Source organism: Vulpes vulpes, chromosome 4 (genome assembly GCF_048418805.1).
Source record: "Vulpes vulpes isolate BD-2025 chromosome 4, VulVul3, whole genome shotgun sequence".
NCBI classification, from domain to species: domain Eukaryota; kingdom Metazoa; phylum Chordata; class Mammalia; order Carnivora; family Canidae; genus Vulpes; species Vulpes vulpes.
This window is the reverse complement of record NC_132783.1, coordinates 20,064,806-20,273,265: the sequence shown is the minus strand read 5'-3', so window position 1 is coordinate 20,273,265 and position 208,460 is coordinate 20,064,806. Positions and strand designations below refer to the sequence as shown.

General features: G+C 38.8%; 3 protein-coding genes, 2 long non-coding RNA genes and 2 pseudogenes across 5 annotated transcripts; 2 read left to right on the top strand and 5 right to left on the bottom strand.

The window, feature by feature from the left end:
- Positions 1 to 4,732: 4,732 nt before the first annotated feature.
- Positions 4,733 to 8,442, top strand: LOC140598507 (uncharacterized). The gene is made up of 2 exons (XR_012000945.1): positions 4,733 to 8,036; positions 8,187 to 8,442. It is a non-coding gene; the product is annotated as an uncharacterized lncRNA (long non-coding RNA).
- Positions 8,443 to 16,333: 7,891 nt separating this feature from the next.
- LOC140598505 (uncharacterized) lies at positions 16,334 to 17,563 on the top strand. The gene is made up of 2 exons (XR_012000944.1): positions 16,334 to 17,343; positions 17,505 to 17,563. It is a non-coding gene; the product is annotated as an uncharacterized lncRNA (long non-coding RNA).
- Positions 17,564 to 54,234: 36,671 nt separating this feature from the next.
- On the bottom strand, positions 54,235 to 119,290 carry LOC140598506 (rho GTPase-activating protein 20-like). The gene is made up of 12 exons (XM_072755335.1): positions 117,439 to 119,290; positions 116,436 to 116,625; positions 115,104 to 115,215; positions 110,875 to 111,050; positions 107,474 to 107,583; positions 106,766 to 106,955; positions 105,428 to 105,539; positions 101,205 to 101,375; positions 68,650 to 76,602; positions 63,661 to 64,502; positions 63,361 to 63,518; positions 54,235 to 56,798 (listed from the first exon to the last, which is right to left on the bottom strand). Exons 3-8 carry the CDS (start codon positions 115,195 to 115,197, stop codon positions 101,233 to 101,235), a joined length of 825 nt encoding a protein of 274 aa, XP_072611436.1. The 5' UTR covers positions 115,198 to 115,215; positions 116,436 to 116,625; positions 117,439 to 119,290; the 3' UTR covers positions 54,235 to 56,798; positions 63,361 to 63,518; positions 63,661 to 64,502; positions 68,650 to 76,602; positions 101,205 to 101,232.
- On the bottom strand, positions 117,451 to 162,140 carry LOC140598702 (rho GTPase-activating protein 20-like). Its single transcript, XM_072757228.1, has 16 exons — positions 162,048 to 162,140; positions 149,565 to 149,874; positions 148,460 to 148,627; positions 141,331 to 141,480; positions 139,539 to 139,580; positions 138,819 to 138,903; positions 135,091 to 135,168; positions 132,887 to 132,947; positions 130,060 to 130,248; positions 128,281 to 128,453; positions 126,809 to 126,970; positions 124,927 to 125,036; positions 124,221 to 124,410; positions 122,896 to 123,007; positions 120,860 to 121,035; positions 117,451 to 119,527 (listed from the first exon to the last, which is right to left on the bottom strand). The coding sequence occupies exons 2-16, from the start codon at positions 149,627 to 149,629 to the stop codon at positions 119,330 to 119,332; spliced, it is 1,959 nt and encodes a 652-aa protein (XP_072613329.1). The 5' UTR covers positions 149,630 to 149,874; positions 162,048 to 162,140; the 3' UTR covers positions 117,451 to 119,329.
- A 4,850-nt stretch (positions 162,141 to 166,990) lies between these two features.
- Positions 166,991 to 173,960, bottom strand: LOC140593704 (mitotic spindle assembly checkpoint protein MAD2A). The gene is made up of 5 exons (XM_072755336.1): positions 173,697 to 173,960; positions 172,743 to 172,889; positions 169,606 to 169,726; positions 168,529 to 168,632; positions 166,991 to 167,837 (listed from the first exon to the last, which is right to left on the bottom strand). The coding sequence occupies exons 1-5, from the start codon at positions 173,767 to 173,769 to the stop codon at positions 167,665 to 167,667; spliced, it is 618 nt and encodes a 205-aa protein (XP_072611437.1). The 5' UTR covers positions 173,770 to 173,960; the 3' UTR covers positions 166,991 to 167,664.
- Positions 173,961 to 175,945: 1,985 nt separating this feature from the next.
- Positions 175,946 to 177,427, bottom strand: LOC140598701 (carboxymethylenebutenolidase homolog pseudogene; annotated as a pseudogene).
- Positions 177,428 to 192,547: 15,120 nt separating this feature from the next.
- LOC112907418 (aspartyl aminopeptidase pseudogene) lies at positions 192,548 to 194,068 on the bottom strand (annotated as a pseudogene).
- Positions 194,069 to 208,460: the final 14,392 nt, after the last annotated feature.

Here is a 208,460-nt window from a genome sequence, read left to right as displayed (position 1 = left end):
AATGTGGATTCCTGTGAGAGAAGCAACTTGATTGTTTCTAAAGCACAGACAAGACTTTCTCCATTGTCATGAAGACATTGAAATCCATGGGCTTATTAAATGTTGTTGATGCAGCATTCAGATCGCAGGGGCACCAACCTAGCAACCAAAAAAAAAAAAAAAATCAACTGGATTTTTCATTTATACCAAAAATTATAAAGACTTTTCTCTAATTCAGTTTCTTTTCTGTTTTTTAAATCAGATTTATATAAATGTTTTTTTAATAATTTTTCTAGACTCTGTTACAGAATATTAGGGAGCAGCTATCTAATGATTTCTTTAGTAATACCATAATAATATCAGTTAAATATCTTGGAGATCTTTTAATGGATTATTTTATAGTAAAGTACATATTTGTCTTTCCTTAGTTAAAAGTTTAAAATAAGTACAATTAGAAGCAGTAGGTCCTATGAAATTTTAAGTACTAGCCCTACTGTGGCTACATATTACTATAGGAAGTTAAATTATTATATTACTTATAAATATATTATTTTAATTCAATTGGAGATTATCCGCAAGTCAAACGACTATTTTTAGAAATATCCTTAAGCTGTATAGATTGATAACTTTGAAATACATCATTTAATCCTTAATAATGATGATGGTGACGGCAGCTAGCACAGAATAGGTACTATGTGCCTATAAGTGGTCATGTGTATTAGAACCTTAATATGTACCATGAATATGTGAGGAAGGCACTAGAATTGTCCCCTCCTCTGTCAGGTGAGGTTGCTGATACAGAATCTAAGTAACTTGCCTGAGCCACACAGCCATTGAGTAGCTGGATAGGAACTGAGTCCAGGTAATTTGTCTTCCCTGTCCACCGTGTAAACCTCTGTGCTCTAATACCTTAGAGTTAATTTGCAAAAGAGTAAACACAGATTTTAAAAGCCTTCCATGCTTCTGAATTTACTATTTAGATAGTTTTGAAACTACTGAACATTTGCAAACAGTTTCATTTAAGAATATACATAGTTTAGAGTTATTTAGAACTCATGTTCCTTGATATTTTTAAGTTCTCAAAACATCCTGAATTCATTCAAAGGCATTGCACCTTCTTTTCTTTTATACAAAAGTAATGCGTAGGCAATATGTGTTTTAGCCTCTTTTTCCCTTTGGTGAGGGAAATTAGCTTTGTTGGAGGATGAGGAAAAGTTAGAGTCAGTGGACAAAACAAACACTTGATATAGAAGTAGAAAGAATGCAGAACTGAGCCCAGTTTGGATTCTGTTAAGAAAGGCAATTTAAAGGCCTAATTTCTGGCCCTGACCCTTGTTGGCTGAACACTTCACTTGATGCATTCATTCAACTGATAGCCCTCGAGCATCTGCTGTGGGCCAGGGCCTGTACAAAACTGAGCCCAGTTTGGATTCTGTTAAGAAAGGCAATAAATGCCTAATTTCTGACCCTTGTTGGCTGAACACTTCACTTGATGCATTCATTCAACTGATAGCCCTCGAGCATCTGCTGTGGGCCAGGGCCTGTACAGAACACTGGACATGTTATAGTTCAAAAGATAATCTAGTCACTGTTTCCATAGTGGTAAAAATAATCTTGGAACTCTTGTTTCTGTTGTGAATTAATGATGATAATACCTACCTCATTGGATTTTGTGAAGATTAAGTTAAATAAGATAACATAAGCAAAACACCTGGCCCCTATGTGTGCCATATAAGTTAGCAAGTATTTTTATCACCACTCTGCCATGTGTATAGTTTTTGTCTCTGTAGTTTTGTTTCTATATAAAACAGAGCAAAGTCTGTTTTATTTCTCTAACATCTCAAGGTAGCTGGTATAAATCCCAAGCATGCCAAAGACGTTTAAGTAAATAATCACCACTCAAGGAACAACGTGCTATGTGGATGACAGTCCTAACGGGCCTACTCCCAATGAAGACAGCAGCAGCCTAGTGCCCTGTTCCTGGGCTCCTCAGTTGGATGCACAGGGAAGCATGTGTTCGCTTAGGCCACTTGAATATTGTTTACCGGGGCCATCGTACTGGCTATGGCTGGGTGGCCTGTCTTCTCTTTGGAAAGGTTGCTAGGACTTTATAAATGTAAGAAATGTCCTGTAGGGAAGATATCTTGTTGTGCTGTGCAGAGACCTTTATTAGATATGGTGGTTTGGCAGCTTTAGAGATAGGTTTAAGATCATTATTATTATGCTAAACCGCTTTCAGCTTTTTAAGAGAAGCAGGTTTTGTGCCAGCTGATTGTTTCTTAGTCAACCTTGTGCCTGCAGTCAGCTACCTTTCCGAATGGGGAATGCTGGATGTTAGTAGGTAGGGTCTTTAGAAATCATTTCAGTGAGCCTACACCTTCATAATTTGTAGGGCAGTAAAGCCTACCGCTGAGGCATCAACCAAGGAGAAGCTAGAGTGTTTGTTTCCTAACTGCGCTGCGGCCTTTGTTAACAGGATTGGTGATACTGAAAGTATGAAATAGAATTTAAAAAAGGAATTCTGTGAAATTCTTCTTTGGGAGGAAAAGTGCTGAGTCTTCGATTTTATATTTAAAGTTATTATTATTACTAATTTAAAATTAAATTCTATTTAATTTCTAATTTAACATTTTAAGTGAATTTGAAGCAGAATTGTTTAAGATTTTCCCAATACCTCTAGAATAGAAATCTAGAGTAATATATCCATGGGCCCACTTAGAGAAATGATTTACTTATATATGTGTTTTTGTCACTGAACTGAGTTCCTCAAGAACTGAACTGAGGAACACAGAACAGCTATGTTTATTTTCTCACTGCCCACCCTGGCAGTCGGGGCTCAGTGAATGCTGGGTGATCTGGCCTCCTCTGTTCCCTTTCGTTTCTCTCCTGATGCAGTACACCTCGTCCAGTGTGCCTTTTCAATTCGGAAGAAAGCTTATGTCTCTTTCCTTGGAAGTCACAGAAAGCAAATTCTTCCACTTGAACTCTGGTCTGCTGTTCATGTGCATGGAAGTATTTGGTCTGGCAAAGTGTTACATTTTTACCCTGGGATTGCTGAGTATGTACTGGTATGTGTGTACACATTTTGGTCTACTGTGTAAGTAGCTTATCTCTGAGCCACATAACTGTGTGGCCAACAGCATCTTGTTGTTAGGTCATAGATCTTTTTATGGTTATTACCACAGATAATCAGAGCCTTCGATTAAGATACCCCATTGACTAAGAACCTGGCAGTCCTGTCTGGACTACTCAGAAACCTGGATATAGAGCAGTGAAATGACTAAGGTTCATGCGAAGATGGTATTTGCTGCAGGGTTCTTTCAAATTATGCTTAACAAATGTAATAATGAAAGATTAGTATTCTAAAATTAATCCACATTGCATTAAATACACAGGTTTAAGAAGAGATATGGTAAAAACTAAAAAGGAGAAAGTTTACAATCTTTTGTTGCTAAAAACTATGATGAAAAGAAGAGGCATTCGAGTTAGATTCAGTAAGGCAAATAACATGAATACATCACTTATCACAAGAGGAAATTAAAAGAATATAACACTTTTAAGTGTTAAATCTAATATCTAGACAACTAAAATTAAACATACATATTGCTTGTTTCCAGACAGGATTTCTTTGTGTAGGAAGATAAAGAAGAAAATGCCTTTTTTTTTTTTAATTGGGGATATATTTTATGATGAGTATTAGATTATTTCTTAATGATTGGTATAAAAATAGTCAATAAGCTGCAAAGTGAAGTTAATTTAATGCACATAACATAAAACACTTGAATTAGCTAGATTTAGTTCTTTATGAAGGAAAGTTGTGTTTCTAGGGAGATTTTTATTCAAGAAAAATGTATTCCATCTAGTAACATGAGTGGATACTTATAAAAGATTCAGCCACTACTTAGCCATACAAAATAAAATGTGAAGTTCTACATTGCATCATTGAATTAATAAAATATTCAAAAGAAGGTTTAAAATTTGTCTTGTAATATAAATTTTTATGATTTATATTTATAGTTTATATAATTCAGTGAATGTAACCTGCACAATAAAGATGTATTCAGCTAAGTATATTAAATTATGAGAATTTGAGAAACAAGCTCACAGAACCTTAAGAAAAATGTTTCTTAGAACCTTAGGAAAAATGTTTCCTAGAACTTTAGTCATCCTTCATTGTGCCTTAGCCCTCTTTGGAAATCTCACATGATCCAAAAAAGACTGCTCAGGAAGGGAGACAGAACATGAAGACTCCTAACTCTGGGAAATGAACTAGGGGTGGTGGAAGGGGAGGTGGGCGGGGGGGGGGGGGCGGTGACTGGGTGCTAGGCACTGAGGGGGGCACTTGATGGGATGAGCACTGGGTGTTATTCTGTATGTTGGCAAATTCAACACCAATAAAAAATAAATTTATTATTAAAAAAATCAAAAATAAAAGAAATCCTGTGCCTAAAAAAAAAAAAAAAAAAAAAAGACTGCTTGGAGAAAAGAAAAAGGAAGATAAGTTACTGAGTTGTAGGCCACTGTTTGTGGTGCTTTATTGCATCAAGAGGGTACAGAGTTGAATAGAAGAGGAGTTCTAACTCCTAACTCTGGGAAACGAACTAGGGGTGGTGGAAGGGGAGGTGGGCGTGGGGTGGGGGTGACTGAGTGGCAGGCACTGAGGTGAGCACTTGACAGGATGAGTCTGGGTGTTATTCTGTATGTTTACAAATTGAACACCAATAAAAAATAAATTTAAAAAAAGGAGAGGAGTTCTAAAATGTGGCCTTCTCTTTTTTGGAGTTTGTTTTTTTTTTTTTCTTTTTTTTAAACTTTATTTTATTTTAATTTATTTATGATAGTCACAGAGAGAGAGAGAGAGAGAGAGAGAGAGGCAGAGGGAGAAGCAGGCTCCATGCACTGGGAGCCCGACGTGGGATTCGATCCTGGGTCTCCAGGATCGCGCCCTGGGCCAAAGGCAGGCGCTAAACCGCTGCGCCACCCAGGGATCCCGGGAGTTTGTTTAACAAGAGTCTAAAAAGTAATTAAATATATTATTATCATGGCTGAATTATGTCAAAACTATACACACTATTATTCTTAATTAAATGCATAATCAACTGACTGATGTGTCTATTATTTCTTAGGTTGGTATTTACTTTTTTATTTTTTTTAATTTTTAGATGAAGAACAAAATTTTATTCTAAAAATAGTTCTCAGTGACAATTAAATACCAAAACCTGGTCATTATAATAAAAGGAAAAAAGAGTTAAAGGAATTTGCTTTAAATTTTTCTCCTTAAAAATACAAAATTCTCACGAATATATTGTCAACTCTCATTTACCTGAATGGGAGTGATTCATGTTTTGGATTATCTAAAGTCCTGGATTGGATTCTCACGCATCTTCAAGTGAATACATTTCTCAGCGGGAACAGAAGCGAGTATTTGCCGCAGTGAACAGGACTAGGTAATGAGTTTATGCCCGTGAAATGTGCACTAGGGGAGCAGTGGTTGGCCTGGGAAGTGAGCGATGCAGCTTCCACACGGAGAAGACAGGCCTCAGGCCACCGGAAAGGTATTCAGGGACATGAAGTGGTTCCCTATCCTCAGAGTGCTCAGAATCCGGCTGCCTACGGGGTTCTTTTTTTTTTTAATTTTTATTTATTTATGATAGTCACAGAGAGATAGAGAGAGAGGCAGAGACACAGGCAGAGGGAGAAGCAGGCTCCATGCACCGGGAGCCCAACGTGGGATTCGATCCCGGGTCTCCAGGATCGCGCCCTGGGCCAAAGGCAGGCGCCAAACCGATGCGCCACCCAGGGATCCCCTGCCTCTGGGGTTCTAATGGACCTCAAGCCGGAAAGCACAAAGAACACAAGAGATGAAAAAGGTAAAATTGAAAACACCCCCCACCCGCATCGTCATTTTACAAAGAAATGGAAACGGTGGGGGTTCCTACCAGGCAAGTATGTGGTCTGTTACCAACTCTGCCCACCCAGGCTTTCTTGGATTCCTTCTACAATACACATCTCAGGCCTGCGGCATTACCTGGTCCTCAGCAGACTAGGCCTTAATGCACAGTGCGTAGACGTGATGCTTTTACATAGAAATTCCTAGCATCCTCTGAAACACAAAAGCTGATCACAAGTCACATTTAAATCCTTTGCAGTGCAGACGAGGGACATTAGGACATATTAGTGCATTTCTGGATTAGCAGAAATTTACTAAGATAGCAACACTCTGTCGGATGGTCATATAGTCAGATTAAGTACCATTTTTTCACCAAACATGAACGAGTTTTGGCTGCTTGTAACAGGAACTACATTGACTGGCCCTGGGGTCCCTACAACATGGGGCTTTCTCTAATACCATAATACAGCCATGTGCCCGCCCCCAGGAGACCAGTGGCCTGAAGAATAATAAAAGCTTATCTTTAAAAGCCTTAAAAATGTACTCCAAAGCTTTTGTAGTATAAAAATGCTATGTCCCCAATCTGAGTAAAATCAACAGTGCACAAAAATGCAGCATTTGGTATGTAGGTGGGAGCCTGAGGGGTTGTGTAGGTAGTGCTGCCCTACGGCCCCTGGATGGACTGGCACAGCCTTAGCTTGTGGGGTGGGTTTGGAAATCACAGGAGGAACTTAGGTTAGGGAAGTTTACAGGACGTTCAGCGATTCTAGGAGCAGAAAGCTTTACACCTCTTAAAAATATTCACTAAACAGAAAATAACTGTTCCATATGAAATAGAGCGATTTCTGGTAGTGACACTAGTCTCACATCAGCAAAAACCTAACCAAATCTTTAAAACACTGTTCAGTGTTCCAATTTAGTGAAATACACAGAGGAAAAAAATACTTAGATTACCTCTCATTGAAAGTTCAGGCTCTCCCTAGCAGGGCAAAGCCCAGATATCATTGCTAGTTTGACTGGGCCCTGGGGGCAGTGCACCCGGCACAACGCTTTAAAGTTATGCTTGCGAGCTGGTGAACTCCTATAATTTTTGCTGTGTGGTGTTTCTGTCAGCATCCTGAGGGCCTTATTTGTATGCGGGGAGGGCACAGCACCCATGGGGGACCATGTCTGCCGATCACTCCCCTGCTGTGACCAGTGCCATACAAGGAAAGGGCAGGCCTTGTCTTACTGTGTATTTCTTAAAAGTGACTATAACCATTGCATTAACTCTATGTTCCAAATACTCCTTTAGAAAACCCAAACCAAACCCGTTTTCCCTTTAGGAACCAGGAGGACGCTCCACATGTTTATATAGCACATTGTATATTATGTGCATGGCCGAATCACCGAAATGATCTGACAGGGCTGTATCCGTCTTCTTCCACTGGTCCTGGACCTCCTTAGATGATGGCATCATGTTCACCAATGGTTCGTGATCGAACGCCTCTTCTGGAATAATACCTTCTGCCTCCGATGTAAGGAACCGACGGGACACCCAGTGTCAGCACAATACCGCCCAGAGAGCTGCCAGTATCCACTCTGGATCCTGGATTTCCTTTAGAGCTAATAGCTGGTGTGATTGTGACTGATAAGAAAAGGCCGCGGCTGAACTGTCGTGGGGATGGTCTCCGAGGCCAGTGTCGCCTGGGTTGTGTTCTGGGACCCTGAGCTGCTGGAGATCCTGTTGGCCCAGCCCCCAGCTGCTGGGATTCTGGCTGTAGCCACGCGTCTTGGAGATGGAGATGGCGGTTGGTCAGCGGGTTCCCGGAGCTGCTGGTGGCCTGGCTCCTAGAGCTGGAGGTCACAGAGGTGACATTCCCTGTTGGTGGTTTCCTGAGGCATCGAATTCTCTGCATGCAGAGATCCGTGCAGGCGCGCGCTGTCCACAGGCGCCTGGAGCAGCGCCAGCAGGAGCAGCAGCGCCCAGGCCACGTCCCAGGCCCCTTGTTCAGGGGCAGGACACACAGCCTCAGGGTCCCGCCCCAGCTCAGCTGCCTCCTTCAGGCGGGATTGAATGGGCGATTGATTTAATTCATCTCAGTGGGCAGAGATGACAGCGACATTTCCTTGTGTCTTTCCCTTTGGTGAACTAAGTCCTGTGATGTATGGCTGTGCACAGTTAGGGGTGGGTTACATGTCTGTCTGTCTATCGGTTTGCTTTCCTTCTTTCTTTCTCCTTCCTTCCTTCCTTCCTTCCTTCCTTCCTTCCTTCCTTCCTTCCTTCCTTCCTCACTCCCTCCCTCCCTCCCTCCCTCCCATTCTTTTTGTTTTTCAGAAAGGAAAAGCAAAGAAAAAGGAGCATGGTCATTCTTGCTGACAGTTTCCCTGACTCTTCCTCTAGCAACAGCATGGAACCAAGCAGGCTTTGGAGAGCTTTCCCTCCGCGACTTAGTTCCATGGGCCCATTTGTAGACTTTGGAATGTAGTGTGCTTGTAAACAGCTTTCCTGATCTTTCTTCATTTTTTTCTCTATTAAATTTAAATGCACATTATTGGGTATTTATATGCTATATTAAACTTTTATAAATATATTTTGCTTTGTTTCAATTCATGGTAGGACCCATTCATGGTAGAACACCCAGTGTTCTAGCTAGGTTTGTTGCTTACCATAATCTAAGCTACGCTTGGTAATACTGTGACTTTGCTGACATTGTTTGCCCTATTTTAATAAACCCAATGCCATATTGTACACAAAAGTGACATTTAATAATCCCTTGAAATACTTTGTACCTTGCCACACGTAAGATTTTTAATTCTGTTGACACCATCTGAATCCCATAGGAAACCCTATGGTAATTTTAACCCTAGAATGTCAGTAAACAACTGGAAAGATAATGTAAATAACACTGACACATCAGCTCCTGACAGCACACACTCACACTCACTCATCGGTGCACTCGTTCTGTTTTCGTCCTCCCGGCATAGAGAAGTGTCTGTCCCCTCCTCTTTCTGAAGAACAAGCCTGTGTACCCCCTCTGATGAACACTTAGGACGTAGAGCATCCCCTCTCTTCATTTGATATTCACCCTCTGACACTGATGATCATTGTCATTGATTTTAAACATTCAGACTTTTTCTTTTCAAAATTGTTCCCTCTTGATTCTACATCCCCTTTCGTCAGGGATCCCCTCTTTGCTTGGATATTCTAGGTCTCCAGTTTTCTCACCTCCAATGTGCTCCTCTGCCCGCACTGAGATGGCTTCTGCCCTGAGCTTTCTAGTGACTCTCTCAGGCCACCATGCACTTTGTGTCACTAAAGCACTGCAGGCTTTTTGGAGCTCCTTCTGCTGATCTGCCCAGTGGCATTAGGGGTTGTTGACAGATGACAGATACCTCCCTCTTAAAGCACTCTCTTCCTTGACTTCACTGAAACCATCTCCTAGCCACTCATTTTTTTGTTCTATTTTTTTGCAGCTTATACGCTTTTTATATATCTCACTGTAAGAATTGGCTAAGGTGGTTATGGAGGCTGACAAGTTCTGAGATCCTCAGGGTAAGCCAGCAAGCTGGAGACCAAAGGGAGCTGGTGCTGTACTAGTTTGAGTCTGAAGGCCTAAGAACCAGGAGAACTGAGGGTATAGCTCAGGTCAAAGACTCTCAAGCTCGAGACACAACCAGTGTTTCAACTTAGGTCCAAAGGCAGAAGAAAGCTAATGTCCCAGTTTGGAGGCAGTCAGGCAGGAGGAATTCTCAGGGGAGGGTTAGTCTTTTGTTCTGTTTGGGCCTTGAGCTGATTGGATGAGGCCCACCCATGTTGTGGCTAGCAAGTTCCTATAGTCAGTCAATGAATTCACATCTTAATCTCATTTGAATATATTCTCATGGATACACTCAGAATAATGTTTGACCAGATATCTGACACCCTATGATTCAGTCAGGTTGATACATAAAATATACCATCATATTGATCAAATGAACAAAATTTATTATAGATTTCTACTTTTTAGTCTTTTTTTTTTTTCTATTTCATTAGGGTGAGGTGGTTGCCTTATAATTTTCTTCAAATGCTGCAATTGACAAGGCATATTTAGATTTTTTTAAAAGATTTTTTTTATTTATTAGAAACAGCAAGAGAGAGAGAACATGAAGGCAGGTAAAGGCCGAGGGAGAAGCAAGCTCCCTACTGAGCAAAGAACCTGATGCAGGGCTGGATCCCCGGACTCCAGGATCACGAGCTGAGCCAAAGGCAGGGCATGTTGAATCTGTGCCTGACTTTTCAGTCACTCCACACATCGAAGCTGCTCTTTCAGTCTCCTTTTCTACAACTTGTCTGCAATACCCAGTGTTCTAGCTAGGTTTGTTGCTTACCATAATCTAAGCTACGCTTGGTAATACTGTGACTTTGCTGACATTGTTTGCCCTATTTTAATAAACCCACTCCCTCTCAATCTTGTCTTGTCCCAAACTTTCCTAGTTTTCAAGGTTCAGAGTGAATCTCAAACACTGTTGTGAAACTGCCTCTGAGACTTCCATAGCTGCTGCTCTCCATGCAATTGTCTTGGCCCCTTTTACTTTTTATGGTAATTTAACCAGTTCCTATTCTGTTTCCACCAAAAGCATGTCAAGTCCTACAGAGCAGAAACTGGTATTGACTTTCTTGTGAGTGGTGGGGGGGTGGGGGGGTCCTGCAGGATGGTGCACATGATGTGCTACAATAAATGCATTGAATGAACACTCGGTTTCTCTCATAGGTTTTTGAATTGACTTTTGGTATGTGAGTGGAGTGTGCTTGGCCTGATTCTGGTTCTCTTTCCAGGAAGCACATCTGCTTATCTACTCTGTCCTCTTATTTCCAGTCGGTTAAAATACTCTCAATTATTGGTTAACTTTTGATTTCTTAAGAATTTGTTGGGAATGGGAACTTGATTCCTCAGTCCTGTTTCTAGCAAGTTCCACTTTCCTGAATGACATTCTTGCCTTTATCATCTTATTAATTTACAGGAAAATGCCAGTTATTTTTCTTAGTTTTTAGTCCATTGGGTTCTTTGTGTCTGGCCCTCAGTGAGCAAGGTTTTGTGTCAGGTACTGAGATTTCTACATAGATGAATATGATGTATTGCGTGCCCTCTGGGAGCAAGGAATCTTTGGGGAAGGGAGGAGGCAAGGGGAAGGAGAAATCTGTGTTTGTGAAGTCTCCTGCCATTGAGAATAATATATATTTGGGGAATGATAATTTATATGTAATTTGAGGATATAACCCCTTCCCCCATGGAGTTTGCAGCCCAGTTGGGGGATGCATCTAAATAAATACAGATCAGGGTGGGAAATACTTTGATAGGGATAGCAAAGTTGGTTAGGGAGGCATGTGTGGGGAATCTGTTGCTCAAACTTGGTTATATAATAATTTGGTTGAAATTCTCTTTTCTGATGTGATATGGACTGGTACGTGGTCAGGTAATAGAAAAAGTTTGTGCTAGCAGGGAAAATAGAACTGATATTTCAACCATTTAATTTTAGTTTAAGTTTTGTAAGTATACATTGATTCTTTTTTAAAATAATAAATTTATTTTTTATTGGTGTTCAATTTACCAACATACAGAATAACACCCAGTGCTCATGCCGTCAAGTGCCCCCCTCAGTGCCCGTCACCCATTCACCCCCACCTCCCACCCTCCTCCCCTTCCATCACCCCTAGTTCATTTCCCAGAGTTAGGAGTCTTTATGTTCTGTCTCCCTTTCTGATATTTCCCACACATTACTTCTCCCTTCCCTTATATTCCCTTTCACTATTATTTATATTCCCTAAATGAATGAGAACACATTGATTCTTTAATTTTTAAAACTATGGGCAGCCTGGGTGGCTCAGCAGTTTAGTCCCACCTTTAGCCCAGGGCGTGATAGTGGAGACCCGGGATCCAGTCCCACGTCGGGCTCCCTGCATGGAGCCTACATCTCCCTCTGCCTGTGTCTCTGTCTCTGTCTCTATCTCATGAATAAATAAACAAAATCTTTTTAAAAAAAATAAAATTTATGACCAAAGCCTTCTTGATTCTGAGCATAGGTTTTCTCACTAGAGTTTGCAACCATATATATTTTTTATAACCACTCCTTATAGTATTCAGTTTTGCTATTTTTAAAGTAATATGAGTAAAGCCTCCTTCTTGTAAAGCAAGTGGAGTATAAACTCCTTCCAGACTTATGATTTTCCTCCATCTTTTATAATTGCTTTCGTTCTGTAACTTTTTTTGTTTTTTTCCTCTTTTTTTTCATTCTGTAACTTGACAGTTCTTTTTACAGATTTACCTTTGAGTTTTTTTTTTCCTTTGAGTGTTTTTTAAAAATATACAGCTGATTTTCTTAAAAACAAATGAATTTTTTTCTTACTCGTATATCTTTGGTTTATGTAATATTTGGTTAAGTTATCGATTAAAATATCTTGTACAAGTGTCATAAACATATGTGGGAACACACACAAGGGACTCTCGCGACACAAGCATGCTAGTCAAGGGCTGAGGACAGAGGTGTGCCCGTAAAGCAGAGAGCAGGCTGCCAACTGAGAAGACTTTGCTTTGGACGTCATTCAGCTGACTTGATGCAGTGTCAGGTAAATCTGGGAATGAGTTAAGTGGAGGTCAGTTAAAAAACTTCTGATGTAAAATAGAGCAAAAATGCTCTGGGAACACAATATGTTCTCTAATTGCTTGTCTATAAAATAGCCACTCTGTTCTCTGTGACATAATCTTATTCTAAAGTTTCTTGGCCTGTCGAGATTGGTAATTTATCTAAGTAAAATAGTTGAGGTATACCTTTTTTTCCTGTGAAGAGTACCTGTTTCCTAGGATCAGATCACATGTTTTCTGTGTAACAGATTTTTCTTTTTATTCTTCTTGTCTTTTCTGTTGACTTTTTTTCCATGTCAGATTTTTTTTTTGTAAGATACTTTAAAGATTACTGTCTTTGCCTGAGCCCCTCAGAGAAACATAGCATATATGTTAGTGATTTGTGGTTGTTGTTTTTTATTTATGGACTTAGTTTTTTTGTCTAATATAGTATCCCATTCCTAGGAATCCTATTAAATTGTTTCCTTGCTGTGTGGCTGATTATTAGCTGTGATTAGAAACCATCAGAGACCATTTTAGTGTCACCTGGATGGCTCAGTTGGTGAAGAATTTGACTCCTGATTTCACCTCAGGTAATGATCTCATGGATTGTGGGATCCAGCCCTGAGTAGGATTCCACACTCAGCAGGGAATCTGCTTCTCTCCTTCTTGCTCTCCCTCTTCCCCTCCATTGTTTTCTCTCTCACAAATAAATAAATAAATCTTTTTTAAAAGAAAAGAAAAGAAACATTTACATTTGTTTGAAACTTCACTTTTGGGATCCCTGGGTGGCGCAGCGGTTCGGCGCCTGCCTTTGTCCCAGGGCGCGATCCTGGAGACCCGGGATCGAATCCCACATCGGGCTCCCGGTGTATGGAGCCTGCTTCTCCCTCTGCCTGTGTCTCTGCGCCTCTCTCTCTCTCTCTATGACTATCATAAATAAAATAAAAAAAAAATGAAACTTCACTTTTTAATAGGACCCGATGAGTGTGCCGTAAATATGAAATTAACTTATTTTGCACAGTTCACTCTTTTGAATACACCTGTCATTTTTCTGCTTCACATAAATTTCCTTGATTAAAAGATGCTTCATTTTTACCAAGGGAATAATTTAAAAAGTATTATTTTGCTTAAGTCATTGTATCAGTCAACTTTTGCCAAGAAGACTGCTCAAACAAATAACCTTAAAGTCTTAGCGGTTTCTAGCAACAAAGATTTAGCTCTTGTCCATGCAAGTGTGGGGTACAGGAGGCTGTGACTCTTTCCAGCATTTGGTTCCACTTGATGTGTAAGGGAACAACACTTACAAGAGACATGCATTTTTCTGGCAGAAGGGAAAGAACAGTCCCCCAAACATGACGACTCTTAAAGCATTCTCTTGGACATGATTCACTTTGCTTCCAGTCACATTTCATGTGTCAGTACAAGTCATTTGGTCAAGCCTGATACAGTACACACCTCATACACACACACCACTCTGGGCTAGATCACAACTTGGTACAGTGCCCCCTCCTGGGATGGGAGTAAATAAATAGGAATGCAATGCTCTGTTACAGTCAGGTCTTTTTTTAGGTTTTAATAATAAATTTATTTTTTATTGGTGTTCAATTTGCCAACATACAGAAAACACCCAGTGTTCATTTTAAAGATTTTTTGTTTTGTTAGAGGAGTATTAAGGATATATTTTGTGAATTTTACTGTGGAAATAATTTTTTCCTGATATTTTTCAGCTTTATATTTTGAACTCTGTAGAACTGATGTTAATATACAGGTTGAGATTGAATTAGGATCTTTGTAAGGAAGAATTAAGTGAAAGGACATTACATATGGAATTCTTACTTCCTACTTCATTATATTTTATTTTCTCCACCTTTATCACTTGTCTCCTACTTCTATTGATAATTGAGCGGGAGTTCAAACTTTTTTCGTCCATACTGGTATAGTTTCAGTTTGTAACTTTAGGAATTTTGAAGACTATTTCCTATTGTATTGATTAGTCATTAGTCAATTTGGCTGGATAATCTGACGCTATCTACTACCATTTCAATACACTAAATTATGCCTTTGCCAATTTCATAGTCATGTTGTTTTTTTTTTTTAACAGCATCCGCATGTGGACAACAGTCTCCCAGCAAGTAAAGAGAAACCAAGTTAAGTCACAGACAGGTGCAGCTGAAATACCAAATCACGCATGGCCTTTTCTAGAGTTATATTTACTTGTGCACAGTGGGGACTATATTTCCTTACAAAACAAGAGATAGTTACATTTGCTGTTTTGAAATAGCAGAACTGAACCTCAAATGCATGAGAACATGAAATCTTAGTGGGGTATGGTACTTGAAAAGGGACAGTGGGCAAGTTGTCAGAGAAATTGGAGATTTGTGAGTGATGCTGGATGTTGGAAGGAGATAGGAAGTTTGAAAAGTAGATACATCTAGATATCCAGGAGTAAATGTTTTGTGATAGTGATGGAATCAGAAAGAATTAGACTGGAAGGCATTGTGAGTTTATTTGGTCCTAGCTATTGCCACAATACAGAAGCAGTTCCATTGGTAAAAGCTTATCAAATGGTGGCTTACATTATCCTGTGTAATTTCAGAGAAGTCCCCTCCCCCAATCTTCCAAGATTGTGTATTCCAGTTTTTCACTGTCATATCCCACTTAAGTGTGTTTCTTAATTCCATACCAACTGTCCTTTTCAAAGGGTGAGGTCTGAGAGGGGCAGCAATGATCACATCATCCTGTATATGCATTTCTCTTTAACGTCATTAAAGCTCTTGGGAAAGATGTTATTTCACCTGTGATTGAATCTAGTTCTGAAAGGGATGAGATTACAAAGTCTACCTACACCATTTTACAGATTAAGTGAAAGAGTTTCAAAGATGATGAGACTCGCCCAAGGTGAAAGGGCCCAAATGGGAAAGCCAAAGCCAGAAGAACAATCTTGTCTCCTAATTAAGTGTTCTTACTTTGTATATGACATATAAGTGGCTATTTCATGAGTATATTAATATCAGATGTACATAACAGAATATAAGTTTTCTTCCTGCACATAACATTGAGGTAGCATAGTTAATAATAGGTGTCTGGCCAAAGAAAGGAAATTGTTTTGTGAGTCATTGAAAAGTAAGCATAAGAAATAAAAGAAATATATGAGGACAAATTCCATTCAGCTGTCAAACGCATTGGGTTGTTTTAGCCTCCTTTAAGAAATGTTTTATCCAGGAAAATTGAAAGCTATATATAGATTAACTCATTCTATTTCACTCCTGAGTTCACTACGCCTGTTCTTCTCATGGTTCTAGTTATAGGCTGGCTCTAGGATTTGCTAAGTGTGAGCTTTACAATTGTTTATCATCACTTTGTCTCAACTCTCCCATTGGTAAAATGTGCACAGCTTGGAGGTGTTCTTCTGGGAGATGGACCCAGATTTTTTTGAAATTTTTTTAATAAATTAATTTTTATTGGTGTTCAATTTACCAACATACAGAAAAACACCCAGTGCTCATCCCGTCAAGTGTCCCCCTCAGTGCCCGTCACCCATATCCCCCCACCCCCCGCCCTCCTCCCCTTCCACCACCCCTAGTTCGTTTCCCAGGGTTAGGAGTCTTTATGTTCTGTCTCCCTTCCTGATATTTTTTGAATTTTTTAATCCAGAATTACTCTTTTAGGTAGGTGCTATTGATCCTATTTTGTAGATAAGGTAATAAATGAAGTTAAGATAACCTTTCCTGAGGATACATTGCTAATAAGTTGTATACCAGAATCCCAAGTCAGGTCTATCTGATTCCAAGGCAGAGTCTCTCCACCCAGTGTACTTGGAAATGCACTTGACTTTTTCATCCATCTCTCAGAAGGTGAAAGCCTGATAAAATACGTGATATTTTTAGACAATTGCCAAGTGCTATATCAATGTGAGGTATTGTTGTTTCTTTTATGTGTTCTTAGCCACTTATTGGAAAATAGCAGTACGATCCAAGGCATAAATAAGTTTTCTATTTTCTGCTTTATGGATGAGGAAATTGAGGCCCATGGGATAAGGAAGGATATCTACATAGGCAGAAAGTAAGAGAGTAGTGTCAGTTCCTAGTCTAGTTCTAAAGCCCATCGTCCAGTCTTTCTCCTTATTCTTCTCTAGACCTGAGTTTTTATTTTGGCATAGGGGCTGATTCCATCACTATGTACTGATTCCTGTGTTGGAACTTCCCAATCAGCTAAGACACTCTAGCGAGGTAAGAGTAGGTTACTAGTAAGGAAAGAGGTAATGACACTGATGATAGTAATTTTTAAAGACTATATGCATACAGGTAATCATTCAAACTTCATGACAGTTGGATATAACACTATATGGCGACCCTTCCATACTTTATGAATTCAGAAACGGTCATTGTGGTGCATTAGGATTTTGGCAGAGCACCCGCCTCAAGAGAATACTCTGTAGCAGCTCTACCATAAGGCACTATCTCCAGTTTTCCTGTTGAATCATTCCAGCCAGGTTACTTACTACATTTTTCTGGGCTTGTTTATCTTCATTTCCTAAGTTTGTTTGAAAAACCCTAACAACTAGGACATTCAGAGAAGCTCTTGTATGTGCAAATTTGCCTGTAAATCTGAATTCTCTATGAGATGTTACTACCAAAATGTTGAATCTAATAAAACTGTAAGCCACCATGATTTTTGTGTGTCATTCAGAGATACAGATCAACATTCTCCTGTACTTTACTTTTTTGAATCGATTATCAGTCCAAAGGAAGAGCTTTGCAAGTAGTTTGTTACTAAAATGATTTATTTTTTGGATTTAGGTACACATGATGATTCTCTCAATTCTTTGAACCTCTCAGTTGCCTGTTCTTTTTTCTCTTTCTGGACCAGGGTTTTGGAAATTCATTTAAGGTTTGTTTGTAGTTCCCTGTCATATAACATGAAAGTTCTAACTTAATTTTAATATTCTAGTTTAAATTTAATATTAATAATTAGATCACCGATAGCATAGTGTTCTCTAGATGCAGAAATGACACCATTAACTAATAAACTTCTTTTTGCTGCATTTACAGGCCTCCACAAGATGTTACTGCATTGGGCAAATTGATGATGTGGAATTCACTTTTAGAAAGTTAGATAATTAGCCTTTCCTTTGATATATATGACTGTCTCTATTTGTAATATATATTTTATGTATATTTTATGTATATGTATTTTATTTGCCAGGTAACTGAATATTGTCAGATTCCTTTTTCAGTATCTAGATCAGTTGGAAATTTAAAAAAAAACATCAATGGTAACTTTGAATTGGCACGTGGTACTCAATGTATCTTAAAATGATTTTTTCTTAATCACTATTAGAAACAAATGAATAGGGCACCCTGGGTGGCTCAGCAGTTTAGCCTCTGCCTTTGGCCAGGGCCTGATCGTGGAGACCCAGGATCGAGTCCCACATTGGGATCCCTGCATGGAAAGCCATAAACTACCAGAACTGGAACAGGAAGAAATAGCAAATCTGAACAGGCCAATAACCAGGGAGGAAATTGAAGCAGTCATCACAAACCTTCCAAGACACAAAAGTCCAGGGCAAGATGGCTTCCCTGGGGAATTGTATCAAACATTTAAAAAAGAAACCATACCTATTCTACTAAAGCTGTTTGGAAAGATAGAAAGAGATGGAGTACTTCCAAATTTGTTCTATGAGGCCAACATCACCTTAATTCCGAAACCAGATAAATACCCCACCAAAAAGGAGAATTATAGACCAATATCCCTGATGAACATGGATGCAAAAATTCTCAAGAAGATACTAGCCAATAGGATCCAACAACACATTAAGAAAATTATTCACCATGACCAAGTAGGATTTATCCCTGGGACACAAGGCTGGTTCAACACTCGTAAAACAATCAGTGTGACTCATCATATCAGCAAGAGAAAAACCAAGAACCATATGACCCTCTCATTAGATGCAGAGGAAGCATTTGACAAAATACAGCATCCATTCCTGATCAAAACACTTCAGAGTGTTGAGATAGAGGGAACTTTCCTCGACATCTTAAAAGCCATCTACGAAAAGCCCACAGCAAATATCATTCTCCATGGGGAAGCACTGGGAGCCTTTCCCCTAAGATCAGGAACAAGACAGGGATGTCCACTCTCACCACTGCTATTCAACATAGTACTGGAAGTCCTCGCCTCAGCAATCAGACAACAAAAAGATATTAAAGGCATTCAAATGGCAAAGAAGAAGTCAAACTCTCCCTCTTCACCGATGACATGATAATCTACACAGAAAACCCAAAAGCCTCCACCCCAAGATTGTTAGAACTCATACAGGAATTTGGTAGCGTGGCAGGATACAAAATCAATGCCCAGAAATCAATGGCATTTCTATCCACTTATAATGAGACTGAAGAAAGAGAAATTAAGGAGTCAATCCCATTTACAATTGCACCCAAAATCATAAGATATCTAGGAATAAACCTAACCAAAGAGGTAAAAGATCTATACCCTAAAAACTATAGAACACTTCTGAAAGAAATTGAGGAAGACACAAAGAGATGGAAAAATAGTCCATGCTCATGGATTGGCAGAATTAACATTGTGAAAATGTCAATGCTACCCAGGGCAATTTACACGTTTAATGCAATCCCTATCAAAGTACCATGGACTTTCCTCAGAGAGTTAGAACAAATTATTTTCAGATTTGTGTGGAATCAGAAAAGACCCCGAATAGCCAGGGGAATTTTAAAAACGAGAACCATAGCTGGGGGCATAACAATGCCAGATTTCAGGTTGTACTACAAAGCTGTGGTCATCAGGACAGTGTGGTATCGGCACAAAAACAGACACATAGATCAATGGAACAGAATAGAGAATCCAGAAGTGGACCCTCAACTTTATGGTCAACTAATATTCGATAAAATAGGAAAGACTATCCATTGGAAGAAAGACAGTCTCTTCAATAAATGGTGTTGAGAAAATTGGAGATCCACATGCAGAAGAATGAAACTAGACCACTCTCTTGCACCATACACAAAGATAAACTCAAAATGGATGAAAGATCTAAATGGAGACAAGATTCCATCAAAATCCTAGAGGAGAACACAGGCAACACCCTTTTCGAACTTGGCCACAGTAACTTCTTGCAAGATACATCCACAAAGGCAAAAGAAACAAAAGCAAAAATGAACTATTGGGACTTCATCAAGATAAGAAGCTTTTGCACAGCAATGGATACAGTCAACAAAACTAAAAGACAACCTACAGAGTGGGAGAAGATATTTGCAAATGACGTATCAGATAAAGGGCTAGTTTCCAAGATCTATAAAGAACTTCTTAAACTCAACACCAAAGAAACAAACAATCCAATCATGAAATGGGCAAAAGACATGAAGAGAAATCTCACAGAGGAAGACATGGACATGGCCAACATGCACATGAGAAAGTGCTCTGCATCACTTGCCATCAGGGAAATACAAATCAAAACCACAATGAGATCCCACCTCACACCAGTGAGAATGGGGAAAATTAACAAGGCAGGAAACAACAAATGTTGGAGAGGATGCGGAGAAAAGGGAACCCTCTTACACTGTTGGTGGGAATATGTACTGGTGCAGCCACTCTGGAAACTGTGTGGAGTTCCTCAAAGTGTTAAAAATAGACCTGCCCTACGACCCAGCAATTGCACTGTTGGGGATTTACCCTAAAGATTCAGATGCAATGAAACGCCAGGACACCTGCACCCTGATATTTCTAGCAGCAATGTCCACAATAGCCAAACTGTGGAAGGAGCTCGGTCTCCATCGAAAGATGAATGGATAAAGAAGATGTGGTCTATGTATACAATGGAATATTACTCAGCCATTAGAAACGACAAATACCCACCATTTGCTTCAACATGGATGGAACTGGAGGGTATTATGCTGAGTGAATTAAGTCAGAGAAGAACAAAAATAATATGTTCTCATTCTTTTGAGGAATATAGATAATAGTGAAAGGGAGTAGAAGGCAAAGGAGAAGAAATGGGTAGGAAATATCAGAAAGGGATACAGAACATAAAGACTCCTAACTCTGGGAAATGAACTAGGGGTGGTGGAAGGGGAGGAGGGCGGGGGGTGGGGGTGAATGGGTGACGGGCACTGAGGGGGACACTTGACGGGATGAGCACTGGGTGTTTTTCTGTATGTTGGTAAGTTGAACACCAATAAAAATTAATTTATTAAAAAAAGAAAAAATTTATTTCTCACAAACAGAGCATGTTGCAGCATTAAACAAATCTTCCTCATTTCTCACATTTGCATAATGACTTTCTCGGATCTAATCCCCAAATATGTTAACATCAGTCTTAAATTCCCGTTCTGTTAGGTGATACTCCTACGTCTATATCCTGACACTGTTGCACAGTGATGTTCAGAATTCACAATCAGGGTTTGCTAAACCTGCCTGTATCTCTAACTGCTACCCCAAAGTTCTTATCAATATTTTTCCCTACTTGAAAGTGTCTCCCCACTGAGGACATCGCTTCCCCTAAAGTCCTGTCAATTGAAGGCTATGTCCTCCATTGCCCTCTTCCCACAAATGCCTGGAACGCAGAAGGCAAGAGGTGGGGAGAGGTGGGTGGGGGTGGGGGCATAGTTGTTCCTCTGGAGGCTCAGGAATTGTAACAAGACCTGTAATCATTGCTGTGACCAGGCTCTCTCCCTCCTCCTTTCTAAAATTTCATGTTTTTTACAATAATCTTGAGGAATTACCCATATGTATTGCACTCACTATATTCCTCCCTACTTATAAGCCTTTTATTACTCCTTTGTGTTTCCTCTTATTCCTTGAAGACTTACACCACAATTCTTATCAAAATCCTTGATAATTTTATTATCTACATTGATGACTTTTGATCCTGGTGTCTCACTCAGTGACTCCATGTCCTTCTCTCCAGTGGATTTGGCTCTCAGCATGCTTCAGCTACTCACATAATCATGCCTATGTTTGTAATTACTAATTTCCACTGCCTTAAGAACCCAGCTCACCAATCACCAGCTCCTATCTTTCCAGCTTACTTCTTCTAGTACTCTAATTCCAAAAATGCCACAGACCCACTTGGACTTTCGGTCCATCATTTCTACTGCATTTTCGATGTTCTTTATGACCTCATCCTTGTGCCTTCCTTTTCAATATTACTAGCTTAAATTCCATGGAAGGTTTAATTTCTTTCAGGCATGTACCTGTAACTCCGTTATGCAATGCTCCCTTCAGAGCATTTGCTTGAATAATCACAATCTTAGTTTAAAACAAATTTCCTCCTCCTTGGGATCTGAACTCACAAAGTTTCATGCAGCTAAAGAAAAACACATACCATGTGAGTTCTGTGATCATTTGAGTCTCACCACAAGTAGGACTTTAATGGCACCCAATATATTTTTCCTATTCTGTTCACTCTTCTGCATTCCTGGAAGACTAGGCCAGACCTCTTCTCAAATTAATAATGCATCCTCACCGATCCTTACTGAGTCTATGACTTCTTATTCTTCTCCATTTCTCAGAGAAAACAAACAAATAGAAAGAAATAAGAGATGTTCCATAAACTCCTGCCACCATATTTGCTCCCCCCCTTTTAGGTTAGAAAAGGATTTGGGCACAAGATTGTCTTTTCAAAATTTTGTTTTGTTTAAAAAATACCCATATGCAGAATGGATACTTATCTCTTATTTATATAAATCTAGTATCTAAAACTTACAGGTCGAGATTCCAGTGTAAGTGCTAAATAAATGAAAGACTTCATCAATGAAGGATCAGTGAGCTAAAAATTAAAAGTTGAGAGGTAAATATTTGTCAAAGAAAGAATGCATGTCAGTCTTATTTGCATTCTATTTAATCATTTATCCATAATACAAATATCCATTAACCCCTGTTGTGTCTATGAAAGTACTGAGTAAATATTTTCTGGGTGAATAAGTGAATCCATTGATAGGGAGTCAGGAGGAGGAGTTTCTAAAACATAGCACAAAATTCCAGGAAACTTTTATTTGATTTTTTAAATTTGAATTCAATTTGCTGGAGTGTCTGGGTGGGCTCAGGTCATGATCCTGGGACGCTGGGATTGAGCCCGACATCAGGGATTCCTGCTCAAGCAAGGAGCCTGCTTCTCACTCTCTGCCTCTTCCCTCTGCTCATTCTCTCTCTCTCTCAGTAAATAAATAAATAAAATCTTAAAAATAAATAAATTAAATTTGCAACATCTAGTATAACACCCAATGCTCATCACATCCCATGCCCTCCTTAATCCCCATCACCCAGTTACCCTATCCTCCCCACCCACTTTCCTTCAGCAACACTCAGTTTGTTTCCCAGAGTTAAAGAGTCTCTCATCATTTGACCAGGAAACCTTTAATAAAATAGTTAAATAATCCTTTTTCTAAGAGAGCTATTCCAACACAAGATTATGAATTATTAGTAATTATTTCCCCAAATGAAGATGATTCTATCAGTGGTATCAATGGTACTACAGAATTTACTGTATTAGATGAGATCTTTTTTTTTCATTTAAAAATAGTTATAATAGCCATTTTTCAGAATGATGTGCAAATATATTTTATCTTATAAGAAACTGGCCATTTATACAGTCAAAAAATCTAAATATAATCTAATATAAAAACACTGTGTCATTCATTTTTCTCTTATATAAATGGTATATTTTTAAAAAGTGGTTATATAAAATATGTGGTTAGAATAATTCTTAAAGAAAAAACTGGGTCATAGAACTAGAAGACAATATAGGAGAACACCTACATAATCTTGGGTATGGTGATGCCTTTTTGATATAACACAAGACACAACCCATGAAAGAAATAATTGATAAGCTGAACTTCATTAAAATGAAAAGCTTTTGCTCAATGAAATTCAATGTCAAGGGAATTAGAAGACAAGGTATAGACCAGGAGAAAATATTTGCAACCAATTAAATAATGGGCCAAAGACCTTAAAATATATACAGATATAAAACAAGCATATGAAAAATAGTCCACATTATATGCCCACAGAAAAATGCAGAAGATACCACAAAATACCTAGTAGAATTCCTAAAATCTGGAACACTGGCAACACTAATTGCTGGTGAAGATGTGAAGCAATGGGAACACGCTCATACACTGCTGATGAGATGCAAAATGGTCTAGCCATATTGGAAAGCAATTTGACAGGTTCTTATAAAACTAAACGCACCATTTGATCCAGCAACCACTCTTCCTGGCATTTACTCAGAAAAGTTTTAAATGTGTCCACACAAAAACATACACATAGATCTTTAAGTCATAATTGCCAAAACTTGGTAACAACCAAGATATCCATCATTTTTTAATTTTTTTATTCTTCTTCAGTAGGTAAATGGAAAAATAACTATGGTACATCTGACAAGGGAATTTTATTCAGTGCTAAGAGGAAATCAGCTTTCAAGCCATGAAAAGACACAGAGAGACCCTAAGTACATATTACGAAGTGAATGACACCAGTTGAAAAGACTATAGACTGCGTGATTATGACTAAATGATATTCTGGAAAAAGTAAAAATATGGAAATAGTAAAAATGTCAACAGTGGCAGAAGAAAGGATAAATGTACAGAGCACATGTTTAGGGCAGTGGAACTACTCTATATGATTTTAGAATGATGGATAAGTGTCATTATATGATTGTCTAAGCCCACGGAATGCACAACAGCAAGCACTAACCTCGAGGTTAATTCTGGACTCTGGGTGATTTTGATGTTCAATGTAGATTCATCATTGGTAACAAATGCACTACCTAGTGAGTGATGCTGATAATGCAGGAGGCCACGTGTGTGTGTCAGTGGGCAATGTGTGGAAAATCTCCATGATCCTCCCAGTCCTGCTGTGAAGCTTACATTGCTCTAAAAAATAAAGTTTAAAAAAAGAATATATTTTTCAATTGCAGTTTAAGTCTGAAATGTTTTCATAATTTAAACCCAACACCGATCACCTTTTTTTCCACTAAAAGTTGAGACAAACAACTAACAAATGTGTTAGAACACATTTTTATATTATAGACATGAGACCCAATCTCAGCAAATAAAAGGCACTTAGTTGAGTTGATGATTACAACTAGCCCCATCTGCCCCATTCATGGAATGAATTACAAGTATGCTATAAAAATACATTTTTCTATAGAAGATTTATTTCCTTAAACAGCAATTTTTAAAATTTGGGACTAGTTTCCAACCAGACATTAAGAATGAACATCTCAATTTATCACCAGTTAACGTGAATGCATTACATTTGGAGAATATGTAATATCCTTATTATAGATGAGTTATATGAAGATTGCTTCCAAAGGGAAAAACGTGTTGTAGATTCTTTATATTGTCCTGTTACCAGTTTGATTCCTAGATTCAAAACAATGGATTATAAAATACATTACCACTTTTTAAAAAAAGTAACTAAGAAACTTAACTTTGATAAAATATTCAAAAGGAAATGCACTGTGCCCTTAAATCAGCATATATGCTTTGCCACTCTTGACAATGATGAACACATAGCACAGCTAAATAAAATATCATTTCCAGCAAATACCTGAATCATAGAACTCCCTATGGGATTTTCTTTCTCAGGGAGTAAAATTTAATAGTCAAAACTTTCCAAACAGAGCAAGGTGCTCTAAAAACAAAGTTTTACAAATTTTACAAGTACTACAGTTAGTTTTTTTATACAGATTAATTAGTAGTATATTAAATCTAACTGATACATGGATGACTACTGACAAACTATGATTTAAGGAATTGTGTCAGGGTAACCCCCCTAAGGAAGCAACTTGCTTTGGGTTTTTGTGAACAAGATCCAGGACTCTGGCAGAAAAAAACCCACAAAGGCTGAAGGGGCTGCTGTTAATACTTCAAATGACCAGCATGTCTCCCAAAGGAGTGGAAGGATGGGAAGGGAAGAAAAACGACCAGGGTCCACAATCCCTTTGAATCACCTCCTTAAAACCCTTCCATTACATATCTGGTTTCGACGAGCTCTATGTCAGGTGAGGTGCAGAAAAACAGGATAGAAATGGGGATGGGAGGAAAGCTAACAAAACTACCATAAAAGTAAAAGAGAAAGAAATACCATAGGATATCATCAAGGGGAGACGGCATCAAACATCAGCAGGCATGTCCGCCCACTGGATTCTGTTCAACAGCACACCTTTAAATACTAAGGTCATATGTTGGATGTGGGAGTGTAACAGGTCTCCTTCAAGGTAGGTCTCTGGGCCTGTCTTTATAGATGCATAAGCACATCCAAGGACACTGGGTAATAAGATTTTCTTCTCTATTATCAGGCAATTTCAGTATCAAGTGATTTGCTTGTTTGATTATATTGATTTTGCATCTTAGCAGCAGGTAGAAAGAATCAGTGTGAAAAGGTCAGCATGTCAAGGGAAGAACTGCAAATCTTAGACTAATCATTATAGTAATGAAAAATACTCAAAGTCAGTGACACTGACATACTAAAGCCAGTTGAGCTTTGTCTACCCCATTTTTGTCCAGCCCAATGCATTTTAATTACTGGCTTACCTTTGTAGTACATTGCCAGCTGGAATCTTACTTAACAACTCTATGTATCTTGTTCTACTTCATAACTAACATTTTGTTTTTTAATCTTGTGTTTTGTAGGTGCACAAATTACATTAGTGTACACGTGCATTTGGAGAGTTCTTTTTATGAAATTATCACTATTTGTTCTTTTAGGTTTGACTCTGTTGAATGCAAGGCTACATTCGTTAAAAGGTCCATAGTTTGGGGCAAAATCTGAACCATCCTAGCTACAAATCCCCAAAAGCCCCTCTCATTACCCTAATGAAGAATGTGAATATGTATCAGTCAAGGTCCAAGCAGAGCAGATGGCATATTCAAAAGATTAACTGAAAGAAACATAACTAAGGGGCTATTAAGGGAATAACCAAGGTCAAGTTAAATACCACATTTCCAGCAAAAGCAAGAAACCCCACCACCTACCCTTAGGCCCAAAGTACATGGAAAGGGCAAAGCAGGATGGTGGTCTAGCCAAACGGAAGCTAGACCCGTGTGAGAGTAGCCTTTACACAGAACCTGAGGCCAAAGGGTGAGAATGCTTCCTTCCATGAAGAAAGGTAACAAATGCTTCAGCCTCTCAGCTGCCATGCTTGGACTCTCTTCCCCCCAAACCCACTAGGAAGCCAGGCAGCAAGGGAGTGTGGGTAACACAGGTTGAGGGATCTCCTCGGACATGGAGCAGAGAGGAAACATGAAGTGCATGACTTTGATACAGCAAATGCAAGTGATAAAAAGAGGAGAAAATGTCATGTTGAATTATTTTCAAGAGATTAAAAAAAATAATAGGTAAATTTTCATTTTCCCGGTAATGACGGACTAGCTCATAGCAATCTATATAATATCCTCTCAAAACGAAGCAAAAAACTAAGGAAAAAACTAGAAATTATTCAAACAAGCAGACAATAAAAATCAACCATCTATTTAAAGGCAATGAAAAATTAGCAAGTAAGTGTGTGCTTGAAAGGTGATTATGGCAGGAGAAGAGATGCTCACAGGGGAAGACTTGGTGCCACACGTCGCTCTTCATGACAAGCAAACATCCATTTCTAAGATGAGAGGGAATAGCTGAGAAGCTGAGCAGGATGGCTGCTAAGGGACGGAGACCATAAATGGAGTTTCTCCACATTTCTGAAGACTGGTAGGTGCAACCCAGACGCCAAGGATGCTAAGCCCGCCATGCCTGAGTAACAAGATCTCCCTGCAAGTGAGACTTGGGCAAGGGAGCACTGCTGCCTCCTCCAGGAACCCAGCGACCCCGAGGCCATGCAGGCCAGAGGGCTGGGGCCCTGCAGCAGTGGGCAGCTCCAGCACCAGGATGGCACACAGGGCTTGCCACTGAGTAGGGCCCCTTACAAATTCCCAAGAATTTCATGTAGGACTTCTGAAAACAAGTAACCACAGGAGTAAGGGAGAAGCAGAAATACACCAGGACTTAAAAGCACTAAACTCAGCCTTGATCGAGCTTGACCTGACTTGTACTAAGATGATACGTCCATATGCTGACTACAGGCTGAAGATAATGTATCATCTAGAGCTCTGAGAGTTTTTCATATTAATTAAGTCTCCGACTTCATAAGATGTTAATAGACACGGCAAGAGATACAGCTAAGAGCAAAAAACAGCAGTAGAAGTAGACTCAGTGCTGATTCAGATGTTGGAATTCTCAGACACAAATGACAAAATAATGACAACTAAGGTGCTCAGGAAAGAGCTGGTAATCTGTTAAATTTCACCAGAGAACTAGAGGCTATGAAAATGGTCTAATGTAAACTCTAGGCATAAAAAATACAGTAATGAAATTATGAACTCAAAGGTCTTATTAAACATAATATTGGCAAATGTCAGCCTACGGTCCAAGTGCAGAATACTTGATAATGGATTTTGTATTGGAACAGGTCATAGCCACGTGGTTACATAATGTGTCTGACTCTCTGTGTATTAGAATGCCCAGTTTTCTACCTGTATGTCCTAAGCATAAGATATTTCTTATCTAGTCTTTTACAAAAAAAAAAAAAAGTCACTCATCCATGGATTAGGTAAAGAAGAATGGAGGATTGGAATAAAGTTCAGGAGAAAATATCCAGACTAGAGCACCAGAAGAGCTTTTACATGTGAACAAAGAGAAGGAAGAAAAAGATAAAATGTGTGTATATGGAATAACGTCTAATTTATGTAATTGCAAATGAAGCAACACAGAAGAGAGAAGGTGATGCTAACATAATACTTGAAGAAATAATGGCTGAGATTTTCTAAAAATGATAAAATGCATCATCTATAGATTCAAGAATGATAGATCCCAGGCAGGTAAACACAAAGAATCAAACTAGCATAAGACATATGAATCTGAGCATATTAAAATATAAGTTAAAAAGAAATTAGAAACTGAAAAGCAGCCAGGGGTGGGAGCATTAAGAGAAGTTTAGCCTTCATGGAGTAACAATAAAATTGACAGTTAAGTATTATCATCTTAAATGATGAAAGCCAGAAGGCAATGGAATAACCTTTAAATTCCAGAAAGAACATGACTGCCAAACAGAATTCTATATCTGTATCTTTTGGACTGAAGAATAGAAATCAATATCTCCAACCAAAATAAGATGGAGTGAATTCATCAGCAGCACACTCTCATTTGAAAGAGTTACGAAAATTACTTTTTCCAGGACAAAAATACGATAACAGAGAGAAACACTAAAATCATTAAGGTACAGAGTAATGGAAAGAAAAAATGTGTGGGCAAATATAAGTAAATTATGACCCTAAAAGCAGAAACAATAGCTCATGGAGTATAAAATGCATGTAAAATTAAAATACACGAACTACATAGAGCCTATGATCCAGAACTCCATCCCTAAAGTCCATGCGGAGGGCACTTACACACACAACCAAAAAGACAGGGATAATCAGGTTCATTAAAATAATTTTTCTCATCATTGAAAACAAGGTAAATGCACCTTCAGAGAATTTCTTCTAATTACAGGTAAGATGTCCAGAACAGCAAGAGACCATCATTGCACTTTAAGAGCGAGGAGTCAAACTGTAAAAGCCTTTGTGTTTTTAAGCCCATTTTAGAGGCAAAGGTCTCAGGAAGGCTCAAGGTGTCAACTGACATGAAGAGAGACATTTCCCAGGGCAAAGGGGCTGGGACTGGGGAGAAGGGCTGGTCACTGTGAGCAAGCTCCCCCAGGGATGGGGAAGAGGGTGGGGTCACAGGAGCACCCTCCTCTGGGGATGGAGAGGAGGGAGGGCAGGTCACAGGAGCACCCTCCCCTGGGGATGGAGAGGAGGACTGGGTCACAGGAGCACCCTACCCCAGGGATGGAGAGGAGGGCCAGTCACAGGAGTACCCTCCCACCCGCCAGGCCCTCCCGGGGCCCTGTCCTGTGTCCTGCCCCTGGAGCATCCTGGTGTGGAGGTGGAGGGCTGGCTAGTCCGGGGGCCAGGCTGAAGGACCCTTGGGGACCCTCCCCCGCAGAGTGTCAGGGGTCCAGGGCCACCCTGAAGCCTGGCTGTGTCCTGGTTCCCACAGGAAGGGAGACACAGGCCTAGGGCAGGCACTGTTGGGCCAGAGCCAGTAGCCAAAGCCTTCGTGCAGAGCAGGGGGACCGGGAGGAGGTGGGTGGGGTGCCCCCGACCCCCGGACATCACAGCACCCCCTCACCTGCACCCTGAGCTGCCCACACCGTGCTTTCCGGGAGCTGGGCCTGGCTGCACCACCAGCCTGGCCACAGGGGGACCTGGCCCCGAGGTGCAGCGGCCTGGCTCCCAACTTTCTGGACGCTGCTGAGTGGGGACATATCTGGGTGTGAAGTGTCCTTTTTGCATCTATGTGATCACAGTTTGTCGGACACATTGATGGGTGGAATGAGCTGCTCAAAGGGGTCTTAAGGCCTGCAGGACGGGAGGCGTGTCTGGAGTGGGTTTAAAGGCTCGAGTCGGAGCATCTCCGTAATCCCCTATAAAGGCAGCAGGATTATGTCCTTGCTTTTCTTTTGGTTGCTGCACTCTCAGATTGCAGAGAATGCCCATAACTAAAGTTTGTTCTTAATTAAGTAAATTCATTCTAACCAGACCCAGAAATCCCGTGCGACTCCCTTTGAAAGGCTGCGGTATGGGGGCCGTGTTCCTGTGAGTGGCTCAACCTTCAGAGACTGTCCCCCCGTGACCGAATCCCCATCGTGCCTGCTTATGCAGCTTTCTCCTTGTTACAACCCCATCACGGAGCCAGGTGCCACCCTAGTTAAGCCTCAAAAAGACAAATCGCTCATCTTTTATTTACCGGTAACTTTTGTCAAAGCCTCGTCGGGGTGGCTTTATGTCCTGTTTCACAAGTACATCAAACTCTTTCTCTTTTTCCTTCCAACCTGGAAAGATCCACTCGGCATTCACCGCCCAGGAGGCAGAAATGCAGGTTTCTCTGTGCTGTCTTCTTACTTGCATCCTTTTTTTCTTAAATAATAAATTTATTTTTATTGGTGTTCAATTTGCCAACATATAGAATAACACCCAGTGCTCATCTGGTCAGGTGCCCCCCTCAGTGCCCGTCACCCATTCACCCCCACCCTCTGCCTTCCTCCCCTTCCACCACCCCTAGTTCGTTTCCCAGAGTTAGGAGTCTCTCATGTTCTGTCTCCCTTTCTGATATTTCCTACCCATTTCTTCTCCCTTCCCTTCTATTCCCTTTCACTATTATTTATATGACCCAAATGAATGAGACCATATAATGTTTGTCCTTCTCCGATTGACTTACTTCACTCAGCATAATACCCTCCAGTTCCATCCACATCGAAGCAAATGGTGGGTATTTGTCATTTCTATTGGCTGAGTAATATTCCATTGTATACATAAACCACATCTTCTTTATCCATTCATCTTTCCATGGACACCGAGGCTCCTTCCACAGTTTGACTATTGTGGACATTGCTGCTAGAAACATCGGGGTGCAGGTGTCCTGGCGTTTCAATGCATCTGAATCTTTGGGGTAAATCCCCAGCAGTGCAATTGCTGGGTCGTAGGGCAGGTCTATTTTTAACTCTTTGAGGAACCTCCACACAGTTTTCTAGAGTGGCTGCACCAGGTCACATTCCCACCAACAGTGTAAGAGGGTTCCCTTTTCTCCACATCCTCTCCAACATTTGTGGTTTCCTGCCTTGTTAATTTTCCCCTTTCTCACTGGTGTGAGGTGGTATCTCATTGTGGTTTTGATTTGTATTTCTCTGATGGCCAGGGAGGCAGAGCATTTTCTCATGTGCGTGTTGGCCCTGTCTATGTCTTCTTCTGTGAGATTTCTCTTCATGTCTTTTGCCCATTTCATGATTGGATTGTTTGTTTCTTTGGTGTTGAGTTTAAGAAGTTCTTTATAGACCTGGGAAACTATCCCTTATCTGATATGTCATTTGCAAATATCTTCTCCCATTCTGTAGGTTGTCTTTTAGTTTTGTTGACTGTATCCTTTGCTGTGCAAAAGCTCCTTATCTTGATGAAGTCCCAATAGTTCATTTCTGCTATTGTTTGTTTTGCCTTCTTGGATGTATCTTGCAAGAAGTTACTGTGGCTGAGTTCAAAAAGGGTGTTGCCTGTGTTCTCCTCTAGGATTTTGATGGAATCTTGTCTCACATTTAGATCTTTCATCCATTTTGAGTTTATCTTTGTGTATGGTGCAAGAGAGTGGTCTAGTTTCATTCTTCTGCTTGTGGATGTCCAGTTTTCCCAGCACCATTTACTGAAGAGACTGTCTTTCTTCCAGTGGATAGTCTTTCCTCCTTTGTCGAGTATTAGTTGACCATAAAGTTGAGGGTCCACTTCTGGATTCTCTATTCTGTTCCATTGATCTATGTGTCTGTTTTTGTGCCAGTAGCATACTGTCTTGATGACCACAGCTTTGTAGTACAACCTGAAATCTGGCATTGTGATGCCCCCAGCTATGGTTTTCTTTTTTAAAATCCCCCTGGCTATTCGGGGTCTTTTCTGATTCCACACAAATCTTAAAATAATTTGTTCTAACTCTCTGAAGAAAGTCCATGGTATTTTGAAGCAAAAGGCTCAGCAGTTTAATACCGCCTTCAGACCAGGGCATGATCCTGGAGACCCAGGATCGAGTCCCGCATCAGGCTCCCTGCGTGGAGCCTGCTTCTCCCTCTGCCTGTGTCTCTGCTTCTCTGTCTCTGTCTCTCTCTCTCTCTCTCTGCATCTCTCATGAATAAATAAAAATCTTTAAAAAAAAATCCAAATGGTCTTACATCAGTGCTTTGTTCAAAACTCCTCAGTGGTCCCTTGCTTCATTGAGAGTCTGTAGTAAGCTTGATAACTCTGCCCTCTATGGCTCCTAATTCTCATCCCTTCTCTTTTCAATTGTGCCTTCCACGTTCTGCTCCAGCATCCTATTCTCAAACATGTCAATATTGCTGCCATATCAGGTTCCTTATATCTGTTTTTCCCTTTTTCTAAGATTCTTTTTAAAAATTTATTTGAGAGAGAGAGAGAGAGAGAGAGAGAGAGAGAGAGACTGAATGAGTCGGGTGAGGTGTAAGGCAAGAGGTAGAAACAGACTCCTCGCTAAGCCCAATGTATGGCTTCACCCCTGTGGCTCTAGGGAGGGCTTCAAAGGGGGCTTGACCAGAGGACTCCACCCTGGAGTGGAGGAGGGCCTCCATGAGGAGTCCACTCGAAGACACTGAGATCATGACCGGTCAGACATGTAATTGTCTGAGCTGCCCAGACACTCTGCCTCAAGGTTCTTTTTCCCTAGATATGTACATGGTTATCCCCCTCATATGCAAGGAGACTTTCCTGACCACTGTATTTAATATTATAACCTCCCACTATTTCCTAATCTCTGTTCCCTACTTTATTTTTCTCTTATCGATTATGACCTATCACCACCTGATACTATGTACTAATATTCTCTTTCCCCTACGTTCATATCTTATGCTCCCTTGTTGTACCTAAGACCTAGAACATTTGTCTGGCCAATTGTAGACTTTTAAATATTTGTGGAGTGAGCAAATGCATGTATGAAATGTGAGCACTATCGGACAGTTTTTTTTCAGTAGACATTAAGCATTTGGAATTATTTGAAGATGTTAGTGTATAATTTCACAGAGCATTTTTCCTATGTTTGGGTAATTGTGCATTATAATGTAAAGAGTATTTTTGGTCTAGTTGAGTAGCTGTTTCTATTAAACCACAAAAGTTATTGTTAGGGTTCTCCTTAGCAGCATATTAATAGGGAAAAGTAGAGAACGTAGGCTATTCATGTCAGTTCCACAGTTCTCTAAAGTGAAGCCATTGTAGATGTCACTGAGAGAAGAGGAAGAGCCAAAAACAGGAGGAAGAGAAGGCATAAAAAATATGAAGCAAGTAAGTAGCAAGTAATGTTGTGAGGTACAAATGCTCTGACTCATTTGTTCTAGTTCCTCCCACAGGAAACATTTTTCAATATTATTAAATGTGCAATTTGTTGGATAAATATCTTCAGGTATTTTGAACCATCATGAACTCTCGTGCCCACTGCCTGGCCTCATGTTAGCTCTCAGGTACCACATCCTCAATTCAGTGAAGCTAAAGTTGTATTTCAAACAATATAATATAGCAGTGGCTTCTTACCTGGTGCCTGCATTGTGTTGTTGAGGATGGGAGGGAACTCAGTAGTGACCATTACTGTGTGCTAGATATGTGTTGAGAGTTTAACTTTTCTATCACTTGATTCCTAATGAGTAATAGAATCACATTAGGGACAGATAAAATGCTAGAAATGCAGAAAATGGGATCCAAACCCTTATTTCTCTGAATTCACAATCTACAGTCTTTCCACTTTACAAGCTACATGGATATGTCTGAAGGATAAAAGTATATTTGCACTTTGCTCAGTTTGGCTGTGATTCTGCAAAAAATTGGGAGAGATGCTTGGTCTATTGGACAGAACTAATTTAGCATTTTATTTGTATGTATTATTTGTGAATTTATCAAAATAACACAAGCAGAGAGTTTGAAATATTCAAATATGCCCAGAGTACATAACAAAACATATGTTTCTGCTCCTCTTGCATCACCCAGATGCAACCATTATCTACTTTTTAAACTATTATTCTGACTTTTACACACATCTGTATTTTTAAATAAATGCGAAAACAAGTAATGTTTGATTCACCAGTTTGTGATATTATGGTTTGACTTCCTACTTTCATAAATGAGGATTTGATTGTTTGAATAATCTACCTCATTGTTGCTATGCTCCATCCTCCAGTATATTTAGTCAACATTTTTATTAAATCAAAATAGGTTTATATTATTATGTGTGTGCTCCTGCTGTTCATATCTGGGCACTATTTATATGCTGTGCTTATTTTTCATTCTTATGTTTTCTCCTAAAGTTAATAATGAGGCAATTCATTTTCATTTGCTTGATTCTCTTTGTATCTATTGCTAAAGTCCCCCACACTTCCCAGTAAAGCCTTTGTACAATTGTCATCAAGGCCAAACACATGAGGTAATCTGTCAGTTTCATTTTTTTCTTCAAAACATCTCTCCTAAAAATAACCATATATATTTTTTTTCTCTCTCTGAGTCCTGCTACATGACTGGCATTCTGGAACTTCTTCTTTTTTTAAATGAAAATTTATTTATTCATGAGAGACACAGATATAGACAGGGGCAGAGACACAGGCAGAGGGAGAAGCAGGCTCCCTGCAGGGAGCCCAACGTGGGACTTGATCCCCGGGATCACACCCTGAGCCAAAGGCAGATGCTCAACCACTGAGCCATCCAGGGATGATCCCTCTGCAACACTTTTTATTAGCATAATAGAATTCTTTAGCTTTTTTCTGTTGCTGATTTTTTTCTCATGTCTTGCTTTTTCTTAATTTACTCACTTGTTATGGGAAAGAATAGCTTCCAGTACTTTCATTAAATTAAAAGCATTGTATAAAAAAATAAAAATAAAAAATAAATAAATTAATTAATTAATTAAAAGCATGGTGATTAAGTCTTACTGAATTGATCTATTATGCCGGATAAATAGTTGGCGCCCTGGAATCTCATTTGCTTACTATTTTGGAGATTGTCTTGAACTTGTTTCTTGATGAATCTCTAGTTTTCTTGATCTTGTGGTTGCCTTTGATTTGCTTGTACTGCTTAGAGGCCTCTTCCAGTCACTCCCTGTGAAAGAATGTAGTAAAAGCAAAATTTTGAAACTTTGTATGTCTGAAAATACATTATGCTTCTCACATAGTTGGTTGATAGTTTGGCTGAGTAAAAAATTCTAGATTGGGAATAATTTTCATTCAGAAAATTGGAGGTATGTTTCATCGACATTTCCCTTCCAGTGTTGCTATTGAAATAGCCAAAGTTATTTCAAGTCATCTTTTGCAAATAAGGTAATATCTTTTCTAAGATAGTTAGATCTTTTCCAATATACTTACAGCCACTGTGTACCCATACAACCATTCTGTTTTCACTTTATGTGTGGTATTCAATAAATTACATGAGCTACTTAGCACTGCATTATTAAATGGGCTTTATTTTAGCTAACTTTGCCCAACTGTTGTCTGAGTCTTTGAGCATGTTTAAAGTGGGCTAGGCTAAGCTGTGATGTTTGGTAGTCTATTCATATTAAATGCATTTTTGACTTACAATATCTTCAGCATATGATGGGTGTATTGGGATGTAATCCCATGGTAAGTCAAAGAGCTCTGCATTCATATAAGATAACTTGGCTTTAGCCTTGTTATAATACAAACTCTCTCAAATGTGCCTGCTGTCTCTTCCCACTCCACATGCACATATCCTCTGTTAAACTCTCTTCAGTGGCTAAAACTCCACACCTTTTCCAGAGTTGGGAGAGTAGCAGTAATCTAGAGATTTCATTGTTCTCAAACTTGTTTAATTCTCTTCTTTATTTTAACAACTCCTGTTATCCCGCGTTCCAAATGTGCCTAGTAGGCTGATTACTGAGGCTTTGAAGAGTCTAGAGTCTATGTCCATTTGCTCTTAGCTTTCCTGCTTTGGGCTTCAATAATACCCACCGTCTGTCTGCTTCCCAGCTCACAAGGTTTTGTCACTATGTTTCCTCCTCTGGTTTTCCCAGCTTTGGGACTTACAACTTGAAAACATTTGATTTACCATTTTGTTTGTGGGTTTTGGGAAGCAAAATTATATATATCCCAGAACTAAAAAATGATTTTCAATCTCAAAAGCTCTTAGAATCAAAAGAAGTGAATGTTAAGGTATAAAAACATAAAAAGAAAGGCATGAGTTGACTTACCTAATAATAATAATGAGGACAAAAAAAGCTGCTAAGTATATGGTATTATGGATCAAGTGCACTTTCCATGCTTTATCTCATTTCAACCTCAGAACATCTATTACAGATAAATACTATTAATAGCTCATTTGCAAAAAAGGAAGCTGAAACACAGAGTGTTCAGCTAATTTGCCCTACTTCACAGATCTAGTATAAGGTGGAGCTCAAAATGAAACTCAAAATTCTGGTTCCAGGCTTTTAGCTATTTACCCCTTTGTCATATGTCCTCACCACATTATTATACTGAAAGGACAGAGTTGATTCACTTGGGTCATGATGAACCCTAAATATTTGGATTCTGTAGTTGCTGTGATAAAAGCCAAAATGATTTTGATTCTGATTAAAAATGAAGTCAGTGTAATTTATTACTTACTGATGTCAAAGGGGAGTAGATCATTGCATATTAGGAAGACCAACCTCTATAGTAAATATAGTTACTTAATGCTTCTTAATTTTATAGTATAGTGTAGTGTAGAAAACTGTACCTATGCATTATCAGTAAATTGAAGTATTATCAGTTCTCTGTCAGTTACCTGTGATAGCTATACAGTATTTGGTTTAAAAAGGATCTATTAGAAGAAGAAGAAGAAGAAGAAGAAGAAGAAGAAGAAGAAGAAGGGGAAGAAGAAGAAGAGGAAGAGGAAGAAGAGGAAGAAGAAGAAGAAGAAGAAGAAGAAGAAAGAAGAAGAAGAAGAAGAAGAAGAAGAAGAAGAAGAAGAAGAAGAAGAAGAAGAAGAAGAAGGAGAAGAAACAGTAATAATGTTATGCATTATTTTAAGTGCAGCCACGGTATATGCATTATAAGCCTAGTTAGATATAAACTGCATTTATTAAGATGTGTATGACATTGATTAATAAAATTAATCTACCAGAATAGTTACACCTGTAACCTACAATATTCTGGAAGATTTATTCTCTTCAATGAATTTGTTGGAGCATATACAGTCATTCAGTATTATCCATGATGCTTTGTGCTACAAGCAATTGAAAACCACAAATTTGAAATAAACTGATTCATCATCTCAAATAAAGAAATCAAAGGAAAGATGGTTCCATCTGGTTAATTCAGCTCAGTATATGTCTGAGCACCCAGACTCTATTTACCCTATCCTGCCGTTCTGTGTGGCATCTTTGCAGATTTGCATGTATCCTGAGGGATCGTGAGGGATCCTGAGGGATCATGAAGTCCAGGTCTTACCAATATATGAAGATGCCCAGGAGTGTATGAGGGGCTATCTATTTCTATTTCTCTTAAGGATTAGAGAATTATCCCATAAAACGCTAGCCCAAAATTGGTTCCCATGGTCACAATGGAGGCACATGACCTTTCCTGACATAAAAATTGATTAAGGTGCTATAAACTACCATGGCTAATTGGAAATATGATGGATATCTAAAAATATGATGGATAAAAGGAGCAATGGATATGCGATTTGCATTGCCTTTTTAAAAATTGAAGTATAACTAACATATAATGTTATAGTGTTTTCAGGTGTACAGTATATTGATTCAACAATTCTGTTACTTAAGGGTTAAGACCATGATAGTATGGTCACCATCTTCCCCGTACAATGTTGTTACAGTATTATTGACTATATTCCTTATGCTGTACTGTTTATCTCTATATTTAGTTATTTTATAACTGGGAGCCTGTACCTTATAATCATTTTTATCTAGTTCACCCATCCTCACCCACCTCCCCTCCAACAACCACCAGTTTGTTTTTTATATATATGTCTGTTTAAAAAAATCTGTTTTAGTTTTCTTCTCTCTTTGTTTCTTTATTTGTTCATTTGTTTCATTTTTAAGGTTCACATATAAGTGAAATTGTATGTTATTTGTCCTTTTCTGATTTATTTCACTTGACATAATACCTTCTAGGTATATCATGTTGTTTTGTTTTTGTGAATCACAAAATCTTTTACAGCTGAAATAATATCTAAATATAAAATTTTTATTATACACACACACACACACACACACACACACCGCATCTTCTTTATCCATTCATATATCAATAGACACTTGAGTTGCTTCCATATTTTTGCTATTGTAAATAATAGTGCAAAGACATAGAGGTCTATATTTTTTTTCAAATTAATGGTTTTTTTTGTTTGGGTAAATGCCTAGAAGTAGGATCGCTGGAACATATGGTATTTCTATTTTTAATTTTTGAGGAGGCTTCATACTGTTTTTCACAGTGGATGCACCAATTTACATTCCCACCAACAACGTATGAGGGTTCCTTTTTCTGCCCATCTTCACCAACATTTGTCATTTCTTGTCTCAATTCAGGCCATGCTGACAATGTCAGGTAATAACTTGTTGTGCTTTTGATTTGCATTTCCTTGATGGTAGTGATGTAGAGTACCTTTTCTTGTGTCTGTTGGTGAATTGCCTTTTAAACATTTAATGAAATAAATTCATACAATGAAAATTTTTTAGAATTACTTAAAGTTTCACAAAAAAAATCCTTGTGAAAATATGAGTCATTGTTGATTATATTAAGAAAACTTAAAAAAAAATTGTATATTTTTTTTGGAGTTCAGTTTGCCAACATATAGTGTAACACTCAGTGCTCATCCTGCCAAGTCCTCCCCTCAGTGCCTGTCACCCAGTCTCCCCATCCCCACATCCCCCCACCCACCTCCCCTTCCACTACCTCTTGTTCATTTCCCAGAGTTAGGAGTCTCTCATGTGTTGTCACCCTCTCGGATTTTTTCCACTCATTTTCTCTCCTTTCCCCTTTATTCGCTTTCACTATTTCTTATATTCTCCACATGAGTGAGACCATATAATGATTGTCCTCCAACTGACTTACTTCACTCAGCATAATACCCTCCAGTTCCATCCATATCGAAGCAAATGGTGGCTATTTGTCATTTCTAATGGCTGAGGAATATTCCGTTATATATATGGACCACATCTTCTTTATCCATTCATCTTTTGATGGACACCGAGGCTCATTCCACAGTTTGGCTATTGTGGACATTGCTGCTATAAACATTGGAGTGCAGGTGTCCCAGCGTTTCATTCATCTGAATCTTTGGGGTAAATCCCCAGCAGTGCAATTGCTGGGTCGTAGGGCAGGTCTATTTTTAACTCTTTGAGGAAACTCCACACAGTTTTCCAGAGTGGCCCACCAGGTCACATCCCCACCAACAGTGCAGGAGGGTTCCCCTTTCTCCACATCCTCTCCAACATTTGTTGTTTCCTGCCTTGTTAATTTTCCCCTTTCTCACTGGTGTGAGGTGGGATCTCATTGTGTTTTGGATTTGTATTTCCCTGATGGCCAGGGGGGCGGATCATTTTCTCACGTGCTTTTTGGCCATGTCTATGTTTTCCTTTGTGAGATTTCTGTTCATGGCTTTTGCCCATTTCATGATTGGATTGTTTGTTTCTTTGGTGTTGAGTTTAAGAAATTCTTTATAGATCTTGAAAACTAGCCCTTTATCTGATACGTCATTTGCAAATATCTTCTCCCATTCTGTAGATTGTCTTTTAGTTTTGTTGACTGTATCCTTTGCTGTGCAAAAGCTCCTTATCTTGATGAAGTCCCAATAGTTTATTTCTGCTATTGTTTGTTTTGCCTTCTTGGATGTATCTTGCAAGAAGTTACTGTGGCAGAGTTCAAAAAGGGTGTTGCCTATGTTCTCCTCTAGGATTTTGATGGAATCTTCTCTCACATTTAGATCTTTCATCCATTTTGAGTTTATCTTTGTGAATGGTGCAAGAGAATGGTCCAGTTTCATTCTTCTGCACATGCGTGTCCAATTTTCCCAGCACCATTTATTGAAGAGACTGTCGTTTCCCAGGGCACAATCTTTTCTGCTTTGTCGAATATTAGTTGGCCATAAAGTTGAGGGTCCACTTCTGGATTCTCTATTCTGTTCCATTGATCTTTGTGTCTGTTTTTTGTGCCAATACTGTCTTGATCACAGCTTTGTAGTACAACCTGAAATCTGGCATTATGATGTCCCCAGCTCTCGTTTTCTTCAATATTCCCCTGGCTATTTGGGGTCTTTTCTGATTCCACGCAAATCCTAAGATTATTTGTTCCAACTCTCTGAAGAAAATCCATGGTATTTTGATAAGGATTGCATTAAATGTGTAATTTGCCATGGGTAGAAAACTTTTAATTTGATTGTATTATTTTGAAAATCCTTATGATCATAGCATCCATTTTCACATTTAAAGAGAAATACAAGCACTTTTGTACATTAGAAATATACCAAGAAATTGGTGATTAACTATTATGTAACATGCCTTCTCTCTTGGCTCAGATGTCTCTATTCTATACAAATGTAACCTTCAGAGTGGGATGTTTTAAATGTATAGTTTTTCTGGAGTTACTTTCTGTGCCTTCAATCAGAATTATTTAGTTTCTTACAGAAATTTAAGCTGTATTTGGAAACATATTAATACATGTATCCTTTTTCATTTCTTTCTTCTTTTTTTTTCATTTCTTTCTTCTTTTAGTGTAGTTCACTCAGGCTTATGTATCAGTTGAGTGAATAATATTCACTGATGGACATAAATTATTTCATAAGCACTTTATGAAAAATTGCTTAATACAATAGTGCCTTTAGATTTACACGCTCGGCTTTTTATCTGATTTCTTATGTCTTTCTAAATAGATCATTAGATGAATGAAGCTATTATATGGACTTACAAAAGAAGCATGGGTTTAGAACTTAAGGACTTCTGCTAAAATTGCTAGTATTACAGAAAAGTAAGTTAGTAGTGAGGTCTTCTTAAAAGTGATCCTACTAAGTGATCTTATGTACCACTCTTACCTTTTAACAGAATCTTTTATGCTATAATGTTGACCATTTTTGTTGTTGAAATTTTAATGGAGTAAACCAAGTAAGGCTAAATCATATTAATTATCTTAGATCTATATTAATTTACTAAAGTCCTGTGGTTTTGTTTTCACTTATTTCTTTTTGAATGACTGGCTACTATAAACATTTGGAAGAGAAAATATCTAGGATAAAAAATTTCCTTCCAGTAGTTTTCTTCTTTGATTTTTCATTTGTTCTTTTCTTTTTTGAAAAAAAAAATTGCTTAAAGTAACTCTTTTTTTAAGATAGGTTTGGTTTGTTTGTTTGCCTATTTATTTATTTATTTATTTATGAGAGAGATAGAGAGAATTCAATCTGGGGTAGAGACAGAAAGAAAGAGAGAATCCCCAAGCAGCTCCCTCTGATCGCACAGTCCCACCCAGGGCTTGATCCCAGGAGCCTTAGGTCGTGACCTGAGCCAAAACCAAGAGTCAGACGTTTCACTGAATAAACCACACAGATATCCCTTAAGGTAACTATTATGGATGGTGATGCAGCAAAAAGCAAATACTCGTTGCTCTCATTTCTTCCAATATGTTGCTTTTGTGATATGACCCTATTTACATTTTTATTTACTGTGTGCACAACACTTTTTCTCACTAGACTCTTACAGAGTAATCCTGGATTATGACAATGTAAGCAGTCTTCCCTTCTACTAAAATAATGTTATTAATTATTGAGTCTGAGAGAAGAGATGAATCAAATCCTGAGTCTAAGTATTGCTTTTTAATTACCTCCCAAAGGCTCTGCTTGTGTCTCTTCAAAGACAAAACCAATCTTCAATAAAATTTTACTCTTTGTATAAACAATCACTGAAGTAATAGGGACATTAAAGACTATCATTTACATGTAGAAATTCAGTAAATAGGGCTAAACATTAAAGGAAACATTACTAGATATAAGACAGTCTCAAATTAATACTTGAATGTTTTCATTGTTTCCTTACTTCCCTTCTCCACAACCTCCTTCTTTGTCATTTCTGATCCTATTAGATCTGCTGATACTGCAGAATGGTGAAGAAAACAGGAATGGCCTTCAAGGGGCTTTCATTCCAATTGCATTCCAATTGCCTAAAAAAAAATCACTTGAGAATGGTGATGTCTCAGTGATAGGGTCCTGGAATAATTGGTCACTTACTGAGAGACATATTTAGAATATGTTTAATGTGAGAGTTAATATTAAAATAAATTTCAGATTTTTAAAAAATATTAAATACTGAAGTGTGATATCATAAATATCTTAGAAAAAAGTGAATATTTGAATTTTGGATTTCATGATGAAGAATCACCTTAGCTTAAAAATAATAGAAGATTCACGCCAGAACAGATGGACAGATTTGAATACATAAATATGTATTAAACCTATTTTGTATCAAAACATGGATATTTTAATATACACTTGTGTAGAGGACTGAACATATTTAAATCAAAATATTTTAGTAGATATTTTGTTTATATATGATATAAACAATTAAATATATATATATGCATATATATATAATATCCCTATCCATTTCTATATTTCACATAACTACAATGGCCATGGCTTACCTATATAATAAAAAATTTTTTTTAAAAATTCAGTCCTTTTTGAAAGTGTTGTTGATGGCTAAGAATGAGGTCAGGCTACAGTATTTGATAACTAAGCCAAATTAAAATTTTATTTCATATTTTAAGTAGCATATACACAAAAAACAAATTCAACAAATATTGAATCAATAAAAGTAATATTAATTTTCATTTTTTAAATGAACGTAATGGGTTTTAAGACCTATTTTATCCTCCATATTAAAATTTTAAAAATATATAAAGCTAAGTGTAACATTATCAAATCTACTATCTAATCATATTCCATTAGTTCATGTCCTTTTCTTCACTTGATGCATTGGATGGGAAACACTCAGAAAAAAATATCACTCTAAGTATTCATAATTCCTATATTTAACCAAGCTTATTTATGCATGCGTATATATATATAATATGTATGTATGTGTCTGCTTCAAGATGTTTTAGAGGGGATGCAGGTTTCCTCCCTTTCCTGTCAGAGAAGCACACACCTAACAAAAAGGAAGGAGGATGAGGGACTCATTTATGGAAAGTTCTGCATCATACATAAAAATAACTCATATTAAGTTTTTGGCATGTGAGTCCAGAATAATAATGCTGGATTGTTATATAATCAAAAATGTTAACTTTATGGATGAGCGAGTTATGATGCCAAGGCCCATATATGCATATATTCTTAAAAAGAGTAGAACTACAAAATTTATATTTTGAAATATAAAACTTATAATAGAAAACTTATAAAATCTAAACTTTCTAAGTTTAATATATTAAAATTTCATTTTATTGGCATTGTTGTCTAACTGAATTTTCCAATGTGCAAGTGTTATAGAATAGCAAAGTTTAATCAATATTATCTAAAATTCTTGTGCAGCTTTTACTGATATTTTGGCAAATAAAGCACTGGATAACATCAAGAAAGTATTAAAGTTTTATGCTTTTGTTCTCGAAAATTAGCAAAAGAATAAAAAAAATCTATAAAAGTTGAATCAGTTGAATATTCTCATCAGTCAATACCTACTCACATGGAAATGTGACTGTAGAATAAGAAGAGAATATTAAAAAATTGCTACCTCTAAATTACTTAGGTATAAAAGGAATTACTATTGCTCATTGCATTCATATAAGTGTCCCCAAATATAGGTACCTCAGAAAAGTTTCGAGGCCTGTGATACAACATCATGGAATACTTCTAATTTTTAAATGCAGATCTACCGTTAAATGTGAAAAATATATATAACATATGATTTGTACTGTGTTGACAATTTACTATTGTTTAAAGTGTTTACTTTTGGGGCGCCTGGGTGGTGTAGCCAGTTAAGCATCCTGCTCTTGGTCTTGGCTCAGTTTGTGATCTCATGGTCCTGAGATCCAGCCCCCATCACTTCATGTTCAGGTAGGGGTGTGCTTGAAACTCTCTCGCTCTCCCTCTGGCCCTCCTGCTCATGCTCGCTCTCTCTCTACAACAAATAAATAAGTCTTAGGAAAAATGTTTACTTCTATGAACACACGGAGTTGATGGATGCCTCCCTCCGTGACAGCTTGCCAGCCCGGATCTGCCGAATGGGAAGACGTGGTTGGCCCATCCATACATGCACTTCCACATCGCATAATTCTTTGTTTACTTGATATTTCTACACTGCTGACTTTACAGTGGTATTTCCATTATTAAATGGTAGCTTGGGAACCCATACCGCAAATGAGTGTGCACTGTTTGCAAGGTTGCGATTCTGAGTGTTTAGAGTACATGCACGCACACTTCTAGTCAGAGTTGGTCGTAGAACAAGGGTTCTGAAACTTCAGTTTGCATGACAATCTCATGGGTCTTGAAAATTCCTGGGCCCTACGACCTCAGTTTCTGAACTCCCTGGAGTGTGTTTAAGATTTGCTCTTCTAGGGGATCCCTGGGTGGCTCAGCGGTTTGGCACCTGCCTTTGGCCCAGGGTGCAATCCTGGAGTCCTGGGATTGAGTCCCGGGTCAGGCTCCCGGCATGGAGCCTGCTTATCCCTCTGCCTGTGTCTCTGCCTCTCTCTCTCTCTCTCTCTCTCTGCCTATAAAAAAAATCTAAAAAAAAAAAGATTTGCTCATCTAACAATATTCTAGCTGATGCTGGTGCTGTTAGTTTTGTGGTCCACATTTTGAGAACCAGTGATTTGCAGGGGAAAATATTGGGCAGTAACTGGAGGGTCGCAAAGTCTGTTTGATCCATATTGTTTGTTATCTCAGGAGGATTTTTAAAAATTCACATTTAAAAATCATTTATTCTTATAGGACATTGAAAAAATATGGTTGCTCTTTTTTGCTTATTGATAGATCAATTCGGAAGTGGGATGACAACTAGACCAGCGTTTTGCACACTGGAAAATGATTTTCTTTCCATATAGTCATTCCCTTGGCAAGTATTTATTCATCAGAATATCATTAAAATTGTCGTTGGAGTCTCTGGTGGATTAAAACAACCTGACTTAATTTCACACGCATGCACGCACACATTTTATACAGGAAATAAATACTTTGACGTGCCTAGGTTGGAGAAAAATTGTGAAATATTGCCTGTGTGCCTGGCTTTTGAATTGCTGTGAATTTCTGGTCAGTTTTCAATGACATGACTCACATAGTATCTTGGTAAACGTTAAGTGCCTAAGACAAATGACCTCTCTCCAGTGAAGCTCCTGAAAGATGATGAAGATTACAACTTCTCATGATTGAAACGGATTGAAAATTATTGCCTTCCACTGAGAAAAAATCCCAAGCTATTCTTTCTGATCTGTGCACATTCTATGAAAAAAAAATGGCAAGAACAGGGATGAATTTTTTTCCTTCAGTGTGCACCAAATTTAGAAATTGGACATTTTCAAATTTTAAAAATTTCTAAATCTGTAGTACCTTTTGAAATATTAACGGGTATTAAGTCTTGAAACAAGATAGTTTCAATGTATGTATTGTTAGCTCTTGAAGATTAAGTGATAGACTTGACGGCCTTTGCACTTTTCCTCTAGGCTTTATTATATGATATTGAGAAAAATTAAAATCAGTATCTAAGAATTAAACATTATACATTTATAGAAGTATATTTGAGGCAACAAATGCCTATTAAAATATTACCTTATGTTCTGTTCACAACTAGAAAGTCATAAGAGTGTTGGAGTAAATCTTTCACTTTATGGATTTGTAAACTCTAAATAGAACTAGGCATAAGGTATTAAATGATGCTGAGCAAAGCACTAGGGAAAAGTCAATTAAATGAAGTGGAGAAATAATCCAAGTTACAAGGTAGACCTGCTCCATAGCTATATTCTCTCATTTATTATAATGAGGCCAAGTGGATGATATCAAACAGCTAAAAGAATACATACAACAACATAAAATGTTCTAATAACAGTAAATATAATTTTTGAGTACTTTTGAATACTTTGATAACCTTTGAGACCGATTTTTAACTTTAAAATGGAAATTAAAGTTTGTGAGACATAAAACAAAATTTTAATGTGGCATGTATGTAAAAAAGCTATAAAATGAATAACGACTCGGATTTAACTTTCATGCTTTTAAAATAACATAGGAATAGAAAAATAACAGCAAACAAAAGTTAAATGGAGAGACCAGGTCATTAATATCTACACTTCATGCCACCTCTTCTCTCCACCAAATATCTTGGTTTTTTCTTTAGGGAAATTTAAATCCAAAGTCTACAAGCCATCAAAGTTATAAGGCCAGGTAAACAAAGGTAGCATGCCCTGGGGTCTTGACTTTTTTATGTTAATAGATCTTATTTTGATGTAGATAATAGATTGTTTTTAAATTTAGCTATCTAAGGATTCGGATGTATTTTGAGTAAGTGTAACTACTTATCTCACAGTTTTAAACAGGTATAAGAATTTTAAATGCGGCTATATTGAGAGGGCATGGACTCCTGTGAGTGACCCCATAAAACATCTCTTAGGAATCCTCTTGTAGGGTCCATGGCAGGTCTTATCTTGAAGCTAAGGAAAAACAAAACAAAACACAACTCAAATTCTTGATTTTGTTAACAACAGGTTAACATTCTGTTAACATCCCAACTAACATAAAATAATTCCTTGAGTAAAAATAGAATAGAATTGACTTCCCTTTTCTCAAATCAGGCAGCCCTAGCAGTGAATTTAAACCATGGTAGTCAGACTGTCCTTAAACACACAACTGTTAATATGCCGTGAAAGCCATTGCATCCTGGATCATTTCCAATGCTCTGTAACAAATTACCTGGAACTTAGGGGTATAAAACAATACAGATGTATTATGTTGCATTTCTAGAAGAAAAAGTCTGACATGGTTTTGTAAGGTTAAAATCAAGGACTGTGTTTTATCCGGATGCTGTAGGGAACATTCCGTCCCTTGCCTTTTCCTGGTTCCGGAGGCTGCCTTCCATCCTTGGTGTGTGCACCTGCCGCCCTGTCCTCAGCCGTGTAGCCACATCCTCCTTCACTCTGACCTTCCTGCTTCCCTCTTACACTGGTTCTTCTGGTCATATTGGGTTTCCTGGAAAATCCGGGACAATCTTCCCATCTCAGAATCCTTAACCCAATCACTTCTGCAGAAGCCTGTTTGCATGGCGATATGATATGTTCCAAGGGTTACAATGTGGGCATCTTTCAGGGGCCAATATTTCTCTTACCTGAGACAGGAGCACAGTTTTTATGTAATAATAATGTGTAGTTTCTGTGGAGTGTCAAATGGTGTTCCCCCTGAAGGTATACCCACGTCAAATTTCTGGAAACAGGACACGTCCGTCACCTTATTTGGAAGAAAGGATCTTTGCAGATGTTAGGTCAAAGATCTTGAGAAGAAGCTGCTTACACCCTCCCCTGTCCTGGAATTGTGCCTGCAAACTACTATTCACATGTCGGCAGCCCTTTTGGGGATGCAGTCTGAAGAGAGTGAGGTGTTCTTGAGACAATGAAGATGTTGTTGAGAGCAAATAACTAAACCAAGTTAAGTCCTCTGTATAAACTTTTTTTTTAATATGCACAGAGCCTGATGTGGGGCTCGATCTCACAACCCTGAGATCATGACCTGACATGAAATCAAGAGTCTAATGCTTCATGGACTGAGCCACCCAGGAGCCCCTAAACTGTTAAGGTCCAGTGTGTGGGTGGGTGTGGGAATCTCCTTGTCTTGGGGCCACTTAGGATAAGCCTCATATTCCCTTGTTTATTAAAACAGCCACCTGCCAATCTGGAATCCTCTGCTGCTTTCTCTGGGCTCTCCAAGCCCCCTGTGTGTGGGGGCCACATTCAGATTTCACCTGGGGAGCCCTCAAGGTTGCAAACCAACAATACAGCCCGTCACAGGAAAATGACATAGTCCCTAAATGTGAAAATGCCTGAAAGGCATATTTCGAGTTCTAGAAATTTTTCAAAGAGTAAAAATAACTTTAATAATCATAGTATTCATATGCTGTACATTTATAATCTTAAAGATTTTCATATTTTTAAGAAAGATCTTATTTATTTATTCATGAGAGACCCAGACAGACAGGCAGAGACACAGGCAGAGGGAGAAGCAGGCTCCATGTAGGGTGCCCAATGTGGGACTCGATCCCAGGACCCTGGTGTCATGCCCTGAGCCAAAGGCAGGTGCGCTAAACTGCTGAGCCACCCAGGGATCCCCTGTTTTTTAGTCTTAATTCATTTTGCTTTATTTGTATATCATTTTCAGCTAATTACTTTTTACTGTAAGCAGTTTGGAATATCAAAAAGCTGCTGTGGGGCAGCCCCAGTGGCGCAGTGGTTTGGCGCCTCCTGCAGCCTGGGGTGTGATCCTGGAGACCCGGGATCCAGTCCCACATCAGGCTTCCTGCATGGAGCCTGCTTCTCCCTCTGCCTGTGTCTCTGCCTTTCTCTCTCTCTGAGTAAATAAATAAATCTTAAAAAAAAAAAACAAAAAGCTGCAGTAGTCTAAATGTCCAACAAGAGAAGTTGCAATAAATTAAATGCCTAAAAAATGGTTTTAAAAAGTATCAAATAGAATTTTTTGGGGGGGGCATACACTTGCATTATTTTATTTTGCTTTTCCAGTCTGAAGCTACTATCAGGGGCATTTAGTTATACAAATCACACAAAAAATAAAAGACCAAGACACCCAGAGTGAGATGCATGGCAGAGATGAACTGGTAGCGGGGGCTGGCAGGGGCCGGGCTGGGAGCCAGGGGCCTGCGGTTTCCCGATGGGGCTCTAGGTGGAGGGCGACGCCCAGCTTCATCCCACCCCGAGAACCGAGGAGTCCGGTCGGACAGGGAGCACCCATCACACTGGGGGTTCTGGCTGAGGTGGCGAGGGAGCTCAGCACCACCAGATGGGGAGAGAGGCCTAGGCACACAGGAAGGAGGGGGCCAGCGAGAGCCTCCTGGGGAGGTAGGGGCAGGTTCTGGATTCAGGGGAGCATCCTGCCCCCTCCCCCCAACTAGCAGACAAGGAGAGCACCGACTCCTAGAGATGCTGCTTCAAGATTCCCCCACAGGACCCCTTGAAAATCATTCACGGCTACCACGAGGCTTGCCTGGGTGCTTCCAGCAATAATGCTTCATATAAAAAAAAAAGATACTGATTTGGTCATTTTCTGATTCCAGTCAGGCCAGGATGAAGGGAGAGAGAACAGGGCCCCAGGCCAGAGCGGGATGTGCGGAGGGTGAGCCTGCTTGGTGCACAGGAGCAAGCAGCAGGCGCACACTGGTTGCACCGCCTCCTTCCCGCGGCCTTCCCCAGACACAGGGAAAGTGCATGGGGCGGGGGGCGGGGGGCGATGGCCCAGTTCATGGGAAGTCGGGGGTAGAGGCTCTCACACGGGGACGTACTGGACGCTGACAGCCACGGTGGGCGTGCAACCCACCGCCTCCACCAAGAACGCCCGCTGCTATTTTGACATCGAGTGGTGTGATGGGCGGATCACACTGCGCGTGTCCGTGCAAGTGTGTGACAGCCAGGAAGAACGGCAGCTGGCTGCCTTGGTGGAGACAGCAGGGGACTCGGAGCTTTTCTTCATGAAGCTCATCAACCGTCCCATCTTCGTGTTCCGTGGAGAGCATGGCTTGCACCCTGGGCCAAAGGCAGGTGCGCCGTCACGGGCACCCCAGATGCCAACCGATCCAGCTACAATGTCTTCCAGCTGGAGTTCAATGATGGTGCCTACAACATCAAAGACTCCACAGGCAAGTGACTCGTCGGTCACCACCGGCAGCGACACCCCCGTGGACTTCTTCAAATTCTGTGACTACAACAACGTAGCCATCAAGGTTAGCGGCGCTACCTGAAGGGGGACCATGCAGGGGTCCTGAAGGCCTGCGCTGAGGCCATCGAGCCAGCCAGCTCTGAGAGTACTAGCCCGCTGCCCAGCGACCCATCCCCTAATAACTCTCTTCTCCAGGCGGGCTGTGGCCTGGTGGTGAGCCCCTTGCCCTTCAAACTGGAAACCCAGCAAAACTGGTGCCCCTACCCATTGGCCCAGGCCTGGCCCTCAGAGGGATCTCAGATCCTTCTGTCCTCTCTTCTCTGCTGTGGGCGAGGCTGGCACCCCTTTCTTCTGACCTCAGACGACTCTGAGCCTTATTTTCCCAAAATGGCCAAGAAGAGTGGGGGGCTGGTGGCCTGGCGGGTGTGTAACTGGAATCTCCTGCCCCCTCCGACAGCTTTAAATGTAATTTTAGAGGAAAAAATATGTATGTATGTCATGTATATCATTGTGCTACATATGTATCATTGTGCTATATACATACATATATATCTCAATAAATATAGACACATATATCAGTGTGCTCCCAAAAGAAAAAGATATCAAACAGGTTAGCAGACCTTGTTTATTTGTTTTTATTGAAGTTCGATTTGCCGACATACAGTATAACACCCAGTGCTCATCCCATCACGTGCCCTCCTCAGTGCCCATCACCCAGTTACCCCAGCCTCCTCCCCGCCTCCCCTTCCACAACCCTTTGTTCATTTCCCAGAGTTAGGAGTCTCTCATGGTTTGTCTCCCTCTCTAAATTTTCCCAGTCAGGTCCCATCCTTTCCCTTATAATCCCTTTCATCATTTCTGATATTCCTCCTATGAGTGAAACCATATAATGGTTTTCCTCCTCCGATTGACTTACTTCACTCAGCATAATACCCTCCAGTGTTATCCACATCGAAGCAAATGGTGGGTATTTGTCCTTTCTGATGGCGGAGCAATATTCCCTATATATATACATCTTCTTTATCCGTTCATCTGTTGAAGGACACCATGGCTCCTTCCACAGTTTGGCTACTGTGGATATTCCTGCTATCAACATTGGGGTGCAGGTGTCCCAGCATTTCACTGCATCTGTATTTTTGGGATAAATACCCAGTCGTGCAATTGCTGGGTCATAGGGTAGCTCTATTTTTAACTTTTTGAGGAACCTCCACACTGTTTTCCAGAGTGGCTGTACCAGCTTGCATTCCCACCAACAGTGTAAGAGGATTCCCCTTTCGGGGATGTCTGGGTGGGTCAGTGGTTGAGCGTCTGCTTTTGGCTCAGGGCATGATCCTGACGTCCTGGGATGAGTCCCATATCAGGCTCCCTGCATGGAGGCTATTTCTCCCTCTGCTTACATCTCTGCCTCTTTCTGTGTCTCCCATGAACAAAGAAATAAAATTTTTAAAAAAGAGAGGATTCCCCTTTTTCCACATCCGCTCCAACATTTGTTTTTTCCTGCCTTGTTAATTTTCACCATTCTCACTGGTGTGAGGTGGTATCTCATTGTGCTTTTGATTTGTATTTCCCTGATGGCAAATGATGGGTAGCATTTTCTCATGTGCTTTTTGGCCATGTGTATGTCTTCTTTGGTGAAATTTCTGTTCATGTCTTCTACCCATTTCATGATTGGATTTTTTGTTTCTTGGGTGTTGAGTTTAATAAGTTATTCATAGATCTTAGATACTATTCCTTTATCTGATATGTCATTTGCAAATAGCAGAGCCTATTTCTAAGTAGAAGGAGTTGTACATATTTTACCATGTTCTTCTGCTAGTCCATATGTTATAATTTTTCTAGAATTAACGTGTTATTTTCGCAGTAAAAAAATAATAAGTAATAAACAGACCTTGATAAATAAATAAACTTGATGCCAAGCAGTGGTACCACTTAGTGACTAAACAGCACAGGCGTTGGGCGGGCTAGGGTTCAATGTCTCTTTCTATGATTCATTGGCTGTGTAACTGCAAACAGCTTCATCGCTCAAACCACCAGTTTCTTCATTTGCAAGATGGAGAAAATAACAGTGCTTATCTCATAGACTGATTTTAAGGAATAAGGTGCTTGGCACATGATGAGCATTTGTGAATGGTAGTCGCTATTATTATTATTATTATTTTTATTATTATTATTATTTTTATTAATTATTATCATGATGTAAAGCTTGAAAGCCTGTGGTTAAAATATTCATTTTATTTTCAAATTTATTTCAACCCAACTGTCAAATAAAGTTGCTCTGACAATGCTGCTTTTTACTAAATTTCATTTGGCCAAATTGATCTCAGCCAAAATATAATTCAATTCCACTGACTGCCTCCCAGAGCTCTGAATTGCTTTGGATTTCTGCTGTCACGCACTGTTCGCTTGTTAACATACTAATGCATCACTCTGGGATCACTCTGATCCCAACCACTTGTCTGAACTATATCTCAAGTGACCAGCCATCTGCTTTGTCTGCAACTGAAGAGTTTCCCAGATCATGGGGCTTTCAGAGCTAAAACTAAGAAGAGTTCTGAGCAAAACATAGCTTTTGGTCACCCTAATTATACCCATCATGTTCTCCAAAACCACATTCTTAACTCTACTTACAATTTCCTACCAATAATATTTATTGGGTCCATCCCCCAATCTCTAGTCTCACCTCAAGACTCTCAATAGACAGAACCAGCCATAACCCAAATATGGCTTCAACAGCATATCCAATAGACTCCCATAATCTGAACTCAGTTTGTCCTCTCATCTTCAAATATCCTTCAAACGAACCTGCCTCCTATTTTTCAGTCCAATTGGTATACTTCCTCTCAAAAACACTGGACTCATTCCTGCCTTAGTACAACTGCAAAGATGCCACCTGGCCTCTCTTACAACGCTTCATCATCATCATCTGAGGCACAGGTCATTTTTATCCTTCTCCATCTCTAATCTACTAAATGCATGTAGGTTCCAGGAGTTTTTCTATATAAAGTGTCTTAATTTTATGGGTCACTTATAATCCATTTCAGTATTTTTTGTCACTTAATTCATATGATCAGTGAAATTCTAATATGTGTTGATATCATCTTCCCAAATATAATTTCCTCAAGGCAACAAACAAGAATTACCATGTGTTGCCCACAGCATTAGCTGTACTCATTACAGTTGCTCAACATTTGACAAATAATGAATAGTAAAAAAAAAAAAAGCATATTAAGATGCTTGTGTCTATAGAAGAAAAACACTTATTAATAAAAGTTTACTAAAATAAATAAGTAAATAATAAATAAATAAATAAAAGTTTACTGATATTTTCCTTTATTTGACTTTGGTAATAGGCTATTACAATAAGCCAGGTCACAGATAGTGATGACTTGGGAATATTATGACAGGGGAATAGTGGAGATGGGGAGAAGTAATCAGTATGATCTGAAGAGAAAGCAGATGCTATTTCCTGACAGAATGTACATGCAGTATGAGAGTAAAAGGTTTAAGGATGAGTCCAGGGTACTACGGTTTTCCCTCAAGCATTCACAGATGTTACTCTATTTAATGATAATTCTTGGGATGCCTGGGTGGCTCAGCAGTGGTTGAGTGTCTGTCTTTAGCTTAGGGCATGATCCTGGAGTCCTGGGATTGACTCCTGCATTGGGCTCCCTGCATGGAGCCGGTTTCTCCCTCTGCCTATGTCTCTGTGTGTCTCTCATGAATAAGTAAGTAAAATCTTTAAAAACATTGAAAGGAAAATTTCCTGTTGAAAAATAATAATAATTCTTCTTAATGTTCAAAATAAAACACTAACTACAGATTTTTGCTTTGAATCAATATCTTCTCTGTATATTTCAACATATTTTCACGTGTTCCTTCACTCATGTGCCAAAGAATATTAATCAACTCATTTTTAAAAAAACATTTTATTTATTTATTTGAGATAGAAAGAACAAGATAGAACAAGCATGAGCTGGGGGTCAGCAGAGGGAGAAGGAGAAGCAGATTCCCTGTTGAGCAGAGAACTCATGTGTTGTTTGATGCCAGGACCTTGGGATCTTGACCTGAGTCGAAGGCAGAAGCTTAACCAAATGAGCCACCCGGATAACCCAAATTCAGCCATTTTTAAAGTTAACTACTATTCTTCAACAAATCTACACAGAGTCATTTATAATTCCCAACCAAAAAATAAATCATTTTAGTAACAAACTACTTGCAAAGCTCTTCCTTTGGACTGATAATCTATTCAAGTAAGTAAAGTACAGGAGAATGTTGATCTGTTTCTCTGAATGACACACAAAAATCATGGTGGCTTACAGTTTTATTAGATTCATCATTTTGGTAGTAACATCTCATAGAGAATTCAGATTTACAGGCAAATTTGCACATACAAGAGCTTCTCTGAATGTCCTAGTTGTTAGGGTTTTTTAAACAAACTTAGGAAATGAAGATTAAACAAGCCCAGAAAAATGTAGTAAGTAACCTGGCTGGAATGATTCAACAGGAAAACTGGAGATAGTGCCTTATGGTAGAGCTGCTACAGAGTATTCTCTTGAGGCGGGTGCTCTGCCAAAATCCTAATGCACCACAATGACCGTTTCTGAATTCATAAAGTATGGAAGGGTCGCCATATAGTGTTATATCCAACTATCATGAAGTTTGAAAGATTACCTGTATGCATATAGTCTTTAAAAAATACTATCATCGATGTCATTACCTCTTTCCATACTAGTAACCTACTCTTACCTCGCTAGAGTGTCTTAGCTGATTGGGAAGTTCCAACACAGTACATAGTGATGGAATCAGCCCCTATGCCAGAATAAAAACTCAGGTCTAGAGAGGAATAAGGAGAAAGACTGGACGATTGGCTTTAGAACTAGACTAGGAACTGACACTACTCTCCTACTTTCTGCCTATGTAGATATCCTTCCTTATCCCATGGGCCTCAATTTCCTCATCCATAAAGCAGAAAATAGAAAACTTATTTATGCCTTGGATCGTACTGCTATTTTCCAATAAGTGGCTAAGAACACATAAAAGAAACAACAATACCTCACATCGATAAAGCACTTGGCAATTGTCTAAAAATATCACGTACTTTATCAGGTTTTCACCTTCTGAGAGATGGATGAAAAAGTCAAGTGCATTTCCAAGTACACTGGGTGGAGAGACTCTGCCTTGGAATCAGATAGACCTGACTTGGGATTCTGGTATACAACTTATTAGCAATGTATCCTCAGGAAAGGTTATCTTAACTTCATTTATTACCTTATCTACAAAATAGGATCAATAGCACCTACCTAAAAGAGTAATTCTGGATTAAAAAATTCAAAAAATATCAGGAAGGGAGACAGAACATAAAGACTCCTAACTCTGGGAAACGAACTAGGGGTGGTGGAAGGGGAGGAGGGCGGGGGGTGGGGGGAAATGGGTGACGGGCACTGAGGGGGACACTTGACGGGATGAGCACTGGGTGTTTTTCTGTATGTTGGTAAATTGAACACCAATAAAAATTAATTTATTAAAAAAATTTCAAAAAAATCTGGGTCCATCTCCCAGAAGAACACCTCCAAGCTGTGCACATTTTACCAATGGGAGAGTTGAGACAAAGTGATGATAAACAATTGTAAAGCTCACACTTAGCAAATCCTAGAGCCAGCCTATAACTAGAACCATGAGAAGAACAGGCGTAGTGAACTCAGGAGTGAAATAGAATGAGTTAATCTATATATAGCTTTCAATTTTCCTGGATAAAACATTTCTTAAAGGAGGCTAAAACAACCCAATGCGTTTGACAGCTAAATGGAATTTGTCCTCATATATTTCTTTTATTTCTTATGCTTACTTTTCAATGACTCACAAAACAATTTCCTTTCTTTGGCCAGACACCTATTATTAACTATGCTACCTCAATGTTATGTGCAGGAAGAAAACTTATATTCTGTTATGTACATCTGATATTAATATACTCATGAAATAGCCACTTATATGTCATATACAAAGTAAGAACACTTAATTAGGAGACAAGATTGTTCTTCTGGCTTTGGCTTTCCCATTTGGGCCCTTTCACCTTGGGCGAGTCTCATCATCTTTGAAACTCTTTCACTTAATCTGTAAAATGGTGTAGGTAGACTTTGTAATCTCATCCCTTTCAGAACTAGATTCAATCACAGGTGAAATAACATCTTTCCCAAGAGCTTTAATGACGTTAAAGAGAAATGCATATACAGGATGATGTGATCATTGCTGCCCCTCTCAGACCTCACCCTTTGAAAAGGACAGTTGGTATGGAATTAAGAAACACACTTAAGTGGGATATGACAGTGAAAAACTGGAATACACAATCTTGGAAGATTGGGGGAGGGGACTTCTCTGAAATTACACAGGATAATGTAAGCCACCATTTGATAAGCTTTTACCAATGGAACTGCTTCTGTATTGTGGCAATAGCTAGGACCAAATAAACTCACAATGCCTTCCAGTCTAATTCTTTCTGATTCCATCACTATCACAAAACATTTACTCCTGGATATCTAGATGTATCTACTTTTCAAACTTCCTATCTCCTTCCAACATCCAGCATCACTCACAAATCTCCAATTTCTCTGACAACTTGCCCACTGTCCCTTTTCAAGTACCATACCCCACTAAGATTTCATGTTCTCATGCATTTGAGGTTCAGTTCTGCTATTTCAAAACAGCAAATGTAACTATCTCTTGTTTTGTAAGGAAATATAGTCCCCACTGTGCACAAGTAAATATAACTCTAGAAAAGGCCATGCGTGATTTGGTATTTCAGCTGCACCTGTCTGTGACTTAACTTGGTTTCTCTTTACTTGCTGGGAGACTGTTGTCCACATGTGGATGCTGTTAAAAAAAAACAAAACAAAACATGACTATGAAATTGGCAAAGGCATAATTTAGTGTATTGAAATGGTAGTAGATAGCGTCAGATTATCCAGCCAAATTGACTAATGACTAATCAATACAATAGGAAATAGTCTTCAAAATTCCTAAAGTTACAAACTGAAACTATACCAGTATGGACGAAAAAAGTTTGAACTCCCGCTCAATTATCAATAGAAGTAGGAGACAAGTGATAAAGGTGGAGAAAATAAAATATAATGAAGTAGGAAGTAAGAATTCCATATGTAATATCCTTTCACTTAATTCTTCCTTACAAAGATCCTAATTCAATCTCAACCTGTATATTAACATCAGTTCTACAGAGTTCAAAATATAAAGCTGAAAAATATCAGGAAAAAATTATTTCCACAGTAAAATTCACAAAATATATCCTTAATACTCCTCTAACAAAACAAAAAATCTTTAAAATGAACACTGGGTGTTTTCTGTATGTTGGCAAATTGAACACCAATAAAAAATAAATTTATTATTAAAACCTAAAAAAAGACCTGACTGTAACAGAGCATTGCATTCCTATTTATTTACTCCCATCCCAGGAGGGGGCACTGTACCAAGTTGTGATCTAGCCCAGAGTGGTGTGTGTGTATGAGGTGTGTACTGTATCAGGCTTGACCAAATGACTTGTACTGACACATGAAATGTGACTGGAAGCAAAGTGAATCATGTCCAAGAGAATGCTTTAAGAGTCGTCATGTTTGGGGGACTGTTCTTTCCCTTCTGCCAGAAAAATGCATGTCTCTTGTAAGTGTTGTTCCCTTACACATCAAGTGGAACCAAATGCTGGAAAGAGTCACAGCCTCCTGTACCCCACACTTGCATGGACAAGAGCTAAATCTTTGTTGCTAGAAACCGCTAAGACTTTAAGGTTATTTGTTTGAGCAGTCTTCTTGGCAAAAGTTGACTGATACAATGACTTAAGCAAAATAATACTTTTTAAATTATTCCCTTGGTAAAAATGAAGCATCTTTTAATCAAGGAAATTTATGTGAAGCAGAAAAATGACAGGTGTATTCAAAAGAGTGAACTGTGCAAAATAAGTTAATTTCATATTTACGGCACACTCATCGGGTCCTATTAAAAAGTGAAGTTTCAAACAAATGTAAATGTTTCTTTTCTTTTCTTTTCTTTTAAAAAAGATTTATTTATTTATTTGTGAGAGAGAAAACAATGGAGGGGAAGAGGGAGAGCAAGAAGGAGAGAAGCAGATTCCCTGCTGAGTGTGGAATCCTACTCAGGGCTGGATCCCACAATCCATGAGATCATGACCCGAGGTGAAATCAGGAGTCAAATGCTTCACCAACTGAGCCATCCAGGTGACACTAAAATGGTCTCTGATGGTTTCTAATCACAGCTAATAATCAGCCACACAGCAAGGAAACAATTTAATAGGATTCCTAGGAATGGGATACTATATTAGACAAAAAAACTAAGTCCATAAATAAAAAACAACAACCACAAATCACTAACATATATGCTATGTTTCTCTGAGGGGCTCAGGCAAAGACAGTAATCTTTAAAGTATCTTACAAAAAAAAATCTGACATGGAAAAAAAGTCAACAGAAAAGACAAGAAGAATAAAAAGAAAAATCTGTTACACAGAAAACATGTGATCTGATCCTAGGAAACAGGTACTCTTCACAGGAAAAAAAGGTATACCTCAACTATTTTACTTAGATAAATTACCAATCTCGACAGGCCAAGAAACTTTAGAATAAGATTATGTCACAGAGAACAGAGCGGCTATTTTATAGACAAGCAATTAGAGAGCATATTGTGTTCCCAGAGCATTTTTGCTCTATTTTACATCAGAAGTTTTTTAACTGACCTCCACTTAACTCATTCCCAGATTTACCTGACACGGCATCAAGTCAGCTGAATGACGTCCAAAGCAAAGTCTTCTCAGTTGGCAGCCTGCTCTCTGCTTTACGGGCACACCTCTGTCCTCAGCCCTTGACTAGCATGCTTGTGTCGCGAGAGTCCCTTGTGTGTGTTCCCACATATGTTTATGACACTTGTACAAGATATTTTAATCGATAACTTAACCAAATATTACATAAACCAAAGATATACGAGTAAGAAAAAAATTCATTTGTTTCTAAGAAAATCAGCTGTATATTTTTAAAAAACACTCAAAGGTAAATCTGTAAAAAGAACTGTCAAGTTACAGAAGGAAAAAAAAAGAGGAAAAAAACAAAAAAAGTTACAGAACGAAAGCAATTATAAAAGATGGAGGAAAATCATAAGTCTGGAAGGAGTTTATACTCCACTTGCTTTACAAGAAGGAGGCTTTACTCATATTACCTTAAAAATAGCAAAACTGAATACTATAAGGAGTGGTTATAAAAAATATATATGGTTGCAAACTCTAGTGAGAAAACCTATGCTCAGAATCAAGAAGGCTTTGGTCATAAATTTTATTTTTTTAAAAAGATTTTGTTTATTTATTCATGAGATAGAGACAGAGACAGAGACACAGGCAGAGGGAGAAGTAGGCTCCATGCAGGGAGCCCGACGTGGGACTGGATCCCAGGTCTCCACTATCACGCCCTGGGCTAAAGGTGGGACTAAACTGCTGAGCCACCCAGGCTGCCCATAGTTTTAAAAATTAAAGAATCAATGTGTTCTCATTCATTTAGGGAATATAAATAATAGTGAAAGGGAATATAAGGGAAGGGAGAAGTAATGTGTGGGAAATATCAGAAAGGGAGACAGAACATAAAGACTCCTAACTCTGGGAAATGAACTAGGGGTGATGGAAGGGGAGGAGGGTGGGAGGTGGGGGTGAATGGGTGACGGGCACTGAGGGGGGCACTTGACGGCATGAGCACTGGGTGTTATTCTGTATGTTGGTAAATTGAACACCAATAAAAAATAAATTTATTATTTTAAAAAAGAATCAATGTATACTTACAAAACTTAAACTAAAATTAAATGGTTGAAATATCAGTTCTATTTTCCCTGCTAGCACAAACTTTTTCTATTACCTGACCACGTACCGGTCCATATCACATCAGAAAAGAGAATTTCAACCAAATTATTATATAACCAAGTTTGAGCAACAGATTCCCCACACATGCCTCCCTAACCAACTTTGCTATCCCTATCAAAGTATTTCCCACCCTGATCTGTATTTATTTAGATGCATCCCCCAACTGGGCTGCAAACTCCATGGGGGAAGGGATTATATCCTCAAATTACATATAAATTATCATTCCCCAAATATATATTATTCTCAATGGCAGGAGACTTCACTAAACACAGATTTCTCCTTCCCCTTGCCTCCTCCCTTCCCCAAAGATTCCTTGCTCCCAGAGGGCACGCAATACATCATATTCATCTATGTAGAAATCTCAGTACCTGACTCAAAACCTTGCTCACTGAGGGCCAGACACAAAGAACCCAATGGACTAAAAACTAAGAAAAATAACTGGCATTTTCCTGTAAATTAATAAGATGATAAAGGCAAGAATGTCATTCAGGAAAGTGGAACTTGCTAGAAAAAGGATTGAGGAATCAAGTTCGCATTCCCAACAAATTCTTAAGAAATCAAAAGTTAACCAATAATTGAGAGTATTTTAACCGACTGGAAATAAGAGGACAGAGTAGATAAGCAGATGTGCTTCCTGGAAAGAGAACCAGAATCAGGCCAAGCACACTCCACTCACATACCAAAAGTCAATTCAAAAACCTATGAGAGAAACCGAGTGTTCATTCAATGCATTTATTGTAGCACATCATGTGCACCATCCTGCAGGACCCCCCCACCCCCCACCACTCACAAGAAAGTCAATACCAGTTTCTGCTCTGTAGGACTTGACATGCTTTTGGTGGAAACAGAATAGGAACTGGTTAAATTACCATAAAAAGTAAAAGGGGCCAAGACAATTGCATGGAGAGCAGCAGCTATGGAAGTTTCAGAGGCAGTTTCACAACAGTGTTTGAGATTCACTCTGAACCTTGAAAACTAGGAAAGTTTGGGACAAGACAAGATTGAGAGGGAGTGGGTTTATTAAAATAGGGCAAACAATGTCAGCAAAGTCACAGTATTACCAAGCGTAGCTTAGATTATGGTAAGCAACAAACCTAGCTAGAACACTGGGTATTGCAGACAAGTTGTAGAAAAGGAGACTGAAAGAGCAGCTTCGATGTGTGGAGTGACTGAAAAGTCAGGCACAGATTCAACATGCCCTGCCTTTGGCTCATTTCATGATCCTGGAGTCCGGGGATCCAGCCCTGCATCAGGTTCTTTGCTCAGTAGGGAGCTTGCTTCTCCCTCGGCCTTTACCTGCCTTCATGTTCTCTCTCTCTTGCTGTTTCTAATAAATAAAAAAAATCTTTTAAAAAAATCTAAATATGCCTTGTCAATTGCAGCATTTGAAGAAAATTATAAGGCAACCATCTCACCCTAATGAAATAGAAAAAAAAAAAAAGACTAAAAAGTAGAAATCTATAATAAATTTTGTTCATTTGATCAATATGATGGTATATTTTATGTATCAACCTGACTGAATCATAGGGTGTCAGATATCTGGTCAAACATTTTTCTGAGTGTATCCATGAGAATATATTCAAATGAGATTAAGATGTGAATTCATTGACTGACTATAGGAACTTGCTAGCCAGAACATGGGTGGGCCTCATCCAATCAGCTCAAGGCCCAAACAGAACAAAAGACTAACCCTCCCCTGAGAATTCCTCCTGCCTGACTGCCTCCAAACTGGGACATTAGCTTTCTTCTGCCTTTGGACCTAAGTTGAAACACTGGTTGTGTCTCGAGCTTGAGAGTCTTTGACCTGAGCTATACCCTCAGTTCTCCTGGTTCTTAGGCCTTCAGACTCAAACTAGTACAGCACCAGCTCCCTTTGGTCTCCAGCTTGCTGGCTTACCCTGCGGATCTCAGAACTTGTCAGCCTCCATAACCACCTAGGCCAATTCTTACACTGAGATATATATATATATATATATACACACACACACACACACACACACACATCCTATTGATTCTGCTTTTCCGGAGAGCCCAGACTAATACAATCAAACTTGAAATTTCAGATGTCTGTTATATTGCTACAATAGAATCTATCTGATAAAAAACTAAAGGACTCTTGATACACCTTCTAGTCAATGAAAACATGTTAACCTTGACCAAAATGTAACATTAAATAGCCTTCAGATAAGTTCAGAGCCATAGTCATTCAATATCAACCATTTTTAATTTTACTTCTTTTTATTTTAATGAAGAAAGAAATACTTCTTATATAGATAAACAATTCTTTTGAGAAAAAAAAATGAGCCTGTATGTGCAAGAGTAATGCTAGGACTAAGTATAACACAGTGAAATAAATAAAGCAGGCACAGTACCCAACCTCAAAGAGCTTACAGACTAGGTAGGGATAAGCCATTAATCAACCACCAAAGAAATGGAAAATAACCTGATGAATGCAAGGACAATGATGAACATGGTGCTACTGGAGTATATAATGGAGAGAGCTAATCTCATCTGGAGTTCAAGGATGGTTTCTTGGCCCTGTGATGACTGAACAGAGGAATCTAGCAAAGGAAAAAGAGAAAATGCAAATGTAGAGCAAGTGGAAGGCACTCAGACATTTAATAGCTGGGTAAAAAGCGTATAAGCTGCAAAAAAATAGAACAAAAAAATGAGTGGCTAGGAGATGGTTTCAGTGAAGTCAAGGAAGAGAGTGCTTTAAGAGGGAGGTATCTGTCATCTGTCAACAACCCCTAATGCCACTGGGCAGATCAGCAGAAGGAGCTCCAAAAAGCCTGCAGTGCTTTAGTGACACAAAGTGCATGGTGGCCTGAGAGAGTCACTAGAAAGCTCAGGGCAGAAGCCATCTCAGTGCGGGCAGAGGAGCACATTGGAGGTGAGAAAACTGGAGACCTAGAATATCCAAGCAAAGAGGGGATCCCTGACGAAAGGGGATGTAGAATCAAGAGGGAACAATTTTGAAAAGAAAAAGTCTGAATGTTTAATATCAATGACAATGATCATCAGTGTCAGAGGGTGAATATCAAATGAACAGAGGGGATGCTCTACGTCCTAAGTGTTCATCAGAGGGGGTACACAGGCTTGTTCTTCAGAAAGAGGAGGGGACAGACACTTCTCTATGCCGGGAGGACGAAAACAGAACGAGTGCACCGATGAGTGAGTGTGAGTGTGTGCTGTCAGGAGCTGATGTGTCAGTGTTATTTACATTATCTTTCCAGTTGTTTACTGACATTCTAGGGTTAAAATTACCATAGGGTTTCCTATGGGATTCAGATGGTGTCAACAGAATTAAAAATCTTACGTGTGGCAAGGTACAAAGTATTTCAAGGGATTATTAAATGTCACTTTTGTGTACAATATGGCATTGGTCCTACCATGAATTGAAACAAAGCAAAATATATTTATAAAAGTTTAATATAGCATATAAATACCCAATAATGTGCATTTAAATTTAATAGAGAAAAAAATGAAGAAAGATCAGGAAAGCTGCTTACAAGCACACTACATTCCAAAGTCTACAAATGGGCCCATGGAACTAAGTCGCGGAGGGAAAGCTCTCCAAAGCCTGCTTGGTTCCATGCTGTTGCTAGAGGAAGAGTCAGGGAAACTGTCAGCAAGAATGACCATGCTCCTTTTTCTTTGCTTTTCCTTTCTGAAAAACAAAAAGAATGGGAGGGAGGGAGGGAGGGAGGGAGGGAGGGAGGAAGGAAGGAAGGAAGGAAGGAAGGAAGGAAGGAAGGAAGGAGAAAGAAAGAAGGAAAGCAAACCGATAGACAGACAGACAGGTAACCCACCCCTAACTGTGCACAGCCATACATCACAGGACTTAGTTCACCAAAGGGAAAGACACAAGGAAATGTCGCTGTCATCTCTGCCCACTGAGATGAATTAAATCAATCGCCCATTCAATCCCGCCTGAAGGAGGCAGCTGAGCTGGGGCGGGACCCTGAGGCTGCGTGTCCTGCCCCTGAACAAGGGGCCTGGGACGCGGCCTGGGCGCTGCTGCTCCTGCTGGCGCTGCTCCAGGCGCCTGTGGACAGCGCGCGCCTGCACGGATCTCTGCATGCAGAGAATTCGATGCCTCAGGAAACCACCAACAGGGAATGTCACCTCTGTGACCTCCAGCTCTAGGAGCCAGGCCACCAGCAGCTCCGGGAACCCGCTGACCAACCGCCATCTCCATCTCCAAGACGCGTGGCTACAGCCAGAATCCCAGCAGCTGGGGGCTGGGCCAACAGGATCTCCAGCAGCTCAGGGTCCCAGAACACAACCCAGGCGACACTGGCCTCGGAGACCATCCCCATGACAGTTCAGCCGCGGCCTTTTCTTATCAGTCACAATCACACCAGCTATTAGCTCTAAAGGAAATCCAGGATCCAGAGTGGATACTGGCAGCTCTCTGGGCGGTATTGTGCTGACACTGGGTGTCCCGTCGGTTCCTTACATCGGAGGCAGAAGGTATTATTCCAGAAGAGGCGTTCGATCACGAACCATTGGTGAACATGATGCCATCATCTAAGGAGGTCCAGGACCAGTGGAAGAAGACGGATACAGCCCTGTCAGATCATTTCGGTGATTCGGCCATGCACATAATATACAATGTGCTATATAAACATGTGGAGCGTCCTCCTGGTTCCTAAAGGGAAAACGGGTTTGGTTTGGGTTTTCTAAAGGAGTATTTGGAACATAGAGTTAATGCAATGGTTATAGTCACTTTTAAGAAATACACAGTAAGACAAGGCCTGCCCTTTCCTTGTATGGCACTGGTCACAGCAGGGGAGTGATCGGCAGACATGGTCCCCCATGGGTGCTGTGCCCTCCCCGCATACAAATAAGGCCCTCAGGATGCTGACAGAAACACCACACAGCAAAAATTATAGGAGTTCACCAGCTCGCAAGCATAACTTTAAAGCGTTGTGCCGGGTGCACTGCCCCCAGGGCCCAGTCAAACTAGCAATGATATCTGGGCTTTGCCCTGCTAGGGAGAGCCTGAACTTTCAATGAGAGGTAATCTAAGTATTTTTTTCCTCTGTGTATTTCACTAAATTGGAACACTGAACAGTGTTTTAAAGATTTGGTTAGGTTTTTGCTGATGTGAGACTAGTGTCACTACCAGAAATCGCTCTATTTCATATGGAACAGTTATTTTCTGTTTAGTGAATATTTTTAAGAGGTGTAAAGCTTTCTGCTCCTAGAATCGCTGAATGTCCTGTAAACTTCCCTAACCTAAGTTCCTCCTGTGATTTCCAAACCCACCCCACAAGCTAAGGCTGTGCCAGTCCATCCAGGGGCCGTAGGGCAGCACTACCTACACAACCCCTCAGGCTCCCACCTACATACCAAATGCTGCATTTTTGTGCACTGTTGATTTTACTCAGATTGGGGACATAGCATTTTTATACTACAAAAGCTTTGGAGTACATTTTTAAGGCTTTTAAAGATAAGCTTTTATTATTCTTCAGGCCACTGGTCTCCTGGGGGCGGGCACATGGCTGTATTATGGTATTAGAGAAAGCCCCATGTTGTAGGGACCCCAGGGCCAGTCAATGTAGTTCCTGTTACAAGCAGCCAAAACTCGTTCATGTTTGGTGAAAAAATGGTACTTAATCTGACTATATGACCATCCGACAGAGTGTTGCTATCTTAGTAAATTTCTGCTAATCCAGAAATGCACTAATATGTCCTAATGTCCCTCGTCTGCACTGCAAAGGATTTAAATGTGACTTGTGATCAGCTTTTGTGTTTCAGAGGATGCTAGGAATTTCTATGTAAAAGCATCACGTCTACGCACTGTGCATTAAGGCCTAGTCTGCTGAGGACCAGGTAACGCCGCAGGCCTGAGATGTGTATTGTAGAAGGAATCCAAGAAAGCCTGGGTGGGCAGAGTTGGTAACAGACCACATACTTGCCTGGTAGGAACCCCCACCGTTTCCATTTCTTTGTAAAATGACGAGGCGGGTGGGGGGTGTTTTCAATTTTACCTTTTTCATCTCTTGTGTTCTTTGTGCTTCCCGGCTTGAGGTCCATTAGAACCCCAGAGGCAGGGGATCCCTGGGTGGCGCATCGGTTTGGCGCCTGCCTTTGGCCCAGGGCGCGATCCTGGAGACCCGGGATCGAATCCCACGTCGGGCTCCCGGTGCATGGAGCCTGCTTCTCCCTCTGCCTGTGTCTCTGCCTCTCTCTCATCTCTCTGTGACTATCATAAATAAATAAAAATTAAAAAAAAAAAAAGAACCCCGTAGGCAGCCGGATTCTGAGCACTCTGAGGATAGGGAACCACTTCATGTCCCTGAATACCTTTCCGGTGGCCTGAGGCCTGTCTTCTCCGTGTGGAAGCTGCATCGCTCACTTCCCAGGCCAACCACTGCTCCCCTAGTGCACATTTCACGGGCATAAACTCATTACCTAGTCCTGTTCACTGCGGCAAATACTCGCTTCTGTTCCCGCTGAGAAATGTATTCACTTGAAGATGCGTGAGAATCCAATCCAGGACTTTAGATAATCCAAAACATGAATCACTCCCATTCAGGTAAATGAGAGTTGACAATATATTCGTGAGAATTTTGTATTTTTAAGGAGAAAAATTTAAAGCAAATTCCTTTAACTCTTTTTTCCTTTTATTATAATGACCAGGTTTTGGTATTTAATTGTCACTGAGAACTATTTTTAGAATAAAATTTTGTTCTTCATCTAAAAATTAAAAAAAATAAAAAAGTAAATACCAACCTAAGAAATAATAGACACATCAGTCAGTTGATTATGCATTTAATTAAGAATAATAGTGTGTATAGTTTTGACATAAGTCAGCCATGATAATAATATATTTAATTACTTTTTAGACTCTTGTTAAACAAACTCCCGGGATCCCTGGGTGGCGCAGCGGTTTAGCGCCTGCCTTTGGCCCAGGGCGCGATCCTGGAGACCCAGGATCGCATCCCACGTCGGGCTCCCAGTGCATGGAGCCTGCTTCTCCCTCTGCCTCTCTCTCTCTCTCTCTCTCTCTCTGTGACTATCATAAATAAATTAAAATAAAATAAAGTTTAAAAAAAAGAAAAAAAAAACAAACTCCAAAAAAGGGAAGGCCACATTTTAGAACTCCTCTCCTTTTTTTAAATTTATTTTTTATTGGTGTTCAATTTGTAAACATACAGAATAACACCCAGACTCATCCTGTCAAGTGCTCACCTCAGTGCCTGCCACTCAGTCACCCCCACCCCACGCCCACCTCCCCTTCCACCACCCCTAGTTCGTTTCCCAGAGTTAGGAGTTAGAACTCCTCTTCTATTCAACTCTGTACCCTCTTGATGCAATAAAGCACCACAAACAGTGGCCTACAACTCAGTAACTTATCTTCCTTTTTCTTTTCTCCAAGCAGTCTTTTTTTTTTTTTTTTTTTTTTTTTAGGCACAGGATTTCTTTTATTTTTGATTTTTTTAATAATAAATTTATTTTTTATTGGTGTTGAATTTGCCAACATACAGAATAACACCCAGTGCTCATCCCATCAAGTGCCCCCCTCAGTGCCCAGCACCCAGTCACCGCCCCCCCCCCCCGCCCACCTCCCCTTCCACCACCCCTAGTTCATTTCCCAGAGTTAGGAGTCTTCATGTTCTGTCTCCCTTCCTGAGCAGTCTTTTTTGGATCATGTGAGATTTCCAAAGAGGGCTAAGGCACAATGAAGGATGACTAAAGTTCTAGGAAACATTTTTCCTAAGGTTCTAAGAAACATTTTTCTTAAGGTTCTGTGAGCTTGTTTCTCAAATTCTCATAATTTAATATACTTAGCTGAATACATCTTTATTGTGCAGGTTACATTCACTGAATTATATAAACTATAAATATAAATCATAAAAATTTATATTACAAGACAAATTTTAAACCTTCTTTTGAATATTTTATTAATTCAATGATGCAATGTAGAACTTCACATTTTATTTTGTATGGCTAAGTAGTGGCTGAATCTTTTATGAGTATCCACTCATGTTACTAGATGGAATAGATTTTTCTTGAATAAAAATCTCCCTAGAAACACAACTTTCCTTCATAAAGAACTAAATCTAGCTAATTCAAGTGTTTTATGTTATGTGCATTAAATTAACTTCACTTTGCAGCTTATTGACTATTTTTATACCAATCATTAAAAAATAATCTAATACTCATCATAAAATATATCCCCAATTTAAAAAAAAAAAAAGGCATTTTCTTCTTTATCTTCCTACACAAAGAAATCCTGTCTGGAAACAAGCAATATGTATGTTTAATTTTAGTTGTCTAGATATTAGATTTAACACTTAAAAGTGTTATATTCTTTTAATTTCCTCTTGTGATAAGTGATGTATTCATGTTATTTGCCTTACTGAATCTAACTCGAATGCCTCTTCTTTTCATCATAGTTTTTAGCAACAAAAGATTGTAAACTTTCTCCTTTTTAGTTTTTACCATATCTCTTTTTAAACCTGTGTATTTAATGCAATGTGGATTAATTTTAGAATACTAATCTTTCATTATTACATTTGTTAAGCATAATTTGAAAGAACCCTGCAGCAAATACCATCTTCCCATGAACCTTAGTCATTTCACTGCTCTATATCCAGGTTTCTGAGTAGTCCAGACAGGACTGCCAGGTTCTTAGTCAATGGGGTATCTTAATCGAAGGCTCTGATTATCTGTGGTAATAACCATAAAAAGATCTATGACCTAACAACAAGATGCTGTTGGCCACACAGTTATGTGGCTCAGAGATAAGCTACTTACACAGTAGACCAAAATGTGTACACACATACCAGTACATACTCAGCAATCCCAGGGTAAAAATGTAACACTTTGCCAGACCAAATACTTCCATGCACATGAACAGCAGACCAGAGTTCAAGTGGAAGAATTTGCTTTCTGTGACTTCCAAGGAAAGAGACATAAGCTTTCTTCCGAATTGAAAAGGCACACTGGACGAGGTGTACTGCATCAGGAGAGAAACGAAAGGGAACAGAGGAGGCCAGATCACCCAGCATTCACTGAGCCCCGACTGCCAGGGTGGGCAGTGAGAAAATAAACATAGCTGTTCTGTGTTCCTCAGTTCAGTTCTTGAGGAACTCAGTTCAGTGACAAAAACACATATATAAGTAAATCATTTCTCTAAGTGGGCCCATGGATATATTACTCTAGATTTCTATTCTAGAGGTATTGGGAAAATCTTAAACAATTCTGCTTCAAATTCACTTAAAATGTTAAATTAGAAATTAAATAGAATTTAATTTTAAATTAGTAATAATAATAACTTTAAATATAAAATCGAAGACTCAGCACTTTTCCTCCCAAAGAAGAATTTCACAGAATTCCTTTTTTAAATTCTATTTCATACTTTCAGTATCACCAATCCTGTTAACAAAGGCCGCAGCGCAGTTAGGAAACAAACACTCTAGCTTCTCCTTGGTTGATGCCTCAGCGGTAGGCTTTACTGCCCTACAAATTATGAAGGTGTAGGCTCACTGAAATGATTTCTAAAGACCCTACCTACTAACATCCAGCATTATCCATTCGGAAAGGTAGCTGACTGCAGGCACAAGGTTGACTAAGAAACAATCAGCTGGCACAAAACCTGCTTCTCTTAAAAAGCTGAAAGCGGTTTAGCATAATAATAATGATCTTAAACCTATCTCTAAAGCTGCCAAACCACCATATCTAATAAAGGTCTCTGCACAGCACAACAAGATATCTTCCCTACAGGACATTTCTTACATTTATAAAGTCCTAGTAACCTTTCCAAAGAGAAGACAGGCCACCCAGCCATAGCCAGTACGATGGCCCCGGTAAACAATATTCAAGTGGCCTAAGTGAACACATGCTTCCCTGTGCATCCAACTGAGGAGCCCAGGAACAGGGCACTAGGCTGCTGCTGTCTTCATTGGGAGTAGGCCCGTTAGGACTGTCATCCACATAGCACGTTGTTCCTTGAGTGGTGATTATTTACTTAAACGTCTTTGGCATGCTTGGGATTTATACCAGCTACCTTGAGATGTTAGAGAAATAAAACAGACTTTGCTCTGTTTTATATAGAAACAAAACTACAGAGACAAAAACTATACACATGGCAGAGTGGTGATAAAAATACTTGCTAACTTATATGGCACACATAGGGGCCAGGTGTTTTGCTTATGTTATCTTATTTAACTTAATCTTCACAAAATCCAATGAGGTAGGTATTATCATCATTAATTCACAACAGAAACAAGAGTTCCAAGATTATTTTTACCACTATGGAAACAGTGACTAGATTATCTTTTGAACTATAACATGTCCAGTGTTCTGTACAGGCCCTGGCCCACAGCAGATGCTCGAGGGCTATCAGTTGAATGAATGCATCAAGTGAAGTGTTCAGCCAACAAGGGTCAGAAATTAGGCATTTATTGCCTTTCTTAACAGAATCCAAACTGGGCTCAGTTTTGTACAGGCCCTGGCCCACAGCAGATGCTCGAGGGCTATCAGTTGAATGAATGCATCAAGTGAAGTGTTCAGCCAACAAGGGTCAGGGCCAGAAATTAGGCCTTTAAATTGCCTTTCTTAACAGAATCCAAACTGGGCTCAGTTCTGCATTCTTTCTACTTCTATATCAAGTGTTTGTTTTGTCCACTGACTCTAACTTTTCCTCATCCTCCAACAAAGCTAATTTCCCTCACCAAAGGGAAAAAGAGGCTAAAACACATATTGCCTACGCATGACTTTTGTATAAAAGAAAAGAAGGTGCAATGCCTTTGAATGAATTCAGGATGTTTTGAGAACTTAAAAATATCAAGGAACATGAGTTCTAAATAACTCTAAACTATGTATATTCTTAAATGAAACTGTTTGCAAATGTTCAGTAGTTTCAAAACTATCTAAATAGTAAATTCAGAAGCATGGAAGGCTTTTAAAATCTGTGTTTACTCTTTTGCAAATTAACTCTAAGGTATTAGAGCACAGAGGTTTACACGGTGGACAGGGAAGACAAATTACCTGGACTCAGTTCCTATCCAGCTACTCAATGGCTGTGTGGCTCAGGCAAGTTACTTAGATTCTGTATCAGCAACCTCACCTGACAGAGGAGGGGACAATTCTAGTGCCTTCCTCACATATTCATGGTACATATTAAGGTTCTAATACACATGACCACTTATAGGCACATAGTACCTATTCTGTGCTAGCTGCCGTCACCATCATCATTATTAAGGATTAAATGATGTATTTCAAAGTTATCAATCTATACAGCTTAAGGATATTTCTAAAAATAGTCGTTTGACTTGCGGATAATCTCCAATTGAATTAAAATAATATATTTATAAGTAATATAATAATTTAACTTCCTATAGTAATATGTAGCCACAGTAGGGCTAGTACTTAAAATTTCATAGGACCTACTGCTTCTAATTGTACTTATTTTAAACTTTTAACTAAGGAAAGACAAATATGTACTTTACTATAAAATAATCCATTAAAAGATCTCCAAGATATTTAACTGATATTATTATGGTATTACTAAAGAAATCATTAGATAGCTGCTCCCTAATATTCTGTAACAGAGTCTAGAAAAATTATTAAAAAAACATTTATATAAATCTGATTTAAAAAACAGAAAAGAAACTGAATTAGAGAAAAGTCTTTATAATTTTTGGTATAAATGAAAAATCCAGTTGATTTTTTTTTTTTTTTTGGTTGCTAGGTTGGTGCCCCTGCGATCTGAATGCTGCATCAACAACATTTAATAAGCCCATGGATCTCAATGCCTTCATGACAATGGAGAAAGTCTTGTCTGTGCTTTAGAAACAATCAAGTTGCTTCTCTCACAGGAATCCACATTTGATCTCTCGGCTCCGCCATTTTGAAATATCATGTGTCACCAGAAGACTCCAAGATAAACTGCCTAAGACTACCCATCCTTGCACAAGGCAGAAAAGGAGAGAAAATAATATGTAATAAAATAGCTCTCCTGCTAATGGGAAAACGAAACTGACATCAGAATTGGGACAAAGCTTTGTTGACATCACAAGTTTGGCTCAATACCTAGTGCTCTCTCAACATATTCAGTCCATCCCCACAACCTGACATCCCTCATGAGGTGTTCCAAAAACCCAGGTTTTCTATATGCTCCTTTTTCTTATAACACCAAGCCACCTTTTCATTTATGTTGATATTATGCTGCAAAAAAGTCCCAGGAAGGGATGCCTGGAACTATGTCTTTAAGAACATGAGATGTAAACTGTGTGGAGGTTCCTCAAAGAGTTAAAAATAGACCTGCCCTACGACCCAGCAATTGCACTGTTGGGGATTTACCCCAAAGATTCAGATGCAATGAAACGTCGGGACACCTGCACCCCGATGTTTCTATCAGCAATGGCCACAATAGCCAAACTGTGGAAGGAGCCTCGGTGTCCATCGAAAGATGAATGGATAAAGAAGATGTGGTTTATGTATACAATGGAATATTACTCAGCCATTAGAAACGACAAATACCCACCATTTGCTTCAACGTGGATGGAACTGGAGGGTATTATGCTGAGTGAAATAAGTCAATCGGAGAAGGACAAACAGTGTATGTTCTCATTCATTTGGGGAATATGAATAATAGTGAAAGGGAATATAAAGGAAGGGAGAAGAAATGTTGGGAAATATCAAGAAGGGAGACAGAACATAAAGACTCCTAACTCGGGGAACCGAACTAGGGGTGGTGGAGGGGGAGGAGGGCGGGTGTTGGAGGGGAATGGGTGACGGGCACTGAGGTGGACACTTGACGGGATGAGCACTGGGTGTTTTTTTTGTATGTTGGTAAATTGAACACCAATAAAAATTAATTAAAAAAAAAAAAAAGAAAGAAAATGTACCAAAAAAAAAAAAAAAAAAAGAACATGAGATGTAGCATTATATCTAAAATATTCCAAGAATTCAAAGTCTTGATTTTAAATGATGTAATTCTGTACATAAATAATTTTCTATGAAAAGATCAGAAATTTTTAAAAGCCTGTAAAATCTGAGTAGGTCAAATATTTCTTCCAATATTACATTTTTCCTTTGGTGTAAAGAAATTAATACTTAGTAATAAGAATCACCCATTTTTTATGGAGCCTAAGAATTCTTTTGGTTCATTTTAAGCCACATCTTTCACACTTAGAATTTTCTGGTTCAGTTGGAAATACTTTTCAGAAGTCTGAACATACAGTTCAATGAATTGTTCTGAAATGTGTGCATGTGGGAAGAATTTTTTGCTTATGAGATCCTTCAATAATTCATATATTTAAATCATCATTTCCAAAGCAAATCTTCCAAAATCAAATAAATTGCAAAACTACCAGTGAACTAAGTCTCCAAAAAGGAGTTCCAATTCTCTGCCAAAACAGACTTCAAATTCTTAATCCCTTGTCCAAAAAAATTGGACCAACTATTGATGTTTTCCACCAAGCAAGCCACATAGCCACAAATGTTTCTCATTTACTCCAATCCTGGGACATACAGCTCAAACAAGAAATTTCCTGAATACCCCAAATTTCAGATACAATTTGGAATGTAAGTGATTCATAATGTTAAGCAGGAAACATTATGGTCTTCTCCTACCAGCTCGATGTTTCTGGAATGCAACCCTCAGGAGATTATTCCACCGAATCAGAAGGCTGACATCACTGTCAGCCTTGTGACCCATTATAGCTGGGTCCTCTGCTCCCAGCTCAGATGTGATTCTGAACCCTGAACAGTCTGCTACTCCAGCTAGCATTCAAGGAAAACAGACGTTCCGCCAAGGGAGCGAACAAAGATCCATACTGTGCTCTGTGGCAAGGAACACAGAGTGCACTCGATCCCACTCTAAGGAAAAGCCAAGATAATGTTAAAAGGAATTAAAGACACTGTCATCACTTGTGCACCAAAAGGCTCTCACACTGGCCTCTGAACAGATTCTAATTAATTTGAATATGAAACTTCACAGATCTTCTAGTTTATGAATCCTCTTCCAGTCCCACCCCCACTTCACCTCCTCTTAAATCGAACAATAATTTCTGAGAGTATCAAAGTTGCCAACAGTCATCTTCTGTAGATTCCTACTCTATTTCAAGGAAGGAAGCGCACCTGACATAGCAGAAGACAGGTACGACACTGAATGACCGAATGACCAGGAGAACTGTGTGAGTCTTTGCAACACCGGCTACTAAACAAGAGAGACGTGCAGGTGGTTCCCTTATAAAGAAATACATAAGTAGGGCCTAGAGGAGTGATGTGGGTAAAAGGTAGAGATAAAAACTTACCGACATAGTATTCCATTACCTAAAGGGATCATTGCAAGCAAAATATACAGTTAAAGGGAACTCAAAGCTGAGCAGCCAATCCTTTGGGAGTCTGGGCAAACGTAGAGTGTTATCGATGATACAGACATAACCACCAATAGGAAGAAAGGTCACAAACAAAAGGCAGCTGAGCAAAGGTAAGAGTTACTATTTAAGCATAAGGAAAAAATGTAGTTTAAACAGAATAACATTCTCTAAAACACAGAATAAAGAAAGAACACAAAACAGTGGGTTTGCCTAAAGTAAATTCCATGAGTCTACATGTAGGCTTTTTGATATCAGTAACATTCACAAGGAGACACTTGAACTGAGTTTGTAAATTAAAATTGTGAGGTCATGCTGGAGGTGCTGGAAGAGGACTGCATCAGGAAGCCATAAAAAATACAAAATGCTTGGAAAAAATTAATGTATGCACATTTAAAAATATCAGTTGAAATTTGTGGTTGGATCAACGTATATCATGAATAACCTAAAAAGTGGCTTGAATATCTCCAGCTGCCAAAAAGATTCTATTTTCCAGCCCAATCTAGCCTTTTGTAAGAGGCATCTCTCATTTATCCAGACAAAAAAAGACAGTAATTACATTGGTTATCCAATGCTTATCTGTATGGAGAAAATATGGTTAGCTAATAACATCAGGAAATGGAATATTCTAGATGACTATCCTTTCTGGTTACTTTAAAAACTAATTCTGTGCATTTTCCCTCTTCTGACTGTGGACTTTACACTCAGAATGGAGTGAAATCAGCATAACTCTCAGCAAATTATTAAATTTACAGTCTTTCGGATCAGAGTAAATGACATGATGTACAATGAAGCTTCTAGAACAATAAACATGGTAAATTCTTTGTTTTTAAAGATTATTAATTTATTTATTAGAGAGAGAGAGAGAGAGAGAGTGAGAGAGGCAGACGGAGAAGCAGGCTCCATGCAGGGAGTTTGACATGGGACTTGATCCCGGGTCCCCAGGATCACGCCCTGGGCAGAAAGCAGTGCTAAACCGCTAAGCCACTGGGCCTGCCCGCACATGGTAAATTCTTAAAGAAATATTAGTTTCCTTATTCTTTCCCTTCTCTCTTACTTCTGCCAACCATAGCTTTGCTTTTTTTTTGCAGCTTAGGTACCAGGAGCTGTGCTTTCACATGCAATCAACCAATTTCCCAGTGAATTGCAATGTTTCTTCATTCTGTTAACCATCTGATAAAGGAGTTTTAATTAGAGGACTCCTCTAAAAACTTATTGCTTAACTTTTTCTCATCTTGGCGGAATTTCTGCTGAGGAATCAGCTATGTTCAACTCACAGTTTCTGTCAGAGCCCAATGTAATGTGCAGCACTAGGCAAGGATACAGGGATATGGAATTCAATAAAATACGGTTCCTACTGAGGATGGTTAATTTTATGTATTAACTTGACTGGGCCACAGGATCACCAGATAGTTGTTCAAACATCATTCTGGGTGTTTCTGTGAGGGTGTTCTGGCATGCGATTAACATTTAAATAGATGGACTTGACTAATGCAAATTGTCCTCCAGTGTGGGTGAGCCTCATCCTATCAGTTGAAGACCTGAACAGAACAACAGGGTGATCCTCCTCCACATAAGAGGATTCTCCTGCTTGATGATCTTCAAGCTAGAATATCTGCTCTTCCAGCCTGACGGTGTGTAAAGTGGGACACTGGTTCTTCTACGTCAGCCTGTGGCCTCTAGATTCAAAGTGGGACACTTGTTCTGCATATTCTGGACTTGGCCAGCCTCCATAACCACGTGAGCCAATTCCCTGGAATGAATCTTTCGATAGATAGAGATATATATAAATAGATAGACAGAAAGACAGATATCTAGATCCTATCAGTTCTATTTCTCTGGGAAACACTGGCTAATACACTATCCTCGAGAAGCTCAAAATCTAGTCATGAGGATATACCCAAATAAAATTTCTCCATGAAGCCTTTCCCAAGTAATAACACAGAATATTGCACTATGAGCCAAATAAACCATCAAGTAAAGAAACTATCAATAAATGTTCACTGAATGATTCAAAAGTACTTGAAAACAAGATCTGCCAAGGACATTATCAGAGCATGTAATTCATTCCCTCAAGAATTCTCATAAAGAGAATGATCTGGTGTCAATTTACAACTAGATTTAACCCTTTTCTGCATATGCTGAATACATGAGATTTCTCTGCTTTATGAGTTAGTTACTGTTATTTGAAGCAGGTCATTGGGAATAAATTTAAAACAGGGAGTGCAGTTATAAATTGGTTCATTCCTCTCACAGTACATAGTACAAATAAGAAGCAAATAAGCTTCCTTGAATGGCAGCCAAGTTTTTCTGCTCCTGAGATGGTGCCTCATGAACAAAGCGAAGCCAGTTGGAGTGTCGAGGGTTGGTAGCATCCAAAATGTATAGTACTTCTCCCTTACTCCCACGAACCTGAAACATAAAAAGCTGCTGAGTTTGGACATGAAGTTAGTATTAGTCATACTAAACATATCAAGAGTAGGATATGATATTTTCTCATAAGGATACACATTTCTTATTGACAGATGTTGAATAGATGCTGGATTAACATCCATTCTCCCCCTTAAACATACGTACAAATAGAACCTACTATTTTATTTGGCAGATGTCTAGACGACTCACAATTGCAGCAACTCTCAGAGTTGATAGCTCTTTTCTGGTTCAAATTATTTGTTAGTTGGTATGTTTTAATAGACGTGTTGCAACTGCAACCACCCAGGGGACAACCATAATTGCAACCTGTCCCCCTTTTCCCACTGAAAAGGGGATACTGCTTGGTTCCCACTTGAGGGGGGCAGAGCTGGAGCAATCCTTTCAATTTCACTCTCCACCTGTTTCCTGAATCTTTTCCATATGAGGAGAACTTGCCAATGAAACCAGTAGAATCTGACATCCACTGAGCCACATTTTCACATTTCTAAATAGTAGATAAATAAAATAGGTTCCATTTTGTCTTTTCATGGCCTGCTCATGGCTTGTTGAGGTCAGTGCGCCCTCTGTCTTTTGTTTCATGCCATAAGGCTTCCTGGTCAGACCCACTCAACATTCAGTTGGAGAGAGAGAGGTAACTGCCAAAGGAGTGGGTAGCTCATTTTACATTCTGGAAACCAAGTTGCTTCAACTCAAGCTTCTCCAAGGCCCCCACGCTGTAGGTTATCAGGCGGTGCTCAGTTTAATAATGGAAAAATCAATCTCCATCCAACTCACTGTGTGTTTAAATTCCATTGGAATCCAGGGGAGGAGGAAAGGAGTGAGTGATCAGCACTTCAGATCTCTAATACCAAGTAACACAAATATAAGAATATAAATTCACCTTTGCAGACTTGGGGTGGGGATAAACAAATTCTACATCTCCAAAACTTCATTTAATAAAATAAAGCACCACGAGCCTAATAATGTCTGAATTTCCCAATGATCCATTTGGACAATCATGCATTCACTGGACATAATTCACTGAGTCCCTACCATGTGCCAGGTACAACTTAAGGCACTATGAATCTTTCAGTGAACAAGACAGCTGGAACTGGACATCGTTGCAGCACTTAAGAACAAACAAGCATAGGATATCACTTCAGGGAAAGGTAAGAGCTGTGAAGACAACTCAAGCAGAGCAGAAGGAGGCAGAGTGAGGGGAGCTGAGCAATCTCAGAAGAGATGATACAGCCTCTCTGACCTGAGAGGAGCTCTAAAGAAGGTAGGGACTGGCCAGTGGCCAGTGGAGGGCTGGAGACAGAGTGCTCCTACCCAGAGAGAACAGCACATAGAAGGCAATTAGAAAGGCCCCGGGAGTGGCACAGAAGCAACCAAGAAAATGAGGGGCAGGGACATCAAACAAACTGCACAGGTCCAGCCACATACTGATGTACAGACTAGGAAGCCATCTGCAGAGGTCAAGTTACCTCCAAAAGACTGTTACATCAAAACATCTGCTACATGAGCTCCAAACACTGATATGTCAAGATTTTAGCATATATTGTCCAGAAAAAATGCAGTTTTCCTGTTCTGTCTTTATACCATTCACTGCCATGTGTCTCAAACAATTCCTGTTTTCTTAAATGCCAAAGGATCCTCAATAATCATTTAAAAATCTTGCTGACAAAATGCGAGACCTCCATGAGAAGCAGAAATTTAATTTTTGATATTGTAACTGCTAAAAGAAGAACTCAGGACTATAAACACCTACTATTTATATCTCATATGTTTAGGTGAGAAGCCATGGGAATTTGTAACTTCTCACTAGGAAAGCTCATACTGAGATCTCCTTTGGGAGGCACTTGAAAACTGTGCTATGTTGCTGCTTACCCCTCACTGCCCATTGGGTAACGTCAGAAGTGTCCAGAAAGACTGCTGGGATACATAGAAAGAACTCTCCATGCCCCTCCTCAAAGAGGACATCAACTCACTGTTCTTTAAGGACAGTGAATAAATCATTAAATAAGTCACGTTAGATAATTGGGTATGAAGTCTCCTTTCCTGGTTCCTCTGTAGCTACAGTAACAAAACTGTTTACCTTGACAAAGAGCTAAATGAAGCAGAATGAGCAGCAATGCCATTGGATTCTTGAAACAAAAATTTTCTTAGAATCAGATTTTAAAATCTGCGACTGTTTTGCAGAAGGGAGACTGAAGCAGTGGAAGGAACACCCTAAGGCACGGTCCCCAGTCTTTAAAGGGAAATGATGGGGAGAGGAGCAGAGGCAAGGCTGGTGATAAATAAGCTACACATTAAAATCCTGGGAAGAGGCATGCCTGGGTGGCGCAGCGGTTTGGCGCCTGCCTTTGGCCCAGGGCGCGATCCTGGAGACCCGGGATCGAATCCCACATCAGGCTCCCGGTGCATGGAGCCTGCTTCTCCCTCTGCCTATGTCTCTGCCTCTCTCTCTATCTCTGTGACTATCATAAATAAATAAAAATTAAAAAAAAAATCCTGGGAAGACAATGGCCTCCTTTGTAGTTTCTAAGACCTTGGGGTGGGCAGATCAAATGCCTCAGGTGTAGAACATGCTCTCTCCCCTTCCACCCCTACCCCAAGGTAACCCCTAGACTCATTATAATGTATTTGCATAATGGCTACAACTCTCTATCCAACCCCCCCACGGAGAAGGCTGCCAAACCTCAGAGGGTCAAACTCTTACTCCCAACTTGTGGGAGGAGTTTCCCAAATGACTGGAGGCAGCCTCCATTAAGAGACCACCTCACTGCAGATCACAGCTCCTCCCAGCCCAGAGAGGCCCAGTAATACCCAATTCCAGAACAACCTAGGGGCCGGTTCCACCTCGCAGAACCTGCCTATTCTCCCACCTTGAGAGTGCACTTTTTTTGCTTTAATGAACCGCTTTGCATTTACTACATTCTTTCTGGCTATCTTTATTGGAGTGCAGATCCCCACATAAATCTTCTGGGGAATCCAAGGACTGAGACCTCCATTTACACAAACAGACACTCTCTTCCAGAACACCATTACTGTTGGAATCCACACAATCCAACTTTTTTTTTTTTATGTAGGGAAACCCCAATGGCTCTGTCAGGGACATATCTCCGTTGGAGAGGACAGCACTACTCACAGAAACTACCTCTGAGTCATACATTGGCTGCCCAGTAGGAAGTACAATATACATCAGATGTGTCTGACATTTGGAATTCTTTCTTCAAAGATGTGAAATGTAACAAAGATTTCTCTGTGACTTATTAGAGTAAGGACACTCGGCCAGGGGCATCGTTGGCTCTTTGTATATTTCAGCTTTTTCCCAGGCCCTTTGCCTCCAACCAGGTCCAAGTATTCAGTATTAGTGACTTATTTCCGGTCCATTAGATGTATTCACTCTGGTTGTCTGTAACCATCTCACACCACATCACAGCTTAGGAGACAAGCACCATTTAATTTTATATTAAACTTCTGATGAAACCTGTCCCTTTCAATACATCCATTTTACATATCGATTCAGGATTACTTATATTCTCATAGCAACAAGATCATAGACAGCAGTGTACTGTAGAGTTGCTTACATATTCATAGCTGAGATACTTCTTTTTGTTCATTAACAGAACCACTATTTATTTTATTCAAAACACCCTGAACCAAATGACTTCTGAGTTCCTCTCTGCAGGCTACCTGTTCCCTCCAACTCTGAAGTGCCTTGTTCCCCTTCCCAGTCTTAACACTTCCCTGAAGCTGTAAGATCATCTGCTCATGTGATTTGTATCTTCCCACCCTACCCACAGCATTCCCCTCTTGAAATATCTAAGAGACATTCAAAGATAATCTAAGCCATCCTTCCTCTCTCCAGACAAACCAAATAAAAACTCTCCAGACAGATGGCTACTATTAAAGTCTCCATTTATCTATTTTTAATTTGATACCAAACCCTGAGGTAATAAATTGAACATTTTTAAAGTCTAAGGAATAAGGAAGATATTCCTCTTAGTATCATTTTCCTGCATCTAACTAACCTTTGCAGCCAAAATATAACTTTTTCCTGTCAAAACTTGTCTTCCAAATAGCATCATCTTTTATTTGAATTTTCATGAAGATGAAGTGTATTGGTTACTGTCCTACTGAAGATCATCTCCCACATGTCTGGGGGCCTGTAATGAGTGAATATTCTCATCTTGCAGTAAAAACCATCTCGATCCCAAACCCTGTTTGATTTGCACAGACCTCCTAAGCCAGTTACATAAAAAAAAAAAAATGTAGCTAAGGTGGGGAAGGAAAAGAAAAGAAAAAGAAGCTAGTTTTAAGCACTAATATTTAAGGTAGGGATATCTTTGGAGAATCAGATGGCACCATATGTTTATATTAAATTACAGGCATTTTTTCCTTTGTTTTTAACTGAAGTTAGGCCAGATGCTCTGCCTTCAGTGTCCAATTAAACAGATCTCAGGATATCCTTAGAAGCACAAAGAAAAAAAAAGTCTGCTCATGTAATCAATTCTGACAGCACACCGTTCTCAGATTTAAACCCAAGAGAGACACATTTTTAGAAATCAACAAGGATTGTCACTAGGACAGTAGAGATTTACAGTTTTTCAGCAAAGAGCACAGGGCTTTTTCTATTGATTTCTCACAGGATTCTTTTTTTTTTTAATAATAAATTTATTTTTTATTGGTGTTGAATTTGCCAACATACAAAATAACACCCAGTGCTCATCCCGTCAAGTGCCCCCCTCAGTGCCCGTCACCCAATCACCCCCACCCCCTCGCTCCTCCCCTTTCACCACCCCTAGTGATTTTTCAAAGGATTCTGTTAAAAATTCTTGCTGTTTTGGGCTTATACACACGTATACACATATCACCGAGGCCTACCTGTTTATATCTTCTCCAGGGGTATTATCCAATAACCCCGACCCATGGAATCCCCTATCTCCAGATTGAAAAGCAGATAGAAAACACATATTTTTACAGATCGCAGTCTCTTTAACTGAACAGCATTCAGAATACAGTACACAGGAAGTTAAATAACTTAAAAGGGTTGATGTGAAAAATTAAGTCAGTTTTTCATTACAAGTAATTAGTGCCCTAAATATGTGTAGCTGAAGAATGTCAGAAAAGTATTCTGGGCAAGATGGTGGAAGAGTAGGGTTCCCAAGTCACCTCTCCCCACCAAATTACCAAGATAACCTTCAAATAATCCTCAAAATCTACCAATTTGGCCTGAGATTTAAAGAGAGAACAGCTGGAACGCTACAGTGAGAAGACTTCATGCATCTATCAAGGTAGGAGGACGGGGAAAAAGAAATAAAGAAACAAAAAGCATCCAAGGGGAAGGGGCCCCATGTGGAGCCGGCTAAGGCTGGGGACGGTGTCCCCAGGACAGGAAAGCTCCGTCCCGGAGAAGCAGGAGCTTCACCAATCTTCCCAGATGGAAAGGGGCTCACAGGAAGTTGGAGCAGGACCCAGGAGGGTGGGGATGCCCTCAGGCTCCCAGAGGCACTAACAGACACCTGCGCCCCGGGGACAGCACGCCACACCCCAGAGCCGAGCTGCCTAAAGGGCTGCAGTGCACTTGGCTAGACCGGGGAGTAGCTCGGAGGGGCTCCGGCTGCGGCTCCGCGTGAAGGGGGTTGCGTGGCAGGAGCAGGATTCCAACAGCACAGGCCTGGGAGCCCAGGGCGCCGGGGACACAGCCCAGTATCTGGCCTCCTTCGCTGACAGGTAGAAGCCGCGAGGGCCAAGGACAACAAGGAGGCTCCTGCCACAAGCTGAGCAGATGAGTGCCCCCGCCCCGGAGTCTCCAGGCCCCTGCAGACTGAGAGCTCCCGAGTTACTGCGGGAGCTGACTGCAGGGCTGGAGAGCTGGCTGCCACTACTCTGGTTGCTCCTCCTGGGGCCTCAAGGGGTAAACAACCCCCACTGAGCCTCACAGTGGCCTCACCTGATAAACAGTTTAAACATCTTTCACTGAGCCTTGCAGCAGGCAGGGGACTGAGCAGTTCCCCCAAGTGCTAACACCTGAAAATCAGCACAGCAGGCCCTTCCCCCAGGAGACCAGCTAGGGGGACAGGGGAAAAACAAATTATTCACCAAGCAGCACTGGAAAGTTCCAGGGGGGGTCGAGGGATTTACAGTACACAGAATCAGGGGGTACTCCCCCTTGTTTTTTTTGTTTTTTGATTTGTTTCTGACCCCCCACCCGTTTTTTTTTCTTTTTTTCTCTCTCTTTTATTTTATTCTCTTTCTCTTTCTTCTCTTCTCTTCTCTTCTCTTTTCTTTTCTTTTCTTTTGCAAGAGAAACACAAGCAAAAATGAACTATTGGGACTTGATCAAGATAAGAAGCTTTTGCACAGCAAAGGATACAGTCAACAAAAGTAAAAGACAACCTACAGAATGGGAGAAGGTATTTGCAAATGACGTCTCAGATAAAGGGCTAGTTTCCAAGATCTATAAAGAACTATTAAACCCAACAGCAAAGAAACAAACAATCCAATCAGGAAATGGGCAAAAGACATGAACAGAAATCTCACAGAAGAAGACATAGACATGGCCAACACGCACATGAGAAAATGCTCTGCATCACTTGCCATCATGGAAATACAAATCAAAACCACAATGAGATACCACCTCACACCAGTGAGAATGGGGAAATTAACGCAGCAGGAAGCCACAAATGTTGGAGAGGATGCGGAGAAAGGGGAACCCACCTGCACTGTTAGTGGGAATATGAACTGCAGATAGGGGATTCCAGGGTGCAGCCACTCTGGAAAACTGTGTGGAGGTTCCTCAGAGTTAAAAATATATCTGCCCTAGACCCAGCAATTGCACTGCTGGGGATTTACCCCAAAGATACAGATGCAATGAAACGCCGGGACACCTGCACCCTGATGTTTCTAGCAGCAATGTCCACAATAGCCAAACTGTGGATGGAGCCTCAGTGTCCATTGAAAGATGAATGGATAAAGAAGATGTGGTCTATGTATACAATGGAATGTTACTCAGCCATTAGAAACGACAAATACCCACCATTTGCTTCGACGTGGATGGAACTGGAGGGTATTATGCTGAGTGAGATTAGTCAATCAGAGAAGGACAAACATTATATGGTCTCATTCATTTGGGGAATATAAAAAATAGTGAAAGGGAATAAAGGGAAAAGGAGAAAAATAATTGGGAAATATCTGAAAGGGAGACAGAACATGAGAGACTCCTAACTCTGGGAAACGAACTAGGGGTGGTGGAAGGGGTAGTGGGCAGGGGGTAGGGGTGACTGAGTGACAGGCACTGAGGTGGGCTCTTGACGGGGTGAGCAGTGGGTGTTATTCTATATGTTGGCAAATTAAACACCAATAAAAAATAGATACATGAAAATAAAAAAGCCACAAAATGTAAAGTAGAATAAATAAATAAATAAATATTTTTTAAAAATTTAAGGAAATGAGACATATAACGTGACAGCATAGAGTCTCAGACAAACCTTATGCCTAATACAGTCTTTAATACATGATAGATATTACTTTTCAGTTAATCAAACATTATTAAATGGAGTATACCTTCAAAAGTGATTTCTTGTAAAAATAAAAATTATTCAAGAGGCTTGTACAGAACAACTAGATGTTAGCCACTGCTGCTTCTTAGGCTCCTGTTTTAAAAGCACTAATATCTGTACAGAAACACTTAAAGGAATAAAATGGTCTTTTCAATGCTTGTTTTCTCTCAATTTAGTACTGAAAAACCATTAAGACTCCCTAGACTAATAATAACTACACTATATATGATGTAATTTTCTGAATAATTTATAAAAATAAAGAGCTGAATATTTAGTTGAGAAAAATAAATATAAGAACATATCTTGTTTTCCCATTACTATCAAAAACTTAATTTTTTTTGCAGAAATAAGTTATAGATTTGGGGGACCTTTTTTCAAAATATCAAAGATAAAACTCACAACAAATGTGAGAAAATAAATAACTATAATGAAAACAATTGCAATATTTCACAATAATCATAATTCTAAATCGCAGAATGGTTTTTAGTACTAGACAACATAATACTTTAACACTCTGATACAGATTTGGAAACTAAAGTTGGTCTGTTATAGCTCCTACCGAAGGGGCTCAATTGAGGAAATTCTCTAAGTATGCTGAAGCTTGCGCCTCCAGGAGGGCTATGCACCAGGTTTTTGAGCAGTAATATTTGGGGAGATTTGCAGGATGCTTCAGACAAGTAGATTAAAAAGTTGCAGGACCTGAGTAATCCACAAAACACAACATATTCCCAAGTTTTGAAGATTACTATTAAAGTGTCATCCCTTTTTCTTTCTGTCCAGTGCTTTTTTCCATAAGTCATGTGAATTAATCACTTTAAAACCAGAATTACAAAAATTATACTAATTATTTGTCTGGAAAGGGATGGTTAAACGCCTATAAGGAAATCTGCTAAAATGATCTGTAGGAAAACCACAAAAATTTTGGAAACTAGCCCTTTATCTGATATGTCATTTGCAAATATCTTCTCCCATTCTGTAGGTTGTCTTTTAGTTTTGTTGACTGTATCCTTTGCTGTGCAAAAGCTTCTTATCTTGATGAAGTCCCAATAGTTCATTTTTGCTTTTGTTTCTTTTGCCTTTGTGGATGTATCTTGCAAGAAATTACTTTGGCCAAGTTCAAAAAGGGTGTTGCCTGTGTTCTCCTCTAGGATTTTGATGGAATCTTGTCTCACATTTAGATCTCTCATCCATTTTGAGTTTATCTTTGTGTATGGTGAAAGAGAGTGGTATGTTCTCATTCATTTGGGGAATATGAATAATAGTGAAAGGGAATATAAAGGAAGGGAGAAGAAATGTTGGGAAATATCAGGAAGGGAGACAGAACATAAAGACTCCTAACTCGGGGAAACGAACTAGGGGTGGTGGAGGGGGAGGAGGGCGGGTGTTGGAGGGGAATGGGTGACGGGCACTGAGGTGGACACTTGACGGGATGAGCACTGGGTGTTTTTTTGTATGTTGGTAAATTGAACACCAATAAAAATTAATTAAAAAAAAACCACAAAAATAACTCACAAAAATAAATATAACATTAGATATTTTTCCTGCCCTTCAATCCTAATTTTACAGTTTGAGTTACACTGTTTGAATGATTTGACCTGCATCCACTACTCATATATTTGGAAAGTAGTTAAAGAAGAAAACTATTGAATCTGAGAATCTGGGACTCTGCTCTCCTTGTGAGAATCAAGAATGCTTAGTGCTGGGGCACCTGGTGGCTTAGTCGGTTAAGCATCTGCCTCTGGCTCAAGTCATGATCTCAGGGTCCTGGGATAGAGCAAGGAACCATGGGCATCAGGCTCCCTGCTCAGGGGAGAGTCAGCTTCTCCCTCCTCCTTCTGCAGCTCCCCCTGCTTGTATTCTTTTGTTTGTGTGCATGCTCTCTCTCTTGCTCTCTCAAATAAGCCTAAAAAAAGAATGCTTAGAGCAGAGATTTTTTTATTCATAATTTTTTTTTATTGGTGTTCAATTTGCCAACATATAGAATAACACCCAGGGCTCATCCTTTCAAGTGCCCTCCTGAGTGTCTGTCACCCAGTCACCTTCACCCCCCGCCCACCTTCCCTTCCACCACCCCTAGTTCTTTTCCCTGAGTTAGGAGACCTGAAAGAGATTTTTAAGCTCACTAATGAATGTCTCTGCTTTGATTCCCTACCCTCTCTCACTTTAAAGCTGAGGGTTATTAATTTGGGCCAATTCCAATGCTGGGGACAGCACTGGGAGGTCTGAGCTCCCCTTCCACTTCCTTTTCCAGTACCTCACAGAATTCACAAATGGTTCTGTTCAAATCATTAATTAACATTCATGTAAAAAATAAGGACGCTTAAAATCTATAAAATCACCATTCATTTGTTCTAATTCCCACTTGCCAGAATAAAGCAATGACTGTCTGTGATTATATTTAAGGTGCTGATGATTCTCAAGATAAAGATAAAAGAGTAAACTACTGAAATTCATTCTAGGAGAGAGAAGAAAATATACATTATTTCCTTTAAATTTCTTAAGAACCCTACAAAGTAAATGCTATCCCCATTTTACAGAGGAGGCAAATGAAGCACCTAAGGTCATACTCTTTGAAAGAGATAGCTCCAGGGTTTGAAGCTAAGATTTGTCCTATCTGGGGCCCTTACACAGTATTCATCAGTAGAAATCAATATGAAAGAGTTTGGAACAATGGCTTCTAACCAAGTAGTATGTACGTAATAGTATGTCCTTGGGGGCATTTGGAAATGTGGGTCAGTATGATGGGGGCACTCTGGCAATTAGTGTCTGGGGCCTTGGGATGTTAAATATCCTGCAATGTGTTGTACAGTGTCTCAAAACAACATAAAAAAGCCACCATCGAACTCCAATAGCATCCCTCACCTTTTCTTTTTGAGAGGGGGAGAGAGAGAAGCTGGGGAGGGAAAAAAGTGAGAGGGAGAGAGAGAGAATCTTAAGCAGGGTCCATGCCCAGGATGGAGTCCAAGGTGGGGCTTGATCTCACAACCCTCAGGTCATGACCAGAGCCAAAATCAAGAGCTGGACACTTAACCAACTAGACCACCTAGGTACCCCCACAGCATCCCCTTTGAGGAGTACTGCTTTAGATAAAGAAAAGATGACTACACTATAATAGGCTATTAAATGAAGCTGGGGAGATTCGGAGCACCTCCAAGTGATATCCTCAAATAACCTCTACTCCGATATTACAGTGATTAGTTCTCTTGGATCTGGCATGGAAAGGACATGAACGCTCTGCCTGAAGTTATCTAGTATTTCCAAGTTTTCTCCAGCTATGAAAACATCTGAGAAGCTAACTGGGACCCAATACAAATTAAATGCACAACTGCTTCATGTGGTTTTACATTCACACTTGACTGAGAGTTGAAAGAGATGTGTTCTGTAAATTTCCGTGCACTCACAAACACATGTGTGAAAAATATTCCTTAAAGGAAATCCTACTTATCTCTGAAAGAAAACATAGTCACTGACGTCTATGCTGTAAATATGTAAACTGATTTGTTTTGCAGCTGAGCTATGGGAAAGACTGTGCTGGTTTGGCACTTGGGGGCACCTCCAATTGGAGGGACCCCAAACAAGTGTGTTGTGGACATCTGTAATTTTTCTATGAAAGTGTCTTAAATTTTGTGTTTCCACACTGATGATAATAATAATAATAATAATAATAAGAATAAGAATAAGAATAAGAAGAAGAAGAAGAAGGAGGAGGAGGAGGAGGAGGAGGAGGAGGAGGAGGAGGAGGAGAGAAAGAAGGTGAAAGAAGCATACTTTAAAATACTGGGATGACCACCTTGGAATCAAGCACTGTCCTGCAATTTTGGCAGTCAGGTATATATTTGTGTTCACAATCACACTGCAGTTTAATGGTCGCAGAACAAAGGGAAATCTTGAAAAGAGACCACCTTGATATGCAAATATGTTTTCAGACCAAGGAAAACCCAAAGTTGGTATGCTGTGCTATTGGAATAAAAGCTTCCTGACTGAGCAGACCCAGGGGAAGAAGTCAATCATCATTAAGGCAACTGTAGCAAAGGTGAGCTGACCTCAGCAGACCCTTTACTGGGCAGGCAGGGCCAGATTCACTCTAAAAAGGTGATTTAATAAATGCTGTCAACTTGTATCTGGCTGGGGTTGTACCATTTTAGTTCGTAATTAACTCACAAATTTATTTTGGTATTACAATTGGAAAAATGCTGTAATTATGGCAGCATTATACCAGCTCTTAAGAATTCCACGTTTAACTAACATTAAATAAAAGGAAGCCCGGCACTAGATGGTAGGTATCTGGAACTTCTTGCTGTGTCTACATCGCTTTCTTTTAGGAAATTCCCTCTCCCCCAAAGGCATTTCAGATTGTGGCTTATCCACCCCTTGGATAAACCTATTCTTCTGGACACAGTGATTGGTCCAGAGCTGGCACATGACCCAAGCAGGGCCAGAGTAATTTTGAGAGGACTGACACAAATAACAAGGTATTTCTCTAGTTTCAGAATATTAAGAGCCACCGAAAGTTGCACCAAAAAGGCTTCCAGCCTATAAAGAAAATGTACAGAATAAAGCCAACACAGCATAAGACCAAAAAATGGAAGGGTAGATGGACAGAAGGAAAGAAAGAAGGAAGAAGAGGTGAATGGATGGACTGAAGGAAGGACAAACAGATTAAACAGACATACAGACAAACAGAATCTTGACGGGTATTTGATCAGCTCAATTTCATAACCAAACCAATCTCCAGGCACTTAATCATGTAAGTCAATTTTATATGCATCCAAGTAGGGTTTATGTTACTTATGACCAAATGCTTTCTAATATGCTAGAGATGAATAAGACTGTCTTTAGCAGGGGAACACTACTTAAGTCTGAGAAACACCGGATTTCATGATCCTCTCTAACTCTAAAGTGCAAAAATTCTGTGTGTGTGTGTGTGTGTGTGTGTGTGTGTGTGTGTGTGTGTTTTAATTATTTCATCAGCTTAAGAGATCCGGATCTTTTCTTATACCTCGGTATATGTACAGAGAGCAGAAATAAGGATGGCTATTTTTTATAGTTATCACTAGAGATATGATACTAGAAGAGGATCTTTTCAGTCCCAAGTTTAGTTTTGATAAAATTATTCAGAAAAGGTAATTTCCAAAAGGTTGACTTTACAATTCAGAATCAGAGGAAAAGTCTCGAGGAAAACAGAAGCTACCAATGGCACATAACACATTAAATAGCATGTTCAGTACAAACTACAAACCAGAGAAATAAATAGATATCCTTAAGAGCTTCTTAAAAGGTTTTTAGAATACTTAGCAAAATGACTCTTAAGAACTCAAGTTCTTCACTAATTCAGCACAGTTTTGCAGTGTCAAAACTTAAGCCAAGTGAGTACTTGGCTTTACCTGCCTTAAACATTTGCTTGGCAGTAAGCGTAAATTTCTACCAGTTAGAGAAAATGAATAAAGCACTTACATCGTAAAAAAATATATATAGTTCAAGTTAAGTGGGAATACCAAGTCGGTAAATAAGATTACAGAGCTAAATATCAAATGAATGACTCCTATATTGGAAAGCCTTCCTTCATTTTTTATTCCTAGGTATGTAGCTCACAGGCGCTTTTTACTCAGAGCCTGATATAACAGATATCACCACGACCACATCAATCAGCTGTAAACACTGGTCAACTGAATCCGCATCTATCCAGCTAAACTAATTTCATAGGAAGTCCTGCAAAGTCAGTAACTAGACTGCATCCTAAATTCAGAAATTAGTCGTTTTGAACCCTCCACGATCAATCAACTCAGTGATTTGTTTAATTGCCCAGTGGTCCTTATGGAAGACTTTCCTCCTAGGAAGAGGCTGTCATCCTACAATCAGCTCTGAGAACAAAGAACACATCTAATTCGACATAACAGTTACAGGTTTAATAAAATATTAGGTTGAAAAATGTTTGGGGGATAAAGTAATAAACACCAAACAGTTCTGTGTAGCCTTTTCAACTACAGAAGAAATCTTTCTTGAGCATTCTTAAAATGCAGTAGGAAGTTCAAGCAAAGTCCTAAGTTATTTTGTGTTTCAAACCTTAGGAAACCTTCTCTGTATTCAGATAAGGATGAAGGTACAAATTCTACCTTTGAAACTTAAAAGCCAGTTTCGGATATTTTAAATATTTAGGTGGAATTACTAAAAAGAAAATTTTGTTGCACAACATATTCAAAATACTAAAAACTGCACATCTTGAGGTGAGTACTAAAGAGCAGCTTAAAGCTGGCTATATGAACGCTGTTTATAAACCATACAAAAAGAAAAGGTCATCACCGCATCAGAATTACCACCATAAAATTATTATAAATAAGACCGAAGTCAGACTGAGTCAATAACCATAGAGTTTTATTATCTTCAACACTAGTGACAACTTAATAACATATGCCTCACAAATCATTTATCTGATAATTGGAATTATATTCCTATATATTCACAGAAACAGTATCTTTTGAAAAAGTGGATGGCAATATTTATTTGATATCTATCATCTGATTTTATTTCATTTGAATTTTTTATAATACATTTATCTTTTATTGGTGTTAAATTTATTTCATCTGATTTTAATAGAACTATTTTGCAAATAAGAATATTACAGCTTTTAGAGATGAGAAAAATTATGACAGAAACAAAGAAAGAGAGAAGAAAAGAAAAGAAGTGAAAAAAATCCTAGACACAGGACCAGGAATGTGAACTAATTCAGCACAGTTTTGCAGTGTCAAATAAAAAGTCTATCGCTGAAAGCTACACGGAAGTGTAAGACTTCTGTTTCTGGACTTTGATCCAAGCGGTCATAAAAACTTGTCCTCACTTAGTAATTCCTATTTCCATTAAATGCCAAATATTCTGAATATTCTCTTTGCCTAGTACAAAACAAAGCAATAAAAAGTCAACCATGCTACTCCTACAATACTAAATGATGTAAAACATCACCCTCCTTGGCAGAGAAGTTTAGTAAATAATGAAAGGTAACATTATTTTAGTATGATGGCAAGAAGAAGAGCTGTTAAAGTGGCACTGGCACCAGAAGCCTTCATTTGCAAATGCATGAAGATTAGAGCCCTTAGTTCACAGGGTATGTACACAGGCAGGTAGAACAGTGAGGGTGGGATTTTCCATACGTTGTAGTTTGCAAGTCTCAAAATAATTTTTCTGCCTATAGACTATGTTATGAATTCTTCAATTGACACTCAAATTCACATAAAGAGGCTGCGATTCCTTTTTTTTTTCTTTGAGGCTGCGATTCCTAAAAAGCATCTATGCCCCAAGCTTGTAGCTTTCTTTAAACTAGGTGCTTAGCTCTGTGTTTGAAGATAAGTTATAACAAACAATGTAATATAGCAGCAGAACTCCTTTCAAGGTCAACCAATTTTCACAGGTATTTTTTAAATTTTATTTATTTACTCATGATATATATATGTGCAGAGACACAGGCAGAGGGAGAAGCAGGCTCCATGCAGGGAGCCCAATGTGGGACTTGATCCTTTGTCTTCAGGACCACAACCTGGGCCAAAGCCGGTGCTAAACCGCTGAGCCTCCAGGGCTGCCCACCTGTACTCTTATCTAATTAATACTTTCCTTACGTAAATTTAAGGCTTTTATCTAAAATTTTATTGATGATGGAACTCTGTAACTAGTGCAAATCAGAAACCAGAACTAATTGCCTTAAGTAAGTTGTAGAAGATTTCTACACTGCAAACAAAGTCTGGGTTTATATTCTTCCCTGCCCTTAAGTGAAATAAGGAGACAGAGAGAGAGAAGAAGAGAGTAGCAATTACTGCGGGAGCAATACATACAAACTGGCACCAGTTTGAGACTTTATCCTTGATGTAATAAAGTTAATTACAAAGAAGTTTTAAAGGGAATAATTTTTTTATGGTCTGATGCTGTTGTTACTTAAGACCACTTTGTTTAGTCCCCATAATCATCTTGTTTATAGCCATGGCCTACTTTGGGAACATTTCTTGTCACATGGTCCCCAAACAGAACACACAGCACACCTAAATTCGTAATTGTTTGATTTTTCACAAGTTACTTAATTCCTTTAAGCCTTGGTTCCTCATTGTGAAAAAGGGCTAATATATTTACATTTCAAGATCACTCTGAGAATTAAATGAGGTAATGTCCACAATGTGTCTAGTCCTGTGCCTGGAGTTTATTAAAATACATGAATACCTTGGGGCAGCCAGGTGGGCTAAGTGTCAATTGGTTAAGTGTCCTACTCTTGATTTTGGCTCAGGTCATAATCTCAGGGTCATGAGATGGAGCCCCATATTGGCTCCATGCTGAGCGTGGATTTTCTTTCTCCCTCTCTCTGCCCCCCCCACCCCATCCCCACGCATAAGCTTTCTCTCTCTCTCTAAAACAACAAAAACAAAACAAAACTATGTGCCAAGCACACCTCTTTGGGGCTCAGGCTCTAGAAGAACACGTGACAGAAAATGGCTCTGCTTTCATGGAACTTACAGTCTGTTGAGATACAAATTAACCATAAACTCAACAAAAGAGCAAGTCACTCCAGGCAATATCGATAAAATCTCTATAGTAAATAAAGTGAAGCACCATGAAAGAAAGTGACTGGTGTTTACAGAATGCTAATTTTCCTCCTGATTTTCAACTGTATGTGATTAGTGTTCCATATATGGAGAAAGAGATACCGGCTATTGAGAATATGCTTGTCCAATGAGATAAGCAAATGGCAAAAGATAGAGAATGAGTAAGAACTGCAGTTTAAAACATAAATACGTGGCCCAAATTTTAAATGTCTGTACTGCTCTAAGATGTGCCTTCTTAAATGATGTTCTTTTTTTTTTATTAAATTACTTTCTATAGAACACATGATCCTCTCAGAAACAGAGAACATTTCATTGTTCATTGTCATTGGAAAGAAAATACAGTTGGGGCTTTATCACTTTTGTTGTGGTTGTGCTTAAAGAAAAAAAAAACAACATAACCAACTTCAGAACTTACTGTAATATGTGTGATGAGTTTGATTTTAGTAAAACTAAGAACATTTTGTCACATTATTCGGGCCCCTAACTACACTGAAGTCCACAAATTCTGAGTTTGGCTGGGCTCGGAAGTCAGCGTGCTGATGAGGACAGAATGGGAAAAATTAGGATTTGTTTCTAAAACAAAGGATGGATTTATATAGAGAGAACCAGTTCTGAGATTTCTGAGACCTATTATCTGACCCATGAATGATAAATGAACTCATTTGAGGCACTGCAGATTAACTTTAGAGGGCCAGGAAAAAAGTTTCCTGTTTTCCAATCCATTTATCTCTTTGCCACTCTAGTCATTTGCAGTGACTTTGAATCCTGTTGCTCTTACTGGACTCTGTTTAACATCCTTCCAATGTCTAAATGGCTTAATTACTGGAATTAAGATTTTGAAGAATCCATTAAGAGTATCTTCTGGAGATAGGATACCCAATTAGGAAGCACTGAGAAGGCAGCTACTCTGCTGCCAGCATCCTTCATCTCAGTCCTAATGGAATTCTGCTTTTCCCTCTCAAATAAGAGTAAGTCTTTTGATCTCTGTGAAAGAAGCAAAGATCAAGCTGATCCTCTGAATGAATATCCTCCTTCCTCTACTTCTTCAAAGATGTAGTTAAGTGTGAGTTGTACTTATTTTTTAAAAATGTTTTCCAATGCAATTACCAGACACAAAAGAAAATTACTTCATTATCATAACACAAAACACCATTTCTTTTTTCTTCTAGTTTTTTTATGTTACATTTTAAATCAATGAGAGTCTTGTAAATTTAATTTTTTCTCTGACAGTTCACAGTAAGAGACTTTCATGGTAATGCCACAAATAGTTGCTTTTTTTTTTTCTTGTGTAAGAACTGTTACCTCTAACACAAGTCGTTCGGGGCTGTTGGTTCATAATTTACTTTGGAAACATAATGATTTTTATTTCCCAGAACAGCAATTGAGAATGTTTAACAGACGAGATGATATAGTGGATAAAGCTGTGATCTACTTCTGACCCAGTATTTGCTATTTGTTTTCCGCAAGTGAAATCTGAATTCTGAGCCCCCAGTTTCATATCTGTCGAACAATATTTGTCCATGGTGCTATTTGGAGGAAGAATCAAATGTGGAAATACATATGTGCTGTTTTTAAACTGCCAAGGCTGCTACGATTAAGTTTTATTATTACCACGGTGCTAGAAGAAAAACGTGAAAGGGCTCATGAAGCATAGCAATAGTTAATCTCACGTTTTAGTGCTTACTTTATGCAGCTACTTGCATTCATTTGAATGCTTTCAAATGTCATTTTGAGAGTTTGAAATGCCCCTGATGCTGTATCAGTTCTGCTCTAAAAAAAATCCAGGAGATGACTGCTGAGATTCCAAATACAGAATGAAAGAGCAGCTCAGATCCACCCTTACCTAGCGACTCTCCATCAGTCTTGACATATGTATCAGGGTACAGGTTTAAAGACTTCAAGAAAATTTACTTCGAGCAATAATGACACAAATGATACACCATCCATGATGTGAATTCAGTGGCAAATGTGTATTAACATTTTGAGATCAGCCTGCCTCATAGACATTTGCTTTTTTCACTCATTGTCTCTTCCACCAAACCTACCATGCAGGAAAACCTCTGATACACAAAGCTGTTGGGAATTTGGTCTTTGTGGCTGTGTCATCTAGAGAGCTCTTTGAACTCCTGATTAGTTCAGAGGTTTTAGGTCTGTAGCAGATTGGAGACCCTTACAAAGCTGAAATCATATTGCATTTTATTTGGTGGAGTAAGGTGAAATGAAGTAGAGCTGAGTGAGGAAAAGAGGTAGAAAACAGAGCCTAATAGACAATGACACACCGTGATGGTTAATTTTATGTGTTATTGTGGTTATGCTATGGTGCCCAATAGTTTGGTCAAGAACTAGTGTAGACGTTACTGTGAATATATTAGATGTGAATAAGATTTAAATTAGTAGGCTTTGAGTAAAGCAGATTACATTCCGTAGTGTGTGTGTGTGGGTGGGGGGCATCATCCAAACAGTTGAAGGCCTTAAGAGCAAAGACCAGTTTCCAATAGAAGAAGGAATTCAGCCTCAAGACTGTGCCATAGAAACCTTGCCTGAATGTCTCATTTGCCTGTGCAATTTGGGCTCAAGACTATAACATCAGTTCTTACCTGAATTTCTAGCCTGCAAGCTTGCCCTATAGATTTGAGACTTGCCAGACTCCACAATTGTGTGAGCCCATTTCCTCTTTTGAAATAAAGATTTTATTGAATGATTGATTGATTGATTGATTGAGAGCATGCAGGAGAAGGGGCAGAGGGGGAAGATAAAAAGTTTCTAGATAAAAATTGTGGTTGTTTTTCCCTCCAAATTCTAATCTTCTCTTAAGGATAATACTTTCTTCTTAAATTATAGCCATTTACAGATTTTCTTAACACCCATTAATGTGCTTTGGAAAGAAATCTAAAAGTTGCTGTCTGCAAAGAACCATTAATGCTATAAAATTTGTGTTCATTCTGGGAGGCCTGAGGCACCATTTTTTAAAGAAAATGTTAGAAGGGAACTAACATTTAGGAGATTGGCACAGAGATGTTTGAAAGATTAAGAGGAGTGATGACTATGGATGTAGGCTGCATGTTTGCACACAAACCAATCAAGAATAAGCTGACCCAATTATCTAGACATAACTGTGCCAGTCTCTTTGGGAGCAGAAGCCTGTGTTCTCCTAAGAGAGACAAAGCTAAAACATACTACACATTTATACCAATATTTTTGGGTTCACAAAACTTTTTGCTCAGATCCAAAAATGAAGTAATAAAGCAAAAAGTATAAAAAAAGAGTTGAGCTGCTTGTTCAAGGCTGTGGAGTGACCAGAGCAAGGCTCCACTGGTTTGCTTAAATTTCCCACTGCTCTAGCCCTGCTCTTGTATGTGCCATGTAGAACCACCTGAGAACCATTCAGCAGTCACATTTTCTATTTCCTCATATTCTAGGACCCGTGGATTACATATGTGTTATCCATAAAAAGCATTTGATGGGTAAACAGAGAATTGCTGAAAAAGATATAGATATATACACAGACAAGAGAGTAAAATTGAAATTTCAATTTCAGAAAATGTAAAATTACAAAATGAAACGTGCCTTAAAGACTACATGTCACAAAAATCACAGGAAAATGATTATAAGGCTACAGAAATTCACAAGAGAAAATGCCAACATGACTGAACAAATCAAGACAGACTTTGTTGGGAAGCTGACTCTATAGGTCGGACATGGATGGGAAGAGGACAAGAAGGGAACTGTCTAGGGATAGCAAGAGCATGAGTACAAGTGCTAGAGCAGAGATGACAAACTGAGAAATTCGGAAACTTGAGAATTTTCCACATCTTTGAGTCCTGACTTCTTTTTGCTTAATACCTTCTTCAACTCATTTCTCTCTTCTTGCATTTTAGTATAAGCAGTCAGGAAGAAACAAGCTCCTTTAAAACTTTCCTGAGCAATCTACTCAGATAAATCTCTGATTTTATTGCTTCCAAGTTCAAACTTCCACAAAATACTAGAACACTCGTTAAGCCAAGTTTCTGCCATTTCATGACAAGGTTCTCCTTGTTTATGGTTTCCAATAACACGTTCCTTATTTCCATCTGAGATCTCACAGAAAGATCTTCAACATCCATGTTTCGAACAATCTGTTTCTGATTAGTTATGTATTCTCTAAAAGATACAGTCTATCTCTGAAGCTCTTGCTTTTATTTCTGAACTCTTACCAGAATCGCCTTCAACATCTATTATTTCTACCAATAGTTCCTTCACAGCAATGGGGCTTTTCCCAGTGTGGCCCTCCAAACTTCTACAGCCTTCCCCCTTACCCAGTTCTAAAGCTGCTTTAGCATTTTTAGGTATTTGTCACAGTAAGACCTACTTCTTGGTACCAAAATCAGAGGGGAAAATGAATGAAATGAACTTTTTAAAGATTTTCATTTAATTAAGAGAGAGCACATGAGCAAGAGAGAGCAGGGAAGGAGAGAAGAAGAGAAGGTATCTCAAGCAGACTCCCCGCCCAGTGAGGAGCCCCATGTGGGGGCTCCATCTCATGACCTGAGCCAAAATCAAGAATTGTATACTCAACCGACTGAGCTACTCACATGCCCCTGAAATGATCTTTACTGAAAAAATATAAAATTGTATGAATAGGAAAAAGATCTGATTAGTAATCCCAGAAAACATATAGGTGTGGAGAAAAGAAAAAATAGGAAAGTAAAAGAATAAACTCTAGAATGACCAAGGTTAAGGAATTAATAAACTGGAAAAAAGAACTGAGAATTTTACCCAGGATGCAGTACAAAGAGAAAAAGTGAAAAGGTTGTTCGTATCGAGTGTTCTTTGAGAATCATTGTTTCAGAAAATTTTAATGGATTCTTGTAAAAGATAATAGAGGAATATTGGAACAAATTGGTCAAAGACATAATAGCTGAGAAATTCTAATATAAATAAAAATTGACACAGAGGATACAAAAATATGATTTATGAATCTAACAAAACTTAGGAAAGAAGAAAAAAGGAACCAGGAGGAATCTTCAATGAAAAAGAAACACAAAATACGGTTTGTCAGTATAACTCGAAATATACTATAATGACAATAAATGTAATAGATTAAATCGCTTTAATAAACATCAGAAATTATCAGTGTGGGGATCCCTGGGTGGCGAAGTGGCTTGGCGCCTGCCTTTGGCCCAGGGCACGGTCCTGGAGACCTGGGATCGAATCCCACATCGGGTTCCCGGGGCTTCTCTCTCTGCCTGTGTCTCTGCCTCTCTCTCTCTCTCTGTGACTATCATAAATAAAAAAAAATAAATTATCAGTGTGGATATAAAAACATCAGTTATATGCTGCTTACAGGGGACACTGCTACACACACAACCTAAAACAGAAAATATAAAAAGGGAAAAAAAGAAATAGACTAAGCATATATGAACCAAAAAAAAAAAAAAAACGCTAGTGCAACAATATCTGTCAAAGTCGAATATGAAGTTGAAGCATTAATGTGAATAAACCAAATAAGCTATAATATATAATTCATGAAAAGGCTACAGAAATTATAAATTTGTATGTGCCTAATAATATAGACTTAAACCATAAAACACCAAAAGCCAGCAACTACGAAAACTCAGAATTACAAAATAAAAGTGAAAAGCTCAGAGAAGCATAGTGGCAAAATTTAACACCTCTCTCAGAAACTGCACATTCGGAGAATATATAGAGAATTTGAGTAACACGTATGACATAATTGTGAGTTTACATATCCCTGCACTCAAAAGAGGATACAACAGAGAATAGACATTCTCCTAAAGCATGCATGCAACATTGTAAATATTTATAAAATCAACTGTACACTCTCAGTCACAAAGAGTCATAGTTATTCAAACCATATTATCTGATTACAGTGCAGTTTAATTAGAAATGAACTATTACAACTAGTAATTAAAATCCTACAGGTTAGAAAATCTGAAAAAAAAACCCAAATGCTTAAATAATGACTAGGTTAAAAAAGACTTCACAAGGAAAATCATAAACTGTAATGGTTTTATCAACAAACTAAAATATGAAAAATAAATTTGTGAGGTATAGCTAAAGCAATACTTAGAAGTTCTGAATAGTCTTAAATATATTTACTACAATCAGCTAGCATTTAATCCAAGAAGCTAGATGAAGAAATCAAAAGAGTAAGAAAGTTGAAGCAACAGAATTATAAAAACAAAACACAAATTAATAAGCCTAGGAAAAACATTTATGGAGATGATTTAAAAAATCAATTTCTTGGGATCCCTGGGTGGTGCAGCGGTTTGGCGCCTGCCTTTGGCCCAGGGCGCGATCCTGGAGACCCGGGATCGAATCCCACATCAGGCTCCCGGCGCATGGAGCCTGCTTCTCCCTCTGCCTGTGTCTCTGCCTCTCTCTCTTTCTCTCTGTATGACTATCATAAATAAATAAAATTAAAAATTAAAAAAAAAAACTTCAAAATGTGATTATATTAAAAAAAAATCAATTTCTTTGAAAGCTAATAAACTAGGTAAGCCTCTAGAAAGTTTGACTAGATGTGCCCACACATACATGTATCATCATATAATGGAATACTACTGTTCAGCCACTTGGACTGAGTGAACCAGATCATCAATACAGAGGAATCACAGATAAAATTGCTGAATGCTACGAATTTCTGTAGTTTAGGGACCTCTGGGTGACTCAGCGATTGAGCATCTGCCTGCCTTTGGCTCAGGGTGTGATCCTGGTCTGGGGATCGAGTCCCGCATCTGGCTGCCTGTGAGGAGCCTGCTTCTCCCTCTGTCTGTGTCTCTGCCTCTCTATCGGTCTCTTATGAATAAATACAAAATCCTAAAATTTCTGTCGTTTATTTACTTATTCATTGAACAGTGTTTTGTATGTTTACATATACAATTCAATGTGTGCGTTTGTGTGTGCATGGGTATGTGGTAGATATTTATATGATCAAGTTACCTACAACATGTTCTTCATTAGTATGAAGCACATGGTGAAGTGTAAGCATTTTGAAATCTTCCAAGAATTTAAATTGATGTATGTGTGCTTGGAGTTTCTTTCTTTCCCCTTTCTCCTAATCCTGGTCTTTCCTTGCCCAGAGATAATTATTATCCTGAGGATGATGTTGTTTTGTTATGTTTTTTTTTTCCCCCAACTAGTTTTACACTTTTACATTTTGGAAAACCTCCCATTCTTATAAAGCAGTTTCTCTTTATCCACTTTAAGAAATTACAATTTTCCTTTGGCAATTTGGTTTTTCTACTTGTTTCTTTTATTTGACAAAGGAATGACTTCATTCTTTAAAAGAGCAAGCCAACTAAATTAATACTGACATTGAGGCCCAAGACTACGAAGAAACCAATTTGTTCGTAGCACCAGTTATGCTATGGGTAAGTAAAACAAAACAAAACTGGAAAAGACTCACCATCCACTATAAATCTTCAGAGTATTTATTGGCCCATTCGACTAGCATAGAAAGAATTACAGAAAAATATAAAAGGCATTGTTCAGTGCTCTCTGAAAAAAAAGCTGGTTTCTTGTACTGATATATATTCCATTCACCAAATTCTTACATGTTCCTCGTATGAATAAAAACTGAGTCTTATTAGAGAGAGAGAAAGAGAGAGAGAGAGAGAGAGATTCATCATGGTAATTGATCCACCAATTATGAGAATTAGCTTTCTTATACTGGTAGCCTGTGAGTAACTTTCTTTCTGGAATAAAGTCAGATAGTCATTCTAAGTACCTTTGTTTTACTTTTAGACATGTTAAACCTTAACTGTATCACTAAGTGCATATTAACTAATGATTACACACACCTTACTCCCAGGTATGGTAAAGGCCAATGGGGAACACCTAATTGCCTGTCATTCATTCTAGATTATGCAATTATCCTTTTACAGTTTATCAGTATTCTCAGGATCTTCTCTTCAAAATTAAGAAATGAATTGCTCAGTCCAAGTTAACTCTGTCCCCAGAATTTAGTTTCTGCTTTAGGATTCTGCATGATTTTATATTGGCTGATTTTTTGAAGATGCCTCTGTGACTGTCATTTAACATATTCTGTTAGGATTCATGGATTCATATTTGGCACAGGATGTGTCTTTAGTCTTAGGTAAGATGTTTTCAGTTGTTAGATTAGGTAGACTCAGTTGAAAGAGACTGGAGACTACTGTGAGTTCAGAAGGCAATGGGAAAATGTGAAGATGATTCATGCACAGAGTCCATTTTGACTGATCTGAACAGGCCTACGTGGGTCTCTGGAAAAAAGTGGAATGGACAAAAAGTTGTCCTGCTGTATTGGCCTCATGACTCTGCAATAGATAAATCAAATGACACTACCAAAGCTTCTCAGCCACAGCCAGGGGCTGTCTATAGATTTCCCCAGTTGGGGTAAGTTTGCATGAGAACACTTGGCCTCTCCAAGGTCCCCCTCCTCAGGAAGGCAATAAAAGACCAAACTGAGACCTACCAGAATTGGGAAGGGCAAGTTGTCATTACTACAGATATCCACGAGAGGGAACTCCAAAGCGCTGTCTGGGATCTGCAGAAGGCTCAGGTGTGCACTTGTTGTTGCAGCAAGTAGCACCGCAGCACCAAGAGGCTAACCTTCTGAAAAGACTTCTTTTAATGGTCTTCTGGCCTGAATGTAAGGAAGAAGGGAGGTTAGTGTATTTTCATTCACTTAGCCTTATTTTCACCATTGTCATTCTAGAGCGTGTTCATTGTAGTGGCTAGAGGAGGGACACGGAGTCATTTGTTGGGTACAACTCTCCACGTTGTGCTGTTGGCTAATACCATCGTTATGGTGTTGAAGAGTTCTTCCTCATATCCTTCAGACTGATGGTTAAACCTAGAGACTCGATCAGATTGAAGGTCAGTATTTCCTGTGCCATCAGTTACTGTCTTTGCAATGCAACAGGAGACACTGAACCTGGAGATGTTTGTTTTCTACTGGAGTGATCAGTGGGTTCAGGTGTCAGATCTGATGTTAAAGGCTAGAAGGATTTGGTACGCAAGTCAAACTGAGTGTGGTGATCCTCTGCTTTCACAGCCAGTCTCCCCTCAGCCTCAAATTTCCTCTTTGGCTTTCTGACTGCTCAAGTTCTACCATCCAAAGGATCTGCCTCTTTGGAAACAACTTGCTGACCCTACTTCTCTGTTCCTCTGCTCTGGGCCACCTTCAAGGACGACTTTCTGCAGTCAGGGTCCTTGGGAAGTAGTCATTCCATGCTGGCTATGTGGTGGCTGTGTTCCCTTGTGATACCACTCCAACCCACCCAGAAATGATGTTTTCAGTTAAATAGGTTTAACATTTACTGAAAAGAGCCTAAACCAGAATGAAGTGTGGAAACACTTCCTCACACACACACTCAAACATACATGTATATATACACCTACACACAAGCACAAGGCTTGAAGGAAAACATAGAAAATGCAAAACAATAAGAGGTTAGGAATGCATTTATAGACCACCAGTTTCCAGAGATGATTTTTAACTACTCAACATTCCCTATTGAAGGAAGAACTTTCCAAAGAAAAGGAGATCAGCAGTGAAAAGCTGAGTTCAAATTTCTACTGCTCAGCAGTGAATGTTTCCCTTTGAAGATACCTTAACATTGCTTAAATAACCGATTGCTTTAAGAGTCAACAGATGAGCCAAGCTGTCGAAGGATAAAAAGATGAGGAACATTTCGCCAAATAACCTTAAACACCTGGCAACTTGGCTTTTCTGGGATGTAGTACGTGCATCAGCACCTCCACTCATGTAGGGCCAGCACTGCACTAGAAGCATCCATGTTCTGCCACGTAGGAAGCTCAGCATTTTAAAGCTTTGGTTTGCTCAACTTTAACGTAAATGATGCTGTCTACACCAAGTTAAACTAAATGTATAAGATACTATTCGGCACAAGGCAATAAATGTTCCCAGGATCATTAATGAATGGGGTCGCTTCAAAAGGGTCGAATAATGTGAAATATATGTGGAAGAAAACTGGGGCATTTGACTTCCAAAAGGAAAGTAAGAATTTCCTAGACCTATTTCACAAGGGAACCGTTCCTGGGAAAGGGAAAACAATGCATGGATCATATATTCTATATGCACTGATAGCAATCTCCGTCTACACGCTGGCATAACTCAGAAATGTAGAGTTCTATAGTTCTAAATAGCTCACTTGATGCCTAGTTTGATTCTCTGTTCTGAGACTGGTAGTGATTTAGGTTTTCTTAATTGCCCCATGAGTGTGTCTATGTTCTGGAGTCTTCTGGTGCAGGACAAGTTGTAAAATGGTGAAGTGCCACTTATCTAATTGCTCTGTGTCATTGATGTATATAAATAGCTGCTGAGGTGTCCAAACTGCTCTCTGGTCCTGGGAAATTGGCCTGTACTCTTATTGCTGAGGCATGTCTTTCACACCCAGTGGCTTTTTATTTCTTCCATACTATTCTGGGACTGATGGAGATACATGTTCCATGTTGAGGTATAAGAAACTTGCATGGACATAGAGGGCCCCATAGTTCTTAGACATGTCAGCTCACTATTCTGTGAGGATTTTCTGCTTCCATTTGGTTTCCATGCAGGAAATGGTGCAGATATCCTATGTACCTACCAAAGGTTTTGGGCTTTTTTCCCGTGAGATTGCCACCCAAATCTTCTACTCTATGCCATGAATCATTTCTGTTTCCTAGAAAGCCAACACTGTAAAACTCATAAGCAACATGGAGATCCCTTTTCCTCATATTCTCCTCTTGCTTCTATGCCCGGAGGAGGTGATTTAATTGTCTCTAAAGGCAGCTTAAGGTAGGAAGAAGGTTGAGGGAAGGAATATCTCAGGTAAAAAAAAATTAGTATTTCAAAGATTCTTAGTACCCTACTTGGAATACCCCTTAGGAAATGCTGGTGTACAGAACTGAGGATGAAAAGCCAGTGAAGGAAAGGATATGTGTGGTAGTGGTGCTGCTGTGAGTTTTATGATGTGTGGTCTCAAGAAATAATGCCTCCTCGTCTTGAAAACCACCACCTTTGGCGTGGTCCTTTGCACAGTCCTCTCCCACATTAACTCTTGAAAAGTCCCTCTTGCCTCTGGGTACTCTTCCTCCACCATATGAAAGGAGGAGAAGCTACCTTATGGAAGACATGGGGACCAATTGAGAGCCAGCGCCAATACACAGACACCTAGGTTAGCTCGACAGGAGCTGCAGGCTAACTGCAAGTGCACATGTGACCTCAGCTGAAACCAGAACTGCTCAAATGAGCTTCCACTGAAGGGTTATGTGAATCATGAACAAAGAAATGGTTGTCTAACCTACTGAGCTATGGAATGATTTTTATTATCCATATAAAAGTATACAACACAACACAGTACAATACAATTCAAAAAGTAGGTAATAGGATATGGTCGGCATTGAAGATAGAGGAGATAATTTGTGGGACGATATCCTCAATATGAATATATGGGACCATGGAAAATCTTTTGAATGCAAATAGCTGGGTCTTGGAAGGGGTTCATTTCTCATTCATTGGAAAAATAAAGAGGAGGTGTCAAGTGTCATTATGGAGATTCCAGTCTTCAGTGACTTCATAAACTGTAGATATGTAGGTGGATGGACGCATGCCAGATGGGAACTTGGTAGCATTCTGCAGTTGTGCCTTTTGGGAAATCAGTAGCACTCTCAGTGGCTTGGATTCAACAGTTTGTTTTTCTGTCACTGACGACATGAAAAACAAACACTTGTCTTGCACCAGCACATTCTCTGACATGGCACTAGACTCATCTTAATTCCTGATGACACGGATTATCCAAAAGCTTCCCTCAACACAATGAGGTATATGTCGTAAAACGAAGACATGTCAAAAGTATGGAGGGATTGATGATATGTATCTCCAGGTTCTGAATCTAAACGCCATTTTACAAAAAATGGGGTGTTGCCAGTGAGCTGTGATTTGCTAGGCTCCAATAATACTCACACTAGTCTCAGGGGAACTTTTCCTAGTTCTATTAATTACGTTTTAGAAATGTGTTTTACACCCTTTATCTTATTGAATCTTGACAACATTTCTAAGATTTAGACATTATTTTTATCCACATTTTAGGCATGAATAAAGTGATACGGAGCTAGAGTAATTGGCCAAAGGTCCTATAGCTGATAAATGGGGGCACTGGAATTTGTACCCTGGAGAGGTTGTTTGACATCAAGTCAAGTCCTTTTCTCTCAATGATGCTGGTTCTTTTCAACTTCTTTTAAAGAGCACTGGAATCCTGTGGTGCCTCAAGAGCCACTGATCATAAAGAGGATGGAGCAGGAATAAAAGTCCCATGCTATGGTTTCAACCAGAGCACATTTATATATTATTACTAGAAATAAATAATTATGCATTATATGCTTACCTACATATATAATACAATATAGATGTGGGATCCATTTAAAATTGTGTTTTAAAAAATCCCCAAACACTGTATCATACCATGCTATCTCCTAATACTGCCAAAACGTCTTGAAGTTTCTATGCTTTCGTGGGTCTCCAACAGTGTGAAACCTCCCTTGACCTGCTAGCCAGCCTTCAGAAGAAGGAGCAGCTGGGAATCATTGCCCTGGGGATGCTCTGGGCTCCAGAACAGGGCTAAGTATCTGCCATGACCCCTGGCAACCTTGCTGTCTGTGTCTCCCTAAAGCTTATTAAATTATCCACAGTACCTGCAGCCTTCTCATTGTAATGACAACTCTTTGAATTATCTCCCATGAGAGAAGTGATGTCTTCGCCAAATATCTTCAGACAATTTTCATACAAAAATTGTATAAGAGAAGCCTGTAATGCAAAAAGAACACAATGGGGTGCTCTTTTTCATATGGAAGAGTTATAAGTCACATTTTGTTTATAAACCTTGGATCTAACCAAAACTGTGAAAGACTTCTATGAAAAATTCAGAGTTGATAAAAATATATAGAAACCCAATTTCTCTAATAAAATAACATAGAGTGATACTTTCCATTGTACTTTGAGTACAGATTTTAAAATACTACTAGTCAGTGGGCTAAAGTCCTAATTTGTGGCATAATTTAATAGCTAATATTGTGATACCAATGGTTACACCTTAAAACTAGGATAGCTTTCAAAGTAATCTACCTTCTGAAAGTTTACTTATTTTGTAAATATTTGCTTCCAGAAAATATTGGGATGTAACTTAGTATAATATATGATAAAAAGGTATAAAGCAGAGACAAATTCGTATGAAATCAATTTCTTAAATAGGGCAGAATATTTTTTGGAAAGTGCATATTCCTGTGGATTTTTTTCTATGTTTTCTTTTGTTTTGTTTTTGAGTAAAACCTCACAGGGATGGGGAGAAAACATGTCTGTCTCTCTAACCGAAGTCCCTTCTCATGTCTCGCTTTGCCTAAAGCTGGCTCTTGGCATGAGCTTGGGGGAAAAGCTGTCATCTTATTAGGCATGTGTGGCTTCATTAGGATGTTCTGGAATATCTCTCTAGTTTCTGTCTGATGTAGCGGAGGCAAAACAGTAGCCAAGTATTTTTCTAAATGAGCCAAGACTTGCAGAGCAAAGCCAATGTGTTTGGAGCCATGGGTGCTCATAGTGCCCGAGGCACCTAGGATGTGCCAGTAAGGACCACAGAAGCCAGGGGTTGTTATCATTGTGTCATGAAGAAACCATGGCTTTGCCCAAGGTTACAAGCTCCCGCCTCAAGGATAAGGCTGAAATCTGACCTTGGCTTGTCAAACTCTGGAGCCCAGGTCTTTTCTACCATATTACATCATTCTCTCTCTCTTTTGTTTAGTCAGTCTAGTATTGAATCTCCTGGATGGGAAAGAAGCAACTCAACTGCCCTGCGTTTCCCACTTTAACAACACCCCTTCCCAGATTCCACCAGAGAAGGATAACAAACTCTGCAATTCCAAGGAAGCCTATGAAGATGTGCACTTTTCAGAACTGATCCATCCAATTGACTACTACACATTTCAGGTTCAAAGCATGGATTCTAAACCTCAGGGGACACATATGAGAGCTCTCCCTACCTTTTTTATGAAGTTCTCTTCCAATTCCAAGCTGCCACAATTAGGTGGACAAAGAATGCTTGGGGCTATACACACTGATAAATCATAAGCTGATATCTGGTTGGGTGAGGATTCTTGCTCAATGTTGTGTAGCACTCCGAAAAGGTATCGCAAGACAACCACATTCACATTTGGCAGCTGAGCTAGAAGCCTAAAGTCAGAAGGATGTACTTTTGAATAAGGCAAGTCATTGCACTTAGCAGCTGGAAGTATAGAGATGGAGAGCAGAGAACATCTTTCTAGATCTAGTACACAGCCTGCTGTAGCAGAGTTCCAGGCATGAACGTATACAAAAATGTTTTACCGAATTCAATTTCTGAGATAACCCACTCTGTTTAAATCATTGACAAACTGAAGGTTATACCACAGACTGTTGATGCTCTGGCATCTCTTTTAGGCCACTGACTTTTGTTTACCAGTTTCATATATACAGAAGATGTATAATGGCTAAGGAGTCCACATTAATAAGGTCTGGAGAAGAGCAATAATAGCCATAAGGCATGCCTGTATTCTGAAACTGGCCTCCATGGGTGTGAAGAATTGAAACTATTTGGCATTGAATATTGTTTTAGTGGTCAAAGAGGCAAGAAGGAAGCCAGTATTTTCCTAATAGTATATTGGCTGTATTTCTGAGCCATGACCAGAGTAGAGTACTTATTGCATCATTACCTCTGGGCTGCATTTATTTTCTCCTCCTCGGTCATTTCGTCAAGAACACCAAGCCATTTTTCGTAGAGTTCCGATGAAAGTAAACTTCCTTCGATATTTTCAAGAAAATCCTTATGTGGATAGAAAAATAAATCAATACATGCAAACAGACACACTCACACAGACGCAGACACACACACACACACAAATATATAGGTATATATGATACAAAATATATATTGGAAATATCACAGAGAAAACACTTAGTTCAAAACTTCAGTTCAGTCCCTAATTTCTTCCTAGATACCCGAACTGTGACCCACACGGAGTTCACCTCATACTCTCCATTGACTTGCACGTGCAAAAGCAGGTTGTGGATTTTCTCCAACAAAAACGAAAGCATCAAAGCAGAGCCTACGCTTCAGTGGAAAGGAAGACAAAGCTCCCTTCTATCATATGGCACTTACTCTCTTGTGTGCTTTTTTGCAAACTACTACAAAAGCTACTCTCATAATTGCTTCATTCTTCCTTTCCTTAACTATACAAAAGTAGATGGTCTAATGGCAAACTCATGATGTTCCTGTGGATGTATTCATTTCTAGTGTAGACCAATTCTCCAGATAGTTTGACATCATACTATTCAGGCCAAGGTTGCAGAGTCTGTTCCTCCACAAAGATTAGTCAACTTTAAGTAGGGAAAGCTTCAGAAATGTCTAAGAACTCTATGCACACGTGGTAACCATCCTAGGCTGTGCCTATAACACGGCAATAGAAAAGACCCTACTAAACCTTGCTAGAAACATCAATTGCAGGTGTGCACCTTCAAGAGGGCAACACTTATCATGCTATTCGAGTACCTAATGTGTCATCATTCTTTCTCCTGTGTCTTGATGCCTATATATATATATATATATTTACTGGTGTGTTTTACTGTAGCCCGGTGTAGTAGTGGTCAGGGACTATTGCTATTTATCATATAGTTGGACAGTAATGGGGGACAAGGAAAGACCACTTGTGACAAGGAAGGACCAAATATGACCTTGGTTCTAAGAGTGCCATCATTACTGCCTTCACATACTTTTGTTCAGAGCTGTTAGCAAGTGCCAAGGTAGATGGATTAAATTCTTTGTTCTAGTTCTCACTTCTTTCTCCATTAGCATTTTAGCAATAGAATGGGATATCTGTGATGTAGCTGTATAATTTCCAAATTAATCTCGTTCTTGAGTCATTCTACTGAATTTTCAGAATACTAAAGTACTTTTGTCTCTTGAACCTACTCCAAAAGTTAGATTGATCAAAAGAGGCATGTAGCTAGAGCTGGTTACCGTGTCATTATAACCTTGGATTTTGGGCTAGACATCACAAATATTAACAAAAGGATACCTAAGATCTGGTGAAAGGAGACACAAATGGCGAAATCCTTCCTCCATGACTTATAAAGTAAAAGGCACTAAGAAACAGGAGACAATGATGGTTAAGAATGATTTGGTCGCCTCACTGAGCCTTTTTGTATCCCTCATAAAGTAAACATTTGCTTACTATTGTGAACTTCTAGATCTATTCTCAAATTTTTCATGTGATTTTTCTTTTGGAAACTGCCTTCATTAGGAGTGTGGTGAGGTAATCATCAGGAACAGGATGTTTTCTTTGGTAAATGTTATGAAAGTGTCAATGTATATTTTGAAATTTCTTATTATTATAGTAGTCACATTAGTACTAGTATTTTGCATGGAGTCACCAGCTGGGAGGTGTGTGGTGAAAACAGAAAGTATCTCTAATGTAAGGGGCTTTTTCCTTCTACAGTATCTTCCTTAAATTTTTATTTCATGAAGTGTTTTCCATCTGACCAGTTCTTAAACAGTTATGCCTATGTTGGTTCTTGGGCAATCATAATGAAAGACACCATCACAGCTTGAGTAACTCATATGTGGATAAAGCTAGAACTTTCCCCACCTTTAAAACAGATGGTACCAGAAGAACAGATTCACTGTCCAAGTTCACTCTGTGCCTAGAATTTAGTTTCTCTTTTAGGATTCTGCATGATTTTATACTGGCTGATTTTCTGAAGATGCCTTCCATGAGTGGTCCTTTTTGATTGATAAAGGAAAGCATATAATGTAGGAAAAAAAGAAGAGTATATGGCATTTCATATCTCAAGCCCAGAGCAAAAGCTTGCTTCCTTTTTGAAAGAGCTAGGCTATCGGATGGTATACAGTTTTAGAGCTGCAGAAGTAAAGTCAATTTAGATTCTTTAGTCAATGTGTCTCTATAGTTTCTACCCAAAATCCACGTTACAGTCATACACTGAAACTTTGTAATCACTTATTTAAATCAGATTTTTTCATTGAATTTACTTTTAAATCAAACTTCTGTGTTTCAAGGTCTTGTGGAATCCTCGCCAGGTCTCCTACTTTATCAGTCTTTTTTCATTATTCCCTTCCATAGATGCACTTCCCCATATATGGAAATCTTTTGTATACTCATTTCCCATTAGTTGATTCCTCTTTAAGTGATTGTATCCTCCAATCCTACTATCTCTATTTCCCTTCCTCTTTAAAAGAATAGCTCAAATGCTCTCTTATTCTCTGATTACATTCCCTTCATGAGTCTTTCAACCGTCCTTTGCTCTATCTTCATGCCCTCTCCCTGCAGTGTAGAAAGATAATAAGGGCTGGAGTCAGATGGACCAAGGGTTCAGAAACCTACTCTGCTTCTGATCTATTGTGTGACCTGGGGCACATGCGAACTGTACTGAAAACTTTCTAATCCATTTATAATGTGTGGAGGATGACAGTTATAGCTACCCCCTAAAATTGCTGTGATGCAAGGACTGGGGTAGTAGCAAGCATGGAACTAACGTGGTTAATTTCTTCACACCTAGGATAACATTCCCAAATCTAGTGCAGGGTTGCAGAGGTCCTGGATACTCCGCAGTTTCCATACTGACAAGTCAGTATACCGATTTCAGATAACACAGGCCAAACTCTGTGGCTGTCATTTAACATGCTCTTTTAGAATTAGCAGATTAATATATGCCTCAGGGTGAGTCTTTATGCTTAGGTAAGATGTTTTCAGTTGTTAGATTAAGTAGACTCCATTGAAGGAGACCTGAGACTACTGTGAGTTCAGGAAGACAACAGCAGAATGTGAAGATGATTCATGCACACAGAGTCCATTTTGACTGATCTGAACAGGCCTACATGGGTCTCTGTGGAAAGAAGTGGAATGGACAAAACGTCGTTCTGTGTATTGGTCTCATGACTCTGTAGGAGGTAAATCAAATGACACTAGCAAAGGTTCTCAGCCAAAGCCAGGTGCTGTCTAATGATTTCTCCATTTGTGGGTAGGTTTGCATGAGGACACTTGGCCTCTCCGAGGTCCCTCTCCTCAGGAAGGCAATAAAAGACCATACTGAGACCTACCAGTATTGGGAAGGGGAAGTTGTCCTTATGAAAGATATCCGTGAGGGAAACTCCAAAGAGCTGTCCTGGTTTTTCAGACAGTGCAGCTCTGCACTGGTTGTTCTGGCAAGTGCCAGCACAGTGGCAAAATGCCGAGTTCGTGAAAGCACTGCTTTCCTTGGTGTTCTGGTCTGAATCTAAGGAAGAAGGGAGATTAGTGTTTTTTTAATTCACTTAGACATATTTTCACCATTGCCATTATACAGCATGTTCATTGTATAGGCTAGAAGAGGGAAACTGAGTCATTTCTTGTGCAGAGCTCTCCACGTTCTGATATTGGCTAACAGCATCCTCATGGCATTGGTGAGTTCTTGCCAATAACATTCAGACTGATGGGTAAACCTGGGACTTGATCAGACTCAGGGTGATTATTTCCTTGGCCATCAGTTACTGCCATTACACTGATCTGGAGGCACTGAAACTGTAGATGTTTGCTTTCTACTGGTGTGATCAGTGGGTTCAGGTATCAGACCTGATTTTATTTTTTTATTTTTTATTTTTTTCTGATTTTAAAAGCTATAAGTTTTTGGTATGCAAATCAAGCTGAGTTTGGTAATCCTGTGCTTTCACAGCCAGGCTCCCCTCAGCCTCAGATTCTCTCCTTGGCTTTCTGAGTGCTCAAGTTTCTACCATCCAAAGGAATTGCCTCTCAGGACACAATCTGCCTGACCCCTACTTCTCTGGTTCCTCTGCTCTGGGCCATCTTCAAGGACGACTTTCTGCAGTCAGGGTCCTTGGGAAGTAGTCATCACATGCTGGCTATGTGGTGGCTGTGTTCTCTTGTCATACCCCACCAACCCACCCATAGATGATGTTTTTGGTTAAATAGGTTTAACATTTACTGAAAAGAGCCTAAGCCACAATGAAGTGTGGAAACACACTTCCTCACACACACACTCAAACATACATGTATATATACACCTACACACAAGTACAAGGCTTGAAAGAAAACATAGAAAATGCAAAACAATAAGAGGTTAGGAATGCATTTATAGACCACCAGTTTCCAGAGATGATTTTCAACTACTCAACATTCCCTATTGAAGGAAGAACTTTCCAAAGAAAAGGAGATCAGCAGTGAAAAGCTGAGTTCAAATTTCTACTGCTCAGCAGTGAATGTTTCCCTTTGAAGATACCTTAACATTGCTTAAATAACCGATTGTTTTAAGAGTCAACAGATGAGCCAAGCTGTCGAAGGATAAAAAGATGAGGAACATTTCAACAAATAACCTTAAACGCTGGGCAATTTGGCTTTTCTGGGATGTAGTACGTGCATGAGCACCTCCACTCATGTGGGGCCAGCACTGCACCAGAAGCATCTTGGTTCTGCGACTTAGCAAGCTCAGCATTTTAAAGCTTTGGTTTGCTCAACTTTAACGTAAATGATGCTGTCTACACCAAGTTAAACTAAATATATAAGATACTATTCGGCACAAGGCAATAAATGTTCCCAGGATCATTAATGAATGGGGTCGCTTCAAAAGGGTCGAATAATGTGAAATATATGTGGAAGAAAACTGGGGCATTTGACTTCCAAAAGGAAAGTAAGAATTTCCTAGACCTATTTCACAAGGGAACCGTTCCTGGGAAAGGGAAAACAATGCATGGATCATATATTCTATATGCACTGATAGCAATCCCCGTCTACACGCTGGCATGATTCAGAAATGTACAGTTCTGTAGTTCTAAATAGCTCACTTGATGCCTAGTTTGATTCTCTGTTCTGAGACTGGTAGTGATTTAGGTTTTCTTAATTGCCCCCATGAGTGTGTCTATGTTCCGGAGTCTTCTGGTGCAGGACAAGTTGTAAAATGGTGAAGTGCCACTTATCTAATTGCTCTGTGTCATTGATGTATATAAATAGCTGCTGAGGTGTCCAAACTGCTCTCTGGTCCTGGGAAATTGGCCTGTACTCTTATTGCTGAGGCATGTCTCTCACACCCAGTGGCTTTTTATTTCTTCCATACTATTCTGGGACTGATGGAGATACATGTTCCATGTTGAGGTATTAGAAACTCTGCATGGACATAGAGGGCCCCATAGTTCTTAGACATGTCAGCTCACTATTCTGTGAGGATTTTCTGCTTCCATTTGGTTTCCATGCAGGAAATGGTGCAGATATCCCATGTACCTACCAAAGGTTTTAGGCTTTTTTCCCGTGAGATTGCCACCGAAATCTTCTACTCTATGCCATGAATCATTTCTGTTTCCTATAAAGCTAACACTGTAAAACTCATAAGCAACATGGAGATCCCTTTTCCTCATATTCTCCTCTTGCTTCTATTCCCTGAGGAGGTGATTTAATTGTTTCTGAAGGCAGCTTAAGGTAGGAAGCAGGATGAGGGAAGGAATATCTCAGGTAAAAAAAAAATTAGTATTTCAAAGATACTTCCTACCCTACTTGGAATACCCCTTAGGAAATGCTGGTGTACAGAACTGAGGATGAAAAGCCAGTGAAGGAAAGGATATGTGTGGTAGTGGTGCTGCTGTGAGTTTTATGATGTGTGGTCTCAAGAAATAATGCCTCCTTGTCTTGAAAACCACCACCTTTGGCGTGGTCCTTTGCACAGTCCTCTCCCACATTAACTCTTGAAAAGTCCCTCTTGCCTCTGGGTACTCTTCCTCCACCATATGAAAGGAGGAGAAGCTATCTTATGGAAGACATGGGGACCAATTGAAAGCCAGCGCCAATACACAGAAACCTAGGTTAGCTCGACAGGAGCTGCAGGCTAACTGGAAGTGCACAGGTGACCTCAGCTGAAACCAGAACTGATCAAATGAGCTTCCACTGAAGGGTTATGTGAATCATAAACAAAGAAATGGTTGTCTAACCTACTGAGCTATGGAATTATTTTTATTATCCATAAAAAGGAAACAACACAACACAGTACAATACAATTCAAAAAGTATGTCATAGGATATGGTCGGCATTGAAGATAGAGGAGATAATTTGTGGGAAGATATCCTCAATATGAATATATGGGACCAAGGAAAATCTTTTGAATGCAAATAGCTGGGTCTTGGAAGGGGTTCATTTCTCATTCATTGGGAAAATAAAGAGGAGGTGTCAAGTGTCATTATGGAGATTCCAGTCTTCAGTGCCTTACTAAACTGTAGACATGTAGGTGGATGGACCACATGGGGACTTGGTAGCATTCTGCAGTTGTGCTCTTCTGGAAATCACTATCACTCTCAGTGGCTTGGATTCAACAGTTTGTTTTTCTGTCACTGAGGACATCAAAAACAAACACTTGTCTTGCACCAGCATATTCTCTGACTTGGCACTAGACTCATCTTAATTCCTGATGACATGGATTACCCTAAAGATTTCCTGAACACAATGAGGTATATGTTGTAAAACGAAGACATCAAAAGTATGGAGGGATTGATGATATGTGTCTCCAGGTTCTGAATCTAAACTTTATTTACAAAATGGGGTGTTGCCAGTGAGCTGTGATTAGCTAGGCTCCAATAATACTCACACTAGTCTCAGGGGAAATTCTCCTAGTTTTATTATTTGCATTTTAGAAATGTTTTTACATCCTTTATGTTATTGAATCTTGACAACACTTCTAAGATTTAGGCATTATTTTTATCCACATTTTAGGCATGAATAAAGTGATACGGAGCTAGAGTAATTGGCCAAAGGTCCTATAGCTGATAAATGGGGGCACTGGAATTTGTACTCTGGAGAGGTTGTTTGACATCAAGTCAAGTCCTTTTCTCTCAATGATGCTGGTTCTTTTCAACTCATTTTCAAGAGCACTGGAATCCTATGGTGCCTCAAGAGCCACTGATCAAAAAGAGGATGGAGGAGGAATAAAAGTCCCATGCTCTGGTTTCAACCAAAGTAGAAATAAATAATTATGCATTATATGCTGATCTACATATATAATACAATATAGATGTAGGATCCATTTAAAATTGTGTTTTAAAAAATCCCCAAACACTGTATCATTCCATGCTATCTCCTAATACTGCCAAAACGTCTTGAACTTTCTAAGCTTTCGTGGGTCTCCAACAGTGTGAAACCTCCCTTGACCTGCTAGCCAGCCTTCAGAAGAAGGAGCAGCTGGGAATCATTGCCCTGGGCATGCTCTGGGCTCCAGAACAGGGCTAAGTATCTGCCATGACCCCTGACAACCTTGCTGCCTGTGTCTCCCTAAAGCCTATTAAATTATCCACAGTACCTGCAGCCTTCTCATTGTAATGACAATTCTTTGAATTCTCTCCCAAGAGAGAAGTGATGTCTTCGCCAAATATCTTCAAGCAATTTTGAATCATAAACTGTATGAGAGAAGCCTGTAATGCAAAAAGAACACAGTGGGGTGCTCTTTTTCATATGGAAGAGTTATAGGTCACATTTTGTTTATAAACCTTGGATCTAACCAAAACTGTGAAAGACTTCTATGAAAAATTTAGAGTTGATAAAAATATATAGAAACCCAAGTTCTCTAATAAGATAACTTAGAGTGATACTTTCTATTGTACTTTGGGTACAGATTTTAAAATACTAGTAGTCAGTGGACTAAACTCCTACTTTGTGGCCTAGTTTAATACCTAACATTGTGATACCAATGGTTTCATCGTTAAAACTAGGACAGCTTTCAAGGTAACCTGCCTTCTTAAACTTTACTTATTGTGTAAAATTTTGCTTCTAGAAAATATTGGGTTGTAACTTAGGATAATATCTCATTAAAATGTGTAAAACATATATGAAATCCATTTCTAAAATAGGGAAGAATGTTTTTTGGAAAGTGGATATTCCTGTGGATTTTTCTTTTTTGATGTTTTCTTTTGCTTGGTTTTTGAGTAAAAATCACAGGTCTGGAGAGAAACATGTCTGTCTGTCTAACCACAGTCCCTACTCATGTCTTGCTTTGCCGAATGCTAGCTCTCAGCATGAGCTTGGGGAAAACCTGTCATCTTATTAGGTATGTGTGGCTTCATTAGAATGTTTTGGAATATCTCACTAGTTTCTGTCGGATGTAGCAGAGGCAAAACTGTAGCCAAGTATTTTTCTAAAAGAGCCACAACTTGCAGAGCAAGGCCAATGTGTTTGGAGCCATGGGCACTCATAGTGCCCAAGTCACCTAGGATGTGCCAGTAAGAACCACAGGAGCTGGGGTTTGTTACCATGGTGTCATGAGGAAGCCATGGCTTTGCCCAAAGTTCCAATCTCTCTCCTCAAGGATCAGGCTGAGAGTTGAACCTTGGCTTGTCAAACTCCGGAGCCCAGGTCTTTTCTATCATATTATGCCACTCTTCTCTCTCTTTTGTTTAGTCAGTCTAGTATTGAATCTCTTGGATGGGAAAGAAGCAACTCAACTGCTCTGCATTTCGCAATTTAACAACACCCCTTCCCATATTCCACCAGAGTAGGATAAAGAAGTCTGCCATTCCAAGGAAGGCAATGAAGATGTGCACTTTTCAGAACTGTTCCTTCGAATTTACTACTACATATTTCAGACTCAAAGCATGGATTCTAAACCACAGGGGACACATATGAGAGATCTCTCTACCTTCTTAATCAAGTTGTCTTCCTATTCCAAGCTGCAGGAAACGGGTGGACAAAGCAGACTTGGAGCTATACACATTGATAAATCATAAGCTGTCATCTGATTGGATGAGGATTGTTGCTCAATGTTGTAGAGCACGCCGAAAAGGTATCGCAAGAGGACAACATTCGCTTTTGGCAGCTGTGTTAGAAGCCTAAATCAGAAAGATGCACTTTTGAATAAGGCAAGTCATTGCACTTAGCAGCTTGAAGTATAGAGACGGAGAGCAGAGAACATCTCTCTAGATCCAGTATACAACCTGCTGTAGCAGAGTTCCAGGCATTAACGTATAGAAATATGTTTTACCGAATTCAATTTCTGAGCTAACTCTCTCTGGTTAAATGTTTGACAAACTGAAGGTTATACCACAGGCTGTTGATGCTCTGGCATCTCTCTTAGGCCACTGACTTTTGTCTACCAGTTTCATATATAAGAGAAGTTGTACAATGGCTAAGGAGTCTACTTAATAAGGTCAGGAGAAGTACAATAATAGCCATAAGGCATGCCTGTATTCTGAAACTGGCCTCCATGGGTGAGAAGAATTGAAACCATTTGGCATTGTATGTTCTCATTGATTTGGGGAATATAAATAATAGTGAAAGGGAATATAAGGGAAGGTAGAAGAAATGTGTGGGAAATATCAGAAAGGGAGATAGAACATAAAGACTCTTAACTCTGGGAAATGAACTAGGGGTGATGGAAGGGGAGGAGGGTGGGGGGTAGGGGTGAATGGGTGACGGGCACTGAGGGGGGCACTTGATGGGATGAGCACTGGGTGTTATTCTGTATGTTGGCAAATTGAACACAAATAAATAACAATTAAATATATTATTAAAAAAAGAAACCATTTGGCATTGAATGTTATTTTAGTGGTCAAAGTGGCAAGAAGGAAGCCAATATTTTCCTAATAGTATATTGGCTGTATTTCTGAGCCATGACCAGAGTAGAGTAATTATTGCATCATTACCTCCGGGCTGCATTTATTTTTTCCTTCTCAGTGACTTCGTCAAGAACACAAAGCCATTTTTCGTAGAGGTCCGATGAAAGTAAACTTCCTTCGATATTTTCAAGAAAATCCTTATGTGGATAAAAAAAAACACACACACACACAAATATACACAGAAACACACACACACACATATGTATATTTAATACAAAATATATATTGGAAATATCACAGAGAAAACACTTAGGTGAAATCTTCAGTTGATTCCTACTTCCTTCATAGATACCCAAACTGTGACCCACATGGGGCTCAGCTCTGACTCTCCATTGACTTGCACGTGCAAAAGCAGGTGTGTGGCTTTTCTCTGACAAAAATGAAAGCATCAAAGCAGAGCTTAGCCTTCAGTGGAAAGGAAGACAAAGCTCCCTTCTATCATAGGGCACTTGCTCTTTTGTGTGCTTTTCTGCAAACTACTACAAAAGCTACTCTCATAATTGCATCATTCTTCCTTTCCTGAACTATACAAAAGTAGAGAATCTAATGGCAAACTCATGATGTATTCATTTCTAGTGTAGGATGTATCCATTTCTAGTGTAGGTCAATTCTCCAGATAGTTTGACATGATACTATTCAGGCCAAGGTTGCAGATTCTGTTCCTCCACAAAGATTAGTCAACTTTAGGTAGGGAAAGCTTCAGAAATGTCTAAGAACTCTATGCACACGTGGTCACCATCTTCCTAGCCTGTGCCTATAACACGGGAATAGAAAAGACCCTACTAAGTCTTGCTAGAAACATCAATTCCATGTGTGCACCTTCAAGAGGGCAACACTTACCATGGTATTCAAGTACCTAATGGATTATCATTCTTTTCCTTGTGTCTTGAAGCCTATATATATATTTGCTGTGTGTTTTACTCTAGCCCAGTGTAGTAGTGGTCAGAGACTATTGGTATCTTTTGTGTAGTTAAACAGTAATGGGGGACAAGGAAAGACCAAATGTGGCAAGGAAGGACCACATATGACCTTGATTCTAAGAGTGTCATCATTACTGCCTTCACGTAGTTTTGTTCAGAGCTGTTAGCAAGTGCCAAGCTAGATGGATTAAATTCTTTGTTCTAGTTCTCACTTCTTTCTCCATTCCCATTTTAGCAATAGAATGGGATATCTGTGATGTAGCTGTATAATTTCCAAATTAATCTAGTTCTTGAGTCCTTCTACTGAATTTTCAGAATACAAAAGTACTTTTGTCTCTTGCACCTACTCCAAAAGTTAGATTTATCAAAACAGGCATGTATCTAGAGCTGGTTACCATGTCGTTATAACCTTGGATGGTGGGATAGACATCTCAAACATTAACTAAAGGATGCCTAGGATGTGGTGAAAGGAGACACAAATGGCGAAATCCTTCCTCCATGACTTATAAAGTAAAAGGCACTAAGAAACAGGAGACAATGCGACAATGATAGTTAAGAATGATTGGTTGCCTCACTGAGCCTTTTTTAGATTCCTCATAAAATAAACATTTGCTTACTATTGTGAACTTCCATACCTATCTTCAAATGTTTAATATGATTTTTCTTTTGGAAACTGCCTTCATTAGGAGTGTGGTGAAGAAGCCATCAAAAGCAGGATGTTTGCTTTGGTAAACATTATGTATGTATCAGTGTATATTTTGAAATTTCTTATTATTACTAGTAATCATATTAGTATTAGTATTTTGCATGGAGTCTTCAGGGGCGTGGTGTGTGGTGAAAACAGAAAGTATTTCTAATGTATTGGGCTTTTAACTCCTACAGTAGATTCCTTAAATTTTGAATTCATGAAGTGTTTTCCGAATTGAGAAGTTCTCAATCAGTTCTGCCCATGTCGCTCCTTGGGCAATCATAATGAAAGACACCAATCACAGCTTGACTTACTCATGTGCGGATAAAGTTAGAACTTTCCCCACCTTTAAAACAAATGCTACCACAAGAACAGATTTGCTGTAATGCCTCACTCTGTCTCCAGAATTTAGTTTCTTCCTTAGGATTCTGCATGCCTTTATACTACCTGGTTTTCTGAATATGCCTTCCGTGAGTGGTCCTTTCTCATTGATAAAGGACAGCATATCCTGAGAGAAAAAAAGAAGAGTATATGGCATTTCATATCCCAAGCCCAGAGTAAAAGCTTGCTACCTTTTTGAAAGAGCTAGGCGATGTGATGGTATACGGTGTTAGAGCTGGAAGGACTAAAGTCAATTTAGATTCTTTAATCAATGTCTCCCTATACTTTCTACCCAAAATCCACCTGACAGTCATACGCTGAAACATTGTAATCACTTATTTTAATCAGATTTTTTTCTCATTGAATTTACCCTTTTAAATCGAACTCCCGTGTTTCAAGGCCTTGTGGAATCCTCGCCTGATTCCTTGTGGAATCAGTCTTGATTCCTTATTCCCTTACATAGATGCACTTCCCCAAGTATGGAAATCTTTTTGCCATACTCATTTCCCATTTGTTGATTCTTCTTTAAGTGATTGTATCCTCCATTGCAACTATCTCTATTTCCCTTCTTCCTTAAAAAAAAAAAGCTCAAATGCTCTCTTCTTATTAACTGATTACATTTCCTTCATGAGTCTTTCACTGTCCTTTGCTCTATCTTCATGTCCTCTCGCTGCAGTGTAGAAAGATAATAAGGGCTAGAGTCTGATAGACCAAGGGATTGGAAACCTATTATGCTTCTGATCATTTGTGTGACCTGGGGCAAATGTGAACTGTACTGAAAGCTTTCAAATTCATTTGTAAAGTGTGGAGGATGATAGTTCTAGCTACCCCCTAAAATTGATGTGATGCAATGACTGGGGTAGTAGCAAGCATGGAACTAACGTGGTCAATTTCTTCACACCTTGGATAACATTCCCAAATCTAGTGCAGGGTTGCAGAGGTCCTGGGTACTCAGGAAATTTCCACACTGACAATTCAGTACACCGATTTGAGATAACAAGGGCAAACTCTGTGGCTGTCATTTAACATCCTCTTTTAGAATTAGCAGATTCTTATATGCCTCAGGATGAGTCTTTATGCTTAGGTAAGATGTTTTCAGTTGTTAGATTAAGTAGACTCCGTTGAAGGAGACCTGAGACTACTGTGAGTTCAGGAAGACAACAGCAGAATGTGAAGATGATTCATGCACACAGAGTCCATTTTGACTGATCTGAACAGGCCTACATGGGTCTCAGTGGAAACAAGTGGAAGGGACAAAACGTTGTTCTGCTGTATTGGCCAAATGACTCTGCAGTAGGTAAATCAAATGACACTAGCAAAGCTTCTCAGCCAAAGCGAAGGACTGTCTAATGATTTATCCATTTGAGGGTTGGTTTGCATGAGAACACTTGGCCCCTCCGAGGTCCTTCTCCTCAGGAAGGTAAAAAAAAAAAAAATAAAAGACCAAACTGAGACCTACCAGTATGGGTAAGGGCAAGATGTCCTTATCAAAGATATCCGTAAGGGAAACTCCAAAGAGCTCTCCTGGTTCTTCAGACAGCACAGCTGTGCACTGGTTGTTCTGGGACGGGCCAATGCGCTGGCAAGCAGCCGAGTCTCTGAAAGCAGTGCTTTTCATCGTCTTCTGGTCTGAATCTAAGGAAGAAGGGAGATTAGTGTGTTTTAATTCACTTAGCCTTATTTTCACCATTGCCATTATACAGCATGTTCATTGTAGGGGCTAGAAGAGGGAAACTGAGTCATTTATTGTGTAAAACTCTCCATGTTCTAATGTGGCTAAGAGGGTCCTCATGGCATTGATGAGTTCTTGCTCCTATCGTTCAGAATGATGGTTAAACCTTGGGACTTGATCAGATTGAAGGTCAGAATTTCCTGCCATCAGTTACTGTCTTTGCAATGCAACAGGAGACACTGAACCTGTAGACGTTTGTTTTCTACTGGAGTGATCAGTGGGTTCAGCTGTCAGATATGATTTTAAAAGCCAGAAGGATTTGTATGCAAATCAGGCTGAGATTAGTAATCCTCTGGTTTCAAATCCAGTCTGAGACCAGAACTGCTCAGATGAGTCTCCACTGAAGTGTTATGTGAATCGTAACCAAAGAAATGGTTGTCTAACGTACTGAGCTATGGAATGATTTTTATTATCCATATAAAAGTATACAACACAACACAGTACAATACAATTCAAAAAGTAGTTCATAGGATATGGTAGGCAGTGAAAAGGGGAGATAATTTGTGGAAGATTCCTCAATATGAATATATGGGACCAAAGAAAAAACTTTAAATGGAAATAGCTGGGTCTTGGAAGGGGTTCATTCCTCATTCATTGGAAAAACAGAAAAAGAAGTGTCAAGGGTCATTATGGAGATTCCAGTCTTCAGTGCCTTACTAAACTGTAGACATGTAGGTGGATGGACCACATGGGGACTTGGTAGCATTCTGCAGTTGTGCTCTTCTGGAAATCACTATCACTCTCACTGGCTTGGATTCAACAGTTTGATTTTCTGTCACTGACGACATGAAAAACAAACACTTGTCTTGCACCAGCATATTCTCAGACATGGTACTAGACTCATCTTAATTCCTGATGACACGGATTATCCAAAAGCTTCCCTCAACACAATGAGGTATATGTCGTAAAACGAAGATATGTCAAAAGTATGGAGGGATTGATGATATGTGTCTCCAGGTTCTGGATCTAAACTCCAATTTACAAAAAATGGGGTGTTGCCAGGGAGCCTGATTTGCTAGGCTCCAATAATACTTGCACTAGGCTCAGAGGAACTTCTCCTAGTTCTATTAATTGTGTTTTAGAAACGTTTTTACATCCTTTATGTTATTGAATCTTGACAACACTTCTAAGATTTAGGCATTATTTTTATCCACATTTTAGGCATGAATAAAGTGATACCGAGCTAGAGTAATTGGTCAAAGGTCATGTAGATGATAAATGGGGGCACTGGAGTTTGTACTCTGGAGAGGTTGTTTGACATCAAGTCAAGTCCTTTTCTCTCAATGATGCTGGTTATTTTCAACTCATTTTAAAGAGCACTGGAATCCTGTGGTGCCTCAAGAGCCATTGATCAAAAAGAGAATGGAGCAGGAATTAAAGCCCCGTGCTATGGTTTCAACCAGAGCACATTTATATATTATAAGTAGAAATAAATAATTATGCATTATATGCTTACCCACATACAAAATATAATATAGATGCGGGATCCATTTAAAATTGTGTTTAAAAATATCCCCAAACACTGTATCATACCATGCTATCTCCTAATACTGCCAAAACGTCTTGAAGTTTCTATGCTTTCCTGGGTCTCCAACAGTGTGAAACCTCCCTTGACCTGCTAGCCAGCCTTCAGAAGAAGGAGCAGCTGGGAATCATTGCCCTGGGCATGCTCTGGGCTCCAGAACAGGGCTAAGTATCTGCCATGACCCCTGGCAACCTTGCTGCCTGTGTCTCCCTAAAGCCTATTAAATTATCCACAGTACCTGCAGCCTTCCCATTGTTATGACAACTCTTTGAATTCTCTCCCAAGAGAGAAGTGATGTCTTCGCCAAATATCTTCAGGCAATTTTCGATCAAAAACTGTATGAGAGAAGCCTGTAATGCAAAAAGAACACAGTGGGGTGCTCTTTTTCATATGGAAGAGTTATAGGTCACATTTTGTTTATAAACCTTGGATCTAACCAAAACTGTGAAAGACTTCTATGAAAAATTCAGAGTTGATAAAAATAAATAGAAACCCAAGTTCTCTAATAAATAACATAGAGTGATGCTTTCCATTGTACTTTGAGTACAGATTTTAAAATACTACTAGACAGAGGGCTAAACTCCTACTTTGTGGCCTAATTTAATACCTAACATTGTGATACCAAAGGTTACATCTTTAAAACTAGGATAGTTTTCAAAGTAACCCACTTTCTAAAAGTTTACTTATTTTCTAAAATTTTGCTTCCAGAAAATATTGGGTTGTAACTTAGGAAAATATCTGATTTAGATGTATAAAGCAGTGACAAAATCCTATGATATCCATTTCTTAAATATGGACAAATATTTTTTGGAAAGTGGATATTCCTGTGGATTTTTTTTGAAGTTTTCTTTTGTTTTGTTTTTGAGTAAAAACTCACAGGGCTGGGGAGAAAACATGTTTGTCTAGCCGCAGTCCCTTCTCATGTCTTACTTTGAATAATGCTGGCTCTTGGCATGAGCTTGGGGAAGCTGTCATCTTATTAGGTATGTGTGGCTTCATCAGGATGTTTTGGAATATCTCACTAGTTTCTGTCTGATGTAGCGGAGGCAAAAGAGTAGTCAAGTGTTTTTCTAAATGAGCCACAACTTGCAGAGCAAAGCTATGTGTTTGGAGCCATGGGTGCTCTTAGTGCCCAAGCCACCTAGGATGTGCCAGTAACGACCACAGGAACTGGGGGTTGTTACCATTGTGTCATGAGGAAACCATGTCTTTGCGCAAGGTTACAAGCTCTCCCTCAAGGATCAGGCTGAGATTTGAACCTTGGCTTGTCAAACTCTGGAGCCCAGGTCTTTTCTACCATATTACATCACTCCTCTCTCTTTTGTTTAGTCAGTCTAGTATTGAATCTCCTGGATGGGAAAGAAGTGACTCAACTGCTCTGCGTTTCCCACGTTAAGACCCCTTCCCATATTCCACCAGAGAAGCATAACAAACCTGCCATTCCAAGAAAGCCTAGGAAGATGTGCACTTTTCAGAACTGATCCATCCAATTTACTACTACACATTTCAGATTCAAAGCCTGGATTATAAACCCGAGGGGACACATATGAGAGCTCTCCCTACCTTTTTTTTGTAGTTCTCTTCCAATTCCAACCTGCAGGAATTAGGTGGACAAAGAAGGCTTGGGGCTATACACACTGATAATTCATAAGCTGTCATCTGATTGGATGAGGATTGTTGCTCAATGTTGTAGAGCACTCCGAAAAGGTATCGCAAGAGAACAACGTTCACTTTTGGCAGCTGGGCTAGAAGCCTGAAGTCAGAAAGATGCACTTTTAAATAAGGCAAGTCACTGCACTTAGCAGCTGGAAGTATAGAGATGGAGAGCAGAGAACATCTTTCTAGATCTAGTATACAGCCTGCTGTAGCAGAGTTCCAGGCATGAACGTATACAAAAATGTTTTACCGAATTCAATTTCTGAGCTAACCCACTCCGTTTAAATGTTTGACAAACTTTAGGTTATGCCACTGGCTGTTGATGCACTGGCATCTCTTTGGCCACTGACTTTTGTCTACCAGTTTCATATATTCAGAAGTTATACAATGACTAATGAGTCAATGTTAATAAGGTCAGGAGAAGTACAATAATAGCCATAAGGCATGTCTGTATTCTGAAACTGCCCTCCATGGGTGACAAGAATTGAAACTATGTGGCATTGAATGTTATTTTAGTGGTCAAAGTGGCAAGAAGTAAACCAATATATTCCTAATAGTATATTGGCTGTATTTCTGAGCCATGACCAGAGTAGAGTAATTATTGCATCATTACCTCTGGGCTGCATTTATTTTTTTCTTCTCTGTCACTTCGTCAAGAACACGAAGCCATTTTTCATAGAGGTCCGATGAAAGTAAACTGCCTTCAATATTTTCAAGAAAATCCTTATGTGGATAAAAGAAAAATACACACAGACACACTCACATATACAAAATATATATTGGAAATATTACAGAGAAAACACTTAGTTGCAAACTTCAGTTCAGTCTTACTTCCGTCATAGATACCCAAACTGTGACCCACATGGAACTCTGCTCTGATTCTCCATTGACTTGTACGTGCAAAAGCAGGTGTGTGGATTTTCTCCAACAAACATGAAAGCATCAAAGCAGAGCCTAGGCTTCTGTGTAAATGAGGACAAAGCTCCCTTGTATCATATAGCACTTACTCTTTTGTGTGCTTTTCTGCAAACTACTACATAAGCTACTCTCATAATTGTATCATTCTTCCTTTCCTGAACTATACAAAAGTAGAGAGTCTAATGGCAAACTCGTGATGGTCCTGAGGATGTATTCATTTCTAGTGTAGGCCAATTCTCCAGATAGTTTGGCATGATACTATTCAGGCCAAGGTTGCAGAGTCTGATTCTCCACAAAGATTAGTCAACTTTAAGTAGGGAAAGCTTCAGGAATGTCTAAGAACTCTATGCACACGTGGTCACCATCTTCCTAGTCTGTGCCTATAACACGGGAATAGAAAAGACCCTATTAAACCTTGCTAGAAACATCAATTCCATGTGTGCACCTTCAAGAGGGCAACACTTATCATGCTATTCGAGTACCTAATGTATCATCATTCTTTCCCCTGTCTCTTGATGCCTATATATATATTTAGTGGTGTGTTTTACTGGACCTCAGTGTAGTAGTGATCAGGGACTATTGGTATCTTTCATATAGTTGAACAGAAATGAGGGACAAGAAAAGACCAAATGTGACAAGGAAGGACCACATATGACCTTGATTGTAAGAGTGTCATCATTACTGCCTTAACTTAGTTTTGTTGAGAGCTGATAGCAAGTGCCAAGGTAGATGGATTAAATTCTCTATTCTAGTTCTCACTTCTTTCTCCATTCCCATTTTAGCAATAGAATGGGATATCTGTGATGTAGCTGTATAATTTCCAAATTAATATAGTTCTTGAGTTGATCTATTGAATTTTCAGAATTCCAATCTACTTTTGTCTGTTGCACCTACTTCAAAAGTTAGGTTTATCAAAACTGGCATGTAGCAAGAGCTGGCTAACATGTCGTTATAACCTTGGATGGTGGGCTAGACATCACAAATATTAACTAAAGGATGCCTAGGATGTGGTGAAAGGAGACACAAATGGCAAAATCATTCCTCCATGACTTATAAAGTAAAAGGCATCAAGAAACAGGAGACAATGCGACAATGATGGTTAAGAATGATTTGGTCACCTCACTGAGCCTTTTTGGATTCCTCATAAAGTAAACATTTGCTTACTATTGTGAAATTCCCTACCTATTCTCAAATTTTTCGTATGATTTTTCTTTTGGAAACTGCCTTCATTAGGATCGTGGTGAGGATGTCATCCAAAGCAGGATGTTTGCTTTGGTAAATATTATGTATGTGTGAGTGTATATTTTGAAATTTCTTAGTATTAATAGTATCATATTAGTATTAGTATTTTGCATGGAGTCCTCAGGTAGGCTGTTTGTGGTGAAAACAGAAAGTATTTCTAATGTATGGGGCTTTTAACTCCTACAGTAGCTTCCTTAAATTTGATTTCATGAAGTGTTTTCCAGTTTGACAAGTTCTTAATCAGTTATGCCTATGTTGGTTCCTGGGCAATCATAATGAAAGACACCATCACAGCTTCAGTTACCCATGTGTGGTAAAGCTAGAACTTTCCCCACCTTTAAAACACATGCTACCACATGAACAGATTTGCTGTAACAGTTAACTCTGTCCCCAGAATTTAGTTTCTCTTTTAGGATTCTGCAGGATTTTATACAGGCTGATTTTCTGAAGATGCCTTCCAGGAGTGGTCCTTTCCGATTGATCACGGAAAGCATATCCTGTAGGAAAAAAAGAAGAGCATATACATTTTGTATCCCAAGCCCAGAGCAGAAGCTTGCTTCCTTTTAGAAAGAGCTAGGCTATTGGATGGTGTACGGTTTTAGAGCTGGAAGGACTAAAGTCAATTTAGATTCTTTAGTCAATGTCTCTCTATAGTTTCTACCCAAAAATCCACCGTACAGTCATACACTGAAACATTGTAATCACTTATTTTAATCAGCTTTTTCATTGAATTTGCCCTTTTAAATCCAACTTCTGTGTTTCAAGGCCTTTGTGGAATCCTCGCCTGTCTCCTACTTTACCAGTCTTGGCTCCTTATTCTCTTACATAGATGCTCTTCCCCCAGTATGGAAATCTTTTTGCCATACTCATTTCCCATTTGTTGATTCCTCTTTAAGTGATTGTATCCTCCATTCCAACTGTCTCTATTTCCCTTCTTCCTTAAAAAAAAAAAAGCTCAAAGGCTCTCTTCTTATTATCTGATTACATTTCCTTCATGAGTCTTTCACCGTCCTTTGCTCTATCTTCATGTCCCCTCCCTGCAGTGTAGAAAGATAATAAGGGCTGGAGTCTGATAGACCAAGGGATCGGAAACCTATTATGCTTCTGATCATTTGTGTGACCTGGGGCAAATGTGAACTATACTGAAAGCTAATTCATTTGTAAAGTATGGAGGATGATAGTTCTAGCTACCCCCTAAAATTTATGTGATGCAAGGACGGGGTAGTAGCAAGCATGGAACTAACGTGGTTAATTTCTTCACACCTAGGATAACATTCCCAAATCTAGTGTAGGGTTGCAGAGGTCCTGGGTACTCAGGAAATTTCCACACTGACAATTCAGTACACCGATTTGAGATAAGGGCAAACTCTGTGGCTGTCATTTAACATGCTCTTTTAGAATTAGCAGATTTATATATGCCTCAGGATGAGTCTTTATGCTTAGGTAAGATGTTTTCAGTTGTTAGATTAAGTAGACTCCGTTGAAGGAGACCTGAGACTACTGTGAGTTCAGGAAGACAACAGCAGAATGTGAAGATGATTCATGCACACAGAGTCCATTTTGACTGATCTGAACAGGCCTACATGGGTCTCGGTGGAAACAAGTGGAATGGGCAAAACGTTGTTCTGCTGTATTGGCCAAATGACTCTTCAGTAGGTAAATCAAATGACACTAGCAAAGCTTCTCAGCCAAAGCCTGGGACTGTCTAATGATTTCTCCATTTGAGGGTAGGTTTGCATGAGAACACTTTGCCTCTCCAAGGTCCCTCTCCTCAGGAAGGTGAAAAAAAGACCAAACTGAGACCTACCAGTATTGGGAAGGGCAAGTTGTCCTTATCACATATATTTGTGAGTGAAACCCCAAAGAGCTGTCGTGGTATTGCAGATGGTGCAACTGTGCACTGGTTTTTCTGGCAAGTGCCAGAGCGCCGCCAAAAGGCCCAGTCTCTGAAAGGAGTGCTTTTCATGGTCTGGCCTGAATCTAAGGAAGAAGGGAGATTAGTGTATTTTAATTCACTTAGCATTATTTTCACCATTGCCATTTTGCAGCGTGTTTGTTGTAGTGGCTAGAAGAGTGAAACTGAGTCATTTGTTGTGTAGAACTCTCCACGTCCTGATGTTGGCTAACAGCATCCTCATGGCATTGATAAGTTCTTGGTCATATCCTTCAGACTGATGGTTAAACCTAGAGACTGGATCAGACTCAAGGTGAGTACTCCCTGTGTCATCAGTTACTGCCAGTTACAAGGCATCAGGAGGCACTGAACCTGTAGATGTGTTTTCTACTGGAGTGATCAGTGGGTTCAGGTGTCAGATCTGATTTTAAAAGCTAGAAGGATTTGGTATGCAAATCAGGCTGAGTTTGGTAATCCTCTGCTTTCACAGCCAGTCTCCCCTCAGCCCCAGATTTCCTCTTTGGTTTCTGAGTGCTCAAGTTTCTACCATCCAAAGGATCTGCTTCTCAGGACACAATCTGCCTGAGCCCTATTCTATGTTCCTCTGCTCTGGGCCATCTTCAAGGATGACTTGCTGCAGTCAGGGTCCTTGGGATGTTGTCATTACATGCTGGCTATGTGGTGGCTGTGTTTTCTTGTCATATCCCACTAACCCACCCAGAGATGATGTTTTTGGTTAAATAGGTTTAACATTTACTGAAAGGAGCCTAAACCACAATGAAGTGTGGAAACCTACTTCCTCACACACACACTCAAACATATATGTAAATATACATCTACACACAAGTCCCAGGCTTGAAAGAAATCATAGAAGCGAAAAAAACAATGAGAGGTTATGAATGCACTTATAGAGTTTATGAATGCATATATATATTATATATATATACGAAGGCACCAGTTTCCAGAGATGATTTTTAATTACTCAACATTCCCTATGAAGGAAGAGCTTTCCAAAGAAAAGGTGACCAGCAGTGAAAAGCTGAGTTCAAAGTTTCTAGTGCTCAGCTGTGAATGTTTTCCTTTGAAGATTCCTTAACATTGCTTAAATAACTGATTTTTGAAGAGTCCAGAGATGAGCCAAGGTTTCGAAGGATAAGCACATGAGGAACATTTCACCAAATAACCTTGAACACCCGGCCACTTGGCTTTTCTGGGATGTAGTGAGTGCATCACCACCTCCACTCATGTGGGTGCCAGCACTGCACCAGAAGCATCCTGGTCCTGCCACTTATGAAGCTCAGCATTTTAAAGCTTCGGTTTGCTCAACTTTAACATAAATGATGCTACCTACAACTCATTAAACTAAATATATGATATACTACTCAGCACAAGGCATGGCTCAGGGCAGCCTTGAAAGTGCTCTGAGGGTATAGAGAAAGACAGGAGTTAAAGGTCTTCCCAAAAGATTTAAAACAAGGAAACAACCTTCATAGAAATGAGTTGGGTCTTGATGTCAGACTTTTGAATTTTTCTAAGCTTGATTTTGGGTAGTTTTTGCATTCTTTCCTATACTGTTCCTCCTCATTGATGACAATAAGCTCACCCAGAAAGAATAAACTGTGTGTCTGAATTGTGTTTAAGCATGGAGACATGAGCCAAGGGAAGGCACTTGAAGAAAAGCAAGCGGCTCACCTCTCCCTTGCTTGTTCTGGGCTGGGTGCCTGGGCTTCAGTATGAAATGGATTTGCATCTCTGTGATCTTCTGCTCCAGAAGGAGGGCCTCCTGAGTTGGGGAAGGAGAGATGGAGTCCTCTGCTTCCTTTGGCAGTGCTTTAGTAGATGGAAGATGGCTCATTTTAATTCCATAGGGATGTTCATGTCCTGTATGGAAAGAAACCTGAATATTTAGGATGATGGTGATGGCTGTCATCAAACTACCTGAGTGTAAGCATCACCCTATTTGTATATGTTGGTATTCTTGTCATCAAGAAAAAATTTGTATATGTTGGTATTTTTGTCATCAAACCAAACCTGAGTGTAAGCATCACCCTATTTGTATATGTTGGTATTTTTCTGGGACTTCTAGATAAAGAAGGCTGTGCCTCCTCAGTGAGCATCATATGCACCCTTGTGGGAACACCTTACAGAAAGCGTGTGCCCAAGGGAAAGATTTTAAGAAGAGAAAACAATTTAAAGCATGTTACTTTGCTTGAAATACATATATTCATGAGTGCAATAAACAATGCTGACTTTTGCTGGGTAACTATCTGAGAATGTTGAAGGTTTTCTAGTTTGTGCCTTGACACTAACTACATCTATACATCTTAGGCAAATTACTTGACCCCGTCGAGCCTTACACTAATTCTTTGAAATGCTTGTCCACACACAAACTTATCAGAGTGAATATATTAATAAGCATTGGTGGTTAATATTCTTATTTTTTACTTTTATTTTTTGGTTAATAAATTTTTAAATATTTGGAGTATATATATATAAAGAATTGCTATCTTCACTATTCTCTCCAACAGAATGTCAGTCGAACAGATTTTTTGTTCATTTCCTTTTGTCAATTCTCCAGCCAGAGCTACTCTAGAGTAGTGGGATGGGTTGCCCTTATGCTTTATGGTTCCCTTCCACTGCTGCCCTCCCTCTATGGGGTGTCCTGCCAGGCAATGATCAGAAGGAAGGGTGTGCAGAGTGGGAAACCCAGAAGCAAACTGTAAAACGATGGTTAGAGAATAGAAAACCACACCCAGAGCTATCCAGAATTGCCTGCCAAGTGATTTGTTTTGCTCTTTTATGCTTTAAATTGTTTTTCCTCTCTAGAGAATTCTCAAAGACCCTATGAAATGATATGGATTTCATTTTTTAAGAATAGAATGAAAATTCTCATTCTGTCATTCCAGATTTATTACTGAATGTACCTAAAGGAGCTTTTGCTGTTCTTTTCATCCGTCATGAATGCAATGTTCACAAGAATCACAGGGACTTCGCTCCATTAAGGAAAAAGAAGCTTCTATGACAGCAATACAACCAAACCAAGATAACCAGGAGTTAATCCACAATTGAGAATTGAGAGTATGTTTTAAAAAATGCATTTTTGAATGCTCTAATGGATCATCATGAACGACAGGCTCTTCAGATTCCTTAGAGCTGCGTTCGTGTGTGAAGCTATTCAAATTCTCAAAAGTTACCATCTACATCATTTTATCTAAATTAATGCACTTTATTGAAACATATATAAGTATTTAACTTTTTTCCTTTTTACTGCTAACCAACTATTTTTTTAGATTTTATTTATTTATTCATGAGAAACAGAGAGAGAGAAAGAGGCAGAGACACAGGCAGAGGGAGAAGCAGGCTCCATGCAGGGAGCCCAACGTGGGAGTCGATCCCAGCTCTCCAGGATCCCACCCTGGGCTGAAGGCAGCGCTGAACCACTGAGCCGCCAGGGCTGCCCCTGTCCAACTTTTACAAAGATGTCAACATTAATTCAAAACAGGAAGTGGTACTGAGGGGTTTTGTTCTCAGTGATGAGCTTTGTGACTCTATAGTCTAAGACTGGGAATATATATTTTGCAGAAAGAAATTGGTTGTTTTTTAAAAAAAGGAAATTGGTTGTTTAGATTTCCAGATTATTTGAAAAAGAGTTACAGCTTCACAGGTTTATTAAAAGGATAAAAAAATTTCATGTAAGAAGGAATGCTTTAAGTTTTCTAGAAGAGATTATTGTCACCATTACCATCCATTACTATACTTCAAGGCATGCTACCAATCCTGTCTTCTTTTTCTTTTTCTTTAAACCCTTCCATTACTGGAAACACTAAACAATTTTGCTAATCCAAAGATTTTTTTTTTCAGAGAACTTGTGCTAATAACTATTTTAGAAGAGGTGCAATCTGTTTATCAATAACCTTAAGAACAGTGATGGAAAAAACCTGAGAAACAGCAAAGTGCAGGCGATTTCATCAGTGAAGATGAGAGGAGTTTAAATGTGATTATCTCATTTTCCTTATGATGCAGAGAAAACTGGGCACAGGGCAGGGGTGTTAAATACATATCTGTACCTGGATTCAGAGACATAACTGGATTTTAGAGAATTCTCACAAATAGAGGCTTCTTAGCAGTTAGGAACTAGAATTCAAAATTGACATATGAAAAATAAATGTATGGGAAAAATTCCAATCCATTTTGCTTTCATACCTAATGAGTAAATAAGTAAGTAAATAGTAAATAATCACACTTTCTCAAGACAGCTCTGTTTGTCAGGTAAAAAGAAGTAGAAACAAAAATTTACATTTCTCTCCCTCACTAAATCATAGCTGCTGAATGAAGAGATGTTATCAATGCCTGGGCAACAGTACCTGGTAATTCTTTATTAAACATGTGAGTGAATATTGCGTGTGATTTTCACTTTTAAGGATTTTGAAGCTTAAGAAAGAACAACCATTACTTTGAAACTTAGAGTTACAATTTTGAACCTAATCAATCCCATCTTAGATTTTTCCCTGACACTTACCAATTAGTGGAAGTTTTTCCTTGCCAGAACTCGCCCACAGCTGGAAGTCGTTCTCAGAGCCCTTGGAAACAAAAAGAACTAGGTGTCAAAACAAATCTTTCACAGTACTTGAAGAACACATTTCCTTAGCATATCTGTGTTTCCAAAAAGAAAGAATTGGGGTCAGGATAAATGGTATTTGGTCCATGGAGGTAGCTATAGTAGTTGTTAACTAGTTCCCCTCACAGCTTCCAATAGACTGTCCCAGATTCTTGTAATTTTTGATAAAGACCGGGAAACCACAGTACAGCCAGCCCCTCACTTTGTGGGTGGCCCATGGTGTAAGAAATGAGATTTGTGTCCCTTTACTATGGAGTAAAAGTCTCATCTCAGAGTCCTCTCTTCTGCTGTCTCTAGACTCCTTGGATAGCGTTGGCCTTTGTCTCCAAATGTCCCTGCCCAGAGATGCATGTTGTCCAGAGAGCCATATACTCTGCTATGACTAATCCTGAGCAAAGTAACTTGAGAGGCATCAATAGCTCAGCAGCCCTGAGCCAAAGGAGACAAATGCCCAAGAGACATTGAGGAGATAGTGGACGGAAGTCTGCCACTGGCTTTGGGGCAGGCAAACTCCACTTTAGGGAGAGAAAGGATGAGGACTCTAGGCAACATGTCAGATGCAGAAAATGATTACTCCCAGCACAATTATTGCCCAGTAGTACTGAAAATCCCAATTGTTTGAAACAAACAATTCTAAATTATAAAGATTGCTGAACTATTTTAAAGAGTCTTCCTGGAGACGAAAGCAAAAAAACGTTTGAAATGGAATTATTGGTAATAGTTATCATGTGCCCTTGACTCCTGATTAAAAATCATGGCCTTCACCTTATGAAGGAATGTCATAGGTATGGGCACAGACACAGATACACACACACACACACAGCTAAATCTGCTCAAGATTGTGTTGCAAATAAGAAGTAAGAGCTAATAAGGTAGGGTAGGGTTTGGAAATGCCATGCTGGAATCCTTTAAATCAGGTTTACATAAAGCCAAATAAGCCCAGTTCTTTATTAAAATAGAAATTCTTTGCCTAGTGACATTGATCGCTTTAAGTAAAGAAAATCACAAACATGAAATAAAATGAGTGAAATCATTAGTCAATCTCCCCACCTTCATCCCTCAAACCACTCACTCTCTTTTCCAGGATTTAATTCTTACTTAGGGTTTCTATATCATACAGGTTAGAAACGTATGTAAAGATGTGCTTTAGTCAGTACATATAAATTCAATTTTATCTTGGATGTATTATTAAATGTTGTTTGTACAGAAATCATTGATTTCTTCTGCCAAATTCTCATTGCTCTGAAATTTTAAAGGCCTATATTATACCATTGGCTCAGATAGAATTTACAAACCATCTTATGATTATGTCACATCACATTTACAGAGGATTTTGGATAAGAAGCTGTGCTTTCCCAGTGCTCCCTTTGGTTCTCTCCATCTATCACTGTCCCTCTTTTTTCCCTTATAAAACCTCATCCTCAAATATATTTCTCTTTCATAAAAAGAGATCAGCCCCAGATCCATGGTCTTATTCAGAACTTGTCTTTGTCTTTACCAGTTGCTAAAGGGTATGAGCTGCTTCATCCTCAGGATCTGCATCAAAAGGAGGTAGCTTGTAGCCATGTAGTCTTTATGTCAAAATGTACAACAGAACATGTAATTTAGGATTCATTAAACGGATTGAGTCCTTCCTTGTGTGATAACTAGGGTCAATAGGGATGGAGACGTATCAGAATTGAAAACACAGAAAGAAGAGTCCAATAGAGGAGGAAATATTTAGAAATTTAGAAACAACAATAAAAAAGAAACTTAGAAACATCTTTATTGTCTGTATTTAAAATATATACAGTAAACTGCATATTGTTATTAGCACTCTAAAATTATAGTCCAATTTTAGGCTATAACTTTGAATTTGCAGAAAATTTCAAATGGGAATATAAGAATAGCACTCATGTATAAGCTAATACTATAGCTTCGCTGCCTTCAATTTCTAAAGTTGGAAGGAAAAATATGAGTATGTTATCCACAATAATCAGCTGTCTTATGATGGGAGGTGCACAACACCTACACACACACACACACACACACACACACACACACACTCACAAAACTCAAAAGTCAAAGTTGGTTCGTAAACTAAAAATAGATAGTAGGCAACTTACGGTTATTCCCAGCATTGTTAGTAACATGTTGATAGTGTCATTTGCTGTGTCGGAATTTGTCACTGTTACAGTTACGGACTGTAAAAAATAAATAAGAAAAATTGCTACAATTTTTTTAAAATTTAAAGCATGTGACCAAATAATTGTCAAATTATTATCCATACTCCAAAAGTAAAGCTTGTTTCCAGGTAATGACAAAGTAAAGCACGTGTAGAACACGAACCCTTAATTATATTTTCATTTTTTTCTATAACATGAAGCTAGTAGGAAACATGTCAGTAAAACATATATTTCCCTCCAGGAATTTGTGGCATACAAAATACAGCAGCTGAAGCAAGGAAGAGAAAAATTGAGAATTCTAAGAGGGCACATGGGGTGACCCTCAGCTCCATAAGGCTATTTCCAAAATGGTGGGAGGGGGATAGTATTAAAGGAAGGCACTAGATACTTTCCTCTCTTACTGAGTTGTGTTTGTATAGTATGGCTTAGTTCCTTTGTTTGTTTGTTTCTGGGTGTTTTTTTTTTGGCTTAGTTCCTTTGTAATTACATAGTCGGTTTCAGTAAAATCAGGTAAGAACTGGCTATGAAAGACACTTTTTAAAAACTACTATTTAGTCCATATTTTCTTTGTCAGGCATCATGGTTAACTAAGACTTCCATTGTTGCAATCTCTTAAGACTGATGAATCTAGGAAATGAGACTGGAAATGTTAGAAGTTGATGTTCCATTCACAACTCTGCCAGCGAGTAGGTACTTCTAATAGCTCTCTATCAGACCATACATTGAGAAACTGCTCCATACAACTAGGAAAAGTTTAAAGAAAATTTTCTGAACGGGGTTAATAGCAATCTGAGATGGATCTATAAGACTATCTGAATTACAAACTATCTGAATTACAAAAATTACGAAAGTCATATAAGAGAATATGTAACCAGAACATTTACTATGCATACAGTTTTTATAACATGTTTAGGCAATGGGGCCTGTGTCCTTCGGGAAACAGTGCATAAAGAAGAAACAGCACAAGTGGACACCCACAGGCCTTGAAAATATTAAAAGCAAAGTTAAAAGAAACTCTTTCATAAATCACTCCTTGTCCTTTCATTGTATTTTTCTTCTTATGAATTGAATGCAATTGCTTGATATCACAGATGGTCCCAAAGTAATTCAATAATCATTCAAATAGCAATTCAAATAGTAATTAAAGGATGTATGTATATTTTCCTGCATGTTGTAGGTTCTCCCAACAGACAAATTCCATTAGATAGAACTCTCTCTAAACAAATAACTTCAGAAAAATAAACTATTTTTTGAAATAATTCAAAAGAAAAAGAAAACTTAGGTTATGTTCATGAGTCAAAACTGTTACTTAATATATGAAGAACCAGGCAAATGAGATCAATTTTCAAGAGCTGAAGCCACACCTGAGATGATCTCGATGCTTAGACTATTAGTCAAACACAGCTATTACAATAATGCTCAATGATACAAATGAAAATATGTTCACATTAAACAAAAATAGAGGCATCATAGTATAGAAATAAGAAGTATTAATGACTTTTCCTTATTTGAGAGGAAAAATATTTAACATAGAAATTTTTATCGGAAAAATATTTTTATTTATTTATTTTTTTTGAAAAATATTTTTAAAAAATTTATTGACTAGGCTACATTGCATAATGGAGATGATGAAAAGAAGTCAGTGATTTGAAAATAGATACTAGAAATTATCCAGTGTGAAGAAGAAAAGGGGGGAAAAGATTGAAAAAAAATTACAGAGCCTGAGGGATCTCTGAACAATGTGAAAGTGTCTGATATGGAAAGAATGGAACTGTCAGGAGGAGAGAAAGAGAAATAATGAGGAAGGAAATATTTGATGAAATAATGATTAAAATTTCCCAAATTTGGTGAAGACATAAATTTACAAATTCAAGAAATTCAGAATATGTCAAATAGGACAGATTCAAAGACAACCATGCTTAGGAACTTCATAGCCACTCTGCTAAAAACCAAAAATAAAGAGAAAACTTGAAAGCAGCTAGAGAAAAAATGACAAATCACCTACTGAGGATTAATGTTTAATCACAGACTACTCATCAGAAAGCATCAAGACCAAAAGACTGGAACATCTCTAAAGGACTAAAAGGAAAAAAATTTGCAAACAAAATTCTACACCCCCAAAAATATCCTTCAAGAGTCAGTGTGAAATAAAGCCATATTCAGATAAAAGAAATTAAGTAAATCTGTTTGCAGCAGTTCTGCACAAGGAATGCTAAGAATCATCTTTCTAGGATGAAGTGAAACAGTGCAGTGGGAAACTTGGATCTTTAAGAATGGGTGAAGAACATCAGAAATGTTTATTTCACCAAAACTATACCTTAATAAAGTTGATTTTTAAAAATCTCAAGGTAATTTTCCAAGGAAAGTTCTGAATGTAAACCACTGCCACAATTGATATCAAAGGCAGAGACAAGAATGTGCTCTGCTGCTAGAGAATTCTCTCTCCTTCATGCAGTGCATCTAGCTGGCACTTAACAACAGATCAAACTATTTGCATGGCTTTTGCTTTAGCCAGGAATACCTTTTTTGTTCCACCTTCAAATGCTGTTTTGTGTGATCTAGAGCTACTTCGAACTATAACAACAACCACAAAAAATACCATTTAAAGATACCCAAAGTATCTTGTTCATCACTGTAAATGTCTTGGTTACTGTACTACAATTTCAGAAATCAAATTTTACACACAAAACTGGGCCAATTGGTTTGATTTTTTCCTCCCCACAGTATAAAGAAATTGAAATAGAAATATGCTGATCCCTTAAAAGTGTCATCCCTCTTAGTTCAATTCAATCCTGATATTCCTTGGGACAAAAGACTTTTTGAAACTCCTCTGCATTTGACATAACTACTCAATAAAACACCTGATCCTTAAGTGGATCCTGTACTAGAAAGGAGACATTATTGAGGTCAACTGACAAAATGAGAATGGGAATGGCAGAGTAAAGTATTACGCCAAGGTTAAATTCACTAAAGGTGATAACTGTAGAATATCTTTATTCTTAAGAAATGCTTAGGTTTAAGGAAAAAGGGCTATAGTATATGTATGACCCTCAAACGTATGTATACACATACATGTAATAGACACAGAGAAAGAAAATAAATGATAAAGCAAATGGAATAAAGTGTTACCAATAGGTGAATCTGGATAAAGAGTATACGGGGTGTTTTTTGTATTACTTTTATATTTACAACTTTTCTCTGAGTTTATAGTTATACTAAATAAAATATCTGGAGGGGAAAAAGGACTGTGGAGACAATCCAGACCATTCTGTATGTAAGTGGTGGCCCTTGGAAAAAATGATGGTTCCTTCTAAATCACTGTATTACAAGCCACTATAAGCAATTAGAAGGATCCAGAGAAATGTCATAGACACATAACATCCAATACTCTTTCCTTGCTTAAGCACTGTAGTATGTATTCCTCTTGCTTCATGTTACCTAGGACACAGTTTTTAGGTCTATAAAGAAGTACATGGAGAGGGGGAAAATACATTTTTCCTCATGGCACTTTTCTAAATATTCTCTCTCTCTTCCTACCTTTTGCTCTCTCCTTCCTCTCTCCCCAACTCACTGCTTCCTCCCTCTCTGTGTCTCCACCTCTATCCCATTTTTTCATTCAGTCAGAATTAGGAACTCAGAATTTAATTGTTGGTCTTAAAAATACTTACACAGGCACAGTTCTTGATGTTCTCAGTGAAGATTTTGAGGGGAATGCTTTTTGGCTGCTCCTTCTCTTTGGCTAGCATGATGTACCTAATCCAATTCGATAGTAACCCAAAAGAGAGTAGGATAAATTACCTTACTTTCAAATCAATTTATGTTGATCATATTTTCAACATACTTCATTATTTTTAAATGCATATAAATAAGCTCAGCAAAAAAAAAATTGGGGGTTGGAAGGAAACATGCAAAAATATTTCAGGAAAATAAGCTGTGACTAGGAAAACAATAGATCACTCTTGTCATGTGAGATTTGACCAGCAGATCCAGGCACCAAAGTTTTCCTGCCTAGACCGGAGGGCATACTAGCACCTTCAAATGTAGGAATGAGAAGTTGCTTTGAGCATTACTTGGTAGGGTAAACTGAACTTATGGAAATTTAATATATGTTTTGAGAATAATGTTAGCTATAATCATGAGGTTGGAAAGTGGGGGAAGATGAGAGAAATAACCAGAATTTCATAAAAAAAAATAAGCAATATATGGATGTAAAGGAGAGCAGGTTATTTGTAGTAATGGGCAGGGTACAATTAAATAAGAAATCATTGGAGGATAGTGTAACAATTCGTACTAAGGGGAGGGAACATAGTTTGGGGGCACTGCTTTGAAGAGATCTACATTTTTTTCATCATGGGTTAAAGACTTATAATATTACACTGACAAAATACCTTTGAAGGTAAGAACGCCATTTTTCCTTTTGTTCTGAAGAGCTGCAATTTAAAAAATGAGAAGAAAAAAATTGAGGAACGTACGATACTCCTACTAACATATTAAGATCACCACTCCAGACTAAAAATATGAGCAGCCCGTTGTTAAGGGATGTGGATGTGTAAATTGTACTCCCCTTAGAGTGGTTTTGATGGACTCCACTCTTCTGTGAGTGGTATTAAAGCAATGGGAAGTAGATCCTAAAGAGGGAGAAAAGTTGATTTCAAATCTGAAAACTTAATTGTGACTATGTGATGCAAGCTATGAGATCACGGGCATGTTGTTAACCACTCTGATATTTAGTTTCCAGAACTGGAAAGGGGTTAAATTATAGCTCAGAGTGTTCCTGCAGCTGCAAGGGCTATTCAGATATAAAGAATATTACCATTCAAATTAAATCACATTTAAGAAATTTAGCAATTTGATGGAACTGTCTTGGCTCAGAAACAAGAATATCTTTTTTGGAAAAAAACACCTGTAATAGTTTTATTTCCTTATGCATATGGCAGATTGTAATATGTTAAATTAGTTCCTAAAAACCTTATTCTTCATCACTGTGATCTTCTGAGAAAGATCAATCCCCTGATGCAAAATTACTAAAGATTAATATTTTCTCTGCTAAAATTTTCACAGCATTTAATATCCAAAGTTGCAAATGTCTTAAGGCTCATCCACACGTGGACTTATAACTTACCAGCATTCTTTTTTATTGTGGTAAATTACACATAAAAGAAAATTGACCATTAGTGACCTTTACTATATTCATCGTTCTGTGCAACGATCGTGACTGAACATGTTTATCACCCCAAAGCAAACATGTGTCTATTAAGCAGTCACTCTCCCTTCCCTCCTGTCCCTAGCTCCTGTACCACATTTTGTATATTGTTGATAAAAACTTGGTTTCTTCTTTCTTTCTTTCTTTCTTTCTTTCTTTCTTTCTTTCTTTCTTTCGGGACAACTACAACAGAGTGAGGTTCAAGGTCTCCTCTCCAAGATCCTGCCCTCTGATTCCCAGGAGGTATCTGCATGTTTAAATCACCGGAATAGATTTCTTGAGCAAGTACTATTAAAGGGTCCCATTAAATTTGAGAAATTGCTTTTACACTCCCAAGTTAATTCCCTTAACAACAGTATGTAATTATACAAATAAATTGATCATGCCATTGAATACTAGGTTGCCTGAATTGCTGTGTACAGATTATCTTAGTTGGTAACGATCTGAAACAAAATATGATTCCATTGAGGCACTAAACTCAGATTATTCATTTGATTCCATTGAGTAGAGTTTAGTTGTGTAAGACACATTCTTAGGCTGACATGAGGATGGGAATGTGGCTCTCGACCCTGGATATCCTGAGCAGACACCTCTGAGTTTACAGGGATCATGCCACACTTGCATCTCTGTTTGAAACATCCACACCCCAAGCCTCATTCCTGTTTTACGCAGTTGCACTTAACACACTGCTTTCTTCTCCTCACCCCACTCCACCAAAATCTCGCAGGTCATCATAAAGGTAAGACAACAAAATTTGAAAAACCATTGATCAAAACCGAAGGAAATTACTCCAGTAGTTCCCACTATACATTATCTACTTGTTTCCTTGTGGATATAAGCACCTTCTTACGCAGAGTACAAGGCAAAACAAGTGTCATGGGAGGTCAAGAAGTGAGTCACCAGCTTGGTAGACAATAGATTACAATGTTATCCTTTTCAAGCCATGTAGATACAGGACACCAAGGCATCGGTCTTACCTGAAGGTGGCCACGAAGTTCACCGTGGGCCAGCCCAACACAAAGGACCTCCCAGAACGGATGTTGGCATCTCCCACTGTATCCATGCAGTTGGCAATCCACATGGTGTTCAGTGGTATTTTCTTTTTTATCTTAAAGTTTTTCTTATACCTAGAAAGATCCCAAACAAGACCTCTGTTAGTTCATTTCAAAAATGTTATGGGAGCAGCTGTGCTCTTTAGAGACCAGTTCTCACTGCTCCAGGGCAAATCATGTCTCCCGCATCTCTATTACCCTCTGTGCACACACAGAAAATGGTTAGATGGGCCTTTGCAATGTGTGTGTTGAGCAAACTCTGGCTTGGAAACCTGAAAACACTTCCTCTAAAGGCAGCAAATAGCCATATTTTTGAATGGTGAGTATTGAGTAACCACTGTATATTTTAGAGCTTTGTAGGAAAACCATTCATTCATTTTCTATTGCTGGATTTGTTACTTATTACAGATAATTTTTATGGCTAATATTGCAGTTAATTATTCATTTATGACTTGCATACTTCAAAAAGTGTTTGAGGGGCTGAAGAAAGGTACCTGATACATGACTTATAAAAACAGTTATATGCTTTTTTTTTTTCCTTAAGAGAGACAAACCAGCGGCACCTGGGTGGCTCTGTCAGTTAAGCATCCAACTCTTGGTTTTGGCTTGGGCCACGACCTCAGGCTCTTGAGATCATGCCCCTGTGTAGGGCTCCCCATTCAATGAGTCGGATTCCTCGCTCCCTCTGCCCTGCCCCCCACTCATGTTTACTCTCTCTCTAAAATAAATAAATAAATAAATAAATAAATAAATAAATAAATAGATAAATAAATAAATAAATAATCTTTTCAAGAGTGTGAGGAAGACAGATGAAATCGAAACAAAAACATAAGCTTGGATCAGAAAGATTTAAAAGTTACTTTCAACGTTAATTTACAAAATATTTTCTAGCCTTTGAAGCATAGGTTATTTTCAATTTCCCTTCTTAAAATTTTGTCCATACCATTTTCCCTTAGATTCTGGCTAAAACAAAAAAATTGTTAGCCTACAGACTGAGCCCAACTGAAAAATCATCCATCCATCCATCCATCCATCTGTCCATCAATCAATCCAAGATCAGTGGTCCGGAGGTCTTATATGTAAGTCATGGATACTTCCCGTTTCTCTGAGGAATAAGAAGGGGTGAAATGGGTTTTTGATAATTTCTACCTAATCCTCTTTGACCTCAAAGATGAAAACCACCATTGATTTATTTTGGCTGATTAATTGATTAATTTGGTTAATTCATAACTTTGACTCGCAGGTGGGCTTGAGATTTAAATAGTTACAAGTCCTATAAGGAATGCCTGGGGAACTTGGATCCTCCACTCTGGAACTCCTTACTATTCAGAAACACATGTGGAAAACACTGAACTAAACTGAGATGAAAGCCACCTCATGTGCAAAAATCCCTATGGCTCCACTGATTCATGGAACAATTAGAGCTAAACTCTTCAGTGGGATTTATGAAATAAAAAAAATCTTTTAGGAAGCCCACTTGAAGGATAATCTAGATTCAAACTTAGGACACAATGAATATAAATATGATGGATACCAACATCTTTCCACATTTTTTTATTTCAACATTACACCCAAGTGCCTGTATCTCTGTGCTTGAAGATTTTTATGGAACATAGTCAATTAACAGATAAAATCATTTTTCTAGATAGTAATTCCAAAGGCATTGTCATGTCAAAAATATATGGCCAAGGGGAATGATAGACAGGTATCTGCTTGTTCTTACACATTTTTTTCTTTCTAATATAGGTATCTGTGTATATACAGACCCCTAAGATCCTGTGTGGAAACTTCCAAATACATTGACCTGGAAAAATCCATCCAATAACCTTAGTTCAATAAGGCACCAGGATTAGTTGAACCAAGGAATTTTCCTAGAGCCCAGTGTGTGGTTTCTACTCTCCTACAACGTTTTGAACACTTATCATATGCCAAGCTCTGTTCTAAATATTTTATAAATATAAATATAAAAAATTTAATCCTCAAGCAACTACACTAGATGGTCTCTATTAGCTCCATTTTACAAATAAGGAAACTCACAGAAAGTTTAAATAAATTGTCAAATGCAGGAGACAGGGTTTGAACCCACACAGCCTAACTCCTAAGCCCATGTTTGTAACCACTTGACCGTGAAGTAACCTTTTCATCTTTCCTACCCTCATCCTCATTTCTGTCCCCAGAGCCATCAGGCTTTCTCGTGGGATTTACACTGGGAGTGAGAGGATAAATCTCAAGGCATTATATCAATAAAACCAGTTGCTAGCTTGGAAATATTTACAACGTGTACAACAAAGTTTTATACTTCAATAGATTCTTCTAATGTCTTACTGTGTTTCTTTACTCTCAATCACTGACCCAATTGGATTATCTCAGCAGAAATTAGAAAGTGTTAATCTACTGTAAACTGACTCAAGAAGAAGAGGAGGAGAACTGCAGTTTTTATTTCTAAAAATAGTCATTTATTATAGTTGTATTAACATGATGTCCTTCTTGCTTTCCACTACCTTAATCTTTATGCCAGAAGGTAAGCCCCAGTGAACTGTGGAGTTTTGCAGGATTCTAGGGAGATTTCCTCTGTTCCAAGATAGAGGCATTCTCTTACAAATGTTGGGAGAAGGGGTCATAGTCTATTCTGTAACTATTCGTCATTTCACCGACAGTGAGTTAATAGTCATCTTCATCTTTTGACCAAATTAAATTCATTTTTTATTTCATTTCTACATTCCTTAATAACTAATGATGAGGAATGTGATGTTTAAAAAGGGTGAGATCTAAGTTCAGTCCCTTTTTCTAAATTATTCACGGGTCTCTACTAGTACAAATACCTTAATATTTTATCAAATAGATACTATTCTCTCTTTTTTAAAGATTTCATTTATTTATTCATGAGAGACACACACAGAGAGAGAAGGCAAAGACATAGGCAGAGGGAAAAGCAGGCTCCCTCTGGGGAGCCTGGTGGGGGACGTGATCCCAGGACCCCGGGATCATGACTTAAGCCAAAGGCAGACACTCAACCACTGAGTCACCCAAGGACCCCAAGTAGATACTGTTCTTAAAAATAAAATAATTTTTATTTCAATTTTTAAAGTACTTTAAAGTACTTTAATTTTTAAAGTAATTTTTATTTGAAAAATAACTTATTTAGCATTCTAATGAATATCAAAAGTGATAAGGAAGGTTCCATTTGACTTCAATTCTTGCGAACACAACTTTCTAGTGTATGAAAGAAGTGACAAAAATCCCCAAACAATTTTCACTATTATTAACATCTTGTACAACTAGAGAAATAGAATTTCTTTGTGAAGAAACAAACATTTAATTCCCCTCATTGTTACACACAAGCCAAAATTCACTAATTCTGACCGAAAAATTGGTAGAAATTAATCAACTATTTATTCAACTTCTGTTAAATTCTGTAGTGTCAACCTAAAGATGAGAGAGTCTCCAGCTGAAGCCTGAGGGTGAGCTGAGGTAAAATGGAACCTGGGTCACCCTACCCCCTTTTTATTGCTAATTGGAAAAATTAGGCACTAAACTCAGATTATTCATTTGAATAGATTGATTGAGGGTATTGATTCCTCCATGTAAGACCAAGGCATGACAGGGATTAAATATGTTGGTTACTTCAGGGGCTATTACTTTTTAGTTTTTACTTCTAGAAAAAAAGGTAAATTTTTTCATATTAACAGTGATCATAAATATACCCAAATATTTACTATGGGAATGATCTCATAGTAGTTTTCTAAAGATTGTGGCAGGCATTAAGTGCTGCCTGCTACTGCTATGGATGAAATGGTGTCTCCCTCCCACTGCTTTCCTGCCTTCTTACCATAAAGCCCTCTCTGCCAATATCATCATGTTTGGAGATAGAGCTTTTGAAGGTAATTAAGTTTAAATGGGATCATCAAGGTAAGGTCCTAATCCAGTAAGATGGATGGTCTTGTGAGAAGTGGGAGAGATCTGTATGTGTGTACATACATGCATTGAGGTAATGCCTTGGGGCACACAGTGAGAAGGCAGCCACGTGCAAGAGAAAAAGAGCTCTCACCAGAACCTGACCATGATGATATCTCGAACTCGGAATTCTAAAATCTGTGTTCTCTCTATATTAAAGACCTTGGCTTAAATATGAAACTCAAATGCCTGTGATCACTTACATTTTCTAATATTACCAATGTATAATATAAAGTATATAAGATAAACTTTTGGGAACCGAGTCCCTTTCAAAGAACATTAACAAATAAATTGATAAAGATTTTGTCATATAAAAACCCTTGAGTAGACATAAGGACATATCTCAAAAGCAATATGTGAAAGATGAAAAATGTTCAACTTGTTTTGTCTTAATGAACTATTCGAAATAAAAATTCAGCCCTTCAATAGAGGCAACTCTCTAGTGGAAAAACAACACTATCTTTATATAAAAATCTTTTTAGCAGAATATCGTAGGCTCTGTAAAACCCGCTGAGAGGTAGGCAGCACCCAGGACAAGAAATAGTTCTGGTAAGAAAAGGAAAGTCTTCTCCTCTCCCTAAAGGCTATAATACTTACAAAGATGAAAAAAAAAAGAAGAACATATTCCCCTTACAAATTGAATATGAGTGGTCTGCAAGGTCCTAACAACCAGGAAATGAGTTTGCTATTTGTTAGCATGTCTCTTGGGCTAAGGATGGAAGGGTACAACATGGTATGTGAGGAAGAACATGGCCTTGTGATGAAGGCAGGCCTGGGTTGGAATCTCTTGCATGATTTCCCTATGTATGACTGGACCATTTCTGAGACTTCCTCTGTCCCCATTTTCATCTCTGCAGCCTGTTGATGATAAAAAATATGGGCCTTGGAGTGCTGTGAGAAAAAATTTTCTTTATGCATGAGAGATACACAGAGAAAGGCAGAGACATAGGCAGAGGGTGAAGCAGGCTCCCTGTGGGGAACCTGATGTGGGACACGATCCCAGGACCCAGGGATCACGACGTGAGCCAAAGGCAGATGCTCAATCACTGAGAAACCCAGGTGGGTGAGGCATCTGTGATGTTCCTAGTGTGGTTCCCAGCATGCATCCCGCATATTTTGGTCTCCCATACTCACTTTGGTTAAATATAGAGAATGGTAACTAGTCTGCATTTTTAAAATAATGACATGGGCCTCTATCAAGAGGAAGAGAGTCTTTCATATGGACCTCATGCCAAGGCCTGGACATTCTTTTTCTCTTTGGCCTCCTTATGACATCACCACCCTCGAAGTTACATCTATGGGCAATTTCCCTAGTCTCAAATATATTTTACTACTATCTTTGCCTCTGATTTTTTGATAGCTATATTTCCTTCATTTTTCAATTCGCTAAGCGTTCTGATCTATTTGTTACCAAGCAGACTGGAGTTAGTTGTTCACTCAATGTAAAGGAAGGGTTGCTTTCAATAGTGAAAGAATCTAGGTGTTCATGGAATGTTGTATGAAATTCAGGAAAAAAGAGAGAATAGAAATGGTAGCACCACATAGTGAATAAAAGCCTGTGCTTTGAAATAAATAGACCTGATTTCAAATGTAGACTCTGTCCATTACTAATATGGTAACCTGGGCAGATCCATTAGACCTCTGAGCATCAAGGTTCTCCAATATAAAAATACTCCCATCTCACAGGGTCGTTGTAAGGTTGGACAAAATTAGGTACATAAAGTTTTTTAGCATAGTATCTGACATGTAGTAAGCCCCTGATAAATTACTATTAATGTAACTCAGATGAGTATAGCATTTTGCCAAATTATTACTAGCATGTCTTACCTATGACATGGCATAACTGGGATCTAGGGTGAAAGCAGTAAAAAAAAGAGGGAGTTAGTTTTTTCGCAAGACCATAGCTTCTTGATATTTTGTTTGTGGGAGTGTTCTTTGTCTTCCATGTTTTGTGAATAATGCAAACAGAGATGGAGTAAGTAAACAGGTGACCTTCCATGAACTGCTCCCAGACGTTTATTGAGCAATCATCATGTTCTAGACTGGATATTCGATGCATTTGTGTTCAGGGTTGAGAGGAAAGTGCACACAGTCGATTCTTTCTCCTAGATTCCATCTATCTGCTCCATGTTTTTTTTTTTTAAGATTTATGTATTTATTCATGAGAAACACAGAGAGGAGAGAGAGAAGTAGAGACACAGGCAGAGAGAGAAGCAGGCTCCCTGCAGAGAGCCTGATGTGGGACTCAATCCTGGGTCTCCAGGATCACGCCCTGAGCTAAAGGCAAAGATAAACCCCTGAGCCACCCGGGTTAACCTGCTCCATCTTTCCTTTTTACTAAACTGCTAAGATAGAGCCCTGATACCATCCATCAGGACTATGGCCTCCCCTAACTACTCTCCCTGCTTCCACTCTTGCTTACCCATCCATCTATTATCTAGCAACAGTCAGAAAAATTTGCTAGAAATATAAATCAGATTTGGTCAGTCCCCTAGTTAAAAATCCTTTGGCAAAATATTTCCACTTTTTTACCATGGCCTGTGAAGACCCTGTGTGACTAGACCCCTGAGCATAGTATCATATCTGATAGCATGGCCTATGCTCTGGGCTCTAGTCAAATCAGGCTTCCCTGAGCCCCTCTCTCTGAGGGGTCAGATTGTACCCACGTAGGCCTGCAAGTCCCTCAGCCTCGATGGCTCAGGCACATTGTCTGGGAATGTGGCTGCTTCTCTTCTCATAGATTTGGTTTTAATGCTCCACCTCAGAGAAGCCCTCCTAGACTATTCCTCTCTAACACGTTCCCACCCTCTCCGCACAGCCCCCTATCCACCTTCTATCAGCAGCACTAATCATTATCATTCCCCCTCTTATTTTGCCATTTGTAAGTCCCAGGCAGGAGAGACATTGGCCTGTCACATTGGCAATTGTATTTGCTGCAGGGACATGACACAAAACAAGACCTCCAGAAGTACTCATGGAATGAAGGATTCAAGCATTGGCAAACACAAAAGGGAAAAAATGTAATGTTTTCGTATAGTAAGGGTTAATGGGAATGCAATTTTTTGGAGAATCACAAGAGCACCAAACATGGTACACCTACTTGGTATTAGACATCAGTAATAAATCGCTGTACAAGAAAAGCTGCCACTTCTTCCTCCTCCAGCCTTTCTTGAGCTCAACGGGACCATGGATGAGCAGGGTACGAGTGGCACCCTCAGATGATGTAGTGCTTTCACTGTGGGTGTCCACCTCCACAGACGAGCTCCTCCTACAACACATCAAACACAGAGCAGCTAGTTACTGGTCAAATACACAATATAGTTTAATGCCAAGTTTCAAGGTTCACACAACACTAAAATGTAGTCTCAACCCCCAAAGCAGAGCTCCAGAGCTCAGAATCAGGGATTCCTGAGTTACCGAAAGCTATAGAAAGTGGTGAGGTCACTTGGGAAACTGATACAGAGGGAGGACAGTTTCAAGGACAAAGCCCTTGGGCCTGCCAATACTTAGAGATGTGGTGGAGAAAGCAGCAAAGCTAATTGTGAGCCATTAGGTAGGCAAAAGCCAAGAAGCCAAAGGTAGAGCACATTACAAGAAGGTGAATGAACAACAACAATAAACAGGACAACTTGTGGCCTAATATAAAATAAAACAACGTGTGAAGAATCAATTACAAATTGCTTTTATGTTAAGATAAAATGAAGATAACTGAAGATCCTGGAAGTTGACCCCCATCTTATCTAATTCAATATTCAAAATTGGGGTAAAAATTCTCAAAGATCAGCAAAAATATTGGAAACCTCAGAAAGTTTCTGCACACAAGAGTTTAGCTATTCCTTGGCTGAGCTCTGACAGGAATTCCTGGTCAAAATAGGTACTAAAACAACACAATTGAACAGAATGTAAAAATTCTTTCATAACTAGGACAGGTATTTTCAGAGACCCACTGAAAATTCTGTCTCATGGAGAGAGAGAGTTGGCTCTCTCGTGGAGCCAAGAAAGTGTCTCCGCCTCCCCCAAGGATGTATAAAGCCTGCTCCCTTCTGCTCAGCAGCACTGAATCTTAAGAACAGGAGCAGCTTTTCAGGAAGCTGGTGCTGAAGTGACTACTTAGTTTCTATGTATTAGAGGAAACAAAAGAAAACAACAGTTCCTGTTATTGCCGGTCTGTTTGGATGATCAGAAATAGTGTATCAGAAGACTACCTCATGCGCTGAAGCCTTGAATGACCACCTGTGAGCTCAGCATGCTTTCTGATTGACGGGAACATCCTTTTCTCTTCAATTCGTGGGACGGGAAATCAAGGGAGTCTACAGCACTTGGCAGAGTACTGTCAACTGCTTGAAGCCTCAAGATTCCGCAGCGGTCCGCGGTCACTGCCATTATGATGTCACAGATTCAAAGCTCATGCTGTAACTGCCAAACTGACATACTGGTTTCCTTTTCTTGGCCTCCAAGTTTTGATTTTTTAAAAGTAATCATTTTATTTTGAGATAACTGTAGATTCGTTTGCAGCTATAAGAAATAACACAGGGAGATGACATCAGTTTTTTTTACAGATGGAGTCTTCCAGAGACACTTCCATCACCACAAGGGTCCCTCCTATTCCCCATTTACAACCACACAAATTTCTTTCCCCCTCCACCACCTCCTTAATCCGGGGCAATCACAAAATCTGTTCTCCATGTGTAAAAGGTTGCCATGTCAAGAATGTTATACAGATGGGATCACATAGTTTATGACATTTGGGGATTTGCTTTTTCCCATTTGGTGTAACTGGAGATTCATCTAGATGGCTGCAAGGATTCACAGTTCATTTCTTGGTGTCCCTTAGTAGTACATCATGATATGGATGTATCACAGTTTGCGTAACTACCTGATGAAGGAGTTCGAAATGTCTGCAGGTTTTGGCTGTCACTAATAAAGCTACTATAAACATCTGTGTACAGGTTTTTGTGTCAGCGTGAAGTCTTCACTTCTCTGGGCTAAATGCCCAGGACGGGAAGAGCGAGGTCATATGCTAGCTATTTTTTGTTGTTGTTGTTGTTGTTGTTGTTGTTGTTGTTGTTGTTGTTTTTATAGTTTTTTCTTAGGAACTGTCCAACTGGTTTCCAGAATGGCTGTGCCATTTCACATTCTCCCCAGTACTGTATGAGTCATTCAGTTTCCCCCCATCCACACGAGCTTTTGGTGTTGTCATTTTTTATTTTAGCTATTCTGATAGCTGTGTAGTGTGATATCTCACTGTGGATTTCACTTGCATTTCCCAAATGGTTAGTGATACTAACCATTGATTTGCCACCTGGACATCTCCTTCAGTGTCCAAGCACCTACAGGAGCCTGTTAAAAACATGTTACATGAAGACAGTGTTCCCTTTCCACTAGGAAACTGATGATTTTACAGATGATGAGGCTCCTGCGCATACAGGTTGGGCTCTGAATCCAAGCAGCCGTGACGTAACATGAAGGATTCAAATCCAGCTGACTCAGGAGGTCACGCAGCTTCCTGTGAGGACCCCCCACCCCCACTCTTCCCACATGGACAGTGTCTTTCTTTGACAACTGTGGAGGACTGAAATTTGATCCTACAGACAAAGTTTGTGGTTTCTCTTACAGGCTCCTGTAACAGGCATGTGAAAACCTATCTTTTATGCCCCACTAGACTCTATGGACCTCAAGGAAGGAGTCTATGTCTGCTTTATCATTAAATTCTCACAAACATTGACGCATCAGTGGAATCAAAAAATTCTGTATTGAACAAGTGAATGAAATAGTTTTCTGGCAGGGATGGACAGGGGAAAAGGCATGACATAAAATAGTCTTTCTCTTATTTACTTTATTCATTCAACGGATAGTGTTTGAACCTGTACTAGGAGAAAGGCACTTGATTGGTCTGGGCAACAGGGAGCCAGGCCCAAGTCTCACAAAACCAGGATTTAAGTGAGGAGGGGGGAAGACAGATATTAAACAGAGAATGCCATCAAGAACTGCCTAACACAGCCTCTGGAAAGTACTGCAGAGGAAAATTAAAGAGTGAGATGAGAAATCTAGAGAGGGACTTGACACCTGATTTCAATTATGGAGAGGAAGACTTCTTTGACGAGCTCATTTGAAATGACCTTTAAAGAATGACTTGGGATTACACAGAAGAGAGAAAGAGGAAGGAAGGGGGAAGGGAGGGAAGATATATTTGTCAGTTGAAGGGACAGAATGTGACTAACTGATGTTTCAGAAACATGGAAGACTTTGCTGGATTGGAGACACAGGCAGAAGGTACAGGAGAGTGAAATCGGCCTGTAAATTAGGTAGAAGTGAGAGCACAAGTCCTGGTAGTCCTTTTAGACTTTATTAAGGCTTCTCATCTTAAAACCAAACTAACACAGAAGTGGCATGTAGATAGTGGCCTCCAGGCTTCAAACCACTTTTATTTATTTTTTATTATTTATTTTTTTAAATAAGTTGATTTTTTATTGGTGTTCAATTTACCAACATACAGAATAACTATTTTATGTATTTGAGAGAGAAAGAGAGAGATAAAGAGACAGTGCATGTGCACAAGAGGGGGGGCAGAGAGAGAGAGAGAGAGAGAGAGAGAGAGAGAGAGAAAGAAGCACAAATGGTGCTGAGTGTGGAGTCTGACCTGGGGCTCTGTCTCATGATCCTGAGATCATAACCCTGAGCGGAAATCAGAGTCAGAAACTTAACCAAGTAAGCCACCAGGCGCCCCTTCTCACCACTTTTAAAGGACAAGTGCTAGTCTGGCCATGCTTGACTGTATTCAGAACCATGGAGGCTCATTGGGCAACACTTTCTGGCCTCCCATCAAGCACCTGTCAAAATCTATTTCAGGTAAAAAATCATCTATTTCAGGTAAAAAAATATAGGCAGACTTCTCTCTGCACCTTCCCCAATTCTCAGAATATGTCCCATTCTCTGCGTCTCCCTTCAGAGAGGTTAGAGATTTAGAGGCCAGGAAAACTTCTCTCCTTTTAGAATCTCGTCCTGTTGATCAATTCTGATATGCATCAGACTCACTTGGGAGGCTTTTCAGGCACTCATTCTGAAACTGCCTCCCCCAGAGGTTCTGATTCATCATATCTGGAAAAAGCTCTTTGAGTGATTCTTACATGTAACCAGGATGGTGAGTCACTGGTTTTAAGGAATTAATTGAGAAAGATACAGTTTTTGGTAGCATCTTCTCCTTGTAGTAAAGCAAAGGAGAGAAATGTTTGTCTGAGAAAGCTAAAGGGAGCTTTCTTTTACCATGTCACAGTTACCTTTGCAGTAATAAAGCTTAATTTCTTCCATAATACCATTGTGATTTATTTTAATTTGATGAATGAGCTCTAAAGAGAATAATAATGATGGGGTCTGTTTTCTTTTTTAAAGACTTTATTTATGTATTTATTCATGAGAGACACAGAATGAGAGAGAGAGAGAGAGAGAGAGAGAGAGGCAGAGACACAGGCAGAGGGAGAAGCAGGCTCCATGCAGGGAGCCCGACGTGGGACTCCATCCTGGGTCTCCAGGATCATGCACTGGGCTGAAGGCAGCGCTAAACCACTGAGCCACCTGGGCTGCCCGGGTCTTTTTTCATCTATTTCACCGAACACCTATGTTTTCACCCTAAATATCAAATAGAAGAGATACTGTAAGGTGATCTTTATGCCCATAATACCGTATTATTGATCTATTGTCCATTTTTGTCAATACCATACTGTTTTGATTATTACAGCTTTGTAATATATCTTGTAATCTGGGACTGTGATACCTCCAGTTTTTTTCTTTTTCAAGATTGATTTGGGGGATCCCTGGGTAGTGCAGTGGTTTGGCGCCTGCCTTTGGCCCAGGGCGCGATCCTGGAGACTCAGGATCGAAACCCACGTCGGGCTCCTGGTGCATAGAGCCTGCTTCTCCCTCTGCCTGTGTCTCTGCCTCTCTCTCTCTCTGTGACTATCATAAATAAATAAAAATTAAAAAAAAATAAAAAAAAAAAAGATTGCTTTGGCTATTTGGGGTCTTTTGTGGTTCCATACATCCTTATGAATTACTTGTTTTAGTTCTGCGAAAAATACTATTAGTACTTTGATAGGGATTCCATCAAATCTGTACATCATTTTGAGTATGGAACATTTTATTAATACTTGTTCTCTCATCGTAAGCATGGAATATTTTTCCATTTGTGTTGTCTTCAATTTTTTTCACCAATGTTTTATAGTTTTTCAGTGTGTATATATATATATAGGTCTTTCACTTCCTTGTTTAAGCTTATTTCTAGGTATCTTATTATTTTTGGTACAATTGTTAATGGGACTGTTTCTTAATTTCTTTTTTTGCTCTTCATTATTAGTGTATAGAAATGCAGTGGATTTCTGTATATTGGTTTGTATCCTGTGACTTTCCTGAACTCATTTATCAGTTCTAGTCCGTTTCTGGTAGAATCCTGAGGGTTTTCTACATACAGTATCATGGCACCTGCAAATAGTGAAAGTTTTACATCTTCCTTACCCATTTGGATGCCATTTATTGCTTTTTCTTGTCTGATTGCTGGGGCTAGGACTTCCAGTACTATGCTGAATAAAAGTAGTGAGAGTGGAAATCCTTGTTTTGTTCTTGACCTTGGGGAAAAGCTCTCACTTTTTCACCATTGAGTATGACATTAGCTGTAGTTTTTTCACATATGGTCTTCATTCTGTTGAGGTATGTTCCCTCCAAACCTACTTTGTTGAGTTTGTATCATGAATGGATGTTGTACTTTTAAATTCTTTTCTGCACCTATTAAAATGATCATCGTTTTTTACCCTTCTCTTGTTGTTGAGATGTATGATGTTAATGGATTTGTGAATATTGAATCACATTTGCATACTAAGAATAAATCCCACTTGATCATGGTAAATGACTTTTTTAATGTATTGGTGGATTTGGTTGGCTAATACTTTGTTGAGGATTTTTGCATGTATGTTAATCAGAGATATTGGCCTGTAGTTCTCTCTCTCTCTCTCTCTCTCTCTCTCTCTCTCTGTAGTGTCTTCATCTGGTTTTGATATCAGGGTAATGCTGCCTTCGCAGAATACATAGAAGCTTTCATTCTTTGTTTTTTGAAGTAGTTTGAGAAAAGTAGGTGTTAACTCTTCTTTATATGTTTGGTAAAAAAAATTTTTTTAAGGATTTTATTTATTTATCCATGACAGAAAAAGACAGAGGCAGAGACAGAGGCAGAAGGAGAAGCAAGCTCTACACTAGGAGCCCGATGTGGGCCTCAATCCCAGGACTCTAGGATCACAACCTAAAGGCAGATGATCAACTGTTGAACCACCCAGGCGTCCCTACATGTTTGGTGAAATTTACCTGTGAAGCCATCTGGTCCTGTACTTTTGTTTTCTTGGGAGTTTTTTGATTACTGATTTGATTTCACTGCTGATAATCAGTCTTTTCAAATTTTCTATTTTTTCCCAACTCAGCATTGAGAGGTTATATGTTTCTAGGAATTTATCCATTTCTTCTAGGTTGTCCAATGAGTTTGCATATAATTTTTTCATAATATTCTCTTAAAATCCTTTATATTTGTGTGGTGTTGTTTGTGTTTTCTCCTCTTTCTTTTTTTTTAATTAATTTTTATTGGTGTTCAATTTTCCAACATACAGAATAACACCCAGTGCTCATCCTGTCAAGTGCCCCCCTCATTTCCCACCAGTCACCCCCACCCCCCGACCACCTCCCCTTCCACCACCCCTATTCATTTCCCAGGGTTAGGAGTCTTCATGTTCTGTCTCCCTTTCTGATATTTCCTACCCATTTGTACTCCATTCCATCCTATTCCCTTTCACTGTTATTTATATTCCCCAAATGAATAAGACCATACAATGTTTGTCCTTCTCCAATTGACTTATTTAACTCAGCATAATACCCTCCAGTTCCATCCACGTCGAAGCAAATGGTGGGTATCTGTCATTTCTAATGGCTGAGTAGTATTCCATTGTATATATAAACCACATCTTCTTTATCCATTCATCTTTCGATGGACACCGAGGCTCCTTCCACAGTTTGGCTATTGTGGATGTTGCTGCTAGAAACATCGGGGTGCAGGTGTCCCGGCATTTCATTCCATCTGCATCTTTGAGGTAAATCCCCAGCAGCGCAATTGCTGGGTCGTAGGGCAGGTCTATTTTTAACTCTTTGAGGAACCTCCACACAGTTTTCCAGAGTGGCTACACCATTTCACATTCCCACCAACAGTGTAAGAGGGTTCCCCTTTCTCCTCATCCTCTCCAACATTTGTGGTTTCCTGCCTTGTTAATTTTCCCCATTCTCACTGGTGTGAGGTGGTATCTCATTGTGGTTTTGATTTGTATTTCCCTGATGGCGAGTGATGCAGAGCATTTTCTCATGTGCTTGTTGGCCATGTCTATGTCTTCCTCTGTGAGAATTCTCAGGTTGTACTACAAAGCTGTGGTCATCAAGACAGTGTGGTACTGGCACAAAAACAGACACATAGATCAATGGAACAGAATAGAGAATCTAGAAGTGGACCCTCAACTTTATGGTCAACTAATATTCGATAAAGGAGGAAAGACTATCCACTGGAAGAAAGACAGTCTCTTCAATTAATGGTGCTGGGAAAATTGGACATCCACAAGCAGAAGAATGAAACTAGACCAATCTCTTGTACCATACACAAAGATAAACTCAAAATGAATGAAAGATCTAAATGTGAGACAAGATTCCATCAAAATCCTAGAGGAGAACACAGGCAACACCCTTTTTGAACTCGGCCACTGTAGCTTCTTGCAAGATACATCCACGAAGGCAAAAGAAACAAAAGCAAAAATGAACTATTGGGACTTCATCAAGATAAGAAGCTTTTGCACAGCAAAGGATACAGTCAACAAAACTAAAAGACAACCTACAGAGTGGGAGAAGATATTTGCAAATGACGTATCAGATAAAGGGCTAGCGTCTAAGATCTATAAAGAATTTATTAAACTCAACACCAAAGAAACAAAGAATCCAATCATGAAATGGGCAAAAGACATGAACAGAAATCCTCTTTCATTTCTGATCTTGTTTGAGTCCTCTCTCTCTCCCTCTCTGTCTTATTTTTAAGGATTTTATTTATCCATGAGAGAGAGAGACAGAGGCAGAGACACAGGCAGAAGGTGAAGCAGGCTCCATGCAAGGAGCCCAATGTGGGACTTGATCCTGGGTCTCCGGGATCACGCCCTGAGCTGAAGGCAGATGCTCAATCACTGTGCCACTCAGGTGTCCCCTCTCTCTCTGTTTTTTTATGAGTCTAGCTAAAGGTTTATCACTTTGGTTGATCTTTTTAAAGAACCAGCTCCTGGTTTCATGGATCTGTTTTATTGTTTCTTTTTGTTGTTGTTGTTGTTGTTGTTCTATTTCATTTATTTCTGCTCTAATCTTTATTATTTTATGTCTTCTGCTGGTTTGGGGTTTTATTTGTTCTTTTTCCAGCTTCTGTAGTGTAAGGTTAGGTTGATATTTTTGCTTCTTGAGGTAGGGCTGGATTGCTCTAAAGTTCCCTCTTAGAACAGCTTTTGCTGGATTCCAAAGTTTTTGGACCACTGTGTTTTCATTTTCATTGGTCTCCAAGTATTTTTAAACTTCCTCTTTGATTTCTTCGCTTAAAATTTTAAATCTTTGATTATATGTGTACATTGGAAAACATTATGTAATGGCAAGAGCATGAGGTCTGGAATCAAATTACATAGTTTTAATCCTTCCTCATAATTTACTACCTACATGACACTGGGTAAACTAGTTATACTTCTGAAACCTCACTGTTGTCATTTATAAAATCAGGATGGTGATAAAAGCACCTGCTTCATAGGGTTGTTATGAGAATTAAATGAGATCATACTGCAGAAATCTTAGTATGATATCTAACAGAGTAATCCTTCAAATGATTTAGTTATGCTTATAGGAGACAATGAGACTTTTTATTCAGAAATAGTAACAATATCATGGGTATTCTCCATGACCAAAGATAGGGAGAGATTGTAGTAATGCCAACTGAGTAACTACAAATTGCCAAGTTCTTTGCCAGGCAGTTTATGGACATCATCTCATTTCCTTGCAGCAGGTTTGTGAGGTAAGAATCATTATTTCCACTTTATAGTTGGAGAAACTGAAGTTTAGTAAAGTTAAGGCACTGAACACCACATACCTAATAATTCATAGAGTCAAGTTTGTCTAATTTCAAAGTCCTATAAATTTTCCTTGCCTAAAGAATGTTTCCCTCCTGGAAGAGGAAAGAAAATGTATTTTAAGCCACATCCCATTTAGGTTGGCTCCCAAATTATTTAACCGACACACAAGTGAGTGTTTTCATCAACTGTCAGTGTTTACGTATGGTGCCCATGTCCCACTCTGTCTCTTCGCCGGGAATGGCTGGTTGTGGAACCCAGAGCCACTGCTGGGACCATGAACTGACTGTCAGGAAATTTGCATCAGCTCTCAATGTGGATAGGAGACTCCTGGTAGTTTACAGAACGAGATCTTAGGTTTTAGACAGGCTGGGAGTTAGAGTCAGGTCTGTGAAAGTCTAATGATTCCCCTCCTAATGTCCAGTGGTTCACATCTCTTTGATAGATACCAGGCTATGAATTTGTGGCTAAACATTTCCACTGCCTCCTAAGCTTGATACCCATCCTGGATCAGTATTATGAGTAATTTCTATCCTGATTCTGGCACTCTGGATTTTCTACTACCACTAATTGATCTCTATAAAGAGGGAAAAATGGGATGCCCAGGCCTTCGCAGTTGAGTGTTTCACGCCACTACCCTTTGCTGCCCTCTACTGACCATATCTGGAAATTTTTTAACCTTCCAGGTCCTTGTCCCAAAGCAGAGAGATACTGCAGTGAGTGAAACCAGGCACACAAAATTTGAGATGCACCAAAAAACTAAGTAAATAAGATATGATATTTTAATGTAATATTTTTAGAAGTCAATTTTCAAAAAATACATGATGAACAAAATACCGAAATGTACCCAAAAACAGTACTACTAGCTTATATGTACAAAGACCCTGCCATCCATTTTTCATTCAAGAAAGAGGTCTAATACCACAGTGGAAAATCATGCTACCAGTGCTGATGAACCTTTTTCATCACTCGCATATTTGGGAAAAAGACCCAGAAAATTTAGAATAAACAAAAAAAAAAAAAAAAAAAAAAGAAGGTGCAAGTGGAACAGTGGAACAAATATTATAACAGTAGACTCCTGAGGAAAACAAGTAAGAGAACAGAAAAAAAAAATTAAGAAAACAAAACCAACTAACATCTTTAGAGTCAAGAAGCAAAAAAAGAGGTGGCTATGAAATAAGAACAAAGGCAGATAAATATTTTTTTTTTTTGTATATTAAAGGTATCATCGACCAAAATGAATTTAATAGAGTCCTGAAGATTGAGTTCAAGGAATCATTTGACCTTGTCATTTGACCTTGACACTTGGAACATTCATCTTTCAGTTTTCCTGACCTAAGGTTACCTTTTTTTTTCTCAATAACTAGAGCTATTTAGTCTTTCAGTAAGGAGTAATTTAATCATTGGAATAACGGAAATGCTATTTTAATTTGTAGAATCAACATACAAACAAAGCTTGGAAGACAACAACTGTAAAAGAGAATCTGACTAATATTAACACTGATAATATGAAACAATGGAAGTCTGAATATTAAAGCAGCAGAGAGATATGGAAGATAATGTCACAGATTTTTCTCACCTATTTATTTATATAGCAAGAAATCAATTATATACTGTCTAAAATTGATGTAACAAAATAGAGTTTAAATATACTCTTTAAAATGATAATCACCAGAAATATCAAAGCAATGTAACTGGAAAAACGTAGACATGGATGGATCAAAGAAATAAGTTTCTCATCTTCCAATAGATGCTATCTAAGGTTGATAAACAAGATAAAAGGAGAAATCAAGTATTAACACATATTTCAGAGGTACTGTGATAACCACCAGGAGAAGAGAAAATACTTAAAAACAGGGAGCTGGAAATGTGTCGGGGAACAAGTTCAGGCTGAGAATTTACTTTTCACTTGGTATCATTCTCTACTGCTTGATTTTTAAAACATGTGTATGTATTAATTTTAAGTTTAAAAGTTAGAAGAAACAAAACCAACTCGACTTTTTGCAGCTGCAGCTCTTGGCACCACTTCCTTCCCATCTGCAATCTCTCTCCTTACCCCAGTAGTCCAATCCTATGGAGGCAGGAAGGAATAAAAGAGACTAGAAAAGTTTCTGTCCTGAATTTAAGTTTTTTGGAATCTTTTTTGGTTTGTGCTTGGGTTCTATCTTTTCAATGGTGTAACTCTTTGGAATACTAACTTTTGACTACTTTAATCTGTGATATCTAGAATCTCCTTAAAGTTTTGCTAAACTTTGTTATCCTTCTGTTACTTCTTGACAAAAGACTAATCCTGACTCATTGACTCTTACTGTGATCACAGTATTTTATTTTCTTAGAATCTTGATTCTGGCCAACTACTGCTTTGCCTGGCCCAACTCAACCTGCCTAGGTAGGAATGAAACGTCTATGGAAGAGAGATGACAATTACCATTTTCAGAATAAATAAAACGTCATATACTAGTAAGTTAAACATAGTACTAAGGGAGTAGGGTAATGTTCATTATCCCATTCCTCATGCATTTACAGAGGAGAGTGTACTTCACTGTTCTGGAGAGAACAGACTTGGAAGAATTTGGGAGTAGAAGTTTTCTCTAGACTTGTGGTCTCACAATCTTGTACCAAAGTAGCCAAAACGTGAGACACAAGACACAAGGAAATGAAGAAACCAGAATATCTATCTACATTTTTGAAGAAGGCAATAATGTCTCAAATGTCACTCTCTGAGAGAAAGTAGGTAATATATATGGGAGACCCCTGCACACATCACCGAAACAAGACAATAACAACAGCAAAAGCAAAGGAATACCTATATTAAACATGGGGAAGCACAACTATTGATGGGCACTTTCTGCTCAGTCATACAGATTCACAGGCCATGGATTCAGTGCTGGTGCAGCTGGCTCGCTTGCCACCGGACCTAGACCAGGTCCTCGCTGTCTCCAGCATAGGTGCTACTAAGTTATCTGCTGTGCTCCGATAGCAGTATCAGATGACATTACATAGTCACTTAATTGGGGTACCACAGTTTTGTCTGTGACAACTTCTATAGTGGACAGTTTCTTTTGTGACTGCTGACCCCTTGGAGACTAGAACTAATTAGAGATTTGAAGCAACTTTGAAGAGGCTGAAGAAGCTATACTCATTTCTGTGAAATCCCAGGACACAGCTGCAGCTATAGGAACCTTGGCTCTGAGTAAAAGCCTCTGGCTGACACTGAGACAATTGTATAAAATGGAGAGTGAGAGCATTTGGACTTTAAATAAAAGCTCTACGAGCTTTTATTTGCAAGGGGATTTAGTTTGTGGGGAAGTTGAGTAACAAAAATGAGTTTCATATTGTTCAAATTTGGGACATTTTCATATTGATATAGTTCTCTGTATTCATTTCATGAAGTCTGGTGAGCTATTTTGGACAACATAACTGGGCATAATTAGTGATAAGAAATAGAATTAGAGAGTGAACTTTCAGCTTAGTACTATCTGACTCATGGTGCTAGTCTTTTATGGGCAAAAAGCAAAATGCCCTTCAAGAAGTCCCAGAAGGACTCTGTAGGGAGAAGCAGACTTGGGGTCTGTGTGAGCACAGCAGCACTGTGAGCATGCACCACTCGGCTGAGAGGGACAGCTGCCTGGTCCCCTTCTGATGCCTGAGTACAAAGGGTTATGACATTGTTTCTCAGCCTTCCATCATGCGTACACCGCCTTCATGACTTTTCTACGAATACATGTTTTTAAGTATTCAGCATGGACTTTACAATCTTTGCTCAGGGTAATATGTGTTAAAACATGTTAGGAAAAAAACAGGTATCTTTCTGACTACAGATGAAAATGCATACATAATTAATAAAACTGAAAAAAAATGCCTGGGAGTATGCTACTTAAAACAACTCACATGATGCCAGTGGAATCCACAATGTAATACATTTAAAAAATTAAAAAGCTGGCAAGCATTAGGAGGGATGCGTGTTATTCCCCTCTTCAGGATTTGACTCCAATCCTGATGACACAACATGGTGTTGGAGAAGAGATTTGGGGTCGCTCTCTTCACTTTCTCACACCATCCCAAGCAACGTAGAGCAGACCTTTTTAAGACCTATAGAAGCTGTGTAGAGCTTTTGTACTTAAAGAGTTTCTTGGTCCCCTATTGGAGTGGGCTTGAGTGAGGACAACTGCAGTTGTCTGGCCATCCCATGGCTTGTTTATGGAGATGCAGTAGCAAACCCTGTTTTTGCATGACGTCTAAGCCTCTACCCAGCTTTACTAGGGAAACCTATAATTTGGATGATAACCTACATCTCAATCACCTTCTGTCTCCCCTCTTTCTCAAACTGGTTCCAACCCGTAAAGAAGTCCAAATTGCAACACAGCATATAGTTACATAAACAAGTGAAAGAATGAGAGAAGAAAACATTGATGGAAGAAAATGCATGCTGCTATTATACAGCAAAATACTATGTATATATAAACATTTAATGATAGCTTATTTTGAAAAAGTGTTTTTTAAAAAATGAATGCAACTCAATACTCAAATAGTGTTGAGTTCTCCTTCCCCAACTTGCAGGTACAGTCATGTAGTATTCCAGTCTTTCTGGCTGAGTCCCTGCAGCTGGAGCAGGGCACCTTCCCCTGTTGCCTAGTTTCTGAAAACCAGTGAGAAAGAATATTGGTTTGGGGTCGGGCCTGGGGCTAGACCCTGGATGTCTGAAGTTCAGCAAATTACCTAGTCTTCCTGAGTCTCAGGTTTTATACGTGTAAAATGGGAACAATACCCCCTCTAGGGTTGTTGTGAGTATTAAGTAATAATGCATGTGAGTCAGTGACACTGCCGTTCAGAAAGAAATTCAGATCCATGTCTAGGTATCCACTGGGTATGTCCGTAACTAGATAGTTTTTGAAGAGGTTTGAGATCTTTCCCTTTTTTTTTTTTTTTTTTTTTTTTTAAGATTTATTTATTTATTCATTCAGAGAGAGCGAGAGAGAGGCAGAGACACAGGCAGAGGGAGAAGCAGGCTCCATGCAGGGAGCCCAATGTGGGACTCGATCCCGAGTCTCCAGGATCACACCCCGGGCTGCAGGTGGTGCTAAACCGCTATGCCACTGGGGCTGCCCCGAGATCTTTCCCTTGCATGGAAGTGGAGCATGAGTGGTCATGCTTATACTCAGAGGCTTTTGTTAGCACAGATAAAATGCCAAAACAATAAAGATTTTGATCTCATGTGTTCCTTTGTGCAAACAAGTTTGCCTAGCAAAATGGTGCAGATAAATGCAGATGAATGGACTGTATACAAATAAATGAAATTATGTTTCTCTAGTATAAAAAAGAGATCAAATGGTAAGAGCACAAAAATAGGTGAAATGGTAACATAAACTGACTTGTGTAATCAGAGGGTCAACTCTTGACATTTTCCTCTTTAAGCTTTTTCTTTCTTTATTTATTTATTTATGATAGTCACAGAGAGAGAGAGAGAGGCAGAGACACAGGCAGAGGGAGAAGCAGGCTCCATGCACCGGGAGCCTGATGTGGGATTCGATCCCGGGTCTCCAGGATCGCGCCCTGGGCCAAAGGCAGGCGCCAAACCGCTGCGCCACCCAGGGATCCCTCTTTAAGCTTTTTCTAATAGTTTTGTTGCTAAGGCTACAATGTTTTTGCCAGATTAGAAGAGGATTGTCAACTCTAATGAAGATTAAGTGGCTTTCCCAACTAGATTTTTTTTAATAAGCATCAGTTAATGCTGCTGGCTTTCAAAGCCATATTCATGAAGAATGGAAAGATCTTTAAAGAGCTGCTCTTAGAGACTCCTAAATCTGGGAAACAAACACGGGGTAGTGGAAGGGGAGGTGGGTGGGGGGATGGGGTGACTAGGTGACGGGCACTGAGGGGGACACTTGAAGGCATGAGGACTGGGTGTTATGCTCTATGTTGGCAAATTGAACTCCAGTAAAAAATAAATAAAAAAGAAATAAAAAACAAAGATCTGCTCTGAGAAGGTGTAACTAATAAAATTTGAAATTTAGCAGCATTTCTATTCCATAGTTATTCCAACACACAAGTTTTTATCATGGTTACATTGAACAAAAATAACTTAAAACAGAACTTTACATATTTAATAAAAAGATGAAGATATTATTATTTACAACTTTAGCCAAAAATTAGTTCCCTAAAGAGTAAAAGGTTATTTAATGAACAATTCTTTTGACTGGTTGGGAAAGTGTTGCACCACGGCTCACATATTCACACTTGATTTATTCTTTGAACGATATAGATAAGTTACAGGATTAAGTCCTCTGTCTTTTGGTTCCTGCCATTAATTGGTTAAAGTCATCTGAGGACAGTGTAATTACAACGCTCCCAAAGAAACCTGGAGTTTTGTAAAGTACAGTAAATGGAAAGTAATGTGTTATGGACATTCAATTGCTAAAAGGATGTAAAAGGGTAGGAGCCATTAGGAAAGGTGAAGAAACACTTCTCTTGATGTGCTTGCTGAGGAGCCAAATGAGCTTCTTGATCATGGACAGAAGAGACCATCTAAAGTTTAAGAAATGTAGAGCTGTTTGTGTGACCATTGATCCTGCAATTCTACTTGTGCACTAAAGCAGGAAAATTAAATGAAAAATTACCTAGCCAATACAGGTGCTGTGTTTTCTTCCTCTGATGTCTTTATATATTTGTAGCCAGAAATCCCAATGTTAATTTCCAAAAGGAAAGGCTGAATATTAAAGTTAAAAGTTCACCTTAATTTGAATATTGTAGCATTGGTGACATCTGGTGGAAAACGAGTTACAGGGTAGCATTATTTAGGTATCCTGATCTTTCCTGTATACTATCACTTTCACCAGATTTTCACATAGCCCTCTCCCCAAGTCCATGGGAAGAGTGTGCTTTCTGGCCCCATTGAAGTTTGGCTTAGCCTTAAGACTTACCTGCATCAGTGGAATATGGGCAAAAATGTCAGTGTGAAAGTTCTGAAGATAAGCTTTAGGAGTCCTGGTGAGGCATTCGTTGCCCCTTCAATGATAGAATGAGACATGTGCCCTGCAGATTTACATGAGAAGAAGACAAGCACTCCAGATAACCCACAGACTTACAGGGAAAAAAATTGCTATTCTATGGTTGTTTGTGCAAAAGCCAATTAATACATGAGACTATTACACACCTCTGTGTGAATTCCCATGGAGGCTTGACTCCTCTCTTCAATTGATGACACTGGGAGAAGAATCCTGGAGACGTGTGGTTCAGTCCCTTCTGTGGCTCTATTTCAGACCCTGATAGGCCCAGTCAGAACATGTTTCCATTCCTCTACCTATGGTAAGCAAAACTGAGTCAAGAGTCCAGGGCAGGCCCATCAGACTCTCTTACAATCTTAATACTGTCTGGTGAGAAGAAGTAAAGGATCTATACCCTAAAAACTACAGAACACTTTGGAAAGAAATTGAGGAAGATACAAAGAGATGGAAAAATATTCCATGCTCAGGAATTGGAAGAATTAATATTGTGAAAATGTCAATGCTGCCCAGGGCAACTTACACATTTAATGCAATCCTTATCAAAATAAAATGGACTTGCTGCAGAGAGTCGGAATAAATTATCTTAAGTGTTTTGTGGAAACAGAAAAACCCTCGAATACCCAGTGGAATATTAAAAAAGAAAACCATAGCTGGGGGCATCACAATGCCAGATTTCAAGTTGTACTACAAAGCAGTGAGCAGTGTTTTCCACCAGAAGCCTGATATAGCTCTAATGTAACTGCAAAGAAGGCTCTGCAATGTAGGGTAGCCCATGACATTTGAAATGCACTTACTGCCACTGCCGCACAACTATAAGGAAGCCTAGCACTTCATGGTTTTGCTTTCATTCAATCAGTGTAAACGGTGAAAGTAAAACTTTTTTTCTCTGTTTAACGTGGTGTGGAAGTCATGTAGGGCTTTTTTTCCAAATTTTTATTTAAATTTTAGTTAACATATAGTGTAATATTGGTTTCAGTATAATTTAGTGATTCATAGGTCATCTGCAATTCTTGCATCTGTTGGTTTAAATATCTTCCTCTTAAGGTGGACTTCAAGGTATAGGAAAAGAGGGCAGGACAAGTTTAGTTGGAGCCATAGGCCAAAGCTTTTCCAATTGAGCTTTCCCAATAAAGCCTGTAGCTTGGCTCCTACTCAGCTCCAATATATGTACTAGTAGGAGTCAGTAGTGTTACAAGTCACAAATTATAAGTGGTAATATTAGGATCATTTAATTTGGCAAATAAAAACAACTGACAGAATTTAAGTGTTATCAGTGATCTATTAAGAAAGTTGCTACTAGTGAACATTTTTCAGGGAATGACCACATTATTTCTGGTTACTTAGCAGAGGCATTTAGTGTTTCCTAAAGCAGTTACTGCTTTCTAAAAAGAATTTCAAACTTTTGTCCCAAAAGTAGGACCAGATTTTTTAACTCTTCATATTTTTACTGAACTTCCAGTTCTGCTTTCCTTCTCAACCTAATGTTTCATATTTAGAGGTTACAAACAGCCCAGAATTCAAATATTTTAATCTTACTAGTGTCCACTTTGTAACATACCTCATGTTTGGAAAACCAGACTCTTGACCATACCTTAATTCAACATCATTTTCCTTTCTGCAGAACTGCTTTTCTTATTCAGGAAAAGGACATATGTGGGTGGACCTCAATTAGATAGCTTCAACAATTCTCCAGGCAATGGGCTTTCACAATAGCATTCACTATACCTGTCATCAAATACTGGCACTTATTTGTCTTGCAATGAGAGAATTGCCCTTTATTCTTAACAAGCAGGCAACTGGATCAAAGAGATTAGATTACTCAGGTGAAAAAAACAAATATATAATGAGATAAACCTGTGTAGTAACTGCCTGGAAGCTTCCCATCTATTTTCCTCTCCATATCTCAAGCTTCAGAAAGACCAGAACTTTGTTTCATTCATACTAATACCTGGCACTTTAACAGGTGCTCACTTTGTCATTTCTGAATGAGTGATACAGGCTATGTGTTTTTACTTCATAGTGAAGGTTAATGAGTTAATTCATATAAAAAGCTTAGAACGGTGTCTGATACTAAGCACTTAATTACAAAACAAGGTAACATTTAGAATAGAGATTAGAAAAGACGTCAGAAGTTTGCCTTAAACTGACCCTTAAAAAATAAGGAAAACTAGGCTGGCAATAAGGCTAAGAGGATAGAAAAGTTCTCCAGCCCACTACATGTTAAAATGAATTAATTCCAAATGACATGTATTATTTTATACAGAGAATGATGCTTATTTTAAGTCTAAGCTTATAAGATTAAAGGGATATAATCAAAGCTTGTTCGTTAAATTGAAAGTACCTCCAGATTTATTCAAGTTGGTATCCTTAAGGCCTCAGTAGGCACAAGATATTATTTGCTATACTGAATCCATTCTATTATATGTGTTAATACCACACCAATATAAACATATTTAAGACAAATTTTAAACATACATATTTAACTTTATTTCATCATCATTTAAAGCTTGATTTTATAAAACATAAAAAAATTAAGAGTTCTGTATCACAGGAATTTAAACAGTGGCAATATACATAGCTTTCTAGGTTCGAGTTCTACAACAAATCAAAATCAAATAATTGGAAATGTTTTCAATATGGAAAATATACAAATGAAATAAATGGCAGAGACCTATTATGAGCAATGTTGCATTACTTGCAGATTATTATTAGATAATTTCAGAATCTAAACAAAGACTCTCAATATTCAGACTTCTGTTGCTGTATTTTACATTTAATATCTTCCTACCTATATTCCAGAGTCAAAGTCCTTGACCAAAAGGTCTGATTTAAGAAGGCATTTAGTTTTATGGCAAAAGTTATCCATCTACAGTTACCACTTTCAAGGAATTGACAACAATGCTGATGTGATCTGCTAGTTCCCTTTTGAACAATGTGCAATAATTTATGCCAACCCTGTATAAAGTCATATAGGTAACAAAAATTGGGACAATTATGCACAATTCAATAGATGTATAATGTTACGTTTTCCCAGTCTAAAAATTAACCAATGATACAAAATTATCAACTATAGTTGACTTGGTTTCAGGAAAACCGCATCTGAGAACTACAAGTACATCACTGTTCTTATCTCATCCTCAGTCACTGGTGGGAATTTTATAGGCCACCATGCTATTTACTTTGTGGATAGTAGTAGTAAATGAACGAAGACGGACTTCCTCAGAATTGGTAATAAACTGTGGTCCCGACTCTTCCCATTTTTCAGGTACAACCAAATCTTTGTCTGTATAAATCAGTAGGTCAAATGAACCTAAATTGGGGATAAGATCATTAAAGTACAATTATTTTTTGAAAGGTATAACTATCCTTCCTGTTTCCCTCACATGTGAGCCACCTATCATGTCAGAAAAGCTAGTTTAGCTTGATCTCTAATCAGTTATATTAGCTAATTGCTTTTCTTCAATGGAAATTTTAGTACAGAAAATACTGTACTCCTTTTTACTTAATGAAAAACTCGATTGTTTTTCTTTCTTCAAAGAGAAAAGCCATTAAAGATATTTGCAGGAAGTACATAATTAATCACGAGACAGCATGAATCTAAGCCAGAGAAAGAGAACATCTTGGTTCTGTGACCACTGTATCCCAATGCCCAGAACCATGTCAGGCATACAGTAGGCATTTAGGGTATATCTGATGAATGAAGGAGTAATTAAGCTAGAAAAGAAAGACACAGTTATACCTAAGTCTTAATTATATACAAGGAAATGTGTATAAAATAAAAGTAATGGAAGAAATTACATCAAAATATTCAGCAGTACTGTAGAAAACTTTCATTCTTTCCCTATCCAGCACTTATAAATAAAATGGATTCATGATGTTTTTCTCACTTATATACCATGACATGGATAATTAAAAAATTCAACAAAACTATTAATTCTTAAAGTAATAGCTTAATCTTTCCACAACAAATCTGAACCATCATGAAGTCATATAATACTTACAAGAGACTTCCAACAGCGGCAGAAACGTCACGGTAGCTGTGATCTGTCGGATTACGGAGCGGATCTCATCCTGGATGGCCTTCTGAGACTTTTCTCTGGGTGTGCTACCGAAGAAACCAAATGAGTTGATTCATTTTAAGTTTTAACAAGTTATTTAAAACACTGGTAAGATTATTTGTTTGATTAAATGCTTCAAAACTCAGATTAAGTAATGCATTCAAAAGGAGTTTTTAAATAACGATTATAATTTCATTTACTATTCCAGTTTTTACGCCTGATCTTAGTATCAGGTCATTAAATAACAGATGACTAGAAAACCTGCCAAGTGCTTCAAGTCAGGAAATATTCAGCATATTGTAAAATAAAGAAAACAAGTAGTATCTAAGATCTTTAATTGGCATAATAATTTTGGCATTTTTAGGAATACCTAAATGTCTAATTCTGTAGTGCTTCAAATAAGATGTCATATCAAGTTATTTTTATAATTAAATATTTTCTAAAATAGACCAAAGGCTTCAGGAACAAAGTACATTTCATTATGAGAGAGAGTTCTGAGTTTACAGGTAAGCATGCCTTGGACAATGCTAAGAATTAGCATATAATGAGGGGGCATTTCCCATCCAGAGGATCTAAGAACTTCAGTTCAGAGTGTCTTAGGAAGTTCATAGCATTAAATGAAATACAGTAGAGCTGCATATCAAGCTAGGAGAAAGTCTAGGATAATACTTTGTGGTTAAAAGTACCTTGACACAATCCATTAAATGGCCCATCTAATACATCATGTGTAGCTTACATATAGCACCATAAATACTAAAGGTTGAAATTTATGGATTTTAGACTAAGGGCAGTTATGTTAAAAGTACACTATACAAGTCCATAATAGGCACGACTCTTTTGTGAGCACAGTTTGTGAGTCTAATTCTTCTCCATGGGAGATGAAAGATCGAAACTAACATACCTAGAAACAAACTACCTTACACGAAACGAGTTCAATATAGTGAGAACTCATTTAGTCAAGAAAACAAGTTTTGGAAAAAAAAAATCTATGAAAGTGGAAGCAGTTTAATTCATACTTACCTGTCATCTTTTGCAGTCTTGTCGCACTCAATATCAAACTGCCACCTTTCAAGGATTTCACCACTTTCAATATTTGAGATGACTACCACCAGTTTCTGAACTGAACACTTGTATAACCAATCTGCAATACAGAACAAGGCATCCTTTTTGGTTCTCTGCATTTCAAAGTAACTCTCTTCCCAGGTCTCACTTTCTACCCTTAGCAAATTCCCACACAGTATTTTGGAACTCCTCCAACCTGTACAGGAAACTTGCCTCACAATAACCTAGCTCCCCTTTTCCCATTCTCAGTATCTGTACCAGATGTAGTTAGTACTGAATGCTAAGCACAGAGTAGTGAACATGCAGTATACTCTAATCCAAGGTAAATTGCAGAAGATGAGCATTAATCTAATCACTGCAGCAATAAATGTAAAATTTTAATTGTAATAAATGCTAAGAAGGTGCAGTATGTGATCCAATGAGAGAATATAGGAATATTTGACTCAGGGAATTCTCACCTGACTTCGGTTCTACAAGTAAATACCATTAAATATGCAAAAGGTTACAGAAAAGGGTACAGGTCTAAAATACTGAAAAGCGAAAAGTATCTGACCAGAGGATTGAAAGGGTAATACAGATACAGTTAAGAAATGGAGAATGAACAAGGTCGGTTTGTGCAAGATACATAAGGGTCAGACCACACAAGGTCACAGGGGCTAAATTAAAGAACTTATACTTCAAGAACCAGGGAAGTCATTACTGTGTCTGAAGCAGGGTGTGATGTGATTAAACTTATATTTCAGAACTATCCTTTTGGCTGTGATGTGTGGAAAGTAGAGTGGAAGTAAAGAGAGGATCTAGGGATGCTAACTGATTAGTAATTCAAGCAAGATATACTGCAGGCTTATAGAAAGATAAATTGGTAGAGATGGATCAGTATAGGTAGAGTGAAGAGATTTCGTGGTTAAAATTGTTAAGATTTATTGGATACTTATGAGACTAAGGAAGAGGAAATACTCAGGGATAGTTCCCAACTTTCTGGTTTATACCACTGGTTGGAAGGTTGATCCATTCATTGAGAGAAAAAGAATGGAAATGAGTCATGATGCTTACAATTTTTTTAAGGTTTTATTTTTCTTCTTTTTTAAAGATTTTATTTATTTATTCATGACAGAGAGAGAGAGAGAGGCATAGAGAGAGAGGCAGAGACACAGGCAGAGGGAGAAGCAGGCTCCATGCAGGGAGCCTGATGTGGGACTCGATCCCAGGTCTCCAGGATCATGCCCTGGGCTGAAGGCAGTGCTAAACTGCTGAGCCACCCGGGCTGCCCTAAGGTTTTATTTCTAAGTAATCTCCACACCCAATGTGGGGCTGGAACTTACAACCCAAGATCAAGAGTTGCATGCTCTACTGACTGAGCCAGCCAGGACCCCCTTAAATTTAGTTTTCAAGTATCACTAGGATAGCCACATGTGGATATCAAGGGAGCCACTTACTATATGAGCAAAGAGAAGACTTGGGTTGGATGTATGTTTGTGAATCAACTACACAAAGATTGTTAGTAAAGTTATGTATGTGTCAGAAGTCATCTTAGAGATTATAATAAGGGGGCCTCATAATGAGCCCTGAATTAATCTTGGAACTTGGGATAATATACTCAAGAATACACAGTTGTTGTTTTCTTTCAAGAGACAAAAACAATCTTGTAATATTTAGGACTTGTGGGCCCCCTAGGTCTCTTGCGTAGTCTTTTAAAAACTAGCCTTTAAAAATCTGAAAACATTCTTAGTTTGCAGGTAGTACAAAAATAGGCCACTTGCTGGATATAGGTCAGCCTTGCTGACCCCTTGACAAAAATCAACCTTTTCTCAATTTTGCTCTGAAAAGGAAGAGATTGGGTAGTCACTTAAAGATCTGGGGTGGGTGGAAATTTTTTTCTTTTAAAACTGAAGATAGATGAAACCAATGAAAATATCTCAAAACAGAGAAGTCGGAAATACCAGAGAAGAATTAGGGTAAATTAGTTAAGAAGGCTAGAGGGATGGGGATTCAAAGAGATCGAACAATTTGCCTCTAAGAAGAGCAATTCCTCCACTCTAACTAAAATAAAAGGGACAAATTAAATAGGAAGGTCTACATACAACTGGGGTGAAATGTCATCATTGTAGTCTTAAAGGAGACAACCTAAAAACCAGTAGCTTAGGCAGGGCTTGCTTCTTCATCAAATTAAGGTGACATAGATTTTTAGTTACTTCTATGTTTCAGGCTAAGTAATCTAAGTATAGCCCTGGGTGATTTAGCCCTGAAGATGATAAAAATACAATTAATAGAATTTTAAAAATAAAGCCCCTTGAAACAGAAAATATATATATGACTCAGGAATTAAAAGGAAAAAAAGTACTGTAATGTTTTTTAGGAACTAGTTTTGGAAGGTCAAATGAGGAGCCAGGGACAAACATCCTATAACACAGAAAAATTAGAAGTTAGAATCCTAAGTAGAGAAAAACATGGGGGAAAAAAGAGACAGAATAGATGGAGAACAAGTATTCAAGTAATTTCTTGAGCTAAGAAAAAACAATGAGTGTTCAGATAGAAATGGCTAACTTACAGGCAGGATTTTAACAAAGACAAATGAAGATAGTAAGACACTAGAAAACTTTATTGGGTATTCTATTAGTAGTCTTTTTTTTTTTTTTTTTTTAAGTTTAGTTCCCAGGCTGGATCCAATTTCATTTTCTTTTATCTTAAAATAATGATGGTTTTAAACTCTAGGCAGCTATGGAAAATATATCATGTTAAAAACATACAGTGGATTTCTCTCCAATAATAAACATCATCATAGTTATGTAAAATTCCAACTTGTTCCACCTGGCTACATGAACTGCAAAAATCACTTCAAAGGGAGTTGATAGAATGTTTGTGAAGCCAGATCAGATTCCTAACATCAACGTATTTAACCCACTGAAAATGTGGTAGGGAAGAGTGGAGTTTCTTTCACTTTATTATTTGCTTCCTTCCGATGGAGAATCGCTATATTTGAGATTGCAGTGTTTTACACCTCTTTGTATAGAGCTGAAAAATGAACACCAAGATGCCAGAAAGTACGGGTCCAAGAAGGCCTGCAAAACTCAAAATGCTTTTCAACAATTAAATACCTTTCAGTTGTTCCACTACATTATTTAGGTATTTTACGAGCTCAGGATCAGTTGTTACAAGCAAGGTGAGTCCGTATTTCTGCACTCTGGTAAAGGTTTCAGATGGATATATGCCACGCTGATATAAAATGCTGTTGATGCCAAATGCTGAAAACAAAAGGAATGTTAAAGTTATTTCCATTTTGTAACTCTGGAAAATAAAACCTGTTTAGATGTGGCTGCGGTTTCATTCATGGCATCAAACTGAAAAAGCCTAAACGTGCGTTTGTGGGTGTCTCGCTGAAAGCAGAGTAGGTGAAAAGTGCCACTGAAAATCCTTAAAAATGTTGCTTCTGAATCAAAAGAACACGATACGTGCTTTTATGCGGAAATAAAAATGCCAAACTGCATTAACCTAGCGTCAAACTAGAACTACAAGCTCACGGTAATGCAAGCCCCAATTCAGGTTATGTGATCACAGGCTTTTGTGTCTGGATTAGCAATTGACTGATTAACCGGTCCAATGCTCCAGAGCAAGCCTCTCCCTCACTTTTCCCTCCTCTTCTCCTGCCAGAGTCTATCAGAGGGTGCAAACATGGCCTGGTCCAGGACAGAGTTTCCTAAATCCAGTCCATCGCCCTCAGTGCCGGAATCAAAGCTTGGTGGATGGGCTGTGCAAAATGTACTGGGGCTCCACCCGCTCGGGGCGGTGCCGGCCGGCCGGGCTGGGAAGCCTGTGGGATCCGCAGTTTAAAGCAAGGCTGCTGGGAGGGGCCGGCGCGAGGCAGGCCTGGGCAGCACCTGGGCTTCCCGCTGCCCCAGGAGCAAGGCGCCTAGATTAGATTCTCCAGCCAGGCGGGCGCTGGAGCAGAGCCGCCCCACCGCCACCCCCGCCCCCGCTTCCGTGGCCCAGGGCCTCCAGGGCCGCCGGGCCTCAGCTCTCCCCGCCCTCTGGCCTGCGGGAGCGGGACTTACAGAAGAACTCGGCCACGATGTCCGCGCTCCCGCGCAGGGTGATGCCTTGCTCGCGGGACAGCTGCAGCGCCATGGCCAGGCCTAGGGACGAGGGAGCGCGCTGCTACCCGGCAGGCGGCGACCGCACAGGCTCCAACGGTTCCCGCCACTCGTTTGGAAAGTAACGACGCTGCTCCCCGGGGCCTTCCGCGCAGGCGCGACGAGCCTCTCAGCCCGCCCAGCGCCAGTCTCCCCGCTCGCCGGAAGGGGGCGCCTCGCGCAGGCGCAGTGGGTAGGCGTGGTCAGGCACTTCCGGGTTGTCGGGCTCCGAAGGGTCCTGGCGGGCCCCTGTAATTGTGGTCGCGGGCAGCAGCTGAGGCGAGAGGACTGCAGAACCTGCTTTGACGCCCGCTCCGGAGGCCTGCGGACTGAGCGGCCCAGGATCCCAGCTCGTCAGTGCCAAAGCGATTGTTTCTTTTTTTTTTTTCAAAGCTATTTTCTTTTTCTTTTTTTTAATTTATGATAGGCACACAGTGAGAGAGAGACAGAGACACAAGCAGAGGGAGAAGCAGGCTCCATGCACCGGGAGCCCGATGTGGGATTCGATCCCGGGTCTCCAGGATCGCGCCCTGGGCCAAAGGCAGGCGCTAAACCGCTGTACCACCCAGGGATCCCTCAAAGCTATTTTCAAAGTGATGTGAACCGCGCGGGTTGCATCTTAACGTGCCCCAGGGACCCCCGCCACCTCCCCAAACTTCTGCTTAGATGCTTCCGGAGTCAGTGAAGAACCCGCCTGCGTGGCTGCCCAGCCGCAGCTTGAGAGGTCCTGGTGACTGGATGCGGGCGCAGCTTTTAAGAAATTGGGGGCGGCCGGGGTGGCCCAGCGGTTGAGGCGCCTTCAGCCTGGGCCTGACCCTGGAGCCCTGGGGTGGAGTCCCGCGTGGGGCTCCCTGCATGGAGCCTGCTTCTGCCTCCGCCGGGTCTCTGCCTCGCTCTCTTTCTCTGTGTGTCTATCATGAATAAATAAATTCTTAAAAAAAAAAAAAACACGAATTGGGTTGGGGTTAAAGGGGTGAGCCGCAGCCGGTGTCCTGTGCTGTCAGCGGGGAGCCTCAGGGGCTGCCTCTGCGCGCGGGAATAAGTTCCTCGGGAATAAGTTCCCCCCAATCAGGCCCAGACACGCGGAAGAAGTTGTCAGGGAATTCTGACCCACGAATTCACTGATTTTACGTTAGGATGAGAAGCTTGGAAGAGAGCGCACAATCCGTGTCAATTGCAAAAACACTGTAGTCCTTGAAGCAGCTAGAAACATTATTTGTAAAAATCAAGTCTCAAAAACTACGCACCAGACATGCTATCCTACTTGATTATATGAGAAATGCCTTAGTGTCTTACTGTCTATGATTGCATGACAAATTACCGCAAATTGATGGCTGAAGATAACACGCATTTATTATCGCCATCTGGTACATCAGGGGTTGCTGTGACACAGCTGGATGCTCTACTCAAGAGTCTCACGCAGTTGAAATACAGGTGTCTCTGCAAGTGCAATCTCATCCATTTGCATCCATCAACCCAGAAGACCCAGGGTTCTCTTCCAAGCCCCTTGGCTGTTGGCAGAATTAATACCCTTGGACTGGGGTTACTGTTGTTTTGCTCCTTGGCCAGAGGGGAGTCTTGTGCCTTTGCCAGATGGCTCTTCCATAGACCTTCTCATACTGCGAGTCTGACTTCATGGAGATCCCTTTTAAGAATTCATCTGACTGGGGATCCCTGGGTGGTGCAGCGGTTTGGTGCCTGCCTTTGGCCCAGGGCGCCATCCTGGAGACCCGGGATCAAATCGGGCTCCCGGTGCATGGAGCCTGCTTCTCCCACTGCCTGTGTCTCTGCCTCTCTCTCTATCTCTCTGTGACTATCATAAATAAATAAAAAAATTAAAAAAAAAAAAAGAACCCATCTGACTGGGTTAGACCTAGTCAGTTAATTTCCCCTTTGATGATTTTTTTTTTTTTTTTTACCTTTAATGAATTTAATCCGGGAAGTGAATCCCATCATAGTCATGGGCTCTGGCCACACTCAAACAGAGGAGATTATCTAAAATGTGCTCCTTAGAGGCCATGGATTTTTCTGCCATCTTAGAATGCTGCCTATGACAGTGTTATCAGATTTTGATCAGTTTGAAACATAGCTAATAGGCCAAGTAGCCCTAAAATATTTTCCGTACACCCTTTAGTTTTTTGTACCTGTGTATACACACAGGTGTGTTTATTTATTTATTTATTTATTTTTTTAACCCATGGTTCTTTATTAGCTTTTAGAAAAAGCCACACATTCAAAAAGTAAGTTTATGGGCTTGATAGAATTAGGTCAATGAAACCCTAGTTTAACCTCAGGATCTCTCATAATGAAATTTATGAACACCACAGATTCTTCTGCATTGAGACAGATAAATGTCCAATTAAGCTGGGCTTTGAATCTGAGTTAATACTTCATGTTCTTCATGGCTTTGGCACGTTAATCATTTTAAAGGATGTACTTAATTAAAAATCATGAAGTCCACACCAGAACTGTCAGCTGGTCCATAAACAGCCCTAGGTTTTTACTAATAGTTAGGATATTACTCTATCATCCAAATTCTTCAGGTACTGACCTGGTTTGGGGTTTTTTTTAATGCGTTATAAGTTAAATTATACCATGCATTGCCATTTTCTACTGAATGTATGTTTCAGATGGAATAATGAGTTTCAGGATTCCTTGATGTATTTTATATAAAGTGAAAATTAAATCAAATGACCCCAGTATCCCAAAGCAAATTTCTGGATGCAAACTATTTTGAGGAAGTTTATACTTGGCTGCGGCTAAACGTACTTGTGCAACCACTCAATCAAATTCCTTCTTGCTTCATCTATATAGGGCTTGTCTTCTGCTGAACAATCTTCTCTCTTTCGATGCACGAAGCCATGGGTTTGCCCAGAAAATGTTTTAATTTGATATTCCACTTTGCAGTGTTTTTTCAACTTCTGAGTCAACAAAGACACTTGCTCAAGAGGAATCACAGCATCATTTTCAGCAAAAATGAACAATGTGGGGTTCTTTAAACTGTGCACGTCTTCAGAATCCTTGATGATGCCGTAGACGGACACCCCTGCCCTGAATTCTGGGTACTTCATCATCACGTGATGGACGGCCACGCCACCCCAGCAGAATCCCACAATGCCAATTTTCTGGGCATGACACTGTTGTTTCAGATACTTCAAGACGGCATCAACCTCTTTATCAATTTTTCTGGCATCTCTTGTTTTCAACCACTCTGGGAAGGTGGACCAGTCCCCAGAAGGATGCCAGGGGATGGATGTAGGGCAAGGATGTAGGGCAAGAGCCCTACAAAGAAGTCTGGAACGATGGCCGTGTATCCATTTCCTGCGATCATGTCAGCCATGTATCGGGTATTGGGCAACTGCCAGCCAAAGATATCCTGGATGACAATCACAGCCTTGCCCGTGTCAAAGGGGGGTTTGGTGACATAAGCCTTGATGTGCTCCACTTGAACTTCACGCCCCATCCCTCCATACTCTAGCTTGTGGCCAATGTCACACGAGGCGGCCCTCGAGCCCGACGGTGGGGGCGGGAGCCCGGGGCGGTCGCTGGGGCAGCCCGCGGGGGGGGAGGGGGGGGGGACGGGCCACACAGGTGTGTTTAAATCACCATCTTTTCACTCCTTCCACCAGGAATTTAGAGGCAGAACTGGACATCATACCGGTAGAGCCACATGCTCAGTCTACTACAAATAAAAATTGTTTCTCTTTCTGAGGAATTTTATATCGATACTCAGCACTTAAGGAAAAAATTTTCTTCGGTTTCATTTATCTGAATATATAAATAATTTTTGGTATAATTTTGGAGATTCTAGAATTTAAAAGGCTGGCAAAATATGTTTTTCATGTATAGAAGAAGCATTTATTAAATGCTTTTTTTTTAAAGATTTTATTTATTCATGAGAAACACACAGAGAGATAGAGGCAGAGACACAGGCAGAGGGAGAAGCAGGCTCCATGCAGGGAGCCCAACATGGGACTTGATCCCAGGTCTCTAGGATCATGCCCTGGGCCGAAAGCGGGCACTAAGCCGCTGAGCCACCCAGACATCCCTTATTAAATACTTTTTTGTGCACTATGAGGAGATGTGAAATATTTAAGTTTAGAAGACCAGGTCTGTACCTTTGGAGGAGTTTGTAATGTAGTTTTGTTTAAGTATGCACACTTGAAAAAAAAACAAAAATTGAAGTCTCATAAACTTGGCTTTATCTGGCTTCTGCCTAACTCTATGGCTGTCTTTCAGATTACTTTACCAATCTGCGTATTCCTTTAGTCACTTTTCCATCTCAGGGCTTTTCATAATGTGCTTACTGCTGCCTAGAAATTTCTGCCTGTTCAAATTAATTAATTGATTGATTGATTTTTACTTAAATGTAACTGTATTCTAGAAATTTCCTTTGGCCTCTCAGGACTATAAGATCCTGCCCTTATGCATTCTCCTAGCATTTCAGAGCACTATTTCAAAGCATTGCTTTCATTGTTACAATGAAAACGATGACATTGTAATACTTCTGTAATGATTTGTGTTATATCTTCCCTGTTACCATGGAGGATCCATGATGACATTTAGTGGGTACTCCATCAATATTTGCTGAATGAATGATCATTTGACTATTTGCCTAGGAAAATTTCATGGAAGAACCCAAGACCTTTTCAAATTGGATGGATGAGGTGAGGCCACATTTTGGGAGCTTCAAATATCCACCTGAGTTGGATGTACCAGGGATTTCTAGGCTCTTAGAACTGACATAATTAAAGGGGCATCTTTTTTTAAGTGTAAATTCAATAGTGGTTGTAGAGTGGATTGTATATAGGTCAGTCTAGAGTGGTGGTCCTCAAACTTGAGAGTGTGAAAGAATCACTTGGGTATTTTGCTATATGTAGATTCCTGACTTTTATTCTCTTTTCTCCGAATCTAATTCAGTCCAGTACCTTAGCCACTAGCCATAGCTGGCTCGTAGGCACTTGAAATGTGCTTGTCTGAACTGAGATATGCTACAATTATAAAAATACCAGATTTCAAAGACTAGTATAAAAAAAAAAGAATGTAAAGTTTCACACTGATATGGTTTTTAATTGATTACATATTGAAATAATATTTTCACATGCATCAGATTAATTTTACTTGTTTCATTTTAGTTTTTGAATCTGACTACTTGAATATTTAAAATTACATTTGTGACTCATCTGAAATTTCTGTAAGACAGTGCTGGTATAGGAGATGACATGCTTTAACCAGCATCCCAGATGATCCTTACATTACTTTTAGAAAAGCATAAAACCATAACGGATATTTTAGTAATGCAGGCCTAGGAAGTTGAGAGCCTGGACTAGATGGATGCCAAGGAGTTTGAATAAGAAGGTATATGTGTATTAGAACAAGATATTTTGAAAATTGAGTTAATGACTCAAAGGAAGAAGGATACACTAAATAAATCCAAGGGGACAAGCCTGTAATACAGGCTAGTGTTGGTAAAATCTATGGGGATGTTAGGAAGAACTGCCCAAACTTGAGCCTATTCTGTTTCTTATTTATTTTGTAAACACTTAAGATTCCAGAAGCTTTGGAGAGATTTCTTTTTTTTTTCTTTTTTAAGATTTTATTTACTTATTCATGAGAGACACAGAGAGAGAGGCAGAGGCAGAGGGAGAAGCAGGTTCCCCACAAGGAACCTGATATGACTCCATCCCAGATCCCGGGATCAGGACCTGAGCCAAAGGCAGATGCTCAACTGCTGAGCCATCCAGGCGTCCCTGAGAGGTGTCTTTGCTATTTTAATTGCTTGGTTTGACATTGACCTATCTTATTTAAATCATCATGAATGTTTTTAAAAACTTGTTTTCAGTTACTTCAGTTTAGTTTTATTTACAATTTGGTGATGTCTTTCTAATGTGTAGAAAGGGGAGTGAGCAGTGAGAAGGATAAATATAAATTAAGATTTATTTCTGTAGAAAATTCAAGCAGAGAACATAACCAGACAATACCACATCAGTAAAAGAGATAACCATGAAAAAGTGTCATAAACAGGCCTACACTCAGTATTAGGATGCTAAAACCAGAAATGAAATTTCTAAAGGTAAAATCAAGTGGAACTGCAGACTGAAAGTAACTTAATTAATGACTTAGTTGAACAGTCTTATTTCCTCAGTTGAGGAGACTGAGGTCCTGAGTGATTAGTTTAAGATTCAATATCTAGTTAGAAGATTTAGTGGTAGAATCTAGAGTTCCTGACTTAGTCCCTTTTTAAATTGTATCAATTTAAAGACATGGTAATGAATGCTTTTATTTTTAAAGGCCATTTAAAAAAAATCAACTGATTTTAGTTTAAAGTTATTGCCCCCCCCAAGATTTATTTATTTATTTATTTATTTATTTATTTATTTATTTATTTATTTGTTTGTTTGTTTAGAGAGCATGCATGAGTGGGAAGGGCAGGGGGAGAGGCAGAGAATCTCAAACCAACTCAGAACTGAGCTCTGAGCCCCATACAGGGCTCAATTCCAGGACCCTGAAATCATGATCTGAGCCAAAACCAAGAGTCAGAACTTTAACTACTGAGCCAACCAGATGCCCCAAGATTAAGGGTTTTTATTCGTTAAACTGTACACATTACTTGTCAAGAAAACGACAGTACAATCCATAATGAATTGTATGTCAATACACAAATAGTTTCAACTGCCAGAAGATGGCACTGTTTACATGTGAAATAATACCTCTTAAAAATTCAGGGTATATGTTTAAATTCAGCTGAAAGTAAAATGAAGGAAAAATGTATTTAATGGCTTCTAAGTTATCCGTATATGTGAAATACATCAGAATGAAAAGTTGAATCATAATATATTACAGATTTCATATCCTTGTAACTATTTATTATAGGGATACTATTTATATTTACATTCACTTTGCATATTAATTTTTTACATGGACAAAGTATTGAATCATTTTTCTTCTTTTTTTTGGATCATTATTCTTATAGAAAGGTTTCTTTCAAATCGCTAGGTGTTATTTTATTCTTGAGGCCAACATCTTGTCATAAAGCAAGTTTTTTCTAAATCTGATAACAGAGGGATCCTTTGTGATTATTTTAATAAGAAATGCATTTACTACATTTTGAATAAGATTCTTGTGCACCTAGTTAATAAATTAACAATTATGTCATTTTGGGGAATTTGCTTTTTTCTTTTTAAAATACAGATGTTGTTATAAAATTTATTTCCCTTAGATATTTCCTGCTAAGGACTTTCTTTGATTGTTGGCCCACATGTTCAAAAAAGTAGCACAACAAATTTGAATCATGACATTGTATTAATAAGTAATGGTTTAATAAAGTGAACAAATCTATCTCCATACTAGTATAATTTATATTTTTTAACAATCCAGTTGCATATATAGAATATAATCTTTAGTAAAAATTAAGAGCCAAGTATTATTGAGAACATATTAATAATTCCATAAGTTCTTATAAAGAGCAATATGGGTTGTTTCTTATCAGAAAGTATTACCATGTTTTGTTATGATTTTGTTTTTATATTTTAATTCTGTTATGATAATGGCAAATAGTCACTTAGAAGTCTTTTCATGGCTCAACAATGTTAGGTACCAAAGGTATAATTTGAAAGGTAGGTGATAATCTTGTTCATATTTAATCCCCGGAGACTCTTTGATGGAATGCGTATGTGTGTATGTATGATGTATATATGAAGAATGGGTTCTGCAGTCAGTTGGATTTGACAGCACAGTGTGTTTAAAGTATAATTGAAATTCAAAACAACTTAGAATAGTTTCAGATATAGAAACTATCAGCACAGAGCCTCTATGAAAATTTAACAAGCCATGGTTGCTATTAAATTAATAAAATAGATTTAATTTCCTAAATGATTTTATAATTATATACTAAATTTGATCAAACATTGTCTGCCCATGATACATTTTTAGCTTGTTGTTTCTGAATATTTTGTTTGTAGGGTTATTTTTATTATTTGTCTGTAAGTAAAGGTGAATTGGTTCTGGTAAATCTATCAACTAATAGACTAAGATGTTATCTGAGTGAATAGAAAGATACTTGTTGAGCTTTACAGACAAAATAAAGAAACCATAAATATGGGTCTTTATCAAATATTTGTGAATACCAATTTATAAAATACTTATGAGAAGAAAAAGCTTTGTGAAAACATGGAAAATCACTTTACTTTAAATTTATATTTTTCTCTTTGGATAAACTTGGTTTTTTCAACTGGAACAATTCTCTTATAACCTGCCTTTTATTTATAACTCATTCAAACAATGTAGTAGTCAAGCTATATTTATCAGGTTACAGATCAGTCATGCACATGAATTCTATTATTTCTGCTGGGATTTCCCACTTAAAAATTGAATATGACAGTGTTTTTTTATTCTGGAGTAATGTACATAGTCTTTAAAACATCAACTGACAACAAAAAGACTTACTGAACCCTAGAGTTTTTGATTTAGTGTTGGAGATGAAGTGGATAAAAGTTAAATGATATATTTTTATTATTGCTTGATCTCAGTATAGTTATAAATAAAGATGCTAACTTTTCACACTGAAATAGATGGCAATTATCTGTTGTCAGGTAGTCTTTTGGATGATTCAGAATATACCTTTTTAAGCTTGTGTTACATTAGTATCTAAAGGAAACTGTGTCTCTATGTGAATATGGACAGTTAGCATTTACCAACATGTACCTGTCTACTTTCTCTTGTTTAAAAAAAAAAAAAAACTTAAAAAAAAATGGGGTTATAGAAGGTCAGCAAAGGGTGGGTTTGAGATGTTTGGGTGGGTTAAGTGGGCATTTTGACAACATGGCTTCTCCTTTGGCATGTTTAATTGTGATGTTTAACGGACATCCTTGCAGTTTAAGATGACACTTTTAAAATAAAAATCTCCTAATGATGACTTGAGCCCTGCCACTCGATGGGAGAATCAGAAGAACTTGTAGGATCTTATTTGGAATTGACATTCTCTATTGTAATTTTGTTCCTGTTTATTTTTAAATTTTCTTTTTGTTTCACTTGAAAGGAAAGATGCTCAGTTTTAAACGTTAAAAGTGTACAAGTTTCTTTGTTACAATAAAACTAAATGTGTACACACACACACACACAAAGGAAACTTGAAATGAAGTTTCATTAATTTCTATGTCTCCAAGGATATTCTTGCAGACCCTAGTATGAGACACAACAGGCTGAGGCATTTAGATATTCACAGAATTTTGTTATTCTTAAAAGTGATGATATGAGTTTGTATAATTAAAGAGTTATTAATAAGATAGGTTCCTTTTTAGTTTTGGAATTTTACATCAAGATTCTTATTAAATTTGAGTTATTTTTAGTTTCCATTGAGTTAATAAGAAATTATAATATTTAGCTCCTAAGGGCAGCCAAATATGCTACTGTAATACAGTTAAACATCTTAGGGACTTAGGAAGTTATGTGCTTCTATCCCTAGGATGGCTGCCTGCCTTAGGATAATGATCAGAAGTATGGGAAAGGCAGGCCATTATTTAGTGCCCCAAGTACACTTGGCACTTGAAGGAAGGTTGCTTGAAGGACTCTGGAAATGTGAATATACCTGCCTCTTTTCTTTCTCAAAGATCTTATTTAAAATAGTGTATCCCATTAGTAACAGAAAAGGTGATGAAAACACACCAATAGAGGTTTATTTATCTCAAAATTATAAACATTTCCAGGCTATTAGGCAATGTGCTATCTACTATACTTTATATATATTTAAAATATATATTTACATATGTATTTCAAATGTGATATTTTATATATGTTATATTTAAACATAATATATATATAAAAACATACTAAAGTTAGAAATTGGAGAAAGATGAGATAAATGTTTCTTTTAAAAATTATTCTTGCTGGAGAGCCTGGGTGGCTCAGTTGGTTAAGCATTGTTGGTTTCAGGTCAGGTTGTGACCTCAGGGTTGTGAGGTCAGGCCCCAAGTCTGGCTCTGAGCTCAGCATGGAGTCTGCACCAGGCTCTCTCTCTCCTTCCCACTCTGTTCTTCCTCCCTCCCCTTGGACCCTCTGTCTCTCTCTAAAATAAATAAATAAAATATTTTAAAAGGACTTTTATTATAACATTGGAAGATAATTTATTTTTACTTTCACTTAATGTATTAGTAACTATATTAAAGTGTATGTGGTTAATATGCCTCGCTTTTTTAAAAGTTGATTTAATTACTTGTAAAGAACTATTTAAAAGTCTGATACTGAGTTTGGTTTATTTTACTACCAAATGTATTTCAAATGTTATATTTTTTAGTTTGTTTTTGAAATTTTTTTTGACCATTAGAGTTAAAAAGATAAATTACAAAGATATGAAGATGAAAATGGAAAAAGTTCATTATTGACTTATTCTTTATTTTTATTTATCTATATTTTTATAATTTTAATGAATGTATCTAAAAAGAAAGAATTAAGCAGTTTTGACCCACTTCTTAAAAATATGAAAATACATCTTTATATTAGTTTATTTTATTTATTTTTTTAAAAATTTTTATTTATTTATGATAGTCACACAGAGATAGATAGATAGAGAGAGAGAGAGAGAGAGAGAGAGGCAGAGACACAGGCAGAGGGAGAAGCAGGCTCCATGCACTGGGAGCCTGACATGGGATTCGATCCCAGGTCTCCGGGATAGCGCCCTGGGTCAAAGGCAGGCGCCAAACCGCTGCGCCACCCAGGGATCCCTTTATATTAGTTTAGAACTAAATGTTTCCATCTTCTAATTGCCTTTGGAAATAATTTCTAATTTAGAAAAATTATAAACAAATTAGAAAAATTTGTTTCCAAGTTTTTCAATTGTACAGGTGTTATTGGTTTTTTTTTTTTAATAATTGATACCAACATGCTCTCTCAGTAGCATGACTGTCTTTTGAAAAACATTTGCTCATTCATTTAAAAAAGTCACATTTTCTTTAAAAGAACATATTGGGTATTAATTTTTCTGAAATTCTTGTCAGATAGCCCAGTACCAGGTGTTACCTACATAGAGAAAGGGTGAGCAAACTTGAAACAGTTGACTTTCATTTCCTCAAGATACCAATAGTGACCTGTAACTTTCTGATGTGTAGACTGTGTGAGGGTGCTGGTGTCAATCCATTTGTTACATTTTATTACAGTTTAGTTTATTTTCTTAGATTAAAAGAATCAACCTAAGTAGAAGTTCTAACAGTTCTTTGTATACCCCCAAAGGATTGTTTTTTTGTTTTGTTTATAAAGATTTTATTTATTTATTCATGAGAGACACAGAGAGAGAGAGAGTCAGAGATGCAGGCAGAGGGAGAAGCAGGCTCCATGCAGGGAGCCTGATGTGGGACTGGATCCCAGGTCTCCAGGATCACACCCTGGGCTGAAGGCAGGTGCTAAACTGCTGAACCACTGGGGCTACCCACAAGGGATTGTTCTGTACACATAACTCACTTTGGAAATCATTAGTTGAAAGTATGCGTACAGAAATCCTATTGCCTGAAGGATAAGGCATCCTGAGTTGGGGATGGTAGTGTTCCTTGCTTGCCCCCATGCTCAGGTAGACATGGGACAGATGGAAGCAGCTTGGATGACTGACTTGCCTGTGTGGAAAGTTGAGCTATCATTTTCCATGTTGCCTCCGCCAGACCAATCCTGTGAGGAAAATACATTATTTCTTTGGGAAAGGGTGCCCCAGACTTTTGGACACCATTCATTTTCCACTTAAACTAACTGAAGGCACAGAATAAAAACCCTGTTAGGAGTTTCAACAGTTCTTATGTGGTAAAAGTCCATTTGGATCCCATAAAATAATTTTACTACTGGTAGCCCAGAGGTGGAATGTCATGGGATCATCTAAGGGAGCAGCAATCTTCAACCAGTCTACCAGAGGCATAGTTCACAGGCACATGCACAAGAAAACAATAGAATTTGTCACATAAAATTTTTGTGAGGATTACAGGAGATACTAAAACTGAAGCTTTGGTTATTTTAAATATATTATTCTTGTTCTATTCTTCTTATTATTAATTATCATTATTATTTAGATAGCTTTTTTCCAACTTTCTCCAGCACATCCTGATACATCTAGGATAACTAAAGGAGTCCTCAGATGATGCAACCTAAGGAAAAGGTGAGAACAGACACTCTCTTACCATTATGGCAAACAAGGTGGAATTATAATGGCTAGCATTTATTGAGCACTTCTTTTCTGCCAGGCACTCTTCCAAGTGCTTTATGTGAATCTACTTATTTAATCCTTTCACGAGCACACAAGTTAAGTACTATTATTGCCTGTGTTTTATAGCTAAGAAAATTAACTTATAGAAGGAATTTGAATAATTTATCCAAGGTCACCCAACTTAGAGAACTGAGGTCTAGTCCAATCTAGATTGCAGCAGGGTGTGAAACCTGAAAATGTGAAAAGTCTGGCTATATTTTAAATAATCTCCTTTGAGGTGATGGACAGTGAGCCCTTACGTCCTTGTCCCCCCCTCCATTCTTGACATAAAACTCCTTGGACTCATGTAGCAGTGAAACACAATGTAGCTGAATGGCCAGAAACCTAGTGGACACTCAGAGTAAGAGAGAAGACCCTGCGCTTAAGATAAAGGGTGGAAACGAGGGGTAGAGGTCCTAAGTAGAGTAAGAGAGACCAGAAGTGGGATCCAGGTTGGAGTATCAGCTTTTCTGAGTAGGTAGCCCAAATGGGTATCCCGAGTAGGGTTACAACATTAGAAGTAGTTTTCTATTTTGTGCTGTTTACAAATGTCCTGGCCAGGGACAGAATGATTGAAATCCAGTCTATTGCTCAGCTCACCAATTATGTAGATAGTTCTGGCAAAAGGAAATGAGAAAGAATATCCATTACTGTAAGAGTGTAAAGGACGGGGGGCATCTGGGTGGCTCAGTCCATTAAGTGCAGGACTCTTGGTTTTGGCTCAGGTCAGAATCTCAGGGGCATGAGAACCAGTTGGCCTGGGATTCTTTCCCCATCCTCTCCCTCCCCCTGTGCTCCTCCCCATCACCACCATTCTCACACACACGTGTGTGTGCCATAAATAAATAAATAAATAAATAAATAAATAAATATCTTAAAGAATGTAAAAAGATGAGAGATCTGAGAGGCATTTTAAAAATGTGTTCATATGTGTTTGGTTGATCTCTGATAAATAAAAAATCTTAGAGATCATAGTAGAATTGTATACATGGAGATGATGAAAAAGTCTGTGGGATCAGATTCATTTTCCTTCAAGTGAGTTTAGGTCAGGAAGAGAAGAGACTGAGGGAAGGATCTAGGGGTAATAACTAATAAAATGGCACACAGAAGAAGAAGAGGCAATGAAGGAAAGTCAGAAGAAGTAGGAGGAAAATCATGGGAGATAAATGTCAGAAAAACCTATTTAGTTAGAGGCACCTATTTGAGTTAGTTGAAAAAAAGTTTTAGTAGCTTAGTACACAATATAGAAATAAGAATGGGAAAACATCATCAGATATTGTATTTAGAAGATCTTTGATGAATTAAGAGGAAGCAATTTGGGCCACATGGTAGGGACAGAAGTCTTGCTGAGTTTTGAAGTGAGGGATGAGGAGATAGAAGCAAAAGTTTCATGAATAAGAAAATTGGAGAGTGGGGAAATAACATGAGCCATTGCTGGGTTTGGGGAATTTTATTTTTAGAAATAAAACAAAGAGGAAATATGTGTTTTTAATTTAATTTATTCTTTTAAATTTTAATTTTAAATTATTTTTAGGAATAAAATAAAGAGGAAGAATGAGCCAGAGCAATATAAAAACTAAAGTTGAAGGTCTTAGAAAGGTGGAACCAATAGAGCCAGACATTGGAGACCACAGAAAGCAGTGGCATCAAGGACCCAAGTGGAGAATAAGCCTTAGAAGAGACATTTCCTTCTTGGAAAATCAAAATATATAAGAAAGGAGAGGCAAGAGTGTAGATGAATTTTTATTTTTGGGGAAGTATTACATTAAGTGTGGAATGACCTTCAGTTTCTCAATGGAGGAGGAGGTAAGATAAGGAAGTTGGGGAAGGCAAAGATAGGCAAACAAGGAAAAAGGATTGGAAAGATTCTGGGGGGTAGCCATTCTGAGGAATGGGAAGAGAAATCAACCAAGGAAAAAATAATAGCACAGAGCATTGTTCCTCGATAGATGTTTCCTGAGTGGTCTTTATCTCATGATGTGGAGCTGTATGGATACAAGAGGGAGAGAAAACAGCTTTTCTTTTCCAGGTAAATCTATCTGGGGAGCCAATACACAAAAATAGCTGCAAAGGAGGAGGTATAACATAAGAACCAAGTGAATATATGCTGTAAATGCAAAATGCAATTTTTTTAAATTTTTATTTATTTATGATAGTCAGAGAGAGAGAGAGGCAGAGACACAGGCAGAGAGAGAAGCAGGCTCCATGCACCGGGATCCTGACGTGGGACTTGATCCCGGGTCTCCAGGATCGCGCCCTGGGCCAAAGGCAGGCGCCAAACCGCTGCACCACCCAGGGATCCCCTGTAAATGCAAAATGAATGCAAAGGTAACTATGGGACAGTTTTTTGGAGGACATAGTAGTACTTGAAGGGTACTTGGAACTTCAGGCAAAGATGATGGGTGGCTGTTAGGGAAGGTTACATTGGGCACATGAAGTCTGATGTGGATCATAAAGAAAAGGTAGGACAATAACCTTTTTGGATGTAGACATAGAGGTAGGACATTACAAGCACAGAACTTAAAATCAACAGACCAAAAGTATGGAAGCACCAAACCAGTTCACTTTTTGCCCAGGACACAGTCTTCATGTAATTAGATCACATCGGGGTGTCTTTTCTAGAGAGCCTTGTGTGGCAGGTGGAAAAGTTGGGACTTTTCCCAGGAGACATGAGAAAGCCATTGGAAGTTCTGAAACTCGGGAAGAATGTAACTAAAGTGATGTTTTAGTAACATGATGGTAGCTGCCATGAAATACAGATTGGAAAGCTATGTAACAGTCTATGCAAGAAGCACTCAAGACTTTCTTCACTGTTTAAATCTAGTGAATGTTGTAATTACCAGGAGAAGCCTGTTTTGCCCCATCATCATAAAGTCATCAGTTCCCCCTCCCCTCTGCTTTTTCCTATCTTTGGTATCTTTGATTTCTGCTTCATTAATTCTTCCAAACTTTCAGTCTTCTTCTTAGCTCCTACCCTTTGCTGTTGGCCTTGTTTGGTTTGTTCCTCTATCGAGGAACAATGCTCTGTGCTATTATTTTTTCCTTGGTTGATTTCTCTTCCCGTTCCTCAGAATGGCTACCCCCCAGAATCTTTCCAATCCTTTTTCCTTGTTTGCCTATCTTTGCCTTCCCCAACTTCCTTATCTTACCTCCTCCTCCATTGAGAAACTGAAGGTCATTCCACACTTAATGTAATACTTCCCCAAAAATAAAAATTCATCTACACTCTTGCCTCTCCTTTCTTATATATTTTGATTTTTCAAGAAGGAAATGTCTCTTCTAAGACTTATTCTCCACTTGGGTCCTTGATGCCACTGCTTTCTGTGGTCTCCAATGTCTGGCTCTATTGGTTTGGTTCCTTCCACTGCTCTATGTGTATGAGCTGTTCTGCTCTGTTCTGACTTGATTCAGAGAGTAAGCCTGCACATTTGGGCCTCGCCACAGGAGAGTCCAATCAACTGAGGACCTGACGTTCCGTTCCTAATGTTACTGCCATATCCCATAATATTTGCTAAGCTGTAATGGTCACTAATGTTTGATGTCATTTTATTCATAAATTCAATAAAATATTTCTTCCTTTTTTCCTTGGGATTATAACTAACAGATGAGCATGTCAAATTTAGTGTGGTTGTATTTTTGAGTAGGAGATAAGGATAGTCGCTCCAGTAACCCTTTAAGTTTATTAAGTTTTCACATAATTGTATTCAGACTTGAAAGTCTTTAAAATTAAAGTCAGAAAATCATATATGTTAACTTGATCTTGAAGCTCACCTTGGAATACTAAAATATTGCCATTGGTTTTCTGTCTGGATACATTGTTTTCTTATTTAATAAATTCTCAGTTTCTGCCTTCACTTACAGTGACCTAGAATCTGAAACATAGTAAACATTTAAGTATATGAGGTGAAAATCTATAGAAAAATGAATGGAAATGAATAGAAAGAAGTCTTGCATCTGGCATGTGGATATATCTACACAACACAGTTTGTTCCCTCTGCCATTTGAATCCATAATAACCTTCCTTTAAAAGCATCTAGTTTCTAAGTATCTCAAAATTATCTTTAAGGCTTTAGGAAAGTAGAAATTTTGAGTAACTAATGCTTAATGCAAATTGTACCAAAGGCATTAAGAAAACATCAAGTACCTAAGATCGTCTTTTTAATTATGAGATATTTTATAAATGATTCACTCCGGCACTTCTGCTTGGACGCTTCTACATGAACCTTTTTTTCTTCCCTTTTCTTCAGTGAAAGAGGACAATCAAACTTGGTTTTATCTCAAGAACTCAAGAAAGGGTAAAAAATGGGTAGAAAGAAGTCTTTATTGTGGAAAATGAATCCATTTTGAAGTTCAACTGGAATAAGCAATGTTTGGATTTTGGGTAGACAATTTATCCAACTTCATAATTAACTTGATTATTTGATTTATTATGTAAACAAAGTATAATGTTTCTGAAAGCCTATAAATAATCACTTTTTCCAACCATGAAAGATTAAGTGAAAACAAAGGGAGTGAACAAAAATGGGGGGGAGTCACAGATCTGTATCTGTATGGAGGAAGAGGGCAGTACTTTTGGGGAGTGCAATTTACATGAGCATCTGGGTCTTTTGTCATGTTTTGGATGGATGACCTGAGTCTGATATATTGGTGAATAGCATTAACAAAGGTCTGGTTGTCAAAGGCTAGAAAGAAAAATGCAATTAGCCACAGCAATGAGGTGATGTCTGTGTTTGGGGGAAAAAATCGACACCTAACTGGCAATAGAAAACACTGAGATGATAACATCAGTAAAAGGCCAGATTTTGTGTGTGTGCATGTGTGTGTGTATGTATTATATAATGATCTTAACTCAGTAGGATATGACAAAAATGTCATTTTTTGTTAATGTTTGGTTTATGTGATGCAAGTGAATGTGTACCTGTTACCAAAGAAATGACATGAGCCCAATGAATTTTTAACTCGTAACACACCAACCTGACATTTGTAATACTGTTTGTTTCCATTTAAAGAAAATTAGAAATAAATAAAAGTGCACTTGGAGTCCAAAAGAAGTTTGCTCTTTTTTTGGTCTAATTTTTTTTTCTTTATAAACCATGCCATCCATAGTAGAGAAGCATATCTAATCTCCCAATTAGGTCAGGCCCCAGGATAATCAATCTCTTTAACAGCAGATGCCTTGTTTTAGCAAATGAATGCTTGGTTTCAAAAGCAGTTTTGTGTTGAGAGAGGAGTGCAGTTGGCATGGGTGATTAGAACTCTTTTAAACCCTATAAAAAGCTTCTGTAGATTGTTTTATGCCCACACTTTGTGAACTGAAGTAAATGCTGTATATCTCCATCTTAAAATGAACATGGTGGGGACTTTATACAGCCTGTGAGAACATCTACATGTATATAAATGGAATTATCTGAAGAAAAACATTTTTATGTCCATTTGAATTAAACCGTGATTTTGATAACATCTAAAACTAGTGAATATGTTTTTAGTAAGTGATCTTCATATTAATTAAATATTGCTCCTTAAGGAGTATAACTTAATTATTGGGTTAGCATTTTTAAAACTGAAAACTACAATGGCAAGTTAACAGGATTCTTATATTTATTGTTTGGCCTACATTTACACAAATCTGCAAATGCCTTTCTTCATGTCTGATGCCTTTTCAGTTCTTATTCACATCATGCGTCAATGAGCAGTGTGCAAGGCAACTCTGAAATCAGGAAAAAATCATTTAACATTGAAGTTTATAAACTGTATATTAAGTCAAGACTATAGGTTGACTTTATTTTGCTCAAAACAACTAATTTAATGTAAGATGTATTGAAATATAGTGAAATACTTTTCACTACGGTATAACAAAAAAAATCTCTGAGGCTTCAGTAAATTATTTTAGATAATGTTCAAAATCTGATTGCTAGAGCTCATCAGTAATGCCTGAATGTGATACATAAAATAATTCAGAAGGCCACATGAATATTTATTTCCTTTTTTAGGTGAGCAGTCATATAATAAAAAGCATTGAGTTGAAACATTTGCAAAGTAGTTAAGAAAAAAAGCACTCACCTGCATATTTGAGATGTTCTCATTTCAACTTTATTGTATAATAGTTCTACCAATTCTTCTCCCCTCTTAAAAATTGTTTCAATCATGCCTAATCTGTGGAAAGTTAATATTTTCCATAGTGAAAGTAGATAAGACAGCTGAGGAAAAATTAAAAGCAGATGGTCTTTAATTTAAGAAACATTTGATACTAATTACTTCCTACCTTTCACAAGACTTAAATGTTGGTGAATGTATAGGATTACATTACTTTTTTAAGCAAGGTTTTAAGGCCAAATTTGGTAGATAAGGTAGAGATCCAGTAATATGAGATTTTTAAAATACAAGCATTTTTTTTTTTTTTTAAATACAGGCATTCTTAATAATACCAAATACCAGAATAGAACTGTGGCAATTCACTTGTGCTTATTCTAACTCATAATAGCATTTTATTTATTTATTTATTTATTTAGTTAGTTAGTTAGTTATTTTTTTATTTATGTGAAAAATCCACTTTAATAATCCAGCTTCAGCTCAGTTGACAACTTCTCAAGTGTAAGAGAAGTCTTTCCAAGAGGCCTCAATCCACTAAGAGGTTACAGCTCAGAGAAGGGAAGAGCTCATAGAAGCCCTGGAAGAGGCTGATGGTCTGGAGGACTCCTGAGGTGCAGGCGGTCTCCCGGATGGAGTGCATGGCCAGCTGGGGGCTGCCTAAATCTAGAAGCTGCAGGCCCAGCCGAGAAGCCAAGATAGGTCCGATGGTGGTCCCACAGGGAGAGGCATTCTGCACCATGGGATCCTGCAGGGGCACCCCGACACTATTGGCCACCTGTCAGATCAGGGCCTCGGAAACCGCGTTCGAGGCACAGCGCTGCTTGCTGTTCCCCTTGATCACAGGGCCCTTGTGGAAGGGGAGCCTGTGGTTCTCCTCGTGCTTGTCCGGGCGGTTGGGGTGCATGGCGTGGGCCACGTCTGCGCTGATCATGTAGGGTTTGGGGATGGCTTCCTCGACGGCCGTCAGGTGCTGGGAGGAGGCCGAGATGCCGCGCAGCACCAGCTGTCAGCAGTGACTGCGCCCCCTGGGCGCCCTCGGAGCCCGCCTCTTCGTTGTCACAGAAGGCGACCATGCGCACGTGGGGCTCCAGGGCCAAAGAGGCAGGGGCCACACAGGAGTGCATCAAAGCCTGCAGGGCACAGAAGCAGCTGTGCGGATCGTGTAGCCAGGCGCAAAGATGAGCTCCTCATAGGACCCAGCCAGGACCGCAGGCTGCGAGCCAGCAAGGCCCAGCTCCACCTCCAAGAGCTCCTCAGGGCTCAGTCCCAGACGGGCGCACAGAAGGGACATGAGAACGAGTGGTGGCGGTCACCTGCAGCCTTGAGAGGCCCAGGCTCAGGAGTCCCCTTCTCCAGCTCCTCCGGGGCTGCTGCGCCAAGAATGGGGACTAAGGGCAGCTCCGTGTGGGGCCCAAAGTTCTCGCTGACATCTCACTGCAGACGGATGGCCAGGTGGGGGATGCGGAGAATGGGCCGGTGCGCGTGCCCCAGCCGCTGACCCAGCCGGCCGGAGGGAGGGCACTTGACAAGGACGCGTCCAGCCAAGGTCAGGTCCCCGTCGGACCGGGTGCTCCGGATCCCACAGCAGAGGTCTCCAGGCCAACCTGCTGGAAGCGCACCTGGCTGCGGCGGGAGCGCCGGTGCACCCGGAGGCAGGGGCTGTCCCGGTGGGCCCCGGTGAGGCTGAAACCATTGCCAGGAACACGCTGGCCTCCCACAGCAAAAGCGATGATCTGATGATCGTGGAGGAGCTCCCGGTCAGGAAGTACTTGCTCTCCCGCTTGGGATCCCAGCTCTCCGGCTCTTTGAGTTCATGGAAGGCAGCCTGGAGGAGGCGGCTGCAGCACTCGGCCACCGCGTGGAAAGGAGGGGGGCTCCGGATCACGAGCTTGAGGAGTTCCCGGGCCGCGGCCTGCACCGCCTCTTTGCGGGCCCTCCGGGTCACGGCCACCTGCAGGACCCCACCCGTGTGCCCGCGTCCTCTCATACTAGCATTTTAATATGATTAGTAGAATGGCTTCTGTATATTAAGATCCCTAAAGTTTTTAGGTGGAAAACAGTTTAATGTCCGATCTGTTTCTCAGCTATAATTTAGATTTCAAACGTATTTTTTATTTATTTTTATTTTCTTTATTGGAGTTCAATTTGCCAGCATATAGCATAACACCCAGTGTTATGCTATAACATCCCACCAAGTGCCCCCCATCACCCAGTCACCCCCCCCCCCCCACCTCCCCTTCCACCGCTCCCTGTTCCTTTCCCAGAGTTAGGTGTTCAAACTTAATTTTCTTGTAATAATATATAAGGCAATTTATATTTGATTTAGTGGGATTAACACTAATTATATGATAGCTTTCTTATTCTGACCCCAGTGATTTTTGGAAAGCAGAGATTTCCAAGCTCACACTTCTTATCCTAGAGCTCTTGTAGCTAAGTTTACACATGGATTATTTCTTCCTTAGACATGCACACACATTCACGCATACATGCAAATGCTACAATATGAAAAAATTGTCTGATAGAAAACATACCAAAATCTTAACGCTATCTTTGGCTGATGGATAAATTTGGGGTTATTTATAGAACTGACTTACATTTTTAATGATTTCCTTATAATGAGGAAGAAATATAGCTATTTTCCGTTTCAAATAACAGACACATTATAATCCCAGCATAGGTAGTGTATAGTTTGACAATGATTTCCTCCTGTCCTCTGCAATCTCTGTAAGGACAAATTCTCTGTTCTTTCCTTGGCACTACTACGTTGGCCATGGTGTTGAAGTAAACCACTCAGTGAAAGTTACAGTTTGATCCTAAACTGTAAGGACTATGTTTTGTTTAAAGCAGTCCAGGAATGATCCAAGATAACAAATAGGGGACCATGGTCAACAGTAATTGTTCCTACTCGGGATCTCAGGAGCACTTTGCAGTTTTAAAAATTATTGAAGACCCCCAAAGACCTTGTGTTTCTATCTATGGATTAATCACATTAGATATTTAATCTGAGATAGCTTTGAAATATTTATTAATTCATTTAAAAATACAGTGAATACCCATCACATGTTAACACACATAGTTTTTCCAAGATAAAATAAAATATACTGAGAAGAATGGCACCATTTTCCAGTTTTGTAAATGTCTTTTATGTATGGTTTAGCAGAAGACTGCTGGATTCTCTAATCTGCTTCTGCATTCAGTTTCTTACAGTGTGGCGTTTTGGTTGGAGTATGTGAAAAAAAAAAACTCAGCTTCATATCCAAGAATACTTGGAAAAGGGGGGGACATTTTAATAACTTTTTCAGACAGTTGTAGATATTCTTAATATTACACCAAATCTCAACAAGTACTAGTTAGTTGAAGATCATGTGCAATGTGAAATCTGAAACTACATCAACAAACTTTTAATGCCTTTGAAACTTGGGAAGCCCGTTTCCCAAGAAAATTTCTAAAAGGAGTCTAATTTATGCTTAAAGAAATGAATAGTAATATTGAAATAATAATAACACAACCCCAAGGTTATGAGCATAACATTTTAATCTGCATCAAAATTGTTTCCTGACAAACACTGCTCAAATTTCTGAACGTGACTTCTTGATTCTTAGGTGAATCTGAGTTCAAGTTTCTTTTATCGCATGGATGAAGTCTTAATTCCTTTGCTTTTCATCTTCTTTTTGAGATAACTTTATCTCTGCATTTAACTGACATGAGCTGCATGGGAATATCAATAAATGTTTGATCAATGGTTGTTGGCATGGTGTTCTGCTTTCCCAGATTTCTGTCCTCACAGTCAGTATAAAAGAAGGTAATATCCAAAGTCTTTGCTTGAGCCCTGAGAACCAAAATATTGATTTCCAAAGGAAAATATTTGTTTCAGGGGTGAATTTTTATACCAGGAATCAAAGCCAAAATACACATTTCCTTTTATGACAGTCATATAATACGTCACATATTATTAAAAATAATTTAGAATGTTCCCACACATTGTTTTGATGTCTTTTCCTTATAAACATTGGTACAAAAATGTCTTAACAATCAATTTATTATTAAAAAAATCTTTAAAATCCCCTTTCTTTCAAAATTGTCATTTTTTGTTTTTGCTAGGAAATGCAGATGGTATGTTTTTCATGTTCTTTTTTTTAATGATGACAACAATGATGTCACTCTTTGCTTTGGAGTCCAAAGTAGCAGCGCTAGAGGATTTCTGCAGATGAGGCTATCAAGTATATTCAAGACCCAAAGAAACCATTCTTTACCTTTCGTACTCTCCCAGAATAGGTAAGATTTCCCTATTGTGCATTCTGGTTTTTACAGCCTTGGATTTCCACACAGTGCGCTCATTGTAGTTGATAATTATTTATGGTACAATCAGTTGATTAATAACCGTTTCTCTTACTACACTCTAAGCTCCAAGAAGGAAGGGTCTGAGCTGGTTTTTCTATTTTCTGCCCCGGACCTTGCACAGTATTGGGCACAGGTTAAGAAATATAAGAGCTGTTGAACATACGACTAAACGAATGTCATTGAGCATTTGATGCACACTAAATTCCCCAGAATGTTTTCCTGCATCTTGTATATTTTGAAATTTCCATACTTCTTGAATAGGATTTTGTGATAAATCTCAGTTGCTTCTTTCTCACCTCATTGACTGTTCCTTTCTTTTCTTCTTTCATGGCTTTTTTCCCCTTATGCATATATTTTATTATTTTTATTTTTTAAGTATTTGTTTTTTAGATTTTATTTATTTGTTTCAGAGACATAGAGCAGGAAAGAATGTAAGCAGGGTGAGGGGCAGAGAGAAAGGGAGAAGCAGGTTCCCTGCTGAGCAGGGAGTCCAAGGTAGGGCTTGATTCCAGAACCCTGAGATTATGACTTGAGCCAACTGAGCCACCCAGGCACCCCAAGTTTTTATTTAAATTCCAGTTAATTAACATACAGTGAGTTATTAGTTTCAGGTATACAAAATAGTGACTCAGCACTTTCATATAACACTTTCATAGGTGCTCATCATAGCAAGTGCACTCCTTAATCTCCATCACCTATTTCACCCATCCCCCACCCACCTCCTCTCTGGTACCCATCAGTTTGTTCTCTATTGTTAAGAGGCTGTTTCTTGATTTGCATGGCTTTTCTTTTTTAAAAATTTCTAGGTCCTTAGGGTAATCATGAAGTTCCATATTGTCTCTTACTATTTATATCCTTTCTCTGAATTAACCATAACCTCTGTGATTCCCATAGTTAAATTTCCACTGCTAGTTTCTCCCTCAAACTGTGGTTCTGCATTTCCAGGTGTTCTCTGTACATTTCCAATCAGACATACATCTTTTCAAAGCCCATAGGTCTGTGACATCTTCCACCCTATATCGACGATCCCTTTTGCTTGTTCTGAGTACCATGTAAGCACTGCTCTTCAAACTTTTGTACTGCTTCTGTCCATGCTCCCATTGAATCTTATCAGGTCTCTCACTCAGGGTCCAAGTTTTCATCCCAAATACCATCACATTAGCTCACATCTTGGCTACCTCACAGCTGTTCTGTTATGATGGCCATTCCACTCCTCCTTTTACGTGCTGGTTTTCTTGTTTTTAATAAATCCTGCACACTAGAATAAGAATAGTCTTTCTAAATCACATAATTCTTTTTGAAAAACTTTCACTCTGGAGCTACTGGGTGGCTCAGTCAGTTAAGTGTCTGCCTTCAGCTCAGGTCATGATCTCAGGATCCTGGGATTGAGCCCTAAACATTGGGCTCCTTGCTCAATCAGTGGTCTGCTTCTCCCTCTGTTCCTCCCCATTGCTTGTGTGTGCATGTGTACTCTTTCTCTCTCTTAAATAAATAAATAAAATGTTTAGAAAAATCCTTTCAGTATGACACTCTAGTTAGTCATAATTATCATCAGAAAGTTCTCTATAACTTTTTCCTCTGTTTTGCTCACTTTCTTCATCATTTATTTGCTGTGTAGGCAACAGAAACCTCCGGGATGCGTTTGTATCTGCCCCTAAAGACTTTTTGACTGGCGTGGGTCTTGTGAAAAGATGCAGCTTCCCTCAACCCCTGCATTCTGCAACCACATGCACTCCTTCCAAGAACAGTGGCCATATACTTGAAGTCCCAGAGCTGGTGACACATAGCTCAGAAGCAGACCAGGCCCAGTTAGCAGCCATATGTTAAGGTCATGCAACACGTCTGCCTTTGGACCTTGAAATGAAGGCCTAAAGACTTGACTCAAAAACACTATAAAAGTTGCAAATATCACACCCCAAAATGCTGTGAAAAAAAAAAAAACACACCTAATCCCTGCCTTAGCCACACCTGCAAGGGCAGAGAGAACTGTCAAAAGAGTCTCAAGTTACCTGCTGACTCTGCCCCACCCAGGATCTAAAGCCCACATAGCCCAACACACTACATCCCCAGCCCTGATCAAAACACTGATTTCCGGTGCAATTTTGTTCCCTCCCTCATTCATCTCTTATTTATTCCTTAAGGTTTCCTACCAATTTACCAAGGTGTCAGAGTTTGACTGCATTGATAAGTACTACTCCTTTGTCCTTACTCTAAGTCTGGAACCAATCCAGAGACAGATGCAGGATTTTGAGAGAAGAAAATCATCACTTAATATATCACTTTTATTAAAGACAAAGCTGATTTCTAGCATCTCAGAGTATTCTGGCATAGTCCTTTTAAATTGAACTCTTAGCTTCTGGATTCCATATGTTCATTGAGTAGTATTTCTACCTTTCTTAACCCAAAAACTCAATTTTTTCTTCTCATAATATAAGCCTCCACTAATTGTTATTTATTCATTGGTAAATTATTATTTATTCATTGATCTATTACTTTTACCTGAATAAAATAACAATTTGGATTTCTTACGATCTATGACCAAATAGGTATGTGCACCCTAATTTAGACGGGTTACCCCCTTTGCCCCTGGCACAAGCCTCCCTCTTAGGGCAGATCCCTTTCTCCATCACAGAGATCTGGCCCCAAGGCATCCTTTCCAAGGTCAGGTTGTCACTGAGAGACGAATGGACTACATTGAACCACCCAGTTCATTCTCCTCAAATTCTGAGTCCGGTAAGTCACTCATCTGGTTGGAGCAGAAGTCGCAAAGGTTACTGCAGCAGATAAACTTCCACATGGAACCTGAGACCAGGTAAATGGAGTGCCCCTCCGAGTAGGTATATTCCCTATCAATATGTGAGAGGTAATTTCAGCACCTGTCCCCCAATCTTAACTCTGGGTAATTGGCATAAAGGCAGCTAATTCAGTAGATTGAGTAGTCCTCTAAGGAAGGTACCAGGAACACATCTAGTCTCATCCCTGAACAGAAATGATAATTGATGATGTAGGTAACCTACCAGTCAGTGGAAAGGTTCAAATTTAGATGACAGAAGGTTTAGTTAGAAAGGACGGATCACATTTCCTGCTGTTTGACTTTCATTTTGTTTTCTCCAGTTTGAATTACTGAAAAAGAAATGGGAATGATCAGTTAGCATTCCTCATGCCATTAAGGAAGCTTCCTGTCAAATTATATGGAAGGTAGGTATAACTCCTCACTTTGATTTATGAGACTATTTTTTTTAATCTTCTGTAGAGATAATTCGAGAATTGCTTAAGAATATTTGAGGATCGGGATGCGTGGGTGACTCAGTGATTGAGCATCCGCCTTTGGCTCAGGTCGTGATCCCGGGGTCCTGGGATTGAGTCCCACATAAGTTTCCCCGCAGGGAGCCTGCTTCTCCCTCTGCCTATGTCTCAGCATTTCTCTCTGTATCTCTCATGAATAAGTAAATAAAATCTTTTTTTTTTTTTTAGTAAATAAAATATTTAAAAGAAAAGAATGTTTGAGGATCACGACAAAAAGAAGAAACCTTGATTATACTTGGAAACAAATATTGCAACTTAAAATATAATGAAGTCCATAATAAGATGTATTGATTTATATTTTTAAATAACTGACTGTGGGATTTGAAGTGATCATAATATAGGACGTAGAGAAAAAATTACATTATTGTGAATATAATTCAGTGCATTAAGAGCAAGAAATTAATATCATAAAATTCCAAAACTAATTTGCCATATCAGATATATATATAATATTCCTTCCCCCTATTTTAAATTTTTGTTAGATAATAAATTGTTAATCTGATAGTTCAATTTATTGAGATTTCATTTTACTTCCTTTGTTAGTTTATTAGTTATAGCTCTCTGCTATATTATTTTAGTGGTTATTTTAGCATATGTATTATACATCTTTAACCTCTCACAGTCTACCTCTATGTGATACTCTAATACTTTACATGTAGAAAAAGAACTTCCAAATTAATATACTTCCACTACTTTCCTCCCTGTGCTATTTCTTTTTTTTTTTTTTTTAATTTTTATTTATTTATGATAGTCACAGAGAGAGAGAGAGAGGCAGAGACACAGGCAGAGGAAGAAGCAGGCTCCATGCACCGGGAGCCCGACGTGGGATTCGATCCCGGGTCTTCCGGATCGCGCCCTGGGCCAAAGGCAGGCGCCAAACCGCTGCGCCACCCAGGGATCCCCCTGTGCTATTTCTATCATGCATTTTATGTATACATTTTTTTACTTATACGTGTGTTATTAAGCCCCTACTACATTATCATTTTTACTTTCAATAGTTGATTATATTTTTAAAATATTTAAGTAATAATGAGATGAGACTGATCTAGGCAAAACAGAAGTGCAAAATCCTGAAAGGGGAAAAAAGTTGATATTATTCAATGTACAGTGTGATGAACGCAGTAATGGGAGAGTCTGTCACAAAATGAGATCTCAGACATAGGCAGAGGCCAAATTATTATGGACCTGTGGACTTTGGTTAAAAAATTTGCATTTGATTCTATTTTTTGATGCTAAATAGAGGTTTTCTGTTTTTAAAAGATCATTTGCAGGGCTCCTGGCTGGCTCAGTCAATAGAACACGTGGCTCTTGATCTCGGAGTTGTAAGTTTGAGGCCCATGTTGAGTGTAGAGATTACTTAAAAATAATTTAAAAAATATTTTAACAAAAGATCATTTGGGCTGCTGCATTACATTATGGTAAGCAAGAATAGAAGCTCATAGCAGACTATCGAGGTAATTCAGAAGATGGTGGTATCGTACGCCAGGGTGGTGATGAAATGAAGTAGGTGAACTTGGGGTCTATTTGGGAGACAGAACTTGCATTTTGAAATTAGGCCGGAGTTAGAATTCTTCTGCAACTTACTTGTCACATGACTTTGGACACTTTTAAAAAACTTTTCTTATATTGATTCTCATCTCCAGAATGGGGGTTATGGGAAGATTAAAACAATACATATAAAATATAAGGTTTATGCCATGATGTCTGGCATGTAGTAGGCACTCAGTAAGATGGAACTATCATTGTTATGTGATCATTGCCCATAGCTGATTTTCCTGTGTCCCATGCTCTCTTCACAAAGACACATTACCACATGGCCACTAGAACTGTCTTTATAAGTCAGAGATCATATCAGTTGTTTGCCTATGAACCTCTTCAGTCCTTCTGATCGGTATAAACTACATGGCATTATTTGTCTTTGCATCCTCATTTCTCACATCGTTTTCCCCCAGTTACTCTTGGCTCTAGAGTGATGCTTCTCAAATTTTTCATGCGCTTACAGCTTTCCAGGGGATCTTGTTAAAATGCAGACCCTGATTCTGGAGATCTGGGTGAGGCTTGAGGTTTGGCATTTTTAATAAACTCCTGGGAATGCTTTTCTGCTATTTTCTAGACCGCACTTTGAGAATTGTAGCACTAGAGTACATAAAGTTCCTGCAAGGTTATTTTGGACCTCTGTAATTTTGTTTTTTCTCAGTAGTCTGATCTGATCTCACTGTCTCCAGAGTGACCCTTCTGTATTTCTTACCTTCATGAAATCATTCTCATCTTTCAAGGACTATGTAGCTCAAAGGTCACTTCCTCTATGAAATTTTCTTCAAACGCTCATTTCATTCACCACCACGACTTCCTAAATGTTTGCTGTCTCCCTTCTTCATAGTATTTTGTAAATAGCTTTTATTGCAGCAGGTATCACTTTGCACTGCAGCTGATGTTGGATTGTCTTCTTGGTCGGACAGGGATCCTAGAGGTGAAGTGCTGTGGCTCCATTGCTTCAATAAGTGGCACAGTTCCTTACAAAAAGGGAATCTGGCCGGTGCTCACTAAATATTTCTGGAATAAATTACCTGTGATGTGTACTTCTGAAAAGTGGTGAGTCATTCTGTATAGCAAATATTATTCTAAGTAAATAGAAAAGTAATTTTGTTTTGTTTTAGCTTAAACTACTGATCTTGGATTTCTTTATGTAAAATAATCCTACAAAATTTTTTCAGTGTTGTAGCTGGTCACTCAAAGCAATTATATATCCATAATCTATACCTATTAATTTTTAACAGGGCAATATATCTTTGCCAGGTTGGAAAGCCTCAGGCTTTCTCTTAGCTAATGCCAAGCTAACATTTTATAAATATTATACATCCTGTGATTTCTAATTTCATGATTTCTTTTAGTTGTGCTACCAGAGGGTAACATGTTTAAAAATTTTTGCCTGAAGCTGGTAAGGAATGAGAAAGAGAATGAGAATATACCTGCCTTTTTAAACATTTAAATAAAATAAAGAAAAGAATAGGAATGCTACTTAATTCATATTTTAATATCTATAGCCAAATCCCCACAAAAAGTTCATTTCAAACTTTTAAAAAATTCTATTTGCCTAGTGGAAAAATTTAGGAATTGCACTGGATGAAAAGTGTCTTCAGGGCATGCATGTATAATTACTTCCATTTCTCAAGAATTTTTTAGCCTTTATGAAATTTTCTCAGAGAAATCAGGTTTGTCTTCCATTCTCAGCCAGACACACCCTCCCCCCACCAGTTACCAACCAGGGAAATCCTCTTTGAAGTCAATAAGAACTCCTTGCTTACACTGGAGCATAAAATGAGAGTCATTCCTAATATGACCTAGCTGGAGATCATGTAGAGCTCTCAGCAGATTGGACAGCTCTGTTCTTAGGACTGAGGAATTGTGTTTTCCATATGCACACTCTTGGTGTTACTGATCTCAGTTAAGTAGACTTTCAGATTTTAATTTACATAACATTAACACTTTTCCCTGAGAATCAACAGTCTTATGGAGACATTTCCTTGTCTGTTCTCATGAAATTAAAAAAAAAAAATCCACAGGGCATTCATTAACACTTCTAAAAGCGACAGGCTGTGTCTTTGTGCCATTTTCATTTGCGCTGCTTCTGATCTTGCCATCACTAATTAAAAAGGGAGTTTACGGTAATATAAATAATGCCTTTTGGCCACACTAGGAGCTATTTCTTGTCTGATAAAGGAAAGAAGTCCACAAGGCCTCTTGGACAAATGATAAGGATATGTTCTTTATGGCTTGGCTCTCAAGAGGCCTTAGAGCCTATGGTGTTTGAGATCCCTTCCTTGGGGAACTTTCTTCTAGCATAGCTTCTATTACCTATCATTATGTTCTTCTATGTCAGCCCAGGAGGATACCCTTGAATCAATTACTTGGGAGGGAAGGTAGAATTTAAATTTGGTCTTGAAAGAGGAATATAATTTTAATATAAGGAAGAGAGGTAGTTATGCTCGTTCAAGAAAGAATTGTCAGCTGAAGCCCCAAAGGTACGGAGAAGTCAATAATATTTGAGTGACAGCTAAATGACCAGCTTTGTTGGATTATAATAGATAATTGAAAAAGGAAGCTTGAGACCAGATTGTTGAGAAACTTCAATTTGGAGCAAGTTGTTTGGATTTTATTCAGTATGTATTGATGTTAATAAGGAATTTTTGGGTTTTTTTAATGGCAGGATGATAGCCGTATTAAATTTGGATGGTCATAAGTATGACATATCCTGGGATGAGGGTGATGTTCCATCAGAGAGGAAAGGGAGAAAATGCAGCAGATGAAACAGCCTTGGCAAGCTGACTCCCATATAGTGTAGTCATGGAAATGCACAAGCTCAAGCAGCAAATGGTCAATTTTAGTAATATGAATCATTTTTTTTTCTGGAGAATAGCAATAAAGAATATTAAATAGCGATTTTGGAAGTCGGGAAAATCAGGGTGCATGTCTCCAAATCTTCCCATTTGGCAAATCCCCTGCCAGTAGTGGACAAATTCTGAGTATAGTCATCAGGTAAAGAAAAGGGCTTTTCACAATTGAGGTATAAAGGACTAGGGACCCCTTATTATTTGTTGAGGTTCAAGACAGGATCCAAATTCTATAGTTTGTGTATAAAATAGGGTAAACATAAGGGCTAGAATTCTAGGCCAGTTAATTTGGCAGAAGGTAGAGAGGGAGATAGAGCCAGATGCTCATTTTAATGGATTAGGCCAGCAGGATCTGGCTACATGATCACTCCAGGCTTATTCTTCATTCACTGGACCCTCAGTTTGGTTGTTGACAAAGGAGGCTATATAGGTTGAGGAAATCCAGCTGTCAGTCATTAGATCTGGAGAGGCCAATCTGATAGTGGTATTGAAGTTTCAAATTGCTATGGGGCCATCTAGTCAGACTGGTCAGGAAGAAAAAAGAGAAAAGACACATAATGCAAATGTCAAGAATAAGAGAGGTGACATCACCACAGACTATATAGATATTAGAAAGATAAATAGGGAAGAAGATATACAAATGGACAGCAGATACATGAAAAGGTGTTCAACATCATTAAAAAAAAAGGAAATGTGAACCAAAACCACAATGACCTCATACTTGAATGATTGATATCAAAAAGACAGGTAATAACAAGTCTTGCAAGGATGTGGAAGAAGGGAACCTTCATGTGCTCTTGATGGGAATGTAAATTGGTGCGGCCATTTTGGAAAACAGTGTGGAGGTTTCTCAAAATATTGAAAATAGAACTACTACATGATCCAGCAATTCTACTTCTGGCTTTATATCCAAAGGAAATGAAACACTAACTTGAAAAGATATATGTACCCCTGTGTTCATTGCAGCTTTATTTATAACAGCCAAGACATGGAAACTCACTGTCTATCCATGGGTGGAGAAAGACGATGTAGTGTATATGCATGTACTTTACATTATGTTATATGTATTTATACACACACACTATATTATATAGTAATGGAATATTTCTCAACTATAAAAAAGAATGAAATCTTGCCATTTGCAATACTATAGATGACCATGAGGGCATTATGCTAAGTGAAATAAGTCCAACAGAGAAAGGCATATACTGTATGATTTCGCTTATGGGGAATTAAAAAAATAAAAGAAAATTAAATCCATAAATACATAGAACAGATTGGTGATTGTCAGATGTCGAGGGTGCAGGTGAAATATAGGCAAAATGGTTGAAAGTGATCAAAAGGTATGAACTTCTAGTTATAAGACAAATAAGTCCTGGGGATGTAATGTACAGCATGGTGACTATAGTTAACAATGCTGTACTGTATATTTGAAAGTTGCTAAGAGAATAAATCTTAAAAGTTTTCATCAGAAGAGAAAAATTATACCTAGGTATGGTGATGAATGTTAATTAAACATATTGCGGTAATCATTTCACAATATATACATATATCAAATCATTATGTTGTATACCTAAAACTAATACAATGTTATATGTCATTTTGATTTCAAAAAGAAAGATAATAGGGGGATATTATGTACAATTTCATGTTAATAATTAAGATAACTGATAAAGACAAATTTCTTGAAAGACACAAACTATCAAAGAAAATTTAAAAAAAATCAGTTACAGCAGTATAGAGCAGTGATACTATGCCATGACCAAGACAAATCCAGGAATGCAGGGTTAGTTTACATTTGAAAGTCTATCAATTAATACCCAATAATAAGGTCAATATATGCCGAAAAAATATTTGACAAAATCCAAAATCCATTCTTAAAGTCTTTCAGAAAGCTAGGAATAAAAGAGAACTTCCTGAAACTGCTAAAGAATTGTAAAAAATGTATAATTAAAGTTACACTCCATGATGAAAGACTGAGTATTTTGCTCTCTAAGATCAGGAACAAGTGAAGGTTGTCTGTTTTCACCACTTTTATTCAATATTGTACCCCTCAAAATCCAAAGGCTCACAGATTGGAAAAGAAGCAGTAAAACTGTCTTTAGAGACAGATGGCAAGATTGTCTCTATAGAAAATCCAATTGAATTTGCAAAAACTTATTCAGACTAATGAGTGAATTTTGCAAGTTTATAAGACACAAAATCAATACACAAAAGAGTCCATTGTAAAATGGCCTCTACCAGTAGTTTTGCTAAATTGAATTGTTTGAGGATTAGTTGGAAGGCAAGTCCTCCCTGTGACTATATCACTTTTTCATGGATACCAAGCTGTTAATACCCACGTAGAAACCAAAATCTACTTTGTTTTCTGTTTTGAGAAGTCTATTGCTTGCCTTCTGAAACAACAATGATTGGAGTTATACTTAGGACTCTCAATTCTTCAACTTTGTTCCATCTATTCTGTTCTTTATTTGTTCTACCGAATTCTTGCTTTCCAGGCTATTTTATTGGTAAGTATATTACCACACAAAAAATCAAGGATCTTATCTGATGTGGGGATTCACGACGTTCTTCAATCTTTTGTTTTGTCTCATTTGCTTACTTCACTTAAATATTCTAAATAGCAATATTCCAGGATTTTTTATGTCAAATATTTAGACATAGAATAGAATTCCAAGAAGTAAATAAAAATTTTATCTGCATCACATGATACTTACCTCTAGACCATTTCCCAGAGTCTGATTTGACACAGGTGGGCCTTAAGAAGTTGGCTCATTTCCAAGCTATCTCCCACATAAACATTGACAAAGAAACTGCTTTCAGTGTCAGTTATGGTCCATATGAGTGATTATGCTTAACTGACATTAAGAATGTTCTTTTTCTGTATTTCCACCCAACTGGTCCATAAATATGTGACAGCCTATCCATGCATTTGAGTGAGAATGCATTGATTTGGCTGTATTTTTAGGATGAGAGAGGAGGTTTTTTGATGGACAAACCTCAATGTTTATAAACCAAATGTTTACAAACATTTCATATTGTAAAATGATGAAACATAGTAGAAAACATAGAGTCAAAGCTATGAGCACCAAATAAGCCATAAATTTACTTATTCTAAAATAACTTTTTAGGTTCTTTGACACTAGAGAAGTAAGAAACTAATGACTATCATTATTATATAGTGAAGTGTTACACAGTGAAGCAAAGATGTCCCAAGTACTCTAGCTTTTTGATTACCTACATTTTTTCCCTATATCCAAGTGCAATAGATGAACTCTTATTTTAAGTATTGTGAGAGGCATATTGCCTCACTCAGTATTTCTATTGATTCTTGGTTTGGGTAGGATGATCTCTGCTTTAAATTACTGCTCTTGTATATTTCTCAATTTCTATTTGTCATTTTCTTTAGGTTCTGTCATTTTCCTACTCTCTGCTTTCTTTTCTTTTCTTTCTTTCTTCTTTCTTTCTTTCTTTCTTTCTTTCTTTCTTTCTTTCTTCTTTCTTTCTTTCTTTCTTTCTTTCTTTCTTTCTTTCTCTTCCTTCCTTCCTTCCTTCCTTCCTTCCTTCCTTCCTTCCTTCCCTCCCTCCTTCCTTTCTCTTTCGTCTTTTTTTTCCTCTCTGCTTCTTTCTTAAGTATAGGACTCAGCCTTGGGTTTTAGTTTTCCAAAGCTATACTATAACAAGGATGTCTGTGTAAGTGGCTTAGGATTCATAGTTAATATAGGAGGATTAAACACAGAAAGAATTTTTAAAAAGCAAATTAAATCAGAGCAGTAGTTCTTAAAAGTCATCTGGCCATGTTGGCTACTAGAAATTTCTCATTAGCCATCTTTCTTCTTTGTTGTCGTTTTTCTGAATTCTCCCTCTGTCAGATCCTCCTGTCCTCTCTAGTAATTCAAGTAACTGGCTACCATATCTCTATCATCTCTCACACATCAATGGAAAATGTGCACAAGTTTTTCTAAACAAGTAAAATCAAGATCCCCCCCCCCACACACACACATTAATTGATTAGTTCAAAAAAATACAAAAATCTAGTAAGTAAAGCAAACAATAATTAAAAGACATCTTTCTTTTATTTTTCTCATATATTGGGATGTTGAGCAATTTGTGGAGCACATCACCCGCTGACTTTCTGGCTTGGTATCCAGTTGATAGCACATATGGTTGTTCTGTTTGTTGACAGCAGTGCCATTCTCATTGATTGGTGTCTGTGCCTAGTAGTTAAAGATTTTAAATATCATGTCAGGCTAAATCTACTTTCCTATTTGAAATAAAGGTACACTTTAATGTAATTTAGTTTTAGTGTTTCATGGTTATTATATATATTTTTTCAGTTAG

Excerpts from the sequence above, each read along its gene's own strand:
- LOC140593704 (XM_072755336.1), bottom strand. The coding sequence starts at position 173,769 with ATGGCGCTGCAGCTGTCCCGCGAGCAAGGCATCACCCTGCGCGGGAGC. Across the intron at positions 172,890-173,696 it reads CATCGTGGCCGAGTTCTTCT|CATTTGGCATCAACAGCATT; the intron begins GTAAGTCCCGCT and ends TTTTGTTTTCAG. Across the intron at positions 168,633-169,605 it reads AAGACTGCAAAAGATGACAG|CACACCCAGAGAAAAGTCTC; the intron begins GTAAGTATGAAT and ends TTTCTTCGGTAG.
- LOC140598506 (XM_072755335.1), bottom strand. The coding sequence starts at position 115,197 with ATGATTCAAAATTGCTTGAAGATATTTGGCGAAGACATCACTTCTCTC. Across the intron at positions 111,051-115,103 it reads TTACAATGAGAAGGCTGCAG|ATTCAGACCAGAACACCAAG; the intron begins GTACTGTGGATA and ends CTTCTTCCTTAG. Across the intron at positions 106,956-107,473 it reads AAAATAAATGCAGCCCAGAG|GCTTCTAGCTCAGCTGCCAA; the intron begins GTAATGATGCAA and ends TTCTGACTTTAG.
- LOC140598702 (XM_072757228.1), bottom strand. The coding sequence starts at position 149,629 with ATGTTCCCGTCAATCAGAAAGCATGCTGAGCTCACAGGTGGTCATTCA. Across the intron at positions 148,628-149,564 it reads TCAAGGCTTCAGCGCATGAG|GAGGAGCTCGTCTGTGGAGG; the intron begins GTAGTCTTCTGA and ends GATGTGTTGTAG. Across the intron at positions 121,036-122,895 it reads TAACAATGGGAAGGCTGCAG|ATTCAGACCAGAAGACGATG; the intron begins GTACTGTGGATA and ends CTTCTTCCTTAG.